Consider the following 230,160-nt stretch of genomic DNA (forward strand, 5'->3'; position numbering starts at 1 on the left):
AAATGTCAGCTCACCCGCTTACATCAAGATGGGGACTTTCCGTTGACTTCTTTTGTTTTCACAATGAGCTGAAATCAAATTTGTTAAATATATACAATATATCACTTGGTGAATAGTATTAGAGCTTTCAGGTTGGTATAATTAAATCAAATCTATAAAATTGAAATAAAGTTACCATATAGGCGAGTAGTGGAAACCGGTGCTGGTCATTACTTATACCTTACCGATTTTGGGTCAGATTGGGGCACATGTATTTTAAATATTAAACAATTAATTTTCCAATAATATTTCTTGGTCATAATAAGAATAAGAATTATATTTTAATATGATGCTTAATATTATGCCCTACTGAAGAAAAGTGTTGGGTACAGATTTCTTCATGGATATTGCAATGAATACAAAGTAGAAGAAGGCAAGAAAAAATTCAGATAAACTCATCACATTTATTAGACTCTCAAACAGTATGTTTATAAGGAAGCACTTAATGACAGATGATATTTGCTACTCTAAATGATCATCATGGCAACACTGTATATGTTTTGAGAAAGAGCATGACACAAAATACATTTATAGCACCATTTCAGTTGTTGCAAACAGTCTGGGAGCGCAGGTACTATTTGTTCATGTGTTTCTCATTGGGAAGCTCATAATTTAGTCTTAATCTAGAACATACAATATATACATACAGTACTTTAATTCCACATGTCTCTCTATCTGCAAAAATACTTCCTAAAATATTCCTCAATATTTCATTGTTCTGTCTATAGCTGCCTGCCTTCCTCTCACTCGTGTGCTTTGTATCAGTACTTGACATCCGGAGCGAACCGGACTACTCCCCGACTCCGTGGTTCTGATCGTTCCACCAGTGGTTCTCCTCCAGAGGTACCCTCGGAATAATAATCGCTGACTCGTCCGAGGCCAGACTCAGATTCTCTAGGAAGCAGCACAGTGTTATTGCCAAAGGAGGAGCGGAAGGGCGACAGAGGGAGAGAAAGAAAGAGAGACACAGAGACACAACATGAGGTGTTTTATCTGGTAGATAGCATTGTGCACTAGAAGAAACAAGTCTTTGAGCATCCTGAGACCACTTTTTACTCATTTCTATTTATAGAGATTCTATTTGTAGCGAGACCAATGTAAGTGAAAATAGATCAAGCATATGTTTGAATGAAATACATCTAATATCCAATAACATATGCTAAAGAAATTATTTACGGCCTTGAGTGCCTTCCGTTCTGTATAGTGAATATAGTCGCGGCTAAAGGATCTTGTTTGGCATAACGCGCAACAGACTTCAACTCATTTAGCTGGGACTAGATTCACAATATGGCACAACTTCGCAGCAAAATCACATTGTAAGTAGTAAACTTCGATGGAAAGGGAGAAAATATAAATATAATGCTGTAATATGTACTTTTCATGATAAGGTTATCTGTTGCTCTAATATTTTGATTAATGATAAAGGATGGAGCAAGATTTGTTTTACAAATTTTAATGTTACATCAGCCTTTCACGTTAGTGTTAGGCTAACATGCACTGTTATTGATACTGTTAATGATACGGTTCCCGCATGTGCACCGCAATAAATTAGAAATATACACATCGGTTTGTTGATAAACGTACACTTAATGCTGTTGGTGAGGAATTACAGTTGCAACATCTCATAATGTACCTTAAACTGAGTAGCGTATCACTGAGAAACGTCCTGCTCAAGTCATCCCTGCGATGGAGGGTCAGTTTGAATAACTAGTTCTTCCAATGTTTCATCATCGAACTCGTGCTCAGATTGATATGGTAAAATCAATGTCATCGTTTCTGTATTTACAGTGTGTACAATCGCTGAGCTTTAGGAAGCGTCCGGACGGAGCTGAAATTCAGTTATGTTAATGGGCGTTATAAAATAGTGTAAAAAGAACAGCAATCCAAGACTTTGAAAGTCATGCTATTATTAAATAAGTAAGCATATGTATTTATAATATTTCTTAGTTAAATTTTGTACTGTATTTCTAGGTCACTACTTAAAAGCAAATTTATCCCTTTTTTTTCTTTTAAACAAAACCCTTTTCACTTGTGGTCTGGTCATTTTCAAATGTTTGGACCCACAGTATATACATAAATAGATTAATTATGACTGTAATCTCAGGTTGTTCAAAGGAAAAGCGCAGATATAAAAACCAGCATGAAAACAACAAGACAGACACCACTAAACAAGAGTACAATGTGCTGTGTTTCTAAAACTAAAGCAGCTTAAATATCAAGTCCAATTTCATTAATCTTCTGAATAAAAAATGAATAAGAAATCTATGAGAGACATTTAAAGTTCACTGTAAATGGATTGTTCCAGCGTTAAGGAGAAGAGATTGATGGTACCAAAAAAAGATGTTAGACTTAAAACTCTTCTATATGTAGCAATGCAGTAGATGAATACATTAAGAAAATGCCTTTTCCTATAGACCTTTTTTTCCAACAAGAACACAGTAACAAGCTTGTATGTGATGTTAGTCCACACTGAAACGAAACACACATGTATAAAAAACCCCACTATAACAAAGTTTACAACATCCTCCAAAAACATCAAACAACAGGAAAACAACATACAGTACATGAGCAGTCAAACTGTCAACCTTTGGCCCAACACTTTCCATATGGAAGAGAATACGAATGAGAGCAAATCAAAAGATGAAGAACATTGAGCAGTTATGGTGTACTCAATTCTCAATGGAAACACGAGCGCAACACTACAGTTTCCCACAGTGAGTAATAATTGTGCTGCTGAAGTACGGATGGAGACGGAAGAAGCTTTTATTCTCAGGCGAGTATTACCTTGGGTCGGGCAGTGCACAGCGCCACAGGTGTTGCTTTAGTGTCTGCACCCAACCAATATCTCGGATGGGCTGAAAGAGCTGAATGTAGTGGTACTGTTTTAGCATAACCCTTCAAACGAACGACAAGATCACTCGTTAGCTGAACATTAAAGTAATTAAAGGGATGGTTCACCCCAAAATGAAAATTCTGTCATTATAATTCTGCCATAACTATAATGATAAAGTTCTAAAAATCGTTCTAAATATTAAAGAATTGTAGAAACCACACCATAACTATAACAATAACAGCACAGAGAAACAATATCGTTGAAATCACTTTGGGAACGATTTTTTTTCCAGCTGATGTACGATAAAACATAGACAGCCAATCAGAATACATCCTGCTTTCGAGCTCGAGCATTTAAAGCAAAAGACGACAAAGTGCGCACTTAGAATGAACAGAGCGAAATATTGTCCATAAGAGTTATTGTTATAGTTATCTTATCGGCCTTTGTGTGAACGGGCCTTTACTCACCCTCATGTCGTTACAAAACCTGTATGACTTTCTTTTTTTCCATGCAACACAAAAGGAAATATTGCAGCAGAATGCTCTCTTCCATACAACTGTCAATGTGTCAAACTTTTATATTCAATGGAAGAAAGTCATACAGTCTTGGAACGACACAAGGATGAGTAAATGATAACATCATTTTTGTTTTAGGGTGATCTATTCCTTTAATTCCCAAAGCACAAAATCATTATATAGAATCAACCAAATTTCAATCAATCAATAAATCACATCATTAAAGCCAATCACTATAGAATGACACATTGATCTTTCGAGGATCATTCTATTCAGGATGGGATATCAATAGTTTCTCATTTGTACGTACATCTATGATACTTGGTCCTGGAATAGGAGACTGCATCTTTTATTACTTTGCACATATGAGACACTGAAAGGTGCAATATAGGCCTATCAGATTCACTCAAGATGCAAACATATATTTCTCAACTCTCAGCTGACAGCAATATGCACAACCATAAAGATGCCAGAACACATTCCAGAGCCTGTCACACACAAAATATGAGAGTCGCAAAACCAAACGTAAACCATAAACATCGGAATAGTTCTCTTCCATGTGGATTCGACATCTATGACAGCGACAGAGAGACAGACAGAAGGACAGGGCAGAAACGATACAGATGCACCTACCATCCAGTCCCCAAACCCTCCCACATGAACCACCACAAAATGAACCACGACACCTCTGTTTCTGCGTTTGCATTTATTAATTTCAATAAATATGAGCAAGCAAGAGAGAAATCACAATTCACATAATCAAAGTTAAATCTGAGGCCCTTTCATATAACATTGTTTTTTCTCTCTCTCCTTTTTCAGTATGCATGGACTATATAGCACCTGTGCTAAGCACACACACACACACACACACACACGCACGCAAGCACACTGGACATGTACATTCCCGCTAGCTTGTCCTCCTCTGTCTCCCCAGGACACCTTCCCTTAATTCCCAGATTATATTAGCACTGTAATTGAGTCACCAAAGGCTGCAAAATACAAGAAAAGGCCCTCACCCTGTGGTGTAGTCATTCAGAGCACAGCACTGAAGAGAATGGGCTCCATGTAGCTGTTCTAGAGCCAGACTGAAGAAATGAACACTTTCATTCGTTACAAATTCTGTGTTAATTTCCACAAGGGACTCTGGATTTGAAGCCTATATATAATATATTTATATATAATATATATATGGTATTCATAATGCCTTAAAATCTGTAATGGTTTATATATTTTCATAAACGGAAAACACAGTTATAATAAATTTCAACTGCTTTTAAATGGCATTTTACATGGCATGTGGCAACTGTTGGTTCACAGATCATTATCAATGGGAGAGATGTTACAGAAGCACTACGTCACTTGTCAAGCTCATTTAATAGGGTCGGCATGAAACAAAATTTGTTATAGTCTTTTCTTCCCTATTGTGATGTATATATCCAAGTAAAACGGCATCTCGAACAAGAACAAATGTAGGGCGGGACTTGATTTTGTCCATCGGGAATTGATTGGATAGTTGTTTGCTATTGCCGTGATCACATGCGAGTGACAGGTTGTCCTGCCTTCGTGCCAGTAAACACGTCATCAGAGAAGAGAAGAGATGAGATGACGCTGCAGAAGGGAGGGGAAGTTTTGATTAAAGATTATAAGGTCACATGAATTAAAAAAATGTGTTATAATAAATACTGCAATATTCCATAAAAAAATTTGATTTGTCCCTTTTGGTTTCATGGTGACTTCAAGAAGAATCAAACCACTTTGTTGTGCACGACAGCGGTTCTTGGCTGAATTTGGAATAGCACACTACTATTTTTCCTGTCAAGATAATTACTCTTAGAAAAATAGTATTAGTATAATATTCTGAGTTCAACCTCTATCTTTTGTGGTTGCCCCCATCATTGACCAATCTAAGATGACTGTATTTAAAAGTCAAACAGCATTTTTAAAAGGCGTTTTGCATTATTCACATTCCACAAATGGAAACACGTACAATTTATGGAGGAATGAATGCAATTACCCCTAAACTTAATAAATGCATGTCAATTTATTTCATACATTTTGTTAGAAGTTCATTTATACCTTTTAAACGCTTTATTTATACAGGCTTCAAGTACAATTCTTCAATCTGGCAATAGATCACAGACTTACTGTGCACTGATAGGGCAAACAGGACAATGAGATCACATATTTGACATACTGACAATGGAGAAGACCTCAAAGGATGAAACCAGAGACAGAGAGGATTTGCAGAGGGGAGGTCCATGGTAAAAAACCAAAACAAAGCATGATCTTACACAATGCACTTCCATAATGCCAGAAAATTAAGACATTAGGTTACCAAAATGAATGTCATACAGTCCCATGATCTACCAACATCTTCAGTTCTTCCATCACAAACAGACATGAATCTGCATCAATCATGTCACATGCAAGGAAAATAAAAGCCATGATTATGTGCTGTTACTTCAGGCCTGATCAGATTATATATAAAAAGGTTTCACTGGCAACACAAAATCATCTATGTGAATGGATCAGCATTGAAATTTAAAGGGATAGTACACCCAAATATGAAAATTCTGTCATCATTTACTCACCCTCATGTCCATGTTCCAATCTCATATACCGTTCTTTCTTCTGTGATGTAAATGTTTTTGTTCAGGTGAGTAAATGATGACAGAATTTTTTCCCTTTAAGTCTGCATAAAATGTCCTCCAGTACATGTGCATCATGGGAAAAGGCCTTTTTGGAGCTTTACGTTTGAATATAACAAACAAACATAAAGAAATATGACAATGATCATGCAGTTGAGAGTAAACGAACAGCATTCCAAACAGACTGCATTCAACTTACCAATACATCAGGCGACACGTGATAATAAATAGAACAATTAGTCAAGAATACAGGTCATGTCAGTCATTGAACAACAGGGAGGGATGCAGGAGCAAACAAAGCAGAAGACACTCTGGGAAAAGTCATTAATAATTAATATGCTGAATCTGCATTCACATAAAAAGGGGCTTTGATTTTGAAGCTTGCTAATCTATTGAACTATTGGTTCCCTCTACTTTTGCGATCCCCCATCTGTCTACCTCGGGGGCTCCCTTAGGGGGGATGGGAAGTGTGTGTGCATGTGAAAAAGCTGGGCAGAGCGGAGGATAGTGATAAGGGTTGTGTTGTGGTCCTTACATATTTCATGGAATAGAAGCCCACTAACACATCAAAACCAAACAATACAAAAACAAGTTTTAGTTTATCTTAGATTTTCTACAGGTTTGTTTTGCACATAAAAATCACAGTGAACATCCTATTCTATCCAAAGACAAATTGACATCCCATACATCCCATAATGCAATATCATGTTACAGTAATCCAGTTGGCTGTCCAGGCAACCAAGTGGGCCGAAACAAGGCCTAATTTTCATATGATATTGACAGATTTCTTTTTGGAGATACTGATGTTCCCATAAAGCTATTTGGAGATATTATGGAAAAATTTAGAATAAAATAATTAAAATAATCACAGTACCAAAGTGATCTGAGATCACTTGGGAGCCTGGGGTGTTCAATCAATAAAATGATTACATAAAACAGGCAAAGCAAGCAAGTAATAGATCAATATAATTGTAAAACCAAAGATGCACATTTATCAAAGATTTTGGACTAAGAAATTGGCCTTTGTGGCTTTTACATGTTACCTAATTTACATAAACATGATTTTAAAAAGGCTTATCGTACACAAATCAGCTTGATTGTGCAACCCTTGATAAATGAAACCCACCAGTCTGAGCATCTGATGGGAAGTAAAACATACAGAGCTTCTAGCCAATGGCTCCATGCAAGATAAGAGCATCCACTAGCCAACCAGTAGAGTGGTTGCCATGGAAACCTTGTTGTGGAGATGAGGAGAGTGGGTGGAGCTATAGTAAATGCAAACGCTTTGATATTACTGGCGAAATTGTGAGGCAAAACTGGAGAAAAACATAAAATTACAACCCTGAAAATATTCTATAAACAGCCCACTGACCTCTCAAACAGAATGAGAGAGAGAGAGAGAGAGGCGGTGTGTATTGGATATGTATTGGATACAGTGAGGAATAAAACGAGAGGTGCATCAGATAGATAAAAAGAAAGAGAGAGAGAGAGAGGGAGGGGGAAGCAATGGACAGAATAGGAAAGGAATGAGAACCTCTTGTTAAATAATTTTGCAGCCTTCGTTCTGCTTTCACCCTTTCAGGAAGAGATTAAATGAGAGAAGAAGTGCAATGGTTTTTACTCTTTCGCCTCAGCCAGTTTGTTGTTGATCTCTTTACTTTTCTCCTTGTCACCCTGCTGGTTCTCAGAGCTTTTCTTCTTCGAACCGCGCACCGCCGTCACCTGCTTCTCCTTGGACTTCTTCAGCGGTTTGCCAGGTGTGGCAGATGTGGAGGTGCTCTTTTTTGGTTTGGAGCGAGGAAGACTGGTTTTCTCCACCTGTACAAGACAAGAAATAGCACACAAATGGTATTTTACTACCGATATGCAACATATTCCCTTATCCAATGGGAAATGTAGGATAGGCCTTTGAAATAATGGAAAAGGTAGACTACGTTATAACTGGCTTGCATTAATTGTCCCACCCAGTCAGCAGCAAAGATATTTTAGAGGCAGAGAAACTTAATACGCTTGAACTTTGAATTTACGTCAATTTTTTCTTCTGTATTGTAAAGCACATCTGAGTGAAACGGATTATTGAAAAAGAAAAATGTAGGGCAGGCTTTTGGTTTTATCCATTGATTTTTGATTGGATTGGGGCAAATCTGAATGCAAGCTGCGAGCTTGAGGTCAATAAGAAGAAACGGGTTTAAGTAGACTAAGTGATTGGAGATGTTCATCATATGTTAGCAGATAGAAGTCTTCATTTTCAAGATCGAGTTATGACATTCTAGAGTTATGAGGTCACAATTGTTTTTAAATGAAGCATATGCATTGATGAATTCCTTACAAAAAGATCAATAACATGCATTTAGAAAAAAGACATGGTGAATTTTCATTTCATGCCGACTTTAAAAAAAGTGAATCTTATAATTTTGATTTCACATTGTTAAGACCGCACACATATTTTTGTGATTCAAAAATAGTTGATCGCTTTTGATAATACAGTTTTGGTCACACAAAAACCACACAGTATACGGATCTCAAAACACACACTGTTAGCAAATATATTAATTAGTCAGAAGTCCAGAACTGACTCTGATGCTAATGTAAAGCAAGACAGAACAGTTCAACATAATGAAACAAAGAGCTGATGCTGATTCGATGCTAATAAAAGACACTCAACCCCTGAAGCCAAAGTTACGTCAAACTACTTTAAAAGTCCTGCTGAGAAAAAAACTGTTGTTCAGTTCTTTTCCAGCCACTAAGCACATAAATTGCTGACATCATAAAGTTACTAAACACAATAATTGTTTTACAACCTTATGCAACAAGCACGTAACCCATAGTGCTCAACCTGTAATCCGAGTACTGTGTAGTTTTTCTTAACTTCTACACACATTTACATTTTTCTCACGCTTTTATCCAAAGCGACTTACAATTGCTATATATGTCAGAGGTCGCACACCTCTGGAGCAACTAGGGGTTAAGTGTCTTGCTCAGGTACACACACATTGGTGTCTCACAGTGGATTCAAACCCGCGTCTCTCGCACCAAAGGTTAGCCAAAGACACCAAATGTGTCTTATCCATTGCGCCATCACCAAACATACTCTTACCTTGCTGCTCTCTCTGTAAGGTTCATGGTACAGTGTGCGGATCCTCCTCCTATCCAGGCCCTTGTTGTCATCTGGCTGCTGACTGCCCTGGCATCCTCTGTAGGTGGCGCTGTAGCTGGTCTCCAGATTAGCCCTCTCATCGGGATGCTTATACTGAGACTGGGCCCTGAAGACCTTCACCGATTTCACATCTGAGTAGGCTTTGAACTCATTTCTGACATCAGGAAACAGATAAAATCACAATTTAGAAACCTTTTGACAAAATCACATATTGAATTTTAGGACAACACTGTGAATCCATAAAGGTATAAAATCGAAAGTGCACAGTTAAAACTGAGACTTGTAGTTATAGGCAAAAAAAATGCCTTGGTTTTCACAGCCGTGACCTATGATTTTCAACTTGATAGTCTGCAGCAGTAGGGGGAGGGACATTCTCATTCTAGAGAGCATTTGATTGGATAAACAAGTCCAAGATGAGTCATCAATATTTTAGAACCATTTTTTCCTGTAAAAAAATGCACATTTAAATTCATATATCTGCTAAAAGTTACATTGTTAATGTTTAGAAGTACACTAGCATGCAGTATATCTAATATACAAATACTAGTAACAAAACTTCAATTTTAATAGGGTCAACAATTCCTATTCTTCAACCACAGATATTGCCATTTTTACAATTTTTGACAGATCACACAAATCAAGAGAGCAATCTTTCAGATTACAACAAGGCGCTACACTGTATATAAGACACAACAATGATTGCATATATAATAATTATTTGATATGGTTATACAGATATAGACACTGCAGTATAGATCTAGATATTATGCACCCTCCATAATGCAGAGATTTCTCTCATATGCATCTCGACTCAACAGAAGAGAGTTTTTCCTGAGGCAGTGGCCACTTCTTTTGGATGATTAATGAGTCTTTATTCACTGAGATGACACAGACAAATGGTATATACTTCACGGGTGTTTGCATTGCAGATTACTCAACATCCAACTTATCCGCAGTACATCTAACACAAATGCACACATACAGACAGAAATCACTGAGAACAGCACATAACAGAAGTCTTATACAAACTCTGTTCACCTAAAGAAGCATTTAAAAATCATTTAAAAACAGACTAATTCACTAATGAATCAATTCAAAACGATTTGTGAACTGGTTTTTACGATTCAGTTAAAAAAATCACTGTCAAATCAGAATCACTCTCTTGCCAGTTTTAGCTGAGGAAAGATGGAACATTGGATGTCCACTATATATATTTAGATGATTTTTTAAGATTTATATTAAATTAGACTATAGATTATGACTGATAGAACAGGAAAGCGACGGCAATGTCAGTCAGGCTGAACCATTATCATACCATTAGATCAATTAGTTGCTTAGCTTCCATGAATAAGAATCGAATCAATACCTCTTAGTATGAAACAGAATCAACCATTCTGACATATTAAGATTAGGTTTGAAAAATTAGAAAATGTTCTACAGGAGATGAGATTAGATAAGATCAATGGATCTGAAACTCCTTTCAGCAAACTGTTTGTTTGTTGAGAAAGTTAAATGCTTATTAGATAAGAATGCGTGTGTTGGTGCTGTCTTTTTAGATCTAAAGAATGCATTTGACACTGTTGACCATCAGGTGCTTTTATCTAAACTAACAAAATTTAATTTTTCAGAGGAAGCAATGCTTTGGATAAAATCTTATCTTGCAAATAGGAAACAATGTGTATGTTTCGATGGTATAAAATCTTCTTATATTGCTTGCCCCAAGAGGGTTCCACAAGGTTCTATTTTAGGACCAATTCTATTTTCACTTTATATTAATGATTTACCTGGAGTATGTAAAGATGTAAATGTTCAATTGTATGCAGATGATGTTGTCATTTTTACCCATGCTAAGAATTTTGAAAAAGCCTGGATAACTTTGACTTCTGCTATGACTAATATACAGGAGTGGCTTACCAGAACAGGTTTAGTATTGAACACAAAAAAAAAAACTGTATGATGTTTTCAAAACAGTTAGTAGAGATGACACATTCAAATGTATTTCTGAGAGGGGAGGAGCTTGAAGTTGTTAAAGAGTTTACGTATCTTGGGGTTACTTTGGATTCTACTCTCACTTTTAAAAGCCATGTAAAAAGTTGTCTAATATTGTAAAATTTAATTTAAATAATTTTTGTATTTATATTCAATGATTTTTTCACAAATCTAGTTAACTCTAAAGTTAATAGAAACACTGTTTAAGAAGGCGTTAAAAGTGTTGGACAAAAAAACCCCTCTCATTTCATCACTGTAAAATTGTAAAAAAAAACACACATGTCCCATGCCATGCATTATAGAGGAATATTACAGGTTAAAAACAAGTGACTCTTTATCAACAGCAAAAATAGCAGAAAAAACAGCAGATTTTTTTTTCGACTCTCAGTTTCTAGAAACGTTAAAGTTTCCTAATGTTGTTTCGGAGTCCCCTACAACAGGTTTACATGCATCAAAGGTCAACAAACTGTTTAATTTCCTCATAATACACATTTGCACATCACCGCATTATCAATGATTCTCAAACGACTCATCAGATGAATCAATCTCTGTCAGGGTTCTGTCACTTCTTTCTAGTCTATTTCTTGGTTTTGTGACAGAACCCTGACACTCATGTTTTGTCTTGTACTGTGTAGCACACAGCATGTGTTTAACACGCGTGATTTTTTTCCCCAAACCACTTCAGCGGAAATCCCGCCCTGCAGCCGATTTCATTGGTTTAGGTTACAGTGACGGGTAGGTTTAGGGATCAGTGTTTGGTGTAGGCAATCAGTACAGTGATTGACATGACCAATGAAAACTTTAGAATCGGCTGCAGGGCGGGATTTCCGCTGAAGTGGTTTGGGAAAAAAAATCACACGTTTAACACTAGCTGTGTGCTTTCATGTTGTCATGTTTTGTGTGAACACATGGCTTATGAGTGTTCTCATTGGCTGCGTGTTCTTGTCTCGTTTTGTGTTATCACATGGCTTGTGATTTATTTTTCTGGCCATGTGCTTGTTTTAGTCATGTTTGGTGTGAGCACATGGCTTGTCATGCATGTTTCCTTGTGTCATGTGCTCTCCTGTCGATTGTCTAACCGTACCCATCTTGTTACCTGATTATTGATTCATTTGCCCCACACCTGTCCTCCCTCGTTGCCCTCTTTTGTTTTCTTCCCTATTTATTCTCCTCGTGTTTTCAGTCCTGTGCTGGTTTGTTGTCATATGTGATGTGATGTGTGCCCGGGTTAATTTTTGTTGTTTGTTTTATTTTATTATCATTAAAAGCCCATATCTCTTAAAGTACCGGTACTAATAAAATTTAGTATCGTAACGATTTTAATAGCTGGGTATCGCGATACCTTTCTAGTACCGGTGTATCGTGCAACACTAGTCCTCACAGTTTTGCTGTTTTACACACATTTCCTTATGTGTGTAAACACATTTCCAGTTTTACACACATTTCCTTATGTGTGTAAACACATTTCCAGTTTTACACACATTTCCTTATGTGTGATCCATAGAGCTATTACAATGTGAATTTTGTCGTATCAGGATGAAAAAAGTTGTTAATATTTTTGTGGTAACTGCGGTTACTCAATGCAATCTGTAATTTGTGCTTTCTTTTCTTTTATTCTTGCAGCTTACGTCATGCGCTGTAGTACACTGGATGGTTGGACACCGGTTGAGAAAAGAGGGTCAAAAAAGCCTTCATAAACAAATGCCGCATCAGGGCCACAACACTGTAAATATCGGATGGGGCACACAGAGACATTTGTTGAAATGACAATGTTAACAAAAAGTCCTTGTTTTCAAATTATGTATGTTGGCGTCAGATACTTAAGTTTATCGTTGTGAATTGTTGTAAACCTGGCCTGCCACTGCTCATAACATTGTTAAAATTGTTACTGTTTTAAAAACAGAATTTTACAACAAAAAAAGCACTTTAGTTTTGTAATGACCATGTTTAAACAGTTTTTGCTGTCTTTAAAATGTCTTTAAATTTGTTAATGTTATTTTGATTTAAATAAAGATTCAGATTAAAATGTCTTTATTACATCAGCTAATCTGCCATTTGCTATAGATTTTTAAAGCCTGATGGTTGTGGATGGATGTTCTGTCTGTCCTGCAGTGAAGAGAGAGTAGCATTCCCGTCCGTTGTTTCTTTGGTCCATCAAGATGTTCTGAAGTGGATGATCTGTGTTTAGAATGGTGAATCTAGTCTGGTAGGAGGAAAAGGTCATATGATTGAATTAGTAATTCATGTGCGTGCGTGTTTGTGTGCATGAGGGAGAGACTCGGATATTGCTCCATAGTAGCTCCAGTATTGCTTATTTTCTTTTTCAAAGGAGAAATAAAGGGGTCATTAAAAACACCGAATTGAGATTAGCAAGGCATCTCCTTTTAGCCTCAGGTATGACCCCCTCTGATTATTCTGTCTCACCTAGTGAATTTTAGGAGAAACAAATGAGAAACATTTTAGACAAAATAGAGATTAAAATAAGTAAAACAATAATAAAATAATAACCTCTACACCTGAGTCCTTGCTCCTTTCACCACCCCCGCATCTGACAATCTCTCTAAATCCCTCCTTTCCTTGAGCTTCTCTGCTCTGATTGGCCAGACAGCTCAGTCTGTTGTGATTGGTTTACCGTGTACAGCTGCCGCATGTGTCGAAAACAAAAACACACACTGCCATAACATCAGCTCTGCGTGTCCTGAGGCTTCCTACACCGCAAACTAAACACAGAAACGAACTATGATGTTGTAGATTTTACCATATCAATCCGAGCGCGAGTCCAATGGTGAAACATTGGAAGAACTAATTATTCACACCAACCCTCCATCGCAAGGACAACTTGAGCAGGACGTTTCTCAGTGATACGCTACTTAGTCTGAGGTACATTACGAGATGCAACTGTAATTCTTCACCATCAGCATTAACAAGTGCATGTCCATCAACAAACCAATTATTTTACTTATACTTATTTTTTTAAGAGTTTTTTTCAAATATATTGCGGTGAACGCGTGGAAACTGTATCAATAACAGTGCATGTATGCAATGTATACACTAGCCGAGCTCTAGCGTGAATGACTGTAACATAAATGTTGGTAAAACAAATCTTGCTTAATCTTTCCTCAAAGAAGTGAGAATGATAGACAATCTGCATTAATAGACAGTTTTTAGGTAATAGTGGCCCACAGCTGATTAGCAGAAGTATTTCAGTTAACCAGTTAGCAGGAGATCTAAACAATATATAATTGTGTATTTTGAACTCCATCTTTCAAGAGCAAGCAGTTTGCCAATCCTGCATTGAACTCCGAGATTTGAGAAGTCGTCAGTAAAATAAAGGGAACACAGCAAAAGTTTAGGATTATACTGCTGTGGTATCGGGGTAAAAATGAATTTTAACCACCGATTCTTCACATGCTCGTCCTTCAGCAGTGAAAAAACGATATTTACCATCACATTGTAGAGCACAGAGTCTCCACGACATGATGCTGTCAAGTATCCACTGGAATCAGCTGCAGTGTTTGAGGTTCAAGTTTTCCCCTGGTGTCTGCGCGCGCAATATGCTAATGTTTCGTCTTGACGTCGCAACGAAACGGCTTATGACTTGTTTGAAAAACGATTCATTTCTTTGACTCAAGAGTCGACTCTTACTTGTGAAAGAGAACTTTATATACGGTGCACTTTCAGATTTAAAACTTTGAAGGATGTTTTCATTCACTTAGAGCTATGTTACACACTACATGAAAGGTCATTTTCAAAAATCCATAATAGGGGCACTTGAAAAAAAAAAAAACTTGTCGGGGTGTTTCTTCAATTTTGAGCTTTTAAATGATCCAGAGGTTGATGAACCTATATGAAGGTCAAATAAAACAATCTTGAAAACTATTTACTTTTAAAATGCTTTTTGTGTGTAGATATGTTGTTCCAGAACCAAACTTTCAATCTTAAACTATGAGAAAAATCATTATAAAAATATAATTATTTAATCAAATATTTTTTTTAATTTCTACCACACAATGCTATTAATGGTGTTATTTTTAGCCTTATTTATATACTATTATAGTATGTAATGACTTTACTGATTAATTTCAATTGACAAATCAATAAACAACACTTGCTAATATATTAGATGCATGCATTTTGAGTTTGACTATAATATTGTGGCTAGTGTTTTGATTTATAGAGAGGCCTCGCTTCTCTCCCTGTTGAGAGCACAGGGGAGCGAAAAATAAAGAACTGAAAGTTGTTACATAAGACAAATGAAGTCCAGTCAGAGTGCTTGAAATGACAGTACAAAGGCAGCTTATAGAAGTCAAGGCCACAGGCAGCAAACACTCACAGGACAAACATGACAGAAGAAGGGGGAGGAGTCAGAGTTTATACAGCACAAGATAAAGCAACACACACACACACACACACACACACACACACACACACACACACACACACACACACACACACACACACACACACACACACACACACACACACACACACACACACACACACACACACACACACACACACACACACACACACACACACACACAAAAAGACAGAGAATGAGAAAGACATAAAGACAGAGAGAGAAGGATTTACACACATACAATTGGACTGCTAACAATGAGCTTAGTGTGCTTATTGTAAATCAGTGCTTGGTACCAGCTGTCAAATCATTCATTTGATAAAGGACATCAACACTGTTCAACGATGTTGTTTTATACCTACTTATTTTCTTACTAATCTAACAGATTTAATGGAAAATCACAATATTTATTCAAATGAGCTCACACATTTAATTAACTGTTGTCATCGCAAGTCATCTATATTTTTGAGCATACAGTGAGGTTGATACCTCTTCTCCCCAGGCATTGAGCTTTTGTGAACAGCCGTCACTATGGTGATATGCTGCCACTAGAGAATTGTGTGGTGGGGTGCCAGAGCAGTGCATCATGGGTAGGCTTGGCACACTGAAGTAACGTGGTGTTTAACAGAAGCATGTAAAGCTGTTTTGCTTTTTACTTGGATCCGAAAACAACATCCTGATTATTTTAATGTAGTCTAGACCTGTCAGATGACAACACACAGCACCTGACGCTACCAATAATAAACAGTGTATTTGAATGATTCAAAAGTGATTCCTTCTGTTAATCCACCAGCATTGAAAACAATTATTTGATTAGTAAAGTCACTTCTTATTCTAGTAACGGACTTGCTCTCAAATGGCTCCAGATCAATAGGTTTCCACCAGTGCATCGTGTTTCAGTTTCTGCTGTACCTACAGTATGACATATTCCTTCTGACATTCACTTTGGACTCCAAGTGAATCCCAATGAGATCAGCCATGGTGTAATACTGCCTTGTAAGGCAAATCTCTCTCTTATTTCTCTCTCTCTCTCTTTGCTGCTTCTTCTGTTATTGATTCCAGTGTTTGAATGGTTACAGTGCCTTATACTGCACAAGTAAAGAGCTTTATTTTAATTGATACAAATATTTTTTAATAGTTTCAGGGTACGTTTACATGACAATGATTGTGATTTTGAAAAGTTTTGTGTACAGACAACTACGAATGTGATCTGCTAAAGGGGTGGGCGATATACCGGTAGACACGAAAAGAGAGAAAATCTCTATTGACTGAATCACTTTTAGAACTTAGACTATAGACTTTGCATTTAGACTATGCATTCATTGTTTTTTTTATACATTTGATTACTTTATACATTTTATGTAGTATTTCTAGTGCTTGATTTTTTTAAGGTAGGTCTATTTCATTTGTGTCTTTGTTCTATTGTAGTTCGTTTTTTTTGCTCATTCTTTTCACTGTTTACTAGTGTTGTCAAAAGTACCGATTTCGATACCAAGTCGGTACTGAAATTTAGAAAATGTGTCGATACCAGCATTTCCCTCTAGCATTTTGAGCGCTGTTGAACAGATTCACCTCTGATATATATACGCTCAACATATATTTTGAAAGCAGGCGTCTATCAGCGAGGAGCGTCAAAGACGTCTATTTACAACATGTTTCGGTAAGCTTGAGTTTTTTTTAGCCAAGTTTTTTAAACGATATTGAAAATGGTGATAAGAATTCTGAAATTTCAATGGTACCAAAAAATTTTAGGCTATATCATAAAAACCTTTTTGAAAGCAAAAATAACTACATTGTGATATATATCATTATTGTAAAATAAAATTACTCATATCGTGATTTTTGCCCACCCCTATGCCCAAACAACTAAAACGCTGTATTATGAATGCCAGTCCAGTAGTTGGCAATGTCACTTTGTAAAGAAACACTACGCACCAATAGACTGAACAATCATATAATATGCTTGTGCATATCACGTTATATGCATGCACATGACGTCACTGTTTTCACAAATTCGCATTTTTGTAGTTTACATGGAGATGATAACTTGCACTTTAAAAACCTGTTTTCAAAAGTTTCCAGGCCTCCAAAATGCTGTGTAAATGAACAGCCAAAAGAATAAAAAGTTTTCCATTTTTAGTTGAAAACGTGTCATGTACATGCCCCTTAAGTTTTAGTTATCATTAACAACATTGAATCAGAGCTATGGTGTGCTATTTTTTGTTTATCCCTTTATTTTTATTTTCTTGAAGACAACACACACGCACAATGCCACCAAAACAGTAACTATGGGCTTAATGCTCAATTCCAATTTTTTGAAAAAATTAGATTTTTTTGCAAGGCCATTCACATTTCCAATTAAATGCAACCTTTTGTGATCTCCTGTGTGAACGTGAACGTGAAATGACCCAGAAGTGACCCGCATGCGCAGAAGAGTACTCAATGGTCAACGGCGTCACTTGTTGTTTCACTTCAACGCAGAATTATGACGTTTGTCGGATATCAATGACATGTTGGTCGGATACATGTGACCTGGCCGTTCAGATTGAAGTCGCATTTCAAAGATCGGATACATATCGGATTTGGACCACATACCCAAGTGGCCTGGGTCGCATTTGAAAAGATCGGATCTGTGTCGTTCAGACTGTCATGAAAAGATCAGATACAGGTCGCATAGGGGCAAAAAAAAAAAACGGAATTGGGTCGTTTCAGCCTGCCGTGTGAACGTAGCCTATGCTACATTGAGCTAGGTACTTACAGATTTTAAATTACAGTAGAACACCTCTCCCCTCCCCCCACAACATTAAAATGATTGTAGAAGGTTTCTTCAAGTGTGGTGTGCTATTTTAAAGTCAACAATAAAACAATAAGAAACAAATAAATAGTGGTCGACCGATATATCGCCACGGCCGATATATCGGCCGATATTTGGCCTTTTTAAAATATCGGCATCGGCCGATAAGTTTTTCTGATTGGCCGATGTGTTGGAAGCGGGAATTTTATTTTGACGGCGCTACGGACTTTTATTTTAAGTAAAGTACAAAGTAAAAAAAAAACGTCTTTATTTGAAAAAATATGATTATCAGCGATTACTGATTAATTACCAGATTACTGAGTGCCCTGTTACAGTGTTTACTTCCTTTTTATTCACATGTTCATATATTTTTAAACAATTACTTTATTTGTGAAAAATTCTGTAATAGGATTGCAGATTCAAGAAGTTGCCATCTAGTATAGGGCCTAAGCATGTTTATTTTAAAGATTTTTAAATATGTATTAAATTTATCAAATTTATTAAATATTGATTTATATAAATCTAAAGTGTGTGTGAGTGTATGTATGTATATATATATATATATATATATATATATATAAATATATATAATATGTGTATGTGTGTGTATATATATATATATATATATATATATATATAAATATCGGCTTTATATCGGCCATCGGCCACCCTGCTCTCTAAGATATCGGCATCGGCATCAGCCATCAAAAAACCCATTGGTCGACCACTACAAATAAACAACCCTAAAATTATTAATAAATAAAAAAATAACTGCTAAACACTTCCACTGCATTTCCAAAATGTTGTGCACGTACAATATATTGTACAGATATAAATTGCAGACCAAAGCATATTGATCTGCAGGGAGAGAGAGAGAGAGAGAGGGACACTAGAGAGATAAATGAAAAGATAAATGAAGGAAGCAACTTTCTCTCTACCACATCCTGACAAGGCACACCTGTGTTTTCTCTGGCTCAAAATAAAACACCACAGAATGTTTTAACAGGCTTCTTACAGATAGAGGATCATTTTTTGATATACAGTTTCATAAGCTTATGTGTCATAAATCTTAAGCCCTGTCACTGCTTTGTAGCATGACAAGGCAAAAAAAAAAACATTTCAAAACTCAGGACTACACATAAAACTAAGTCAAATTAATCCGAATTAATCCTAAACTTTTCAGTTTAAGGAATCACACTATACCAATTCATGCATAGACTGTCACACAAACTGAACTGATGACTCAGTGTTTTTTTCCTCATGTGTATTTTCCTCCTAGTCAAGAAGAAAAAAAATCTGCCCTGACGCAGTTCTTTTCACCCAACAAATAACCAGCCAAATACATGCAAGTCTAAAGGCTACATCCCAATGGAATGCATTTTAATGCAGAGTACATTCAATACCATAAACATTGTTTCCATTTCCATTTAATCATTAAACAAATGTATCCAAAGCAACCTGCAAATTAGGAACATCACAAGCAATTTACCATTATTGTACAATATAAAAAAAGCTCAATCTTGTTTAGATGCACAAATGAGTGATTTGCAAGCGCACATGAATGAGTGGGAGAATAATGGACAAATTGCCACCTGTCAATTAAACACAAGTACTCAACAATGACAGACTTTTGAAATCTCAAATCTGAGAACTTTCTTTCTTTACACATTTATTGTTCACTGTTTGTAATAAAAAAGTGATTGAAAGGTAACAGAATATCACGCAGGACCAGGAACAACACAGCACTATACGAAGTTCAGCTCCATCTGTTTTAGGCTAAGCAAATGAAAAAGTAGTGATTTATATGCTAGCTAGCTGGAAAACAAAAGCTTATTGTATGGGGTCTGCAAAGAGTGCACTCTGAATTCCACAAACATGACAATTGTACAAATGGATTATTAACAACTGGAAATTCCACAATTCACTTACTGCCCTCACTTAGCCCTAAAGCTAACCCTGAAGAAAATGAAAGTCATTTCCAAAAGCAGCATCTGTTCCTGCACTCTCCTGCCCGCTGCATGTCCTGCCATCTGTAGGTGTTGTTAGTACATGCAGTATACAAGATTCAACGCACAGCTGACCTCCATCGTATGACCTTTTTTAGTCCACAACACTTTTCTATTGACGTCTATTGCTTTAGTTTTATACTGAGGTAATGATATTTTATAACCCCTAAACTTAAAGCTAATTGTTTGATTTTCCCCTCCTTTTCAATAAGACATAATTTATTATTATTTAGCTAGCCTAGCACAATGTATCATAATATGTAGTATCATTGTTGAAGGGCATTTGGTCCTTTCTATACACATATTTTCATGTTTAACACCAGTACATGAGTCAATTGTTGGTATGCTGTTTCGCTCTGTCTCTCCCTTTTGTCGGTTTCCTCCCAAAGTTTCCTCCCAAAATCTGCGTCTGAATGCCTGCAGTTCTCAACATTGCACATCAATGTGACAGACATGATACTTCTGCGTTAAGTTGATAGTTTTTAAAACATTTTTAAACATTTTTTTAAGTGAAAAATAGCAAATTTTAATTTAATAGCAAAATAAAAATATTTTGGAGCTTGGCATAATTAGAAAATTGCATTCATTATAAAAAGGTACATGCCTTTTTAAAAATGTATTAATTTACATGACCCTTCCAGTTTTAGGGATCACGTTTTTATTTTATTTTATGATTAGGCTACATCATGTCCAGGTTTTCCAAGAGTTGGGAATAAGTTGTTTTAGATTATTATTTTAATACTTGTTTGGTCTTATTTTAAATAATTTTAAGGGGGGCCTCTTTGGAAGTTTGCCGAGGGCCCCTAGTGGGTCCCAGACCCCTCGTTGAAAACGACTACTGTACAATAATAATCAGCCATACCTATAGGAGCTGCCAGAGGTGACTTCTTGTTTGATCTGCCGGTTGAGGGCATCCACATCTGCCCTCCCTTTTCCCTCTGTAGTGGTGGCATCCCCCATGCCCTGCCCTTCCAACTTCAGGTCAGCTTTGATTTCAGAAACCATGGTCACTCTCTTGGCTTGCTTCTTTTTCCTTCCACTAGACAGGATCTCCTTCTCTTGCACCTTGTCCGCAATCTGACTCTTTTCCACCCCACTGTCGATCATATCTATCTTGGTGTGTTTGGATCTGTCAGGGATGCGGTCATGGCCCACTGAGATGGTCGGTGAGGGTTTGGGGATCCAAGGATGATCTCCCTTCTTTGGTATAGGCCAGGGTTTGTAGTCCTTCTGATACTGGGTTTCATTGTTAAAAGGAACCTCAGGGCAATGATAGTCGTTCTTGGGCTTGCAGCTGGGCTCCGGACGAACTTTCCAGTGTTTAAAGTCCTGGCGCATCACAGATCCGCAGATGTTCTCTTCATGGGCTGGAGGTCCTTTGGTCAACGCGTCGTGGTCGTTGTGAAGCGGCTGCGTTTCTATGGCGACCTTCTGCTGCAGGTGAAGATGCTGCATTTCGGACACGTCCGAGTACTTGGTGAAAACCAACGGCACCGCAATGTCGGCCTTGTCCAGCTGGTTCCAGAACCGAGCCATACAGCAGGCTCTGGAGATACAGGGCCATGCCATGATGGTTTGCCAACGTCTTACCTTCGGTTATGCCAATCTCTTCCTTTCCACAAAGCTGTTTTGTATTCAGTTTGTGGAACTAAACGCGCTCGCGAACCTCACAGGAAATAGTCAAAATGTCCGATTCGCAATGTTTTTTTCCCCCTTAAAACGATGTTGTCAAAGATGACAGGACACAAATCCACTTAAAAAGATGCATTACGGGTTCTTGAGGGGTTTAATCAATGGAATATTCTGGTTGAGCTCCGTCCTGATCCCCCTGCGCTCGTAACAATACGAGAATTTGTGAAGACACAGCAGCCCCTCCCGCGCGCGCGCCCTGCTCCGCTCACGCTCAGCATCCGTGGAGAGGAGCTGAATCACCTGCGACTCTCATCATCACGCAACGTCTGCAATGCGCTCAAAGCCCCGCCCACTAAACTACGGTTCTGAAGACATCGCTGTTGGAAATGATGGGAGAGATTCTCAAAAATAGTTTAAACATGTTATACTCATTTATAATGATGCAGATAATCATTATAATGATATTATGCAGATACAGAATTAACCATTTTAAAATGTTTTTGAAAGAAGTCCTTTATGCTCAACCAGGCTGCATTTATTTGAGCAAATATAGCCTAACAATAAAAAAAGGTATCACTGTAAATTTTATTACAATTTAAAATAACTGTTTTCTCATTTAGTTTATTCCTGCATGGCAAAGCTGAATTTTCAGCATCATTGTTCAGTGTCACTGCATGATCCTTCAGAGATCATTCTAATTGCTCAACATTTCTTATTATTATCAGTTGAAATCGGTTGTGCTGCTTAATTAATTTTTAAGATTTTTTTTTACATTTATTTGAAATAGAAATCTTTTGTAACATTACATGTCTTTTCTATAATTGTAATGCATCTTTGCTTGAATATTGCTTGACTCATGCTAAACGCTCATGCTAAAATAATATGTTTATCTCTGTAAAGCTGCTTTGAAACAATCTACATTGTTAAAAGCGCTATATAAATGAGGATGACTTGACTTGACTTGACTAAACAATAGGTGAGTAATCAATACGTGAGTAAAGGTTTTATAGCATTCCATAAGTATTTGAATGCAGATTATTTGAATAAAGATTATTACTTAATATAAAATTACATCATGAACATGACGGGACTCAATGACTTACTCAAAATATCCTTTTTGCACAGCTCTTTGCCTCTGGGGTCAAAAGTCTCATTGGTGTAATATCAAGGTGTTCTTGGGCGATAATCCTATCACTTGCCATGAATGATCAGATAAGGTGGTAGATGAAAGAAGGAGGGGAGCAAACCAAGACATGGTGTCAGACTTTGACCTCAGAGTGGAAATCCTAGCTGTACTGATCTCTCGGCCTCTCACCGGCTCTTGTCGTCTCTGTTTTAGACATGAAGATTCATTTTGCTCCGGCTGATGTGCCTTTGGTTAGGAGGATCCAAACTGCTGTTGTATTGCAATGGGTCTTCTCTTTCCTGGCCCTCGGTAAGTGCACATGCTTTCATTACTTTTATTTTTTGTGTTTTTTCAAAGCCATCAAGTGTTGACATTGAATGAGATCTAATCACAGTCTGTATTATGTATTCGGACACACAATTGTGCAGTTTCATGCTGATTTGTGATTTGTCCAAAGGCTCTCATGCTTTAAAAGGAATAAAAGCGGATATAGCAGGAACATAACTTCATACAAAAGCCTCTTTACACATTACTATGTTTGGAAACAGCGGGGAAAATGTGTTTTTAGCAATTGTATTTTGGTTATGAGTGCTGTCTGTGATTTTGCAGGCCTTGATCAAAGCACCAACATATTTCAAAACCTCCAGGTCAAAGTCTTCAGGTGGAAAGATCCCGATTGTAAATGTATTTGTGCTGATGCCTGTGTATTTGTGCATCCTGTGTGTTTATTTTGTGTGTAATTTTTGCAGCCCCCTGCTGTATTGTACTGTTCCTCTTCCTGCTCTTCACTCGTTTCTGGCTCATCAGTGTGCTCTATGCCACCTGGTGGTTCATCGATTGGGACACGCCTTCAAAAGGAGGAAGAAAGGTGCCCTTTCTGTGCCGAATGCCCGTGTGGGAGCACATGAGAGACTATTTCCCCGTAAAGGTGAGTTGGCGGACTTACTGAAGCATGCATAGCAAAAATATATCCCCTGTTTGTTTTGACCTTTTAAATAGGATCAGGAACAGATTTAGTCACTTTCATGAACCATGTCATATGAGCTATTAACCTGACCAGTCGATTCTGAGATTTAGGGTTTAAACTGTAGCCTATTTGCATAGTTTACAGAATGGCATTATATGCCTTCTTTGCTGTCAATCTTTTTGCAGTCTATCATATGCATAAATGAACATCAGTACAATAGTGCTTCGACCAAATGAAACCGACACATTGTTATTGCTTTAGGGAGAAAAACAAGGCCAAACCATTTAAATGTACAGATAATTGGTGATTTGCAGGCCCACAGACTGAGATATCAATCTAGTACTGCCATCTAGTGTCTATTCATTGTCTGAAAAAAGCAGCCTCCATGCTTTTCTATAGAATGTTAAGTATGCCTAGTTCCAGACTAAATTGCATTATTTGAGCTGTTGTACAGCTTGTTCTGATATATCTTTAAATATGTCAGTGCCATTGTTTTGTCTCAAGATGCACACCAGTAATGTGTTTTTTCTAAGGCCCATTTAAAAAAAGCTACTTAAATGTCCTAATTGAACTAAGACCACATACTGGCTTAATCTAAGCTCTGTCTGTGAAACCAGGCCATAGTGTCTTGATTAGCTTAATATAAAAATCATCGTGTTGTCTAAAATATGTCATTTAAAGGAACACATCTTAAATAGGCCTATCTTAAAAAGTGTTTGTGTGTGTGTGTGTGTGTGTGTGTGTGTGTGTGTGTGTGTGTGTGTGTGTGTGTGTGTGCACCATGTTAACACACCATGCTTTTAGCTTTTAGGATTACAATGAAACGTAATGTTCTGTAAGCCAATGGTAATTTGTAAGTACTCAAATAATGTGCGCTTTTAAAATGTGTGTGTGTGTGTGTGTGTACATATACACATACTTACTGACTTACTACTTACTGACCTGAACTTTATATATTGTATTGTTTTAAAGACATTTATACTTTTATTCAGCTAGGATACATTAAACTGATCATAATGCATTATGCGTTTGAGGTTATGTAGAGAAAATGTACAGTACTGCGGATTTTCTCTATAAAAATAACTTGCAAAATTTTCGGAACAAAGTTTAAAACTAAACTGATGAGTGCTATTTTAGTGCCAATCTCGCTATACTGTGTACTCTCGTCATTATACTAAAAAGACCTTTGTTTTTCTCAACAGTGAGTGTATCAGGTACACCAAAACAGCACTGAATTGATTAGTGTGTCAGAGAAATGTTATCACTCTGGTAATTAAACCCTTCATACACCAATGTCTCTTATCTATGTATCTGTCCATAGTGACACTCTTTTACCTTTTGAACAACAGAGAAGGCATTGGCCTCGCAAGACACCATGTGTTCAGAGTAAATGAGTAACTGTAAACAATGTGAGGGGCTTTAAACCCCATTCAATAAAAGTGTCATGGCCATGATCTTGATAGGACACAAAAATACCCATTTATACCCATCAAAACAATGTAACTTCAAAGGTTAATGAGTGAATGTGATTGAAACTATTTAGATTTTCCTTAAAATTCTACCCATTTCCCTTTTCATTTAAGTAAGTTATTGTTTCATTCGTTGTATAAATCATAAGAGCCCAGCCATTTACTTACAATTGCGTTTTTTCTAAGAAATTTGACTTTTTGTCAATTCACCATTCAATCTGGGTTTATCCCAGGATTCAAAAGGAGACACAACATATGACTAAATGCGTCATTAGTATTAAAGAGCCCTTGCTGCTAAACAGAGCATTTGTATTCGGAGTGAATAATTGATTAAGATGAAACCTTGCTTCAACCACCGGTACAAATTTTCCCTTATTTCCTCATTCAACCTCTTGACTTGAAAGCAGAGTTCAGGGATCTCGGAATAAGCAGACTTTTTCTTACGTGAGGTGGCATGGTGGGAATTTTGTTACCTTAAAGAAAATGGTGTCTGAGTTATCAAGAACCTACCTCCACAAGTGCAGCGTTGTTTCATTTTGGTGTCTTAATAATGGTGTGATAGGAATAGATTTGGTCTGTTTTCTCAAGCAACACCCTATGGCAGGATGCCAGCGTTGGTCCTAGAGAGCCGCTGGCCTGAGTTTAACTCCAACCCTAATCAAACACACCTGAACAAGATAATCAATATCCTCAGGATTTCTAATGCTACATGCTGGGGAGTTTTTATTTTTTATTTTTTTATCAAGGTTTGAAGCTAGGACCTCAACTCAAGGACCAACTTTTATCATCCCTGCCCAATGGAGAAACTAGGTTACTTGCTTGGGATTATCAAACCAGGATTTAGAGACATCAATCGTTCATCAATCAAACACTTCTAACCTAATAAGATGTTGTGCAATGGGACCTCTAAAACCTTACAGCTTTCATCTGGTTAGTTTCTGGTAGCAGAAGAAATGTACATGGTTAGCAGTCAGAAAAACACATAAAAAATTGCCTGTGTGATGGAGAACATCGCCAGTCTTAGTAAACAGTAGTTAGTGGAACAGTATTTCCTTAATAATTAACCCATCTACAGTAGACAGACCATTGGCATTCATGTTGATCACTAAACAAAGTGGCAGATCCAGTGACAAATAGCCATTCATTTACCTATAATTATTATTTTGCCAATAATGACCAGCTGGCTGTACATTATCCTGCTTATTACACTGAAGAAGGAAAAAATGGTGTAGGATTTACTTGAAAAAGGTTAGGAAACTATTTTCACTCAGAAATTGCTAGTAAATTTTACAAAAAATTACAAAGAAATGACAAGTAGCACATTGATTTTTGACATATTTTTCTTGTAAAACGTATACTCTGATAATTATGTTATTATTTTAATAATAGTTGGATAATTAAGTTTTATTTACAACTAAAAATAAAAAAAAAACATTTTTTTCAGTGTAATTGACAAATAAATAAATATTTGAACATGAAATATTGAGACAAAAAAATAGTAAAGTACAACAAACAATCAAGTAGCTACCGCTGTGATAATGAACTTATATTTTTCATATTCATGAACTTACATGAATGCACCACCATTCTCGCAGTTGCAGCTCTTGCTTTTGGTGGATGTTAAGAGTGGAATGGATGTTGATCACTGAAAGTCTATGAAAAAGTGTTTCACTCACTTCCACTTTTTCTTAGAGAGCAAAATTGTTTTTTCTTGGGGTTCTGGTTCTTAGAACTTCCTGATTTTGTTCATGTCAATCCGAATAACCCACCTCAAACACAAACCAATTCACTCTTCCTGATTATTAATTTTCTGTGTTGTTACTTTTAGAATTGTATACTGTACCTTGCAGTTTGGTCATTGGTAAGGTATTAGCAGATCCTAGATCAGTGTGAAAGGTCATTATAGAGCTAAATGCAGGACTGCACTGCACATGATCAGCACATGATCACTGACCTTTAACAGCTGCTCTTTTAAGAAATGAATGAAACATTATGAACTGTATTCATATTCTTCCAAATCCTTAAGTTTGAATGACTTTACTTCTTTATCTCTTTATTAGCTGGTGAAGACAGCTGATCTGGACCCTAGGAAGAACTATGTACTGGGTTTCCATCCACATGGTATACTTGTGGCTGGTGCATTTACAAATTTCTGCACAGAGGCAACAGGTTTCAGAAAACTCTTCCCTGGACTGAAGAGCAACCTTCTTATGCTGCCTCTCTGGTTCAGAGCCCCCTTCTTCAGAGACTACATCATGTCTGCTGGTCAGTAGCCTAGTTTCCATGATCACAGAATACTGGATAGAATACTGTAAATATGTATATTTATTAAGATAAACAAACTTTATCATAGGAACCACACTCATAGAAAAAATGATTCTTGACTCAATTTAAAAGAACCCTTTATTGCCAAAAAGGTTCTAAATAAGGAGGAACTATTGTATTACATTGTACTTTTGTTTAATGGGTTATTTCTGTTTTTTCTTCTAATAGTAAAGTTTGTTTACGAGCTGTTTAATTCATAAAATTTAATCAAAATCATAACAATGAAAACTAAAATAATTAAAACTGAATCTATAAAATTATATCATGATGGGATCCTCTAAAAGGTTCTAGTGCCTGACAGAACCATTTAAGCTTATATGTAGAACCTTTTCTTCTAAGAGTGAATCTGTAAGATGTAAAGTGCATCTTATTCATGTTGCATGGGAAAATGTGTATAAACAGCATTATTTTATTTATTTATTTATTTATTATTATTATTTTTTATTTAATTTAATTATTTATTTATTAATATTTATTTTATTTTATTTTATTTTATTTTAAACTGTATTTGAACCAGCTGTTGTAACTTTTATGTGTGTGTGTATTCTAGGCCTGGTTCCATCGGACAAGGAGAGTGCCAGCTATCTGCTCCGGCGGAAGGACGGTGGGAACGCTGTGGTCATTGCAGTTGGCGGTGCTCCTGAGGCGTTGGATGCCCACCCTTCAGAACACATTGTTCACCTAGCCAATAAGAAGGGCTTCATTAAACTTGCGATAGAGCATGGGTAAGCAGCAGTTAATAGCATTAGAGGCTATCGCAGCCTATTGTTGTATTTGTGCCAGTTATTCATCGCCAGATAGTTCTCTTGAGCAACAGTTGGTCGTTTCTTAAATACAAACTTGTGCAACTTGCAGTTGCAAGTACTATCGTTGAATTTATTAAAGAGTCTGTGACCCACGGTAAAGAGTTTGATTAAGAAATTGTAGGCTACATGGCACAAAAGTTAATGGTATATTAACAGTTGTGATTAAGCAGAGTAAAGAACAATTATAATTTATACCTATATTTATAACTATTTTACACTTCTCTTTGGAATACCTGATTTTGGTTGGTCAATCGCAGAATTCCGCTGTCAGATCTTTTTAAATATTTAACATTCTTAAGAACACGCTGTAACGTGGGTGTCACAAAAACTGGTGATTATCTGGAAAGTTTTTTTTTAAAGCGTTATACTTCACTTTCAACCCAGGAAGTCCCTAAGGGACATTTAAGGAACACCCAGGTTCAGTCATGTGACAATGTGTGCATTTTTGTTGCCATGGTAACATTTCCAAAATGGAGGCCTGTCTGGTGTGCACATGTTGCAGTGTCAGCAATTTTTAAAAACACTTGTTTTTGTTATTAAAGGTATGTTTCAACCCATGCAACAATTCTAATGTTTTAATAACATACCCTAGATTACACTTGACCTGATTTTAAAACATGTCTTGTACAAATTGATATAAAAAAGTTTTGAAAATGTTGTGGTGACATATGTGTCACATCGGGCTGTTAACCTTAAAACAGTAGGTGTAATTTTGATGTGATGTATGTGTCACATTAAGAAAAATCGTAATGAGCTGCTCAAATAATTTAGCTGATTCAATTATTTTAGTGTTATATACAGTATATTCTACTGCTCAATTCAAAGCATATTTTAACATATGTAAACAAAAAAATGTCAAATTAATAACATTGTTAAAGGGTAACTAAACACCTGGTCAGAGCCTGACTCCACCCACTGGCAATATTTGAAAAATGCTGGAAAAGTGGGCAGAGCCCAGCGGAGGGGGGCGTGCACCAGAGACGTCTCTCTATAGGCAAGGGTGTGGTTAACTGGTGGCTGCTTACATCACAGGGCACCACAACTTCCAATAGGAAAATTCAACTGCAGTAGCCACCGTTCAACATGAGGAGGGCAGCATTCAGACATTTTTACACCATATATTGTAGAATTAAAACATTTTATACCCAAATGTCCAAAAAATTACTTGAATCAATGAACAGCAATAATAAAGCCCCAGTCTTACAGATCATTAAATAAAAAAAGTTGGTTTAGGGTTTACCTTTTAATGAAATGTATTTTGAAAATATTTTGCATACCTGTAACTAAAACAGGTATGCAACATATGGTATAAAACACCATATTTATTTTTATTCAGTTTGCACATTTTCGAGTTGTGAAAAAATAATCAAAAAATTCATTTCTGGTTAAACCGTATATCTGAAAACGTCACGGTTATGGTCTGCGACAAAAATATGTGGCAAAGCAAAAAAATGCAAAAAACTATTACTTCTGAAAATTTTTTTTTTTAAAGTTATCTTCCCAGAAAAGTTATAATTTTGAAAATGTTGTGGAAAAGAAAATAAACAGAAAAAACTGTTATTTAGCAAGAACTGATAGTTTTTTTTTTCAAATGAGAAATAAAAGCCCAATGTGACATATATGTAACATTAAAAATGTATCATAAACGCCCAATGTGACATATATGTAACATTACAGATCTTTGACAAGGAGTGGTTGTATTTAAAAAAACAATGGCAGAAACATGTTTTAAGTGGTCCATTTAGTCTGTTTTATATGCCCCATAATTTTCCTATAAGTTGAAATTGGTCCGGGTTCTCATGGGTTAAAGGTCCCATATTGTCAAAACTGAAATTTCCTGGCTTTTTTCATGATAACAGAGGTCTAGGGGCTATGGAACTACCATATAAGTTTCAAAACAGTAGATCCACAGACAAATGCATACATGCATAAAGTAGCTGTGCCTTTTCACGAGCTGTTGTGACTTCCGTATATATGTGTTGTGTTGTCAGAACTACTCAGTCCCCGCCTTCAGTCACCACCCCCACCAATGGTGGGTCACTTAGAAAACAACAGGCCAATCAGGATTTCCATTACACGAGAGTAGATGTTAAAACTTCATGCTGATTTGTACTCGGCTTTCGCCAAGATAATCACCAACTAAGACGTAGCTTTACCGTAACCTATGCTTCTCCATCCATTCTTTCCATCTGGTGACGTGAATTTTCTGTCTGGTGTTAATACAGTGTATTGCGCGTCAGCACACACAACGGCTGCAACCACAGTGCGCTCCCCCCATAACAACCCTCTGGATTGAGCGGAGTAGGGAACATCTCTAGGGTCTTCAAGTGGGCACCTTCCGTCCTCAGTGTTTCGTCGACTAGCCCACGACACCTCAAGAGGGCTCGACAGTGACTCTGGCGTCCCAGAGTCACCCCCTCCGTCCCCCACTCAACTCAGCCCAGCTTACTGACCTCTACTTCCCTCTTGCTGCTGAGACCTAACCACAATCTCACAATCTCTCCGCAACCCAACCATACGCGCCAACCCGTTTGACTAAGGCTGTCGAGCCCCACTGGTGCGTTAATATGCAGTTTCAGTGGCAACGGTTCCGTATGGCATACCACCTACCGCAAAACACAATATCTGCCCAACCACCCGTCATCCACGCAATATACACAGGAACGTAATGACTGTAAATACTATACAACCTATACAAATAAACCAACAGTTGCTGCTGAGACCTAACCACAATCTCACCGCAACCCAACCATACGCGCCAACCCGTTTGACTAAGGCTGTCGAGCCCCACTGGTGCGTTAATATGCAGTTTCAGTGGCAACGGTTCCGTATGGCATACCACCTACCGCAAAACACAATATCTGCCCAACCACCCGTCATCCACGCAATATACACAGGAACGTAATGACTGTAAATAGGAAGATAGGCTCATGAATATTAAGTAGACAGGGCAAAATCGACCTATTCTTGGCAGAGCTCCTGAGAAAGGAGCTGTAAAAATATATTGAGACCCTTTTTGGTACTTATACCGCAAATATATATTCTTAAGGAAATCAAAACCTAAAATAAAACTTCAGAAAGTTGTACAATATGGGACCTTTAAACTCAATTTCCATTTTTTGTGATAATGATTGCATACATCATCTCTTATTTCACACAAAAATGTAACTTAGTATAAAATCTATATTTGATCTAATATCTCCTCCAGGGCAGATTTGGTTCCTATGTATTCGTTTGGAGAGAACGAGCTATTTGACCAGGTGCCGAACCCTCGTGGCACCTGGCTGCGATATATTCAAGAGCGTCTGCAAAGCATCATGGGCATTTCTCTACCCCTCTTCCATGCACGAGGGGTTTTCCAGTACAGCTTCGGCCTATTACCCTACAGAAAGCCCATCAACACTGTTGGTAAGTGCAATCAAATATTAGTCAAATATGATCAATATCAGGTCAAGAGTTAGGTGCAAATCACATCCATATTCTGTGCTAATATCTTTTTGTAGCCTACCCTAAACAGATGCAATGATCTCCCACATTTGTTAGCCATTTATTTGTCATTCTATCTATCTATCTATCTATCTATCTATCTATCTATCTATCTATCTATCTATCTATCTATCTATCTATCTATCTATCAATTATGAAGCTAATGTATGAATTGTCTTCTCCAAGTGGGTAGGCCAATCCCAGTAGAGAAAAATGAGAAACCAACAGCTGAAGAACTGGATGTGTTTCACCAGCGCTATATGGATGAACTCACCCGCCTGTTCGAGGAACACAAAGGAAATTATGGAGTACCTGAAGACACTCACTTGCTGTTCCAGTGAGCTATTCGGAGTGTGTGTGTGTGTGTGTGTGTGAGAGAGAGATACAGAAAGATAGTATATATGTGTGGTTTAGTTTCAGTGGTGTGTTGTCAGCATTTAAAACATAGTTTTTTGCTATATAATACCAATTGTTGAAAAGAATATCAGCATTCTATTTTCCTGATAAATGACGACATTACAGTTATAATCAATTGGCTGTACTTTAATTTGTAATTTACAGCTATTAAACACTGCACAAATGTTTTTTTTCCTCATGTAAATTCAAATTGACATGCTTCATGTTTAAGTTTTTCTCATTCGCTTTGGCACATTTTTTGATGAAACAGTCTTACTGTAACATTTTCTAAAACTGTAAGTGCAGTTATCACAACTGTTTGCTGGATCATCCGAACTCTACTGCATGTCTGAAAAATGTAACTGTTTCAGTTTATATGTAACAAATTTCTACAAAATGTACTGTATAAATACAAATGTATTATTGCTGTATAGCTGCCGCTGTTTAGGGTTGTGACGTTCCTCCATGTTCAAAAATGGTGGTCATTGTGCTGGGCCAACTCCATATATATAGACTTCCAAATTTGATTGGCAGGATTGTGGTTCCTATTTCATTACAACAGCAGGCCATTTGCTAATTTAGAAGATATTACAAACATTCCATGTCATAGGTTTTTATGGAATATACGTGCATCAGAGTCTGTTAAAATGACTACTGACACAGAGCCACTAAAGTTTCTCCACTGAATCTCAAACGACGGTTGCATCTCCCAGGAGGATTGCAGTGTAAATGTCTCTGGCCATTTCAACATGTAAGACAAAGTTACGATGGAACTCATTCATCTGATTATGTAAAATATGAAAGTCTTGACATCAGAGACATAGACAGAGAAATGCATCCCTGTGCCATGAGGCTATTTGTGTCCTCCGGGATGATTTGGGTCTAAGCTTGCACCACGCATCGGTCTGTCCTGTTTCACAATGCTGGTTTAGAGAAGACTTGGTCATGCCAAAACATTTCTTCACAAACAGGTTGACTACACACGCAATGACCACAGGGTGACCAGATGTCCATGCCGATTAAATCAGGCTTTGAACATTGCCTTTGGACAGAGAGACATTTACATGCACAAGAAACAGTGCCAGAGACAGACATCACATTTGAAGGTCAGCATTGGACAATGGCTGTTAAGAAGGTATGGAAGACATTGAAGTCATTAAACTGGCCGGTTGCTATGTCATTGGTTCAAATATAGTGCAAATATGAAATGCATGAGAACATTGGGTCGAAAGTAAACCCCTGATATGACTCTGCAGTTGGTTGTAGTTGGTTTTACAGAATAAAATAGGTCTCATTTGTGAATGGTGGGTTTAGAGGGGAGGTAAGGGGGTGTTTCACTAACCTGTAAACTTCGGCTCTTGCACTAGCAGCTAGATTGACAAATTGGACATGCACTGAATAACCCGTCTCATGCCCTTTGATAACACCCTGAGGAGCTATTTACGATGCCTGAAGGTACAAACGGCTTAAATTCAAATAGCATGGGGCAACGTTTTTATGGGAAGGCTTTCACAAGGTTTTCCTGAGTCAAATACAAGAATACAAATTGAAAAAAGTTTTTTAAGTGTATGTGTGCTTTTTGTTGGTTTTTACCAAATTCCTAGTTCCAAAAATAAAGAAGATAGATTTCTCATTTAACAAGGAAAATTTGTTATGCTTTAGCGGAGGATTTCTGTCATCTGGTGGAAAACAAACACTTTTAACATGAGAATGACATGAAATTTCAACTATAACCAGTAGATGGCTGCAGAGGACCACTCCCTTTTTCCACGTGTTTTGATTTTGGATTTATTATCAAATTAATATTATAACAAATTGTTAGCAAGTTTATTGCTCTGACCTATATAGCAAGGCACAAAGTCTCATAACATTTAGATGAAAGGAACTTCATAAAATAAATAAATAATTAGATAAGCCTAGATTTTACAGTGGATGCAAAACCGTCTTGAATTGCTCCCGCATCATATTGTAAACCTCATTTATGACAAAGAACTACACAGATCCAGATATCATAACAATCTATCAATAATTGCACACAAGTTGTCCTCTGCTTTTGACACGTGTGCTGCGCTACTACGGATTTAAGAATATGTTGAATAACGCAGATTAAAATAGGTGGAGGAGTCGAAGCCACAGAGTTAATCGTAATTTTTTAGGGAGGCTGTATGGAAATTTAAAGGGGGCCTAAAATCTGGCCTAGTGACGAGCCTGATTCAAAATACACTAAAAATGGCCAAAAATAGCAAAATATTAGCGTAATAATAATATATAAATTTACTAATATACTAGTGTTTGTGTGTATATTGCGAAATAATCTAAAACCATTATAACAATTTTACATATAACGTAAATATTTCCTCACATCTAATTTAATTTTTTTTATTTTAAATTTTAACATTACAATGTCATCACAGAGGCTCCATAGGTAACCTGTCCACTGGTCTAATAGCAGAGACAGTTGCTCTCAATGAAAGCCTTTCCTAAGTATCTGCATGATAATGACAGTACCTTGCATTAATCTTTGTGTGCATCTTGATATGGGTCAGGAAACATACTTCCATGTGTGTGTGCCAGTGTGTGGAGGTGTGAATGTCAACAAACATGTGGTATTTTTGAGACACTGTGGAATTCATGTATTTTAAGCCTATTATGATCCTCATTTTGGTGTTCAAGAAAATCAGTTGTGTAACATCAGGTTTGGCCTAGAGTTATTTTAAGGTAGTCTAACATGAGTCTCCCATACATGGTGAAAAAAATAGTTTTTTTAATGGTGAATGTTTTTTATATTGCACTGGAGTAGATGTGATGAGATTTTAAAAATTCTTATTTTAAAAATAGCTTAATCAAAATCTTGAGGTGGAATGTGTGCTATCTTGATATGAAAATCTGATATTTTTTTAGAACAAAAGAGCAAAGTACAAGAAGACCAGAGGCTTATATGCTTATCATTTCAATAACACCTTATCTGCACTTGACACCTGTATATTAATGCATGTGTGGATGACCATTATTGCAAAGGACAAAAACATGCTGCTGATGAAGAAGTAAACCATAAAAGAAAGAAGAAAAACATTACAGATGGTGCAAAAACATTATCCCCATATCTCTTTGACCTTCAGATTATAATATGAGACATATATGTTACTTTAGAAGCATTTACTGTAATCTGTAAATCAGTACATGAATTAATGCCAACAAATTAGGATTTGTTTAATACTGTATTATAGACCAAGGTTCAAAGACCAGCTAAATTATCTCAGCCAAATGGACCTTTGATATTGATACTGTAACTGTACAAATTTGCAGTCTAGACTAAATTTATTTCCTCATCCAAGTTGATTATTGGCACTCAGTAAAAAAGGTCATTACCTGCTGTGACATCTGGTATCAAACTCATAGTTCAATATTGTAAAATATTATTCGAAACTATATCAGACAAAATATTATTTAACAAAAGTTCAATACTTTAAAAACACAAGCTTAATTAATGTCAATAATGAATAATAATCATTTAAACACAATTCTTATTAAGCGGGTATTCTTTTGAAAACATGAAAGATTTGCAAATAATAATATAGGCTACTGTATAATATTATACAAGCCATAGCATGAATTACACCAAAAAGCACATTTTTAAATGTAAAGCAGTTGATAATTTGTTTGAGCAGTTGAAGATCAGATAGCAATAAAAGTGAGGGTTCTCTCTGCCATCTGAGTGGTGGCCAAGTCTGCAAGAGGAACAGGGCAATGAAGGTCTCTGGCAGTAGCAACACTGGCCTTGGTGTTGTGAAAAAGGAAAAGTGGAAAATTATGAAACACCCTATATCCCTAATGGACATTCAGTCTGGCAGGCTGCTACAGTATCTCTCACAAATATCATATTTTTTTCATATTTTAGTTTCTTTTGGGGCTTATTGAAGTTTGTGTAATGACTTACAAAGTAGATTATTATTATTAATACTCATAATAAAATATTTGGGTCTTGGGGTAGATTGAATAGACTTTATTCAGAGCAGCGCCATGAAAGGTATAAAGCGAGTCTGTGAGGGATAGACTGTATCAAAAGCTGTATAAAGCTCCTATAGATCACTTATAACTTTCCACAGCTCATGTTGTCTGGAGTTTTTTTGTCGACTGAAATTTCTTGGACATTTTTTTTTTGCAGTGTTTTGTGAGAAGAACAATCAAAAAACACATTAAATAACAGTAGCTAAAGCCCACTGAAGAGATGCATGTCTATCCCTCTCAGCCTCGCTTTCATTCCAGTTAAAAAAGATGGCGCTGCTGTGAATAAGGTCTATACTTCATAAAGTTAAAATATATGAGTAGCCTATAATGTGTGTTTTTAGAAAGAGTGGACAATCGGTGTTGGTCATTGGTCAATAAAGTCTAGGGGAGGGGCTAAAGTACCTCCCACCTGATTGGCTGGGCGCCCATCCCCGTCCAGTTTACCTTGACAAACCTTTAAAACCTCCAGATCAGATGAAGCGATAACCAGTCAGAGTCAACAGTCTCAGCGCGGACCCTAGTAGGGTTGACAGCTAAAAGCCAGCTCGGCTATTATCGAAAATTTATCAGGCAGAATCATTTTTTTTTTAAAATAAAAACTTGACAACCGTTGACTACGCCTTCATTTCTGACAGCGAAGGCGGTTACAGTTTGATTGACAGCGCTTTCAATACTCCTCCTCCAGAGGCGCTTAAATGACAGGCGCGCGCATGTGAGCTCGCGTTGATGCCAGTGCAGAGAGGGATGCTGTAGAGCAGCTCAACTTCCACCAGCGAGACTTATTCTGTTTAATTTATCATTCGTGCCTCAATCATGAAGACCATACTCGCTGCATATTCCGGTGTCCAAAAGGGTAAGTAAAAAGTGCTAATTTAATTTGTTGTTCAAATTTGTGTGTATTCATTTTTATTTAGCCTAATTTTACAGTTCTTCTATATTTATAAATATGAAATAATTTATTACATACTTTAGGCTATTCCATAATAATATAATAGTTTTTGTGTAACAATCAGGTGGTCATAGTTTAGACACTTTCATGGAGGTATTGAGCGGTTACAAAGTCTCCACCGTGTTCGGTGAATGAGAGGGATAAAAGTGTTACGCATCAGTGTCTTACTTCGCAGTGTGAATGATTTTTGTTGTTATTTTCAGTCAGTTAATATGGGATTGAGTTGTCTTGTGATTTGATTCTAAGGGAAGTGTGTGTGCTTTAGTGTCTTAATTGTCTTTTCTGGTGGGGCTTTATGAACTGTGTAAAATGTGCGTCGGTTTTGTGAATAATGAATTAGAGGTATTACGGTGTTGGTTGTGTGCTCTGATTCTTCGGATACAAAAGCAAATATCTTTATGTTTTACACATTCAAGTTTTAACCACAACTTGTTATTACTGGTATGTTACTTCTTTGTCACAGTCATGAGATGCATGACATGTATTCCTAGGCTTCAGACAGACCTATAGTGTTGAGAACAAGCATTCCCACAACATTAAGCTGGGTAATTCCGATTGTCTTTTAAATCCTGTGTAGGCTCAGGCTCCAGCATCCTCTCTGCCTTACATGACCTGCCGTCCGTTCCCTGGCTGACACGATCCAAGATCGTGAAACATCTGCAGATGATCTCCGTCCTGCAGTTTGTCATGACATTTCTTGCCATGGGTGAGTGGAACAGTTAAGTTCTTTACGAGACTTAAAGGGATAGTTCACCCAAAAATGAAAATTCTGTCAGTATTTACTCACCCTCATGTTGTTCCAACCCCGTAAGACCTTCGTTCATCTTCGGAACACGAATTAAGATATTTTTGATGAAATCTGAGAGCTGGATCACTCCTCCATAGGCTTCAAAAGGATTGAAACTTGCCGGCCTCGAAAAGTTATTAAAAACATTGTTAAAATAGTCCAAGTGACTACAGTGGCTCAATCTTAAGTTTATCAAGCGTCGAGAATACTTTTTGTGCGCAAAAACAAACCAAAATAACGACTTTATTTCAACTATTCATTTCCTTCTCTGTTGGCCTCTAGTCAGTTAACATAGTGTGATAGCGTAGAGCTACATCACACGTAGGCTCACTATTAGACGATGCTGGTAATGTGTGTGATGCATGTGACGTACAACAACAGAAGCTTACGCTATTACACTAGTGAACTGACTCGAGGCCCACAGAGAAGGAAATGAATAGTTGAAATAAAGTCGTTATTTTTGTTGTTTTGTGCAACAAAAAGTATTCTCGTCGTTTGATAAACTTAAGATTGAACCACTGTAGTCACTTGAGACTATTTTAACGATGTCTGTAATAACTTTTCGGGGCCTGCAAGTTCAATCCCTCAAGAAGCCTATGGAGGAGTGATCCAGCTCTCAGATTTCATCAAAAATATCGTAATTCGTGTTCCGAAGATGAACGGGGTTGGAACAACATGAGGGTGAGTAAATACTGACAGAATTTTCATTTTTGGGTGAACTATCTTTTTAAGTTGAAGGCTTAGAGAATTTACAATGTAGGACATTGTGCTGCCTTACTGAACTCACTTATATGAATTATTTTTGTTGTTTATGAAAGGTCAAGTCTAAATGCTCTTTTTGCTCTTAGGCATTGGCTGCTCTCTGCTGCTTATGTACATGTTTTGCACTGACTGCTGGGTAATTGCCGCCGTTTACACTGCCTGGCTCATCTATGACTGGAACACCCCAAAACAAGGTAAAGATCTCAGTCATGATTAAAGCACATCATGATTCAATCTGTTCAGAAGTGTGGGCTGCTTGTTCCGACTGTGTTTGCATTTGTTTTATTTGTTAATGTTCCAACATCTTTATCTTAGGAGGCCGCAGATCGACCTGGGTGAGAAATTGGACTGTGTGGACATACTTTAGAGACTATTTTCCCATTAGAGTGAGTGACTTTACATCTTATACAACATTACGGTTTGAATGAAAAGAATTCAAACGGCTTAGACACTGAACAGCTAATAGTTAGGTGAATACAAAGATAAGCCTCAAAACTGGAGTTATAAAATGTATGGACTTTGCAAATCTGAAAGTACAAATCCTTATGGAGTCCTGCAGAGTTTAAGTATAGATTTAAAAGGGACAGTGCACACAAAAATGAGTCTATCATTATTTACTCAGCTTCATGTTGCTATAAACCGGTTTGACTCTTTCATCGGAAAATACGCTATCGTTCAAAATTTTGGGTTTGACAAGATTTTGTAATGTTTTTGATAGAACTCACCCAGACTGCATTTATATACTGTAAGCAGTAATGTTGTGAAATATTATTACAATTTAAAATAACTATTTCAAAAAGTAATTTATTCGTGTGAAGTCAAAGCTGAAATTTACTCCAGTCTTCAGTTTCACATGACTCTACAGCAATCATTAATGTGTTGATTTGCTGCTCAAGAAACATTTCATATTATTATCAGTGTTTGTATTTATATTTAATATTTTTGTGGAAACTGTGATACATTTTCCAGGATTTTTTGATAAGAACATAATTTATTTGAAAATATTTTTTAACAAATCTTAATTGTCCCTTTTGATTAAATTAATGCATCTTTAAGGACCCCATCTTTTGAACGGTAATGTAATTAGCATATTCTGACTAGCATGAAACGTGTAAATATGCATTGATTAGTTTCGTACTGATCTTTTCTCTCCTTGACATTCTTGTTGGGTTGGGTGGATCTTGATGTGAGCTGTAAGAGCTCCTCTAGACTTTGCTCGTCCTGATCAGTAGAAGCTTAAGCACTTGTTATTCTGTCCGTCTTGTGTCTTACTTCTGATATATGAACCAGAACACAGGGCTTCATAGAACAACTAGGTGAAACAGGAACTCAAACACAGATTGGAATAAAACAAATATCTGCTTGAGGAACGGAAAAGTGAACTGTGACCTCTTTGACACACTTCTCTATAAATTCAATCTTTAACTATAGTACTATTTAAATGCAAATCTTAATTTGACGTATTCAAATTTAATTAAAACCCTTAATACAAAGGACTCTCACAAAGGAATGCCCTGCCTAGGCCAGTTGGCTTGGACGTTTAACTTTGCAGCACACGTAGTGCATTTAAGTCACGTGATGAGATCATAACTTTGCCAGTGTTACAGTGTGTGCCAGCAGTGATAAGAGTGAGGAGAAATACAGTAAGGTCAGCGGTGACTAAAAATTGTCTTAATGAAAAATTGGATAGATATAAGAATGATTAACATCAGATTAATTTCAAACAAATTTGCTGAGAAAATGGGTTCATTAAGAACTAGATTAGAACTATAGATATTATATGTGTATATATATATATATGTTATTATAGATAAAAAACTGCCCTTGGAGTGTGCTTTTGACTTGGACCAGTAAACGAACACCTAGCGACCGACCACCCAGGAAACCTTATTACCTTAAACTGGATAATTCATCCTAAAATGACGATTAAGTCATACATTACTCACCCTGGTGTTGTTCTAATGCTGTATGTCCTTCTTTCTTTTATGGACCACAACAGGAGAAAAAATGTGCCGCTCGCGCTCATCCTTAAAATGACAGTGAATAGCGACCAGCATCAATCTTTTTTAAAAAGGCGCAAACGCATCACAGAATGTTCCAATGCGACACATGTTGAATGTTCTGGGGGTAAAACTTAAATTTCATATCGTATGCCCCAGAACACTTGGAATGTACTGTTGAATATACATATATAATACTGTATATGTGTCGCATGGGATCATTCTGTGATGCTTGATAATATTCACTGCCATTAGGTTCATAAAAGAAAGAAGGGCATATGGCATTATGGTGACTAGGGGTGGCACGATCTGCCTTTTTTACCTCTGATACCGATTCCGATACCTGTGACTCAGTATTGGCCGATACCGAGTACCGATCCGATCAAATATTAAAATAATAATTTAAAAAATAGTGCCGAATTACCTAATAAACTGAATCTGTATGCTGTGGGGAAGAGACTGTGATTATTCTTTTGTTAAAGGTATCAAAGCTTGACTTAAACATTATTTTCCTTACTTTGTAAAACAATACAGACTAAATATATACTATATAATTAAAAGACATTTCTTTTAAAATTTTAAGCGCAACTTTTTAATGAAGCAGCAACATAATATGATAGATTGGACAGAACAACTAAAGGCTGATGTATACTTCTGCGTCGGACCTACGCCGGAGCCTCTGCGCCGTAGACTACGCTTTGGTTTTAATTTATACTTCTGCATCGTTGTCTGCGTTGACGCACGCAGAGGGAGCATGTGAAACCCGAGGGAGCGGTTTGAGCAGACCAATCACAGCGCTTGCGTCCGCGTAGAATTGACGCGTTGTTACATTTTTGGAGAGGTGCACGTCAGGGTACGCCGAAGGGTACGCGCGCTACGCACAGCCTACGACGTAGCTACTGCGTAAGTTTAACGCAGAAGTATAAATTGGGCTTAAGGCTATCAATAAACTGCCATTGCGCGAAAGTATTGTAATATGAAAGGCTCCAATTCAGAGCGGCACGAAACACTTATGGGCATCCCGTGCGCTCGAAGCAACATGGAGTCACGGCGCGCAGCAAATACATATACTTTATTTATTCATTAGTTTGAGCCTTTTAACAGTTTTACATTTCAGTTAATGTGCGCGTGAATAACAATTATATCACTCTCTACTCCAGTGTTGTGATCTGTTGTGATCACCCGGGAAAAAGTAACATGTGAAACTCCAGCAAGTTAAAGTCCTTTTATGCAAACCATAGACCTTTATCTACAGATCTACAGTATAATAATAGGAACATTGACTCATCTTGGAGAGAGTTTCATCATGTTGACTGTCGTACTCGAGCGCAACGCGCTGTTTGACGCTGAATGGAGAATGACTGACAGCCGCAGCGGAGGGAAGCACTTATAGGTGAACTTGAGTTTAACGACTTAAATCTGTACCTCACATTAAACTATTATGTAGGCTAATGGCTTCAGAAAACTTTTAACACAGTACACGAAAACATTATGGTGCCTTATAATGTTTTTATGCCTTTTGTGTTGTACAGAGATGGAAAGAGTAATAAAATATTCTACTCAAGTAAAAGTACTACTACTTCAATGAAATTTTACTTAAGTACAAGTAAAATTACCGGTCTAAAAATCTACTCAAGTAAAAGTAAAAAGTAGCTCATTTAAAACTTACTCAAGTAAAAGTTACTGAGTTAGGCTACCGGTACTTTTTTAACAGTGGGGGGTGGGTGAACAGTGGGTGGGGTGGGGTGGGGGGACTCTACCCTGTAGGGTTGTAATGGTATGAGATTTTTACAGTATGATAACGTCTCAGAAAATACCACGGTTTACAGTAGGCCTATTAATCAATTATTAAATAAACGGTATTATTAAATTATGGTTATTATTATAATCATCAGTTAAAATTACAGTTATATGAAAGAAAACAGTTTTTTTTGGGGTTGAACGAATGCTTTTATTATAACAAACTTGAAACAATTTGTTTTGTTTTGTTTATTAAAATTTCAATAGAACATGTCTAATCAATTAAATTCAATACTTGAAAATGAATTAGATTACCAACTCATTTTTAACAATAATAATTTATTAAATTTTTTAAGAATAATATAGTCCTATGAAATGTATTTTTTTCAGAAAATTAATGTTTCTTTTTATGATTTAATCCAAATATATTATCAAAAATGTGGCAATCAAATGAAAATTTAAACTTGTGTTGTTTTATTTTTTGGGGAAGAGCTGCAAAAAACAGATTTACTAAATTAAACCATGAACAAAAAATATATGCCTTAATTAATGTTTTAGTAAATTGTATTATTATTGTTGTTGTTATTATTATTATTTTGAGAAGTACGTTCTAATAATATATATTATAGTAATATATTATTAATATATTATTATATATTTATATATATTAATCATATATTAATATATTATTAGTAATATCTAGTAATATATTTCTGTCATAATTTCTCCTAGTTAAACCAAACTTTTATTTTGACGGGTTGTAGTGAAGACCTGTTTCAAAGTGTAAGCCTATTTGAGAATGGTTTTTCTCAAATAAAATGATGTAAATGCTCATTAGGCGTTCTCTCAGAGCAGCTCTGGAAATTTTCATGGATTCATCATGTACTCAAATTGTTTGTGAGACGCTGAAAACACCACGCGTACTTGAGTATGTAGTAGACAAAGCGGAGCAGCTCATTCACACCGATTCACAGAAACGCAGAACAAGCAGGTTATATATTTACATAGCAGTATTTTTGTGCTTAAATATTCACAGACCATGTCGCGATTGGATTTATTGCACAGTTCTACTTTCCATGTATTCATCCATCCATCTTTTTGCGTGTTTTACGTGACATCTTCTGCGTTGTGTAAATTCGATTTTCATGACTGGATTCCGGGGATTCCCTCTGCATCACGTAAATCATTCGGCTTTAAGTTATAATCGGGACATACCTTTATCTGCAGGAGGGATGGTGTCCTATGTAGCTATCCTCCTTTTGCAGCCACTTTGTGTCCACATTTTTTGCAAATTGGATATCTACCCTCGAGGACAACCACACTTTTTTACATCCAAAGTATTTCCATACTGGCCATAATTCGCTTCATAAAAATTCAAGGTTCGCTTCGCTTTCAGCTTCAGCTGGGTCTGCGTCACCTTTTTTGCGTGTTTGTCCTCCCGCCCTTCAATCAATGCAGTAGTTTCCGGAGTGTGATTTTTTTTCTCCCTTGTATTATTATTTGTTTCTCAGTAACGGATATGATTTCAAATGTAGCGAAGTACAATACTTCAAACAAAACGTACTTAAGTAAAAGTAAAATTACAGATTCTAAAAACTACTTAAAAAAGTAGAAGTACACAAAAAAACGACTTAATTACGTAACGCGAGTAAATGTAATTCGTTACTTTCCACCTCTGGTGTTGTATAACAATATATACGTACAATATCGGAATCGGATTTGGATGGTCTCGTCTGGTCGATACCCGATCCGGAAAATATCGGTAGTATCGGAGCTATACCGATACTGAGTATTGGATCGGCGCACCCCTAATGGTGACTATGGCATTGGGTGATTTATTTTCATTTTAGGGTGAACTATCTCTTTAAGGTGTGGTCATTTTAAGGTGTGGTCAGGGTGAATTGTCATGGTCAAAATCATTCATTCATCAGTCATTTAATTTATGAATACACACAATTGTGAATTTCTCTTGAGGGCGAAACATTTCCTCACCCAGATTTCACAAAGAGATCAAGTTGGTCACGAGATTTCGCTGTGATGAGCAACAGAAACCTTGTTTTGGCAACATCTTGGCAACTACTCACAGCACCATATTATTGTGGAAAGAATAATATTAATTTGATGTATAATAAATGTGTTGTTTTGAGTCTAAGATTTCTCTCAAAAACAAGGGCAACTCCACCTGCAAACGTACTAAAGACTAGACTTTCTCTTAGCCTCCTCCAGATGGTTATACATCTCGCTCCGACACAGGATCTGTCTTAAATCCTTTGATATTTTCATCCGTTAATGTCATTATGTAACACTGACTGCTGTTTATGTACAGAGGATAAGCAGCTCTTAGGTATGTACAGCTTCTTGTACATACTCATTCACTTCCGTGAGAGGCTAACTGTTGCTCCGTTATATCTGCCGCAAACATTAATACGAATGACATGTCTGTCCTTAGTTATCTGCTAAAAAGAATATGTACTGTATTAGGACAGCAGATAAGTGCTTAATGATAATTTCTGATAAGAAAATGTGTTTGTGAACAATATAATGTACACACGCCTTTACTTAGATAAAGTGTCATTACTGACCTATGTCCTAAATCTAGGAAAACAGGTCTTTTGAAAATGCATAATACAGCTATTAGTTCAAATGAAGTTGTTTAATAAGATAAGTTAATCATTTCTCACTGTGAAATTTAAGCATCACATCCTATATTTATAATCGCATAGTAAACAATGCAAATTAACTAATCTCCTGCTACATTTTTCTCTGATTATTTGCAGCTTATCAAGACGCATAACCTGCTTCCTAGCCGAAACTACGTTTTTGGCTACCATCCTCATGGCATCTTCTGTTTTGGTGGTTTTTGTAACTTCGGGACAGAGGCCACAGGATTCTCCAAGATATTCCCCGGAATTAAGCCATCTCTTGCCACATTGGCTGGAAACTTCCGCTTGCCAGTGTTTAGGGATTACCTGATGTCTGGAGGTACCTATAGCTGCATTACTAGTTTCATTTTATGGATTAAACCATGCATTCATTGATTGCAATTGCATCATGTATCAGTGAGTGAAGAGTAAACTTTCTAAATGCAGGAAGTTCGTTTTTTGTCTGATTAAAAATAGGATCATAGTTGTTCTCTGTGGTGTAGATAAGAATCCTGTAGTCAAGGACCTCTGAGCTTTGTCCTATTGCGTACAGAGACCAGCATGTGCTGAAGTCAATATTTTTTGAAGAACTTCTGTTGAAACCTGCCCTATGTACCCACTGATTGATAGACTATTCTTCCACCTTCTTATAAGAAACAAACATCAATAGTTTCTTAAAAAACTGTCAAACAAATATTTTCCTCAAAATTCCAATATAATATAATATAATATGATATGATATAATAATACAGTTTTGCAGTCTGCTGCTTTAAATGCTTGTGCTCTTTAAAGCGGGATGAATTCTAACTGGCTGTCAGCAACAAAATCGGACGTGAGCTGTTCCATAAATGTTGTTTCTTATGCAGAAATAGCATTAAAAATGTGCTGTCCAACGTGTGCACATGAAATGGAAGTTGCGATATCTTTTCTTTCCTATTGTGCCGAGCGAAAGGGCTTCTAGAACAAGAAAAAATGTAGGAAAAGACTCCATTTTGTCTATTGATTGGATCGTTGTTGTGAGTGACAGGTTGTCCCGCCCTCGCACTAGTAAACACATCATCAGAAAAGAGAAAAGATGAGATGTCGTTGCAAGAGAGAGTTGCAGCTATTTTAATTCAAGATTATGAGGGCACGTGAATAAAAAGTAATGTGCACGAATAACTCATTTATAATAAATACTACAATAATTGTTTTTATTTTAAGACGATTTATTTGTTTTAGTTTGACATTTTTATGTTCCCTCATGAACCCGTTTGGGATACAGTAAACGTTCACCAAAGTTCTGACACTATACCCTTCTGTTTCTCAGGTATCTGCCCTGTAAATCAAAACTCCATTGACTACCTCCTGTCTAATAACGGTACTGGCAACGCTGTGGTCATCGTGATCGGAGGGGCTGCAGAATCTTTGGACTGTGCCCCGGGGATGAACGCCGTCACGCTGAAAAAACGCAAAGGCTTTGTGAAACTGGCCCTCAAGCATGGGTGAGAACCGCAAGTCATTTTCCTCACCACCTTCCCAGTATTGTTTACTTAAAGGGTAAGCTCGGCGTTTTACAAGTAAAGCCCTGTTTTAAGACCTGTTTTAAGAACTGTTAAGATTAAAATTTGGACACATGCTGCTGTCACGAGAATTTTAGGTTTTTGTGTTAGCACCCCCCACCTATACATGTAAATAAACGAATAGTTTCATAGTGGCACTGGAAAAATCATTCACATAAATGGTCAATGGACTGCATTTATATAGCGCTTTCACAGACGCAATGGCCACCAAAGTGTTTTACATGTTGCCTCACATTCACCCATTCACTCACTCATTCATACACCGACGGCGGTGTCAGCCATGCAAGGCGCCATCCAGCTCGTCGGGAGCAGCTGGGGTTAGGTGTCTTGCTCATGGACACCTCGACACTTGGTCAGGTGGAACTGGGGATCAAACCACCAACCTTTCGGTTTGGAGACAACCTACATTAACCACTGAGCAACTGCCGCCCCATAAACACCCCATAAACACATAAAAGCGTTAAACTTTAGTTTACAAAGACGTGAAACTCACCGAGTGGTCTGGGGTGTTCACTGATATGCTCACGCAAAAATCTCTGCAAAAGATGCTTTCCAACAGGTTTTATCGTAGTTTTTGGAAGAATGTCCGGTTGTGAGGCGTTGGAAAAATAGGTCCACAGTTTTACAACGAATGGTAAAACACCAGATTTTAATCTTAACCGTTCGATTTCATCAGAAACGATCTTAAAACAGGGCTTTACTTGTAAAACGCTGAACTTACCCTTTAAGCTCTAGTGCGGTGTGGAGGCTAGGTTTATGCTGGTAGTAGCTTGAGTTTTGCTTGAAGTTCTTAGTCCTCTGATGCTATCATACCTGTTCAGGTTTTCTTGGTCATCATCAGTAAATGGCAGGGTTGTTGCAGGTGAAGCAACACAAAACCTTTAGAAATAAGCACTTGTTGGACTAGCACATTTTATGATCAGAAATGTAGAGAAACAACAAGAACTCTGCCAATATTTTTGCTCTGAATGGAACTACATCATTACAAAGTAATGCATAATAATACACAGAAAATCCCTAACTATTTAAATCTCAAAGAAGCTTATAAGATAAGTGCTTTTGAATAAATTCCTAAAAATTACCTCTCTCACAAAAAATTAAACTGATTCTTAAATTGACTATTGCATATTGTCTTTGTATTTTAAAATGTGTATTTTTTTTTGTCATTATGATACATTTTTAACTTCTTGTTCCCCTCTCAGTGCTGATCTGGTGCCCGTCTACTCATTTGGTGAGAATGAGGTTTACAAACAGCTGATTTTCAACGATGGTTCTTGGTGGCGTATGGTTCAAAAGAGGCTTCAGAAGATGTTAGGCTTTGCCCCGTGCCTGTTTCATGGTTGTGGACTGTTCTTCCCAGAGTCATGGGGTTTTGTACCTTACTGCAAACCCATCACTACTGTCGGTGAGTAACACCACATTTGTCACCAAACAGATGTTTTATGTTTTTATATATTTTTTTGTTAGCCTTTTGCTAAATTACTTAGAGTTTGATAGAGTAAATAAAATATAACAAATATATATACAGTTGTAATTTATAAAATTATTCAACTTCCATTGCAAATCTGCTTTATTGGCAAAATTTAAAGACTTTCAGCTTTTTGCAACGAACAAATCAAACAAAAGTAATTTAAATTGCTTAACAAAACAAACGTTTCGAGTGGTTTCCCCAAATTCAGCTGAAAGTGCAACTTTTAATGACTTATGCAGTCTCAAAATGATTCAACCCCTTAATAGAATCCCTCACAACAGCACAAATCTGCAAAACAGGTGTTGTCTCAAGCACACCTGATGCAACTGATCAAGGGCTTCATTAGTTGCACCAGGTGTGCTTAAGCTAGAACACATGAAATATCTGAACTGGCTAGGTTTGTTGAGTGTCACGTTTGACTGTATCTTAGAAATAGGGCTTTTTTAATGGTCCAAAAAGTTAAGAGAATATATAATCCCCCGTCATAAACAAGGAGCAGGTTACAAAATATAAGCAAAAAGGATAAGCGAAAGCACAAAATATTCCTAGAGACACCGTTGGAAGAATAGTTCGCAAGTTAAAAGTGTGTAAGGCATGATGGATTTATTTAATTATCAGGAAATACCAGGAGAAAACATCATGCTGTCAGTGAGAAAGCTGAAGCTTGGGCATCATTGGACCTTCCAACAGGACAATGATCCCAAGCATGCCTCAAATTCCACCAAGGTTTGGTTGCAGAAAAATTCCGGAAGATTCTACAGTGGCCATCACAGTCACCTGACTTGAACCCCATAGAAAATCTCTGATGGGATTTGAAGAAGGCGGTTGCAGCACGCAAACCCTAGAATATTACTGAACTGGTGCCCATTGCTCATGAGGAATGGGCTAAGATTCATCAGAAATGCTGCCAGAAGCTGGTGTCTGTTTATACATCTCGTTTTCAGCAGGTCACAACAGAAGAAGGACGCTCTACTAAGTAATAAAGATGCTTGCCATAAAGGGGATGAATAATTTTGAGATTGCAGAAGTCATTAAAAGTTACATTTTCAGTTGAATTTGGGGACACAACTTGTTGTGTTGAGCTATTTCAATTTCTTTTTTTTTGTAAATATATATATATAAAAATAAAAATAATAAAAATAAATAAATACATATTTATTTATTTACCGGCTTATTGCTGGTATTTAAATATAATTAATATGTGTATATGTATATTTGAATTATACTAGATATTCTACTTATTCTATGGGTTATAATGAGACATACAGTGCCTAAAATAGATTTATACAGTTCAAGGACAGTCTCTATGTTGATAGAACTGCTCTTTCAGCTTACGGTCGATATTTGCTGACATCAGAATCCCATTAATGGTTAAAGTGTAGACATTTGTTGACATGAACTTGGTTTAAGCGTTCAATGTGCCGTGGATGAACTTTATAAAAAATGTTTCTCTCTTCTACAGTTGGTGAACCCATCACAGTTCCAAAAATTGAGGAGCCGAGTCAGGACGTCATAGATATGTACCATGCTATGTATATCAGGTCCCTCAAGTCTCTCTTTGACAATTACAAGGCTCGTTTTGGTCTAAATGAGAGTGACATCCTTCTAATTCAATGAAAGAAAGCATTGAGGAATAGTAATAACTTTATAAAAGAACACTCTGGAACATACGCCCCCTAACTAAAATGCCTGTTCAGAGAAGGTGAAAGAAATCAATGCGGTTTCTATTCAATAGTGTAAACTGTACTGAAATGTACTGTTCTACATGGGATGTTGGGAATCTAGCCTGTGTCACTTCTGCTCATCGCCACTGGGTGGCAATCCATAATAAATACTTCGCAGACTGCCAAGTATAATCTAGATTTCTCACATGCTGGATGTATATTCCTCAATATATGGCAATATATATGTTGTATATATATATATATATATATATATATATATATATATAGGCTTATATATATATATATATATATATATATACACACACATATATATATACACACACACACACACACACACACACACACACACACACACACACACACACACACACACACACACACACACACACACACACACACACATATATATACATTTCAAATAATGTATTAAATATTTAATTTAAATGCTGTACTAGATAAAAGTGTTTGTCCCATCATAAAATTTTAATGCACAAGCAATGCAATTATTGCCCTATTAAAAAGCCAAAGGGTGGCTGTGTGACCTAAGAGTGGAGGTGGATTTTTGCCTTGTGTTATATAGAAACTAACCAAAAAGGAAAATTATGATTCAATTTTTGGAATAATATGTTGGAATGAAGGACAGGATATTTTGCTTTTAAGAAAATTATCCCTTTTTATCATAGCTCGAAGGTTAAAGAGGAGGTTAACGTGAAGTCTAGAAGGTGAAGATGATAATGAATACCTGTAAATGTGTGATGGTACAGTATTATCAGAAAACTAATGAATGCTGGTCATTTTTCTGTAACACTATTGATAATTTACCACAAAAGTATTAATTTTGTATTTATACTGTAAGTTGCACACATGCTTTGTTAAGCTCAAGCAAACCTACTGAGTTTGCAGCTTTGAAATAAGATCAAGATGGTTTTCACCATAAATCCTTACATGGCATCAACATTTGTCCCCGTTACAAGTATCAGGTCATTATTCCAAAAGCAAATGCTTGAAAGACCTCAAACATGTGTTTGCATGCCAAACCAAACAAGCCTTTTTTTGAATATCAATTAACCTGAATTCAAGTGCCAAGATGTATGTACATGTATGCAGTCATATTTGAGAGAATACATTTTTTATTGTGATTGTGTATTTAAATGGATCCTGCAGCTCTTGATTGGTGGATAATAAGCAATACATGCTGACATTTAACCAAGGATTGTGACTTAACACCTTTTAAGTAATGCAATAAGAATATGTTAAGAATATGCAATAAATGCTGCAGTGTCTATCTCTGATATCAGCCTTCATTTATTTTTTGAAATCCTGATTCTTTGAAATAAACTTTTGTATATTTTCAGAATAAACATTTATGGAAAAGTACCACGTGCTGTCTTGATTTGAGCCACAAAACTGTCTTTGAGTGACATAACAGCAAATGTTCTCTTTTCCTGGTTTAAAACCCAGCATTTTTTTTTTTTTTATAATCAGAGATTTATGCAACAGTTCCAGATTATTAGTCCAAAGTCCATGGGTCATGAAAAATATTTCTTTAAATTAATCAATAAGGCTGTATGACCAAATCAGCATTCTCTTCACAAATTAAACATAATAAATGTTTGTTTTACTTTTGTAAAAATTCAAATAGGCATTTAATAAATATATACAAATAACACATTATAATTCACATTCACAGAAAACCCCAGGAAATGTTTAAGGTAGGGTACATTACAGGATTTATTACAGCATGTAAAGTCTCAAGATTTATTAACAAAGCAACACATGTCCCTACACTAGTGTACAAAAACAAACCAAAAAAACTTTTGTAGGGCACAAAAGCGTAACCGTCTGGGACTTCTTATTTGATTGGCTTATAGTGAGGTGGGGCACATAGCCATGAATTAAATATTTAGAATTATTTATCTAGGTCACTAATTGTTTACTTTTTATGTTAAAATATTTATTTCACAAATGTAATAAACTAAGGCCTTTAAATTATGATCTAGGAAATTATATAATTTGTTTAACCATTATGGTATTGTTTTACCCCATATATCTTATTTATGTATTTTGCTTTTCTCTTTTTTGCTTTTAGTTTCTCTTTTTCTGCTGTAGTGAGTAGGCCATGCATGATTAATAATTTAGTACGTAAGGACTTAATATATGTTAACATGCAATGTTCTTTTAAAATTTGATTGATAGATTCTTTTAAAATGAACAGAAATTAACTAGGTCACTTAAAAAAAATCCTTTGAAATAATTGTATCAATAATTTACATTTTAAATTTTTTTTTATTGATTTATTGATTAATTTATTTTTATTCCACATTTATTTTTATTTTGTACTTTATACAACAGGTGACATTATACAATGAACAAAATAAACACTGCGTGGTGGGACCGGAATGTCACCTGCCAATTTACATTTATTTAATCATATGGACAATGCTTCATTTCATTTACATATCAAATTTATTTTTTAAAGAGGAAGGAAAAAGTTGGCCAATGGCGCCCTCTTGTGCTTCATGGACACTCCTACTTCATATAATAATAATACTTATAATAATAATAATAATATTATTAATAATACTACTACTACTACTACTGTTAATAATAATAATACTAATAATAATAATAATAATAATAGTTATTTATTGATTATTAATAAAAGTTATATATATCGATTCATTAATTTGTAGTAATTTATAAAAAAAAAATCTCTTTGTTCAGCACACTACACTTTTGTCGTTTTAGAAGTACGTGGAACAGGCCCGTTTATTGCACATTATTTTATGCTCATATCAATGCAATTTTCACCCAGATATTGCATTAACGGGAGAATACACTCTTCATTCAGCGGTCCTGATCACGTTACCCCTCGCTTCCTCATTTTTGTTCGAACTAGAGCACAGCGTGAGTTTCTAAAGGCCTCCTCCCGCCCTTTTCCATTTGATTGATAAGCTTTACACCAATCAACGTAGAATACCCATTTACGTCACCAAGTTTCTGTTTTAGTGACAGCTTCCTCAGCAAATAGGCAAGAAGCGAGGGTTTGCCGATCAAGGTCGCGGTAATGGCTTCCTAGGCAAGACTTACTGTTTATGCCGCCGTGGAGACCCTAGTAGCTGCGTTTAGTGTGCTTAATGTACATTATAACACAAATCTGCACGTTTTTGAAGAAAGCTCGGAATCGGACACCTTCGTACTGGGAGTTTCTCGCCGATGGGGCTGAGTTGTATGTCTGAATGAGGCTATCGCCTATGGTAAGCGTAGAAGGATGAGCTCAATCGCCGGTCGGGATCTCGCAGTGTCCGCTGGAGCTGTCAGCAGCAACCCCGGAGCAGCGTCCTCCAGAGTCCTGCATGTGGAGCTCACATCACAACAGGTAACGTTACACCTGCAGCTTCCAGCCTTCGCGAACGAATACCTAGCGGATCTTCTTGTGCATGTGTCACATGTCACAGGATGATCATAACACTGGGCCTCCATGTCCAGTCAAGCTCTGGTCCACATTTATGAATGCAGTGGGGTTTGAAATAGACATTTCGGAAGCGACTAATAAGACTGTGTTAATAATAAAGCGTTGGTTTGTTCATGCCGATTTCACAGTATAGTGTAGTCTTGTCACTGTGGGTCTCCAAACTTAAAACACTTATACAAAATAGACCACACAGCGTCCTACTATTTATTATTCATGCTTAAAAGACTTTGAAACTGGCTAGGAAGGTAGTGGTGGTGCTGTCTTATGGAGAGAGCTGTGCTTATCTCAATCGCACTGCAGTTTGACAGCACTGACTTAAATGACTTGTGTAAATGATGTCATACTTACACATTGGCACGCATTGTTTTGGGGCTCTACAAAGAAAAACCCTTGTTAATTTGTTATCAATGTGTGGTTTATTTGGTTTCATGTTACAGTCTATTATTGACATTTTAATTGTTTATCAACATGAAAACAGTTGTTATATTTATGTTGATAGTAGGCTATGTATTTAATTTTTTTTAGTTTACATTAACATACCTCTTTATTAAAAAGTCTTTGCAATTAAGGATTTAAAAATTGCATATAGTGTATTGTTGATGTAATGCTTGAGATGGCTGTTAGAGAGTAGTTGTGATTGTGTGTGTGTGTGTTGTAACAATTGCAATGGTGCAATGTTGCACAATACACACATACATGCCCTGAATCTGTCCTAACTGAGAGTGTAGACCTCAGTTTTGTGGAATGATAGTCATGTCCTGCAGCAATCTTCTGTTTAATCACATCATGGTTCCCGTGAAGTGTTTTGGGGATCGCAGGGTTTCCTGTTAAGCAGTGTGTGTTGATGACTTGGCATTCTGTGCAGAGAAATGTTGCATTACTTAATGCTGCAAACATGGGGCTGGAGTTATGTTTTAGCATGGCTTCAAGTAAAGAGCGGTTTCTTGCAGGAAGAACTCACTCTGAATTTTTGCTACATAATATAATACATCATATTACATATTTAATTGGAGTTATTTTTTTTTAGACATAAATATGTACTGGTAACTGCAGCACATGAAAATATACCAATGGCAATATGAATATTCTAAATCTAATCGCTGTATGTTTTGAGGGCTTCATGCAGAGTTGTATTAAAATAAAACCGAAATTGTGATATGGCTGAAACACAACATGCACCAAACATGCAACAACTTGTAAAGAAAAGCACTTATCTAAACTGCCTGTTGTAAAACAAAAGAAAACTTTAAAGCCCCCCCCCCAAAAAAAAGAGCTAGAAGAGCTAACCCTAAAATATGAAAATGAAGAAATTAAGACGGTAATATTAATATTGTATTTTTACAGTTGTACTGCAAAATAAAATAATTATTATACTATTTTTCTTAAATAAATGTTTGTTTTACGGTGCAATATTACAGTATTTATTATTTTGTTTAATATTGTAATTTAGTAATAATTTTATAATAGTAAGTAATATATATTATTATTATTATTATTATTATTATCATTACTATTATTATTTTATAATCATTGATATTTGATCAAATCTTTTAATCAAATTGGGCAGACTTACAAACATGCACAATAAACCTGAACTTTTTTCTACAATCACATTTTTAATTGCAAACACAATAATTTTTTATCAGAAATAAACGTTCTCATTGTTGAGAGCATCTGATTGGACAAAAGTCTATGTAGTGCAAGATGAGTCATCAGTATATATTTAGTCCATTTACAAGAGAAATTTTCATCTTCACCCTTCATTCAAATATTATTAAATATTTGTTAAAGACTTTGTAAGCATATTGCGTAGTTGTGCTTGATTGGAGTCAATTGTTTTATTTGTTATAATGCAATGAATGTGAACATCATTTTTGGCCAGGCTTTCATACAAAGGAATTATGAACATATGCAAAAATAAGAGAGGATCTATGAAAAATTAATAACTGATTGTTTAGCTTGTAGTTTGCCTCTTTTTGCCAAATAATTTTGTCAGACAATTTATTTTTTTTCTTCAATTTTACTCATATTTGATGGTTTAATCGAACTTCTAGGGCCTTTAACATCCCATATGGACATTTGCTTTTGCCAACTACAAGTTAATTTGACTACATTTTACACCTAAACTAGCAAAGTAATGGTTTCAAACCTAGTAGACTTGAGTTAAAGGTGCAATAGGAAACATTTTTATTATGCTGGTTGAAGCCTTGAAATCACTATGTTAAGCAGTCTAAATGTATTTTTATAAAAGAATATTGTCTGCGGAAGGCATAGGACCATAAGATGTTCGTTCAATCATTGCATTCGGTTCGAATGAAATGAAATGTGTGCCCTGTCAATCAACATGTGTTTGCATAGCACTGCGCAGCCTGTTCAATAACGTCGTCTCTGGTCGTCTCGCTTTTGGTCTGTGCGCGTGTGTTTAGGAGACGCGGCTTTGGACGGTTTTTTGCAGGGACGGTGTGTTCATATTCTTTCAATGCTAGCAGGCTAAAGTTAGCATTTCCCAGATCACCTATTGCACCTTTAAATGCCAAAGTCTTTCTTATGATGGTGATCTCCGGTGGCCTGTTGCATGAAGCTGAACAAACTCTTGAGTTTCAGGGTGGACAAAACCATACAAATGAAATCTGGTTTAGATCAGGCTCACAACAGGTTTGATCCAGAGTTTGTGATGAACTCTGAAGACCAGAGTTTGCTCAAACTAATCCCAAACGTACCTGGGTAGCAACTAAAACCGGCTTCGTGCAACGGGCCTCAGTTCTGCTTTTGTTAAAAATGGCATGAGTGTTATCAGAAACACTGAAATGTGAAACCAAATGTGAAGTCCCTATCACATGATGGGGTTGATAGAGCTTGTCACACCTGTCTTGAGGTTTATTTTACTGGAAATGGTTGTTATGACACCAATTTCTTTGGCAGTTACACAGTCACTTGTGACACTCTTATTGCCTGAGGCAAAGTCTTAAAGGACCACTGTTATTACGGACTATAGATAACCTCGTTCACACCCTTGAACACCATTCATTTGTTTTTCGGCAGAAGTGCATTTTTTTGTTCAATGTGATATGATTTATCAAATTCAGAATGAAGTCATACTTGCTGTTCCGGTTTCATTTTAGCTGTTTGAAACGGCTGCAAAGTGCAAAACTGCCTAATAAGGGAAAGTTGATCGTACGCTAGCTTGTTTGTTCCTGTGCTAATTAAGTAGCCCCTTAACCTACTAAAATTTACCATTCAACCTCTCCGTTTCAGAGTCTGGGACAAACCGAATCTGGATATTCCTCAGTGTTTTGTTGTCTGAAACAAGACAGAAATGTGGGAAAAATTGAACAAAGTGTGGTGTTGTTCCTGTAGCTTCAATAATCCTGTGGGGCATCCCATGACTTAGATTTAGCATTTAATGCCTCACGGTCAGCACTGGAAATTCTTTGTGGCTGGTTGTGATGAAAGCTGGTCAGGTGAAGACTTTAGTGTGCTCAACTCTCAGATTAAGTGTTTCATTGAAACGGCTGTGGCCCTGTGCCTTAAATCTGGCCCTTGTGAATAGTAACTGGACTTTCTCTCCATCTCATTTTGTGTAGATTAGGATCATAACAAGGTTGTCGTATCTGTTATTTATTCATAACTTTATTTATTTTTTGTTCTTTTTGTAGTAGAGGTATTTAATTATTGTGCTGACAGCACCCTGTACGTTACACAAGGGTTTTTAAAGCCACAGAATTGCAATTATGATGATTATCCCTTTCTAAAATATAAAGAATAATGCTGTGTTTTTTCATGTATCTATGTATCTGACCAATATATTTTTTTCAGTTTATAAATTTTTCAGTTTGGCCAATGTTTTGGAATTATAATTTTTATTTTGAAGCGCCAGTGCCTAAGCGTCCAGGCTCCCATTCTCTGTCTTCATTAGTTTACCATCTCTGTTTAACAGTTCTGTCTTATAAATTATTAGATAAAGCTGTTAAACAAAGAAAGTAAATGGTAAATGAAAAAGTATTATAGCATTTGCTTTTCTTTTATTATAGAATGGCAAATGCTATAATACTTTATGATCTACCGTCAGCATTCATTAAATAAGCATTTATTGCAAGTCTTTGAATAACTAATAAATTAGTTAATAAATAAATAAAACTAATAAATTTGCTATGCATGTGTTGTTTTTACTATCTTTAAATTAAACAGTGTGATATCATGTATCGCATTTGTATCAGCCATCCGCCACCCTGCTCTCTAAGATATTAGCATTGAAAATATGTATAATAAATTAGAATTAATTAATTGATTAATCTTATAGGTTTTTGACCCGTGTTTTTTGTACCATTAGCGGCAAGTTGTAACTCCTGGCAAACGTTCATTCATCCGGTGAACCCAAAACCTGTTAAATTACTCAAGACTTCTTAAAGGTGCCATGTGTAAGAATTGAGGAAAAAATATCCAAAAAATGAGCTACACGCATCAAAAGAATGAGAAGAAATAAGGGCGATGATGTCATAAAAAAATGACAAGTTACAGTGCTGCAGAGATATCAACCTGAATTAGCATGCTAAATTACTAGCCACGGCCCGACAGGTGTCATAATACCAGTTTCGGCCATGGGAGGCGGTATGCGGGCAACACCAGCCAAACTGCAATACACGAATAACCCGCACGGCTTGTGGGCGTACTTGAACCTTATGTGTTTGATATTTAGCTCTACCCACAGATCCGATCCGCTTTTCACCTGTTATCTACCAGAGCCCTTCTCTACCAAGCTGATGATAAAATGTAACATTAGCTAATTATATTATGTTTATTAAATTGCTTTCCTGAGGTAAATCTGACTTATTTGTTCTCCAGCTGTTATTGACCTCTGTACGCTGATTAAAAAAAATGATTGGTCGATATTATCTATGAGGAATACATTTTGGTAAGTTGTAGCCTACTGTATCTTTCAACAGTGTTCGTGTTTTTTTACTATTAGCTTGTAGAGATGATCGGTTCACGTGCGCTAGGGATCTGTCGTGTTACATTTACAAGCGCCAAAACGGTATTTATTGTTTGAATTGCGTAATAAAATTGACAGAATCGGAGAGCTGAGATTTTTTATATATCATAACTAACCTGCTCTGTCTAGTCTGTCGGTCTCCGTGTCCTCTATGCTTTGCGTTTTTTCCTGTGCGTGACAAAATTGATGCGTGGCGTGAGAGCGTGTGAAAAGTGTCAATTGTGTGTGTCTAACGGTGAATTCGTGAGAGTTGGCAGCTCTGAACGGCGGTAGCTTGGTCAACATCAGCGAATGCTGTCTGTCAAATTAATGTAATTCAAACTAACAATAAAAATGTAATATGAACAAAACGAATATGAACATATTCACTGGTAAAGGTGAAGCAGAATAGCTTGAAGATGTCATATTTAAAAATCACTTGACTAGGGCTGCAACTAACGATTATTTTGATAATCGATTAATCGGACGATTATTTTTTCGATTAATCGATTAATCGGATAGAAATTAAATTAGATTTTTTTTTTATTATAACTAAATAAAACCGTAAATCAGGGTATTTATGTGTAAAAGTGTACTTTAAAAAGTGCAAAAGCCACACATTGAGTTTTACTAATATCAATATTTGCATTGTTTTTAATGATAATTGCTGATGGCAAGTTGACAAACATGATTATTGTTAAAAAAATGATATCCAACATATTATGTTTTAACACAATTTTTGTTAAAACAAATTTACACAGACATGTTGTTCAGATGTGAATATCTGAACTAAAAACAAACTAAAAACATCTAAAATATATAATTCATTAAATTTTTATTTAAAATTAATTATATATAAGGAATATAAGGATAAAGAATATAATATATATTATATATATAATATATAAAAGAATATAATATAAGGATAAATTGATTAAATAAATATAGAAAGACTGAAAACAATTGTGTGAATGTAGAGCCGCAGTAGATCGCGTTTGAAAAACAATTAAAACTTAGTAGACAAATGCTATAAAAAGAGAACGGAATGGAGGTAACGTTACCCAGCAAGCTAACAGGCTTGAGTAAAGGACAGGAGAAATTATGCATTAGTGCACAAGCATTCGCTGAAAACCACTGAGTACAGTGACTAAAAAACAATATTTTACTGCTGCTGTTATTAACTGCCTTTATATTTAGTGCTTCGCTTTGTAAAGACCAATTTAACCTATTTCTGCGGTAGCGCTATTTTAATCCATCACTTACGTTGCGAGCGAACTGATTGCGCAACCTGATGCTCGAGACAAAATACAGACATCCCAAGATCCCGGAAGTCCCGGGAGTCTCCCGCATATTGATTGCGGCTCCCTGATGCCCGCGAATTAGTTCAAACTCCCGAAATCTAGAGCGCGCAAGCAAGAGCGCGCATGCGAGACAGAGACTGCTCCAAACCGTGTAGCGCGCGCTCGGCAGAGCGCCTGAGGGAGAGAGACCTTGCGTGTGTGTGCGTACCAGTAAACGCTCCCCGTGACGTAAGCAGACCAACTAATCGATAATGACATTCGTTGACAACGATTTTCATAATCGATTATAATCGATTTTATCGATTAGTTGTTGCAGCCCTACACTTGACATCAACCAACGTTCCTCTGGAGTCAAAACGTCCTCTATTAGGAGTTGGCTCGGCTTCGGCTATGGCTCTAGGGTCGTTGTGAAGGTAGCGGCGGAGCATAGAGACTATGCCGTTTCTCGTTTGTTACTCTAGAGAAGACCCAACTCACTTTCTGGAGGTATACTGCCCCCATCTGGTATGGAATGTGGAGTATGAATTGATTTTTTGGCGGACATGACACAAGGCACCTTTAAAACTCTCTTAAAACTCATAATTGATCACCAAAATGACATTTAAAAGTTTGTTCCTTGGAAAAAAAATTCGTCATGCCTTAAAATGAATGTAACTCTACACCCTTGTCTCATTTAGTATACGTGGTTCTATGAATATGCAAATTAGCCCCTCCTACACTCACACACACCAGCTCCAAGACCCACTCGTCACTGGTTACAAGGCATAGCTGTCAACCCTCCCGTTTTTTCCGGGTTTCTCACGTATTTTAGCTCTTTTCCCACTGTCTTCCCGTTTTAGTATTTTCCCGTAAAATATCCCGTATTTTTACGCTCTGATTGTGTGAGACGTACAAGCTCGGGCAGATTCGGCTTGAAGTTGTTCATCCTCGGATGCGGCGGCGCAATCGCTGTTACAAAAAAAGCCGTGCACACAGCAAAGCGAAATGTGGTCTTGCGCACCCAACTGGTCATTTTTGCCGCGCGCACCTTCGCGCTCATGCGGACGCGTCGAGTATAAACCATGGTATAAACAAAGCTTAACCCTAACTCCGTGTCAGCGTGCGCTCTGATGTGTAAAGGGGCACAGACATCTACCAAATCATCTCCTGCAGCAGCCTCCGAACTTCCGAAGCACCACTAACTCCGCCTCCGTTTCCCTCGTAAGCTGATATTAGTAGGCCTATTTAAACATTCTCTATGATAAAAAATGTAACAAATATTTTAATAACACGATTTTGGCGGTTATAGAGTTCTAATGACGGTGTTCAACTATAACCGTCGGTCTCACGGTTACGGTCACACCCCTAACACACACACACACACACACACACACACACACACACACACACACACACACACACACACACACACACACACACACACACACACACACACACACACACACACACACACACACACACACACACACACACACACACACACACACACTGTCTCTCTCTACCTCTCTCTCTCTCTCTCTCTCTCTCTCACACACACACACCTACTGTCTCTTTCTCTCTCTCTCTCATACACACACACACACACTGTCTCTTTCTCTCTCTCACATATGTAGGCCTATATGTAGTTATAAACTCTTTAGATTGTTAATGATTAGTGCTTTTTTTTTAAAGTTTGTGGGTAAGAATCGTGTAAAAAAATCCCTTATTTTGGGGATGGATTCCGGGAAATCTCCCTTATTTTCAATGTTCAATGTTGACAGCTATGTTACAAGGTAGTTTGTGAAGTCAGAAACACCAGCGATTTCAAACCGCGTTTTTGAGACTGTCTTTGGTTCACTGCAGTTTTAAAGAGAAAATACTCAGCAATGGTGTTGACTCATGAATTTGTACATGGTTTATCTTAAAGCACATTAAAAGCTCCACATAGACATAGAAACAACCTTATAAAAGCTTGATTTACACCACAGAGTTACTGTAAGAATTAGTGGACTAGTTGTTTAGGCAACATCCCTTTCTTGTTATCTTCTTTTTAACCTAAACTCTTATGGTAAACCTTTCCATGCCTACCGACTCCTTTTTGTCCCCTTGACTCCTTCAAAGCAGTGGATTTGTGCCCAATATGCAGCAGTGATGCCATGTTTCTGTCAGGGTGGAGGACTTGTATTTATAGTGACGTGACGAGAGACTCACAATGATGTTTTGTGCCTGTGTGTTGGTCTGTTCCTGTTCACTGTCAGTTCCTTGTGATGGAAAATGGAGAACTGCAAAACATTCAGAATTTAGCGCGTTCAAGATCCAGTACATGACATCATCCTAGTCAGAAAAAATCTTGAGAAATATCTGAGATATTTCATGATGTATTCCCAATTACCGCTTAGGCTTTCAAAAACCATCATACACGCATTACTTTGAAAAATTAAATCTTTACTGTTTGATCACATGAAAGTGTGTTCCTGAAAGCCTGTTGATGTACAGCTTATGAAAGTAGTAAAGTAAAAATAAAATTGAATTTGAAAGGCATCTTTAAAAAAAATTTGATTGGCTTTCTCACTAAATGTCTTTCTCTCTTTGTGCCAACAGAGGCGTTTACGTCACTTGCGGAGCATAGCGGCCCGTAACATTGTGAACAAGAATGGCTCTCCTCTGCTTGACACTTACTTCAGCCTTCATCTCTGCCAGGAAGAACGGATATCACGAGGTGACTGATGCTTGCTGGTACTCTCTGACTGTTTGCTTAATTTAGTACTTAAAGCTGCAGTGCGTAATTTCTGTGTCATAAGTGACACCAAACAAAATCACAGAAAGTGACTGTTTTCAAATGTTTTTTCCAAGCATTCACCCTGTCTTCCATATCAAGGAGATGGCCCCACCCCTAAAGTCACGCTATTGGTTGAGTTGGCCTGGTCGGACTGCTCAAATAAACAGTACAATGTTTTGATAGCAACTAAGTTGTTTCTCTTCACACCTTAGGGGACATCAACCTACTATTTGTGTACTTGGTTATTTCTGTGTATTTTGCAGTTATGCAAAGCAGCTTTAAACTAATGAGAATTTTAACACTTTTAAAATGAATGGCCTGTATATAGTAATCATTTTCACAAAATACCATTTTCCTTCCCTTATGGATAGTAATGTAGTAAAAGTAAAAGCTGGGCTGGTTGTAGTTTTTGTGGAATTTATTTTTTTAACATTTATTTGAAATAGAAATCTTTTGTAACATTACAAGTGTCTTTACTGTCACTTTTGATTAATGTGTCAAATTAACTTTTTTCAAATTAATGTGTCCTTGCTGAATAAACGTATTCATTTCTTTTAAAAAAACGTATTCATTTCTTTTATGCAACATGATATTGCGTTGCATATCAGCATTGTCTCTGGATTTATGTTCATCTACTGGAGGATAATAAAAGTGAATGTCTTTTGGTTTATTCACTAATGTCCTTAATGTCTCTTAAGCCTTATGGGACTGCTGAAAAATTAGCAATGGTAGCAATAGCTTTCATAGTTAATTTATTACTGTTAAACCATAATAAATATGGGATCTTTGAACAGTTTAAAACAAGAACTGACAAAATGTAAAATGTGTACCTTAAATGCAATGTAAGTCACTTTTGATAAAAGCGTCTGCCAAATGCATAAATGTAAATGTAAATGTAAAAAAAAAAAGCTTTAAAAAAAAAACTATTGAATTTTAGTGTGTAAGTCACTCTGGATTTAAAAGCATTTGGATGACTTCTAACTTGCTTCTTTTCTTTTTCCAGATTTTTATAAGAGTGAAGTCATCCGAGACTCATTGGTGAGTGCTTTTGTTTTCATTGGTGTTTGGTCATGCGATTTATTGCTTATTATTTAAAATTTGTGAAATGGTAGACAGAGCACAGCATATCATAGCTTAGTAGCGTGTAACTTAACATGTTATAGCGTTGCATATCAGCATTGTCTCTGGATTTATGTTCATCTACTGGAGGATAATAAAAGTGAATGTCTTTTGGTTTATTCACTAATGTCCTTAATGTCTGTTAAGCCTTATGGGACTTCTGAAAAATTAGCAATGGTAGCAATAGCTTTCATAGTTAATTTATTACTGTTAAACCATAATAAATATGGGATCTTTGAACAGTTTAAAACACTTTCAGAATCTCTGTCATATTTATTTTGTCATTTTATCTTATTTATTAATAGTGGATGCCTTTGGCAGAAATTCTGGTTACCATAGAACATTTTAAAGTGAATTGGTTGACGGATTAATTGGATCTTAAAGATGCGGTATGTAATTATTTAATGCTAACAAATAACTTTAAAGATTATGGCTTTGTGGTTACAAACAGTCTGTCTGACAACAGCAGCAGTGGCTCAACCAATGTTGCGAGTTTGGGCGTGTAACTCTCTGTTTGACCAATCAGTGGCAGATGGGGATGTATATGGGGAAACCTGTTTGAAAATAATAATTTTTTGGTGCTGGTAGTGCAGAAATTACACACTTCACCTATACATTTTATTGCAGACATCAACAACAGGTGCCATCATATTTAATCATAATAAGAGTTGTAATCATGCTAAAAGAAGACTGACCTAGAGCAGACCTGGCAGTGTATGTAAAAAGGCAATGTCCTCAAAAGCATCAGGACTTCATCTTTAGACATATGGCAAATCTACCCTCTCACCTACACAAAAAGGCTACAGCTCAGCTACAGCTCCCAGCAGCACTGCGTCATTTAATGATATAAAACAGGTTTGCTAAATTGACTTTTTTTGGGCTCACACCGGTAACCATTTACTTTTGAAACAATTCCTTATTTTAGTTTGCCAAGAAGGCCTCCGAGCCACTAGAACGGATGTGGCTTCCTTCACTGACGATTGGAAAGCGGTTTAATGACCGTGGTGAAAGAGTATAGAAGTAACAAGAGGCGAAACTCCGTTGCAGTTTTGGTAACAATCGCTAGATGGCGCATTTTGGACTGAATCAACGGTTTTACCGTTAGCACAACTGTACAGCAAAATGTCTGGAAATAATTGGAAACAAAGAAAACAGTGTTCTGCCATCAACTGCAACAACTACCAGTGTACAACCAATCAACTAGCATTTCATAGATTCCCCAAAGATCCAGAGAGGAAAAGTAGAAAAGGTTTTAATTGACGTTAAAGTGAGCAGCGTACGGACGTCTCCATGCGTAAATAGCGGCATGGATGTACAACAGTGAGTGCAGGGAAGTTGTGTGTGACAAGGAAAAGTGCAAACACACTCTTGTTTACATGGTGAAACTATTCAATAGAGTCGGAATCCATCGTATATTACGGACCCAAAATCGACAACTCCCACAGATCAAACAGAAGCGCTACAGAAAAGTTTTAAAGCTAAGTCATCTGTACATTAACTCTCTCTTTCTGTATCGAATGTAACATGTTGTACAAAGTTTTTATCAGTCAAGATGAATTAAATTATAATAAAACTAAAGACTAAAACATATAACATTAGAACAGCTAACATACTTACCATTGAAATTCTATTTGTAGTAACGTAAATGTGTGCACTTTACTTGCACAATGTTTGATTTGTGCTAAGTTAATACAGGCAGAAATGATATGATCAATTTACCATCACCAATTTTATTACTGTTCATTTTGTGACGATCTTCTATTACTATTAAATATTCTCTCTTGACTAATGTGTTGTCCCTTTCACCTACTCACTGTTCATTGTGTTTTGGCTTTTTCAATGAATTTGTTAATCATTTCATGAGGAGCATGTAAATAATATTTCAATTAAATACATTTCAAACACATTTTTATTATTAAAAATTCAATAATCCATATTCACCATTCATATTTAATTTCCAAAATATTCAAACTGTTTAAAAATACAACCTATAATATTCGACAGGCAATTTTCGGTCCATTTTATTTCGCTTTGCAAATTCGCTTCCACAAATTCAGTGGTTCAAATTCGACAGTAAATTCAACATTGACGTCCAGGAACTGCAGGAAAAGCAGAAGATTGCCGAGCATACTCTCCATCTGCTGTTAGTCGATCTCAACATCAGATGGTGCAAAAGCGCTTGTTGTTGACGAAGACATTTATTAATAAAATGGAAACGATTATCTGTGACAGTATATGCGGAAAAAATGATAAACACACAAAAGCTGTGTTTGTTTCATTCAATAACTTCATTGTTACTTTCCCTGTGTATTCTACATTTCATCAGCTTTCTCTACCATGAACAGGATTATAATCGGTTTCCCTCAATACCTCATACTCAAGGATTCCCTTTCCGTTGGGACAAAACGCTTAACACATACAGTGATATGAAAGACCAATCTTGCACCTTATTGGGGATGTAGGCTGTAGGCTACTATATAGGCTACAGGCAAGAAGATGGACTCAGATTATAAACTTTACACGCAAAGTTTCATGCTGAGCGTTTCGTGATATAGGCTACTGGCATATAATCAACACTTGATCAATTAATACTAACACTTTCTATTCTATTCTCTCTCTCTCTCTCCCTCTCTCCCTCTCTCTCTCTCTCTCTCTCTCTCTATATATATATATATATAGCACTTGCATTTTGTTGTCCTCTTATTGTTAGTTTAACTGTAAATCGCTTTGGATAAAAGCGTCTGCTAAATGATTAAATGTAAAATTGGCTTGACATTCGCACATTTAGGGACCGTCTCTAAAGTTGCACACAATATTGGCATGTACGTTTCTAACTTCAATAGCAAACTTAAATTTATTTGAATAAATATCAAACATCCAAAGGGTGCACATTATGCCTGACGCTACATGAACACTTTACAGTTGGTTTTATGACTGTAAGTCGTTCTATTCAAATGCTATTGAAGTTAGAAACGTGTATACCAAAGTCGTGTACACTTACGGACAGAGACGGTCCCTAAATGTGCGAATGTCCAACATCAAGCCATCTTTATGCCAGTCTATCACTGGGAAACGCTCAGCTGTGCGCGTTATTCTGAGTTCTTCTGCTTGCCTGCAGAGTTTGGACTTTTACATCACTAGTCCATTAAGCTACGTTAAGCGTTGTATATGTCCAGCAGGGGAATCCTGAAGTATTGAGGGAAACCCTAATAGCCTGCATGCAGCACATCGCCACAATATAAAGTTAAGGCACCCAAACAACCAAGAGAAATATATGTCAACCTCAAAAATGTAACATTGGATCTGTACTGTATATCCGCATCGGGGAATAACATTATGATCTCGTTCACGGTAGAGAAATATGCATGTAGGCTACACAGGAAAAGTAACCGTGAAGGCACCGAATTTAACAAAAACAGCCGTCATAATAATCACAAATAAACTTACTTTGCTGTAAATGAGTTTTATGAATGAATGTCTTGCTCTAATTTTGCTGGTCTTCGTCAACAACAAGCGCTTTTGCACCATCTGATGGTGAGGTCGACTAACAGCAGATGGAGAGTATGCTCGGCAATCTTCTGCTTTTCCTGCAGTTCCTGGACGTCAATGTTGAATTTACTGTCGAATTTGAACCACTGAATTTGTGGAATCAAATTTGCAAAGCGAAATAAAATGGACCGAAAATTGCCTGTTGAATATTATAGGTTGTATTTTTAAACAGTTAGAATATTTTGGAAGTGAAATATGAATGGTGAATATGGATTATTGAATGTTTAATAATGAAAATGTGTTTGAAATTTTTTTAATTGAAATATTCACAGCTTAAATATTCAACCATGTTGAATTTCAGCCCATAAAAATGCAAGCCCTAAAAATACAATGCATATACAAAATGCAAGCATGGTTAATGCAATGCCTATTTTTTTTCAAATAGTGCAATTCAACAGGCTTTTTATTTCAAAAACATTTGACATTATTTTACTTCCATATCCGAGGCCGTAATTCTGTTGAAAAACATTGACGCATGGCAACTGCTAAAGAGAGAAGAGAATAATAACACAACACCCAAAAGCAAATGATCGTCAGTAATGTGATTTATACAGACACGTTTAAAGGCTCCGTTCTTTTCCGCTATTCTGACTGTAATGGTCTGACATTAAACGTTTTGATGATAATAGTGATGATTTGAAATATTGTAGGCTTTGAATACTGTATTTATTAGTGTTTACACATGAGATGACACACCCTCAAAGACAAGTTTATAGCTGGAGGGCTGTTCTTGTGTTATTCTGGGTGTGCTTTTCTCTCGGTTTATGGAGTAGGCAGAGCTGTATTGAATGCAGTTGTTTATTATTAATTTACAAGATCTTGTAAGTGTACTATAATGGAGAGTGGTCTGCAATTTTGTTTATTTTCTCTGCTTCTCAATGTTATTCGAGAACAAAAAAGAAATCTATATCGTCATTACAGCAGTTTGACAATCACATACACAGCCTATTTAGAAATTGACACACGCTATCTTTGACCGTGATGAATTGATTCGAAGCTCTGAATCACTGATTCATTAGCATCATCATCACTCAAAATGTGATGTGTGTTTTTGGTAAAAAAATCGCTTTTATTACCTAATATTGTCATATTGAATCATTTTTTATTATTTAGTCTAAAAGTATTTCTCTCTCTCTCTCTCTCTCTCTCTCTCTCTCTCTCTCTCTATATATATATATATATATATATACACAGTACTTTTTTTATACAAAGTCAATACACACACACACACACACACACACACACACACACACACACACACACACACACACACACACACACACACACACACACACACACACACACACACACACACACACACACACACACACACACACACACAGTTTCACAGACAAAGCTTAAGCCTATTCGCAGACTAAAATACATATTTGGGCTGTTTTACCTGAAAATACCTTGCAATGACATATCTTAAAAAAGGTCAGTGCCATTGTTTTGTCACACCAGTAAAGTTTGTGTGTGAAGGGCATTTTTATAAAAGCTGCTTAAATATCCTAATTTAACTAAGGCCTAGTCGTTGCTTAAACTAAGCCCTGTCTGTTAAACCGGGCCATCTTTTGTGAATAAATGAATATCATCCATCCATATATGAATATATATGTGTGTATGTGTAACGTATATGTGTATTCAAACATGCTAAACATCTTACAAATTCTGCAAAGACTATTTTAATGAGCTCAAATGTATCTGGTACTGTTTTGTCAGACACACAATCTTTTCTTCTTTAACCTCTAACCTTCTTGCCCCTCTCTGCCTCCTTTTTTGTTTCTTCATTTCCCTTCCTTTCTGCATGGCGTTCCTGTCCTTCCTGTACACCCTTCCTCCATCCTTTCATGTAATCAAGCCTTCATTTCAGCCCCTCTGGTGGTCATGTTGATGGCTGTTTAAAGTGTTTTGTATTTATTTCTGCTGACCTAGTCACTGCGATGGTAGTTTTGTCAGCTGCACATCCTCTTGGAGAAAGACCCTCTTTAGCCTCCAGACTGCATGACCGGACAGTTTTGCAAATCTGTTTCTGCTGTTAGTCTTTGAAAGCTTGGCGTTCTGCGTCATTGACTGTACTCATAGGCCACACTTATGCATTATTAATAAAATCGATATGTCTAACAGCCTTAATTGCTGGTCTATTTGATCATATATTGGCTGCATTTTGGCTGTATTAGTTTATTAATGCCCAGGGCCCAGGCAAGATCTGCTAGCAGAGATGTTACTCGAGTCACAAAGTATCCTACAGGGTCGAAAATGAACACGGCTATCCGCACGCACACACTTTATTTACATTGCAACGTGAGGTACACACAGCTGCGCTCTTGCGAAAACTCTGCAATGAATCTTTTATTGACATCTTTGTTGGTTATAATGGAAGGATTCGCGATTTGAGCAGATTCTGTCTAATTAAACATGTCTGACTGGCCATTGCGTTCACACGCTTAACAGATATGTCTGTGATTGGCTACAAAGCTCAACGCTCTGAAAATTGTAAAAATAAATGCATTTTAAAGCAGCTGGCTATAAACCCGGTTCATAATTTTTTGCTTGTATATTTTTCAGAACCCGACATGGCGGAGCTTAGATTTTGCTATGCTGCCGGACCTCTTGGACATGTCTGTGTCGTGTTTTGTGGTGAGAATATGGGGTGGGAGGGAAGAACAATACCAACTGCTTATTGAATGGAAGGTCAACCTAGATGGGCTAAGATACACAGGACAACAGGTGAGTGGTCAAAATATATATATATATATTCACACTCGCATTTCTTGCTTTGGGCGTAGGTTTGGTCTCAGCTTTGGTGGGGACACCCCCCCCCCCTTCCATTCTTAAAAAAAGTCCATTAGATTAAACTGGGAAGGGTCATAAAACTTGCATATTGTTATCCTAGGTTTACTGCTTCTATTGTTCTCAATTGTAAGTCGCTTTGGATAAAAAGTGTCTGCTAAATGAATAAATGTAAATCTGTTGTGGTTTGATGCGGTCTTTCCTGCATACAAAATGGCTAATTAATTTTGTAGTCTATCCTATGGCTAGCAAGTTTAACCCTCCTACCAGATATTGTTATTTGGATATTATCAATCAAGTAATGATTCATTATATTTGAATAACCAACAGTGTTAACTTTCGCTTTTTTAACATTGCCAACATGTTTTTCCAGCACATGTGTCTAGCAAGGAGGCTACACTCACAAATACATTACATAAACAGAATGTAGAAACAAAAAATGTCTCAGATGATCCACTGTTTATGACTGCAAGATTCTAAGTTAAGGTAGGCTAATTAACATTCAGTGACTTCGTAGCATTCTATCATGATAGCGCAACTTCTATGAGTCTATCCGTGCTGCACACCCCTAATTAATGCTCCTAACCTTGAAAGATTGCAGAAGCTAGGTTTAACTGTAACAATATCCTGGGTAACCAGGATCACCAGTTAATACTATTTTCCACAGTAGAATCTGCATTTGAAAGCCTGGTCAGTCACTACTACTGCTAGTTATTTGTGTGGCTAGTTATTTTTGCCTACTTACACTCTGCTTTATGAAAAAGCTTCGTATGTCCCCTTTCTTCTTCTTGGGTGACATAGCTGATCCACAAAGTACAAAAAGGGGCAAAAAAACGGAATATTAAAATGTTTTACTCTGGCCTTTGTATATGGCAGGCAGAGAGACAGCCCTGGTAACTTACCATCGGCGTTGTCACGCGCGCACACACGCATAAACCACCCGCTCGCTGCCAGTGAGTGCAAGCACAAAAAGTAGTCCCGGCCCGCGCGTGTAGCCTGCTCGTCAGATAACCCGCCGCCAATCAAATTACGGCGTATCTTGTACTGTCGTCGTCCTGGCCGTTGGAATCGATCCAAATGCAGCGCAAATATCAAACTAGCAGTTCAAAGGAGCTTGCTAAATATTGGTGGGGACAAATTTGTCATCTCAAAATATTGATTGGGACTAGTACCCAGCGTCCCCCCCTAAACCTACGCCCTTGCTTGCTTTGCCTTTTCTTTTCTCTACCAAATGCCTGTTGCTTTTCTTTTATGACCATTTAGTTTCCTGAAGTGTTTTGTTCTAAGATTTTATCTTTTATGTTAAGTTTATGTTGAGTAATTGTAGAAGCAATAATAATTATCATATTTATTATTATATTACACTGTAAAATAATAGCAGTAGAAAAAGGGATTTTCTGCTTAAAAGTTAACAGACATAGTTTCTTAAACCCTAAAACACAACAGAATGCATAATTCAAAATATGGGTAAAACACCTGTGAAAAATCAATATGGAAAATTCCTTTCATATAAGGCTGTACATTGGGTCCTATTTATTTAAAATTATTATCATTATTATAGACATTTTATATACAATTGAATTTATATATATCTATATACATATATATATAGTCTGCTTCAGGTTTCACATCACATCCCAAAAATCCTTTAACATTTCTCTTTTCTCTCCATCTCTTTTCTTTCAGATTCGCTCCAGAAATCCAAATGAGATCATCTTTGGACTGAACGATGGCTACTATGCAGCTGAGTTTGATCAGAAGGTATTGTTCAAACTCTTGGAATAGGTTCCAGAATAAATTCCAGGCTATCTTCAAACCTTGTCATCTATCAGAGCTCGAATTCACTTCTATCTCTTGGGTTTTTCAACCTGTAGAATCTTTCAAATTGTAAGAAGAAGCTCTTTGTGAAGCTCATGGACTGTTTTCTTTCCCACAGGAGAATTCTGACAAGAAGAAGAACAGTTTGCTCCAGGTGGACCAGAGCTCTGTCAGAAACTCCTACAGTGTTTTCTCTTTACTGAGGTGAGAGAAGACTCAATGGAACATATCATATAAAAAAAAAAGGCCTTTTTACCTTTATTTTACTTTAACATTCACAATTCAATGCAATCAAATACTAAAATCCTACAAAAGTGTAGAGAATGGCCATTTCGAATGTCCAATTGCCATATATAATTAAAATGATCTTATGATTAATAATGCATCTGCAGTACTTTGACTGTATTGACACATTGCGAAAAGAATTGGAATTTCATTCCTACAGGACTAGCATTTTCTCTTAACATATGTTCAGCTCCAATTTGAAAGTTCCAGAATTGTATTATCTTCCCATTTGAGACCCAGAAGCAGTTCCCATCATCAAGAAAAGTTCCTTTCCTTGTCCGCCAGATAGCGCTCTGTGTTTTTTCTCTCTTTCAAATTGGACCCCTGCTGCAGGGTGGCGTCTCGTTCTTCAGCCAAAGATGACTGATGTTTTTGCAGTTTTGGATAACCGTAATCCTTGGATAAAAGACCTGATGGATGAGGAGAGCAGGAAATCAAGGAAGAAAAATTAGTCCACCTTGTCATGGTATTGGCAGACCTCTCCAAACCCAGTGAAGTTGAATGTTGGCTCAATGTTCTGCTGTAGCTTCATTGCAGCACTAGATGGCAACAGCTCTCTACTAATACCAATATGTTTTGTAATGTAATGCAACCTGAGAGAAAGGAGGCACTTTGGAGAGTGTTAAATAACTGACACACTTCCCATATTCAGATTTATCTGTGTGATTACACATCTGCACTATTACAACATCAAAATGACATCTATCTAAAGAATGTCTTTGATCCAACAGATATTAAGAAAAACACAAGCGCCCGTTTTCCCGAACCTTCATTCATACGCACCTCAATGGCCATGTGCATATTTTGTTGTGTGGAATGTAGGGCAGTTCCTCAGAGCTGTGCTGTAGTGGGGTGATATAGAGTTAGCTGGAGGCTGCTGTTCACTACGTGTGATGGTGTTTGTGAGTCTCTTGGTAATCTTGATTATGAGTCTGTGCAATATCTTGGCTTCGGCCTGAGGTGGGCCAATGTCTTGGCCGAAATTCCCAAATCTTATGCATAGGTCGCATATTTGAATACACACACCGACTGACAGAAACATGCATGGGATGCATTATTCTAGCTTTTTTTGTAACTCTTATGGACTTTCTTTTTTTGTTTTTTTGAGGATATGTGTGTGGAAAATGAGCAATGGTAGAAAAAATGATGTTCGTTCCAAGGGAGGGGAAATACAAATTGAACAATTCCTCTTAACAAGTCCAGTACCTTAACAATTCTTTTAGTACTTTAAAGATAGATAGATAGATAATTTAAAACCGTTCTTGAAAAGGGTGTTTACACAGGGTTTTTAATGACTTTACAGTCTTTTTAGAGGCAGCATAAATGCAATCCAGTCATTGGCCTTAAATATATATTAAATAACAATACTAAACAAATAAAAAATGGTAACATTTCATTCATTTATTTTATAAAATACCATTGACAACCTGCACAATGTGGTTCTTTAACTTACATTGGTAACTGCAAAGAACTGACCTAAAGAGTAATTTGTTCAGTAATCTGATTACACTGGCTGCACCAGGCTAAATGTTTTTGATTCACTTAAGTAAACCTGCATATACGATTCATTCACTGAATCAGACTACACTGGCTGCACTTTATGTTTTTGATTCACTAAAGTGAACCTGCATATACGATTCATTCACTGAATCAGACTACACTGGCTGCACTGTGTGTTTTTGATTCACTAAAGTGAACCTGGATCATATAAGATTCATTCACTGAATCAGACTACACTGGCTGCACTGTGTGTTTTTGATTCACTAAAGTGAACCTGGATCATATAAGATTCATTCACTGAATCAGAATACACTGGCTGCACTGTGTGTTTTTGATTCACTAAAGTGAACCTGCATATACGATTCATTCACTGAATCAGACTACACTGGCTGCACTGTGTGTTTTTGATTCACTAAAGTGAACCTGGATCATATAAGATTCATTCACTGAATCAGACTACACTGGCTGCACTGTGTGTTTTTGATTCACTAAAGTGAACCTGGATCATATAAGATTCATTCACTGAATCAGACTACACTGGCTGCACTGTGTGTTTTTGATCCACTAAAGTGAACCTGGATCATATAAGATTCATTCACTGAATCAGACTACACTGGCTGCACTGTGTGTTTTTGATCCACTTAAAAGAACCGGTTTTTACGGTTCATTCTTTCTGAAATCGGACTACTCTGATTTGTATGTGTTAAATCCCTTTAAAATACCAGATTCATTAGTTTGGGAATCAGATAACTCTGTAAAATGATTTTGATTCACTTAAAAGTGCCTGCCTCATAAGAGTTATTTCGTTCGGGAATCAGACTACATTGTTTGTGCTTGATTTCATATAAAAGAACAGATTCATTAGTGTCATTCATTTGGAAGTCAGACTACACTGGCTTATTTATCTTATTAAAAAGAACCAGTTCATAAGAGTTATCTTTCTAAAAATGGACTATACTTGTCTGTTTTGTAATTTGCTTCATCGTAAAATTTCGGTATGAATTGACTTGCATTTGTTTTGCCGTCGATATTTTGTTTGTTTGTAAGTTAGACAGACAGAAATACTGAGAGAAGAAACAGTTGCTTGTAAAGTCTGTATAGCTCTCGGCAAAAACTCCTTGTGTTCCGGGTTGAATGGGCGGATGGCGTGTTATCAACACTGAGGAAACATTTGATTTGATTGACAGTGCCGTGTTGTCAGCGATTAACTCAACCTGACGATCTTTAAGTAGGAATAATACAGAGAGGAAAAGAGGAAAAACAAGAAATCAGAGTAGTTAGTCTTCTAATAAAATGAATCATTAATCTGAAGAGAAATGTTTCCTCTGCATGTGCGATTTATGCTACTCTAGGGTGGGCAGCCCATCCGTCATACTATAACGGGCCAATCGTGGGAAAAAAAGTGTGATCCGGTGATCTAAATCAGTCTAAGTTGTCGGGAGTTGTTGTAAGGGGTGTTTTCTTTTGCATTTGTTTTATGATTGTGTGTCAGTGGGCCAAAGTAGCTTTTTGTCTTTGGAAAAGGTGTTTGCTGTTTTTCCTGGTTCTTTGGTTCTTGGTTCCTTCCTGTATTTTCTTATACAGGAAATGTTCTCAGCGAGGCTTACGCAAGCCAAAGGAAATTCTTGCTTGCGTATGAATTCAACTTTTTATCTCCCATCACCCCTCTCAGCTGGTTCACACTGGGAATAATCAACACTTGCTTTCAAAGTCCTTTTTCAGTGCAAAGAACTGCCATAACTAGTCTAGTATTATTTGTAACATGACTAAATCTATTTTTTTTACATCCACTTTTTGGGATGTTCTTGGGTAATATTTAATATTTCACCCAAGATTCATAGTGTATTTTCTTTCTGTGGAATATTGTGGGAGAACTATTCCCTTAAGATTTTCAGTTTGCTCAAAATAATTTTAAAGCATTTCCACTTCTTTTTAAAGATCGATTCCCCTTACTCTCCCATCAGTAAAGCAGCAAGTGAAGAACAGTGGCGGCGTTGTGCGGCAAAGTTCAGGGAGTAGAGTGTGACCCGGTGGTTGCCACGGCGATAAGCCTTTCCTGCTTTTAGCGCCTTTGAACAGGTCGACGGGTCGTACGCTCCCCCGCCGAAGGGCATAGTTCTGGACCGGATTATCGGGTACGGCTTTAACAGCTGGGTTCATGCTAGCCCCTCAAAACCCTAAAGCAACAACCTTCAGGACCGGTAACGCCTGCCATGCCTTATGGAAAAACAAACTCGCCCTTAATCTCCGCATCGCCTGGATGAAAATGGATGCTGGTGTTTTGGTCTCTCAGGGCTTTGTGGGAGGCTGTGGTAATAATAGTGCAGAGAAGGCATGAGGGGATATTAGAGCCCTGCTTATAGAGAAGCTTTAATAAAGGGATAAAGTGCATCAGCATCTCCCCATCACCTTCTACAAGCCCTGTACACATTGAAGCTCTTTTTCAAAAGTTTGGGGTCAGTAAGATTTTTTTTTTTTTTAAATAAATGACTACTTTTATTCAGCAAAGACACATATAATTTATCAAAAGTGAGGGTAAAGAGACAAGACATTTATAATGATGCAATGAATTCGATTTCAAATAAATTCAGTTTTTTGAACTTTCTATTTGTCAAAGAATCGTGAATAAAATCATGGTTTCCACAAAAATAGTAATATTATATATCATATATTTATAATTCATTAATAGTAATTAATATAACTATTTTCAACATTGATGATAAATCTTGAGCACTAAATCAGTAGCCTACATTAAAATGATTTCTGAAGGATCATGTGAACTTGTACAAATAGATCAAATTGATTTCAGTATAAGAGGGGAAGGAGGAACGTCTCCCTTATCTGACACACTCAGTTCAGTTCATGGAGCTCTTTCCCAGTGAGCTGATGATCCGAATCAGGTGTTAAATAAAGAAGACGCCTCCCTTTCTGTCTTTCATTTTTGACCTTCAGTGTAAAGCATAATGTCTAAAGATGCAGTATGTAATATTGACAGCTAGAGGTTGAAATAATTACCCCCCCCCCCCCCCACACCCACACCCACACACACCAGACTTGACGCTCATGCAGGTTGACATATTGAGGACACACAACAGTAACGTGCACAGGTGATAATGAAAATCTACCAGCCTTACACTGTAAGTTGATCAGCTAATGTATACAGTATGTTAGCAGTGTTTTGTTGCTTTTTAGGTTGGGGAGAATCTGTGATCCCTGTCCCAGTTTGTCTGCTGGCTTCCTTTGCTGCAATACGCAGTGTTTTCCGCCAACTGGCAACCTGGGGTGTTGAAATATATTGGGTAAATTGGCAGCGTGCGTTATCGCACAGACCAAAACAAAAACGCATTCCGACACGAAACGCACATTTAAAAGTCGAATAACTAGTTGTTGCATTGTTTTTCGTAGTAACAAGCATTTGAACTTAGAATTTTTCCTAAATCTATGCAAACGTATTATGGTGTTTTTATGTTTTAGTACGGCCAAATAATTATATACATCACTTTTAATCTGGGTTCATGTAGACTGCTTTCATTCAGGGTTCCACGTGATTACGTCTTTGGCATGCGCTGTCGAGTCGAATGTGTGCTTAATGTGTTTAACCGTCTGTTTGGTTGGATGACTATAATGTTTTAATACAAATTTATGTTAGTCTCATCATGAAGCACAGTCCCAAAGCTGTTATAATGTAACTCACTACGGATTGCAGCACTACAGAAGACTGCTGAATGTACTGAGAGACACTGATGTAAGGGTCAGCCGAACTTGAATTCCTCCTTGCCGTCAGCTGGAGGGCCTGATCGTTTTCAGGCCTGAAAACAGCAAATCTGTAGCTTACATGATCTAAGCTGCAGATCTAACTCATACAGCTGGAATTGTCAGAAAGAAGTTTTCCTTTTGAAAATACATTGTTACAGAATACATGGTTAAACGAAAGCTTTTTGGCTCACACTAAGGAGCTGGCCCTGTTTGTTTAATTAATCAGCATGGTAGTGATTCTTCACGGCAGGACATTTTTGAAAACAGCCATTTTCCATGAAAAAATATATTTTAAACAGTAACTTTGGTAACTGTGGAAAGGTTGAGCTTGACAAATACAGACATTTATTTTGTACACTAGCTACTTTTCACGCTATGTAAATTTTGCATTAAATAATAGGTCATCTAAGAAATTAGGAAGAGTACATGAATGTTTTTGCTTGAAAGAACATGGATTTGTATTTTTATAGTTGTAAAAAAAGAGAATAATGGACACCAGTTTGTACCCTATTGTTTGTAATCGAGACCTAAGATAAAACAGTCTGTGAGGGGGAATCGGGCATATTGGGATAAATATGCCCATGTGCTAGATTTACCCATGTGCTGTAGATTTTTAAATTTTGTCACTTGTTCTTTGCGCGATGAAAGTTTTTTTTGTGTGCCATTTTTTCAACTTAATTTGGATAGTCCAGTGTAGAGATCCACAAGCTGAACTTGAAGTAGGTTGCCCGAAGCGGCCAGAAGTCTGTTGATTCCGAGCAATAAAAGCGTTCTTTTTACCTTTTTTGTGAAGGATATTTGGACACAGGTTTAAAATATGCTGTGACTTTTTTGTAAGCACGACCCAATATGACCGATTCCCCCTCACAGACTGTTTTAACTTAAAAGGACATGGAATTTGAAGCTTTAAAAAAAGAGAGTAATGGGCACCAATTTGTATCCTTTTGTTTGTAATCCCGAAGTGCCAACAAGCCAAACGCAAGAATTCACACCCACAGACTTAAATTATTATCCGAGATATCCGTTAAACTGTTTTTGAGCAAAAATGAGCACAGGTGATGTCATGGCGAGGTGTCAAAAGGATTGGCCGTCTCTCGGCAAAGACCAGGAAGGAATGTCAGCGCCCAAAATATTTCCATGGTGCACAATCTTATCTGTCCCTTCAGTACTGGAGACAATGGCGAGTTCTGAGGTGTGTGGAGACGGAGGCGTGTGTTGACATTCTCCGAGTCTGAGCAGCAGGTAGGGGTCCTCTGTAGATAGTTACGTGTTTGTTTTCTTTTCCGTTCAGGCTCACATCCCTTCGAGGTTATTTGCACTCTAGATTTTTCCGTGTCGTGTCACTTGTTCATTGTGCAATAGAAGTGTTTTTGTTTCTTTTTTTTTGTGAAGGATATTTGGACACAGGTTAACAGATGTGAAGTGTTTTCATAAGCACGACCCATTATGTTTGATTCCTTTGCACAAGCTGGACACATTATTTTTGATTTATGTACTGCGAGTGTAATTATTTGCCTACAGTGAAATCCATATCGATCAGTGACACTTCAGGTATAATCATACCAGTGCAATGAGTGCAATGCATTTTGGGGAAAGCAGGATGAGAGTATCGCTTAAGCATTAGTTTATACTGGATCTAAGTGTTCCTTTAGGTAAATTACACGTGATATGCAAGGAGATCTGTGGTTTTGGCAGTTGTGTGTTGTGTTTGACTGAGTGTGTTTGTGTGTGTGTGTGTGTGTGTGTGTGTGGGTGTGTAAGACCTGTATCTCCAGGAGGGAAAGAGGACGTGAAGGAATTGCAAAGACAACAGAAGACTGTCTGTCACCTGATATAAGGGCATTTATCAGCATTTATCCAAACATAAAAAGAGACAGAAAACATTTTTCATCCCTTCATTTTGTAGATACCAACCAGACAGACTGTATTTCATTTCCTTTCTTTGTCTTTTCCACTCACACTCATTCACACACGAAGCGATCCGTGGAATGTTACATTGAAGCGGTTGGTTAAAATTGAAAGGTCAAATGATATGAAGGCCATTCTATGAAACGGGTGATTTTAAAAGTTAATTTTTGTACAATTTAAATTTTTTTTATCTGATGTATAACTGTTAATAAATTGCATTGTACTTCTCAAGCAAAATGATTATTAAATATTAAATAAATATTCAAATTAATTTGAATCAATAAAAAAATCAATAATATAAAATTAATATTATTATAAAATGGAATAAAACTATAATTTGTTTGATAAAATATAAAAGATATATAAATAAAAGAGCATGCTAGCTTTTAATCAAAGCTAGCTTTTTAATAAAAATGTGCATAAATGCTAATATAGTCCAAACTTTGACAACTAATTGAAATATAAATTATATACAAATATAACCATACTGAAAAAAAATATTAAAATAGAACTGTTACAGCCAGGAGAAGTTGGTAAAGACAAAGAAAAAGCTAAAAACAAAATTTTTATGTTTACAAAAATTATTAACATAGTAAAAGTTGTCACTTGATCTTTTACGCATTAGGGCTGCAAGATATTGAAGAAAAATGCGATATGTGATAACTCATTAAATGCGATATTCTGTATGCGACACAATAATGCGTAAAGTGTGTAAAATAAACTTAAATGATCTAGTATATAACCTACATGGGTGTTTCATATTCTTTTTGTGACAAGAAAACACCCCTACAATTTCTGAAAGTGAACAGCAGTGTTTTACTATAGCATAAGAAATAAGTGTTATTTTTACATCAGTGCAAACCACTGGGTTTAGGGTTTCAGGTAACACTTTAACAAGTCATTTTTTACACTTACTATATGTATAGGAGTTACTCATGAGATGAGAAGACAAATGGGAAAAAATGGCAGCGAGAAATGAAGAACAGTAACTTTTAATGTTTGTTTGTATTTTCCAGTGTTCTGTTCAAAATCTTCATATTTACCAGCGGCAAGCAATGTTAGGATTGGGCAGCAAAATGTAATCGGGTTTGACATGCTCCAGTCTTTCTTGGCCATTTCAGGATATGACAATAGGTGGCCGTCAAAACTTCTCAGAGCGCATCTTTGTTCTTTTCCTGAAGCATCTGTCTTTGTTTTCATTTCCTGTTTTATTTTCGGCCTGGTTTTACAATGCTGCACTGCTGTGTTGCATACAAACACAAGTCGAGATTTATTTGGTTATCAATGAACGGTAAATACATAAACAAACCAAGAGGTAAATGTGGGAGAGAAGGAATGTCAAAACGAAAGAGTGAGAACTATGTTTACAATAATGTGTCTCTGTTCTTGTTCCAGCAACTCTGGAAGGAATTAATATGCATTTCAGGTCAAGGAGTTAATGCTTTTCTATGTTTATTTTTTTCTCTTTTAAGTCTTTTTTGTTCTGTATTTTATGCTTTTCTGAGATAAGTGAAACTAGATTTTTACATTTTCTTGTCTGTAAAAAACAAACTGCTATGATGTTAGGATGTTCTGTGTGGTTGCCAGGGTGTTGCTATGCATTTCCTAAGTTGTTCTGAGTGGTAGTTATCGTGTTTATATGCACTTTATAGATATGTTTGGGATGGAGGACAGAACGATGCTGTTTAGTTGCCAAGGTGTTCTGAGGGTTAGTTCATGTGTTGCTAGTTCATTGCCATTTGTTTGCAAAGGTGTGCTAGTTAGAGCAATGTGCTAATGCACAACAATGTACTATGTTTGCTAGGGTGACCTAGATGATTGCCAGGGTGTTGCTATGTGGTTGGCTGGTTGCTATGGTGTGTCTGAGTGGTAATTTGTGTATTGCAGTATATAGGGTGTTTTGAGCGATTGCTAGGGTAAAATATCGTTAGCTTGATTGCATAGAAAAAAGTGATTGAATGTTTGGTTGATTTTCATCTACTAAGTCTAATACTTTCTTAAAATACCTAACTCTAAGGCTGCGTCCAAAATCGCATACTCTCTTGAGTAGGTACTTATTTTGACTAAAAACTACATTCTGTAGTATAAATGTAATCTAGATGAACTAAATTGGCCATGTTTCTCGTATCACGTGACCTACAAGTGTCAGGTGTTTCACTTCAATTCACAAATTCTTTACCGTGGGCTCATGGGATAGTAAAGTGTCCATTGTATGCACTTTTCAGAATCTCTGTGGAAGAAGTAGGTCATCCGGGTACTTTTTGCCTGCTGTGAATTCGGACATACTTCTAGTTGTAACATAATGTTTTTCGCCTACTATATAATAGAGAAGTATGCGATTTCAGATGCAGCCTAAGTGTGAAAAATAGTAAAAGTGATGCTTGACTTAGCAAACACAACTAGTAATCTATTACTTGGGTCACTGCACCCAGCTTCCCTCTAATGGCAATCTCAGAAATCATTCCCCTAGCTTTTACAAGGTGATTCGCCAGAAAAGAAAGTTGTTGTGATTGAAGTGTTTGTATTCTAGCGTGTGTTTGATGTCTGAACTGCCTTGCTGGTTGCCGGGTTGCCTCTTGTGCCCTTCTCTGATTGGCTGAGGGAGATAGGTGTTGACGGGCAGACGGGTTGAGGGTTGATAAGAGTGCAGACATGCGTGAAATCCGATTGGGTGATAACTGCCGCTCACCTGGGGGAAGTGGCCTATCAGATTTCTCCATCTCAATCACGGTGACGATAAAGCTGTCAAATCAGCTTTGACTTTACTTATCGGCGTGCCATATCACCCTGCATATAACAAGAGAGAGACGGCTGATAAAAAATAATAATATTTTTCCTGTCGTTGTGTGAACTTGTTACAGGGTAGGTTTTAAAGGCCCAGTGATTTATGCCCTGGTCAGCACATGCAGAGTGCTGCTGGGAAAGTGCGAGAGGAAGAAAGGAGAGGCCCCAAATATGAGCGAGAGGGGTGCAGTTTTCCAATCTCTAGCTTCAGAAAAAGAGGTATATAGAAGAAAATGTGGATTTATAGAAATGGTAGCTGTGCATTATATAGTTTTGGTGAGCAACCACCGGAAATTATCAGCATAGTTGTGTAGACAATCATAAAACCTTACTTTCCTGAAAGTTTTACAGGGGTTTGTTAAAAGTAGATCACTTTTGTATGAGCTTCGCTTGGAGTGGCAATCCAGCTGTACTTCTGGCAGATGTAGGGTCTAGGTCTAGTTTTGGACCAGTGTGGTCACAGGAGGGCTGAAGCGTAACCCAGATGAATTGCTCAGGGAGTATTAGTCTGCATTGTTTCACTATGTTGATATTGGCACTTAACCTTTGTCAGCAAACTGTTTGAATTCTCTAATGCTAGTCATAGGAGAATCTTGATGGTCTGGATCAGAAGCTGGCCATCTCTCTGTTCTTTCTTGGACCTCTAAGTGGACCACTGCAATTCGATGATTGCTTACGAGTGACGTGTGTGGTAATGAAGTCATCAGTGTAAAAGCTGTGGGAAGAAAGGAGCGGTAGAAAAAACTTAAAGCAGTGTCACAAAGGACTCTGGCCCCCCTCGGATGGATTCAAAAAAGCCAACAGATGGGAAGATAAAATGCAAGGTTTCTGTCGACATGTGGGAGGAAATCCCCCCCGTTATGCTCAATGTGGTATGCTCAGTTTTCCCAGGATTTCTCAAAATCTGTTAAAAACAAGGAGGTCCATAGTTTCCGATAAGTTTTCTCCAAATGCTAAGAAACCCATAAATAGTGACTATCCTGGGCTGTGAAAGGCAAAATTTAAGTCTAAAACATCCACTGTAATGTAATTAAATGTTAGCAATGCACAATATCGTTACAGTTTGTAAGATTTTTAAATGTTTTTGAAAAAAGTCTCAAGGCTGTATTTATTTGATTAAAAATACAGTAAAAACCAGTAATATTTAGAAAAAAGTATTACAATATAAATGAGCTGTTTTTATATTATAAAATGTAATTTATTCATGTGATGGTAAATCTGAGTCTTTAGTGTCACATGATCTTTCAAAAATCATTTTAATATGCTGATTTGGTACTCAAGAAACATGTCTTATTATTATCAAAGCTGAAAACAGTTATACTGCTTAAATTGATCCATTGACCGTCACTTGATCAATTTAATGCACCCTTGTTGAATAAAAGTATTGATTTCTTTGATTATTTTACCTGCCCTCTTCCTCACTTTGGAGGAGTACAGGTCATGCAGGGGAGCACCAAAAATCCTCACAGCATTCCAGATTGTACGTTGCAGTCGTCTTCTTATGTCTGATTTGGTAGCTGAACCAAACCAGATAGTTATATAAGTACAAAGAACAGAAACGGTGATGGCTGTGTAGAATTGTGTCAGCAGCTCCTGTGTCAGATTGAACTTCCTCAGCTGATGAAGGAATTACAAAGTCAATGTGATTGTCCCACTTCAGGTTCTAAGTCATGGTGGCGTTCAGGAACCTGAATGACTCCACAGTCCTGCTCATGATGGTGAGTGGGGGAAGTGGCGAGGTGCTCCTCCTGAGTGCCACAATCGTCTCCACTGTTTTGAGTGTGTTAAGCTCCAGGTTGTTTTGACTGCACCAAGGCTGCCAGCTGCTCAACCTCTTGTCTGCATGCAGACTCATCACAGTCCTGGATGAGGCCGATGACTGTGGTGTCGTCTGTAAACTTCAGGTGCAGTCATTCGGGCACAGGGAAAAGAGCAGTGGTGAGAGCATGCGACCCTGAGTAGCGCCAGTGCTGATAGTGAGGGTCCTGGATGTGAGTTTCCCAAGTCTCACTAGCTGCTGTCAGCTGCTTTCCTGTCAGAGAGCTCCATTGACAGATTGGGGTCAGTTTGGCGGTGAGAAGATCAGGCCTGATGGTACTGAAGGCCGAACTGAAGTCCACAAATAAGATCCTGGCATAAGTCCCAGGTCTATCGAGATGGTGCTGGATATAATGCAGTCCCATGTTGACTGCATCATCCACAGACCTGTTTCCTCTGTATGGAAACTGAAGGAGATCCTGTAGGGTTCGGAAGCTGCACTCACGAAGCTTAACCAGCGCGCTGGCGCATTTCCCCCTTTTGCGATTGACCGTTGTTAATGACTTTATGTTGTTTGCTTTGAAAATAATATAGTCCTTAAACGGTTTATTTTTGTATGGGATTTAATTTTTGATTTTGGGTCTCATTTGTGTCTTTTATTTTGAAGTTCACTCACGTGAGTGGATATAATGCGCATGTGGTCCAAACATTTCAGTATGGAACGAGACCCAGACATACATGGTTAGGGTATCAAAGGTTTACTGTTTGCAAGGAGTTTTAAAGGATTTAGCTCCTTTTTTGAACAGAGAACAAGGTATGATTATAGACTTCCTGTTATCTTTATGTCCTTGTTTTGATTTATATTATTTGTATCAAGATTACTTATTGATTGTTGCTTTGTATGATGTTTAAGTCATTAATCTTACTTATTTGGTTTGATGGATATTTATTTCAAGGTTTATTCATTTTTGGTATTTTGTTTTCCTTTTGTACAAGCTTTTACGTTGACGCTCAACGAAGATGGTGTCCACCTGTGCTTTTATCTGTGGTGACGGACATTCAAATAAAGTGTGGGAATCATCAGTCAAAGAGTCCAACCTTTCTTAAACCAGGCAGCTACAACCGTACGTTTGAATAGCACCACGGCCCTTTCGACTAAAATGTCCAGCAAAACGTCAGAATAATCAAAAACTGGAAAAATGTTGTCTGGTGGGTTGCCTAATGTCCAGTAGTTCATTTTTGCTGACACTGATAGGAAAAGAATAACTAAACAGAAAAAACAAACAAAAGCAGCACAATAATTGAGGAGCCATTCCAATAGTTGGATACCACCATCTTGTTATCAGGTAAATACCACATTTAGTTACAACATCTTCCAGCAGGGGCATAACAGGCTAACTTTGACTCCTTTACTGACATCTGAGGCAGTTACATTCAAGAATGCATATTCTTCTATATTTTTACTGCACAACAGCTGTAGTTTGTGTGCCAATTAGCATCTGCCTTGTCTAGTTTGTTTTTAATCCCGGCCATGTGCACTTTTGATTGTCCTTGAGGGATTCCAGTGAGAATGTGTTAATCTTACTGTTCAAAAAGAGAGAGAAAGAACCATTAATGGAGGTTGCGTGAGTGAGTGCGCATGCAAGTGAAGAGAGTGTGAAACAAAGTTAATTGTATGCTGTCGCTGAAAGGTTTTGTGGTCGAGGGAATCAGCTGCCTTTCATGAAAAGCTCCAGAGTGGGAATACGCTACTAGTGAGAACAGCAAAAGATAGATTGATATCCAAATATAGAAGTTATAACCATTTAACAGGTTGTAGTTCTGTAGTTCACAGATTGTTGTCTTTTGCTGCTGTGTGCGTCTCAATCGGAGGTCGTGAATCAGTATATCGTGTACATGAATTCGGGCACTGGTAAAGACCCTGGCTCACTAAACACTGGTACACTGATGACTATGTAATTTTTCAAAACATCTGTTGTGTGTTTATCACTGATTTATGTTTCGCGCTTCAGAACTTCTGTTAAGGGAACCTAGTGGGCATCAATGCTCCCTGGTTTTCATGGTGGGACTTTTTAGGGAGCGAACATTTCGTGCAATGAAAGAATGTTTCTATTAAAATCCATGGATGCACATAATTCTTAAATTGAGTTTGACAGAATTTTTCCTTCAGGTGAATTAAAAATTTCACCATACCACTGCAATTGAACAATGGGTATTAAAACCATTTGGTTTTGTTGTAAAACCAGATGAGTCAGAAAATTAGGCCCATGGTGCAAACAAAAACAGGCAAAATGAGGAGACCCATCTGCAGTGTTATTAATCTCCTAACAAACCTGTTATTTATAAAAGTTATCTTAACAAGCCCATTGCCTTTGGTAAATAAACAAACAATACAAAAACAATGGTGGTACTGTCATGAGGGTTCAGTTTATGTGTTCTCTAATTACCGCAAATATAAATCTAAAATCGGTCACCGTGTGAGATCATCTCCCCTTCACATGCGGCAATTCTGTTTCCATTACATCTGAGAATGGGTGTTTATATGTGTCCGCTGTCGTCTTTCATTTGATTGACCTAATTCCATCTATTTGAGTCAAGATCCAATCACTGATTGTGTTTTAGTTTGCTTTTACAATACAAATGCTCAAAACTTTTCAAATTAAAGGAATATGAATGAAAATTCTGTCATCATTTACTCACTGTCATGTCGTTCCATATCGAAATGACTTTCTTGTGTATAGCAGATTAATATACTTTAATCATATTAGAGCGAGAGCAGCTTGAACATACTTCAAAAATAATGTGTGTATTTGTATAACTACTATATATGCATATTTTTTGTGTGGTTATAACGGAGTATATTTAACTACACGGTGTCAAATTAAAAACTAGCCGAAATCAGTGTTATTCTGATTTGCTTGACTGCTTCATCAAAATGAATCATAAGAGTCGTTTGTTTGTGGTTTGAACTATGCTGGTCACACTATATGCTTGTTATTGAGAGCAGATGTGAAAAGAACACTGTCTTTTTTGACTTGGTTGTATTTTTGTTAGGTTCACAGCTCTGATCAAACAATATCTTTTTATCCGTGCTGCAGGAAACTCAGTTATTACAAAGTTCTGTGTGCACTAATGTCATTAAATCATTCGGTTCAAGTTCTTGGAATGGCTTTTTCTTCACATTCTCAAGCCTAACAGTGATGCATCCTGTGTGTGTTTTCTCCACAGGCTTCACACAGCCCAGAGAGCCATTAAGCAGACTCAGGTGACGGTTCAGAAGATCGGAAAGGAAATTGAAGAGAAACTGAGGACAACAGCGTCCTGCACAGAAAAGGTGAGACCCAACAAATCAAACCAGTGGGATTTCTTGGGTTGTCTAGGTCTGCTTGTGTGCCTCTATTCATTCAGGATTATTTTTATATTCTGTATACTTTCTATGTTCTCTAACTTTATAAATCCTATCAGGCCTGTTGGGTTTTATTTTCCTTTACACCTGGTACATAGTACTGATGGTAAGACTCTGTAAAGCACCTCTGCAAGTATAAAAGGCTAAATTTACAGTTGCTGTATGCTTGACAGAATTTTATAGCGGATTGTCAAACTCAATCTAAAATTCAATCCTTCACTCTGTAGAGGGGATATTGTCTTTCCAGGCTCACAGAATTACTCTTTCATGAAAGATGGCAGTATGAACCAGCTTTTGATAAGTTATCTAGCTGTGTATCAGACAAGCATTTCACTTTAGTGAATGTCCTAAAGAAAGGACAACTGGGAAACATTAAAAACTTAAAGTACTATTTGCTCTCAATTGTAATATAATTCTTAAAGGTGCCCCTAGTATTATATTTTGTCAATTAAAAACAAAGCTTCAAACATAAAGAAATGAATAGGAGTCTGTTAGAACAAGCTTTGGAAACACTTAAGTTTCAGTTTTTCATTTACATCGGCATTAGTTAACAGGAACTTAAAATTAGCAATTCTGTAGAATTTATTATTCTTAGTTAATGTTAAACTCAACATTTACTACTACATTTTTATGAACTGAACATGTTCCATCATTCTGAATTAAGTAGATAGATGAGTAGATCAATAATTTACTTTCTCATATATATATATATATATATACATGCATGCATATATAAATATTTTTTTTTTACCATTGCAACTACTAATGCTTTATTATTTTCTGATTATTTCAAGCAGTTGCGGTGTTATTTTTACAGGTGAGAATGAGAGTTCAGTGTGCTGGTGCTAGTACCCTCAGTTTCAGACAGGAAGTCAGGGTACCCAGTCACTCAACACAAACAGCAGCAGTGTGGTAAATGGCCTCAGAGTTGTGTATCATGTGTTACACAGATCCTCATAAATATGTCATTAGGTCCTCGGGCGGCTCTTGTATCCTGTGTTTTGGTGGATTTAGCGATCCCGAATCCCACGGCTTTATCCCTTCTCTATGTATCACCGTTCCCTTGTTACCAGAAAATCCTCTGTTTGTGTTTCCACGCTCACTGTATCCTGCAGTAGAATGAAAAGTAAAAGGAAAACATATTTAGCATTTTTGGAGGTGGCAGTCAGCAGCTGTGAAAACGCAGCCGTTTGAGAAGGTTTTATTGTAGTGCTTCTAGTTAATGAAAACTTCAAAAGTCTGTCCTCTCTCCTGTACCAGTTGGCTGTAAATGCCCAGACACCTTCCACTCAGAATAAATGTAATCACACACATTATATCACATTATATATTTTTTTTCTATTTCTCTCGAAATCTTCAGAACTCTGATCCAGTGCGTAGTGTGCTGCCTCTCTGTGTACAGACCAATGGTCTGGCATTATTTGTTCGTAGACGCCGCTTGGTTGATATTTTTTTATCTAGGGATGTGCTCGAAGCCTAGAGCTATGTTCGGAAAGTAAATTACACATTCTATGGAGCCCCTAGAGGGACATGGGGATGGAAAAAAATATGAGATGGAAAGCTTTCTCACAATTTTTTTGTCAAATTATGTGAAAATATGCATATCAAATTGTTATATTGTATATAATTTGTGGGCATCAGGGAGCTGCTATCAATATAAAATAAATTGCAATCGCTTTTGAATGCACGCTCACTTTCGCTACTTTCTCTTTCCGATTCACGATTATGCGTACTTCAGTACAAATGCGTACAAAACAGCTTGTTTTGATATTGATATTGTTGAAAACCTGACGTCACACGGGTGAATACATTTGCATATGCCTGCTTCCAGAGCAAGACACGATGAATAGTTATAACATCATCTCACCATAGACCCCAACCACTTTCGCTTGTATGATGTCATTAATAGGCGACTCACGGACACGGTCCGTGTCCTGGATAAAACTACTTATTTCTCTGGATTTAAACATTCTTAGAAACGTGTAATAAGTACAATAATATTGTTTTGGTGTGTTTTGGAAATTTTGATCCAAATAACTTACATAATGTGCCTTTAAAATAATAAAAAATCAATGTCATGACCCCTTTAAATGAAACTGAAATTTGTTTTTCTTTGGATAGAAATGCATTGAAATATAGCACATCCATGAAAGACTTCAGAAAGAGTGAAAATGAGAGATTCCTTGACTCACATTTGCCCTCTCACACACTTGTGAGTCATAAAGACGCCATCACTCGAGATGCCCTACCACACACACACACACTCCTGATGTCTTTGATGTTTAAGTGCTTTGTGTTTGTATGGCGGCGGCCCCTCCACCTGTTGAAATGCTGTTTTCTCAGAGGGTGAGATGTTCACAGGACCATCTATCTATTGATCTCCGCTGTCTCAGTGTTCTGGCGGCCTGTCATTTTCTTTGGAGTTTCTTTTTTCAAACTTTGTTTTTGGTTCCAGGTTTTTTTTTGTTGTTTTTTTGTTGTTGGCCAAAGCAAAGAAAATAACCTAACTTTTTTTTCTCTCACTTGAATCCAAATAAGCCGGAAATGATCATGACGTGAAAAGAAGTTGCCAAAACATGAAACGTTTATTATAAACAAACACGAGAAAGCAGAGTAAACACAATATGACATGCAATAATTACGTATAAGTAAGTTTATTCTACAATATCCAACACAACACTCATCCAAAGGGTCTAAAAGCCTTCTGAAGCCTACACGTGTTGGGAATATTATCACACGTCTTTCTTAGCGGTTCGTCAAGTCTCTGTGAATGACTGTGAAGTCTCTTCCTCTCCAAAAACGAATTGGCAAGTTTCTGGAGTTCTCCACATGTCAAATTTCAGGATAAGTTTACACTAATAGCTGACACTCTCCCTGGATCACAGGAGCGCTACCTGGACCGCACCAAAGGTCAGCGAGGGTCTGACATTCCTGCAGAAGTGTATCAGTTACTGCGCTTAATGAGCAAAAGTCTGTTTTGAGTTTTTCCTTCAGGCTTGAGGTTATGTGAACCTGATTACAGATCAGAGCGTTCGCCCCTGAAACAGCAGTGTTGTCACTTCTCTCTGGCCTCAGGTCAGTTTGGAGCCTATTAGGGCACTTCAAGCAATCAATCAGCCCACGCACGCTCGCTACACTGTACCGGTTATTGCTACGCTAATTGAATCATTCAGAACTTTCTTATTTCTGGCAATTAAAGCAGAATGTTATTTTTTGTATGTGAGAGGATGTGAGGTACAGGTTTGTGGCTTTTAGTCCATGTGTGTTCTGCTTTAAAGTTTTGTTCAATCAAATGTTTTTTGTTTTTTGAGATAGCATTTATTTATTTGCTCAGTTAACTTATTTGCTAATTTATTAATTTAATTATTATTTATGTATTATTTATTACTTATTATTTGACATATTTACATGCTTATTTACTTATTATTTATTACTTATTAATTTGATTTTCAAATGTTGTTTTTTATGTTTTTATGTTATTATTTAACAGTTGATAGTTAATATTTTGACCATTATAGGATTAATTGAGCATGTTCAATTTTGCCTATTTTTACATTTACATGACCTTTGCTCTCACACGATGTCACTTAAAGTTATCTTTAAAAACGTATTAATTTAATAACATATTAAATGTAATCTTAAATTTCAAAACGTTTTATTTTTTTATTTTATGTATAAAAATATTCATTTATGGTTTCAATTATAATGTTGCGATGGCTAAATTTGCTTGTAGCATTATTTATTATTAATATTATTTTATTATTATTATACCCAAACTAGTATAAAATTAGAATATCAAACTATGTGAAAATAATTATTGATGTATCAGTATATGAAGAGTTCAGATGCAAAAGCCTCTAAGTGCCATTTTTATCAAGCTTGTATATTTGAGTTCAGTAATTTCACTTAAATGACAATTAATAGGTAATTTTCATTGCCATTTAAGTGAAATTACTGAACTTAAATATACGAGCTTAATAAAAATGATCATTCTAAAAGAAAATTTCAGATGGCACGCCACTTAGAGGCTTTTGCATCTGAATTCTTCATATGCTTTTTTTTTCAGGAAAAAAATTGTAGCGTGCATGTCGTGTGCATTTTTGAAGCTAGCTATGTGTGAAACGTCATATTTTGTCGTGCCAGTGGCGTTGACCGTAAACACGCAAGCTCTTGGTCTTTCCTCGCCATATAAGGGCTCAAGCTATCTGCTCTTCTATATCTCTGTGATTGACACTTCCTCAGCTGCCAAGTGCAAGAATACACGATCCTGAGATGTTACAGTACCTACAGTAGATCCTACAGATTTCATTGCTATATTACTTCCACTCAATTTCCCCAACACCCTGTGGTGTGGATTCATGGTTCTTACATCACTGTTTATAGAGACATCACATCTATGTCCATTCTGTAAGTTTTGTAATTGCATGCATGACGAATATGTTTATTGTTTATTCTGAATATGTCTCTAATGGACGCTCAAACATTAAAGTTGCTTCTCCATCGTGCTCTGCTTTAAACTCAGCAGTTCTGGTTCTGATAGGGATCACCACCACCAATCACTTTAAAGACATAGTGAACTTTCTCTGCTTGTTATCTCTTCTCCTTCTCTCTCTTTCTTCTCCTATCTACTCTCTATCCTACTTTCACCCTCGTCAGATCACTGTTCCTCATTAGTGCGCTTGGCTCGCTAACAGTCCCGAAAGCCGCAGGGCTGTAGATGTAGATTAGTTAGATCTGAGGTGGACTCATCTGTGCTGGGTGCTAGAGAATCTGAGGGAAGATCTGGCACTGATGTCTGCTGTAATCAGCTTAAAAAATCATATCTTACTGTTTTATTACATTAATGTGCATGTTTCTGGCTTGCATCCTGCTTGCCAAAGTGTTTTACAGGGCAGTGCAAAATATATAGTACATTGTTTTTTAAAGAAGTCTCTTGCTCACCAAGGCTGCATTCATCGGATCAAAAATACAGTAATATTGTTCTGAAATATAATTATACTTTAAAATAGTTGTTTTAGTGGTTGTGCTGCTTAATATTTTTGTGGAAACTGTGAAACTTTTTTTACAGGATACTTTAATGAATAGAAAGTGCAAAAAAAGAGCGTTTATTTTATAACCGTACAAATATTATTACTCTCACTATAGATCAATTTAATGCATCCTTGCTGAATAAAAGCAATTTCTTTAAAAAAATAATAAAAAACCTTACTGACTCTTAACTTTTGAATGGTAGTGCATATATAAAAAATTCTTATAATTTATATTAGAATAAGCTAGGATTGTCACAGTACCAAAATATCAGTAGTTGGTACTAAAACCAGTCCAATTTTGCTGTTCTCAGGACCAATTTCGGTACCAGAGCAAAAACTGTTGAATTAAGTACTTAAAAAAAATGTTGTCTCATTTGTTGTTTATCACTGTCAGTCATCGCAGTTTCCGATTCAGTCTAGCCTTTAAACACAGGTGTCAATCCAGAAACATTGCAGTGTACTTAGCAGCATGAAAAGCTAAACTTGTATTCAGATTGTGAATGGGAAATAAACAGAAAGCAAGAGAAGATCCCTATATCTTAATTGTACAATTAATCACTTATTTGTTCACACTTTGTTGGTTATAAAGAAAGGATTCACGAGTGTGCGGCTCGCGCTGACCAAAACAAAACCTTGTGTGTTTTCAACGGTGCTTAGCTGATTTACTGACTAGCTCTGCGTTCGGGATTGGCTAGAATGCTCATTGCTTGTAAAAACACACTGTAAATAGGAACCTATTACACTCCGAGAGCACTCAAACGAACACCAACGAGAGCTTTTGAATGCATCCTCTATCAGTGGATTCTCAATATACCCGATACTCTGTACCACCGGTTCTGCAGAAATACTAGTACCGTCAACTGTTTTTCTTTTTAGTACCGACTAGAATAACCAATTTTGCTACATGCTTCATGCTTTGATGTGGAGTCCTGTGAGATTCACCTTCAGAACAGGCCATTCAAATGCCTGACCATTTGATTAATGTCCTTTTCTTAATAATTGAGCTACCCAATGAAGTTGATTTGGGCATAGAATTTAGGAAAATGGAAACGTTTTTATACTTGTTTTTTTCCGCAGAAGAAAGAGAGGGAGTGTATGCAGCTACATATCGGGATTCTGAGGTGTGAGTTGGAGAGACAGAGGAAGGCGTTGACGAGAGAAATGGACTTGATGCAGAAAGAGAGAGCACAGCTTGTAAAGAAAGGTAACCAAATTCACTGATGAGAGATCTGTCCCATTTTTGTCCAGAAAACATCACCAGATGTATTCAAAATATATTCTTTCTTCCTCTATACTGTTACACACCAGTGATTCACATCCACACACATCTGCAATCAGGCAGCATTCTCTTCCAAAACTGTGTGTCAGACTGAATGTGTTGTGGAACTCTTCAACTTGTTTTTCACTGATGTAACTTCATGCGTGTTCCAGTACTTTGGGGGACCGTATAGAGTTGCATCTGCTAAAATGTATTTCCAGATCTAAAATGGCGGCTCCACAAATTCTCATGCAAATATATTTCCGTGCCTTGAATTGAGCAAGGCAGTTGTTTTACATCTAAACAGCCTTCATAAAAAAAGTATCCAGCATCAAGTAATTTTCCTGTCCTCATTTAAAGTAAAGAAAACAACAAAATTGCAGCCAATAAGAACACACTTGACATGTAGTGATGCATTCGATTGTTACTTGATATCTGCACCTTCCGACCAAAAAACATCTGATGTATAAAAACACAAATGACATTGCTAGCATTTGTTTTGCAGGTAAGCGAATAGAAACACAGATCTTTTGCCATGTTTTACACCCCTGTCTCAGCAAACGTTTCCCAAACCCATTTTATGATCTTGTAATCATGTTATTTAGGAATTTGGATTGAATAATTTGCCTGAATGGGGTTGTTGTTCACCATTAATTGTGTAGTTCGCTCTGTTTTTGCCACATTCATCTTTGTGGAATCAGAGTTGTGAATTTCTGTGTTGGGAAACCAACTTAAAGTTGGCATTCCTTTGCACTTCTTTAAGAAGTTGAAATTCCATTTCGGACCTATTAGAATTTCTCTTTCAGAACTATTCAGGTTTTAATTTGTATCATGCTGCCCAATCAAAGGATGTGCATTGTTGTACATTGCTTGTCACTGATTTGGACAATTTTTTGTTTAAATTACCATGATGTACATGCCTGATTCGAGCAGTTTGTTAGTCATATTTTGTCCTTAAAATTCAGTTATTATAATGGCAGATCCTCTTGTAGGAAAAGGGCCCTCCTGCGGTTTTGGCCTGTCGAGACCACCGTGGCCACCCCTGTTTGTTGTGATTTAGTGGTCTCATTATTCTTTTATGTTACTTTACACTGCTTCCATCAAAGATCCAGACTGTGCAGGCGGACATTGAACATTCAGAGTTTATTCAAAGCTTAAGTTCCTCACCGGCCCATTCGTCACAGCCTCCTGCCATTCATGTTTGATTTCTGAATCCTGCTCTTTTTATTTGCCAAATGTTGTTCATGGGACGGGAGGTGCGAAGAGGTGAGTTTGATTGATGTGGTGGCTGGTGTTTGGCTTGAGGGTTGGGCTGCATACTGTGGGTTCATAAAGAATACATATACGCACACTTGCACAACCGTAATGATTGAGTGGCCTGGCATTTGCCATCCCATAATGCATTGTGTTCATGACCTCCTAGTGTGTAGAAATAAACAACGGATTTGGGGTTCAGGGAAAGGTCTGTTCTAGGTGGGTGACGTCTACCCAACATACTCTGCCAAGAGGAGCCTGTCCTGACTGGAGCCGAAGGGAGCGGCCCATTCACATTCATGCATTGGAGAATACTTTTTAAGAGCTGAAGAAAAAATTTATTTGAACTAGAGTAAGAGGAAAGGATGATGGCACACCGCTTGACCTCCTGCTTCATTCATTCATTCGTTGATTTATTGGTTTTCTTTCTTTCTTTCTTTCTTTCTTTCAGTCACCACTTACATATTACACAAGATATAATTTTGGTAAGAAAATTGGTGAAGAATTCAGAAAAATTCCTGCACCTTACCAAGTGTTATTTTTTTAAATACTATTATAGTATTTATTAATATTTAGATTTTTTTATGTAAGTGAGTTCTAGTAATCATGTGCTTTTACCATTTTATTTTTATAATATATATATACACTCACCTAAAGGATTATTAGGAACACCATACTAATACTGTGTTTGACCCCCTTTCGCCTTCAGAACTGCCTTAATTCTACGTGGCATTGATTCAACAAGGTGCTGAAAGCATTCTTTAGAAATGTTGGCCCATATTGATAGGATAGCATCTTGCAGTTGATGGAGATTTGTGGGATGCACATCCAGGGCACGAAGCTCCCGTTCCACCACATCCCAAAGATGGTCTATTGGGTTGAGATCTGGTGACTGTGGGGGCCATTTTAGTACAGTGAACTCATTGTCATGTTCAAGAAACCAATTTGAAATGATTCGAGCTTTGTGACATGGTGCATTATCCTGCTGGAAGTAGCCATCAGAGGATGGGTACATGGTGGCCATAAAGGGATGGACATGGTCAGAAACAATGCTCAGGTAGGCCGTGGCATTTAAACGCTGCCCAATTGGCACTAAGGGGCCTAAAGTGTGCCAAGAAAACATCCCCCACACCATTACACCACCACCACCAGCCTGCACAGTGGTAACAAGGCATGATGGATCCATGTTCTCATTCTGTTTACGCCAAATTCTGACTCTACCACCTGAATGTCTCAACAGAAATCGAGACTCATCAGACCAGGCAACTTTTTTCCAGTCTTCAACTGTCCAGTTTTGGTGAGCTCTTACAAATTGTAGCCTTTTTTTCCTATTTGTAGTGGAGATGAGCTGTACCCGTTGGGGTCTTCTGCAGTTGTAGCCCATCCGCCTCAAGGTTGTGCGTGTTGTGGCTTCATAAATGCTTTGCTGCATACCTCGGTTGTAACGAGTGGTTATTTCAATCAAAGTTGCTCTTCTATCAGCTTGAATCAGTCGGCCCATTCTCCTCTGACCTCTAGCATCAACAAGGCATTTCGCCCACAGGACTGCAGCATACTGGAGGTTTTTCCCTTTTCACACCATTCTTTGTAAACCCTAGAAATGGTTTGGGTGAAAATCCCAGTAACTGAGCAGATTGTAAAATACTCAGACCGGCCCGTCTGGCACCAACAACCATGCCATGCTCAAAATTGCTTAAATCACCTTTCTTTCCCATTCTGACATTCAGTTTGGAGTTCAGGAGATTGTCTTGACCAGGACCACACCCCTAAATGCATTGAAGCAACTGCCATGTGATTGGTTGATTAGATAATGCATTAATGAGAAATTGAACAGGTGTTCCTAATAATCCTTTAGGTGAGTGTATATGTATAATATATATCTTAATTTATTATTAATTTTGGTTTTAGTAATTTTAGTACTATAGCTTAAACTTATATATTTCAGTTAGTTGCCAAGGCAACATTTCAAATTTGTTTTTTAAGTTTACATTTTTCATCTAATATTTACATTTAATTTTATTTCTATTACTGAAAATTACTTTTAATACTTCTGATTTTAGTTAACAGTTGGATGACCTTAATGTTGCAATAAAATTTTTTTTTGCAAACTGCCACTGGACATGTTTTTGAAATGATATCTTATGCACTTTTTTGGGATGTGTGATTTTTTTCTATTTATTGTTAACATATAATATTATAATATATAATGTTTTCGATTTCTTTGTAAACATCTTTTCAGTAAAATATGTTCAAAGGGTTATTATTAGCAAGGAAAAGGGAGAAAAGCGCTCTCTTCTGGGAGAGAGATGAGAAAAACAACAGATTCCAACTTTTTTTCTTTCCCTTCATTTCCCTCTCAGTTAATTCCTGACTTTATTCCCGATAACAAATCCCCCACACCTAAATTTCATTTAAACACTAATGCTCCTTTAAGCTATTGTCAGTCAGTGCTTATTTGCTCTGATACTAACCGGTCCAGCACTCCGTGAAACAGCATGAAAGCCTCCTAAAACTACCGTAGTTTATCCCACTTACAAAGGGAGATTGCCAGAAATTGCACAAAATGACTTAAGTGTAACCACGTCTCATCTCTGTTTAATGTACAAAGCTGCAGTCATGCGCTCTCGCACTCCCCCGTCGGTTCTGGTCACTGAGCGCTTCCTCGTTTCCATTGAAGCACAGAATAAAGCTTTGCAGGGTCAAGCCTCCTGTCACCGTTTCCCTCGCTCTAATTTCTCATCACGTCCGTGCACATGTTGTAAATTATGCTCATAAAAGCCATTTGACGTTGTTATGATCGGTAGTTGCGCTCTGGACCGTGGGCCTGTAAACGTCAGATGCGGAGGGACTCTACAAACGAAGGAGAAAATGTGAAGTTCTACAGAAAAAAAAGTGGTACAGAGTGAGTGGACACTTTTACTAGTCCTTTTGGTCATTAGAAAACGAAACACCTGCTGGCTTCACCATGTTTCCTGTGGTCTAGCTTTCATAGCAGTTATTGCTCATGCCAGGATGTCTCTATCATTGGCGGGCCAAAAAAAAAGCTTTGTCAATGAATAATTCCATCTGTAATATTCATTACCAAGACTGTGTCTGTGGAACATAATAGATATAGTGTGACTATGTCAGTGTACTATTTTACGTACAATGGAAGTCAATCTCTATATTTCCATCCACCTATTTGTATGTACATTTTTGGATATCGCAAAATGTGCATAAAAAATCCCATTAGGAAGACATGGGCATAAACCAAAAAAGACTTTTCCTCAAGAGATCATGTGATTAGAAAAGAAATCTCACAGCATCTCAGATATAGTTTTGGTCATTCTGAAATGCCTGAACACAAGATAACATAACAGTGTTTATTGCATTTTGTCTGCGTGCAAGTAATTTATGATTGATGGGTCAACTCCAGGGTTGTTTTGATCCCCATTAACATTGTAGGGATAAAAACAACTGAAACTTACATCAAAATGTCTTCACAGGTGTCACAGCAGGAATGAGGGTGAGTGAATGATGACAGAATTTATATTACTGGGTGAACTGTTCCTTTAACCTCGGCTTTCTCCCGAGCAAACGCAGATGACTTCCTGCCAGTAGTCTTTAGGAAGGGTGTGGGCGGCGAAGAGGAGCCCTTAACCTGGTGCTGACAACTCTGATGGTCGAGAGAGGCGATATTACTGAAGCAGAGTGTGTCATAGGGGATCATTTAAAGAGAACAAGTAGAGAACAAAAGCATTTAGACCTTTCAGTCTTTTTCTCTGCCTCTGGCTCTTTTTCTTTTTCCTGCTGTCTTATCCTAATGAGAGGTTCAAGGCTTTGCATGTGGGACCGCTTTGCTCCAGCGACAATGATCTCTCTTTCAATTTCCCTGGTTCACACCTCCAATGTCTTCAGAAAGACAGCACCAGGGCCCAGGATGTATTGCATTGACAAAAAGATCCCACAGAGCTATAAAAGAGAAGAGAATGTGAGGTATATTATAAAGCAGAAACTCTCTGTTTTTACAAGTGCGAGTCCGAACAAAAGAGTTTTGCCTTTTTCTACCAGACAGTCTGCTTTGATTTTCTCTTTCCACTCTCATCTTCCCTCATCTTCTCATTTTATGTAAGTGAAGTGGAAAAGAACAGACAAGAATCAACTCTTTAAAGGAATGGTTCACCCAGAAATGAAAATTGTCTTCGCTTACTCTCCCTAATGACATTCCGATCCCCTGTTACTTTCTTCTGTGGAAAAATAAATAAATAGTATTTTTAAAAACAAATTTCATGCAGGTCTCTTCCATATATTGTCAGTTTTAATGTTTTTGAAACTTCTCATGGTCACCAAGGCTGCATTTGGTAGAGTAAAACATTATTACATTACTAATATATTATTACAATTTTCTATTTTAATATCTTTTAAAATATTATTTATTCCAGTGATGTCAAAGCTGAATATTCAGCATCATTACTCCAGTCTTCAGTGTCACATGATCCTTCAGAAATCATTCTAATATGCCGATTTGAAGAAACATGTCTTATTATTAACATTGAAAAAACTTCTTCATATTTTTGTGGAAACCATGATGCTTTTTTTCAAGATTCTTTGCTGAATAGAAATTTCAAAAGAACATCATTTATTTGAAACAGAAATCTTTTGAAACATTGTAACTGTCCTTACATTCACTTTTGATTAATTTAATGTGTCCTTTCTGAAAAGTATTAATCTTTCTGATCCCAAAATTTTGAATGCTAGTTCATGTATATTTATATACAGTATATGTATGTATGTACTGTATGATTTGATCTTATAGGGACCTGAGGCACATCACTGCCTATCCTCCTTTTGATCCATCTATAGAGAGAATTTAAAATCTCCTCCTCTCTTCATTTCTCACTCATTGATCTCTTGCTTTCTGTCTCGATCTCCATTTTCCCTCTTCTGTGAATATTGTGTCTGAAATAATGAACCACAAGCGTATTGCAGAGAAGTGGGGCTGACACTTGCATTCCACAGCAACTCACACACACACACACACACACACGCACGCACGCACGCACGCACGCACGCACGCACACGCACACGCACACGCACACGCACACACACTCCTGGCTGATGCTTTGATGACATGAGGGTGGTGTGGCCATGCAGGCCGGGTTGGAAAATGTCTCTTGAACACCATCAGCAAAACCCTTAGATCCAGTAAATCTGGGCAGTGTGTCTTTCCAGCAAATCAGATGGAGATTTACTGTTCTATTTTCCTTGAATGTACGCAAACATATTGGAGTTTTGCACAGAGAGGCAGTTAAAGACAATATTATTTTGTACATTTGAAATTTAGGGATTTTAATGTGCATTTTTATTTCTTTGAGCTCCGTTTCAGGGTGTGTTGAACTTTAGGCACTTTTATGTGCCAGAAGGTTGATTTTTATTAGAACTAACAGGTTACCCTTTTCCTTTTCTTTGTGAAAATTATTCCTACAAATTTGTACATAAATTTACCTCAGTTATGGAATCGTTTCCACCACAGCCTACCATTTTACTCCCAATAATGTTTTAACAACATTTAGTATACTTGATTAGTGTACCATGAATGAGATGAAACGGAAAAATCAAGTGAATAGGATATATATATACATATTTTTAATTTTTATATTTTAATACAAGTTCACAAGGTCAAAGTTCTCAAAGGAACATCCATAAATGTGCTCAAGTTCAATCACAACACAAGAAGTATTTCAGATCGTGAAATTGCAGGATTTCATCATTGAAACCAGTCAGACCTTTTGTAATCTAAGCGTGTCTTATCCTGTTCCCGGGAATCGTTATCCAAATTTCATGTTGGGAGTGTTTTTGATTATATGGTCTCATCTTTTTATTATAATTCTGAGCAGTTGTATTTCTGTAAAAAAAAAAAACCCTACAAGCATTTTTTGAATCTCAATTAGTTTTATGTTGCCTGTAGAGGAAATGTTTTTATAATGATGAAAGACTCTGTTTTATGACAGCACAATTTAATAGACTGCTATCAAAATGAGACACTCCTACCCACCTGTACAAACACACGAGACTACCTGTTCAATAACCTCATTCCCGTCTTTTCTGTCTCTTTTATTCTCTCCACCTGTCTGTGTTCTTCTCCTTAGAGGAGGCGTCGTCTACCAAGGACCAGGGTTTGGAGTCTGAACGCAAGTCTTTGACGGAGTTGCAGAAGGAATGCACTGCCAAAAGGTGAGTGATTGTCAACCTGCAATTATCCGTCCATCTCTTTTCTCGTTTTCATCCCTCGTTTTCTACCCTCGAGTCCAATGGTCTCACATCTGTCAGACATTACCATGATGGGCCGCAGAACTGGGCGCTCCTTCATTCTGTCGGTTTTTCCGAGCGCTTTGGGAGATTATATACGGTGAACTCAAGCAGACTGAGGGCATGCTGGATATATTTGTGTTTTCCCACCTACTCAAATTGCATAGTGTGACAATAAGCAGATTATGATGTGCCAACCCTAATGGGTTTGACACGACCCAAAGGGTCACACACAGTGGGCTGACCTCTGAAATAATGCATTTGTATGTCTGGTGGTGTTCATCTGCCTCTTGTTTGAAGCAGAGTTGTCAGGTCTCGGGTAATACTGCCGTAAACATTGATATTTATTTTGTATTTTTGGCAATCTTTTTTATAGATTGCATTATTCTATAGAGGGGAAACCGATCTTTCAACCCAGTTTATATATTATTTATATATTCATAAATTACACCATGTTCCTTCATTTGTCCATAGGAGAACTGGCTGAGCCTGGTTTCTCCCAAGGTTATTTCTCCATATGTCACCCCATGGAGTTTGGGTCCCTTGCCACTGTCGCCTATGGCTAGTCTGGGTTTATCACTATTGGATGGGAACAAAACTTGATCTGAATTGAGCAGAATGATGACCACTGTTTTGTGCAGAGTTGCTTTATAACTGAATCAATTGAATCGAATCAACATTGAACTGACTTATAGGTGAATTGAACTTTACACAGTTACTGAACTGAACTGACTTCAAGTGAATAACGGCGCTATATTAATATTTATTATTAAATATAAATAACATTTTAATTCACCCCCCTTAAAGCACCCTCACTGCAGCCATACACATTCAGACAGATGTCTCTGGGCGTTGATTCGCACCTCATGCTTTTTTTGCACATCGGATACCCACTTCCAGTAAAGAAAGATCAAGTTATGTTCACAGTTTAACAGTGGTTGTTTTGACCAGATTTTGGGTGGTGTAGAGCAGGCCTGGTGGACCCACATGGAAGCTATAGTCCAGTAAGGAAGGGAAATCCTTCATACCTCATCATTATTTCCTTTCTGCCTCCTCCTCATGACTGTAAATGAACACCACATTATCCTCTATCATTACTCTTCATCTTTCTCCTCCAGTCATAGAACCAGTAGCTGAAAGCTGAACATGAGAAGTAAACATTTTTTCAACCCCTTGCACCTCACCTAGACAGGTCTTGGTTTAGCTGTGCCCGTCCTGAGGTAATGGTGTGTCCCTTACTTGACAGATGTGTTCTGATTAGGGTTGGTTGTACCATTGGAGGATGGGATCAGAGTTGAGGAAGTTCATTGTAATTTGGCAGTTATGATAATTGAGTAGCTCTTACCATTACTGGAGAGATGATTCAGAGCACCATTAGCCAAGTGAACTTCCTGAAGCCAATATAAACATTGCAATTAATTCTTCTTCTCTTTCCTCTTCTTGTTGTTTTTCTCTTTCGTCTCTATTAACTTTCTTTTGCTGGTTATTCAGTGGCTCCAAAAAGTATTAAGTAACTTTTGACACTAAAATCGTAATTAAGACATGCGAATTTCATTTTATTCGATAAATATAAATATCAAACCAAGTGACATCGGCACACAAATGTCATCAGAGCTTGATTTTTGTTGCCAATTTTTTTCAGTAACTTTTAACCAAATGGTCCGACATTTGTTTGTTTTAGTGGATGTATGAACACACAGGTTTCCCAGTATATTATATGTATTCATTTTATATAATGATATAATAATAATAATAACAACAGCAACAATTATTATTATTACTAATATTTATATTTATTTTTATTTATATATTAAAATTATTTTATACGTTATTATTATTATGGTTATAATAGTAATAATATAACTAATAATAATAATTTATAAATTACTACAAATGGAGATAAACAAATAAATAAATATGATTATTAATGTATTATATAATAATATATGAGTAAATAAAGATTAATAATTTATTATTATTATATTGTTATTTTACTGATAATAATACATATAATATATGTCTGTTTACACTTAATTTAAATATGGAGAGAAAGATCTTGAAGTTTTGTGTTTGTTCTTCAACAGAGAGCTGTTTCTGAAGTCTAACGCCCAGCTCACCTTCCGCTGTCGTCAGCTTATATCAGAGCTTTCCTACATTTATCCCATTGATGTGGTGAGTGTTTAACTCCACACACAAACAATGTCACACCTCAAACACACTCAGCAAAAACACTCATAATGCAGCTTCCTGTCTTTCTCATGTTGTGCTGATAGCTGGAGCGTGTGGCATGCTGGGAATATTAGAGGTCTGGGTCTTTGCGGACTGGCTTTCCGTTACTGGCTTTTAACAAGTTTTGGTTTCTCACCATTTCAGGATGACCTAGAACTACTGTTCAGTGTGTACGCTGCCTGGTACCCACAGAGTCCCACTGCCAGTCAAATCAGTTTACAAAATAAAGCCACTGAAAATGAGCAGAAAACCACATTCAGACCAAACTATCCTCTGCCAAGCTTTTTCAGTCGATGTATGAAGGATTTGATTTATCGGCTGCTCATGCTGTTCCAGAATGCTGTGCTCACAACTGCTTTTCTGCTGTTTTCTTTTTCTGTTTGCAGAACAATCAGAACGATTATGTGATTTGTGGTGTTAAACTGCCCAATTCTGAAGACTTTCAAGGTAAGTTTTGATTTGGCAATTAAACATACCTGAGAAACATTTGAATTTGGTATCCTGAGTTGTGACAGACTGATTTACTAATTAACCAAGTAATTTGGCAATATTTTTTGTTTTTTTTACTTTATATTTTTTAGTGTTCGCTCTCACTTGAGTAAAAAAAAAAATCTTCAAACTGCTCGACAAAGCTCACATTTTCCCTTCTCAAATATATTGAGTGAGTTTTTAATAATGTTCACAAGTTGTGCTGTGGACATGAATGAAGTGTCAAATCATGCTACGGTTTTTAGGACTGTTGTGTGGTTTTTATTTCCAAGCAACCTAAAGATACAGTACAACCCTCCTCTCAAATTGTACATAAAATACAGTGTTTAACTGTCATAGCTCATATCAGTAATTTCAGAGGCTTTTGAGTGAATTTTGAGAAACTTTCCATGAATTTTGGGGATTTAAATGTCTAATTTGGTGTCATTAAATCGTATAACAGTATATCATCCATTAATAAAGTCAAAAATGTTTGTCAGATTTCTTTGCATTGTTAACTCTGGTCCACTGTCACTCTCTGAATGAAATCAGTTCAGAATCAGATACAGCGAGCCTAGACTCATCTGGCGAGGAGCTCTTGAATCCCCTGTCAGTTCTGCCTCACTGGCTGTAATTCTCTCGATTTCTGGGTTTCTTCATCCTGGCTGTGGATCACAGGCTCGAGGCCATCAATCAATCATCCTCCTCTGTTCTGATCAATGAAGCCCTGTGTCCATGGAACCCTTCAGCTTGTGGTTAAGAGTGAGCTCACTCTAGTCAGTTATTCACACAGCAAGAACCGTGGTCGGACCTTCTGACTTCTCGCAGTATATGAGAGAAAAGGATTTTATTAGGGCATTCATCTCCCAGTTCCCTATAGTTAGGCATTTGGGGTTTTTAATACGGAAAATGAATTGTGTGTGATGGGTACAAGTGATGTCCTTTGTTGTTCTGGCTGTGGGGAGAGTTATTCATCTAATTTCCCATGTGTCCTTTAGGCAGCACTGTATGTGTCGCAGAGAATCAGGTTTGGCTTTTTTCAGGCAAGGGAGGCATGACTTCAAAAGAACAGAGGTTAATGGAAGCCAGGTTGAACCGCGCACGCAACAAAACGCATATTCACATACATGCATATGCAGTCCTTCTCATATGTGGCTATTGCTTGCCAGTTTTCTCATTCATGCATTTTGAAAGCACAAAATGACAACTCATGCATATACAACTTATTTCTTATACATTCACATTTAGTCATTTAGCAGATGCTTTTATCCAAAGCGACTTACAACTGAGGACTAAAGACAAGTCAAGTCATTGTAAAGAGGCAAAGACAATGCAAGAAGTGCTCAAAATACAAAGTTCAGGCATTGCTCAGAGAACCCAAAGAACCCAATTTTTTTTTCATATGCTAATGGGATAGTTCACCCAAAAAAATGAAAATTCTGTCAGTATTTACTCGCCCCATGTTGTTCCAACCCCGTAAGACCTTCGTTCATCTTCGTAACACAAATTAAGATATTTTTGATTAAATCTGAGAGCGGGATCACTCCTCCATAGGCTTCTAAGGGATTGAAACTTTTTCCCCGAAAAGTTATTAAAGACATCGTTAAAATAGTCCAAGTGACTACAGTGGCTCAATCTTAAGTTTATCAAGCGATGAGAATACTTTTTGTGCGCAAAAAAAAACAAAAATAACGACTTTATTTCAACTATTCATTTCCTTCTCTGTGGGCCTTGAGTCAGTTCACTAGTGTAACAGCGTACGCTTCTGTTGTTGTACGTCACACGCATCACCCACATGACCAGCGTCGGCCAATAGTGAGCCTACGTGTGACGTAGCTCTACCCAATCACACTACGTTAACTGACTAGAGGCCTACAGAGAAGGAAATGAATAGTTGAAATAAAGTTGTTATTTTTGTTTGTTGTTGCGCACAAAAAGTATTCTCGTCGCTTGATTTAAGATTGGGCCACTGTAGTCACTCGGACTATGTTAACGATGTCTTTAATAACTTTTTGTGGAACAAGTTTCAATCCATTCAGAAGCCTATGGAGGAGTGATCTAGCTCATTTTACATTTTTGGGTGAACTATCCCTTTAAGTGCTCATGGAAGAGATGAGTTTTCAGTTGTCTTTTGAATGATGTCAGGGATTCTGCATTCCGGACGAGGGTGGGGAGATCATTCCACCAGCATGGAAGCGTGAAGGAGAGTGATTTTGTGGCTCTCTGAGATGGTACCACGAGCCGTCACTCATTGACCGATCGTAGGCTTCTGGTAGGGATGTAGACTGGTAGGAGCGAGTGAAAGTTGGAGGAAGCTGAGCCTTTGGTCGATCTGTAAGCAAGCGTCAATGCCTTGAACTCGAAGCGAGCAGCGAGTGGTAGCCAGTGGAGAGAGATGAGGAGAGGAGTGACGTGGGCCCTTTTTGGGCTCGTTGAAGACAAGACGGGCTGCAGCATTCTGGATCATTTGTAGAGGTTTAGTTGCACATGATGGAAGTCCAGCCAGAAGAGCAAAATAAGTCTAACACAGCTTATACAAAATAATTATAGAAAATAAGTCTAACACAGCTTATACAAAATAATTATAGAAAATAAGTCTCACACAGCTTTCCATAAGTGATATGGTCTTTGTCCACAGCGAGTTGTTTTCATCTGAAAATGCGTGGCTGTTCTAGTCTGGAAACGTTCTGTAAGCTGAAATGTAGTGAGTACATGTAGAGCATGTGTAGATTAAGGGGTGTTCTGGGAAATGTAGTTTGGATGCATGTTTATGATAAAGCAGAAGTGTGTGTGTGTTAGAAAAAAAGCTTTTTGCATTTTTTTTCAAAACACGTAATTACTAGTTGACTTGTCCTTTCAGTTGCTTAGCAACTAAATATTTTTTGCTTGGCATTCGGGCTTTTTATTTGAATTTGCTAGAAATGCCCCAAAAGGCTGTTGTTCAGACTGAAATGGGGCCATCAGAGTGATTTAGATTGCCTATAATTATTTAGGAAATGCTCACGTTGGAGTGTGATTATACACATTTGAAGACAGAACACTAACATTAAGCCGATCCTTGTTTTCAGAGTAGCTTTTAGCCTCTGGTGATGCCTTTGACCCCATCAGGAAAGGGCATCGCTGAGGTGAACTGAACTTTTGCATAGTATTAGGTTATTATGCGGCTCCCTATAACTCAAGGGGCCTAAGGAGACAAAATGAATGGCCTTCATCAGCTTCCATCAACTTAACAAATGGCCTCTGATTTACAACTTCGGATTGGAGTGAATTAACTTCAATTGTTGTGACTCATCCTTTAAATCAGAATGTGCAACTTTTGACCTCAACTGAAATGAAGGTTGTAGCACTGTATAAAAGAATAAAGAACCATTTTTTGCTAATATTTTTTGCACTGTGACATTTATTTAATGCTCTCTTAAAAAAAATCTAAATTTTATTATATTAATTATTAGATGCCAATGTTATTACAATTTTGTTTAATATTCAGAATTGAAATTGTTTGTTGTAGTGAATTAATGTTTTGTTTTGAATATTTTATTATATATAAAATCTGTAATAAAAATAAATTTTTAATGCAGAGGCATATGAGTGGGAAATGTCACAATGCAGAAAAATCTTAATGGTTCTAAAACGGTCTCATTTTTTTTTTTAAATAAAATATTTAATCCCTTTTTGATTCTGGTTAAATATGACTGGCCGGGAGCTTATTTTATGAGATTCACTCGTTTACTGTCGTCTTTGAGTTTTATTTGTACTTCATTTTACATTCTTTAAAATTTACATATGTTTTTCTGTGTTTTCTTCTGCAGCAAAGGATGATGGTAGTATTGCAGTGGCTCTGGGTTACACGGCACACCTGGTGCTGATGATGTCTCGCTTCCTGCAGATTCCGCTCAGGTATCCAGTCATCCACAAGGGTTCCCGTTCCACCATCAAAGACACCATCACCGACAAACTCACAGAGAAGGAGCGAGAGTAAGAATGTTTGTATTGCTCACTGATTATTTGAACTGTTTTTCACAAATCTGTAAATCTTTTTTTCCCTACTTTTTATTAACAGTTTTAAGCAGAAAAGCATCAAAAACAAACCAATTGATTTATCTTATGCATTACGCTCTAAAGACTTTCATCCCTTAACAAAGAGGGATATTTATGCATCTTTTTGTACCTGCGGTTCATGGATGTGTGTAATTTGTACACCTGTCTGGTTCAATATGTGTGTTCAGGGGTGGTTTAAGGCCCTTCTTGAATTAAACGCTACTTAAGCGCCACAGGATTCTGGCTTTCATGTGCCAGCCCTGTCCCCCTGAGCCCCTTGCCTCCCTTTCATCCATTCCTCTTTAAGTCTATTTTCTTTCATCTTTTTCTCTCATCCTCCTTCTCTGTAGATTTACAGTCTGTTGCAGCATGGGAGATAAATAACATCCTCGAAAGAGGGACTCTTGCTTGCTTAAGTTTTTGTATAATTTATTTGTGTATCTTACTAATTGACACATTTTGCCTAAGTGGCAGATGTGCTCCACTTATGGGAATTGAAATAGATTTATAGCTTTTTAAAAATTCTTCAGTATTTTTTTTTGTATTTAAGTTGTTTGTACTGTTACTTTTACTTTTTTTTTAATAAAAAAGTGCCTTTTTGTCACATTTATTGATTGTAAAAAAAAGGGCAGGAAGTGATAGGGAATTTTTTAGGGCTGCAACTAACAAATATATTGATTATTTTTTTCGATTAGTCAATTAATCCATCGATTATTTTCTAATAAATAATAACCGTAACTTTTGCCAGTTAATCTTTTCAACGTTTTATTCAAACATTTTCTGATAAAATACTTATCAAATAAACAATTTCCAACATGAAAGATTAAGTGTCAAGAATTCAAAGTCATCTATCAGTGTGATGCGTCCTAGAATTTTTGCAAACCAGACTCAAACTTGTGTTGTCTGAATGAGCACCACAACTCAACGTGTTGGCATCTACCACTAGGCCATGGCTTTGACTATTTACTTCTTCTTGTAATGACGACATCATGATGACATTTTCATTAACCCATGAGTCATAGGTGCATTGTTGTTATTTGGAGATGGCAATATGATTGTGTTAATGCTTGAAAGGTTCATTCTGTTCCTCCAAGTCTGTTGGTAAACAGTTTTACTTTTAATATCCATCTTAAGTCCATGTTTATAACTCTAGCAGCTAGAGTAACATTTCATCATCTCATGAGATTTTTACGCAATTTTTGAAACCACCACCATGAATGCAGTCTTGTCCCCCTAATCTTCATAGTTTCATGTTAAATTGCATCCTCAGGGTGTGATTTTGCCCTACCGTGTCTTAAGATACTTGTAATTTGACTTTTTGTGTGCATGCTATGCTGTATTTGCCATGAAGACGGATACATATTCTTCAGGGTTGGCCTTTGGGGTCTGAAGTCCCTGGCATTTTAATGCCAGAATGTGTGGGCACTGAAATTACGGCGCCGGCTACCCTGTTGAAATTATTGTTTTTCTGTGTTTTGGTGCTGTAACTAAGCATGAGCGATCCAAGAAGCGAGGCTGCTGGTGTGTGCTGATTACATGTCTGTGGTGCACATGCCCAGAGAGGTATCGCATTCCTGCATTCCGCACATGGTGAAAAGCCCCTTAATGAAACTCGCAATAAAATTGGATTGTTATAATCAGATGGGCCCCCTTTTGAGTGACGGGTCGAGATGCCTTTCTCTGCTTTTGATGTAGGATTAATGGCTGATTTCAACAGCTTATAAATGAGGAGGAAGAAGATGAAGAGGTGAGAGAGAGGGGGGCAGAAAGAATAATCCTGGATTGTGCCAGCTCTTCTCCTCTTCCCTTCTTCTACTCACGCTAAAGCTGCACACATGTACTCGGAAATTACTTGATTGAAATGATTTGCTACGATGGCATTTGGCAGACATTTTTATCCTATGTTACGTACATTGCATATTTAAAAAACAAAATCTGTTTATTCACTCCCTTGAAACCCAACCCATGATGTTGTCATTTTAAGCGTCATGCTGTATTGTTTGTGCTACAGGAACCTTGTGATCTGATTGGAACACTTTTGAAAAACAGGTGATACAACACAATTACATAAACAGTGAGATGCAATGTACAACCAAAGATATCTATCTAATAATAATAATAATAGTAATGATATTAAAGCTACAATATGTAATTTTTTCGCCGCCAGAGGTCGCATTTTCACAACAATAACAAAGACGAAGCTTGATGACGCTTGATGACGCCACTCGCTATATAAGTGGAACGATGGGAGATGTCTTTTTCACCATCCGGAGATGTATAGAAATCACGAATCATATAAATTATATATCAGCTAATAAATTAGCTTTTGTATTACCTGTACGTTTGATCACACTATGTTATGTCATCGTAATGAATTAGCTGCCAGGAACGTAAAATGTAATGCTATATTAGCCTGTTACTAATATTTGATTATTTTTCAAATGATTTGGTGAGTTAATGCTGCACAGTTTTTCACGTTTAAAACAATCATACTAGAAGTACATTTGAACAAACCCACAGTATTTGCAAGTAATGGCTAAATATTTTTGTGCAACACATACTTATTTTCACTGCATAGACTTGGTCACCTGACTTGATAAAATGTGTTACTGAAGTACATATAAAGTGCAATATAACTATTGTATGTGTACAATAAATAAATATTTATTTGCTTACCGGTCTATTAAAACATGCAAGAGCGGAGTCTCTATGGACAGATCAAGTCCAAGTTTGTCGCGAGCTCTCCATCCTGAAAACGCCACGCCGATATTGATCCTTTTTTTAATTTCTCCATTTTCCCAAAGCCTGCTTGCCTAAGTTGATCTATGTTTATGGTTTTTGAGATTTTCTGTAATCGGCAATCTATAATCGTGAACCATGATGACTGAACGACACAACGGTGGTGTGAAATATTGTGTGAGATATTGTATCATAGATTTGTATAGATTCCTCATTGGGGCAGCTTACGTATACCGGCCCAATGAAATGGCCGTTAATGAGGCATCTATGTATTTTCCCTATGGTTTCTGTAAGCGGAAACTGAGGATAGCGCGGATATTACATCATTGATAGGCGACAATGACCAGGGACGAGCCATTATTACAAATTGGAATTTCTCTTAATTTACAAATCCTTGGGAACTTTTGGGATAATGTTAGTACACAACTGCATGAAATATATCACACTGTAAAAGTTGTTATTGAATATTTTATTACAAAAATCTTGCATATTGTACCTTTAATAATACAGTACCTTTTAAAAGTTTGGTGTCAGTATGATTTAAAGAAATAATTTTATTCAGCAAGGATACATTAAATAATACAAAAAAATGTGACTAAAGACATTTATAATGTTACAAAAATGTTCTATTTTAAATAAATGATGTTCTTTTGAACTTTGTTCGTCAAAGAATCCTGTAAGAAATGCTTCACAGTTTCCACAAAAAAACATTAAAGCTTCACAACTGTTTTTAACGTTGATTATAATAAGAAATGTTTCTTGAGCAGCAAATCATCATATTAGAATGATTTCTGAAGAATCTTGTGACACTGAAGACTGGAGTAATGATTCTGAAATTTCAGCTTTGCCATCATAGGAATAAAATAAATTTTTACATGTTTTATTAGAAAACAATTATTTTACTGTAATAATATTTCACATTACTGTGTTTACTTGCATTTTTGATCTTTTAGATTTTTTTTTAAATGCAGCCTTTTTTCACAAATATTAACAAAAATCTTGCCTTCCCCGGACAAGGGGACAATAGCTTTAGAAACGTTTTATTTATTTTATTCTGCAATTTAGCATTTTTTTCTAAATGCATCTAATTTAGAGTTTTAGCTTAAATGGTAAACTACACATAATTTTATAATAAATGCATCTAAAAGCTTGCTACAGTTTTGAAAGCAGCTCAACGATTAGGCTTCGAAACATTTAGTTAAAGGGAATAGTTGACCCCCAAAACAAGCCTTCTGTCATCATTTATGTTAGCTCACGTTGTTGAAAACCTGTATGACATTTCTTTAAAAATATTTCCTGTGTTTGCTGGAAGTAAGAAAGACATTCAGGTTTGGAACGACATGAGGGTGATTTAAATGATTACTGAATTTTCATTTCTGGGTGAACTATCCCTTTAAACCAATAGTGTCAGTACTTTTAGTTAGCTAGAACATCGACTCTGCTACATAGACCAAATATTTAAAAAGATCCCAAAATAGCATCTGATTTATCTGTCAAGTCCTCCAGCAGTAGAAATGACCACATCCCTTTAGCTGCGGCTGGCTCAGATTAGGCCTCGCACATTTCCCATTTTCAGTTATGTCTAGCACACACGTCCCCCACAAAGCTTTTCGATTTGTTGCGTTCAACATTGATGTAAAGATCTCTAGATTTTCTGTGATTTTCAGCCACTTTAATGTAAAACAATAGTCCGCCTTTCTGCAGAGCGCCAGTGTGGTAGAAGCTTTAACAAAGTTCACAGACAGTACATTCGTCCGCCCACCTCCCATTTCTGCCAGTCACAGCGACTCCCTGGAGACAGCGCTGTTATGAAAGTCAAACAACAATCAGGACACACTCTTCCTGACCCTTAGAATGTGTGTTTGTGAATGTACGCTTGTTTGTGTGAGGGCCGGCCAGCACACGGCCATTAGCAGCAGCTGAGCAGGAGGTGAAGCCGCTCAGCTGTTTAAACTGCCCCATGTATGTGTGTTTGCAGATGAATCAGGTGCCGTTGAGAAGATGAAGGTCTGAGCCTTCAGAAGTCGGACTCCAAAACTCATTTAGGTATGAGTTACAAGGAGAAGCAGAACAGAGGGACCTATGTGGCCCTCGTAATTAACTCCGCACGAGCCAGGCCTGCACCAGATCCTATTATCACCACTCCTACCTTGACCCTGTGACCTCCACACACCATAACTTACAGCAATATGAGCTGTAATCAGCCCCAAAGTGTCATTGTTTAAAATTCTGTCAGCCTTACGCTTGACAAATGCTTTTTAAATCATCTTCTCTATCTCTCTCATGGCCTGTTGGGTCTGGCATTCATATGTCTATCTCTCTGTTTTAGCAGGGTCTTTGGTTTGTATAGTGTGTATTCTCTGAGCTGCAGTCTAGGCAGCTCATTAATCTCCTCCAGTTTGGGATGAAGCACCGGAGGTCCTCATAACTGCGCTTACTGAATGACATTTCTTTGTAGCCTGTGCTCCACAGCCAAACAGTGCGAATCAAGCTGTCATTTTTTAGCTTAGACGCAAGTAGTCACTTAACAGATACTTTTATCCAAAGCAACTTGAAGTATGCTTATGACAGGTTTTCACTCAACACTGGGCTAGGCAAAATTCAGAATTGAAGATTTGGCTCCCTTTCAATTCATGAATGTGTGTTTGAAAGGTATTGATCACCTCACAGGAAGTTGAATTTGAAATGTTATGTTAGAAATTCAATGAATCTATCTATCCATCCATCCATCCATCCATCCGTTATTTTTCAATGAACAAATCAAACAAAAGTAATTGAAATAGCTCAACTATCCAACTATCCAAATCCAACTGAAAAAGCAACTTTTAATGACATCTGCAGTCTCAAAATTATTCAACCTCCTGAATTAGAATACCTCACAACAGGTAAATTCTGCAAAACAGGTGTTGTCTCAAGCATACCTGATGCAACTGATCAAGGGCTTCATTAGTTGCACCAGGTGTGCTTAAGCTAGAACACATTAAATATCTGAACTGGCTAGGTTTGCTGAGTGTCACGTTTGACTGCATTTTATAAATATGTCAAAAGAATGGTCCAAAAAGTTAAGAGAAGATTTCATCGCCTTTCACAAATCTGGAACAGGGTACAAAAATATAGCAAAGACACTAAATGTTCCTAGAGACACCGTTGGAAGCATAGTTTGCAAGTTCAAAGTTAAAGGAACAGTGGTTACATTACCTAGATGGGGCAGAAAAAGGAAGCTATCAACGGCTGCAAACAGATTTCTGAGAGGGCAGGTGCAGAAAAACCCTTGAGTGACTGCAAAAGATCTGCAACAACTTGGTGACAACAGGTACTGAGGTTTCAGCTTGCACAGTAAGGCATGTACAAAACACATGCCAGAACTCCAAGACGTACACCACTACTGACCCAAAAGTGGCTACAATTTGCTCAAAATCATATAAATATGACACAGAAGTTTTAGGATTCTGTACTGTGGAGCGATGAAACAAAACTAGAACTTTTCGGCCCTGTGGATCAGCGGTATATCTGGAGGAAGAAAAATAAAACCTATGCTGAAAAGAACACTCTGTCTACAGTTAAGTATGGTGGTCGCTCGGTGATGCTCTGAGGCTGTTTTGCGTCCTCTGTCACTGGAAACCTGCTGCGTGTGGAAGGCAAGATGGATTCCTTTCTATATACCAGGAAATCAGAGGTGTAAAGTCCAGGGGTCAGAAAGTAAAAGTCCTGCCATATGTTTATTCCACCCAGCTGATTTCATCTCCTGGCTGAAAAACTGTGCTAATTAGCAAATCCAGGTGATTGAAACAAAATACTGAGGAGGACTTTTACTTTCTGAACCTGGACTTTACACCTCTGCTGGAAATCCTTGAAGAAAACATCATGCCGTTAGTGAGGAAGCTGAATTTGGGTGTCATTGGAGGACCTTCCAACAGGACAATGATCCCAAGCATACCTCAAATTCCACCAAGTTTTGGTTGCAGAAAAATTCCCGAAGATTCTACAGTGGCCATCACAGTCACCTGACTTGAAACCCCATAGAAAATCTCTGGAGGCAAGAAGGCGGTTGCAGCACGCAAACCCTAGAATATTACTGAACTGGTAGCCATTGCTCATGAGGAATGGGCTAAGATTCATCAGAAATCGCTGCCAGAAGCTGGTGTCTGTTTATACATCTCGTTTTCAGCCAAGGGGGTAATCCATCAGCCGGAAGTTGAAGCCTCGCGGGAGCCACCATTGTAGCAGAACTTCACCTATTGTTAGCATTCCATTGACTCCCATTCATTTTGGCGTCACTTTTACAGCGAATAACTTTACATCTGAGGCGTCCAAAGACTTCATTTGTCCATTATATATTTCTAAATAAACACGACAATGTATAAAAGGCTCCATTACTTTGTATCTTACGTTATGGCCCCGTAGAAGCCGTTTTTGTTAAAAACAGGCTAACGATTGCGTCATAACCACGCGACTTTTTGTCGCACAATAGAGACATTACCGTATAGACAGGAGGAGAAGCTCGCAGGCAATCGGGGGAACGTCCCGTCAAGGGAGAAGCCCATAGATAATGAGTCCATAAAAGCAACGGGACAAAATATTTCAACAACGTTTTTGGGGAATTGGAAATAATTCGGTATGTGGCAAGTGAATACATATGAAGTGATTAACGTTGCCAATTTTCACGGACAGCTACTAGAAGATTTACGTCTGTCAGACAGGTTGCTCACGTCATCAAGCTTAGTTTGAGTCGGTTTGAGTCTGAGCGTCAGGAACGGAAGTGCTAAAAAATCGCTAAAAATTGGCTTCAACTGTCTCAACTGAGTTCCAATGAGATGGCTCTGTCCACTTCTTATACTGTCTATGTTTTCAGCAGGTCACAACAGCAAAAGGATGCTCTACTAATAAGTACTAAAGATGCTTGCCATAAAGGGGATCAATAATTTTCAGACCGCAGAAGTCATTATAATTTGCATTTTCAGTTGAATTTGAGGAAACAACTTGAAACATTTGTTGTGTTGTGCTATTTACATTTTATTGTTTTATTTATTCATTGCAAACAGCTGAAAGTCTGTACATTTTGCCAATAAACCTGATTTGCAATGTGGGTGGAATTTCGATTACAACTGTTTATATAATACATGATATATAAATAAATAAATAAATAAATAAATAAATAAATATATATATATATATATATAATTATTCTTCCTTGCATTGCAATTCTTTATCCTGCTTGCTATTGCAATTCAAATTCAGGAGTTGATTTGAAAACGTAAAAGGAATTCGCAGTTCAATTTTTAATACTGCACAATCATAGATTTCTTCTTGTCAGGGTCAAACCTACAACCTTTTGGTTACCAGATCACATTTCTTGCTATTGTGCATAATGGTACTATTACTGTTCCCACAATCTGAACATCATCTTACTTCAGCTTCATTCAGCCACCTCCTAGGTGTCAGTGAGGTGGACCATAAGCTGGAACAACCTCTGACCTCACCTCCCTCACATTGTTTATGGCTTCATCCGATCACCCAGCGTGTGTATATACAGATCGGGATGATGTGGCCACTCCAGGCCAAGATTTACCCATCTGATGATAAAGCTGTCAGGACAGTAATTGTGAATAAAGATGAGAGAAATGTGAGCATTTTGGTGATAATCACTAGTAATTTGTCACTGAAGCACAATCAAAGAGCCAAAAATCTTCCTTAAGCAGATGAACTTGACCTTTGATGAATCATGGAGTTGGTTAGCTGGACTCAAATTAAGAATTATTGTGTAATTTTTCATAACCAGTCAGTTGACCTGTTTCTGTAGGACTAGGCATAACCGATCCATAATAAATGAGATGTTATAGAGATGTTATTGAGAATGTGACTTGTGTTTCTATGAATTCACTTACTGAAATGATAGTGTTATCTCCAGAGCCTTCCAGTTGATATCAACATTCTTGAATTTCCAGCCTACTGTGTACATAAATTGAGATCTAGAATTGCCAGGCCAAATTCCCAGTGTCATAACTGTGAAGCATTTGGAGATCTTGTTTTCCTATACTGTTTCTTTTTTAAATGATAATGGCTCCATTTCAAACCCTAGTGAGCTAAATAGCTAGACATGTTAGGGTGTCTCATGTGCTCAAAACGCAAATGTTGTTCATATCGTAAGCAGCGAAATAATGCTTCCTAATTTTAGACTAATTTTATGTCAGTATCACATTTATCCTTTACAGATCACTGCAAGTGTGAGGGAAAGTTCTTTTCTTTAAAGATTATGAGGGCAGATACATTTAAAAAAAATTATGCTGTGCACGAATAAAGAATATATTATAAACTCTGTGCTAACCCCAAAGTATACCGAGTGTCACGTCATGTGAATTTGCATGGCATGCTTGAGTGACTGTTAATGATCCATTTTGGCTATGATGCTACCTATGTAGAAAGTAGATGGAGAGGCAGCTGACTAGGTTTTGGAACAGCCAGTATTTTCTTGTAATATTTTTTCACCAGTTGATGGTTATATAGCACTGGATGCCTCATTAGCTGTAATTGTGTAACTCAGTGTCAGACCACATTACATGTCACATTCTGAGTCATTTCCGTGTTTATTTGATTTTACAGGTTCTTAAATTGTACAGGGCTCATTCATTAAACCTGAACATTCACTGTAATATTGACCCACCAGTCTCGTAAATGAAATCTGACGAATCCCCATTCAGCCATAAAACCATCATTTTCGACATACAACCTTCTTTGCTTCTTGTTAAAGCGTTTTCCCCCACTACTTTTACTTATTTAGCCAAAATTCCTATCTAAAATGACTTAAAATGCACTAATTGGACGAACAGAAATGGGATCTCAATACATTTACGGATCCAAGATCAGTTATATATGGTATTGAAAGCATAAACTGAAGGTTAGCAGCTCTGACCATTACGCTACCACCCTCCCAGACCATTGCTTTTTTCCACTTTTCTTTCTCTGCATATTAGAGCAATTGTCTCCCAGTGAGACAGTCTTGGAGTACAGTCCTGCGGTGCCTTCCTCCTTTCTCCACCTGAGATGCCTCATCTGTGACCAAATGATGTGGTTTGGAGGTTGTTGTTTTTGGTGTTTTTTTGCTCCAGAATAACAAGACCTGCAGATATTTAATCTACTATCCCTTGGCTCTTCTCTTTCCTTTGTTTTACCGTAACGTTCTTTGCAATCTTAGAAGCTTCTTTCGGCCCCCCTGGATGCATTCTTGAAATGCAATGGACTCTAACAACACGTTGCACCCACATTTCTTCACTTCTAGCCCATCGCGGCACGGCTGATTGCCGCAGAGCTCGGAGAGGCCGGGAGATGCGATCCAGATGTACTCTGGGTGATGGAGTCCAGAGATTGGCCCATTAAACCAAAGCCCCCCTCTCATATAGGCTTTTATGGGGAACTGTATGATGGCGCTGTCCACATTTTCAGAAGGACTTTATGACAAGCGTAAAAATGGAAGTAGGGATTGACACATCGCTCCATGAGTTGAGGAGTTGCCAGCTTGGGCTCCCAGACCAGAGAGGGCAGCCATGAGGAACCATGAGCTCAAAGGAAAGGAAAATTATTAAAGAATCCTTTGATGATGACTGCTAAGATGGCCTGTACTTCCTTTTTGGGGTTGGCTGGTTGTATTTTATTTCCATCTTTGAAAGGATCACAGGTCAGGTCCTCCTTGTCTGAACGCATTTCTTGAGACACATTAAAAATGTAAACCATTCCAATCAAACCTTTGAACTTTTTGATTTAGCAGTGTGTTTCATAACATAATGATTTCTTCAAGGGCTGATATCATTTAAAGACAGTGGAAAGACTCGTCAGTCTTTTACTTGGCCCTCAGGGACGAAGTCCGGGTCTGCCAGAATCAGTTTGTTGGGACTGAAAGTTGATAAAAGCGCTCATCATAAAGACAGAAGACTGGACCCAGGCTGTACCCGGCAGCTGAATACATCATTCCTCTGGCTGTCTTCTCCTTGTTTCCTTCCCTTTATCTTCTAAACGTTCCTGAGGTGTGGATCGTGCCATGTTTCCATTGTTCTTTAAATCATTCAGTTCTTGTTAATATCTTCAGGTCCATATTGTCAATTTTTCACAATGTTTTGATTAGCCAGATCAAACTCGATTTGTTGGGATACCCGTTTATGATTCTTGGAAGTCCCTCTAATTTTAAATGGCCTTTTTTGATTGTTCAGTTTATCTTTTCAAAATTGTCAACATTCTTGTTTGTTGAAAAGATGGTCTTGTTCTTGTTGCTCCAGTCAGTCAGATACGATCTTCATTAGGGTTGGACAAAATATTGATACGAAATTGGTTATTGGCTAATTTATAATTTTATATACATCAATAAAATAAATATTTCATTTAATTTGTTTGAATATATTAATTATAATTAATAAATTACAATATATATATATATATATATATATATATATATATATCAAATTTTTACAATTTATATTTTTTTTCAATGGGCATCGGCTATAACATGAAAATAAATACTTTTGTTGAGCAGAATATTAATATCTAATATGGATATGAAAATGTATTTTTGATTGACCAACGCAACTTTAAAAATGTTTTGTTTGTTTAAAAGTTTTTTGGTTGTTGTTCAGGACTTTCTTTGGTCTTCAGGTACATTTGACTGCGGGAATCTCCCTGCTCGTGCTGCAGTTTTCCAGACTAGCTACGATCTTCATTACGAAGGTACACTCTTTGCGTCCGTCTAGCGTGCGACTGGCTTCGATGAGAGTTAAGGGAATTCTACAGCAGCCTGCTGTTTGGTGGGTGGTCGGAGTGGACCGTGCATAACTCCAAGAACTGTTGAAAATCTTCCCAGCTACTCAGAATGACCTGCGCTAATGTATACTTGCCGCAAGCCATGGCACATGTTGCGCCTGCTTGTTTACATATCATAATTGATACTCCAAATGTACATAACCATGTCATCCTAACTCTGATATTCGTGCTGGTGCATACTCTCTCTCCATTTGTGAACAGCCCATATTTATGTATTAACACGCTTGCATGCACGTTTTCCCACAGTCCTTCGTTCTTTCCGGTGCGCACACTTGTTGCTTCTATCTCTTGCTTTTCTTATCATACATATATGCAACATACCTTTCAGCTTTCCCTCTCCACACATTGTCATTTAATTCACCTGGGAAAGAGAGAACATTCCCCATAACTACAGAGTTTTTAATGCAGTTTCAGATGTGGGGATTGATAAATCAAGCCTGCTTCTTTTAAACAAACACCTGCCTCCAAACTGTCACAGCTAATGGCAGCACTTGCCGTATAAATCAACCATAGCTGTAACTCCCAATATCATAGAAAGGATTACACTGAGCACCTGCCACACAATGCTATTTTAATGGGCCAGACACAGCCGATAGCCCACGCTGTAACCGTTCGGACATTTTCAGGCTCTCTTTTAAAGTATGCGTGTGTCTTGAAAAGGTCTAAAAGGGATTTGTGGGTCACTTGCTCTGTCGTCTTAGTTTCTTTATGAGCTGGTGTAAGAGAACAAGGTGCATTTTCCCCCACAGCTGTTTAATTAAGACCAGAAACGGGGCCGGAGAACTGGAAGGGAACACTTTTTACTGTATGCTATAGGTATTTATTATGCTATGCATCTGAACTTTCTCATATATGCCATTTTCTGAGTCAAACATCTCTATATCTGGTGCTTGTGGAATGTTAGTTTGAATAATAATAATGATAACATTTCAGACATATTTTAAGATGAACCAAGCAGGAATAAACAAACTGTAGTGTAAATTACAGTGGCCCTGAAAGTATTTGGACACACTAGACAGCACAAGCACACTTTTAAAGCAAAACATGTCACAAAAATATCTTTGGGAACTTGATTTGGTGATAACTGACACATTGACTGAAAATCACTCCAGGACCAGTTAGCACACTTTTTTAAGCCACTGGCTGCTTCTAGGAGGTCAAAGTTCATTTAGAGGATGAGATGATAGACATGGTACCCTACGCCCAAGAAAAAGTCTCTACTCCTTTTTAGGGATGGAACGATTCACTCGCAACCGGTTGAAAATCGATAAAATTGTGTGACGATTCAAGTCGGTTGAAATGTTAAACGAATTGCGATACACGTTTTAAACAGCAGGGTGCGTTTACTGAATAGCCTAACGTTACTGTGAAGTTGTTAACCTCGCTTTACAGGCACAATAGCAGCGAGCACACACTGGCACGAAGCTAGCGAGTGTTTTCACTTCATTTATAGAACTTGAGCTTGTGTGAGCACTCAACTTCCACAGGAATTAACTGAAAACGCTCGGTTTGCTCCGCTCGCGCCGCGCCAGTGTGTCATAGACTGGTGTGCTCGCGCCGTCAAACACATGGCGACGGCAAGCGTAGATGTTGACTCATTCAAATCGGAGATGTGGCGGCATTTTGACTTTCCGTAGACTAATAATAATCACCACCGTGAGAAGCACCAGTCACCTCCGTTTTCATGTAAAAATCATTAATATGACAAGTGCCAGAGCCACGGAGATCACAAGGTGCATCTGTGTTTCCGTGGCAACCAGGAATCTGGTTTATCTCCGTCTCAATGTTTTCTGTTTTTTTTAAGTCTTACTAGTGTAATGTTACAAATTATAACACAATTAGAATCTTGCCTTTATTACAATGTAAAACCCCTGTCAATGTGGTAGGCCCTACTAATTTTACACAGTCTTTTACATAGCGAAGGTACCAGTGTCCAGCCTCTTGACCAGACAGACAGAAAGACTGAGTTGAAACAACCTTGAAGGGAATTTTTTAAGCCCCGTTGCCCTTGGTACCGGGGGCGTCCGTTTTTAACAGTTTTATTATTTGACAAATATATTTAAAAATAAAAATAAATGTGCAGCATTTTGTTTGAGAAATAATAAAAAGGACACTTTTTCATTTATAATTTGTCTTAAATCTCATTTGTTAAAAAAATCGTGAGAAAATCGTATCGTGAAACCAGTATTTAGATGTACTGTAGAATGAAGTTGATATCATTTTTGTGACTTTGTGAATAGGTGATATATCAGTCGGAGGTCAGTTAGTCCGTTGAGTCTACTTTAGATTGGTCAAGTCTTGGCTGAGCACCATTACTTTGTCAAAGAGCGGTTATACAGAACAAAGAGCTTATGTGCTAATATGAGGTCATGGTTCTGAGGTAGTGCACACAAAACCTTTTTGTAATCGTACATGCCCATCTAGTCTCTCTTCTCTTGTGTAGTTAATTGATAACATCTCACTCATTCTCCGTAACACAGTGAGAGAGAGAATGAAAGAAAAGATGGAAGCAGTCAGAAGGAGGCGAATGAGAATGTGTGTCACTGTCATTTTCAATTATCTAAGCTCTTTTTTTTTTTTTAATAAAGTGTCATTCCAGATCAAACTTTGAAAGAAATTTAGGCAAATCTAGAAACATGGAGGATTGTTCTTGCATGTTTTGCCCCATCACAAACATTTACTGCAAATGTACAGCTCTGCTACTGGTGACCCTGTTTGTTTGAGGTGAGACAATGATGAAATCAGAGTTGCTACATTAATATTAGGATAATAGAGTTTTTCACCAGAATTACAAGGTTTTGGATGGGATAAATTGGCTCCACAGCACCCCAAAATGTAATGTTTTCTCTTGCCACCTCCAAGTATTAAATATGCGTTAAAACGTTAAAATATCAAATCACCAAATTTTAAGCAGTTTCTTAACAATGCATAAAAAATATTTTAACATGTTTTTTTTATATTTAAAACAACATTAAGAGATTAAACCGTTTTCACAACTTATTTAAGCGATTTCTTACTATTAAAATGATTGGTAACACTTTCTATGAAGCCCATGCTTATAATGAATTATGCTTATTTATAAGTATGTATTACTATTCTATAAAAATATTTATAAAGACTCATGAAGACCTATTCTGCATTATAAGGACAGTTATAGTTGCATTTATATTATTTTTTATAATTACTTTAGTCATGCATTTGCTTTTTCAATGACCATACTCATAATCCATTATACACTGATTTATAAATGTTTAAATATAAAATAGTTCAAGAGACACTTGTTTGCTGTACCAATTAGTTATCAATTATGTCTTTAATGGCTAATGTTTGCATTAGAGGTCATGAATGGTAATTTTGATTAGTTAAAATCTGTATCTCATATGCATAGAATTACTTACAGCAGTTTGGAATTACACTTTAAAAAATATTGCTGCAGTATTTTTTGCTAGTATATAACATTAAAAAAAGATATGTTTATTTTTTACTGTATGAATAAATGTTTTCTGTGTTTTTCCGGCTTTTTTATTATTGCTCATTAGTTACATTTAACTATTCAAGTAAACAACTTTGTGATATACTATAATACATAGATATAGATATATGTGTTTGTAACTATTTAAATTTTTTAAAATGACTTTTCTTTTAAGATTTTAAAATAAGTTTTCAAAACTAGTAAGATAATGTGCTACGATTATTTTATGGGCAGGTAACATGGTCAGTTAAATCATCTTTCTATGTTATGCCAGGTTCTGAGAGAGGTTCACATATCCTCAACCAAGCACTAGCACATTTTTGGTGGACGACCAATATGGGTCACTTCCAAACCTGATATTCAGCTAAATACATGCATTTGTGATGTGCCTTGTTCTCTTACGAGAGGTTCTCTCGTATTGCGTAAGTTTAGCTTACGCTACGGGAAAGATTCATCTTCTTGAGATACTGAAGCCAAAAAATTATCATTAATTTTGTATTCCTTGTCAACGCAGTGCAGCAGCTAGCAGACCTAGAGCAGGCCATCTCGCGTGCTCATTGGCTGCCCTGCGGGCAACTGCTGCAGCCTACCAGTGAGCCCGGCGTGACGTCACGCACAATGAAGGGCGCCCGCGCCTTCATAGCGTCACAGCCCGCCAGAATGGGCGTGGCTTAGCGTATAACACTAGGGGCTGTAGGCTGACTTCCCTGATTTTCGTCTCTTCAGCGAGCTCTTCGTATCGCTGGATCTGAGAGAAGCCACCGCCGCCGTCGAACAGCGGACAGCCAGCTTAGGAAGGAAGCCGGCCGTCTTCGCCACCTTCAGCCATCCGTGCGAGCTACGCAATCCGGCGACGTATCCTTTACCTTGCTAAACCTATTCTAAAACCTATTCTAAAAGAGCAGCGAGTGTCTTTTTTAAGACGCCTCGCACTTCCGGCTGTGTAGCGCTTCCGCTGTCGACCCTGCGGGCTCGACTCGAAGCCTTCAACACCCCCCGCCTCTCCTCACCGACGCGCAGCTGCCGCTCACGAGCCTCACTGCCGTCGCATCTGAGAATGAGGCCGAGGGACACGTACGAGCACGCGGCTAGCTCTCTTTACGTTACAAGAGAGCTACCCCGCCCTCGTGTCCCCGTTCGCGCGCCATGCAGAGCCCTCTCGAGCTCTCTGCATGACCCGCACGGGCATCATCTGTGTTACATGTAGGTCCCGTGCCCACTACTCGTGCGCGCGCCCTCGTACAAACACTGTTCTAGTTCTGCTCAACCACCGAGCACGCGGCTAGCTCTCTTTACGTTACAAGAGAGCTACCCCGCCCTCGCGTCCCCGTTCGCGCGTCATGCAGAGCCCTCTCGAGCTCTCTGCATGACCCGGACGGGCTTGCGCACCGCCGTCGAAATGTCTCGCCATGTCAATCCCCTTAGATAAGGCTACTGCAGTGGTGTTTTTGCAGCCAACGAGCCGGTAATGCAACCCGCTCGCCTGCACACATCCGCCGTTCTCGCGGCGACCCAGAGAAATCTCAAGTGAGTATAATGTCAGATTAAGAATGTAAGTTACGTGCCCGCTCACGAGCGCTCACGCTTACTAACAGACACATCGCCTCCGAAAAGACGTGCGTGTTTAAGTTTATTCCCTGTCAGTCCCCTTCAAACAGGCTACTGCAGTGGTTCAATTAGCAGCCAACGAGCCGGTTTGTTGACTCTTTCGCCTGCACACAAACGCCGTTTTCACGGCGACCCAGAAAAATCTCAAAAAGAGTAAAATGTCTGGTCCGGCTCATGCCGTCGGTGTTGTAAGTGTAATGACAGTGCCCACGCCCCAGTGTTCACCACTACACATAAGCACTCCGAACCTCGCAGAGCACACTCTCATGAAGCGCAGAAAAGCCGCTCGAGTGTTGAATGTAAGAAATGTGTCCACAAGTCTGTGCCCACTATCTGCCCGCTCTGTTACACGATCAAGAAAGCAGGTTATGAATCTAAGTCTCGTGCCCGCCAGAGTGCGTTCACGCTTGCTAACACAAACCTCCCCCCGGGCTCCGCCCGCGCGTTTAAGTGTTATCACAAAACGCAAGGCATTAATAAAACGCTCCCCATCCATTATGATCGGGGCGTCAAATACACTTGTAAGTCTAGTGCCCGCGCTCACGCTTACAGGAAGCTTTTCCGCCCGGAGCGCTGCTCGCGCGTCAAAGAGTGAAAAAAAAATGTTCCCCATCCCTTATGATTGGGACATCTCACATAAATCAGCCGGTCTCGGCTTTCAGCGAGCAGCCATTACCCAGAACCGAGAGCGCGGGCGCCGCGCTTTCGGCTTCGGGTCAGTTTCACAAAAGAAAGCAGGTTATGGATGTAAATCTCGTGCCCGCCAGAGTGCGTTCACGCTTGCTAACACAAACCTCCCCCCGGGCTCCGCCCGCGCGTTTTAAGTGTTATCACAAAACGCAGGGCATTAATAAAACGCTCCCCATCCATTATGATCGGGGCATCAAATACACTTGTAAGTCTCGTACCCGCGCACACGCGCTCACGCTTACAGGAAGCTTTCCCGCCCGGAGCGCTGCTCGCGCGTAAAAAAAATGACAAAAGACTGTTCCCCATCCCTTATGATTGAGACATCTCACATAAATCAGCCGGTTTCGGCTTTTCAGCGAGCAGCCATTGCCCAGAACCGAGAGCGCGCGCACCGCGCTTTCGGCTCCGGTTCAGTTTCACAAGCCCGCAAATGGCGGCGGTCTGAACCCGGAGGCCATTCGCCCCCTAGCGGCTCACATAGCTGCGTGGGAAACTATCCCAGGGATTTCAGAATGGGTGTTGAGCACAATAAAGCAGGGCTATACACTTCAATTCATTCGCCGTCCCCCGCGCTTTCAAGCCCGGACCGCGACGATAGTGAATGCGGAAGTAGCACACCTACTTCACGCAGAAACAGCAAAGCTGCTGTGCAAAGGGGCTATAGAAAAGGTACCGCCTTCTCTGAGCGAGTCAGGCTTTTACAGCCGATATTTTCTCGTACCCAAGAAGGACGGAGCCTTCAGACCTATCCTAGATCTGAGACATTTGAACTAAGTGCTTGCGAAAAGACCGTTCAAAATGCTTACGACCAGGAAAATCCTCGCGCACGTTCGCCCGAGGGACTGGTTTATTTCTCTAGATCTGAAGAATGCCTATTTTCAGATTCAGATAGTACCCCGTCACAGGCAATTTTTGAGATTCGCCTTCGACGGTCAGGTATATCATTACACCGTCCTGCCGTTCGGCCTGTCCCTGTCACCCTGTACATTTACAAAGTGCATGGACGCGGCGCTCGCCCCCCTGAGAAGTCAGGAGCTGCGAATAATGAACTATCTGGACGATTGGCTGATATTGGCACAGTCAGAGACAGAACTGCTATCTCACAGAACAGTGCTTCTCAGTCATCTGGAAAGCTTGGGTCTCACGGTCAACTGGACCAAGAGCTCATTACTGCCCAGCCAGTCAATTTCCTTTTTAGGAATAGCACTGGACTCGGTGACCATGACGGCTCGTTTATCGACACAGCGCGCGCGCCGTGTTCACCACCTAGCCGCATCTTTCCAGAAGGGCAGCTTTCTCCCTTTGAAAACATTTCAAAGGATGTTGGGCTGTATGGCATCAGCTGCAGCGGTGCTCCAGCTGGGCCTACTGCGCATGCGCCCGCTCCAACGCTGGTTGAATGCTCGCGTGTCCCGCCGGTGTCTGGCGGCCAGAAAATCAGAGTGACTCAGGCCTGCATAGCAGCTCTGCAGCCCTGGTTAGTGGCCGACTGGTACCAGCAGGGAGTAATGATGGGAACCATCTCTTATCGTAAAGTCATCTCGACAGACGCGTCCAACTCGGGTTGGGGCGCACTGTTCGAGGGCAGACCGGCCTTTGGCCAGTGGTCAGACCAGGAGAAGGGTTTTCACATAAACTGTCTGGAAATGATAGCGGTCGAGAACGCGCTGAAGTGCTTCCCCCCGTTCATACAGGACCAGCATGTTCTTGTCCGCTCGGACAACATGTCTGTGGTCTCCTATGTAAACCGTCAGGGCGGTGTCAGATCCAGAAATCTCTGCAATCTGACGGAACGCCTCCTTATTTGGTCTCAGATGCACCTGCGCTCGCTGAGGGCGGCGCATGTGCCTGGCCATTTGAACGACGGCCCAGACAAACTGTCCAGGGACAATGTTCCCCCAGGGGAATGGTCCCTGCACCCCAAACGGTCCAGAAACTGTGGCGCCTATTCGGCAGAGCGGAAGTCGACCTATTTGCGTCAAAAGACAACGCTCAATGCCCGACGGTCTGTTCGAAGGACGAGGACGCGCTGGCCCAGGTTTGGCCCAGCCTCCCGCTATATGCTTTCCCTCCGGTCTCTTTGTTGCCACAGGTGATCAAGAGAATCAGGAAATCGCGCCACTCGGTGCTCCTCATAGCCCCGCGTTGGGAGAATCAGATTTGGTTCCCGGAACTAGAAGGGCTGTCACATACAGCTCCGTGGCCGAATCCGGTGAGGGCAGATCTCCTCTCTCAGGCTCGCGGCACGATCTGGCATCCCAATCCAGAGCGCTGGTCTCTGCATGCATGGTTGATCAACGGGTACTCGTTGCCCTGCCAAAAGGAGTGATGAACACGATCACGCAGTCTAGAGCCCCTTCCACGAGAAGGCCCTACGCGTCTAAATGGTCGGTTTTCTCTGCATGGTTCACCAACAGAGGTCTGGACCCGCGGACATGCGGGGTGGCGCATCTGCTCACCTTCCTACAAGAGCTGTTGGATAAGGGAAGGTCCCCATCCACGCTCAATGTATACGTGGCGGCCGTGGCAGCGTTCGCAGAATCGACGCACGGCCAGTCATTGGGAAGACACGAGTTGGCCATCCGCTTCCTTAGAGGAGCTAGAAGGATGAATCCGCTGCGCCCCCCGTCGGTTCCCATGTGGGATCTTTCATTGGTCCTCGAGGCCCTGAAAGCTTTTCCATTTGAAGCACTAGACACCGTGGGGTTGAAATATCTATCACTGAAAACCGTCTTTCTGACTGCACTGTCGTCAGTAAAACGTGTAGGGGACCTGCATGTGCTGTCCGTCGTGTCTTGAGTTCGGACCGAATGACTCTAAAGTCATCCTCAGACCTAGACATGGCTATGTCCCTAAAGTGATGGGCACTCCATTCAGAGCGCAAGTTATTTCGTTGTCAGCTCTCCCAGCATCTGACAGCGAAGGTGATGTGAATCTCCTCTGCCCTGTCAGAGCGCTGAGGTTTTACATTACGCGCTCCGCCTCCTTCAGGCGTTCGGAACAGCTTTTTGTTTCATTTGGTGGGCGCACCAAGGGTCTCGCCTCCTCGAAACAGAGCCTGTCCAGATGGATAGTAGACGCTATAGCGGCCGCTTACGTGTCAAAAGGTCTGCAATGCCCTCTGGGCATCAGGGCTCATTCCACGAGAGGCGTGGCCTCTTCGTGGGCATGGTCCAGTGGAATTTCTATCCATGACATATGTGTAGCGGCGGGCTGGAGCTCCCCGTCTACCTTTGTCAGGTTTTATAACCTAGAAGTTCCTGCCTTGCAGGCTAAACTGTTGTCAGTCTGAAGGAGAGGTGTATTCTGCCCAGATTTCCTGCTCAGATCACTCTCACATGACTCAGCTCTCCTGGTTGAGCTGCACTAAGTAGGGTATGTGCCATGTGCCTATACAGACCGGCGCGCTGCTCTGTATTCCCTATGTGTGCTTATGTACAAGTGATGGCCCGCGTGGCTGGCCACCTTATTTTTTCCACTTATGGGGTTCCCCTGAAAGCTCGGGGTCTCATGTGGATGCTTGGCGCGCACGTTGTTGACAAAGTGTTCCTGTAGCGTAAGCTAAACTTACGCAATACGAGAGAACCTCTCGTAAGAGAACGATACTCGGTTACTAACGTAACCTCGGTTCTCTCTAGAGAGGGAACGAGTATTGCGTAACCGGCCGTGCTCGCGCCACGAGCGACTTCGCTTCAGTCGACGAAAACCAGGGAAGTCAGCCTACAGCCCCTAGTGTTATACGCTAAGCCACGCCCATTCTGGCGGACTGTGACGCTATGAAGGCGCGGGCGCCCTTCATTGGGCGTGACGTCACGCCGGGCTCACTGGTAGGCTGCAGCAGTTGCCCGCACGGCAGCCAATGAGCACGCAAGATGGCCTGCTCTAGGTCTGCTAGCTGCTGCACTGCGTTGACAAGGAATACAAAATTAAGGATAGTTTTTTGGCTTCAGTATCTCGAGAAGATGAATCTTTCCCGTAGCGTAAGCTAAACTTACGCAATACTCGTTCCCTCTCTAGAGAGAACCGAGGTTACGTTAGTAACCGAGTATCGTTTTCTGAGACATTTTGTGGGGTGTGAGGTATCCTGCCACATATGAGTGAACATTTCTCCAGCTCTCACTGTAATCCTCCACATTTCCAATAGTGATGAAAACACTTCTTATTTTCTCTCCATTTCTCTAATTTTCTCTCCTGTTAACCCAAACTGACTTTTTCACATGTACGCACACACACATACTCGCTTCCTGCCCCCTGTTGCTCTGTTATAATATATTTGACTGGACATTCCCTTGAGGAATTCCTGGTGCTCTGTGAACCAGAGTCACAGCAGTATGATCTCACACACACACACACACACACACACACACACACACACACACACACACACACACACACACACACACACCAGAGAACGCTCATTAATCACTGTTAGGTGACGGTATGTGCACGCCTGCGTATGTTTGTGTGTGCGGGAGTGATTTTTGGCTGGGTTACTGTCGTTGTTTTTTATGGCATGTGGTAAGATGCGGCTTTTGAGGATATCATTGGGAACCAAGTGATGTTCGATTCTGGTTCTTGCACAATGCGGACGGAATACTATACTGAAATACTCTGACAGAGTTTCTTGCACCTCTTATTTAGTCGCGGCACAAGACAGCTATGGAATCTACAGCAAGAAACATACATTGTGATTTGTGACCAGTGTAGTCCAATTCCCTAATGAATTCATTTTTAGTGAATTACAAACTTACAGCCCTGTGGGAGAAAGTGTGATTCCCAAACAAATGACTCTAACAAACCAATATTTTTTTGTGAATCAAATATATAAAGTCCAACCAGTGTAGTCCAACAAATGACTCTTATGATCCAGTTCTTTTTAGTGAACCAAAACCAAAGAGTGCAACCAGTGTAATCCGATTTCTGAAAGAATCACTCTTATGAGCCGATTCTTTTCAGTGAATCAGAAACATACATCACAACCAGTTTTGTCCTATCACAGAATGAATTAATCTGATTGAGTCGAACAGAATCGAACAGATTCAGCTACCATTGTAGTCTTACTTACGATACTTAATTTCTGAATGTATCATAAAATGCGGTATTGCTAAAGGTAGTTTTGAATTATTAACAACTGACTGCTTTACATTTATTTCTGTTTTGTTGCCTCCTAGTGCAAATCTGCGACTTAGGTTCTATGACTGTTCTCTTGGAAGGCAGTGAGGCAGTTCACAAGGTTTGGGTGAGGAATAAGTTGCAACACTGTACCTTGTTCTGCTCTTTTACACTCAAAGTGACATGAATGGCATGTTGAAGTGTGTGCGTGTGTGTATGTTCAGTCCGTTGAGGGTTTTAAGTATGCACCTGCTTCAAGATTATGCCCCCCTGGGTCTTACGGGTCAGACAGGAAGTATGTGAGTGCGTGTGTATGTCTGTGAGAGACAGAATTGTTAAGACAGGAAGTACAGGGTGGGGATTTGTGGGTCTGTCTCCACTCTTCCGCGATTAAAAGCACGAGTCCCAGGTGCGACTGACAAAAAGGCCTCACGGATTAAAGAGGAACTTCTGGAAGATCACTCACACCTCTGGGTTGTAGGTGTCTGCCGCCCGTAGGCTAAAGTCTGTGACCCCGGGCCAGTTACAGTCCACGACTTCTCCTACTGTGCCGTTTTATTAAAATAAAATATGAATGACTCTACGTCGCACGTTCACAATCGTGAGACTTTTATAAATGCATTCCTCAGGTATGAAGTCTTGAAAACACACACGCTGTGTTTTAATAAGCCTGACAGCGCTGTCACGGGAGCTTTGTGGTTAAAGTGGTCATGTTTTTGTTGATCACAGGTGGTTAAGCTGGAGGCTTTTCTGTCCTCGTTTTGTTCTGCCTCTTTCTCTCTCTCTCTCTCTCTCTCTCTCTCTCTCTCTCTCTCTCTCTCTCTCTCTCTCTTTCTCAGTAAGCTGTTAATAACAGGGCTGTAATGTCGTACTCTGACATTATGTCAGGTGTTAGTGGAAGTAGCTTTGAGGAGGGTGCAGAATATTCACAAGTTGTTGAGCCTTTCCCATCCTATGTTGTTGTTTTTTTTTCAGAGGGACTTTCCAACTGGGTTTTTTAGGCCATATATTCCAATAAAATTAATATGATGTTTGGTTCAGGACGTCTGCTTGTTTTTGAAACATGTCCATTGCTCCTAAACTGCTAACTGCTGGCGAAATTTGATAATCTTAATATTCCTCAGATATTCAGTTTTATTTAATTGTATTTTATTTTATTTATTTTGTTTGAGCCTTTTAATCGAATTTACTTTGAACCAAAGCTTAAAACCTAAGTGTACTTTAAAACTATAACAAATCAATGCAAATCTAGCTTTTATTTTATTTTATTTTATTTTAAACCAATCCAAACTTTACTACTACTCTTTTGGTGCCTTACAAGCACTTACATTTCTTTTTTAGAAGTGCAAATTCAGCTCTTGTTCATATTTTATTGACAAATGATCAATTTTTATATTGATATATTGCTTCAAGAGGATAAAAAGATTAGCTAAAAATGAGTGTTGACCACATCATAGGCATCCAGTGACCTTATTGTATAGCACTATTTTTTTTATATAAAAAAGCTTTTTCTAAAGTCTTACATTCTCAGTAAATGCTTCAATGTGCACCCTTCAGAATTGCATTAATAGTCCAGCGTGTTCATCTGTTGTGCATCTTGACTGGTTAGTTCATTATTCGATGCTCTGATGTAGACATTGATATTGTGTGCCGTTCGGTCATTTCTGAATCATGATTACGCTTGTGGTTTAAATGAGAACTGACCGAAAGAAACAAGCCAGAATGATGATTTTAAGGGATAATAGATTGTGTTTCAGACATGCATTTGAGAAGCGGATCAGAACCAGACCTCCAGAGCTCCAGGCGGTCTCTTAACATCTGCACAAATGTCTTGCGTCAGAAACAGCCTTTTGCTTTGCAAAGTTTGTGAAGAGTTTGAAGCATCATGATTGCTCAGTTAACTACACAGGACATAAATAACCTTAAACACTAAAACAATCTGGACTCTGAATGTTGGTCTGTAAATACAGTTATTAGTTTCAGGCTTTAAAGTTTTGGTTAGCTGTTTATCCAGATGACCTGCTTTTTTTTTTTGTTTTGTGTGAGGTTGTCCAGTGCAAAGTTATGAACTGATTACGACCTCATAAAAAATATTCTTCGCTTTGTGTTTAGTATGGGAACCATGTGTAATGGTTCAGAGGTGAGTGCTGAAACTGTTTCTCATGATGCCTCTGTGCTCTTGTTTGCAGGTTCCCCCTTTATCCCAGAGGAGAGCGTTTCCAGTTTGAATACGGTGTCTATTTGCTCAACAAAAACATCGCCCAGGTAAGAATCTCTCAACAGGTTCCACTGTAAAAATCAAGATGGCTGAATGACTGATTACAGATCAGTGTGTATCTGAAAAAGAAGGATGAATGTTGTCCATGGAGTCAGTACTTTAAATAACCCCTGCACTAAACTTCTATGTTGAGATTTTGCTCTCAAAGTTTTCACAGCAGTTGTACCTTGTAAATCACTTGCATTAACGTCATCCAAAAAGGGTTTCATAAGCCACAGCTCAAATCCAATTTCAAGTTTGAGCTTTGATTCAGAATTATACAAGATGAATTTAATCGATTTCCCTGGTTAAGTGTAAGATTAACACGCCTCCATGGCTCTGGGAGTGGAATCCCAGACTCCTGCGCTCCAGCTGTTGCCCCAACTTAAGGTGGAGATGAATAACACAGAATAGACTTCAGAAAGGAGGTCGACTTCGGTCAAGGAGGTCGACCGAATCGGTCCGTCTCTGACCCACGCGAGCGGCACGCACGTTGCTAGAACAAAAACGTAGCTGTGCGTGGTATAGAGTGATATGTAGCTTAGCCAACTCTGAGGGGAAAACTTATATATCTGTCATGTTTGATATATGCCTCCATTTGTAGTCTGACTGCGAGATGCCCTCCGCCGCTTGTTCTTCATACTGCCTGTCGCCCACCATTTCCATCCCATGTCCCCTTAATCAGAACGAATGTAATGCTTTGCACCTTTGCCAGAAATCTTCATTAACCTTGTCAGTGTTTCTCTGTAGGGCAAACTAATGGAGCTTATCTCGGTGTGTTGACCGCGAGATCAAGCGGTTTTTAGACTCATCGTTTGTGAAGCCTCTCACCCGGAGTCAAGCCGATCCATATGAGCTCAGTGAACTCAACATTTTGAAGCATTTGAGTTGGTTGAACTCAAACATGGCTACGTAACTAAACAGATGAGCTATAACCCATTGAATTTTTTGGGCCTCTGTTGCACATGTGCAAAACAGGAGAGAAACTGTCCGGAGAATGCATGACGCTTTGCCCTTGAGTCACGCTACTTGTTATTTCTTTTTCTTTTAGCTTTAACTCTGCCCATCGCGATCCCAGCAGCTAGGCCTGCTGTATATATTCCCCTCTGCATCTTTCTCGATACGCCCCTTGCTAATCCGAATAGGACTAGGCTGCTTCATCGACCCCTAAATATTAGAAAATTGAGCTTGGCTTTTCCTACCTAATATGATTTGCGAATAACAAGCAAGCGAAGTGCTGTTTGTTATTTTGTTGTTATTTTTCTCTTGGTCTCTGCCTCTAATTTTATCCCGTCGGTCCCTCTCGTCTTTAATGCGTTCCGTTCGTTAGACGTAGCCGCGGTGGCTCAGTGTGTCCGGCTGCTGAGACTAAGCAGAGATCGGGTTTCACAGTGGCGCTCTTGTTCTGGAATGGAGGAGATTAAACGTCTATCTTTTATTAAATTGTGTGTGTTTGAAAATGATCCAAGCAGGCAGGAGGGAGAGAGAAAGGAGGGGTGTTTTAGTTGCTTTGAAGCAGCGCGCTGAATGGATGTTGTTTTTATTTAGTCCTCGTGTCATGGGAGGAAGGGAGAAGAATGTCAGGTGGCCAGCGGGGTTTCGCCAGGTCACTTTTGTCTTAGGAGTCTTAGGAAGTTTTTTTTTTTTTTGATATTGTATTTTTATTTGTTTTTCTCTGTCATTTGCACTATTGCTTTGCTGCTAGGGATGAGTCCGAATAGACATCTAGTTTAATTTTTGCTTTAATATTTAGTGACGGTGCTTTAAAATGGTTGAATTTAGAGAATTTTTCAGTGTGCTGTTTTAGTGTGCTGTGAGACTGTCAGCAGAGAACTTCTCTGTCTTTTCAGGGAAGTTAAGTCTCTAAATCCATTCCCTTTAAAGCATTGACGCTGTAGCCATCAAAGCTAAACAAATTCACCAACATCAACAATATTTTAAGGCAAGATCAGTTGTACTATTGAAGGGCTGTGCACTCTTGCGTGTGATTCTTTTTAATGTTGACTGATGTTTTAGGTCATTTTATCATGTAGCACAATAAATATCTCATTTTAAAGATGCCGTTTCAATGAAATAAACGAGTTTTGAGAGCAGTTTTTGAATGCAAGAAAGCATCCTATATGAACACACCTTAAGGGGCTATTCACAAAGAACGCATTTTGCATTTAAAAACGCGAGACGCTGGGCAGTGGAATTGAAGATAAAATGCAATGTCTAGAGACAAGTTTTTTTTTATCCCTCAGAAAAATCTATTTTAAAAAATGGAACAGTTTATTGAACCTTTAGACAAAATCTTAAAAAAAATTTGAATGAAAAAAATGCATGTGTTTTATGTCTGGTATCATATTTGATAAATCAGGCTTTATGGCTTATATAGTGTTTTAAAGGTGGAAAAACACCTCGAGTTTATGCAGTTTGTTAAAGTTAATGATATTTACATGGTCAAAAAGTAAGATGAAATTCTGATAGCTTGTAATGTAAATCAATGAGATCTTTATACCAGTATAGCAGACTACATACATTAAATGCATCTAAATATAATTTGTCACTTTATATTTTCTAATAATATGTCTTAAGACAATATTTAAATGCTTAGTTTTATCATCAAAGTGCTGTTTTTTATTGTGAAGTGCAAAACACATAATGCAAAGCAAGACAATGACGACTGAGAGATGTACAAATACATTTTTCTCAAAAGCCTGATGTATCATATTTGAGTTTTCTATAAACTGATGTAAGGATAATCAGTTGTTTCAGTAAGTGTTCATCCTGAAGTATTACTAATAATACTAATAAGTTGTTCTGACATTTTACTTCATAAAAATCAGTAAAGATTTCACAACTAAAAGACACGTGTACACAACATTTTTACTTGCATTTTACCTTTTACTTGCTAAAAAAGTATAATCTATCAATCAGATAGCAGAAGGCATGTAGTAGATTGTGTACTACAGGTTTTTCAGCAAAGTTTTGATCATGTTGATAATTTAGAGGCCTTAGACATTTGCATATCAAATATGATTCAGTGCACAAAAAAGTCCTGGGTTATTTTTTCAACTCAAATACTGGATTGAGCCTTTTTGTGGTTATTTTTGTTAGTGTTTGGCTAGTTTTCGTGTTACCCAGCTCCTGGGTCAAATGTAACAACCCAGCAGTTGAGTTATTTATCACAGGGTATTTGCATCCTCTTCAGGCGAGAGAGCCGTTTTCAGTGACATCGAATTGGTGCATTTCTTCGGTAAAATAAGTGTAAATGGGATAACAGAGACTGGTCGAATACACATGATTTACTCCTAAATGTTTATTTTTTTTACTTCTAATGTTTGTTAATGAGTTTAAATGTAGGCAATTTTGTATAGTTTACGTATTAAAAATGGTATAAAATATGCTATACTTTAAAATATGATGACTCATCGATAATAAATGAAGTTATTGTGCAAACCAGTGGTTGTGTGGAGTATTTTACAAAAGTTTAGAGGATTAACCTGTAAGCACTAATTTATGTATGAAGTAAAAAAATAAGCTAGTATTACAGTAAAAATGAATGAATAAAATCAACCCATTATGCTGGGTTTAATAAACAACCAAATTGCTAGGTAAAATTAGCCCAACATGTGTTCTGTCCTATTGTATATTTGCCCGTTTTTAATTTTTTTTATTATTTTTTTAGTGTAGTTGTTTTAGGGTTAAAAGCTTCTTTTATATTGACTGCTGCGTTATTATGCTGCAAAAAAACAAGTTTTTTTGTGAATGACCTCTAAGAAATGCATCTTATTGGTGTCTCGTGACCCTAATCCAATGTAATTATAAAAGGCTTCTTTCGACTAGTTATTCCTACAACCCACATACCTGCCAACTGTGAAATTATTCTTAAATTGCAACCTTACGTGACTTATGAGAGAGAGAGAGAGAGAGAGAGAGAGAGAGAGTGAGTGAGAGAGAGAGAGAGATCTAAGCAGTTTTTGTTGCATTAGAGCATGTTTACCAATAAGGTCTTCAAACTGAGACTGAAGCTCTTAATTTTTTTAGGTAGTTAGGCTTGGCTAGTCTACTTTCTTTGGTTTGGACTTCAACACAAGGAAGACAAGTTAAACATACCGTAAAGAAAAAAAAAATCCTTTTCTGTATATGTTAAAAAACAAAAGTATTTAATTCATTACGCCTCTGCCGAGACTTCCTTCAACTGTCATAACAACATCTGGAATGTTGTGAATTTGGCTTTTAATAGTCATTATGTTTAAATGTTGTTCTTTTTGGCAGCACAACAAACACTCTTGTGCTGCTGTTGTTTAATTTATTTCATATGGATCATTCAGAATGCTGGTTTGGAGATTTGGACACCATACCATTGAGGTCAAACTGTGTTTGAAAAAGTTTCCAAGCTTTCAAAACTATTTAGCATGTATATGTGTGAATTTGTGTGTCTAAGTGGTTCATCTTCCCCTAGATGGCAGAAGCACTGAAGTGACCAACCCTGAGTTGAAGCTCCTGAAGCAACGCCGCACTCTGAGGACGGATTACCTCCTCCCGAGACGCTGCATAAACTGAACGCTGAAAGAAATATTACAATTAGCACTCAGTTGCCAAGCTAGTGAGATATCTTATTTGGCAAGGAGCTCAGCAGGAAGGGCTGTGCTTGGAATTAAACCCAGAGTGGGTTGAAGATTATTGAGGAATTTGAAGTGTAGGTCTAGCATTGTGTGCCCTGTTCTCTGCAAAGCACTGCTTGATGACCGGATCTAAATTTCTTTCTAATGCTAATATGCATATATCAGTGCACTCATGATTGTAATAAGGATAAGGATAATGTGTTATAAGGATGCTTTGGTTGCACTTGTTCATTCAACGCTTTTGGACTTGTTGAGGTACTGAGAGTTTCCACTTGAGAACCAAGCGGTGACGTTCTTATATAGAAAATTTTATTTAGTCTTAATTTCTAATTTATTTTCAGTTTGTCTTTTTGTCTTTCTGTTTTCATTAGCCATTACTATATAGTATTGTTTGTTTTAGATTAATTTTAGCTTTTTAGCTTTTTATGTTTTAGGGAAGTAAAATTGGGAAACTGTCATTTAAAATGTAACATTTTTCAGCGGAGTCTAGTGTTATAGCTATCTAGTTGCAAAGTCAAAGGTTTTATGGTATACTATCCAAAACTACGATTCATTTATAGCTATTGTTTTCATTTAGCTTTTATTTTGATTTTCGTTCATGGTAATAACACTGGTTAAACACTTTTGTTATTAGTTTTGTTATTGTTTACCCAGTGATGAAAACTTACCAACTAGACACACATACTATAACTGCAAATTGTGAAAAAAAAAGAGTGGAGTAGGAGGTTTTACGCTGCAGTCCAGGATGCTGAAGGTGCAGTAATACTTTACTGTTATCTTGCACATTTTTGGAGACAAAAAACTTGGAATGCACTGATATGAAAATTGACCGATAACCTGTAATTCTTCATATTTGAAAGCCTATAACCGATTTATTGGCCGATAAATTTGTAATTTAATTTTATGTAGCCTATATGACAGACTTGCGCTGCACATGTTGCCCTTAATTGTTTTTTCCCCCTTTTTTTTTAAGTGATTCCGATCATATTTCAAGAAATTCAAAAGCATCATTTCTTATTGGGCCAATAACATTAAAAATGAACGTATATCGGCCGATATAGATACATGGTGGCCAATATATTGTGCATCCCTACGAAATACTACAATTTCAATAGGAATCTCAACGGTTTGAACAACAGAAAGCAACTTGGTTTAAAAGAGTGACTTCTGTGCGAGCCGTGCTTCATGCATTACTACACTATTGACAATAGTCCGTTTTTTGCCCCATTTCACCGCTATTTTGCATTTCACATTTGTGCTACAAATGTGATACGATCACATGCATTTTCAACCCTCCTATTTACACCTTCATACCTCTGACATCTTGCGATTGAATCATTTGAGATACATGAATATGTTTCGTTCTCTAAAGTCTTGCAGGTGCACATGAACTCTAGCTGTAAAGAGGTGAGAGATTCTTGGTTGCCATTAGTGTCATGGCTGTTATCTAACATGACTTTTCTGGGATGGAAACCATATGAACCTTAGGTGAGAGAGGAGATATGCATGCAAACACTCGCACGCCTGTAAGTCTCATTTTCATTCACTGTCACACGTGTAGTGAAAGGCTGTTGGTTCCTGTATGAGAAGTTAACTACCACTATTACATACCTGCCTTCCTGTGAGAGTGTTTTTTCCTTAATGTGAGAGTTAGCAAGGCCACAACGGTGCTTTGTGAACAAAATCACCTTTGTGTGATTAATGACTAAGGCTAAGTGGCTTTATTTGTGTATATTAAGCAGGAATTTCCATATGTCACATTCAGCATTTACCTCCATCAGACTGTGTACATAACCTCAGAGTGCGAGCCGGCAATGACTCTCCGTTAGATGTGGTGCTATTTTCTCATACGTGTTCGTCTATGAATGATTTGATCACTTCTTGTTTTTTTCCAGCCCCACTAAGGTTTTAATTCCTTTTTCGTATGTTGTCTTCATTCACGTTTCTTCTTTCTTATCTTTTTTTTCCTGCTCTAGACTGAGGGGTTTCCTCTTGTTTGAATGCATTCTAACATGACTGCACTCTTACTTGATTTACCGTGTTCTGTGAAAGAAAGATCAACACAGTGTTGAATGTGATTACCATCATGGGTCGCTAACCGTAAGATGTGTCCAAACACTGAGAAAAACGGAGAGTTAGGGAATCAAATCATGTTTTTGAATCGTTTTAAGTTGCATTCCTGAAATAGAGACTTTGGTCTAATCATCTGCACAAGCCTGTTTCTGATCTTCCCTTCCCTTTGTGTTTATAAATGGGTGTTACTTCAACTTTGGGCACTTTTATGTCTTATAGGTTGATTTTTATGAACGATAACAGATTTGAACTATTTCTGTTATATACAGATTGCATTACAACAGCCTTAGAAACTTTTACCATGCCTGTTTCTTGTTTTAGCCTTACCCTAGAACTAGACTTTCAGTCACTTCCAACTAAAAAAATCTGTCATAAAATATATATATGGTTTAAAACTATGATAATCTTAACAAATCTACTTTACAAACTAATTCCATATTTGTGTATAAAGGTACATTTTTAAAGAAATACTACTGTACCACAGTTGTGGCATAATTTCCACCACACTGAACTGAATACCAACTCTAAAAAGTTGTTTGTGTGAGTTAGTTGGTGTACTACTGTACTTGTTAACCAGGGACACAATGGTGTCAGTTAAGAATTTCTATTCGCACTCTTCTCCTAGTCAGTATGAAAAATCAAGGTAAATGTAATTATATTTTGTTAGTGTTGTTATTGTGCATAATTTCTAATCAGAAATTATGAAATTATTAACAAAGTGTAAAAATATAATTTATTTGTGTCTATTTAGGGTACATAAAGTGCTAGCTATGAAATGTATGCAATTTTATTCCAAAAAGAGTGTAAAAACAGCCCATCACAGATATACATTATACAGTAAATAATGAGAGATGTATTGAAAATTACACTGGGGTGGAAATGTTTAATAAAAATAAATAATTTTGTTAGTAGACAAGTTAGTAGTAAACTAGTACGGATGTGAAAACTGTTTATTTTATGCGTTTTTAGGTTCTAATAGTCCACAGGGCCAAAAGTGGTCTTAGTTGAAGAAACACTCACCTCTCAATTCCTAACTTGGTTTACCTTTGAAGGCAGCCCATTGAGTCAAAAAGGCTGACTGGTCATATTTACTTATTTACTCTTCCTCCTTTTAATTAAGATCAGACAGGTAAATAAAAGTGGGAGTTGATGAGTGTGAGAGAAAACTCCCAAGAGAACAGCATATTTAGAAAAAACTATTCACAGGCTATCCCAGAATCCTTCCTCCCTGTCCGGCAGACCTGCCTGCGGTGAGTGAGTCAGCCCAACGCGGTGAACTGGACCCTCCAGAAAAAGCCGCTGTATTGCGTATGCACCTTCCCTCGCACAATGAGAGCCCTTCTCCTGTCGGCCCTCCATAAAAAGCCTCATCTTCACAAACCAGGCTCAGTGAGTCCATCCAAACCAGCGTTACGCCGTGTTTGTTTGCGTAGCCGTGAACCCTGGTCCCCCTAGTTTCACCGCCAAACCAACATCACTGGGGACAAGAGAAGAACTGGAACTGATCAACTCTTTAAGCAGCTCTCCATCTCTTCCAACCCAGACGGCATCCGCTTTCCATTTCAAGGAAGTTTGCTTTGGTGAACTGCATAATGAATCTTGTTTTCTGTCTTTTAGCCCTATGAAAGTTCACTCACTGTACTGGTAATTTTCAATGTCCTATAGAGGAAATCGAAATGCGATTTTAGCAAACATATGTTTGTTATTACTGTACTAAGAGCCACTCTTCCTGCAAAGGCGGCCACGTAATCATTGAAAATCTGGTTTATATTTTAATATATTTAGGTGCCATTTTAAATGGGTTATGAGTTGTGTCCAAACTATTGAAAATACCACTTTTAAGACACTTTATTTGTCACATCTCAACCGCAGAATTGTTTTTGGCAGAGCGTAAAACGGGCTGCACTAGCATGCATGGGACCACCCTACGTTCTCAAAAGGGTATGGGAACGAAGCCTGTGGACCCGCCGTCTCCTTATTCAGAATTGATTTATGGTCAAGGGAGGGAAAAACAGATTGACGGACTACTGGACTCAACTAGTCTAGATGAAGAGATTACATCCCATTTCACCCCACTGCTGCACCTGACTTGTGGAATTTCTAAGAAAAAGACTGATTATTTGGTTTGTCTTAACAGCTTTATGTAATGGCGCTCCGTTTAATTGCATCGCAGTAAGGCTGCACGTTTTCGCTGTTATCTTAGGAGCGATTTGTTTTCCATAAGTCATCAGGCTTAATAAGCTGAGTTTCCTTCAGGCCTGGGAAGTGTGTTACACCTCATCCATTAGGACTGTACATGCCCACCCAGTCAGTAATAAAAGCCTTCACCAGTTATTCTAAGATAACAGATGGCTGCTGTATTTCAAACCAAACTGAAATTACTGATATTAATGCAGCCAGTGATGATGAATGAATCTATCACTGGAAAAGACCGAGCTAAATTCTTTCTTTTTCTTTCTTTAAGAGACTTCTTTCAAAAACATTTAAAGGGGTGGTAAAACACAATTTCACTGTTCTAACTTTAGCTAGTGTGTAATGTTGCTGTTTGAGCATAAACAACATCTGCAAAGTTACAGCGCTCAAAGTTCAAAGCAAAGGAAGATATTTGCTTTTAAATCATTCAATTCCCAAGGACTACAGCAAACAGCCGGTTTTGGACTACACGACATTCCTCCGGAGTTACTGATGTCAGCATATCCCATTATTTACATAAACCCCTCCTCCGAGAATAGAGTTGTCGCAGTGCCGTCGAAACGCTGCAAGTTCAATTCAGGATTCGCACATCGGCTTGTCCTGAAAGATGGAGCAGTTCCTACTTTAAAAACAGAAGCTTTGTTTACGAGCCTCAACCTGTAAGTATGATTTATTTTTCGTCGATGTGTTTTCCTGTAATAGTTCGTATTGTTAATTGTACGTTGTAGCAAGGATGTAAACAAATGAAACCGCTGTTTGGCTCTGCTGGTTTGTTAAATGCTCATTCATACTTAACGTTATCTGACAAACACCTAACGTTACAAACTTTTTTTTAATCTCAACAGCAAACTTGGAATTAGGGTAAATTATTCTTTGATTAGAGCTTTTATGTATTGTTTATCGCTTGTTTATCTACAGGCATGCTAAACATGGTTCTGTGTTTGATTTTGGCAGCCGATGTTTATTGTTCGTTTTGGATTAATAGTTCTGTCGACAGATATTTGTCTACAATCGTTCTAAAAATACAGAAGTAACGGTGGCATACAGTCAGAAACGATCACTATAGATCCGCAGTCTTTACTCAAACAAATCCCTTTGAGGACTGTAGTATAATTTGTTAGAATGATTATATGAAATTCTTCTTTATGAAGCTTATTTTTTTTCTAATTCTATAATAATTTGTACAATTAAATAACAGCATATCTAAAAAGTAATGAGTGAACAACAAAAAACAAACCTTTCTGAAACGTCGTTTAACAGCTGTTCTTGAACAGGTTCTGCTCGATCATCTTCACTAACGTTTCCCGGGAAACGTGCACTAGACGGTTAGCGAATCACAACACACTGGGCCAGCTAACCAATCTGAGCCCATTGCGTAGTTTTGAGGGACTGGCTTCATAGAACCAGGAAACCATCAGACCGTTTTTACAAGGAGGGGAAGAGCAGTGAAGAATAAAGGTGAAATATATGAAGAATAATGCAATTTTTAAAAAACGAAGCATGAACACGTTACAGTGCACCCCACAAACACAATCAAGCCTTCGAAAAAATGGGTTTTACCACCCCTTTAAAAAATTCTTACCGACCCAAAATGATTGAACGGTAGTGTACATTTTGAAAATTGTTAGATTTTATATAGATTAAATAAATTCCTCATTTTAAAACTCATATTTATTTGTATTCAATGTATTTATTCATTTATTTGATTTATTGATACTTTTTTCTTTTTCCAAATCTTCATTGTATTTTTTTCTTCCAGTCATCTTTCTATTGCTTTTTTCCAAACTTTTTCTTAATTATTTCCTCCTTACCTCTCTCTCTCTCTCTCTCTCTCTCTCTCTCTCTCTCTCTCTCTCTCTCTCTCTCTCTCTTTCTTCTACAGTCAATGACTAGATGAAACATTGAGATTAGATCTGATACTGGCCAGTATTTCTCCAGTGTTTTTATATGGCTGTGTCACATCACCGGAGGAAGCCCTGTGCTTTTGTCCAGAATTTGTTGGCTAACGTTTGCTCCTTTTAACTGTGATATTCCGTTCAGGGACGTGTGATTCAGATGTCCTCAGAGATTCTCAACTTTCTCTTTTCTCATAGCTTTATATATGATCCCTGTTTCTCCTGGCTGATCTCTTGGCAGAACAGCTCATTTTACTAGACTTCCCTCTTAAATATAACCTTCTCATACAACATGTCTATGGAGTTTTCCCCTTTTGGGTTTGGGTTTTTCTATTTTGCTTTATAATATTTGAATTATTTAATATTTGAATCCACATCAGAAGCATCATGGCCCAATTGGTTTTTAAATGCAACTTCAATATTATTTGGAAGTACTTTATTTTGTTTTATTTAATCAAAAGCTACACTAGACTGCTTAGACACAGATAAAGTTGTTAAAGGACTGCCACTGATGCCCTCTCAAAAATAGGCCCATGGGCCCATGTGATGTATGCATGTCACAGCTGAGATATACGTTCTAGCCATTACATGGTGGGGCCTTGATTCTTAATTTAAAGCTGGCAATTGGTCTTGTTCTAAACTGTTACAGCACATACTGTTGTGGTTGTTCGTCTGTCTGGTAACATTATGTGTTTTAGCACACACTCTCTTGCTTTTACTACTCCCACTAGTTTTAGCTTTGTGTGGTCTTGCTTCCCCTCATAGCTTGTTGCTGTCGCACCTACAGCAGCCTGCGGAGCGAGCTGGAAACCTCTCGGGGATGCCTTCCAGTACTCATAAAAGCTATATCACACCACAAGAAATTACTGAGCATTTCACCACAAGGAGTTGCCCCCCTCATGCCTATTAATGTAGCGCCCAAAAGCCAACTGTAGCTCAAAGTTGTGCTCCCTTGACTAGTCTTCCATTTCTAACTATGCTTTCATTTACTCGCCCTCATGTCTTCCCAAACCTGTATGATTTTTTTGAAGAAAAATGTAGTCATTACTTATTTAATTACAATGAAAGTGGATGAAGCTTTTTTTCAGAAAGTATAATAAAAATTAATCCATACCACTATATTCTAAGTATTCTGATGCCATATAATAGCTTTATGTGTGGAGCTGACCGAAAAATATTTTTGTTGATTTGAATAATGACTTGCACTCTGGTCTGTTTGTCACTCAAAGCTATTTTATGGCTATAGTAGACTTGGAATATAACACACAATTTTATGGACCACAAGCTTGAAAGCCTTAGTCCCATTCATTCTAAATACATGGAAAAGTTTGACCAGTGCAATTCTCTAAATTTTCTCCTTTTGTGCTCCAAGAAAAAAGTAATGCAAATTTGAAAGGACATGAGGGTATACAATGACAGAACGTTCCTTTAAAGAAAACATAAATTGGCCTTAAGACAGAGTCCTGGGGCACACCGCACTTTCTGCCGGTCCTTCTTTTGATCCAGCTGTAGAGAAGATTCAAAATCTCTTCCTCTTTCCATTTCTTGCTCATTCGTCTATCAGTGGATTCTACATTGGCTGGTGACCCTGACTGTCTGGGTGGGTCTTCCTATGATTTTTTGGATGTGCATAAAGCTCAGAAACAGCGGCTTACTCTTAGCCCAGGACTTCAGCCAACCCAAATGATTTACGAGTGTATCTGGGGCTGTTGTTTTGTCTGTCATTGTCCTCCTGGTAACCCATTCAGCGTTTCTAAGCTAGTAGAGGGGGACAGATGGAAAGAGGGAGTATAAAAAGAGAGAAACAGGGAGAGCACAGGACCGTTAGCACTCGTCACCTTCACTTGCTCCTGGTTTTATAAGCATACCCCTGGCTAGCCTCCTAAAGCTTTATGAAACACTTAAATGGCTGTAATTGAATTTCCACGGTTTTAGGTCAGGAGCCAGGGGTTCGCCTCACACCGCAAAGAGGAGAGAGAGCCACTAAATATATATGTTTCAGAAAAGGTAGTCCCCAGTCTCCAGTGGCCCACTAATGATGCGGGTGTGTCTCAAGGGTACTGTATGTGTTTGTTTGTTTGTTTACTGCTCCATGGAAAGTGAAAGCTTACAAACATAAGAAGGGTTTCCCTTGAGTCTGACCGTGAACCAGACATTTTCTGTAAGCCATACTAGAAGAGCCAATTCGATGTCATCAGGTTATTTGAAATTCCAATCACTTTTTTTTTAGAGCTGAACTTGAATTTATGATCTTTTTTGTGAAAAACTAAGTCCAAGTCAGAAAATAATATGATCTTGAGGAGAATACATATCATAGTTTGAGCTTCATACACTAAACTCCAAGTTTTTCAAGAACATGTTCTTTTAAAAGTATACGTCTGCCAAGCCCTTAGCTCTGCTGACAAGAGCTCTTTACCAAATAAAAATGAATTTTTTTTTCCACAGATGCAAGAAAGAGTTGGCGGACAATCATTGTCAATGACTTAATAGCTGGGCTACTGTTTCCAGCTGTTTTTCAATTTAGAATGGTTTGCAGTGGTGTGAAGTCTCATTTGGCTCTCTTCTATTTTCCAATGAAGTGTACTTTTTTTTTAAATAATCGATAACCTCTCCGGCTCCTTATAAGTTACTCTTCAAATACAGTTTTTATAATGACTGACAAATTACATTCAGGGGAAAAAGAAAACAGGGAAAAGTGGAGAAGTCGTCATGTAGTCTGCAAGGGGTTTATTAAGTTCCTGTTATTCTCCAACTGTGTTTTGAGTTGTCATCTTATCAAGAGAATGTGGTGACGTAAAGCTGACTGCCATTTTTCAGAGCTGTCATTTGTCTCGCTGCAGGAACAAAGAGACCGCGTGAAAGTTGAGGCTCTGTTCCACAGCCGAACTGAAGAATTTTACAGTGAAAATCTGTTTGTTGACTGTTTCAAGATTACTGTTTACCGATTCACATAACAAATTCCCGTTTATTCACACACAGTGCTCCAACCAACCCAAAAACATACTACTGAGTTTACAAATAGCTTGTGCCCTGGCACTGAGACTGGTGCCAATGTATTGCAAGTGTGTGGTTCCATTGTACATAAAATAACTTTACCCAGAAATGTAAATTCTGTCATTTATTCATGCTAATGCCATTCAAAATCATTCTTTTGCGGAACAGAAAAAAAAAAGGTATTTTTGAAGAATGTCTCTGTTTTTGTTTTTTTTGTCCAGTTGGATTTGTATGGACAAAAAAAGTTGAAACATTATTCAAAATATCTTCTTTTGTGTTCCACAAAAGAGAGAAAGTACAAGTTTGGAACAACATGATGGTGAGTAAATGATGACAACCTTTTCAATTTTGGGTGACTATTTGAGTGTCTGCCATTTAAACCAATTGTGTTATTTAGGTAGTGATCGTTGAAAGTTTACCTTGCTTTAACTTGCTCAGCAGGATTCTCTTGAAACTATTGCTCCACTATGGCAGTTTTCAACCTGAAAGGGAAAACTGACCATAGAAGATGTGTTCTTGCATTATGAATTGCATTTCATAATGCAACATTTCATTATGCAACAATGCATTAAGTTGAGCTTACTAAGTGTTAGCGTTCATGTAGTGCATGATTCGACCCGAATCTCCGGCTAAAATGCTTCTTGAAGTAAAGTGAGTTTTTAAAGTGGTCTAGATTGTCATCACGGTGGTCACAGAGCACATCCGTACAAACGGAATGCCAATTGGTTTAGAGATTGGAAACCACTACGTTCGGCTCTCTTCTGTTCCAGCTGCAGATACCGGGGAAGTTTTATGTATTTAGGGCAGGAAGACTTGTTGTTCTTCTTAATTCACACCAAACCTTTGTGGGCTATTTAAACGTGTCACGCTTAACTTGCTCTACACATCTGCTGGGTAATTCTCCCTTGATCAAATTAAACCATCTCCCAGAAAAAAAAAATACAGAAGAAAAAGTTTGATTCCATCTGGTGGAGATTTAAAAAGGATGAGGGGGAAAAGAGTGAAAGCCTGATTCTCTGGTAGTTTTCAGGCCTGTGCTGGCCATTTCTGACGCATCTGGGTTTTATTACTGCAGATCTGCAGCTTTTCCATCTCATTTGGGCACAATGGATGAGCTGCTATACTTTGAACAAGATCTTTGGAAGACATAGACAATAGTTCAATTATAATCTAGGTTTCTTCTTCCATCATAATTTATCCTTTATTTGGCTTTTTTTCTTCTTTTGCTCCTCTATCTCTCTTTTCCATTCCCTCTTCGACTCTCTCTCATCGTTCCATTCACATTCACGCTGATTGTCACGTTTTTCCGGACTCTCCCGGGGCCCATAAAGTATCACTCCATTAAGGAGTATCATCTCTACCTTGCGTCCATCCTGTCAGCCTGTATTACTTCGCCTGAAAGGGGAATGGATATTTATCAAGGATTTTGAAAACCATCAGTCATGAACTTCACCCCAAGAGCTTACAGAAAGCTGTGGATCTTAGCAAAGTGAATGAAGTGTTTGGTGATGGGGTGAGGCCTACCGGTTCCCTCTTCTCCCAGGGCCCCTGTAATGGTTTCACAGCTGATGAAAAAGAGTTAACTGGCCAGTGAAAGTGGCTGTTAAATAAACACCACTGAAGTTTAACAGTCTGGAATTGCTTAATTTGATCTCTCCCATGCAGACACACACACAAACCACATGACTCCTGACACCTCTATATCGCCACTAATTGGTGTTAGATGTCACTCCGTAGTTGATGCATCTTTTTTAGTCAGATATGTGATATGAGGCATCTAAATGGCCATAAAGACACCAATTGGCTTTAGAACCAATTACCATGTGCCTTGTTATTGTGTGTAATGGGGATAGAGCATGCTCAGCCCTTCAGGCCTAGTATAGACCAAGGGTTGGCAATTTTAGGATGCATTATAAAACATTGCCCAGGATGTGAAGCACATTTCTTCACAGTAAGTTCAATGTCTTTTTCAACAAAGCAGTATTCTGTTGCCTTCACCATTGTATGAGTGTTTGCCCATTACAACAGTAGTTTTCTTTAAGCATCCAGAAAGACTTGGCTTTTTTCCCCCTTTGTCTTTTACTTTTTCACCCCTAACACCATCCATTCATTCTGTCTCCTGAGGAAGGCTTAACTTCCCAGTTATCCAGGCATTTCCTCGTGTTTCTGATGTGTTGTGTAAGCTTTTCCATCATCCTGCCAATTGGACAATTCCCACCTGCAGCCATTAATACATATATCTCTGGTCCTCCCGTTTACATGTTTTTTTTTTCTTTCTTTCAGATATTCCGTACATTGTTAGAATATTTTTTTGTCCATATGGACAATAAAATGCAAAAAATGACTACTAACTCAGTTTTACTTGTTTTCAGTTAAAAAAAAATCAATATAGAATTTATACAGATATACAGATTTTTTTAAATACAGAATACAGATTTTTTTTGCTTGTTTTTAAATTTGGTTTAATGAGAAACAAGTGGAAAAAAATCTGCCAGTGCAGTAAAACAAAATACATATTTGAAATACATATTTTCTGAACACAAACCTTATCTCATGCATTGTTGCTTCTCAAGAAACGTTTTTTTTTTCATTTTGATATTTTAATTGGAATATTACACAAAAATACTCAAGATGAAAAGTGTTTTGCAGTGTAGTCAACGACAGTTTAGTCTACAAATATTTATCATCTATATGTCATCAATATACCTAAAATATGCATAGCATGTGCATACATTAGAAATAGACTTTCTTGGATTGTTGCTTATTGAACAGAACAAAGGACCAGTGGATCAGTGACTGTTTTGTATTTTTTAATTGATTTTAATAAAATCAGACCTTATTTTTCTAATTCAATACTAAATAGTTATTCTTTTTTACTGATATATTTTTTCTCTTATAACGGTGTTTAATTATTTAACTAGGTATCTTTCCTAGATATTGTTTAACAAGGAACATTTTGTATTCCACATTGTGATATTCTACAATATTCTACAGCTTAATTGTTGACACTTTTAAATTTATATTATAATTTATAATATATGCAATCCTAATGCAAATACAAAACAATTTTTGCCCTTCAATATTGGCCAAAATTTCTCTAGAACTTCATCCCTGGTTAAAACTCACTTAGACATGTTGCTATATAGCAGAGGTAGAGGAACGTGGTGAGAGAGCTGCAATGTGTTAAATGACTCAAGGAATATGTACTCATTATGCACAGGCTTATTCACAATCTCCCCATTAGTCTGTTCCTGCTCAGAGCTGTTGGCCAAGTCCTGTTTCCACCAATGGCCATTACCCAAATCACCATTAACAGGACACGCTGTGGGTATTGGCCTTGGCAAGTAGGTGTCAGAAGCGGAAAAATGCAGGACGTTATTCATAATTTGGGACTTTATAGTAGTCTGCTGTAGTGTTTTCTGTTAACCATATTCGCATGGCCTCCTTTTGAATTGCTCTCTGAAGTTGCGGCCAGGGGCGAGAATAATGCCTGACTCTTTCTGGCGTGGAGTTGATCGGAAGGTTTAGCCCTTAATCTCAGTCCTCCCTCCCCTTTTTCCCTCTACCTGCATCTTTCTTGTTTTTCATGAAGGGGAGAATGGGAACTTTGTCTCTGCCATCTCTAGGTCTGCCCATGAAAATGCCCACATTTGCTGTGTTGTGGGAGCAGGATGTAGTCAAAGCGGTAGCATTAGGAAAACTGATATCGGCTTGGCATTTATCTCAGTCTCTTAGGGATTAGTCAGTGTATTGGAAATATCTTAGGCAGGTATAATTTACTTTCTAGTTGATGTTAACCTGTTCAAGCTTTTAACTAATCATTTTAAAAGTGATTATGAGCTGGACTGAGACAAAGATTCTTAAAAAAATAAATAATAAATCAACAATAATTGAGGCCATTGAGAACCTGAGATTCTGAACTTTGGTTTGCTAAGATACACAGACCACATCTGGTTATTTCATTAGTTGCATAGTCTAAAGTTGTTCTATATAATGTCACATATGCATTATTTAGTTTTGATAAGTACAATAGTGGTGTTTGGCAGTGATCTCCATCTGAAATATTGCAAAAACGGAAATTGTGGATGCTTATCAAAAGCTCCCACATTTGTTCACGTATAACTGGCTCTTGTTTTTAGACTTTTCGTTTCACAAAAGAAAAATAAATTGTTTTATCTCTAAAGATTACGGCGTACCTCAGCTGGACAAAGCCTGGGAGTGTTTTCTTTTTTGAAATCACAAATTCTTGACACAAAAGCTTTTGGAAGAGATAAGTCTTCATGCTCACTGCTGCTTGCTCGAGTCTCCCAGTGTCCTGAGTTTTGTTTGGGGATGTATAAATGGATGGATATTTAATAGTTGTGAAGATATTCTGAACAGGCTGCTTTTTTACCTTGTAAAAACATTTGGTTTGATATTTATTCCTGTTCCTGTTTTTTTTTTTTTTTTTTTTTTTTGAGGTCAGATACAGGAGCTCTTGGTGGATTGTTGTTCTTTCGGGAGACTTTGTGCTGTGGTTGTTCTGAAGCAGACCACAATCTCCTGCCTCAGATACTTCAGGGTATCAGCTTTAGCTTATCTCACTGTTGGTTTACTGCTAGAATATGGCCCACTTCTTATAGTACTGTATATATATGCAGACACAAATTTATGTTTACCTAGTTACAGCAGGGTGCAAAAGTCTCAAAATGCTTGTTTTTTTTCATTTATCTAATTTAATAGCATTTTTACCATTCCCCTTCATTGCTTATAAAGAGCAGATTTAAAATGTATCTATTTCGTAAACAACAAGCACATGAATATGTGTGCCCTGCTGCTAATATTTATCAAGAAATAAAAAATTCTGGATGAGAGTCCGAAATAAGGACTGGTTGGACGTTGTACTTCACAGACGATGACTGGAAGGAGAATTTTAGAATGACACGACATCCATTAGACAATTTAGACAGACACTTCATTCAACAACAGCTCGTTCCATGCGTCTTACGTCATTATGCCATTTCTACGTTCACTGCACATGTGCAGTACTTTCCTGTTTCAGTTTTCAATCCGATCAAGTTTACATGTCCTCTCGATCGTATTAGAAAAGGTTTGAACCACTCCTAGTAATCTGAATTAACTTCATTGGGATTTGACAAATTCATTCTGATTGACGTGGTTATGTGTGACTTTTGTATTTCAACTGTGCTACAAGTCCAATTACAATCAGATTATTAGGGTCCATGTAAATACTTTTTTTTGTTTTGATATAAATCTATTAATTATTCCACATACAAAAATCCAAATTCCATTCCTACCCCTAAAATAAGTTTTTTGTAAAACTTTGTTCAGATTTCCTTTTATATATTTAAATATATATAACATTATTTACTTTTTATAAGTAAATTTTTATTTTTGTTAATTTCATTACTTTTTTGTTGTTGTTGAAAATTTAGGGTTAGTAAACCTATTTGGGCATAGTGTAGCCTACAACAAACACGATCATACACTACAGAACAATCTCTTCAGACACAAACTTCAACAGAATGGGCTTTATTAATATACTTTAATGGATTTACACGCAGATACAGTACACAATATAGCTTTTCCTTCACCCAGATTAATTTACAGTAGCTTTTCTTATAATGTGTCCTTGATATAGCAACCAATGACCACCCAGCATTTGAAAACCGATTAAAAAAAACAATCACAAAGGGTCTTATAGAGCTTCATACAGTATCTGTATTTGTTTGGTCTGCGAGGAGGCACAGACTGACATACCTATGTTGAGAGATTGCTCTTTGAGCCACACGCCAAAAACGCTGTTCAAGAACTCACAGCCTAGTGTTAAACTCCAAAAAAGCAAAAAAACAGATCTATCATCATCTCAAAACAGGAGGTTGTCAGCACCCTTTAGCCTGAACTGCAATTACAATGATAAAACTTGCTGTCTAACTATCATTGGTGTAAAATGGCTTGAAATATCCGGTTTGAAGTGTTTACTGCAGAAATTCCCCCATCTCAAATTTGGAATGGCCTCTTTCAGGAGTCTGTTGGCCTTGATGGATCCTTAGTCTATTTTTTTTTAGATTATATTAACTGTTTGTCCTGGCAACCGCTCATAACATCACAGTAAATTATGTCATAGTGCTGTGGGGTTTCATTTCAACGTCAGATTAATTGGTCTTAACCTCTTTTTTTTTTGTCTTGTATATCCTTACAGCCTCTTTTATAATGCTCAAAAAACCTTTTCATTGACACCAGAAATGTTTATTTTACCTCTTATTACACCAAAGAACCAGGAGGTGTCGTCACCAAGAGAGATGAACAAGAATGTGCACCATTCAGGGCTTGAGCACTAACCTTTGACCTTTGCTGAGATGCTTTTACGCAATCCTCCACCATAAAGTCCCTCTACTAATGCAGACTAAGAGGGGAGAGCACAATTGAATGGGAGAATGGAGGGTTTGCTTGGGCATCTTACAGCTGCTCCGTGTCATGTTTTTTTCCCCGTGCCCTTTATGGAGCCTTTCCTCTGCCCTAAAATAACAGGCCCAATAAAGAAACCCTCAAAAAGTTCTATTGCAAATTATAAAGGCTGATTATAACCTTGCCAGGCATTTTGGCTGAAATGAAAATAATGTTTTAATGGCTTTATTTGCCAGTTACACCCAAATGAGGGTTTTTCATTCGGTGTGGGTTTCCGAAATGAATCCATCTTTCTATATTGGGTTCTAACAGCAGAACCTGTGTTGGTTAAGGCACTGTGTTGTTAATTCCCTTTTATCTAAACTGTAAATACAGTAATATAGCAAAAAATATCTTGTTGACAGATCAAGAAATGTGTCCTGTACACATTTTGTGAATGCTTTAAGTTGGTGGCGCGTCCCTCCCCACTTGATCGGATGAATGTCTGTCTTTTTTGTCACTATGGTGTTAACAGGTTACTCTGACCCCTTGGAGTGCTGTGTTGGTTTAGAGTTACCCCTCCTTAGGTTAACACGGGCTGACGTTACTCCATTCATTCAAGTTTATGACTCCAGTGATGGCTCTGGGACCCCTCGGAGGGCGACTGCTCTGACAGGTGCCAGTGGACCCTATGTGGTCATTTAAAGGGTTTATACTCTATAAGGCTTCGTTCGTTCACTCTGTTTGTCGTTTGTTCTTTCTATCTGTCGTTTGTTCTATCTATTCTATCTGTCTGGCTGTCTGTCAAAAAAACAGTAGTAATGACAGTTATGACAAAAAAATAATTTTTTAATGAAAATTTTCGAGGATTTTTTTTCAAGTGTTGCATTCATAACATAAGAAAATACAATTTGGCATAATACTGTAATTACTGTAAGTTAAAATTTTAAAGGAACAAAATTCATAATGCTGGCTGTGTAAATGTTCCTTTTAACATCCAGTCGTCATTTACTCTACATGTGCGATTAATATGCACCATATGTGCCTATAATATTACAAACCATAGACTATTGCTTTGCCATTATATTTTGTGACTCACCACTCAGATATTCTCTTATAATTTTATAAGGCCAATTATTAAAAGCCATAATCTATTTGACGGCTTCTAGTGAATATGCACTCTCTCCCTGTCTTTTAATATCATAACTTGTTCTCCATGAAATAAAGAATAATGTTATAATCAATGATATTGTCTGCCAAAACGTTCTATATTAGTCTTTTATGCCATTGTTTGTTGAAAACGCCATGGGTAAATGCCCAAAATAAAAATTAAGAATTAGAAGTTGATTTGATTTTTAGCATTTGTGCATATTAATCAGAAGAACACAGGATAAATATGTTTCATTGTTGACAATAGAAATCTTTTGACAATTGATTTTTTAATAGATTTTTTTTTTTTATAATTTGTCGAAATTTATGACCATTAACAGTATATTTGCAATATTATGTATAAAATTTGCTGTCATTGACAGTAATTTTATTTTGTCTAAATTTTTTTTTATTAACAATATATCTTTCAATATTTGTTTTACATCTGTATACATTTAAAACATATTTTTAATGTTTTGTCTTAAAGGGATAGTTCACCCAATTTAAATTCTGTCATAATTTACTCACCCTCATGTTTTTCCAAACCTGTATGAGTTTCTTTCCACTGCTGAACACAAAAGAAGATATTTTGAAGAATGTCGTTAACCAAATAGTTATGGGCCACCATTGACTCCCATAGTATTTTCTTTTCCTACTATGGAAGTCAATAGGGACCAGAAACTGTTTAGTTACCCATATTCTTCAAAATATCTTCTTTTGTGTTCAACAGAGTAAAGAAACTATACAGATTTGGAGCAACTTGAGGGTGAGTAAAGACATAATTTAAAAATGTGGGCTGTCCCTTTAATCTGGTATTGCTAATAGCATTTTTCTAATATTCCATATTTCAACTGGGTTGCCCTATTGAAATTAGCATTTTATGTTTTTTAATATATAAAAACAAAATATATAACAAATTTAATATATATTATTGTAAAAAATAATTAGTGTATTAATCAATCAAATATTCACTGTGAGACAAACTCAAGAGACTTTTCTTAAAACTCGACTTGTAAATCAATGAGTGTTGCACATTAAGAATGGCACATTAGTTTCCAGACATCTACACCCTTAAACACACGTGACTAGATCACCTGGCTAAGCCTTTATCGTATAAAACCCTTTATTGTATTATCGAACGAAAGTATGTACGTGTCTGAAACTGAAGCGTGTTAGTCTAATTATAGTCCAGTTATACAGCAGCGTTGGTGTGTCTGTCTGTCTCGTGAGGGCTAGGAAACACAGTGGGCCCTTGTTACCGGTGGTCTCCAAATTAAATTTCCCATTCGTCTCTGTAACCCTTTACCCATAATTATGTAAATATGTTGTCTCTGTAACGTGTCCATATGATACTCAATAAAGTGTAAGGTTGAGGAACACAATAGCTGGAAATGTTTTGAATTAAGCTTGTTGGCATCTGGCTAAATTCGACCGGTACGTATATCCACACCTGTGTTTTATTACAGGATTTGACAGAAAGAAGGGAAAAACAGAGGAAGGGAAATAAGTAGTAGTGGTAGAAAGGAAAAGAAGTGGTAGAAGTGTTACGGACGACTTGAGATATAAGGGTCAAGGTCTGTGAAACCTGATGTGGTATTAAGAACTTGGGTATCCTTCCTCTAAACGTAACACATATTAAAAAATGTATGAGCTCTCAAAAGAGCTTTTTTCCCCTGAGCTCTCAAAAGTAGTATTGTAATTTGGCATGAGCTTATTTTTCAATCAAGAAAACACATTTCAGAGTTATCACTCTAAATCCAATATTAAGTCCTTGTTAAAAATTTCTGTCCTCATATTTTCCGATAGTTTTGACAACTGTCAACAGTGTTTTGAAGGTCGAGGAAACTAGGCTTAAAGATGACAACAGTTGTTAAACCATAAGAAGAATACGATTTTTGGACATTGTGTTGACTAGAAGAGGATTGTTCCAACTTTATATATATATATATATTATATATTAAAAATCTTACAGACCCCAAACTTTTGAACAGCAGTGTGTGTGTGTATGTGTATGTGTGTGTATATATATATATATATGTGTGTGTGTGTATGTATGTGTGTGTGTAAGTAAAATAGAAAAAGAAATAAACCATTTAGTTCAGTTAGACAACTTATGCTACATTGATAAACTGAAAGCTTCTGCTCTGCTCCAGAGCAGTCGCAGCAGGAGTCAGATTTCACTTATCATGTGGCGGAGTAAGGAGAAATGACTGACAAGATGATGGCGGAGGATTTGGTGTCAAAGCGATAAGTAAGTGCAACAGATCCTGAGCGTCATTGACGAATATCTTTTCTTTTAAAATGTGTGGTCAGTACAGCCTTTCCTTATACACACAGTAGGCGTGATCACGAATACGAAAGCTAAAGTGAAAGGGAAAAGCAAGTGCTCATTCATATCTCCAAAAGTAAAAAATTTCATCAAGTTTGTGTACAACTCATTTGCTGTATCTGAATTGTATTTTTATTCTGTTGCAATGGTAATATTATCCACATACTAATATGCAAGATTTTGATTGGCATCTTTATGGCCACAGTCCATTGAGAGTTTTCATGGCTAATTTTGTTAACGTTGAAGCTAGAACGCCTAGCATGTGTTTTCAAGCAGTCACTGTGGTTTACATTAGTCTGCTTCGTTGTGTATTGGAGACTTTAGCTGCTCAAGCTCTACATTATACAAGTTAACCAAGCCTGAAAGTCCATTCAGAATTGTTGCTTAGACGTTTAGTGATGGCTTGAGTGTTTTGTTAAATATATTTACACTGCCATGTTGGCCTCAGACACAATGAGGAACCTTTCGAGAGCACTTTCTGATTCTTTTGATGTTTGATTCAAAATACGTACCTTGCACCACCGAAGCCAAGACATCTCCAGGCCGTTTTTACCTTCAAATCCTAACACTTGGCATGTGCATTAGCTCTGATAGCTAATTAGTCTCTTTTTAAACTTCCTCAAGTGGGTATAAGCAAGTACAGTCGTCGATGCCAAGGCTTGACAAAAAATCCTTCCCTCATCTATTAATTTACAAGCAATGGCCCTGAAAGTAGTCAAATCTGTGGAGACATCTCTTTAGAAATCCTTTCTCGCTTAGAGCAAAGCCACCATTTTGTGGACTTATGAGATTGTATACCTTCCATATACAGTAACATGAGAAAAGGAAGTTAGACCATTACCAAAAACCTGATTAAGAACATCCAGAACTCGATAATTCAATGCAGTCTTTGAAACACTTCGAAAGATGTTTGCGTGTCTTTGTGTGTGTCTACTCCCATAGTTTGTTCCTGGCCCCTTTATATCTCTGACCTGGGTGGGTAACATAAGGAAAGCACCTGTGCCGGCCCCTCCTAAGCAGACTAATAGGGGACCATCCGGGGCCCCTGATTACCATCCCTTGGGGGGGCAAGAACTCGGCCAACCAGCAAAACCATTCCCCATGTCTATTTTTTATGAAACGTGGCAAGAAGGGAATGTCCTCATTTATACCTAAAGGATTCAGTTTTTTTTGTAATTTACGGCAAAGTTCACTGCGTGGGTCCAATACTCGGAGATCTCTAGAGTTTGGATCCAGACCTTGCAGCTCGGCCATCTACGTTTGTAAAATGACTCCGCTGATGAAAAGTTATGGCCTTGCAGATTTCCGACCCTCCCAAGCATCTGCCTCACTGTGTTATCAAGAGATTCTCTGCGCCCTTTTGAATTGAATTGATGTGACTTTTTCGATGACAGAACCCTCATAAACACGACATCTGATGGATTAAAAAGGCTTCATTTGGGACACAGTCTTCATATCCTGTGACATTTCTAATTTCCCTCAAAAAATGAGAACCTCTTTAAGCCTTTAGTATGTAAGAAAATTGGCTGTGGCAGAAATGGGAAAAATAAGGGTGAAAGGGAAGAAAAACTGTTAATTTGAATACAGACGATGGAACACAAATACAGCTGGCATTCCAGGTGTTAAGATAATTTCTGTTAAATGTTTTTGTTATTTTGGGAATCTATATACACAGTGGAGTTCAAAAGTCCACTTGTAAAATTATATTTTATTAATACTTTTTTATTTTTTTTATGTATTATTATTTTGTATCATTTTTTTTATATATATTTATGTAATTATGTTGAGTTATATTTTATTATATTTGTTATTATAGAATATTATTATTTAATTTTGCATGTTAAATTAAGAATGATAGTCTAATAGGGAATGCTGGTAGATGGACAGTCTCAAGCATCTCAAGTCTTTATATGTTAACCTCAAATTTTGACAGGAAAATGGAAAAAGTAACTTTCTGCCATATGAATTTGCTATAGTGCCACATTTGCACGCTATTAAGTTTGACCAATATGTTAAAAATTTTCAAGTCGTGACCCAACTCATTCCAGAGCTTCTCATGTTACTGGGACATCAAGACATGTTCGTTTGCTGTAGTATCCCATGCACCTTTTCAAACCTGCACTTGGAAAACCACCTGTCTTTTATCCACAACCAATCTGGCCATTTCATTTATGTGGCTATTCCCATCCATAGAAGAAATTCAAGAACCTTGGTTGAGTCAAGTCTGGAGAATGTGCGGTAGGAGTCTAGAGCACCTGGGTCAAGATACTGACACACAGAAGAATGATCCAATATCATTTTCATTCGTACACAGCATGCATCCACAACTTTAGTGTTATTCTCAGATGACCTAATTCCAACACCAGCATCAAAAACAAACAGAATTCGTCCAGCAAACAACAACCCATAGAACTACAAGGGAAAAAAGGCAAGAAGAAAAGTCTGTTGCCTTGAATCCTCGTATCTGACGTTTTTATATAATGGAAAAATTCAGTAGCTTACACATACTTTCAAATGGCCCTGCACTATAATGTTTATCGAAATCCTTACCAAGGTTTTAAATCACACCAGATAACTCCGTCGTTACACTAACAACACATCATTCATCCACGATTCACTTTGCTCTGTCTGTCAACACCCGCTTTGATTTAAAACTGTCTGCAGAGTGAAAGAAACACTAAATATACTGTCGTGTTAGTCTCTTTCTTCTCTTTCACACATTTTTAAATCTCAATTTGCGAGAGCCCAGTGCCACCCGCTGCACTGTTTGTTGCTTCAACTTGTCAGCAAGTCAGGCTGTCATTTTTAATTAAGACCGACGTACCGATCCGTGCAGGTCCAAATTCCCCAAGACACCCCTACTGGCTTCGTTGATGGCGCGTTTTCCGGTCTTCTGGATATTTATTTGTTTGTCCTTGAGCTTAGGGAGGGGAAAAGGGCAGTTGTTTGCTTAAAAATACTTTATGTCCGGGTTTATACTATAATCCATCCCAGCGCTCTTTGCCAAAAGCAGTTCACAAACGCTGCAACTCAAGCTACGGTGTAATGTGAAGCACACAGGGGAAAGAGGAGCGCACATACCTCCATCACGCAGCACGCCAGCGTTGGGCTCGTGGGCCAGATGTGCTCGGCTATTAAACACATGTAGCAAAAATTGTAAGGATGAACAAAGCCAGTAATGAAATCAAATGTCCATGCCAAATGCCTTTGACTTGCAAGATTGCAGGAGCAGATTTTATTCCCGTAATGCATTGCTTTGTAGGGGCAGGCTGCCCGGGGGAGTGGGTGGGGGATTATTAATGACTACTAGTTGAATTATCGACATGCTACTTGAGTTTTTTTTTTTCACGGTGTAAAACATATCTTTCCTTTTGTCCGTTTATATGCTCGTATATGTGTGAAAAAAAGGGATTTTGTTGTTTATGTGATATGAGAAGGGTTGGCGTGCGGATGGAGGAGGCATTCACAATGGTACTCTAGGACACACACACTGACGCAAGCCTACAGTCGAAACAATTGCGATTGTGCCCCTTTCAATCCAATGATGTCACAATTCCGCTCTTCCTTGAGCTTCCTATCGGGTTTCAGATCAGCACCCTTGGCTGCATTTCAGGTCTCAGTTTTGGAAGAATTACAATCCTTGAATGAATACACACACAAATGCTTGATTCCAAAACTAGTGATATGCCTACAGAGACAGTATTTTAAGGCATCATGAGCCCGTTTTTTGGGCTAGATACTAAGCCAGAGCCACATATGTCCTTCATTGAAAAACCAATCCCATAATGCATTGTGATGACTTCAGTGAAATAAATCCAAGATGGCAGAAAAAGTATATAATATAAATCTAAATCTAAATAAATATACACTAACGTTCAAAGGTTTGTGGTCAGTACGATTTTTTTTATACTTTTGAAGTCTTTTATGCTCATCAAGGCTGCATTTATTGAATCAATAATACAGTTAAAACAGTAATATTGTGAAATTATATGCAATTTACAATAATTTTGTATTTTAATACATTTTAAAATGTAATTTATTCCTGTGATGATAGCTGAATTTTCAGCATAATTTCTCACGTGATCCTTGAGAAACTATCTTTTAATATCCTGATTTCTTATTATTATCAATGTTGAAAACAGTTGTGCTACTTAATAATTTTGTGTAAACAGTGATGCATTTTGTTTTAGGATTTTCTTTATAAGTAGACAGTTCAAAAGAACAGCATTTATTTGAAATACATGAACATTTTGAAAATGACATTTTTAATTGGTAGCTTATCTGATTCCATTAATTACAAGTAATAAATGTGAGATTAAAAAAGGATTTATAATAGTTCGTGACTGATATATACCGGTAATATCAATTTATCAAATATCACTTTGCGTTGAAGACTAAACACACAAGTGATTCAATAAAGCTTTATGTTTGCGTTTCGCTAAGCTTACAGTATGATACTCTAATGGACATAAAAACACATTTACGCTTACAGATATCTCATTTTAATTACACTAAGCTTTTTTTATTGATGCTCTTCTGCATTGAATGAACTATATGAGCTTCTAATCAAGATTTCTTTGTGCTTATTAAAATGTTTTCGCAATACATTCTGGGATTTTTTTTGGGGGGAAACTTGCAATGCTGCATTAAAATTTGACCAAAACAAGTTATCTTCTGCCTGCAAAGCTAGCATTTTTCAGGTTTTGGAACAGACCTATAGACTCCTCATCAGGGAAGCTCATCAGGCAAACCGATAATGATCGTCTTCATCACCACAGAGTGAAAGCCACGTTTCCTAGCATTAGTGATGGTTCGTAAAAACATTCACGCCGAGTCAACGGTTTACAAGGGGGTCGGATTGGATTGTGTGTTTGGCTGTTCAACCGTGTCCGTCCTACTTCATTTTCAGTTTCACTTTTCTGGAAACTCTCACCGACTTTTGGGTTTAATCTAATCAGTATCTTTGTCAGAGAAACACTGAACAAATATGGTTTTAGGCCGTCGGCCAGGCATAAGTGGTACACCCCATTCTGATTCTAATACGGAATGCTGTTGCTGTTGGCACATACTTCCAAAGTCCTTTTTACTTTTGGTCCACATGCGGATCCCAGCACATGGTCATCTGGTCAAAGCCAGAGGTGTACTTTTATCCATGAATGAATACGGCTGTTAGTTCTGTGTGGAATTGACCATTTCATCACCAGTGGAGACTTGGAACTGTGCCCTCTATAAAAAAACAAAAGGTAGATCCCAGGGGTCCTTTGTTGAAAAGAAACTACACATATTCACAGTGATGTCAAGTTGCTCTAGGGAGGCAAACAGAAATGACACAATGAATACAAAGACTTGGGTATTGAAATGATGTTATACTGCTATACTGCTACTAACATTACGATATTTGCACAATGCACATGACTGACAAATAGCCATCACATTAATTTGGTTATTTTGTTGATGTTGAAACCATGTAATCTAAATGGCTGGAAGTTTTATATGCAATTCAAATACATTAAGGTATTTAAATATTTATTTAAAAGGTACTAAATATTTTTTGAATTTATATTGGTGCCGTATCGGCCAATTTTATGTTGAGTTTTACCATTTTGGTTAACATACTCATTTCCCCAATTTATGTCCAGTATTATGAAATAAACAGTCCTTTCTTTGGCCTGTAGCAGAGCACTAGCGAACCAATGGAAATGGCTTGTGCTCCATGTTGTCATTAGTTATCACCTACTCCATTTTCCAAAGTATTTCTGTCTCTCATTTTCTCTCTCACCTCTGGTATCCCTATTGAATTATTGGCCTGTAGGAGTGTGATCGTGGCAGCAGTATCAGTTGTAATTGAAATCGCATGGGGATCATCTGTCACAGTGTTATTATGATTGATCAGGTTTTATGAAGACATACAGAGGGTGCTGCCATGTGGCCAGATAAACCAGATGTTTGTCAAGGAGTGTCCTTAATGCATTAGTTGCCCTTGAGACCTCATGCACTTGCTTTTCAATTAAAATAATTTGACTGCTATTGTTGTGTTTCACCTCCAAGCCTAAAGGGCTGCAGTGGTTTTCTAAAAATATTGTTACTTTTACTGTTACATGTTTAATTCTCGCTTACTGTTGGGGGACTGTTTGGATTTTGGCTCTTGGGAAAGAGCTTTTGTCAATGCCATAGTCCAGGAAGGAAGTATGTTTTTGAAGGAGAGCAAGAGAAAATCTTGCTTTTTGGGGAAGAGTTGTGGGGGTTTTTTCCCCCTCCCGTCTTTCATTCGTTCCAGATGTGTGCCATTTTTCTCTCTCTCTCACTTCCTTTTTCTTATCTTTGTCTTTTTCCCCTCCTACATCCCATCCCCATCTGTACACACACACGTTGTATTATTGTGGTTGTTGTAGTGTGGGTTGATGTTAACATGTCAGAGAGCAATGATGGCCAGTGTATTAGACTGAGCGATTGTACAAGAGGGGGAAATAAAATGTTTGAGCTTGTTAGGTCTTCTATCACAGAGATCAGTCTTGTATTTTCTTTGACTAAACATCTCTTTCTTTTACTCTTTCTCTCTGTCAGTGTATCTCTTCTGTAGCTCTCTCCCATTCTTGTTTCCCCCTATAAAAGTTCTGTGTTTTAGAGTGGCCTTTTATTGTGGCCAGCCTAAAGCCCAATTTATACTTCTGCGTCGAACTTACGCCGTAGCTACGCCATAGGCTGTGCGTAGCGCGCGTACCCTCCGGCGTACCCTCCGGCGTACCCTCCGGCGTACCCTGACGTGCACCTCTCAGAAAATGTAACAACGCGTCTATTCTACGCGGACGCAAGCGCTCAAACCGGTTCCTCGGGTTTCACATGCTCCCTCTGCGTGCGTCAATGCGGACAACGACGAAGAAGTATAAATTAAAACCAAAGCGTAGACTACGGCGTAGAGGCTCCGGCGTAGGTCCGACTCAGAAGTATAAATCAGCCTTAAGGCACACCTGTGCAATAATCATGCTGTCTGATCAGCATCTTGATATGCCACACCTGTGAGGTGGATGGATTATCTCGGCAAAGGAGAAGTGCTCACTAACACAGATTTAGACAGATTTGTGAATAATATTTGAGAGAAATAGGCCTTTTGTGTACATAGAAAAAGTGTTAGATCTTGGAGTTCAGCTCATGAAAAATGGGGGCAAAAACAAAAGTATGGCGTTTATAATTTTGTTCAGTGTGTGTGTATATATATACGTGCGTGCGTGCGTGCGTGTATATACGTGCGTGTGTGCGTGCGTGCGTGCGTGCGTGCAGTATGTTTACCTGTGGGGTAATGCATTAACCTGCTGCACTAGCTGATGGTATCATGCCCAGGTGATGCCAGATAGTGATTGTATAGTATCTAGGGATGGGCGTATCTATATGAAGTATCACTATATCGATACTGACGTCGAGTATCGAAAGTATCGATACTACAGTGTTTTTTTTTTACCCGTTATTTTGTTTATTTGACAAGAAATTGAATACGTACAATATGCATTGAATTGGATGAATAACCTATGCTAGTGAATAATTGTTTAGTAGAACTGTTTTCCTGCTCATCTGAACACAAGCAAATGCTGCAAGTCAGAACCAATCAATCAAAGAGAGCGTTCACACACTGCCTGCATTCAAACAGGGCTCCGTTTCCCAAAAGTATCAAAAGAAACCATTGATGCTTTTGGGAAACGCAGCCCAGAACAATGCTTAAAGGAGCAGTATCTAGGATTGTGGCCAAAGCTGGTACTGCAATCACCTTCAAATTACCTTAGAGCGGTGTATCCCCTTCCCCTCCTCCCTGACTCGAGGTTGCCAGATAGGCTGCAGGATACAGCAAGAACGTAGGCTGCTACAGAAGCTTCCAATGGCAAGTGACGAGTCCTACACAGTAGGCTAAGTTTTTTTTCTGTTAATTATGTTTATGCTTCAAATGAGAGATGTTTTGCAAAGTAATTATATATCGCAAAAATTTACTAATGGCGATTAGCCAAATATAATAGTAAAGATGTACGCTCGTATGTGGCAGTACATTGTTAGAACAGTAGCTGTTAGTATACTAACCGTAGGTATCTGTCATTAACGTAAGTACAAGCACAAGCCTACAAGTGACACTGACACTATAAGTGAAAGCGACCAGCTGTATTTTTTAACTTACTCTGCAGTACACGTCCATAACGCTAAAATATGTGATGTGAAAGATTACATGTCATTCTATTATTTTTGGCGGTAGAACTTGCATGATAAACAAGTAGGCTACAAAACGTTCCAAGTGGGACACATTATTCACATCATAGGCTACAATGTGCTTTACATTGGTGTTATGGACGTTAGAAAAAGTTATTTTACCATGGAATTGCGCCTATACTGCTTCCAATTCGATGACCCACCTCCTCCATATGAGCTAACGTAACGTTACTTTGCACGAACATGCATAACTTTGTTCGACTGTCATGAATATTTGAAATGTCAATTTACATCAAGTAGCCTACAAGTTAGCCAAACATAGATGAATATTACCTGTCCAGAAATTCTTCTCCGTTTTCAGCCGTCTCCATCTTTCAAAGGCATCTCCTATACAGATCCTTGTTTTATTTCAGACTTTGTCACAAAGTATTTCGGATTCATAACGAGTTTATGAGTTTATCAGTTTATCTGATTCGCAACGTTAGACTTTTTTTTTTTATCCGATTCACCTACGTTTGTAGCTGCAGCTGTGGTAACTAGAGCAGAGCTGGCAACCCGGATGCCGTAGATTGGTAGATAGGTGGAGGGTGGCGCATCAGACCAAAACACAACATGACAACATCAACATCAGTTGAGGGCTGCAACTTCACTTTTTAAATGACAATAACCTGGCCGGACTACTGTTGTCAGTAGCCCTAACCCTAAGTATTTGAAATGAACATGATTTCTTAATGTCTAGTGACATATCAGGGCCATTTTATGATTAATTTAAATAAATTTCTTACATACAGCTCCTTTAACAGAAGACAGAAAAACATCATAAGTTTTAGTTATTTCACAGTAAACATATTGAAAATGTAGCCTACATATTGTGTGCAATTAAATTGTTTTAATTGAATGTTAAAAGTTCATACTGATGCTCTATTCTGTAACTAATTTTAATATAAAACACACTGTCAGAATAAAAAAAGTTGAATGTTATGGGTGCAACAGCCTGTCTCTTGCAGTCCCTTATGAAAATGAACATTACAGTGACCATAGTTCAACTAGGCCTATAATATTTTGTAGATATACATGGTTACCACTACAAGTAAACATTTTAACCATGTGTAAACAAAAATATATATTCTAATAAGTTCCAATTAAGGCGTATTGAATGTTAAAATGCCTTTCAAATATAATGTTAAGTGGGTATCATTACCCATTTTACTCTTAGTAATTCAATAACGTAAGAAATGTAAAAAATGAAAAGTTCAGTTTAGAGATATCGTATCGGTATCGGCGATACTGGCCTTGAAAGTATCGGTATCGTATCGAAAACAAAATAAGTGTTATCGCCCATCCCTATAGTATACTCATCGTTCAGACAGGTGATGATGGTTGTAACAAACATAATTTCCTCTGTGTTTCTCATTCTACAGTTGAGGTACCAGCATGGGCTCTCCACCCCAGACCTACGTCAGACTTTACCCAACCTCAAAAACTTCCTAGAGCATGGACTACTTGTAAGATGGTGAGTTATATAACATTATTATTGGTGTTTGCTAAGCTATGGACATAAAGTATACCTCAATTTGTTATCAGACTTTTTTTTTCTGTGGTGGTGGGTGATAAACTGGCAAAAAATAGACTTTTTTTTAAAATGAGGGACCCAAGCCATATCTAATGACTATAATGTTAAAGAGCTGGGTGTGGGCTCTTTTGACTTGGCAGTAACCAAGTAACCACCTAGCATCATAACCCAGACCATCATAACAACGGCATAGCAACATTCTGGCAACTACTGTAGTTACATATATATATATATATATATATATATATATATATATATATATATATATATATATATATATACACACACACATATATATATATATATACATATATATATTTATATATATATATATATATATTTATATCTTTGAACAGCACTGACTTTTTTTTCTCTTATATTTATATTTTTCATAATTCGTATTTTTCTACAGATAATGTATCAATAACATGTAGTGTATATGTATTTTCATATTTTCTATTTATATTTGTACTCATATTTTTCTGAAAATATAAAAATATAAAAATACCCAAATATTTTTTCTATATTGTCTTAATTGTTTCACAGAATATGTAAAAATATTCATATTTTTTATATTTTCTTTTCATATTTGTACTTTTATTTTTCAGAAAATGTTAATATATTCTTTGTTCATTTTCATATTTCTTTACATATTTATAGTCATATTTTCCCAAGAGATTTTAAAATATTAATTATATTCATATTAATTTTCAGAAAATGTAAAAATCTTGTTTTTATTAATGCCTAGCAAGAAGGTATTTTTATGATTATGTTTTCGAACTGGTAAATCATAGTATCTAAAAGGTTGATAAACAGATTTTGCTTTCTAAATCCGGAAATCCGGTCGATATGCACTATGATTTACCGCTGTAGTAACCTAGCCAGCTTGACAAAGCAACAAAATTAGCATTTTTTACAACAGTAATGATAAAAAATTCCCAAGTGTATCCCTTTAAAACCAATGGCAGTCAGAAACACACTGTTAAAAAAGCCTGCTTTGGATCTCTCCAGCTCTTTCTTGGTTCAGTGATAGATAAACCATCTATTTGAACGTTAATTTAATAATCTGTGTTTTGAAAGGAAGGAGGCCAGCGTAAGTAAAATGCTTCAGTACCCCCCACCCCAAAATTAAATGTTTAATGGATTGTGGAAACGCTTAAGATGGAACAGATGAAAGTATGACCTTTTGACCTTTTGAACTGTACAGAGTGGCAGGAAGTAAAGGAGGAAGTGGAAGTCCGGTGAACAGGCGGTTGCGCCGCATGGCTAAGCGAACCTGGAGGGCAGTCGTGTTGACTCGACGGTACGCTTAGAACCGTGAAAGAGCAGTTTCCGTCTCCCCTGGGGAGGGGGGACCGTATACACAAACACAAAACTGCAGAACATTCCTTTCGACATCTTCCTCATATGACCCTGCAGCCGTAAACCATAACTTACAGCACATTGAGACCCTCTAAGAATCATGTTACGTTATACAGATTGGCGGTCTGCTAGCGTTGACTCCTGAGTGAGTCAAACACAAGGTCTAGACTCGTTCTCCAGCGCAGGAAGAAACTCTCTGGATTCAGAGCTGAAATATGAAACAGAGTAAATGGATTCTTTTATTTTCCGTTTGTTGCAGACTGCTTTTATTACCCTTGCATCCACTTCCTCTCCTACACTCCCTCCCCTCTCAGTTTAGATAATGTTTCCAGGGCAGGGGCCAGAGATGTGAATTATCGGTGCATAAAAATCAGCATCAGGGCAGCTGCAGGAGTTCCTTAGAGGGAAAAAGAAGGGGACGGGAATTGCAGAGAAAGCACGGGAAGAAATGGGAATGGTGGGAGTACTGCACAGGTGTACCATGAGAACTTCTGCGGATTCAGAGGAGACGTTTGGGAAAATATGAAGATTTATTTTGCCCTTCTTCCTTAATCCCAATGGATGTTTATATAGTAAAGGGAGATGGTGGAGCTTTCGAGAAGGGCTTAATGAAAATGTTTAATCTGTTCAAATTTGTTATATAAGTTGATGGTAGGAACATATGCATTGTACATTGCCCCCGTGTGTGTTCAGGACTTTTGCACGTTGCATGTCTAACAACTGAATTTCTGAACAAGGGGTTATTAATATTTGATCCTTTAGCAGAACCGTTGGCTCAGATACCTGGACTCAGCATGCGTTTCAGCTCAATTTACAGACTGGACGATAAAGTAAAGATCTTTTTTCAGGGAAAACTAACTGGTTCCAAGTTTTTCAGAATAGTTTTGGGAACACACTATTTGACACACGAAGTCTGAATGATAACACTGATCCATTATAATTTCCATTATGACATTGTTAGCATATTTATTTTGAATGGAACCAAAGTAAACTGTCAGTTTGGACATTGTCTGTCCTTTACAACCCAAAGTTCAAGGTGTTGTACTATTGTGTATCTGCGTGTCAATCTAAGGTCTTATGTAACCTAATATGATGTTACCTAGGACCTTATGCTGTGTTCCAACTGTTGAAATTATTGGAAAAATGATACACTTAAAGTTTGACTCAATTTTTCCAACTTGGAAACTCTAGGAAACAAATTTTGCTTAGTTGCGTGTATGTGATGACAAACATGGCGGCAACAAAGGAGTTATTTGGTAAATGGTGACTTAAAATGAAAAAAATATTAAAATAAAATGTATCAAAATTATTAAAATAAAATTCCTACATTACAGAACTTGTTTAGCAAACTTTTGTGGAGAGAATTTAAAACACGGTAGATGATGCACTTTTCACAGATGTACAGTATGAACAATGCTGATTTGCTTCCTTTCACGTCACCCTCGACCCTTAATTGGATCGTTGGATCATTGTGGTTGGCTGTTGGTCGATCTCATGTGAAGTGGCAGGTTGTCCCGCCCTCATGCAAGTAAACATGTCATCAGAGAAGAGAAGAGATGTTGCTGCAAGTGGGAGGGGAAGTTATTTTGATTAAAGATTATGAACGCACATTAAATTACAAAAAAATGAATCATTTAAAAAAAAACTGCAATCTTCCATAAAAAATAAGATTTGTCAATTTGATTTCATGGTGACTTTAAAAATGTCACATTAAATAATATTTGCTCAAGTTAAAGTCTATTAGAAATGGCTGACCAACAAAGCCCATGTAGAATCTGTGGACTTAGCATTTTCTGCACTGCTTTTGAGAAAAATGTAGAACTTTGTAAATGACAGGCGCTCCCGTCTGTTGAGCTTTCTGTGGGTGCAGATTGTGCCGTATCTTTTAGTTTAGTCTAAAATGTTGACATGGCAGAGTCCTGTCGAACAAGCTCAGTCTGCTCATCTCACATCTCTAACTGATCCTTTCACCATCCTGTTGCTTTTTCCCATTCAAACACTGATTGTCAGCGAGATTCAGTCTTCGCTGCCTTCCTCTGGAGCCATAATCAGTTTCATGCGTTCTGGCGGTTTCCAGTTGGAGCGGGAACAGTCTGAGATCCCAAGTAGAAAAGAAGAGCAAAGCAATGAGAGAAAAAGTCACAGTTTAGAACAGTGGATGGAGTATAGGAAGAAACAGAGAGCGAAGATGGTGAAAGGCAGACGGGGGGTGTAAGACATGGTGCCGCTGTGTTAATGACGTGTCCTGCCGAGTTCAAACCGAATATGCGAAACATTCTCTTATTTATGGCACAGGACTCTGGCAACGCTTTAGAGGTCCTGCAGCCCCACTGTGAAGCTCTTGAGAGCGGGTAAAGACAGGGAGGCGCAGGGGGGACTGTGGAAGTGAAGGGGCTGATGTGACTCAACACCCCACGATGGAAACTCTGGGGTGGGGTTGGAAGTTCTGAAGAATCTCCTGGAACTCTGGTGAAAGTGCAACCCTAACAAACCATAAATCTTCATCTTTTTATCTTTTTCAACCCTTCTTGTTTTTCTTTGGTTTGAATCTAAACCCGCCGTCCCAATTTAGCCTATAGTGCTGTCCCAAATTCACAAGCTCCACCCATCTACAGTAAGTTAACTTGGCCCCATATGTGGATTCTTTTCCATCCATTTTGGAACATGATTCATCAAGCAACTGTTTTATTATAGATTTTCACAACACGCTTTTGCTAATCCAGCATGTAAATGGCTGTCAAATAGTTTGAAGGAAGGCCTGATTCATAACAAACAATGTTTTTTGATGTCCACCCATAATAATCCCTTAATCCTGGGTACACTTAGAAATATAGGTCCTTTCAATGTTAAAATACCTTCTCTTATGGCAGTTTAATGTGCTAAGACAACTATAAGTTAGCCAATCTTGGTTGAAACCCACTGAAACACAAGTGTCTCTCATAAAATTATACATTTATATGGGCCATTCTACAGGTTGGTGCAAACTGCTACCCACAACCAAAAAACACATTTAAAAAGCATTAAAGTATTCAAATTTTAGATGTTTACAAAGATCCTTCTATCATCTGTTGGATCCCACAAAATTATTTAAAATATCAGTAAGCTTAATATATATAAAATCATCATTTACTTGGTACTTCAATTGGGAGGTGGCTGTCCCGAACCCTAACCCCTAAATTTCAACTTGTAAAAATGATATTGAAATGTTTTTTTAAGTTGTTTTGTTTTTAAAAATATCTTTTGATTTCTTTTAAAAAGTGAAGTTAAAAAAATAATTTATTTTATATTTTATTTTTAAATCATGAAACATTATGTAAAAAAATGTGTCCCGCATATTCATATCACTACCAAAACAGTGTGTGTTTTAGTCCATTGGCTGAGACTGATTTTAACCACACCCCTACATTTTTGATCAGGAAATATGCGTGTGCCTCTCTCTCATAGCCTTTCTTTCATTCTAGATAGGTACCATCATTTTGAGGAAAAGGTGTTCAAAAGTCTAAAAATCTGTGTGTAACTTTAAGGAACGTTACTACCAAACACCTTTTTTATGCGTGTGCAACTGTTCAGAACTGTGCTAGGAAGTTTCGGTTGCGACATAATGGTTTTTTGAGTGTTATTGAACAAAAATTTAGTTTTTGTGTGTGTACAACTGTTCAGAACTGTGCTAGTTAACCATGTGCTGATTAGCATCTTTGAGTTAGACTCAAAATATCTAAAATTGTCACTACCGAAACAGTCATGACTGAAACATGTCATCATTGTTTTGGTAGTGACAAAAGGGAACACATAATCATTTATTTGGGGGAAATAAACACAATTTTAGTACAGTTATGCAAATCATTAGTATCTTAGTATGTTTTAGTAGTGTTTTAGTATGCGAGTTAAAATTCTGTAATGTGATGTTGTCGCTACCAAAGCATTACTGTCACTACCGAAAATGTGCCATCACGACCAAAACATGGATGTTTTGTCTAAAATAAAGTATATTGAATTATCAACTAAGATTTTATTATAGTGTTTGGTTCAATATATATTTAAACTAATGAATCCTTAACTTTGAAATTAGTATGATTAACTTAATACCTTTTATAAAGGAAGATTGGATTAAAAATACAACAAACCTTATAAATTACACATGAAATATTGTTAAAATTGTAAAAGTCATTGATTTGATTTTAAATATCAAAAAAATATATTTACAAGGTAGATGTAAACAGAATATTAATACGTCAATATAAACCGCCTTATTAAATTATTTATTATTGTGTTTCGGTTGTGGCAAGTCTGGTTAGAGGAAAAATATTCCAAAACTTTCTTAAAAAAAAAAATACAATATGATAATTAACTGCACAATTACTTGAAATGTGTACCTTGGATAGTATACAATTTGCATATATACAAAATTTGTGGAAAAAGATTTTTTCAAGACGTTTCCAACTTTGAACCAATTCTGTAGAATGGCCACATTCTAGAATACACACACACACACACATTGGCCCTCATTTATCATTCTTGCGTAGAAACGGGCGTATATGTTGGCGTAAGATTATGCTTACACTCTTCTCACCGCCTGATTTTTGAAGCTGTGCGTACCTTTGAAATCCAGGTGTACGCAATACCTGCCCTTGATAAATGCCGCGTCTGAAAACGATCGTCATTAGAATAACACGCCCCTATATATTCAAGTATCCGCTTCCCCCATGCCCTCATTTTACGCCATGGACACACGGAAGACGGCAAAGAGGAGACACTTCTCTGGAGATCGAGACCATCACCATCATGAACAATTATTATTAAATCAAACAACAATATTGTTGATGATAAATTCAAAGTTAATTGTATTTTTTTTTTTCAAAACGCTATAAATCCATCCATTTTTTGTCTAAAAAAATCAACAACAAAAACAACAAGAAGAGAACATGCAACATATAATCAGGGACTCATACTATAAATTAATATAAATTAAATAAGTGCAACTGCATGAAATAAATAAAAGCCAAACAAAATAAATAGTAAAATAAATTAAATAGTAAAAATAAAATAATATTTACAATGTCACGTTCCAATATTGTCCACCACATAAAACAAATAATTTAAAAATAACACACAAATACAGTCCTAAAATACAACAATGTTAAAAATACATTCAAATCATTTAGTAACACATTTAGGCTAATAGTAATTCGTGCCGAACTTGAAAAAAGTAATGATAACAATATTCAGGCCTACTATTAGGCGTGTTGTAGCCATTAACTAAGTGCATTTAGTTTCATATTTGTTAAAAAAATAATAATGTTATTTTTTCCCCATCTATGTTGATTATGAAAAGTGAACATAGGCTAAGATAGGATGCGCAATATATCGGGAGACATGCTCAGACATGATTTTGGCCACTTAATTAAGTTTTGTTTTGTAGAAAGCCTTTCTTTAAAGGGAATTTCGTTTTGTATAAATTGTATCTTAATTTTAATATTTTTTTCATCAACCAATTGCCTGGATTTAATAAATAAGAAGCAAATAGCAGACAATATAATCATGAGTCATGACATGGAGGTGCTGGCGCGGTCCCTTGCATTGCACGTGAACTGGAGCGCATCTCTTCACAAATTAACCGAAACTCAGTATATGCCTCACAGACATGAGAAATATATCTATAAAGAAAGCTTGAAATGTCTTTAAACGAAACAATTATAAACGAAAAGAAATAGGCTACACTCTCTATAGGCGCGTTCACTACGGAGATGGTGATCATCAATTTCATCTTTGCAGACACAACACTAGTTTATTAATAGAAATAAAATACAAATTTATTTTTAAAAATGGTGTTTATCGCGTTTTGGAAAAGAGCTCCTCATATCTTTTAGTTTGTCAGTGCGTTTTGTGGTGTTAGGAATTGTTTTTCTGCGCATATATATATATATATATATATATATATATATATATATATATATATATATATATGTGATTTATATAATCTAAACTTTTTTTAATAATTTGTTATTTTTATATCATTTTATATCATTTATCATTTTTATATATATACAGGTCCTTCTCAAAAAATTAGCATATTGTGATAAAGTTCTTTCTTTTCCATAATGTAATGATAAAAAATAAACTTTCATATATTTTAGATTCATTGCACACCAACTGAAGTATTTCAGGTCTTTTATTGTTTTAATTATGATGATTTTGGCATACCGCTCATGAAAACCCAAAATTCCTATCTAAAAAAATTAGCATATTTCATCCGACCAAAAAAATAAGTGTTTTTAATACAAAAAAGTCAACCTTCAAATAATTATGTTCAGTTATGCTCTCAATACTTGGTCGGGAATCCTTTTGCAGAAATGACTGCTTCAATGCGGCGTGGCATGGAGGCAATCAGCCTGTGGCACTGCTGAGGTGTTATGGAGGCCCAGGATGCTTCGATAGCGGCCTTAAGCTCATCCAGAGTGTTGAGTCTTGCGTCTCTCAACTTTCTCTTCACAATATCCCACAGATTCTCTATGGGGTTCAGGTCAGGAGAGTTGGCAGGCCAATTGAGCACAGTAATACCATGGTCAGTAAACCATTTACCAGTGGTTTTGGCACTGTGAGCAGGTGCCAGGTCGTGCTGAAAAATGAAATCTTCATCTCCATAAAGCTTTTCAGCAGATGGAAGCATGAAGTGCTCCAAAATCTCCTGATAGCTAGCTGCATTGACCCTGCCCTTGATAAAACACAGTGGACTAACACCAGCAGCTGACATGGCACCCCAGACCATCACTGACTGTGGGTACTTGACACTGGACTTCAGGCATTTTGGCATTTCCTTCTCCCCAGTCTTCCTCCAGACTCTTGCACATTGATTTCCGAATGACATGCAAAATTTGCTTTCATCCGAAAAAAATACTTTGGACCACTGAGCAACAGTCCAGTGCTGCTTCTCTGTAGCCCAGGTCAGGCGCTTCTGCCGCTGTTTCTGGTTCAAAAGTGGCTTGACCTGGGGAATGCGGCACCTGTAGCCCATTTCCTGCACACGCCTGTGCACGGTGACTCTGGATGTTTCTACTCCAAACTCAGTCCACTGCTTCCGCAGGTCCCCCAAGGTCTGGAATCGGTCCTTCTCCACAATCTTCCTCAGGGTCCGGTCACCTCTTCTCGTTGTGCAGCGTTTTTGCCACACTTTTTCCTTCCCACAGACTTCCCACTGAGGTGCCTTGATACAGCACTCTGGGAACAGCCTATTTGTTCAGAAATTTCTTTCTGTGTCTTACCCTCTTGCTTGAGGGTGTCAATGATGGCCTTCTGGACAGCAGGCAGGTCGGCAGTCTTACCCATGATTGTGGTTTTGAGTAATGAAACAGGCTGGGAGTTTTTAAAAGCCTCAGGAATCTTTTGCAGGTGTTTAGAGTTAATTAGTTGATTCAGATGATTAGGTTAATAGCTCGTTTAGAGAACCTTTTCATGATATGCTAATTTTTTGAGATAGGAATTTTGGGTTTTCATGAGCTGTATGCCAAAATCATCAGTATTAAAACAATAAAAGACCTGAAATATTTCTGTTGGTGTGCAATGAATCTAAAATATATGAAAGTTAAATTTTTATCATTACATTATGGAAAATAATGAACTTTATCACAATATGCTAATTTTTTGTGAAGGACCTGTATGTATATATATATATATATATATATATATATATATATATATATATATATATACGTTTTCACCCCCCTGCCGCCATTCTTTTAATTTTATTTCAGTTGCAGCTCACAAACAAAGTTATAAGTATTGAATCAGAGTGAAGAAATCTTGGATCTGTCCAGACAGATTTGCACAGTGGGATGAAGCTGTCTCTGTGAATAACATACTGATAGGTGTTTGTACTTACATCTGGTGGAGCGTCCTCTATAATTCCATCAGCGTTCCTCCAGTGTTCCTTTATTCTTTACAATCCTCTCAGCCATCCCGCCAAAAAAGCACTCCGATTACAGAACCCAAAGCAGACGCCATGACAACTTTAGCCATCATCCTAAATTTCCGGAAACAGTCTCCATAAAATCTCCAATCTCCATAACATGCAGGATGTGTGATGATTCCTGTCATCGTTTTGAAGCATCATTACTGGTGCGCATCCAGACAGGGAATACAGGAAACAATTTGTCACCCCCATAAACAATGCATTTTTATGTCAATAGGTAAATTAGCGCAAAGGCATTTGTGCGATGCTGCTTGACTCTGAATGAAGACCAGCCCTTCCATAATCTGAAAAAGATGCTTCTCTCAGTTTCTCGGATCCGAACAGAAAATGTCATATTTCATTTTCCTGCTCATACCCTCAAGTGAATGAAGGAACGCTGCTACCGCTCGCTTGCAAAATAACATTTTCTAATTGAAATTACTATTTTTGATTACAAAATAAAATAAAACTATAGACAATTACATTTTCAGTTATATTATTGTAATTAAATCATCGTCAATGAAAACATTGTCCATAATTACATAATAATATAATTGTCCATTTTTAGAATAGGTAATTGTTATATAGTTGTATAATTTTATTTTTATTATTATAAAATGATGATACTCTTAGGATTATTATTATTATCTGAATGTCTGCATGTATTTGTTAGTATGCTATTACGCAGACATATTTGCAGGGCCGTTCATGTAATGTTTGTAGAAGAGGTGTAAGGTCTTAAGCAAACATTTTTCAAACTATCTTTTTTATTTATCGTCATCCTTTTTCATTTATTTTTACTTCTCACCCAACTGTGGAGAATTTGTGGTTTCCCAAATTCCTCCTGGGTAGTTTGAATCTGTTTCTCGTTCCAGAATCTGTTTCACAATAATAGACACACCTCTGCCGCCGTTATTCTTCCACAGCCCCTCCGGTTGGCTCTCGGACCACCACCCATCCTCACACAGGAAGCCCTGAGATACGTTCCCTTCTCCCTGCCAATGCTCTGCTCTTGGAAGGAGGGGAGGGGTGGGGGCAGCCTAATAGGCCCATATTAAAAGCCAAATTTAAGTCCAACAGAAAAAAAATGTGCTGCATGAAAAATATTATGACGGTTCTGGGAGATCAGTCTGGCATGCTTGAGCGCAAAAAGCCCCCTCTTCTTCTGTCTCTACCGACTCTACCGCACAGGCGATCTTTAGCCCCACACCATCCACCAGCACACACCGGCCCCTTGCTCTTGATTAAGGGTTGCGGTTTGACACATGTTTAGAGGAACTCATTTATAAGGGGAAGCACTGTGTAACAAATAGCCTCCTGCTCCAAACAAAAAATGCTTTATTTTTCCCTGCTAGGGGGGGGTATGACGTCTAAACACTTGGCTAGATGGAGCCCATATGTTTTACATATCTACATAACACATGCATAAGTTGGTCGTTTGACAGCATTTAAGATATTTTAAAATAACCAGCTTTTTATTATAATCTTTAATGATTTTAGTCAAAGAGATGGAGTTCAACGACGATCAGAGGTCGTCTTTAGTTGACCATAGCTGACGCGTTTTTGAACACCACCCTAATGCTTTGCAGATACATCTGAATGCTGTTTTGAAATGCTATGGTTTTGCTCACGGTAACATTACATTTGGAACATCTCTCTCAATTTCACATCTGAAAACTGGATCTAATTACGTGCTGAGCGGTCTGCAAGAGTGCAAGAAGAATCATTTGGGAAATCGAATATACCGTACACGACACGCCATGGCCAGCCATTAGATGTTTGTTTTCAGTGAACTGATGAGGAATTTGGGGGCATGTTTCTTTGCTTATTCTTAGTAATGAAATTCATTTTTGCGGTTGGACAACATTAAAGCTGCCATATAGCAATGGTTCCTGTCCAGACACACAGGAATAAAACCGCATATCTCTCCACCACACATACTGTACGGCTTTGAGTGAATGAAGACACAAAAACATACGGACAATAGATTACATTGTATATCGCCTACAATTGGGAAAAAAAAAATCAATGTGAAAGAAATAACTATACATCCATAAACATTTCAAACAGTATGTTACGTTTCAACGAGTGGTATCCAGTTGTCATCTCGGAAATAAAGCAGTTTCTTTACCTTTTAAAACCATTTTTTGTGTAAAAGTTTTTTTCTTACAAGCAAATGGAAAGTCAATTTAAATGCATTGCATTGCGAGACTCACATTTTATGTGAGTGTTAACGGTTTATTTACATTTATCCATTTTAATTATAGCGAAAAATAACTGCTTAGTGAATTTTTAAAATTGCTTTTTAGGTACACTAACGTTCAAAAGTTTGTGGTCTCTTTTAAAGTAAAAAAGAAAAAAATCTTAGAAAATCAAAACTATAATAAAAACAGTAACAATGTGAAATACTATTACAATTCAAAATATCAATGTATTTATCATTTTATTTTTCAGCATCATTACTCCATTCTCCAGTGTCACATGATCCTTCAGAACTCACTCTAATATGCTGATTTGGTGGTCAAGAAACATTTCTTAAGTTAAAAACAGTTTTGCTGCTTAATGTTCTTTTTTTGCAGGATTCTTTGATGAATGCAAATTCATTATTTAAAAAGAAATATTTTGTAAACCTTTGAATGTATCTATGAGGCATTTTACCTTGAGCCTGACATGCTATTCTTTTTAGTTAATGTAAGATAACTAGACTGTTTTAGCATGTGCATATTTGTATAACTTTTCAGCTCGTTTCAGCTCTCTGTGAAACCTCCTTGTGAAGGATGACTAATCTTATACAATTGTTTTACTTTCTAGATGTCATATTTCAGATGATGTATGAAGTCCAACAGCTGTGTGTGTTTTAGGGGGGTGCGAGTGTATTTGTTTGAGTGTGTGTGTGAGGCTGAGGATCAGAGACTCTTGCTGAGCTCTCCCAGGCTCTGGATGTGTGTAAATGAATTATGAGATGATCCATCAGCAACAAAGAGCTCCACTGACATCAGCATCTTCACACTCTCGAATTTCTTTCCCATCTCTCGATTTCTTCCTCTCCTGATTCTTAAGCGAATTAAGGGTGATGGGAAATCATAACCGTGTGCCTCTGTTTCTGTTCTTCTCTCTCAGTGACAGGCACCATGTCTCCATGTCCATCCCCGTCCCTCTGAAGTCTCATCTCAGCGTTTCCACCGCATCCGAAGTGGGATTTCCAACCCTCTCCACTTCCCCTGAACGGGACGTCCAGAAGCGGTCTGGCTCAGATGCGGATAAACAGAAATACCGAACCCCTCCGCCTAGTTACGACACCACTATGGCACAACCTGATCCCATGACCACTCCGGAGATTCCATCAAGGCCATCCACGGAGATTGCGAGCGTGGAAGAAGGTAAGACTGTAGAAACACACGAGGATGGAGAGACTGTTCCCAAGGCACATGCGGAGAAACCTCTGGAAGTACCTATAGACATAGCCAGTACATTACTGTCTGACTCCTCACCTCAGCACGCAGGGGCCATGAACGGCTCGGCCGTGTCCAGCAGGGGTGTGGGATTGGGTGTTGCGAGCGGAGGTGAGCTGTGCTGCTCCGTAGAGCAGGCGGAGGAGATTATGGGCACTGAGGCCACGGGGCTGGGATTGGGACTGGGATTAGGGTTGGGATTGGGAGGCGGCGCCAGAATGGACGATTACCCATGCATCCCGGTGGAGCACGCCATCGCAGTCGAGTGCGACGAACAGGTTTTGGGAGAGTTCGACGCCGCCGGGATCGAGGAGGTATCGCGGCGCATCTATGCACTAGAGAACATGTCTAGCTTCCGACGGCCTCGGAAGAACTCTGAAAAATAACTGGGATACAGGACGTGGCCCTGGAAAAACGGGTCAGAGAGTGACGGGTGTCCAAGTTGGTTGGTGACACAAGGCTGAGCCTGCGTAATATTTCACCCTGACTGCAACAAGTATAGACATTACATAAAGAAATATATAATTATTAATATTGTTATAATAATCATTAATATTATTAGGAAATATCTGGAATATTGACCAATTTGCACTTCTCAAAGCATTTCTATAATCCTTTAAAGTGAAATAAAGAGAATGTTTGTGGTTGAAATGCGTGCTGGACGTCTTTCTGGGTGAATGGATGCGCAGTCTTAATGGGATAGTTCACCCAAAAATGAAAATTCTGTCATCATTTATTCAGCCTAATGTCGTTCCAAACCTGTGTGACTGTCATTCCTCTGTGGAACGCTAACGAAGATATTATAAGAACTATTTTGGTTCATACAATAAAAGTCAACTGGATTCATCCAATGGTGTTTTTGGACCCAGTGTTTGTTGCAAACTTGGTGTGATTCGTTTGACTCAGGACAGAACAAAATTGTCTGACCACAGAATTTAGGACATCCATGAATATTTAGTTTTTTCTATGAGCATTTAGTCAAATAAAATAATAATAATTATTATTATTATTATTATTATTATTATTATTAGTAGTAAATCGTGGGAATGAATTGTTAATTCGTTGCCACGGTATACATATTTCTTCCCCCACAAGTCATGTGCGGGGCTACGTACTTATGTATTTAAGTTTTTCCATTATTTTCCATAATGTAATGATAACAATTAAACTTTAATATATTTTAGATTCATTGCACACCAACTGAAGTATTTCAGTTGGTGTGCAATGAATCTAAAATATATGAAAGTTTAATTTCTATCATTACATTATGGAAAATAATGAACTTTATCACAATATGCTAATTTTTTGAGAAGGACCTGTATATAATATGATGATGATTAAATTATGACAGAATTTTCATTTTTGGCTGAACTATCCCTTTAAATGCCACACAGTGTTACAGTGGTAGGAATGGCTGTTGGTCAGGGTGGGTGGAAAGGGCGAGGAATGTCCGTGTGCCAATGACACCCTTTCTCATGCTGCACACCTGAGTCCTGCCTCAAGAAGATGAAAAACATGCATGCACATATTGCACAAATCTCAGTTTTATTCCCCCAGTCGGATCGTTGTATTCTCTCTGATTTATTCACCCAGAATTATAAAATCCCGACAGCTGTGCTTCACACACAGTTTGATGCCTTGTCAACACTGGATGTGAGTGGCACATCATCACCTAACAAATCTCAATAGTAACCAACAAATCTGTCTACACTTGAAGTGTTCATTGTGTCGCATTGTTGACGGCCTGTTTTTATTTTTGCACCCAATTCTCAATTATTATTTTTTTTCGAAATCTTTTTGTTATAGGCTTTTGCCCGTTTAATTTTTTTTTTTCTGTGTGCTGCACAGCCACTCCAGCTTTGTTTCCCATCTGTTTAATCTAAATAAGTTGATTTCATAAATAATTTAAATCATCTTTTGTTTTTTAAACATATAAATAAGCAGTTGTAACAATATGCCTAAAATTGTTTTGTTCTTCTAAAATAACCTATACAAAGTTAAATGCGAAGACATCAGTCCCTTTCAGAATAGACATGGTGTAAAAGAACTAGATTACCATGGGCTTAAACAACAGTTTAGGCAAAACCTTCATGGTTGCGAGATCTTTATTCTAAAACTTTTTCCTTGAAGGTGCTTTAATCTCAATGATCTTTCCCACTGTATACAGTTATTCAGCTATTAGAAAAACCAAAATACAAATGATGTGCACTGCATACTGTTGAAGAGGAGCAGGATGGCCGTTCCTCTCTATTCACTGCAGTTCTTTCTTTTCTTTTTGTCTCAATTATGGCATTAATCCTCATTGTCACTACTCTTCGATGTAATTTCCTCTAAAAACAATATTCATCCATCTGCACAACTTTTAAAAGCCATGTGTGTGTGTGTGTTTTTCCCTAACAGTATTTAATTCTTATATTTATAATTTGGTGTCCTTTATTCTAATCTGCTTTTCAGGTTTACACAAGAGTCCTCTTCCATAAGAATCACATCATGAATGTAATAAACACTCTTAAGAAAAGGACTAAGTTGTCAGGAAGGACTAGTAATGGTTGACTTTTACATCATTTCATCCTGGCCTGAAACCCTTGTTTGATTTCCTGTCTCTTTTAGATTTTCTTTGAATGACTGTTGATACAGGATGTATTTAAGACAGATACAAAGAAATTTGTTTCCATAAATTGCTGTGACACTGTACATATACTTTTGTATGAAAGGCGTTTTATTAAAGACTAGTTAAATGACATGACTTTGAGCAGTTTTTCATTCATTTCTTCTCACCTCTTTTTGTCTCTAAACCTGGTTCTATATATGGCGGGAACTTAAAGGGATAGTTCACCCAAAAATGAAAATTCTGTCAGTATTTACTCTCCCTCATGTTGTTCCAACCCCGTAAGACCTTCGTTCATCTTCGGAACACAAATTAAGATATTTTAGATGAAATCTGAGAGCTGGATCACTCCTCCATAGGCTTCTTCAGGGATTGAAACTTGCCAGCCCCGAAAAGTTATTGAAGACATCGTTAAAATAGTCCAAGTGACTACAGTGGCTCAATCTTAAGTTTATCAAGCGACGAGAATACTTTTTGTGCGCAAAAACAAACAAAAATAACGACTTTATTTCAACTATTCATTTCCTTCCCTGTTGGCCTCTAGTCAGTTAACGTAGTGTGATAGCGTAGAGCTACGTCACACGTAGGCTCACTATTGGCCGATGCTGGTCATGTGTGTGATGCGTGTGACGTATAACAACAGAAGCGTACGCTGTTATACTAGTGAACTGACTCGAGGCTCACAGAGAAAGAAATGAATAGTTGAAATAAAGTCGTTATTTTAGTTTTTTTTGCGCACAAAGTATTCTCGTCGTTTGATAAACTTAAGATTGAGCCACTTGAGACTATTTTAACAATGTCTTTAAAAACTTTTAGGGGCCTGCAAGTTCAATCCCTTAGAAGCCTATGGAGGAGTGATCCAGCTCTCAGATTTAATTCAAAATATCTTAATTCGTGTTCCGAAGATGAACGGGGTTGAACAACATGAGGGTGAGTCAATACTGACAGAATTTTCATTTTTGGGTGAACTATCCCTTTAAGAGAGCTGTGCATAAACAGACGCCGATAAACCTCAATGAACTTAAGCAATGGAGAACTTAAAGGAGAGTTGGCCAAAATTTATTAACAACTATGTGAGAGAGTGATAACGTCATACAGAAAACGGTTACTTCAAGCCAGTGCCATAGAGAGAAAGAGTTGCGACACTCCCATAGACCGCCATAGGAACTTTGGAATGCGGAAGTAACGCGTGTCGTGGAGCAGCCAATAGTTCCAAACACTGATAGTTCCAGCATTGAACCCCATTCCTTTTCAGTGTTTCCGAAGTGCGCTCGCTGGTAAATTAATGAAATTACTTTATTTCTTTACTTTTAAACACATTAGCCGACCTCTCGTGAATCTAGTCAGTAGTTATATTTTATGTAGCCAGTTTGAGTTCCAATGTTTATTGGAAGATAATAGGTTAATTGCAGTTATTTACGTGACACTAAAGTTAGCTAACTAACGGTAACCTGATGTATATAATATTATATATACATACACACACACACACACACAATTCATTAATTTAAATGGGTTAGGGTTATGTGTGTATATATGCATATTTGTCAAAATGTGTGTTTGTGTAATGCATATAGGCCTACATAAATACACATGCATTCATATATATATATATATATATATATATATATATATATATATATACATAATTAATATATTATGCGTATGGGTTAGGGTTAGTAATGTGTGATTGAAATATATATATACATGTGTACTGTACACAGTACATCGTATACATGTATTTGTGTGTGTTTTCTGATGAATGGTTTAGTCTATGATTGGGGTAGGATGAAGGGGTACATTAGCCATACTGAAATGAATCCCGTTAACAGTTATTTAGCTACGTATTTAGGAACATAGTTAATTCACTCATTAACTATCTATCCGGTTTCATTTTATGAAGTTAATATTTACCGAACATTGCTGCAAATATAGTCATTGCTTTCTACGTTATGGGAGCAGTCCATTTCCCTCCTAAATCATTCATTTGTACATGCACAGTGTAATTAATTATATTTTATGTTGGTTGGAATTCTGAACGGACCGCCACTGCAGACCTCTTTACGTGATCACGAAGATAGACTAATGGCTGAATCGGAATTTATAAGCAAGATCACGGATCAATAGCCTAATTCAGCCCAGTTGTGCTAAAATAAATATCATGAGACGTCCATCATCAGATGAAAGCCGCTAAAGCCAGTGCTACTACCCATGCGAACATGAACACTAAGCTTTTCCCTCCAAAAAAACCCCTAAAACTGATCTAAGTAATACACAGTATTTCGTTGTCACCCTGCCTCTCCAAATGCTAAACTGACATTAACTAAATGTAATAATGCAGTAACAGCTGGAAAAGTACTTGGTGTGTGTTTTATTTTATATTCACCATTCAATAATGTAATGTGCTGTCTGTCCCATAGAAGAACATGACAGACAGCGTATGTTTTGGAACTATTGGGGCTTACATGAACCACGTGACAGCCATTGCGGCGACATCAAAGCGTGTCGCAACTCTCTCTCTATGGCACTGCTTCAAGCTATTGCTGCTAAAGTTCCATGTAATCATATACCCTAGCTTGCGGTTGCCCTTCTGCACGATTATGAACATTTCTGTTTACCCCCTCCTCCCCAGCGCCACCTGTAGAGATCTGCTACAGGAGATTCTTATATATTTTCCTGCAGCAGCATGTCCTTTATGCATGTTATTTTAACTATGCTCAGCAGTAGCAACGTAGCAGATCTCGTCCTGAAAAATCAAGCATTTGTACATTCTATGCCATATGCTTCTTCTAATAAATGCTGGTTAAAAACTATTCACTCCCGAGAGTTGTCATGACTGAAAAAAAATATACTGTATGTACTGTATATATATATGTGTATGTATATGTATAATTGGATGTAGTCATTTTTATATATTTAATTTAATGTATTTATATGTAGTGTATTTGAACACATAATTACTTATTACAGAATTTATAGGGTCTGCAAATTGATTAAATATTTTTTCATTCTATTTAATTCTGTTTAAGCCCTATAAATAATCTATTATGTGTGATTCTGTGGCAGATATAATGATTTGGTTCTGTTGCTCTCACAGAGTGCTGCTACTTTAATAAATCGCTCTGCAGGAGAAGCCTAATGTGAACACGACCACAGATAAACAGTGTTCCCAAGACAGAGGAGCTGTGGAGTGAAGACTCTTTCAGACTCGTCAGTGTCCTTCTGGACAGCTAATCCACTGCAGGTGTGAGGAATTCTGGGATTGAAGGCAGATCTAGCAGTTGGCTTCGCTGGAAAATCACGTCACCCCATCTTAGAGGCAGCAGAGAAGCAGGTGACGGCACTGCCACGACAACAGAATTGCTGGAATTTGTGAATGCGTCTGATGTATTATTATGGGATAGGGAGACCGCATTAGAAGACTTCTTGAACTTTTCATGCTGTCATAAGAGTGTCACTGATTTGGCACAGCTGAAACTGACAGTCTGGTTTGACTCCTGGTTGAGGCTATGTTCATTTCTTTTTGAAGGATGGGCACAGTCATGCTTGAGATTCAATATATTTGTTGCATACATTCCATGCTGAATATGCTAGACTGTAGATTTTGATCAAATAAAATCCTTTTCACATAAAATCAGAATACAAAACAGTGCAACATGCAAAAACTATACACTATAAAAAACAAACCATCGCAAAAGACATATTATGAAGCTCATTTTTGTTGTTTAGCTGAAATGTAAAGTTCACCAAAAAATGAAAATGCAGTCAGTAATTCCTCACCCTCATTCCAACACGTAAGACCTTCGTTCATCTTTGGAAAAAACATTAAGATATTTGTTTAGCGACGAGAATAAGTTTTGTGGTCAAAAAAAAAAAAAACGACTTTATTCAACAATTTATTTTCTTCCGTGTCAGTTTTTTTTTTTCTCGCACATAAAGTATTCTCGTCGTTTCATAACATTAATATGGAAGCTTGTTTCAGCAACTAAATAAATAAATAATAATAATAATTGCGACTTTTTATCTCACAATTCTGACTTTTTTTCTCACAATTGCGAGTTTACATCTCGCAATTCTCACTTTCTTTCTAAGAATTGCCAGATGTAAAGTCAGAATTATGAGATATAAAGTCAGAATTGCGAGATATAAAGTCGCAATTGCGTGTTATAAAGTCAGAATTGTGAGATATAAAGTCGCAATTGCGTGTTATAAAGTCAGAATTGTGAGATATAAACTATTCTGAGAGGAAAAAAGTCCGTCTTTTTCCACCCATAGAATTGGACTTTATAACACGCAATTGCGAGTTTATATCTCACAATTCTTAATTTATAACACGCAATTGCGACTTTATATCACGCAATTCTGACTTTATATCTCACAATTCTGACTTTATAACACGCAATTTTGACGTTATATCTCGCAATTCTGACTTTATAACACGCAATTGCGACTTTATATCAAGCAATTCTGACTTTATATCTCACAATTCTGACTTTATATCTGGCAATTCTGAGAAAGAAAGTGAGAATTGCGAGATGTAAACTCGCAATTGTGAGAAAAAAAAGTCAGAATTGTGAGATAAAAAGTCGCAATTATTATTATTATTCATTTATTTAGTGGCGGGAACAAGCTTCCATACATTAAGGTTGAACCACTAGTCACATTGACCTTTTTTTTTACAAAGTCTTTACTACCTTTCTGGGCCTTGAAAGTAATAATAACGTTGCAGTCTATTGCTGGTTCAGAAAGCTCTCGGATTTCATCAAAAATATCTTAATTTGTGTTTTGAAGATGAACGAAGGTCGTACGAGTTTGGAACTCCTTGGGGGTGAGCAATTATAATGACATCACCTTCTGAACTGTCAGAAAAAGACAAAAATTTGGTATCTGACAGTGTGAATTTTATACCTCCATGTTGCTTGGTTGCAACAGATTTGGTGTGAAAAGACCAAGAGACCGCTATGTTAAAGCAGTGCAGCTCCTTCTTGTTGAATGTGTTCTTGATCCGTTGTATGTCAATTCAGCTCTATTGTGTGCTGCAGTGAAATCAGTCCAGTCAGTGTGTGCGTCTGCTTTTCTGTTCCGTTCCCCCAATGGCCTCAGAGACACACCGCATGCTCAGCCTGTGCACAATACTGTTAAAACCTATATTTGGATTACAACAGAACAATGACCCTCTACAACAGACTCCCCATAACACCTTTAAATGATGGGAGTGTGGTGTTAAAAGGGAATTGTTGAGAAGTTTCAAAGTATCAGGGTGCTTAAAGCGTTTTGTTTTCTTTCAAAAACCGTTAATAATTGTCATTAGTATGCTACTTCGTTTAGCCAATTTGAATTTGCTCATTCGCTAACTGCAAAGTGTCTCATTCAGCCAAATTCAAGGCAACAAAAATGTCTAATCAATCATTGTAATCTTTTATATAGTTTTATGACACTTGATGTAAAGTCTAAAAAAATTATTATTTAATAATAACAAAGTAGGCCTATATTTAATTCATATAATTAAAAAAATTATAGAATATTATTTTTTATTAATTAATTAAATTAAATTAATCTTTTAATTTTTGCTTTTTGACGGAAAGTTCTATTGCATAATTTTTACACCGTGCTCTCTCGTCTCATACGTTGTTTCGTTTTGTTGCGTAAATCAAAAATTCAGCTGTAATTAAAACTTATTTTTGCTGAATTTTGGATTTAAGTTTTAATGCTGCAATAATAGCTGAAAATGAATGACATCTCTGTTAGGATAATTGGGACAACATTTGGATAAATATTGTTGGTCTAATATGTGTTTTGATGTAAATAAATAAAAAAGCAATTTCAATATCTGTGACTTAATCTTTTGTGTTCATCTTCTGAACACAAAAGAAGATTTTTTTTGATGAAGTCTCAGAGCTTTCTGTCCTTCCATAGACAGCTACGCAACTACTGTAACACTTTGACACTCCAAAACGTTTGTAAAACTAATCAGTAAGAATCGAGCGGTTGAGTCCCAATCCACATCGCTTTATATGATAAATAACAGTTTTAATTTAGGCTTTTATTCACATATAAACATTGATCAGCAAACATAAACAGAAGCTCAACTGAACCTGCTTCACGCGCCAGAAACCTCTTGCTGAACCTTAAACGTGCTGCGTAACACATGAGACGGAACCTCGTTTGTTCTCACACGTCAAGCGAACATGCTTGAGCTTCCGTTTGCTCCAATTGATGTGTAAGTTGATGGATCTTTCTATGTGAATAAAAGCCTAAATTGAAATCTGTTCATCATATAAAGCGATCGAGTCTCTTCAGAAAATTTGGACTTTATGAACTTTTTGAAGCATCAGAGTGATAGTTGCATAGCTGTCAATGGAGGGACAGAAAGCTAGACCTTCATTTGTGTGCCAAGATGAACTAAAGTCTTACTGGTTTGGAACGACATGTAATTAATGACAGAATTTTCTTTTTTGGGTGAACTAACCCTTCAAATTGCTTGTTTTACAGTGTGAATCGTTATATTGGTTTTCCCTGTATCATTAGTCAAGCCAAATAACCAAGAACACAAAGTCAGACATGTTGGACATGAAAAATAATGTTGGCCGTAGATGCTTGATTTTTGAAACAATCTATTTTCTTATGATGCATCTGCTAATTTTATGACTCCACATCTGCATGCTGCAATCTATTAATATATTTGACTAGTTAGCATCTAAGGTCCTCAAAGTCTTATTGAAGGCCATTCCGTCTTGCCATCCAATCAGCTGTCACCGCCGTTACGGCTCCCAAAAGAACAAATCACTTCTCGAAAGCTCTTGGCATTCTGGATGTGTTACGCAGTTAAGCCTCATTGCTTAAAAACACATCATGTTTTTATTCAAAAGCCTTAATGAGACTAAACTTTGCTTGTTCTCTCTGTCTCTCTGCGGTCTCATGTTTGGCCTCTTGAAATGCATTTGAGTGGAACGGATATTACTGGATCAATATCAGTATTTAAATTGGACCGATTTGGGGCACGTAAGCTCCAAAAAGAATAACAGTCAGGTGACCATGACCGCTGCACCGCGACCTCTGCTGGAAACGAGCGCTTTGGACACAATGCCTGAGACTGACGTCAACTCTGACTAGCTCAAGTTCACATTTTGTGTTAAATTAACACTTTTACACTTTGTGGTTTTCTATAATTACCTTTAAGCAGGTGCCGATGACGTAACTGACACCAGACGTAAGAGTGGGCAACATGGAAAACTCCCTAAGTTACAAAAGACTAACCTTTGTTTAACAATAGGTAACAAAATCACCGTAATCCCTCTCATAACGGCAAAGGCGGATCATATTTGCAGCATATGCCTTTGTGTTTGAAATTTGGATGTATATGTTATCTTAGACCATGTGTGGATATTTCTTTGTCAGTTTCCTGCATTATTTGTGACTAGCGCTCCATCCGTCATCTCCTTTCTCCTATTCTGTTCTTATTTCAGTGTTTTTCTCCTTTCTCCTCTAGCCATTTTGGGGCTGTTATAGGTCAGAATGCTTTTGTGTAACACAGAATGACTGTGCAGCTCGGCCGCTAGCCTGAACAAATCCAGCATCACTTAGGTTATTAACACCTAATGCTTCATGCCAACAAGCCGCAGGACAATCTCTGAATTAAGGATTGGTCTGATACGCTGGTCTGCAAGTTCCATAACTTCAGTACATTTACATGCACTTTCAAAGTATGAGTTTCCTCCGGTATATACACTCTCTCCAAACCTCCAGCTACTCACTGCGCTCAAAACATTACGCAGTAAGCACCAAACAATGAGAATGATTTTGAGTGTAAGAAAGCCAATTGGTCAAAATATGTTGAGGGCCAATAGCAAAACATAACCTCCAAATACATCTGCATAAACCCAGGCTCGCTCTGTCTCACGCACACGCACTGTCACCATCTAATGCACCTCTTAATGCTGGATCGTTGAAAACAAATACCGGTACACAACAATCCAAAATCTGACATTTTCCGGAAAATGATCTGGTGTTGTGTCGAATTTCAAGTGCCTGCCAAATTATTACTCCTTTCGTTGAAGTCGCTACCTGATTGCCTAATCCTAACCCCGCCCCTAATCCTAAACCTACCAATACTAGGGGTTAATAATTTGCAGATTCAGAATTCGCCACAACACCGCTCAAATGAAGCACTGGTCTAGTGTTTAGTGTTTCTGCCAACACTGTAGCTGTCAGATATCTGTATTGACCAGTGTTGGGGGTAACACATTACAAGTAACCTAAGTTATGTAATCAGATTACTTTTTTTAAATAACGAGAAAAGTACATTTACAACAGAATATCTGTTACCTTTTCAAATTAGTAACGCAAGTTACTTTATTTCCCCACTTATTGACTGACAGATTCAGTTCTGTAAAACTATTAGGCAAACCTGCAATAATTAAAATGTTGAATAATATATAAATGTATGTATTTAATCTCACTTTATTGACCAATGTCTTTGCTGTTGACTTTCTATGATTCAATTCAAGAATACTAATCATCAAAAAGGTCTTTAAACATCACATTTGTTTTTCATTTTACTGTTTTATTGCTAAAATTAGGGTGTTGAACTTTTGAAGTGCTACTTTTTAAATACCAAAAAACAGAACTTGTGTTATAAAAAAAACAAAAAAACAATCAAGTCCAGCCCAGGTGAGAAAAAGTAATACTTTCCATAAAAAGTATCTAAGTAACGCAATTAGTTCATTTTTTGGGATTAACGCAATATTGTAACTCATTAGAAGTAACTTTCCCTAACACTGGTATTTAACATGCAGCTTATATAAAGTATTTTTATTTCATTTTATATCTTCCATGCTGTAATTGTTCAGATTAAGATTATAAATTAATTTGAATATTTAAATGGATAACTGAAGTCTGTAATGTAATAATGTATGACTTAGACAATGTAGTATTATTATTAAGAACAATCTGTATTATATAATATTAATAACAATATATGTAATACTATATATAATAAAATTCAGTTACACTTTATTTTAAGGTGTCACTGTTACAGTGTAATTATATATTTAAGTACTGAGTAATATTAAGCAACTACATGTACTTACTATACAGTTTGGGGAGGATTAGGATGTGGTTGAGGGTTAATTGCATGTAATTATGCATAATTTACTGTTATTACTATGGTAAGTACATGTACCATATGTAACAAGGACAAAGTAAAATAAAGTGTTACCTAAAATTCTCTTGAGATTCTGATTAGTCAATCACATTCTGTGGTCAAATATTTGACTCTTTAACTGTATAATTGACCGTTGTCCCAGGCAACCTACATAATTTCTTATATTGTTGTACTAGTTTTGTCATTTGAATGAATTCTAACATAAAATAACTTTTAGTGGTCTGATATATGTATTTGCTGTCCCAGAAGTGTGTCGTACAGTGTGTAGCTAGTTTTGTTGTTTTTGATTCTAGATTGTTGTTTTAAATGCATTTAACTGAACTGTTTGACAAATATATGACAAGTTTGTTTTCATAAGATAATAGTTTTCAAAAATATTCTCTCATTTTGCATAAAAAGTTAATTTCTTTGTGCAGGTCATTGTGCAGGTGAGTGATTTTTTTTGGTCTTATTTTACTACTATTTAATGTCTTCTCTAAGCCGAGACACTTTTTAAATGTGACATCCATCCTGTAAAAAAATAATTCCTGTCTGATTTATCGTTGAAAATATCTGATGTTCCCAGATTATGATCATAGTGAATGCTGTCTACACAGTTTCCACATAACCTTGATATGATGATCCATTAGAGGAGTGAATTTGATGTTGAATTAATTCGCTATTGTTCTTTCTTCTCTAACTCACAGACACTGTTACTTTCCAAAATGAAGCGAAGGCCTCCCTAAATTTATTGGAAGCATCATAAAGGTTTGGTCATGTTGGAAACTGATCTTTTTGGCAGACAGAGTTTAAGATCCCTATACATCTGCAGCTCTGATGACAGGTTAAAAGATGGACACTTTGAATGATGGAGGACAGGAAAAACCGGGACAACATGTGGAAATGACGAATGGAGGTGAGAACAGATGAAGCTTAGAAGAAGGGAGTGTTGGAGAAGAAAGATGTACTTGATATTATGTTTCAGGTCAGAGGGGGTAAATGAGGCTTTGGCACCAGGCACACCAAGGGTTATCTGGGTTGAACTGACACTCATAAACATAGCTCTCACCTGATAGTGCTGTACAGTGTGTGCTTCAGGGGGGTTTCCGTGGTGGTCTCTTTCTCTGACTCCTCCTGTCTACACACACACTCACTGAGTGGAATTCCTTCCAGTCTGCTGAAATGCTTCACTATCTGTAGAGTAACACTATGGAAACATTGGGTTTGGCTTTTCTAACCTCCTGTGACTGGAGCTTTGAAACTTCGAGCCAAACCATTTTAAATTCATTTGATGGGTTTGTCTTGACAGTTTCAACTTGAAAATACCAATTTATATACATATATTTCTAAAACATTAGACCGCTCTCTCCTTGCCAAACCCAAAAGTTGGTTTTGTGTGTCTGGGAAATCAAGTTAAGCCAGCCATTTATAGATGTCACCTTACATAGGCTTTAACCTGATTTAATGATTTTTTTTTCTTTTAATAAATTTGTTTTACTAAAAGTTACTTTGATACCTTTATCAGGCAGTTCCTAAAAACCTATTTTTTTAATGAAAATTAGCTGATCTTAGATGTCTGTAACCTAAAATATTTTATTATATTATATATTTTTTATTTTATTACAAAAAACTTGTATTGAATAAATTACAGCATTTTGCTCATTTACAGCCATTTTCATTTTTTCATTTTTATTTATTTTTTTATATCTTTTTTGACTAGTGCTTTGGCTTGTAACTATCAGGCATCAAATGCACACTTTTTTGTTTTGTTTTTTGAGAATCGACCCATTTAGCTCTGGTGCAAAAGAGTAATGCATTTGGATAAAGCCATTTGGATTATCGGGAGTCCTGTGGGGGGATGTATTTGCTGACTTGCTTTTAACAAACTTAATGGAGGAGACCACCACATTCATTTATTTCCATTTTTTCAGATTTCAATAACATGGCAAGCCATTTCCTCCTCCTCCTCTCACTTTGTTCCCAAAGGAGCCATCAGATTCACCCGTTGCATTGGCTCACTAGCAGTTTTCGATGTCGATGGGCTTAATTTCTCCAAACTCTCATTGTTTTTGATTGTGTTTTCCCATGTGTGCATTAACAGTTATTATTAAATATGAGACTTCATTTCCATCATCAGAGGGACACATCATATATGATTTATATTGAGACATATGGAAGATCCAACCTAGCGGGATTGTTAATGGTTTTTGCCAAGTTTGCATTCTTGGCATAAGGACACAGACTTCTGTGTAATGGCTCGTGTTATCTGTGTCATAGACGTTCTGTTTATGGTCTAATTTCCATGTGGTCAGAGCGAGTGATGTGAATGCATTCTTTTGAGGACCACATGGCGTTATTTTTTCACTTGGTGGATGAAGAGCATGCCAAGCCAGATCTTCTCTTCAGAACCCCTGCTGAGGGATCCAGGACTGTGGCTGGCCTGGCAAGTGAAGCCCATTCCTCACTTCCTGCCCAGCCTTTTTTCTTTGCCCAAGTCCCCGCTCAGACTCGGCTCAGCAAATTATAGTTATTCAAGCTCTTATGAAATCCATCAATGCATTAGTGAGATACTTGATTTTTTTCATCACTGGTTTCTGTCGGCTACTTTCTTCTCTCTCTCTTCTTTGTCTCACTCATTATAGAAATAAACATGTCTTTGGTTTGTGAATGTTTGCAGCTGTGGTGCATTGCTGTGTCAATTTAAAAAGAGAAACAAGCTACATGGCCTTGGTGCCATCAAGGTTGGTTTGCGCTTCTTGGATCCATGGGGCCTAAAACGTTTTTGATCTTGAAAATCTTTCCCGTCCTGCATTCTCTTTGGTCCTGGAAAGAGTTGTTTAGTTTAGAATCTCTTAATATTGCCTGTTGTTACCAAGGGTCAAGGTTTGGCTGGTTAGCATGGGTGAAATATGATTATTAGATGTTTTTGGGGGGCTATATATATATTGTTTTTATTGTTTTTATATTTTTAATAAAAACATATTTAATTTTTCAAGTAATATATTTACTGGGTTTGCTGTATATATTAATATCTTAATATGAAATAAATGTTTATGTGAGAAAATAAATCCATCAAAATAATTCAGTAGTTTCCTCCATTAAAAACTACAATAGTACTTGCTAGTTTTACTGTTGTGTTAGAAAGAAAATTCTGTTCTCAGAATGTTTGTGGAAAACACTCCCAGCAGACAAAAATTCAGCCTGTCCATCTGTTCTTATTTGTGCTTATTATACATACCTAGCAGTGGACATGACCTTTTAATCCAAAGTCAAGATATGAATTTGGATAGCTTGCGCTTTTGAAGATAATTATCATGTGAGGACTGAAGCCTCTCGCTATGCTACCTGACTTTGAAATGGCTTCTTTTGCTGTGACATTCGATATTAGGGCACAGTGGGGGAAAAAACAATTAGCTAAAATGTTAAGGGTAAACACGATACCTTCATTATAAGGGATTTTCAGCATTTTTGCTGATGAAAGTAGCCAGTGCTGCCATTTTTGTTGATAATGACAAAAATAATAACCCCTGAAAATGAGGCTGTCATCTCTAGCTTCATGGCAAAGTATGGACATACACACACACACACACACACACACACACACACACACACACACACACACACACACACACACACTTTCATAGTATGTCATGTTTCTCTGTAAAAGTGGTAATAACAGTAAGCTTAATGGTGTAATAGGGCTATTCCAGACTTAAGGGAAATGTGATATGAGAGATCCACTTTCAAAGGCTCCTAATGCACCATCCTTCAGACTACATTACCATTAGCTGTGTTTTCATGATGACCAGTCAACTTGCATAATGTAAATGAATGCAAAGTTTTGTGTAAGTTTATGATGTTGAAGAGATTATAGTATATCAAATTAAGAATAACGGTTTTCACCAGTTTTGCAAGTGTACTTACTGTATACTACATTATATATCATACATATCACTACATATTTACAAATACATAGCTATTTATTGAAAATAATGTTACTAAAAACTACATTAATTTATTAAAAATGTATATATCTATATATTATTTAACACACACACACACACACACACACACACACACACACACACACACACACACACACACACACACTTGAGGCTGATAGGTCTTTTACTTGCAATCTATAAGCAATCACATAATTTCCGCTTACAATCAGAGTTCCTCTAAACCCTCCACCTCCCCAGTTCCACCTGCCTAGATCTGCTATGGGATTTATGTATGTATACTGTATTTATGGAGCAGCGCCATATCTCACATACTCACAGCAGTGTGCCTGTGTATCTATTTGCAGTAGCAAGTCCATATTTGCTTTGCAGCAGCATTATATACTATACAGGGGTTGGACAATGAAACTGAAACTGATTTAAGATCCGAATAATTCAACGGTTACTCCTGTTGAATGTAGTTTGTCCTACGGTAAGCCGTGGTATGCCACATTACCCTGAATATCATAGCTCTCGATACACCACAAAGACTTGCTGCCCTGGTCAGTATTTCTCAGTTTTTATTTAAGTACAATGTAAATACATCACCATAAAATAAAGTGTAACCAAACAAATTAGTATTTTTTTTTTTTTAAATATAAAGGATGCAGCCTTAGAAGACAGCTGTCTATGTAGACAGGAAACAGCGAGGCAGTTCCCTAGGTTTTTGTAACAGAGCTTAATTATATTATTCTGGTTTAATCACAAGCACGTCCAACCAGAACATTCTAAATGAGAATTTTTTGGCCCAAAAAAACTTGAGATTGAAAGCTGGACCGAATACAAATTCTTTCAGCAAACGGTCTTGTCTAAAACCATTACCGCTGTCTGAAACTGACAAGTCAAGTCTTCTTTAATCTATCACTCATCTTTTCCATAAACAGATTCCTGAAAGCTGTCAGAAAGAATTTGAGCAGTTAAACCAAATTGTTTGTTGACTCACTCACCACAGTCTGATTAACTTCAGCAAATACAGAGGAAGAGCCAGAAATATGATTAAAGCCTTCAGTTCAACATAAAGTGTATGTACGTACATGTGTGTATATATGTACACAAGGTCATTTGGTAGGCTTGATTTCCATCAGTCATTTTAGTCTATCCACCTTTTCTTAAACTGTCACAGATGTGTGTGTGCAGAGGAAATGCAATGCAGACACTGTAAATAGCTCATGTTTCATACAGATAGAGGTTAAAGGGTCAAAGGTAAAGGTTGTGAACGGCGTTCATGCTGTGTAGATGTATCCCTGCTGTTGTTTACACAATCAGAGCTCCTGATCTCTGGTTTCTGGCTTTTTAACTCCCGTCACCTCAGTCTGAGAACCCTTCACAATGGCCTGGAATATACTGGGATATCACTTGAATATGGCTCAAATTGTTGTGTTTGATTAAACATGGTCACAGTAAAAAAATGGTTATACTGATTTGTTTAAACTTTTCGACTTTCTCAACTACAAAAAAAGTAAGAAATTTTTTTTTAATAAATGTTTTTGTGTTGTTTTCCAGTAAAACGTCTTTCTTGCTAAAACATGATACATGCACTTGTATTAAGACATATTTTCAGAGAACAAATATTGAATTAATCCTTTGTCATGTGTGCACATGTATATGTGCCTTTGGTTTAATACTTAAATAGTTACTATTTACAACTGAAAGACAACTGAGCCTAACGTGCAAGTGCAGTCAGAATCCACTTTTGCTAGTTTAATGACAGAAAAATGGTCGCGCACCCGGTGCATGGTCTAAGAGGGTTTTCCCTATTCTCTCAACGAGTAATGGGTGTGTTTTGGGCGTAACGTGCGATAAACCAATCTCATCTATAAACCCTTTAAAAGGCCAGTTGCGCTCGAGTAATGGCGGATTCGCTATTTCCTTGGCAGAATTTGGATGTGGAAAAACTGAACGCTTCTCTAGTGAGAAAACGCACTTCCCGTGCGCGAGGTTAAAGTGCGCGAGCAGACGGGACAAAGTGTACACGCGTTGTGGACCTGCATATAGGCGCACATTACTAACATACTACATAAACAACAAAAAATATTGCACCATTGACTTTAGACCAGGTTTCAGTCAATGGCGCAGTCTATTTCAGTTGCCTCAAAATAGCAACGCGCCAACAATGCGCTTGAACACACATAATTTTCAGACGCACATAAATTTGTTATTTAAACAACGTGGCGCATGATGTGAAAATTATAACTGCGTCGGGCTGAAACTAGCAACTTAACAAAAACACTTAAGTCGTGCCTGGCGCTGAATTGTACCGGGTGTATATTGGGTCCAGTAAGTTTTAAGAAAAATAATTGTTCTTTTATTGTAATTATTTATACATAATTAATGAATGCTTAATGAAGCTTAACTGAATTCTGTTGTTTTTTTGGTTGGTTGGTTGGTTGGTTGGATGGATGGATGGATGTGGTCAGAGAGAATCGTCACTACCAGCGTCATTGGATTTGAGACACGAAACCCGAAAAAACAAACTTCTTCGTTTTGCTGTGAAAAACATCCACATGCTGAGAATCAAGAACACCATTCCATCGATATGCTCCATTGCTGCTGTGTTGCGAGTTTTTTGTGTCGCATTTACGATTATGTCAGGGCTCAAACAAGAAATAATAATTTTCTTGATAAGTGCTTTGTGAATGTCAGGTATGCTTATGTGTCCAAGAGTATGCCACCAATTTTAAACTCTGACCACAATGTTGTGCATATGACTCCTGTGTACAGGACTAAATTTAACAAAAAAGCAAACCAGAAAGGAAAATGATCAGAATGTGGTCGAATGAGAGTGTAGAACAACTGAAAGCCTGTTTCGACTGGACAAATTGGGAAATTTTTGATGAAGGCTCACTTGATGACAGAACTACAGTGTTAAATGATTATATTAACTTCTGCGTGGAGCTGAACATACCTACTAAAGAGATTACAGTTTACCCAAACAATAAACCATATGTGACTAAAGGTATTAAGGAAATGATAAATGTGAGGAAAGTACCATTTAAAGATAAAGATATTAAGACACTTAAACAAATAGAAAGAGAGTTAAAAATAAAATTAAAGGAAACAAAAGAAGTTCATAAGAAATGTTTGGAGAAAGCCTTTAAAATTAATAACACCAAAAAGGTTTGGGACATCATGAAAACAATGTCTGGATTGTCGTCTTCAAAAAAATCTATTGTAGCTGATGATGAATTTTGTTTTAGGAATGAATTAAACATCTTTTTCACCAGATTTGAACAAATTGGCAAACACAACAAAATCAAAGAAACAATAGATACAGTTTCATCATCATTGGACAGAATTGTTATTGAGGTTAAGGATGTTAGGAAAACGCTTCAGTCTATTGATATAAAAAAGGCTGTTGGTCCTGACGGATGTAGTGCAGGTCTTCTAAAGAATTTTGCACATGAATTAGCACCGGTGTGGCAACCAGTATTTCAAGCCTCCGTTGACACACACACTGTTCCTGTGATATGGAAGACCGCATACATTAAACCATTGACAAAAATGCCATGTCCAAGAGAATATAAAGATTTTAGACCAATAGCCCTCACCTCTGTGATTGTGAAATGTTTAGAGAGATTGTTACTCCAGCATTCAGTTAAGACAGTTAAAGATAAATTAGATCTTTGGCAGTTTGCCTATAAGAAATGCTTTAGTACTGAAGATGCAGTTGCTGCTTTAGTACATATCATCTCTAAACATTTAGATAAACCTAAAACAATTGTAAGAACTTTGTTTTTGGATTTCTCTTCTGCATTCAACACGATACAGGTTGACAGATTGGTGTCAAAACTTGTACAGTTGAACGTTAATCCCTATCTGATCCAGTGGTATACTTCATTTCTCACTGATAGAGTTCAGAGAGTCAAAGTGAATGAAACAGTGTCGTCTGCAATCATTACAAATGTCGGAGTACCGCAAGGTTGCGTTAGTTCTGCCATACTTTTCACCTTATATACAGGCATGGCATTGATTCAACAAGGTCCTGAAAGCATTCTTTAGAAATGTTGGCCCATATTGATAGGATAGCATCTTGCAGTTGATGGAGATTTGTGGGATGCACATCCAGGGCAGGAAGCTCCCGTTCCACCACATCGCAAAGATGCTCTATTGGGTTGAGATCTGGTGACTGTGGGGGCCATTTTAGTACAGTGAACTCATTGTCATGTTCAAGAAACCAAGCTGAAATGATTCAAGCTTTGTGACATGGTGCTTTATCCTGATGGAAGCATCAGAGGATGGGTACATGGTGGCCATAAAGGGATGGACATGGTCAGAAATAATGCTCAGGTAGGCCGTGGCATTTAAACGATGCCCAATTGGCACTAAGGGGCCTACAGTGTGCCAAGAAAACATCCCCCACACCATTACACCACCACCACCAGCCTGCACAGTGGTAACAAGGCATGATGGATCCATGTTCTCATTCTGTTTACGCCAAATTCTGACTCTACCATCTGAATGTATCAACAGAAATCGAGACTCATCAGACCAGGCAAAATTTTTCCAGTCTTCAACTGTCCAATTTTGGTGAGCTCTTGCAAATTGTAGCCTCTTTTTCCTATTTGTAGTGGAGATGAGTGGTACCCGGTGGGGTCTTCTGCTGTTGTAGCCCATCCGCCTCAAGGTTGTGCGTGTTGTGGCTTCACAAATGCTTTGCTGCATACCTCGGTTGTAAAGAGTGGTTATTTCAGTCAAAGTTGCTCTTCTATCAGCTTGAATCAGTTGGCCCATACTCCTCTGACCTCTAGCATCAACAAGGCATTTTCGCCCACAGGACTGCCGCATACTGGATGTTTTTCCCTTTTCACACCATTCTTTGTAAACCCTAGAAATGGTTGTGCGTGAAAATCCCAGTAACTGTATCCCAGTAAATACTCAGACCAGCCCGTCTGGCACCAACAACCATGCCACGCTCAAAATTGCTTAAATCACCTTTATTCCCATTCTGACATTCAGTTTGGAGTTCAGGAGATTGTCTTGACCAGGACCACACCCCTAAATGCATTGAAGCAACTGCCATGTGATTGGTTGATTAAATAATTGCATTAATGAGAAATTGAACAGGTGTTCCTAATAATCCTTTAGGTGAGTGTATAAAAAACAAAGCAGAGAATTGACTTTCTTCGTCGTCTTAGGTCATTTGGAGTAAGAAAACAGATTCTTCTGTTGTTCTATAGGTCTGTGATAATGAGCATATTGCAATATTGCAACTCTATTTGGTATAAAAGCCTGTCTGTTATGCTGAAAACAAAGTTGTTTAATCAATTAAAAATTTGCTCAAAGATTGTAAGTCAGCCTCTTGAGAAGCTTTACGACTCAGCCTATTATAACAATTTGCTAAGGCTAGCTAATACTGTAACTTCTAACCCTATGCATATTTTGCATAAAGAGTTTGAACTACTACCATCAAAGAGGGGGTATAGAGTCCCCAGATTTAACAAAGTGAGGCTGAAACACTCTTTTGTGCACCAGGCTATCTTAGCGTTGAACAAAAACACTTAATCAGAAATCAAGAGTACTGTGAAGGTGTTAGATGTATAAATGTTGCATTGTTTGAATGTATAATATGTGATGTTTAAGTGTATGTCGATGTAGAATGTATGTTAGATGTTGTAAACATAGACATTGTTATGCAAGAAAAATTTCAGACTCGTCTGACAATAAAGTGTAAAGTAAAGTAAAGTAGAAGTTGTGCAACTATAATGATTAGTCTGTAATCCCACCCCATTTGAAGCGGTAGGCCTACTAAAATCAGATAGATAGATAGATGTATAAATGTAGACAAAAATGTATAAAATAAACTGTAAAGATTATATTTTTCTTAAGGCAGGCCATTGGGGGCAGCATTGGGATTAAGAAACATGGTAAATCTCTAAAGAGACAGTCAGGTTACACATTCACCCGAACAGTAGCTCACATCTGTCTGTGGAGTGTGAGTTGAATAATTATTTACTACATCCCAGGTGGTCTCTCAGTGAACTGAGCCCCATCAGAAACTGTGAGTTGTGACTGGGTCACCACAAAGTGCTTCCACCTTTCCACTTTACATTGAACAATGGTCACCCCATCTAACTGAATTCAGAAGGCTGTCTGTCTTTTCCTTCAGTGTGAAAGAAGCTTCCCTTCTTCGCCTCCACACCGGCTTTTTTGGCTCCTATTTTCCAGGAGCCGTATGAAATTAAATAGACAGATAGGGCAATAAATGGTTTGGCCTCGTCGGCCATGGCCTGGTCTGCGTTAAGACGCAGCCTTAGAGATCCGCCTCACATTGCCATCTCTCTAGATTCGGGAACCCCGCTGGCATGGAACATGTGCTAAATCCAAACAGGTCCTTTTTTTCTGCACAGCGTCAGGAATCATTTCAGAAGAGAATGGATAAATGTGGTCTTAAATCCTGGTTGGGGGGAATTGTATTATATTTACTGTGTGTACTCTGTGGAGCACGACCCGCCACTTGGGCGTCTGTGTTGTGATTGATGGACTTAATCAAACCCTCCCATGGCTGATGTCTTTAATATTATATGCTTCTCAAACTCACTTCAAAGACTTGCTCTGGAGAGCCTGTACGGAGGTTGTAATATTTCATTTGCGGTATATGTCCATGATACCTGATGGATTCCAACCTGACTGAGATGCATAAATTTCCTTCTTTCTTGATCTTCTTTTGAGATCTTGAGAGATATTGGCTACTTTTGGTGCAGATATGGTACAATGTGAGAACATTTCTCAAACTGTATATATATACACTATACCTGTCAAAAAATCTGAAATATGTAAGATTTTTAAAAATATTTTTGAGAGAACTCTCTTATGCTTACCAAGGCTGCATTTATTTGATCATTTATTGAAAATAAATAAACACTTTTTTTAAACAATTTAAAATAACTTTTATATTTGAATATATTTTATAATGTATTTTTTTCCTGTGATGGTACAGCTGAATTTTTAATGCATTACAATTATAGTAACTTTCCCCAATATTGTCAAACACAGTACTACTGGCATAAAGTTTTATTTTTGCTTTTATATATGTTGGTCTACGAACACACACATCAGATCATATCTTTTGTCTTTACATTGCATCATGATTGTGTTTTTAACATTAAATATCAAGTTAAAAAAACAAATATCTAAAATAACGCCTGTTTATTAACTCTATAATGCTGGCGCATGATCGTTAGTTGGGCCGGCCTGAAAAATAAGCTACACTTTTCAGACTGCTGAACATATTATTGAAATATAATCTTGACAAATAGTTTGGAGATTTCTGTTTCCCCATTCAAGTAGAGTTGAACTGCCTTAAAGGGACCTTGGACTTTATCTGGTCATGAGTATGTGTAGGATTACACATTATTAGTTCATAAATCTTCTGTCATAACCAAAAGATCCTGCGGAGCATCATAACTACTCATACAAATCAGACAAAGCTAATGTAATCCAGTTCAATGGTCTTTGGAGAAGCTATTCTTTATGACCTGTATGTTTGAAAGTGACTTGTTGGGATCTTTAGTGGCTTTTTATTTGCAGCCTGGAATTAATTAATTATATAGGCTGTCAGTTCATATACTCCAACGATTTATGCATCACAAAACATGTAGCTCTCTATTTGATCTCCTTTAATATTTATATCCCTGTCCTGCCTTGTCAGCATTTGTTGTCAGTTTATTTATCAATGCATGCCAACTCTAGCAGCTAAACCCCATGCAGAATATATGGATTTGTCACACTATTGGGCGTTAAAGGCATTTCCCTTTCAAAACAAATGTGAGGCACAGAACAAAAATATACTGTAAAATAACACATGGGACGTCAAATAAAAGAGTGTGCCTAGCATTTTCTAATACAAATCACGCCAGTACATTACACTGCTTTCAGTAAGCCGATATTTTGATTGACTGTTTGTGTAACATACGTTTGAACGTTCTGCTGAACAGAAATGTGACTAATTGTGTTTTGTTTCATTGGGAGAGATTCACTGTCAGCCACAAAGAGACAAATGTGGGATGTGATTCTGGGATCCTGGCTTCGGGAGATGCCCGGATTCTTGTGGAAAGTATTGGGCTGAGATCAGAGGCGAGTCGGATAGCGGGATCCGGCTTAATGAGACCGACGGGATGAAGGTCTGATATGCCAGTGAGAGGAGCCATATTGTAAAACGCAGAGTTTTCATTGACCTTTTATCACCTGCAAAGCATTGCCCTCGACCTGATTTATTCACCTATCCTCTGATCTTTTGTTCGTTTTAGAGGCTTGAACTTTGACTCTCCTCATCCCATCTTGGATAGAGTATTATTGGAATCACATGTGAGCGTTTTTGGAGTCATAGGCGAGATCCTGTGCATTTAGCATGCCTATTACGAAGACGGCCTTGGAATGGATATAGTGACATGGTGGCTAGGTTCAGAGTGATTTCGGATGGACTTTAAACTGGTTTAGTTCCATCTAGCCACAACATCCGCCACTCTCCCTTATCGCTGCATCTCTGACCCCAAAGGCCATTGAGCAAAGCGTCTGGACCGCTGTAGGGCATGCTTTTTCGTAATCGCATGTAATTTTGCAGCTAAGTGTGGGCGGTTTCACGCTTCTAAAGGGGTTCCATATCCTGTCCGGAGATTATCATGCTTAATGTGGAATTTCTACACACTCTTTCCATTCAGTTTGTGTGGAAAGTTTGATATATGACCCCAAAACTGTCCCCACGCTGCTGCTTTTGTGACGGTTTATATGTAGATGAGTTGTTGAGGACCAAAAGCTGATCCATCTCAAGAGGACGTTCATTTAAGACGGTGCTACCCTGCAGCCAAGGAAAGCAGAAACGGCCTTACGACAATCAAAACTGCTCTAGAATGACCTATAAATAACATCTGATACTCAGCTGAATCAGAGCGCTATTTTGGGAAAGGTGGGAATTCCGTGTACATCCTGTGATCTGCTGTGATCTTTGTCCTTTTGTTTGTCATGTAAATACATGTGTAACACCCATTGAGCACTTAGCCTGAACTGTACTATCAAAGAGAAACCTTAGACTAGCATAGCCCTCAGAGTCATTCTCATTATCAATGACATATTAGATAATATGGTTTACGTTTGCAAGGCGAGCTATCGAAAAAGCAGCTTGTCATGATCGGTTTTCACATCTGATTGTGTTAAACCGATGGCGTCATATCTGTTTAACCGTACCTGCCAGGGTGTTCTGAGTTAGAGCTGTAAACCTTATCGGGGCGCAGCAGGTGAAGTGGTGCCGTCGCTATCTGTGAGCGGATGTGAAAATGATCCCGTGTGATTTTGGGCTGTCGGTCAGTGGGAAGGAAACGGCATGTGTTTTAATTTAAAGCTGTGGAATAAATCTCACTATATGAGCTGAATTCGCATTGACCCCACAGTACCTTGCACACACTGAGATATTGTCATAACATAAGGCATGTAAAAAGCAGTGGAGCCCATAAAGCTTGAAATCAGAATTGTGGCCTAGCAGTTTTGTGTCTTGGTAGTACTCATAAGAGAAACATAATTTTTAGATCACATTATAATACGTATGACAGTATAATATAATAGTTTATATTTAAATTATTCACAACTGTGTATGTATTATTGTATTTATATATATTTTTATATGTGTGTGTGTGTGTATGTGTGTGTGTGTGTGTGTGTGTGTGTATATACATATACACACATATATAGTGTATATATCTATAAATAATATTATGTAAAAATTTTATGTTAGATAGGATTCATTGATTTGACACTAGATATATATATATACTGTGTATTTTATTTATATATTTATATAAAATTGTTTTATTGCGAATGTATATCATTTTTATTATTCATAATTAATACGATAAGATTATAATAAGCATAATATTTTATATAATATATTCATTAATTAATAGTAATTATAAATTGTTTTATTAATTTGGAACAATTTCATTTCTATATTTTATTAAATAAATTATATCACATATCAAAATAATACAATTAATTACGTCAAACATGTTTCATTTCTGAATGTTTATTTTGTTCTGAAATAATGCATGTTTGACGTACACAGGGATATTTTTAGATTATTCTGAAACTGACTACAGTGATGTCATTGAAGGTGATAGGCAATAGCGTCTTCCTCCCCATAACACATTCTGTCACGATATGAGTCTACACAAAGGTGATGATTCACCTGCAGGAACTATTGAAACTGAACACGGACAACAGCCTGTGGCATAGTGTGTGTGCTTGTTTGTATATTTATATGAGTATGTTTTTGTACGTTTTGTGTTAGAGTAGAGAGAGGGGGCTGGTAAATGGAGAAGACGGATATCCTCCGCACAGGAGCGCTCGGTCCCGAGGGTGGAAGGAAGCCGGTTTTTGAGTGTGTTTTAATGGCAGCTCGGAAGTGTCAAAAACAGCAGAGAGAGCGGGTGAGCTGTATTAGAGTCTGAGAGGAGGCTTGTCAACAAGGTGAATGCTTAGGAAATGAATGCTGTGAGCATGCCAGCAAAGAGGAATTAAAAACACTCATGCATAGGCATGTGGCCACACACAAGCCTGTTTATGCCATAACTGAGCTCCAAATAACTATTTAATGATGTGTACTGCACACAAACTTCACAGACTCAATGCGTTTCAGATATTATTTCATGTGCAAATCAACTTTGCGTGTTTCAGTTTTCAATCAGTTATTTAGGAATGAATAAACACTCCAAAAGTGGCCACACTGATAGGAATATTATTGCATTAGAAAACTAAATATTTTCTTATATAACATATTTTGTTAGCTTTGCAGTTGTATTTGTACACTTGAATTGTAAAATACTTGCTAACATTGTAATAATTTTCTGTTTGTAATAACTTTTATTTATTTTTAAATACACAATACCATTCAGAAGGCTTGGGTTAGTAAAGTTATACTTTTTTTTTTTTTTTTTACTTTTACAGTAATAAAGTAGTCATTTTTTTCTTTATAATTGTTCTATTTCAAATAACTGCTGTTCTTCTGAACTTTCTATTTATCAAAGTATCCTGGGAAAAAAAATGATCATGTTTCCACAAAACATAATACAGTGCAACTGTTTTCAACATTGACAATAATAAGAATTCATCATGTCAGAATGATTTCTGAATAATCATGTGACACTGAAGACTGGAGTAATGATGCTGAAAATTCAGCTTTGCTCTCACAGGAATAAATTACATTTTAGAAAATATTAAAATAGAAAATTACAAATGTTTCATAATAGTAATGCTTCACAATAGTAATTTTTTTTCTGTATTTATATGATCAAATAAACACAGTCTTGGTGAGCATAAGAGAATTCTTTTTAAAAAAACATAAAAGAATCCTCAAACCTTTAAACGGTAGTGTATTTATTAAATATTTTTGTGAGTATTAGTTACTTTTAAATTGCTTTCTAAAACTCCCTCAAAACCACAAAAAATACCAATGTGACATCCGATAAAACCTTTGCTTCATTGAGGTTTCTGTTCACCTGGAGTATCTTATGTTACTTTTCTGAGTTCCTCAGTGGTGCCGTAATCTAACAGCGGCAGAGCAGAAGGAACATTATTCTCGAGCATTTCAACAGCTTTATGACAAAGTGTCTTTTCCTTTCTGATGGAGACCTGATGTCATCATGGGAACGTTTCGAGAGGAGGAGGGGGGGGGGGGGGGGGGGTCTGAATACAGGTTTATGACAGAGAGGAGATGAATTTTTGTGTTGCTAAGGCTGTCGTTATGGGACCTGTTGCTCATTTTGATTTAATCGCCTCACACAGACTGAATGCTCTCAGATGGCTGGAGCAGAAGTGCTGTTTCTTAATCAGTTCTGTACTAATAATGCTGCTGATGGAGATCTGTGGAGATCTCATTTATAAAGTGTCTGTTTAGGAACAGTTCTCTTTTTTATTTATTAGAAAAGAAAAAATAATCAGTTATTTTCGTTTTATTTTCACAGTTGCTGTCGTTGAGTGCGTCCGAAGACGTATTCAAAGGTAGGAAGGCATCAAGGCACATCCAAATCCAAAGTTAGCGTCACCTCCCCTCTCACCTAAGATGCCTTCATCTAATCGATTTTTGAAGCAAGCATTGATGTATCCTTGGCTGCCTTTGATATCCCACAATCCTGTGCTTTCCATTCTGTGACGGTTGAGCTAAAAAAAAAATAAAGATGGTATCTGAATGTTGCGGTTGGTGGACAGTTTGTGTGTAAATGTTTTCCAGTTTTGATGTCATATCTAGCAAGAAATTACTATTGTAGTAATTAAACACATGCTTAGTTATCAACAAAGTTCTCTTTATTTTGTTATAGATCATTAAACCGTTGCGCTGACTCAGAAGTCTGTCCGAAATCCGTTTTGTGAGGTACCTTTGTGCACAAACGCTGCTACAAAGTCATTGCCTGATAAGCCAGCGAGGCAACAGGTCAGCTGCCTAAGTTTACAGATGCAGCAATTATCTTTACCTATCTTTACCTATATCCTTTTCCAGTATCCTTAAGGATAAATAATGTATTTAAGTGCTAATAAATGGCATAGTGCCCCATCATGGTAAATTAATAAAACAAAATATGATATTCTGAACATGCAACAAAAACCTTCTGGATGAATACTATTTTTTCCCCCCATAAATGGTTTAAAAATACATTGTGATTTAATACAGTATTACATATATTTTTATTTTAGGATATTTTATTTTTTATAATTATTTTATTTTATAAAAACCAGTTGTATAATCAGATACATTTCTACGTCTGGCTCAAAAACAGTCACCAAAATGAACTACTCTAGATGGCGCAGGCTGATAGATCCTAAACTCAATCTGCTTGCAATCACATCATTCTCTATAGGTCACAGCTGATTGGTTCCTGCTGTATCAGTGGCCAATGAGCTCGCTGCTCAACCGTAAAATACTTGTTTAGCATTTGCTGTAGCAGTTGCAGCATGCTTTCAGAAACCCTCCCCCTTCCCCAGCTCCACCTGTATAGATCTGCTCCGGGTAATTCATGCTGTAGCGTGTCTTACTTAGTCACAGCAGTGTGTCATGTATGTTTTGGAAACAGCAGCTGCAGTGTAGCAGATCTATTATGCCAAGACCAAACATATCAACAAATGTCATATCCATTACCATGCCAAACACTCATAGAGTTGTCATGACAGAACCAATTATACTGTTTATCTTTGCGTTTTGAATAAAATAAAATAATTTATGCAGAACAAAAACATTTAATTAAATAATGGGAGAATTGTGTGTATGAGCTCTCTCACATACTACTGTAACAGCCAGCCACACGTTGCGTGAGAACAGAGGGTATGATGTGAATGTGTGTGTGTTGAGCGAGAACTCTGGGAAATATCTAGTGTTGTATGATTAATTCCACTGGAGCAGGCTTTAATACAGGGGTTCGCATGGCTGAGATGTTCAAAGCTTTGGAGATGCCTGTCTGCTTTCACAATAAATGCGACGAGTGTAAGAGAGCGTGCCCGTCATGCCCCACTGAATCATGGGTAGATGCTCACGGATTCTCTCTCTCTTATTCTCGCATTACACTCTCTTTCTTTTGAAGGTGACCATGTGGCCTAAGACAGATTTTAGTATTTGTCCCAGGTGGAGAGCAGCTGTTGAGTGAGTCTCTCTACCCTCGTCCTCTATAAATAAAAACACTGTCATCTGCACCAGAATCAGCAAATTAATGATCCCATGTGACGGTTGTGAAGTATTTGTCTTGTGAGGCTGTTTCTACCTCCCTGGTATTTCCTCTCCTGTAGTGATTGGTGTAGTCTTTTTATAAATGTTCCAAGCTGTCCCATAACACGGAGCCCACCTGCCTGTTCCAGCTCTCACTGACCTCTGCAGAGCCCTCTGATCATGTCATACGCATGTGATGGTAAGCGTGAGTGAGAGCAGGCACTCCGTAGAGGAGCTGATTATCCATCGAGGGCATTATCCATCAGCGCTTTAGGAAGGAAGCACAATGACAGGCCCATCTAGAAATGACATGCTAGGTTATAACAACGGAGTCAACTAAAGTTAATAGCATTGAGATTTTGTAGGTTTGTTTTTGCTTTTTTTTTTAAGAACAGTGGTCCTGTTTTCCATTTTCAACCATTACAAATCAAAAACCTGTTTCTCCAAAAATGCACCTTTTTAAAGGGATATTTCACCCAAAATAATCATTCTATTGTATTGGCAATTTTCATTATATTTTTATGGTCTGACCTGCGTTTTTTTGTTTAGTTTTGTTTTATTGTTTTAGAATAGGGGCAGTTTTTTTCCCTTTTCAGCATTTTGCCATTACGAATAAGATCTCTTGACTTTAATATCTTAGTTGTTCCTCCTAAACAATTAGATTATATTTTGGGCAAAATTTCATTTTTAAAAGGAATAATTCACCCAAAAATGAACCTGTCATCAGTAGCTCACCCTATTGACAATTTTTATGATAATTTTATGGTCCTTGGGGTTTGGTTGTTTTAGAACAGCTGTTTTCAGCAGTTTTTGACATTAAAAAATAAGATCTAAATTAAATTTAGGGCAAGATGCACCTTTTTAAAAGAATAATTCACCCACAAAAAATTTTTGGATTTTGTCACCAATGACCATTTTTATGATACTTTTATGGTCCTTTTGAGGTTGAAATTAAAAATTCTTCAAAATGTAATGATCTGCCATAGAAGAAAGAAATCAGGTTTGGAATGACATGATGTTGAATAATTAATGACCGAATTTTCATTTTGGGGCAACTATCCATCTAAATCTCCTACTTCACAAGTTTTCTTCTAATAAATAGACCTTAGTAATCTCACACGTGTCTCATCTAGAACTTCCAAAGAGATCTCAAACATGTCTCAAGCTGTGCTGAGATTTGCTGAGAGACTCCGATTTGGTAAGGTATGAATTTTCAATATACACTCACTCATCAAATGCTTGCAATGTAGTGTAACTTATTATGTTATCAGTTTTGCCAAGGCCATGGTCCCACTACCATGTTTACACTGTTGCCGTAGGTTATTTTTGTTATTCGGTGGCTTGAAGCGATTTTGAACCTGGCAATCCTGAATGCTATCCACAATAATATTCTATATTCTTACTGTATGCTAACAATTGTCTCATTTTGATTTCGCTTTAGGATTTTTACTAAAACACCTGAGACATCTTCAGTAAGTTCAGTAAGTTTCCTGCAATTTCTTTTCCGAATTTTACAAAAAATGTAAATATCCACTTAGAGAGAGTAAGCAAATGATGACAGAATTTTCCTCTCTGGGTGAACTGTCTCTTTAATATGTGCTGCTGTGCTACCATAGAAAACAAATATCAATATCTTCAAACACCTTTGCTTGTGTTCTCCCAGAAAGTAATTTATGGACTTTGTGTATAGTAACACCTACTGTACGTTTGGTTGCTACCTTTGCACTCGGTCACCCTGAAAGAAGTCTGTTTGCAAACCCTTGAACAGACCGTTGTAGACAACACGTTTTTGGTTTTACTGGAACACTGACTTCACAGGCTCAAGTGAGGTTAGGGAAAAGCGATCCCTTAGAACCAGCACTGCGCTGCGATCCAGACCTCACTCCCCTTGTACTGCTGTAAACACAAATAGCCTTGTGTTTTTATGTGCCAAGGGCGTTTGCTTGAATAGTTCGGCATACAAAATCCCAGCCAAAGTCCTGTGGGTGCACCCTGCTCATAAACTCAGCTGTGTGTCCAGGGGTGTTTACATGGTCAGGTAAGGAGTCAACGAGTGCTTGGAGACGCATGCTGACACGTTATGACCCCACCGCCTCTCACCACACACACACTGTATGTGTTAGTGACCTGTAACCACATGGGTCCGTATACCTCAAGGTCATGTTTACATGGTCAGCGCTGGAGCCAGACGCTTATCAGAGAGTCCCGGCAACTCTCGGAAAAAAAGCGATGGCGGTATCCACAAGTGTGGGATTTTTAATATTTCCTTGGAGCAAACAGTATGGTCTTTGAAACCCAAAATCTAGTTCTCACCTTGAAACTGCGAAATACAGAAGAGGCCTCTTGAGCAGAGTGAAGATTCACTCTTGGTTTATGTCAAACATAGGCTTATGAGAGGAGAAATGCTTGTCATTTCCAAGAATAAACTTCCTCGGAGGATAAACACAATTGTCCTCAAGTGGAAGCAATCTCAGCGTGGTATCATGGGAAAATAATACCAGCTAAAATGTTTCCAGCACTGTCAAATTCTTCTTTTCGCATGACATGAGAAAACCGCAAGACGACAGACAACGAGGCATAGGTAAAAGTTCTTCCGATTGATTCAGAGGAGAGGGAGATGCTCGGTCGCTGGTTTAAATCATAGCTGGCGTTAACGGAATTCTTCGAGTCTCTTGTGACAATTAAACTGGGGGAAAGTAATAACTCTTTGATCCCAAACTGTTGCCAGACACTTCTTCAACATGCCCTCGTTCATGAATCTTACATTTTACCATGCGTCAGGGACGCGACAGTAAACCGATCCACCAACCTCAAGGTTCTGACTCGGCCAAGCAATTTACATGCTACAGCACAACACGCACTCACCAGACTTCCAGTTGTAAAATTGGAGTTCTGTTTTTAATCAATAGTTTGTAGTTTGCATTATTGGGTTATTTTATGTATTGGATAATGGAGGAAGTGATACGTATTTATGGCCATACCTATGTTTCCTTTATAGCTGTGCTCATGTTCTGTCTCTCCACCAGTAAGCTAATTCGTCTCAATTTTCATGCCTTTGAATCTAAAGTGACTTCTATTTTTCTGTAGGTTGTTAGTTAGAAGTTAGCACAAATGATAGATGCTAATTCTCTGGCGGGTAGCTAACATGCAAGATTGTATCTTGGCTGTGAGGTCGGAGTGGAGGCTGTTGTAATTCTAATTATAAATAATATAAATAAAAATGTATGATTGAATACTGATGATTGAATGTTTTTTAACTCATAATCTACTCAATCCTTCAGAAATCGTTCTAAAATGCAGATTTTTGGCATAAAGTCAAATAAGTGATGGTCCTGTGAAAGCCTTCCAAATGAATCGTAAATGAATCCCTGTTGTTTACTGGAGGACACTTTAAGCAGTTGTTTTGTGGGTAAACGTGATGATGATGTCCGACTTCAAAGCACATCTCTGGAAAGACTATTGTGTGAATCAGGGCAGAGGTATGTGAAGGTACTGAGTGGTTTGCAAGAGTTTCTAGGTTTTTCTTCCAGAGGAAATTGCCACACTGTGCTGGGATGTGTCTTTCAGGTGGCTTGTATGAGTGCCGGTGAGGCCGTCTCTATCTCTCCCATGAGTATTTCTACTAGCGAGCCGAGAGGCCCCAATACAGAAAACATATTAAACAGGCAAGTCCAAAAAGTCCACCCCCCCCCCCCCCCCCTCCTTTCTCTTCCCCTCTCTCTTTCATTTCTAGCCTAGTTTACTCCGTCACTCTCTGTCTGTCTTCTCTCCTGAGAGTTATATATACAAGCTGTGATGTTATTGGGGCTTTTACCCGAGCCACCCCGACATAGTACTTTAAAAACACAAAAAGTGATAGAGATGCAGCACTTTTTTCGTCACTTACAGAATGACCTTTGATCCTTGCTCAGAAACGAATGTTTTCCACACTAATGCATCCCTGCTTTTAATATGGCTTGTTAAAATGCCCCCCCCCCCCCTTTTTTTTTACATCCCCTTTTCCTCCTCTGCAGAAAGAGGTATCAGCTAACACCTGACATGCCTATGCAGAACGAGCTACAGGAAAGAGAGGAGGTCACACGCTCGTCAGATTCTGACCTCGCAGAGACGCTGAGACAATCCAGACCTGCTAAAGATGAAGAGGGAGAAAGTAATTTCTCTTGCAGACTAAAAAAAATTTAGTTCTCTGAACAAATTTATTTTCTCTGTTTTTTTCTTATTGACTTAGTTTTTTCAGCAGCAATCTGTATATTGCATTACGGTGGGCAAAGCTATTGGTTCTTGCGCCTGAATATTTAATTTCAGGGTTGGTATAGAATGTAGGCATATAAGGACTGTTGTTGTTTTTGACAAACAATAGAAGTTATCTATATCTGTTATCTATGGAATAAACTCTAGTTTCTGTCACAAAATAAAACAAAAATAAAAAAGACAAGCGTAACTTTTTATCTCACATTTCTGACTTTTTCCCCTTGCAATTCTGAGTATATATAACAAACTCAGAATTGCGAGATGTAAACTCAGAGAAAACTGAGAAAGTAGTTCGAATTCCTAGATTTTAACTTGAAAAACTCACAATTCTGAGAAAAGTCTGAAACACTCACCCTAACTTGGGAATTTCGAGAAAAAAGTCTCAATTAACTTTTTTATGTTTTTTATTCTGTGACAGAAAGAAAAACAGAACTGTGAGATGTAAACTCAGATTTCTGAGAAAAAAGTCAAAATTGTGAGATGTAAACACCTAATTACGGGTTTATAACTTTACAATTGCGATTAAAATGAAATATAATCTATTTTATTTATAAAAAGATAAACATTTAATTGATTAAATTGTTTAAAATGATATTACTAAAGTATGTGATTGCGAATTCAGCTAATATCTCTCTCACCAAAACTTGTCTTATGTGTGTCGAGGCGTTTACCATAAAATCTCCATAGAAGTAGTTACACCAAAAAGAATTGAATAATAACTGTCCATGGTTGTATGGATCATATGGGTCTGTATATTCACTACGTGGACATCCTGAGAAGACACAGCAGGGAGAAGGGGCAGTTGGGATTTAAATCATCCTGGAGGATCAGGTCAAGCCTCCCTGTTTCCCCTCCCACAGGCTCCAGAACTCTTGGACTGGGATGAATTAAGTCATTATTAATTACCCTACAAGAGCTCCATCCCAGCCATAAATAATGTGGAAGAAACATACCACCACCTACAGCGCAGAAAAAGGGACATATTTTGTGCAATATTCAAAATAACCAAACTGCTTCTTCCTTTCATCATCCTGTTTAATTTTCCAGTTTCCCTTCATGTTTTTCTTTTTAATAATCTCAGATAAAGCCAATTTTTTTTGGACCCAGTTCTCTGTTTTTCTTGTCCACTTATGTATCTTATTTTACTGAAATGTATTGATAAATGCTTTCATACTATGGAAGTTGTCTATAGGCAGTGAAGCGGCATACCAGGTTTTGGAACAGAGTTGTGTGCAAATAAACACGGACATGTATTACCTCAGTTAAAGTTTTTCCTGCAATTTTCTGCATCTACTCTTGGCTCCTTCTAGCAAAACATGAGGTCGATTTATTTAAAACCATCCACCTCCATTTGAATCTCTTTTCAGCTGTCATAAGACTTGGGCCTTGCGATGTTCAGCATTGGTTTCTGGGCAAACAAATAACATTCCTCTTTTTTTTTCAATCGAAGCCAGAGGTTGTTCCCTATTTAAATACAGACCTGTTTACCAAAGGCCGTTCATTTTAAAATCAATGAGAAGGCGAGAGCTGGAGAGTATAAACATTTGTTCTGCGTTGAGGAAAAATCAGGGCCGTTTTTAGGAAGGATCAGCGGAGTCAGTATTGAGTGTATTTTCATCCATTCTGTAAGTCTGCCCAACATATCCGTGTGAACTCCATAGGGAAAGCTTTTCTCAGCAGTCCAGACAATCGACAAAAGTTGGAGCGCTTTCTGTGTTTGTGTGTGTGTGAGTAAGTGAAAGGGCCTGAACCACCTGCACAATGATGCCGCTGTGTGTCTTTACTGGACACATAAAAAGGGATCTGGTCTCCTCAAAGCTTTAGTTCTTATCTCTGTAAAACAGTAACTACACTGTGAGGTCAGAGGGGAACAAGCATCTCACATTCCCTCAGCTGTACACAGACAACGTAAAACTACCACAGCCTTTGCCTGATCCGACAGAAGGACATTCTGAATTAAAGGGAGGTCTGGCAATTCATCACAGCTGACAGGTCTTTAAAACATAGCATTACTGTCGTGTTACGGGGTGTGAGGTGCACCAAATTTGAGGAACTGATGTCACCAGTGTAATCGCTCTGAGGTTGCATGCCATAAAAACAAGATGAGCACATGACTGCGGAACCATCTGCGTTAAATTACCATTGTCATGATGATTTCTAGTTGTTAATTGCTAATTGGCGTACAACTTTAAATATTTTAGCTTGAGTTATGTAGTGCAACAAAAACAAATGTTGAAAAAAAATCTATATTTCATGTTACATAAGCGTTGTGTAAAAATTGTGCAAAAGTCAGTTACATTTCGCATTTTAAAAAAATATGGATAACAATGACATTTTTATAGCATGCTTATGTAAAATGAATCATTTCATATGAACTATTTGTTCATATTTTTTATTTGTTAATGCTTATGCAAAATGAAATGTTGCTTTTTTTAAGTTGATGATCATACAAAATTCTAATTAATTGACTTTTAAAAAAAAATCAACATTAAACATTGACTTATTTGTTAGCTGATGCTTATTTAAAATTAAAAATGTGTTGTTGGAAATGCTTATTGAGCAAATATGGGGAAAATATTTCATATTATAAAAGCATTAACAAATAGCAAATTTGAAAAAAAAAAATCAAATCATATAAGCTTATATTTTCTCTTATTTAAGTTGTTAAGTGGTGATAAGATCATGGTTTTATAACTATATTTTTAACAATGTACAAATGTTCCATGTGGCATCTGTCGCATTATAAAAAACAATTGAAAATGAATGCACTATACATCTTTAATGTCTACAATATGAATCAATAAAATAACCACTTATAGTAAAGCACACCAAAAAACGTGTTGAAACTGATAAAAAGGCCTCTGATAGCAAGCAACTGATAGTTGAATTAAATTGTAAAGATAATTACAGCGACTGTAAAAAAGTGAGTTGTATGGCGGGGTCATTCAAACTAGTTTGCAAAAATGTACCAGATAAATTTACTTTATAGCTGCTTTTCTAAAAAAGGCCCAACCTCAAAACATAATCATGTTTTGAAATATTTGGAAAAATCTGTTCACCATAAGCTTAATTCATTCCACAGATTTCCATAAAAACTAAATAAATGTTCAAAGACTTCAACCACACAGTGAAAATGAAATGACGAAAATACTGGGCAATTAGATAAAGGCAGAGCCTTTTTTTATCAAATTCAAACCACTTGTATGCCTAGTATGTTTGAGTCTTTGTAATTTGTGTTCACATGAACATTGTTTTCAGGGCTTATCAGGATATTATGACATGTTTTTCAGACAGGAAGTACAGTAGCTCCTAAACACATTACTTCATAGTGAATGACTAATTGTATGTTTAAGCCTGAGCTTTATGAAATCACACTCAACTTTATGATACACACTCGTAATTGAAAGACATCGTTCACATATTCTGTGACATTTCTGTGGTGTGATAAATGTAACCTTGCCTGGTTCCAAGACTTTTATTGTACAGGGTCTCCGAGCTGATGGTTTTCTTGTCAGTAAGTGGTTTTTGAGTGATTAGGAACAAGCTGAGAGCGCGATTTGTGTCATATTGTAACATCAAGAACATTTAAAATAAAATACAGGAAAAATGATGTAGCCATTTCTGCCTGAAACAAGCCCTGACTTAAGTCAGACAAAAGGTATTGAGAAGAAATTTTCAAAAATAAAAATGACACTATTCCCTGATACAGCCTGATGCAAAATAAATATGAATAAAATAAAAAAATATTAAACAATTAAATAACACTACATTTCTTTTCTAATGGTTATATCCAATTTGCTTCAAACTGAAGGTTTTAGACTAACATTCTTGTTTTGCTCCATCATTCAAGCGTTCTCTCAATGGTTGCATGCTCTTGCACAAATCCTCAATTCAATTTAGAAATGAATTCAATACACTTCTATAAAAATTCAAAACTGGCATGTTTGTGAAATCTAATGCCTCTATCTACCCCATCAAAGAGCACTATGGTTTCATAGCGGCACATTCTTGCTTTGGTGATTTATTTCGGCTCTCTGTGAATGATTAACAGACTGAGGGAGAGGGAGCTGAAGGACCTCGATGATGAGGAAGATTTGTGTAAAGCTAAGTGAGAACAAAGAGGTTTCATCTTGAGGTCGTACCAAAGCAAGAATGCCCGCCTATTTGGGTAAAAAAAAGAGTCCGCAGAACATGGGACACGTGGGACGATTCGTAATATGCAGCCACAGTTTCTGTTCTGGACAAATTTCTTTTGATCCACATTGATTTTGTAGTAAATTCACTTTAGAGGTGGACAACAAATGTCTTATTTGGCTTTAATGGTAAACGCAAGTGTAAAAAAATCTAACCTTTTGAAATGGAGCTAAACAAAAAAATATCTCAAGCTGTGATCTTTCTGCTACTCTACTGTAAGAACCGCTCAAATATGTTTCAAATGTTCCCAGTGAAATTCCCCGAAGTGCCGGCGTTTTGTTTAAAAGCAATTGCTTCTAAATGGCAATTGTAAGGCCACTTTGCCAATTGATCACTTACACATTGTGTTACGAATTGCAGGAAAGCACAAAACGGAGCCCAAACAGCCTCAGGACTCAGAACCCTCTGCGTAATTCAATCCAATCTCCGGACCTCAACTACACACTCGCCTTGCCCTCCTCTTAGACTCCAAGTTGAGGAAATGATCACATGTGAACCTTTGCTTTAGCAGCAAAGAGTGGCACTTGAGATTTAATCCACAGTAGCTGCTGTGTAGATTAGGCTTGTACAGATAAGAATGACTCAACAGGTCTCCACAGGCACCTGACCCGTCCCGTTCCCTTGCAATAAAATCAGGCTTAGGAGCCGAGTCCCAGGGGCTTCAAAGCTCCCGTCAGCCCCAAGAGGGTGAGGGTCAGCGGTACTTGGTGAGATGAAGTCCCTGGGTGGGAAGAGATGACGAGACCTCCCTCACCAGCAAGACAGAAGTGATGCAAATCAATGCTGCTCTTGTAGACTGGCCATGGTGACAAAGGGACAAAGTAGAGTGAAGCTGTCCCAGGGGTCAACAGTTGGGTCGTAGGGTCCCCTTGATGTCTGTGACCTTTGACATGAAGCTCTCAGGGTGGGCGGGGTTGTGTTTCAGCTCCTGGGTGCATGTGTCCAAATTCTGACCTGAAAGGAAAGCCAGGGAATGGCAAAGAGGCTTGATTTAAAGCCCCGATATACTTCAAGCGAAATCGAAGAACGAACTGTTGTGATGTCATTTCAAACAAAACGAAGTTCATTTGGAGTTCATTTCTGGAGTTCGAAACAGCTTGCTGGAAAAGTTTGCTCCGACTGGTAAACACCTTCGAACTACCATCATCACGGTCCATCATGGTGATTACGTAATAGATGTGCTCTGAGGCTCCGCCTTCTTTGACATGGAAATCTCCGATTCATTTCTTCTGTTTAGTGCGTGAAAATCGAGAGTAAAAACATGAAAACACTGGAGAGCTGTTTTATAGTTGAAACTGAATTTGTAATTCTAATTTAAAGAGACACTGACACTGTTTTTTCATGTTTAGTGCTGAAAAGCTGCTTGCTATAAAGCAATTTATTCTAAAAAGTCCTAAGTAAACATAACTTGACTTGATTGGAGTGTCAAATTGCAGAGCTAGTGCAAACATATCCACATTGCTATATGGTCAAATGCTTTCTTAACTGTTTACTTACTGTTGTCATTTTTATTGAGAGGAAAGCGTGCAGTACATATTTGCATATTAATCTAAATGCTGCTCCCAGTAGCGTTGGTGGCATCGGGTCGTTTGCTAACAGTATATCGCTGCAAAGGTATTTCAAACTTCTTTTTACAGACGAAAAATAATTTTGCTGTGAGTATATCAGGGTCTTTAGAGCCTACGGTTCGTACTCTGGAGTTGACTGGACACTTTAGGGCCTCGGTAGACTCATAACCACCTGCCCTGGATTATTGAAACCATTCAGCACTGACACAACACACTTAATGAGTTTCTGGAAAATGTAGAGCAGATGAATAGGACTTGAAAAAAGTGTAGGCGGTGTGTTTTGAAAAATGGAGTGAGAATATTTCCTCTTGGAGCAAATAGAAACACACACATCAGTGGCTCCTAGTTGGCTCTCAAAGTCTCTGAGAAATGACATCTGCATAGTGGCCATGACCTTAGCTGCTTTATTTTGCTACTTCTGTACATGTGCTCTCAGATCTGTCAACAGTTTGTGGAGACTCATGTTACTGAGACCTACGGTACCAGGCAGAGCATAGCATCTACACAAATATATATCCTAAAGACATGCAGCCCCATATGGAGAAACAATATGAAAGGAATGTCTCTGTTTTATCCATTCACATCATCGCTGGTTGGTATTAAGGTCTAAAGGAAAGTTTTCTATCCTGTGTAGTCATATTTCCTATTGAAACAGGAAGTTTGGGCAGGAAATATATTTTTTGGCATGAAAAGGAAATTCACCCTATGTATTTTCTAAATGCGTGTTATTATTCTTTCTTTTTCAATTTTAACCTCTTCATTTTTAATTAAAAAATGAACTCTTAATAAAACAAATGCCAGACTTCTCAGATCATTTAGCCTGCTTAAAGCCCTCCCATTTCTTACAATCAACTGCAAGCTTGCGTGGCTTTAAAGCCATGAATCATTATTTGCTACTTTCCAGTCACTTGCAGGTGTTATCAGCATTTGATTGGACAAAAATCTGTGTAGTGCAGGATGAGTCATCTGTATTTTTGTCAGAAATTTAAATCAGCTAAAAATAGTTTTGTCTATGTTTAGGTGAACACTAGCACATATGTGTGTGTGTGTGTGTATATATATATATATATACAGTATATATGTATATATATATATATATATATATATATATATATATATAGAGTTACATTACAAATAAACATTCAATATACAAAATGCAAACTCCTTCTCTTCATCACCAACAAAATTCTCTTTATGTCGTTCTAAAAGAAGCTTTCACCCACAAACACCCTTTAAAAAGATCCCATTCTGAAAAACGGTTCCCCGTGAATTGCGCTCGGTCAAACAAACGTCATAACGGTTAACAGTAAAATGATATCATTCAGGTTGTGGTTCCAAAGTTCCTTTCCAAAGCTTGTGAAAAATCTGTACAGTTGCCATGTTATGCTGAAGAAAGCGTTTTTTCTTACTTTGTGATTTACAGAGGATAATTTATACCATACTATCAGGACCCATATATTTGGCTGTTATGATACCTTATAGTGTCTTTGCAAAGTTTAGCTAACAACTACAGCCCTATTATAACAGGACATGCACATTGGTTAAGCAGAATTTTACTTCAAACTGTCTTCATAAAGAGAAACATTACATAGTTTAGTGTTTGGTTAAGGTTTGAGGTCTGACAGATGGTTGCACATGGTCTCAGGCCAACACTGGTGTTAAACATGAAAGCAGTCACCACTATGGTGGACTCTGTGGTCATGCATACTTTTATGAGGTGGTAGTTTGACTCATTAGCCACGCAAACAATAGCCGATGAAACCCTAATGTGCTTTAGTTTGCAGTGTAGTAATACATCTTATTCTGATAAGATATACATTTTTCATTACAATTTATATTATCAGCATAATGTAAGTTGAATTGATAAAAATATACATTTATTTAAATTTCCGTTGACTATGTAACATGTCAACTAACTCTCATTAGAGTATCAGTAGACTGTCTGCTTAATATCTGCAAACTCTTTATTGTGATGGTCCTCTAACAGTAATTTTACTGACTGCAAGTAACTTTGCATGTATGTCAACTTATTCTAACCCTAAGCCTACCAGTCTACTAATACTCTAAAGATAGTTAGTAGACATTAAAGGGACCATCCAAAAAAAGTAAAACCAGAATGTCTTAGCAGCAGAGTTGCATAAACTCATGACCTGATGATCATGTTCTCCAGCATGATTTGAGATTGACCAAAAGAACATCTGAGGTCCAAATACTCAACGTCAAAACCCTGTTTACACTCTTATTTGTGTTTATAATCAATAAAAAAACCTGGAAAAAAATAGTACTGACCTAGAAATAGAGAATATAGAAATTGAAACCGAGTGCATAATTTAAATTAATCAAAATCCTAAAACTTATTTTATTTTCAAGTTAGATTTTGAACGTCCAGCACAGATGTTTCCTTTGCAATAATGTTCTTATTGTTTCCATAGATTCAAAACAGATAGGAAATAATGGGCATGAGAAATGTCGAGTTAGGACATTTATTTTATAACGAACTACAGATTTAAATAATCCCATTCAGGCAGAGTTTACATAAATTCTTGATACGCAAGAAATAATTGATGCTCAAGAAGCAAATAATTATCTCAGGAAAGAGTGCTGTGTACTCAACATGTCTAGAACTTGGTGCATGACAAAACAAAAGGAAAGCATGTAAGCACAGGTGCTCAGCAGATCTACTTTTGTTTGTCTCTGTTTATATACAGTTTTGGTAAAACATTTCAGCAAATCGTGGCGATTCGCTAAACTAATGGCCTCATTGCCTGTGGCCTGATGGTCAAAATCTGGTTCAGGGCAACCAAACCAAAGACTCCCACAGAAAGTAAAACAAAAGCAAACACATGCTGTTACTTTTAAGAGAAGATGTTGCAGCATTGTGAAGGCGACAGGCTCGGTTCATGTTTATTTTGGGCACATTGCTCTGACCCTGCCCATGGCCTGCTGTGTGCCACGGACAGCTTCAATGATGTGGCTTAACTTTGATCTAGAGCATGAGATATAGCTTATTACCTTCCAACCTGAGGACAATAATCCCCCATATGTCTCCCCCTACTGGGCTACATTGCAGGGCTTGACCTTTTGCTGTTATTCCCCAGCTCACAGGACACCCATGATTCCAGTAACCTTTCTAGAGGACAACAGGATGTGTCCAGTCCTCTTACATCCATCTATAACAATAAAACTAATGCTGACAGCTTTTCAGGGAGAGACTAATAAACTCTTTTGTTTTTGCTGTGACCGCTGTATAGCAAACTGCTTCTAAAGGGAATACAATACCCTTGTGCATGCTTACCGGTTGCCCTTGTCTCATCACAGTGGAAACTGTGTAAAGAATAGCTGTTCATATACCATACACAATGTGATTGAAGGGCTAGTAAAAATAAAAAAAAACACTGAACATTATTTGCTCACCCTTATGTCATTTCAAAGCCCATATAACTTATTTTCTTCTGTACAACAAAAAGGGAGAAATGTTAAGTAATATCCTGATGGCTTGCTCCTCAGGGTTTACAATGAATGGGGAGCTTTCAGGCTTCAAAATGGAAGCAAAGGCACAATAAATGCATCAAAAAAGTAGTCCAGCTTGTGCATTATATTTCATAGCTTTGTGTGATGAACAGACTGATAACTGTTGTGACCGGATCACTGAATCAGGGAGATGAACCCAAGAATCGGATCAGTAAACGAAACATTTACATCCGTTTTGACCCGACTCATTGAAATGATCTGACGCAAAAGAACGACTTAACAAATCAGACACTGAAAGCTCATGAAAGGCCCTGATGATCACTGTTGCAACAGGATCATTCAGTCAGTGAGTTGAACTCAAATCATTTAAATCAGGGCGAAGCCAAACATGGTAAACATTCAGGGCTTAGCCCAAATTGATCCAGAGACACCCCCCCCCCCCCTTCTCCCCCCCACAAAACAATTAATAAACCTAAAAGTTTTTGGGCTTTTGAAATAACAGAAGCCACCCCCTGCTAAGCCCTGATTTAAACCAGTTTTGTGAATTGAATAAGCCGATTCATCAAATTGATTCGATGCAAAAGAATGATTCATTAACAAATCGGACATTGAGCTCTCATGAACTCTCAGCTTTTTAATAAAATAAAACGTAACTTAAATTTTGGTCTGTTCGTCACATGCATCTATCATGACTTTAGAAGACTAATAAAGCAAATGAGTTGTATGATTTTTATTTTAAGAGTAGTGAACGTGTCCACAATTTATCCAAAACGAGGAAACAATTTAATAAAATATGTTAATGTATTAATAAATTGTGGGAGCGAATTCTAAATTCGTCTCCACAATATCCTTTTTTTTTTTGCAGGACTCCATAGTTCGGTCATTTTCAACCCAACCTTTAATGTCAACGACATGAGAGTGAGTAGATAATGACAGGATTGTATTTTATTTGTTGAACTATTCCTTTAATGTTGAAAACATCCCCATGATTCAGACAGCTTATAACAGTCCGTAAATGTAATAGTTTGTGACTTTGTGAGTTTCCTGTGAGATTTGTAAAAGTACAAAATACATACGAAATCTATTAGGCTCGAGAACGGAGAAACCAAGGTTAGATCGCAGGTTGCAGATGAGGAATGTCTGTTATGACTAGAAAAGCAGCTCTTGTCTGTCCATATCTCTATTTCTCTTTGGCTTTGTGTAATGATGCCACATGGGGAACTAAATAATGAGAAGCGAGCGCTAGAGCTGCAATGATTTCAAGTGCTATAGAAACAGGGTGTTTATGCATAGTTGTGCTTCCAATGGTATGACCAGGAGAGAGAGAAATGGAGAGAGGGAATGAGTGTCCCTTGAGTTCTCATTCAGGAAGGTATGTTGGGCAGATGGTCGGGCTCCGTATAGAGACTCTCCTCAGTCCTTCACTTTGTGTCCATATACAGCTACCTCAAAAGCTTACAGTATAACACTTAATAATCTATCTTTGAATTATATACAAAATATCAAACCAAGCTGCATATGCCAACAAATGACGCTAAAGCTTTTCTTAGAACTATCTTCTAGCAATTTTTTAAACCGAATATTCCCAATGTGATTTTAAATGGCTGCATGAATTCCTCAAGTTCATACAGGTGTTGTTCAGCACATTAACTATGTTTTAGTTTGAAAAGATGAGATCCAAATACTTTCTTACTTTTCTTATAGTCTTATTTTGACTGTATTATCATTTGAAATGTCTTTCTTTTCTTGCACTTGGTATTTTGCTGTATACAATGCAATGGCATTATTAATGTTACATAAGTGTACAAATACTTTTGGGGGCCACTGTATGGAAAATGGGGAAGGAAAGACAACACTAATAATTAATTAGATGGGAATATATGGTATATACATTTGACTTGCACCTGGAGAGAAAAAAAAAGTAATTTGTGTATTTTTATGTATACTTTGGAGAACGAGATGAAAGTAGATCTAACTAACCTCATTAAGGTGTTGAAAGCTGTGTTTAATCAAAAGCTACATTTGTTTTGTAACAGGATAAAACACTTTCAAAGAGAACCAAGTTGGAATCGTACATACGAACACCAGGGAGAGTGTGCTAGGACAATTACGCCAGATGACCTGGGTAAATGAATGTTTGAAGACAGGGTTAAAGGAGAGGAGAAAATGAGGGATGAGGGACGGAGAAGAGAATCCAAGGAACAATGAAGGAATGTAAATATTTGTGATGTCTTTGTTTGCAGTTAAATCCACCTGTCAGAGCAGATGGATGACGTCGGACGGGGGTGTTTTTACTATGCGATTCAATTTAATATTGTAAACAGGCCTCAAGACATGAACTGAATTTAATTGGCATGTAAATATTTAGTGGTTAATTGCACATCATTTTAAAATATATTTATACTGTTGCTACAGATTGTGTTGCTTTTCCATTAAAATGCTTTACAGGAAAATGCACAAGTATGGTAGCCATAATTCAAAGTTATTACAATAATTGGATCTCTGGACATGAATCTTGATAAATAATGCCATGTTTTGTTTTGGACATTCTTTGGAGTACCATGTAAAGTATTTGAATAATAAGGAAGAAGAATTCATTAATGATAATTATATATGATTGAAATATATATATATAATTTGGCATATAACTATAAGTTGGCAAGCCTCAGATCAGTGTAAAAGCTGTGTGGTTGGTGGACTTCTTTGTATGCAACACTACCAGTTCTGCACATTTTGGACGTTCGCTCAGTACTTTATGAGACGATTAAGCGTAAGACATTCTTTCATTCCGTTTTAAAGATCATGATAAACATAAAATCAATCAAGTGTGTCCAAACATTTGACTGGTAGTGTATGTGTATTAGAATATGTGTGACTGCTCAAATGTGCGTGCCTGCGAGTGTGTTTGTGCATGGCTTTCCATCTCACGGCCCCCTCCAAGAGCTCTGCTCCACATTAACCCATCGATAAATCAGCTGTTACTCACTCCTGCTGTCTGGCTGCACACGGCACGCAGGGAGGGAGGGCAGAGCCAATGGATGTGGCATAGCTGTGTCAGACACGATTACAATTCAGCTCACAAGTCAGATGGAAGTTTCTGCCCTCATGTAAAAGTGTCTCATGGGTCTGAATATTGCACACTAGATTGTACAAATCATAACATAGTTCTCAGCTAGACTGTACAAATCAAGTTTCCATCTGTTTTAGGATGCTGTGATTTAGAAATTTCTAATAGGTGATGTACAAAAGGATTGTTTGAATATGCATTAAAATACATGAATTTGTTCAGCCATAGCTTTAGACTTAAAACCCACTGGGGAGGGATTTCTGTGGTGGATTGAAATGGAAATCGTATCCTGTAGAGATTAAGTGGAACATAGCAGTTAAACAGGCATGTAAAGCTATACAGATCCATGTTTACACACTTTTTTAAACTGAATTAAACTGATTTGAGCTGGGCTGTGTAGTTTCAGGACAGAAGCGTCCTGCCGCTTGCTGCCTCAAAAATATGTATGTCATGTTTACCAACCTTTTCATCCATATAGATGTATCAGCCAATATCCCAAACCGAATTTCTGTATGCTGGGTAATGGCCACCATGCAATCATTTAATCCTTAAAGCACACTGAACTTGGAAACGTGAAACTATATCATGGTCTAAAAAGGATGACTGAGCTTCAATTTCTTTAGACTCACATTTAGTGCTAGGCAAATGTTCATTTTGGTTTAATTTTATTCAAAAATATGGAATGTCCACCCATTACCCATGAGAAAATAAATAATTATGAAATAAAAAGGTATACGTATTAAAGGGATAGTTCACCCAAAATGTTTTAAATCTGTCATCATTTACACACCCTCAAGTTGTTCCAAACCTGTTCGATTTTATTTATTCTGCTGAACACAAAATAAGTTATTTTGAAGAATGTTTGTAACCAAACTGTTGAAGGGCCCCATTGACTTCCATAGTATTTTTTAATTTTATTTTTTAACCCTGTTTGGTCACCCATATTCTACAAAATCTCTTCTTTTGTGTTCAGCAGAACAAATAAATTTATACAGGTTTGGAACAACTTCAGGGTGAGTAAATTATGAGAGAAGTTTGGGGTGAACTATCACTTTAAACAGTCATAGGTCGTAATTATGATCAAAATATTTGTATTCCATAATTGTAACTTTTTATCTCATGACTTATAATTTTGCCTTTTTATCATAATGACAATGTATCTCATACTTACGACTTTTTGTCATTATTTCAACTTTTTATCTTATATTTATGATTTAGTATGTCATCATTTTGACATTTTATCTCATAATTATGTGTAGCATATCATAATTATGACCTATGTCATATACTCTTGTAAGAAAAGATTCTATATAGAACCTTAAAAGTTTCTGTCAGGTGCTTCATATACAAAACCTTTTAGGGGATCCCATTATGGGATAATTTTATGGAAAAAATTATATTTAATTATATTTTATGTATTAAACAGCTTGTAAACATATTTTATCACTATAAAAATTAAAATAACCATTTAAACATGAACGTATTATGCAATCGGTTAAGGCATTTCTCTTTAAATAGAACTTTTTGACATAAATCGTTCTATATAGAAACCCATTTATATAGAAAGTGTAGTTACGATTTACCAAAGCATATTTTTTCCCTATGTGGTGAAAATGAGCTTCCACACAAAAGAGCAGATCATTTTAGTAGGCAGTTTAAAGTTGTGGCATCAGATCTGAATGAAGCTCTCATTGTCATCCGCTGGTATCTGTCCTATGCTGTTATGCATGCTGTGGATTAGAGGCACAGTCAGGCAAAGAAAAGGTTAGAGGGGTGCACAGGAAATGATCCTCACGCTTAAAAAGACAGCACACATTTCACCCTGCACAGCTGTTAAACCAACCCAGCACACCACTGCACTGGAAAATGCAAGCTCAGTAGAGCCATGGGAGAACACTGACACAAAGCCAACCAGAAGGAGGCCTATATGTGTTCGTGAAAACATGGCAGATCTAACCCAAACAAACATGCACTGGGGAAAAACAAAAAGAAGAGAAACTGATTGCCTACACCTTTTAAATACTGAACCTTCTCAAAAAGGAATACAAATTTAAGCTTATCAAAGTGTTTGTGGCCAAGATTTGTCTCCTAGGAGAATGTTGCTCCACAACGATGTTAAGAAAACTCAGCATCTGTCGGAGCAATCGCATTAATCAGCCCACTAATGGTGCTCGGCCTGAATTGTTTGGTTGTTTAACTTTAGATGCGAAAGAAAAATCTCTCACGACTTGCTTACATTTGTGACCACACAAACTTTGGTTCGCTAAACACTGATTTACTCTTGCACGTCATGTTAAGAGTATTTATTTCTGCGTTTCGACATTATTTACATCTTTCCCTATATCTCTGTAGTTCAAAATAATTCACACATTATTTGTAATAATGTCTTGAAAGAAATATCCCTTTGATTTTAATCAAAGTCTGATTATAATTTCTTTTAAAGTGAGAAGTGTTTGTTATCATACCAAAACAGGAGATAATTATGATTGTTGATTACTTCTCACATTGTTTACGTCCAAATCAATGCTGTTTCGCTCGGCAAAAGGCTTAAATAAATGTCTTTGCCCATCCACTTCACAAACATCCTATGCGTATTAGAGTGAAGTGAACGGGAAAGCCAACAGAGCTATCAAAATCAGCATAAAAACAAACGAAAATGCACAAACAAACACGTGTTATCAAATTATAAACACAGACAGGACTTCAGAAGGGGCATTCCTGTTGCCGTAGATAAAGGCATGTGGGAGCTATCATGGCCCCCATCAGCTCTTAGGCATACTTTGCTCCTGCTGAGGATGGCACCGACTCAGACAGGCTTATGTCCGTTGCCAGCAGTGTCATCCTCATTTCCTCATCCTAAACCTGTTTTCTCTGCTTTGGACAGGAATTAGAAAAAGCTATGTTCTTGGTAGGGCTGGGTATTGGCACAAATTTCACTATTCGATTTGATTTTGATTCACAAGCTTGCGATTGGATTCAATTCACATTCTGATTCAATTCGATTCGAAATCAATTAAAGTTACAATATGTAATTTTTTTTTCGCAGCTAGGGGTCGCTAACCTCTAACAATAACAAAGGCATAGGTTGATGTGATTAGCTGAATGATGGGACTTGCTGTCAAGCTGATGGATTTAATAATGTTTATGGATGAGTGAAAACATTCATGTTTTTTAACATTACAGTGGTATGAAGCAGGTCGCGATTGCTAATAAGAGACAGATATCACACGTGAGTCCCGTGGATATAACGGAATAAGGACATTTAATTCTACCGAACTACCCGTGGGTGCTGGATTACTACTCACAGGTCAGTTTATTAGACGAATTAAACTTGTGAGGTAACGCAGTTTCACTTGGTCTGATGTTACACTATCACACTAAACAGCATTTGAGTGTGTTGAAAGTTATAATGTTATTCTATGTGTTAGTTTGTTTGCTATATGAAACTAGCAGTTAGCTAGATCAACATTAGAATAACATACTGATCATATTCTAACATTTTATCATGTTGAGCTATATAACTGATTTGTTTTATGTGCATTTGCTCACCTGTCTAATAAAGTATGTGCAAGAGCAGTGTCGCTGTGAATTTGTGACTCGTGATGTCAAGTCCAAGTTAGTCGCGGACGTGGAGCTCTCTGCATCTCAAAAACGCCACGCAGATATTGATCCTCACTTCAGTTCTCCTTTTTTGTCCTAAAGTCTGCTTGCCATGGTCTATAATGTTTGAACGAAACCAGAACAGCGTGCCGCTAAACGTTACACACTACGCAGTTGTCCACATCTGTCGCCATGGTTACGTCATGGCTATGGCAGTACGAGCGGAAACCGAGGATAGCGCGGATATTGCGTCATTGACAGGCAACATTTTTTTCTGGGACGGCCACTTATTATTTATTATTTAAAATTGGAATATCTCTGAAATAAAAAATCTTTGGAGACTTTTAGGATATTATATGTACACAACTACAGGAAATATATCACACTGTGCATGTGATTTTTGGATATTTTATTACAAAATTCTTACATATTGTACCTTTAATTGAGCTATGTAACAGTACATGGCACATTTTCTTACACATTTTTTTCTCTCTCAACTAATACTGTAAACTATACAGGGAACCCATGTACATTACTATAATATTAAAGGTTAAAATTCACTGATTTATAGGCTACTTACATTTAAATGACACATAAGGAATTTTTTTTTATAATAAAATTATAACAATGACTCATAAATGACAATATATATATTTTTTTAATGATATATAAACATTTAAATGGTGGCTGTCATAAAAACATGAAGAACATGAAATATCAAAGAACAGGTTAGGTAAAAAATACAATGAATATGCAATAGTGCATACATTTAGTAAAATGCTCCTCTTTAGAGTTAATTTTTCTAGCTGACTAACAAATTTATGGACATTGAATGGCTTTTCTGTAACATTACGTGATTGTTTACTAGCTGTGTTATTGCCATCTTTCAACGGTTGAAACACTGATAGAGCGATTATGAGACATGGTACAGATTTCGATAAGTTGTACTCGTTCTTGCCTACTGATGTTCATTCATTTTTTCCCCCCGGTGCTGTAACTAGAAGCACCATGCTGCTGGTTCACGTAATCTACAGCAGTCTGTAGATTTTGATAGAATTTGATAGAATTCTGATAGAATTTGAAAGCTGAGACTTTTTTTTATTTCAAAAGTAACAAAACACAAAGCTTATTCTGATTTATTGGATCAACGAATCAATATTTGTACATCAAAATGAAGAAAATCCAGAAATGTATATTTTTCACCCAGCCCTAGTTCATGGACCTGCTGATGACCTCAGGGGTACCAAAATACACTTCAGATAAACTGATCTGCTACAATAAACTTAAGAAATGACAGAATACCTAGTACTTAAAGCAACACCAAGTAACTTTTCCTCTGCGGTCACCCTACAGGTTGGAAGCGGAATTGTCCATTACCGCTGTCGTAAATAATTTATTTTTTAATTATAAAAAATAGACAAGACAAGGTAGAGTATGATGCATGATTTTATGAAAGTATGATGTATTGCGACATCACAAACGAGCAATTGTAGCAATTGTAACGCTTGCCGTAAAGCAAGTCAAATTAGTAGTTTTCTTATGTCTCAGTAAAACTACAGAATCGCGACACGATCTGGCAATCTTACTCTTATGTTTACAAAAGAGCCGAGACACACAGAAACCGTATTACATGTTTTTTACTGAACTCCCCTCTTTTCCCACACGCATGCGCACCATAAACATCGCGCAGCTGAATCTATCACAACCAACACAGCTAGTTTACTTCATAATAGTAGCCCCCTTGTTATTTTCCTAGCAGTGTGTAAATAAATGATTTTAGTTAATTATGTAAACACAACATTTCCCCCTCCCTCCCAAGAACTAAACTTATGCATAACTGAGTCCTTGCC

The 230,160-nt window shown here is 37.5% G+C and overlaps 4 protein-coding genes across 6 annotated transcripts; 3 read left to right on the forward strand and 1 right to left on the reverse strand.

Annotated features, from left to right (window-relative positions):
- Positions 1-427: 427 nt before the first annotated feature.
- Positions 428-22,255, reverse strand: map6a (microtubule-associated protein 6a). The gene is made up of 4 exons (XM_077242334.1): positions 21,204-22,255; positions 9,133-9,346; positions 7,657-7,853; positions 428-933 (listed from the first exon to the last, which is right to left on the reverse strand). Exons 1-4 carry the CDS (start codon positions 21,908-21,910, stop codon positions 801-803), a joined length of 1,251 nt encoding a protein of 416 aa, XP_077098449.1. The 5' UTR covers positions 21,911-22,255; the 3' UTR covers positions 428-800.
- A 964-nt stretch (positions 22,256-23,219) lies between these two features.
- On the forward strand, positions 23,220-34,183 carry mogat2 (monoacylglycerol O-acyltransferase 2). The gene is made up of 6 exons (XM_077242355.1): positions 23,220-23,408; positions 23,849-24,027; positions 27,596-27,800; positions 28,411-28,585; positions 31,875-32,074; positions 32,339-34,183. Exons 1-6 carry the CDS (start codon positions 23,315-23,317, stop codon positions 32,491-32,493), a joined length of 1,008 nt encoding a protein of 335 aa, XP_077098470.1. The 5' UTR covers positions 23,220-23,314; the 3' UTR covers positions 32,494-34,183.
- Positions 34,184-37,224: 3,041 nt separating this feature from the next.
- dgat2 (diacylglycerol O-acyltransferase 2) lies at positions 37,225-50,114 on the forward strand. Its single transcript, XM_077242353.1, has 8 exons — positions 37,225-37,409; positions 38,083-38,211; positions 39,141-39,248; positions 39,370-39,440; positions 45,572-45,776; positions 46,746-46,920; positions 48,201-48,403; positions 49,932-50,114. Exons 1-8 carry the CDS (start codon positions 37,370-37,372, stop codon positions 50,084-50,086), a joined length of 1,086 nt encoding a protein of 361 aa, XP_077098468.1. The 5' UTR covers positions 37,225-37,369; the 3' UTR covers positions 50,087-50,114.
- Positions 50,115-53,194: 3,080 nt separating this feature from the next.
- On the forward strand, positions 53,195-181,473 carry uvrag (UV radiation resistance associated gene). Of its 3 annotated transcripts, XM_077242388.1 has the most exons (16): positions 53,196-53,533; positions 62,480-62,597; positions 63,661-63,695; positions 69,894-70,055; positions 71,805-71,879; positions 72,055-72,140; positions 87,156-87,261; positions 93,441-93,567; positions 101,004-101,088; positions 103,248-103,335; positions 103,779-103,839; positions 107,670-107,835; positions 132,514-132,589; positions 165,820-165,911; positions 178,399-178,658; positions 181,185-181,473. In XM_077242388.1, the coding sequence occupies exons 1-16, from the start codon at positions 53,426-53,428 to the stop codon at positions 181,208-181,210; spliced, it is 1,671 nt and encodes a 556-aa protein (XP_077098503.1). In that variant the 5' UTR covers positions 53,196-53,425; the 3' UTR covers positions 181,211-181,473. The 3 variants fall into 3 exon arrangements, with proteins under 3 accessions (XP_077098502.1, XP_077098503.1, XP_077098504.1); XM_077242387.1 differs by lacking the exon at positions 181,185-181,473 and having other exon boundaries at positions 53,195-53,533; positions 178,399-179,679; XM_077242389.1 differs by lacking the exons at positions 53,196-53,533; positions 62,480-62,597; positions 63,661-63,695; ... (2 more) ...; positions 72,055-72,140; positions 181,185-181,473 and adding an exon at positions 78,621-78,719 and having other exon boundaries at positions 178,399-179,679.
- The last annotated feature ends 48,687 nt before the right edge of the window (positions 181,474-230,160 follow it).

This window comes from Siphateles boraxobius, unplaced genomic scaffold, assembly GCF_051911475.1.
Source record: "Siphateles boraxobius isolate OS27281-9 unplaced genomic scaffold, OSU_SipBor_1 25, whole genome shotgun sequence".
In the NCBI taxonomy this organism is placed as follows: domain Eukaryota; kingdom Metazoa; phylum Chordata; class Actinopteri; order Cypriniformes; family Leuciscidae; genus Siphateles; species Siphateles boraxobius.

Excerpts from the sequence above, each read along its gene's own strand:
- dgat2 (XM_077242353.1), top strand. The coding sequence starts at position 37,370 with ATGAAGACCATACTCGCTGCATATTCCGGTGTCCAAAAGG. Across the intron at positions 39,249-39,369 it reads CTGGAACACCCCAAAACAAG|GAGGCCGCAGATCGACCTGG; the intron begins GTAAAGATCTCA and ends TCTTTATCTTAG. Across the intron at positions 45,777-46,745 it reads GGATTACCTGATGTCTGGAG|GTATCTGCCCTGTAAATCAA; the intron begins GTACCTATAGCT and ends TCTGTTTCTCAG.
- map6a (XM_077242334.1), bottom strand. The coding sequence starts at position 21,910 with ATGGCATGGCCCTGTATCTCCAGAGCCTGCTGTATGGCTCGGTTCTGG. Across the intron at positions 9,347-21,203 it reads ACCTCTGGCAGCTCCTATAG|AAATGAGTTCAAAGCCTACT; the intron begins GTATGGCTGATT and ends TCCTGATGTCAG. Across the intron at positions 7,854-9,132 it reads CTTACAGAGAGAGCAGCAAG|GTGGAGAAAACCAGTCTTCC; the intron begins GTAAGAGTATGT and ends TGTCTTGTACAG.
- uvrag (XM_077242387.1), top strand. The coding sequence starts at position 53,426 with ATGAGCTCAATCGCCGGTCGGGATCTCGCAGTGTCCGCTGGAGCTGTC. Across the intron at positions 87,262-93,440 it reads CAGCGTCCTGCACAGAAAAG|AAGAAAGAGAGGGAGTGTAT; the intron begins GTGAGACCCAAC and ends TTTTTTCCGCAG. Across the intron at positions 93,568-101,003 it reads AGCACAGCTTGTAAAGAAAG|AGGAGGCGTCGTCTACCAAG; the intron begins GTAACCAAATTC and ends TCTTCTCCTTAG.
- mogat2 (XM_077242355.1), top strand. The coding sequence starts at position 23,315 with ATGAAGATTCATTTTGCTCCGGCTGATGTGCCTTTGGTTAGGAGGATC. Across the intron at positions 27,801-28,410 it reads AGACTACATCATGTCTGCTG|GCCTGGTTCCATCGGACAAG; the intron begins GTCAGTAGCCTA and ends TGTGTATTCTAG. Across the intron at positions 28,586-31,874 it reads AAACTTGCGATAGAGCATGG|GGCAGATTTGGTTCCTATGT; the intron begins GTAAGCAGCAGT and ends TATCTCCTCCAG.